This window comes from Numenius arquata, chromosome 3 (assembly GCF_964106895.1).
Source record: "Numenius arquata chromosome 3, bNumArq3.hap1.1, whole genome shotgun sequence".
In the NCBI taxonomy this organism is placed as follows: domain Eukaryota; kingdom Metazoa; phylum Chordata; class Aves; order Charadriiformes; family Scolopacidae; genus Numenius; species Numenius arquata.
In genome coordinates this window covers 48,811,033-49,099,390 of record NC_133578.1, presented here as the reverse complement: position 1 = coordinate 49,099,390, position 288,358 = coordinate 48,811,033, and the positions used below count along the sequence as shown (strand labels likewise).

The 288,358-nt window shown below is 38.5% G+C and overlaps 1 protein-coding gene across 1 annotated transcript; it reads right to left on the bottom strand.

Moving 5' to 3' along the window:
- Window positions 1-85,740: 85,740 nt before the first annotated feature.
- Window positions 85,741-264,120, bottom strand: RALYL (RALY RNA binding protein like). Its single transcript, XM_074145926.1, has 8 exons — window positions 263,862-264,120; window positions 145,715-145,790; window positions 125,252-125,284; window positions 104,012-104,059; window positions 99,619-99,782; window positions 98,874-98,954; window positions 90,491-90,604; window positions 85,741-86,030 (listed from the first exon to the last, which is right to left on the bottom strand). The coding sequence occupies exons 1-8, from the start codon at window positions 264,115-264,117 to the stop codon at window positions 85,741-85,743; spliced, it is 1,062 nt and encodes a 353-aa protein (XP_074002027.1). The 5' UTR covers window positions 264,118-264,120.
- Between the last annotated feature and the right edge of the window lie 24,238 nt (window positions 264,121-288,358).

Here is a 288,358-nt window from a genome sequence, read left to right as displayed (position 1 = left end):
GCCATTTCCCTCCCCATTACCCGAGAAGCAGCAGAATTTATCGTGTAGATGCACCATTTTGCAATAGCTTTCCTCCCTTTTGCGAAAGCGTGAAAGCATAACATGTCAGTAAAGTTGTCCTTCTTGCCAGTGCCACTTATTATGCACTTGCAGAAGTATTTGCTTTTATCCAAATGAAGTCCGTGTGTCCAAGGTCACAACAGAATGGCATCATATGTTTTTATTTTCATTTTAAAATTATTTTGTCTCATTCCTATCTGCACTGCTTTTGTATTTCCCGTATATATCTGGCAAGTGAACCGTCTGGTAAACAGCTAATTTTAAGCAACCGTTGCACTGTACTTAATAAATGAATGTTGAATTTCCTACTACTTTCATTCACACCATGAACCTAATTTTAAAGCTCATCATAATCAAGTCAGGTGGTGAAATATACTGTGCTCAGTAAAAACATTAGTACGATCAATTTTTTGCTCTTCTTGAATTTGTAAGAATTTCAGAAATTAGTGTGGAAAAAGAAACCAAGAAAGGAGCAGAAAAAATTCAGGCAGTAAGAAAGCAAAACTAACTTACTGCATTTTTGACAATGAACTATGATCCTAGGAGTGAAGTGCTATTCCAAGCAAACAGGCACGTGGCCTATATTGTGGATATTTTCCTTGAAAAATACTTACCTGTCCTGGTCAGTAAAAGCTTTATTTTTTTCTTAATATAATATAAACAGTTTTATACTTAGGAAACATTTTTTGTTGTATATTTATAATGCTGCACACATTAACTGTGTCTTAAAAACTTTAACATAGTTATCTTCAAACATACACTTTGCAGTATTTTCTGTAAAATATACTTTCTTCATATCAGTGTTTGGAGAAGTTGTTTTTCACTGATATAAACCAGAACAAGGCTTTTTTTTGCACTCACACTTGAATTTATGCTAGAAATGCTTTGCTAGTCACTTCTTCACTGCAATGGGAATTAAAATAAAAGCAGCAAGAAGACAGAAAAATAAATTTTATATTGTGAATAAGACAGAATAAAACTGATTGTGAAGTCTGATTACTGGAAATAAACCTGATATATTACCATCTCTTTTCTTTAGTATTGAGAGAAGGCAGCTATTTTTAAATGATGAGTCCATGAACCTTATTAAATGCAATATAAACTCTTGGGAAAGGGCTGACAGAAAAATATTCTAATATTTAAAACATTTGAGACCTCTTTACTCCTGTTTCATCTCTCCCTGAAGACTTCAAAGTCTTCAGTGTCTCCCATGCTTGTACTGCACTGAATTGGCCAAAAAAAGGGGATGGGGATCCTTTGCTCTGCCTGGCTGGTTGTCTAAATCACATTGTATGAGTCAAGCTGATCAGATGCGGTGGTTAAGTGCTAAAGACACACTTTCTTTTAAGAGCTCTCTCTTCTTTTTGAAGACGAAAAGACACAAATGCTCTTACATGAATATTTTTGAAAGATGTGAAATCTTAGGAGTGAATCACTGTCAATTCAAACAACTTTTTACTGCAACTGTGCAAGCTGTATGGGATACTATGGAATTCTGGTGGGATTTTTCATTGCTGCTTCTACCATCCTCTAAAGCTCAGGGATTTGGCTTTTTAAAGCCAGAATCCACAACTACAGACATCTAATTAAGCTGAATGCTCATTAAGACAGTCAGATAGCTTTGCTACACCATTAACTCAAGAAACAGAGCAGCCAATGTCACACCCAATGTAAAAACTGTGTCTGTTCAGTCACAGACTCACGGCGTCGATTGGGAGAACCTTCCAATCAAGTCCAATCTGCTGCTAGAGGAGCATCACCAACACTAGACCAAATCTGCTGTGCCTGTCTAGCCAAATCTTGAAAATTTCCAAGGATGGGGATTTTGCAGCCTTTTGGGGTAACCTGTACTGTTCCTCAGCCTCACTTGTCGTAACTTGTGACCCCTTGTGTTATCGTCTGCCACTACAGGGGAGCTGTTGGCTTTGTCACCTTTGCAACACCCCTTCAAGCAGCTGCAGGTTGCTCTTGCAACAGCTCATGCAGCCTCTTCTCATGGTGCTTTTGGCCCCTTCACAGCCCTCCCCTGCCTTGCCCCTTTCTCAACCCTCTTAAACCGGGGAGCTCCAAACTGGTCCCTAGAGCTGAGAAGACAGGCAGGCAGTTTTCACAGAATCACAGAATCATAGAATGGTTAGAGTTGGAAGGGACCTTAAAGATCATCCAGTTCCAACCCCCCTGCCATGGGCAGGGACACTTCCACTAGAGCAGGCTGCTCAAAGCCCCATCCAGCCTGGCCTTGACCCTCTCCAGGGATGGGGCAGCCACAACTTCTCTGGGCAACCTGTTCCAGTGCCTCACCACCCTCACGGGAAAGAATTTCCTCCTAATATCTAATCTAAATCTGCCCTCTTCCAATTTAAAACCATTACCCCTTGTCCTGTCACTACATTTCCTGACAAAGAGTCCCTCTCCGGCTCTCCTGTAGGCTCCCTTCAGATATTGGAAGGCTGATCTTTCCTTGATCTTCTGGCCATGTTCTTCATAAAGGAGTCTGGTATGCAGTTTACCTTATATACAATGAGAATAATAAAATGATGCACTCTAAAAAAAATGATCCCTATTTTAAAATGTTGGGAAATGATGGAATATGAGCAGGCTTCAGGAAGTGACCTTGGGGTTAAAGCAGGTCCTTTTGATGAAAATATCAGCTCCAAGCCTGCTAGCAGTAAAAGAATGAAGTAAATACCATGCCTGAGGAATGATCAGAAAAGAGACAGAGAACAAAACAGAGTACAGTGCTGTGTCCTTCTGTAGATTAAAAACAGTATGTGCAGTTTCGGTGCTGTTTCAGAAGGACATAATAAAAGCAGGAAAGACACAAGGGCTGCAAGGGTAAACAAAGACTGACTCCTTACTAGTCATAGATACTAAGTAGTTTAGAATTCGTCAGCCTGGAAATGAGACAATTGAGTGTAAATGCAAAAAGAGGCTTGTAAAATTGTGAATGGCATAGACAAAATAGGGAACATTTTTTCCCTCTGTATTTTTCAAGACAACAGCTACTAGATATCAAATTCTGTTATCACTTGGCAGCAAAAGCAAAAAAGAGGGTGTTTTTCACACAATGAATAGTTAATCTGTGGAATTTCTTATCACTGGAATTTGTGAAAGCTGGAATATTACCAGGATTCAAAAAAAAAAACAACTGGACAAATTAACAAAGAAAAATCCATTGTGTATTATTAGAAGTCGTATCTCTAGCTTAGTAAGTGCTAGTGCTGCAGAGGGTAAGAAGGTACCCCAGGAACATATTCACAACATGCTTGCTCTCCTTTTTATATTTTTTATTAAGCATTTGCCACTGGCCAGCGTTGGAGGTCGGTCACTAGGAGCTAGAATGTCCTTAGGTGATCCAGTTCAGCTGTTTTGTGTTCTTATGAAAATCATATTTACAATATTAATACTTTTTTTTTCCTCCTGAATTTAATTAAATCCAAAAGACTATGACACATGGTTTTCTAAATCCTCCACAGAAAGAGGACTTTTGTCCTCTTAACACCAATCCACCAGACAAGTCCAGTGGTGTCAATGGGAAGACGTGAGCTGACTTTATAATAAAGTCCAGTGGGGATATGCTAAGTGAGAAACAGGCAATTTGGAATAGGAATACACTACACTGTCAAATATTTTTCATATCTTAATCCTCCTGAAACCTCTCCTGCAGGGAAGTAAAAAAAAAAAAAGAAAGCTCTTCAGCCTTTTTGCTATATTGTGGGTATTGCTGTTCCCAATCAGCAGTTTCCCCTTCCACATACAGACTTTTAGCTTATGAGCTCTATTAACTTAGAGAAAGGGCTTCAGAATAGTTGGTGACAGTTTTCTCTGGGGCTGAAAAGGATTTTTGGGGGACACTGTGCTTCTGATGCTGAAAATGAGAGTGTTCTTCCTAAGGTCAGTACATGATTCAATTTTCGCATCAGCTATAGTCCCCTTCAGTACTATGAAGGTGATTTCTTTTGTGCTATCAATACAATGATGAGACAGTTTTTCCTTTGCTTTTCAGTGAAAACTTCTAAATAAAAGTAGCAGAGCCAATTTAAAAAGGCAACTTGAAGACATTATGTGCTTTCAATTAACTTAAGCATATGAAGGCATACTCTTACAGCATACTAAACTAAAGCTGAATCAGGATTTGCAGAGTCCCACAGCTTTTTCCTTTCTGAGGCTGGGGTCAAAAGCGATTGAAGTTCTTGAGGAACTTTCTATTTGATATCAAAAGACTTTGTATCCAAACTAATTTTGGGATGGGGTCAATCCCAAGCGCCCATCCTAGGGTGACAAAGGCCGGAGGTGGCACCAGGCTTATCAGAGATGAGCAGATCCAGAGAGGTGATTCTGCCTCTTTACTCTGCTCTGGTGAGACCTCACCTGGAGTACTGTGTGCAGGTCTGGAGCCCTCAATATAGAAAGGACATGGACCTGATGGAGCGGGTCCAGAGGAGGGCCACTAAAATGATCAGGGGGCTGGAGCACCTCTCCTATGAGGACAGACTGAGGGAGCTGGGGTTGTTTAGCTTGGAGAAGAGGAGGCTCCGGGGAGACCTCATAGCGGCCTTCCAGTACCTGAGGGGGGCCTACAGGAAGGCTGGGGAGGGTCTGTTTACAAAGGCCTGCAGTGACAGGACGAGGGGCAATGATTTTAAGTTGGAGAAGGGGAGATTTAGTTTGGATATTAGGACCAAGTTCTTTACCATGAGGGTGGTGGAACACTGGAACAGGTTGCCCAGGGAGGTGGTTGAGGCCCCTTCCCTTGAGATATTCAAGGTGAAGCTCGACGAGGCCCTGGGCAACCTGGTCTAGTTGGGGGTGTCCCTGCTGACTGCGGGGAGGTCGGACTAGATGATCTTTAGAGGTCCCTTCCGGCCTGGACCAATCTATGAATCTATGAATCTATGAATCCCTGTGGCAACGGTGAAATGCTGTTTCATCCTATTTTGCAGCTTCTGTCATGTGTGCGGGTGTTCATGGCTCTTGCCCTTCCATGGACATACATTTCCTGCAGGTGATTTAACCTTTTTGCTAATGCAAGCAACTTAACTCAATGTATTTGGCTTCCAAGGCAGCCAGAAACTACTGTGAGTTTGACTACAGCTTTCCCTGTGCTGGCACTGAGCATCACATGGTGGCACAGGTGTGTCTGTCCAGGGAGAGCCAGGAGGGCCCAGTGGTGCTCGTGTCCCTCCCCTGACAGACTGTAGTTACAGCCACCCCTCAGGTCCTCAAGGGTTGTTAGTACGGATGGGTTGATTGTCTTTCTACAGCTTTTACTCCCTCATCAGGTGGCAGTCTGTTTCCAAGTCATGCCTTCCCCACCGAATGCGCTGGCACTCGTGCTTACTGTTACTGTGCAGCAGTGCTAGAATTTAAAGAAATAAACAGGTCACAACTTACCCGTAACTACTTCAAGAACAGACATTTTTGTTTTAAAAACACCATCTCATAACTACCATTTCAAAAGAAAAAGAAAACCCCCAGAGAAGAGCAAAAAGGGCATTATTAAGCTTTGCATTTCAGCTGTGCAAAGCTGAGTCTGTCATATAGGTTTGTAGTGTAGTAATATTATTATATTGCTGTTAATGGTTAAATATTGTTCCCATCCACAGATTCAGTATCACTTTTTAAAACTCTCCTCTAATACTTTGGATTGGAAAGAAGAAAGAAAACATATTTCAGCTTTTTACTCCTCTCTGGCAAAGGCTATAAATCACTTTCTCTTTGGGGACAAATATGTAATCTCCTATATAATCTCTGACCTTAATAAGGAGACAGAAGCACCAAAAGCAATTTCTCTCGTTATAGAACTGTGAATACATAACCAGTTTTAGAGAGCCTGGTGACTCTTGATAGGAGTATCTGAAGAAAGGCAGAATTCTCAGAGAGACAATGAATTTCTATTACTAGGCACACGAGGAAACTGCTTTGAATGTTTTCAGAGGTAAACTAATAGGATATGGAATGGGTTTATTTGGAATCCTGTGCATTTCCTACCAATTACAGACTTCCTATGAAGAAAACCTATTTCTCTGCTATATACTTGGCAAAACCGTGATCAGGTTTTGCAGTGCAAATCCATACCTCACTTCTGTCTAAGATGCCTCCTTCAGAGAACAAGTTCTTCTATTATTAGCAATAGTGTGACCAGCAGAAGTTGGGAGGTGATTGTCCCCCTGTACTCAGCACTGGTGAGGCCACACCTTGAGTATTGTGTCCAGTTTTGGGCACCTCAATCCAAGAGAGATATCGAGGTGCTGGAGCGGGTGCAGAGGAGGGCAACGAAGCTGGTGAAGGGCCTGGAAAACAAATCATATGAAGAGCGGTTGAAGGAGCTGGGACTGTTTAGTTTGAGGAAGAGGAGGCTGAGGGGAGACCTCATCACTCTCTACAACTACTTGAAAGGACATTGTAGAGAGGTTGGTGCTGGTCTCTTCTCACAGGTAATTAGCGATAGAACAAGAGGGAATGGCTTCAAGCTGCAACAGAGTGGGTTTAGACTGGACATTAGGAAAAAAATCCTCACAGAAAGAGTGGTCAGACACTGGAACAGGCTGCCCAGGGAGATGGTTGAGTCACCATCCCTGGATGAGTTTAAGAGTCGCTTAGATGTGGTGTTGGGGGATATGGTGTAGGGGAGAACTTTCTAGGGTGGGGTTGATGGTTGGACTTGATGATCGATCCCAAGGGTCTTTTCCACTCTGAATGATTCTATGATTCTATGGAAGAGGAGATAATTTCCAAACCTGGACATAGATTAAGGGAGCTGAGGAACGGTAGGTTCATACTCAGTGCGGAGCCCTGAGTTCAAAGTAAGCACAGAGACTCTCAGTATGCCATACTCACTGCACCCCTCTGTTGCACAGTGCCAGCTATGACAATGGAGGAAATAATAACTGTGTTCTTGGTAAAGCTGTTTTTTTCATGCAAATGAAAACTTTGAGTCTTGGGTTTATTTTCTATTTTCTAATCCCATGTTACTATCCCATATTATCCCATAATTATACCTAATAAATATAATATAACCCATAATAACTAACCCATATAATTATCCCACATATCATATCCCATGTTCAAAGTGAAAAGCCGCAGTAAATCAAGCCAGATACTGTATAAATCTGATTTTATTTATTTATTTTTTATCTGAAAATTCCTGATCCTCTTTTGCTTTCTCTATTGGTAGTAAATTCCAAAGGTCTGAGGCTTGCATATGACACAATTTAGTATTCTTTACTTGACACAAAAACTCCCAGAATAAAAAAGATTTGCAATTCGACTGGATGATGCACTGTGAAACCTCTTCAGAAGCTACTTCAAATAGAGATTCATTAAGTTTGATTAATCGTTGACTTGTGTCACTGCAATTTAAGCAGGGTCCATTTAAATTTACAGCAAGTTTAAGAAAGAGGAAAAGCTGGCCAATGTGGGCCATTAAAGACCACGGAGCTCAAAGCAATTTCAACTTCGAAGTGGGCTTTCTACCCAGAGCCAGCTCATGGTCATGTAGTGGCGCAGACAATATGGAAGTTCTGCCCCATGGTGATGGTGTTAGTGACCTTGTCCTTCACCTCTGCGGATGACACCATTCAGGGCAAGAGGCGATTTCAGGGAGTGGTAGGTGACAACCATAAAGTGGAAGAGCATGGAGGTGGGCTGGACTCACAGAGCTCCAGGGAGGGAGAAGGTCTGTGTGTCTCTCCTCACTAATATGTGTTACCTTCTCCACTGAGTGGGTGTCTCCTCTCAGCCCTTGGCTGTTCAGCCCCACACTGTAAGGTGAGGACAGGGCTGGGAGCTGCCCTTCATCCTCTCCCAAACCAGCCCCTACACCCAGGGCGGGCAATAGCCGAGGTTGTGCAGGCAGCAGAGACCTGCCCTCCTCAGGCTTTTGGATTTCCTCGGCAGCCACCTACTCCATCTACTTCTGTTTGCAATTATAACGACTTTCTGCTCTGAAATTGTCTATTTCATACCTAAGTGGTTCTAATCTTTTTTGCAAGAATAACTGTAATTGCAGTGCTTTTCTTGGATTCATCTACAGTATCATTATCCAGAGCAAAAGACTGGATTCAGCAAACATAAGTGTTAAAAAAGATTGTGGGCTTGGAGTGGAATTCATGTGAAAATGTGAATATAATAGAAGCAGCAGATTATTTGATTTTCTTTTCATGAGTTTGGCCAGATTCTTGTTTCACTTGCGATGATGCTGAGTCCTGGACTTCAAATATTTCTTGCTTATAACTGAAGCAAGTTTTCCAGGGAGAATGACACTTAGGAATGATGGATACATGGGGTTTGGTAGAATTATAACAGGAAGAGTAAAAGTTTTGATAAATTCAGCCTCAAAGTACAAAAATTAACAAAAGGCAATTATATCAATTGCTTTGCACACAGAAAATCAAAGCCATTGTAGTTATAACATCATATCAATCAAATCCCAAGAATTTGCTTATGTACAAATACATGTTCTAAACCTTTTTCAAGTAATATGGGCTAAATCTCTCCCACATTAAAGTTGAAAGATGATAAAGCTGTGGTCGCAATTTAAAAACCAAATGGATATTTACATTTCATAACAGCTGAATACACTTTTGCATCACAGATTTAACTTCCTCTTTCTAGCGAACTCAATACCAAGTCGTACTATCAGTTTAAAACTAACTTAAACATTGCAAAGCTTTTAATGCAGTGGAGGATAAATCTGAAGAAAAAGTTTACATATTTATTAGACATATTCCACTCTGAGAATCAGTGAAAGGATCAAAGCAGAGGACAAGAAGGACAACAACAATGAGGGAAAAAAGAGCATTTTTTGTTCTCATTTTTTCACTCACATTGGTAGCCTCTTTTAACAGGTGTCAGCATGAAATTGATTTAAAATATATAGTATAGGCTAACATCACTCAGGTTCTCCAGAGGAAGCTCCTGGCTGATTGTCGTGGGTGGAGTGATTAACTTCACTCGTAAGAGAGAAGTAGTGAATTATTTATTAATATAAAACAGTGATTTAACAAAGTTGGTAGCAAATGCGACAGTGTTTGATGAGATTCAATGGCAAGGTACACTTATTATTTACTGCATAGAGGAGAGGGTCAGACACGCTGTCAGGGAGACCCTCCCGTTGAGTCAGGAGGTTCAGAAAGGACCCCTCTTGCTTTCGAAACTCCTTCCCAGAGAGGAGTCTGGGTGAAGCTGGATCCAATCCTAGTCCCGGACTTGGTCAGCAGTTTATGTCTAAAGGATTATATGAGGAGAATCAATGCTTTATATTACTTAACTAAGATTTTGAAGTTGTCACACTATTAGTCACTCACCGAGAATCTGTTGTGGCAAGGAATCTCTCAGCCTTGAGGAGTAGAACCTTAAGCGAGCATCCCCACTCAAGGGGAGATCCTGGCGTGCAGCTTGGTGCCGTGCAGGAGAGCTCAAAGGGCTCTTGGGCCGTCCACTATTTATAGAGTAAGATAACTGACCTGTAGTCATATGTGCTTGGGAACAAAACATTTAGGTCCCCACTCCAGACAGCGTTTTGGCTGTGTTGCCAGCCATCCCCCAAAGTCCAGGTGCAACTCATCACAACTCCCACTGATGGTTACAGCTTGAGCAAGAGCTGGGGAGGGAGGGGAGAGAGCACACTGCCACACTGGTATCTTAGACAAACCCCCAGTCTTTGGTCTTTATTTCAAGTCTTATACTGCAGCACAAAGAAATCCCATCTGTTCCACGAAGATACTTGCCGGTGTGTTACAGATGTCGGTCTGCCATGCCTTAGCAAGCTCCTGGCTTGCTCTTGTCTGAGTTGGCTCTCCAAAAGAGACAGTGGTTGTTCTCAGAGACAAAAACTCCTCCCTGTTATGTGTGACAGCGTAGGTTGCCTTTAGTGTTTAAAGACATTGCTGTAATGTTTTAGACATCTCATGAAGGCTCACATCATCCAGACCAATACTGAGCTGCACACAACTGCCGGAAATAACTGTAATTAGAGACATGATTAAGTGGTAAAAATTGAATGTACTCTTCTCAACATGTCAACTTCTTTAATCAGAGCAATTTTTTTTGGGTGGTTAGCAAGACTGACAGTGTTCTTTCAGCTACTACCCACTTTCTCAATAGGTAGTGAATCTACTTAAATCTTTCTGTCATTTGATGTGAAACCAGAACACTTCAGTTCCCATCCTCTATTGCTGTGTTGTCACTGTGCTCTTAAACTGATGCTATGATCCATCAAAAGAGTGGATGTATTTCACTGTAAAATAATGTGACTAAACATGAATAAACATGGAGTTTGTAAAAGCAGTTGGGGATCTTTCATGATGAAAATGCTATGGTGTAAGTAATATATTTGCTGGTCTGAATAAAGATTGCTTTTTGATTTGACCAGCTCAAAGGTACAGCTGACTAGAGCTTGTACGTAACGGAATACATCTCTGGGGATTACCCAAGCTGATGTAAGACCAGATACTTTAATTTGAATTTTTTTATCACCTTAAATAAAAAACAAAGGAGGATATTTAGAAGCCCTATCTGGATACACATGTAGAAACTCATATGCATCCTACTATTCAGTTTATTCAATGTTTCTTCTGACTGATGTGGCCTTTTCAGTATTCTTTTGGAAAAAGTAAAAGGATTGGAAGTTCATATTTTATTGCTTTAGCTTGAATTCCCATGTTTGAAAAGATTGATAACATAAGGCAAACAGCCAGTGCTACGCTGCAATATAGAATGGCCTTTTCCTTTGCCAAAATGCTGATGAAATGAGTTCTGACCTATATAGTTTTTTACATCAGTGCCCTTTCACATACACAAAAAAGTGGAAATAGAGATAATTAACTTCAATGAAGTGTGACTTAAACGAGGATCCAGATTTTTATAGGTTCCTAAGTGAAATATTCTTTTCTTCCTAATATCCCTGTGGCTGCTTCTGTGTGTTGTGCTGTACATCTAAAGGTTCAGGCTAGAGGTTAGATTTAGAGAGATGCTTCTTTCAGAGACAAAGCAGGTAACTCTGTAAATATGTTACTCAGTAGCTCCAGATTTATGTTTGAAAAACAGGTGCTTCAGGTCAACAAAGTGAGCCTTTTTTGCACCATTAGCCTGTAAGTGTACTGGCTACAGAAGTCACCATAGCCAGTTCCTTACAGAATTGAGAGAGGCTGGAATTTGACCCTAGACCCCAATTTACAAATCATCCTTTTTTATTATATTAAGAAAAGAAGAGATCTGCACCTGAACCCCCCCCAAATTTGTTTTGGGGCATTACAATTTGAAGATGAATTTTGCGTCATGGGTTCAAACATCCAATATTTATGTTTGGCTGATGAAAGCAGCAGCTGTGAACAATCAAATATGAATAATAAATATCTGGTTTCTGTATTGTGTTGTTGGAGAAGCAGCAGTTTAATGTTGTCACTTTTGCAGATGGCCTTTTGTCAGTGTATTTCAAATAAGATGGTTGTGGGGAATTAATTAGTCAATCAGTTCACAGAGTTGGCTCTTGCAAGAAAAAGATGTCCACTGAAAAGTGTATTCCTAGAAATCAATATTTGTCAATTTTCGATTTGTTGGAAAAGGTAGAAAAAGAATCCTACAACTTACTGGGATTTTTGATCATCAAAGAGGTAAGAGGAGAGTAGGGCCATAAATATCATGACCATTATCACAGTTACGACCATGTTGAAGTTTGCAGTTCAACAAAGGATCAACATTTGTAGTTAGATGTGAGTGTGTGCCCAACATCTGGGAAAAAACAACCTAATCTGGGGAGAAATCTTTCTTCCTATCCAGGTGAGGCACCAACTGTAAACAGTCGACCAACTTTCAATGCAAAAGACAAACTTACCTCTTTGTATATTGCAAATAGAAAAATGAAATATTGCCAGGAGGTTTAGAGTGAAGTTTATAGAGAGGGTAGCTATCTTTAGCAGTCCTTGTCCATTTGAAACTACAAACTGGAAAGTTTTCTTGTATTACATGGAGATTCCACAAACGTCTTCAGCAAAACAAAACAACTGAGCTACCAAAGATCAAAGAGAAGTAAGTGTATCAAGGCAGATACGGATCAATGTTCTTGTTCTGGTCTTTTTTGATGTCCGTGTACAATCTGGGCAACTTGGAGACTTTTTTCCTGGATCTCCATAGAACGCATTTTATAGAAACTATATTCAGATTGTGATGATTTTAGAATCTATGCTGAGAATTGTGATTTGTAAATATTATGTTTATGCTTATTAGTTACAGCTGGCTGCAGTTTCTCAGTCAGTCTTAAAAAATTTATTTCATAACACACAACGTTATCCCAGTCATAGCATGTGAAGAAGTTTGTAGAGTGCCTACAGGTTATTGCAGCTGAAGGAGTGTTTCACTTGAAGCCACCAGTTCCTCACTCTCTATGGTCCTAGCGGCTGCCAGCCAATTTTATTGAAGCTGAACAAGGTTTAGTTATGGTAGATTCTCTGTCTGTATCTGTTGCCCCCCCTTGCATAGCGGTATGCACAGGTATGACTGTTATGCACATGTGACACAAGTGCCTCGTACACATCAGGTGGAGTCACACATTTCCCTTTGTAGAAAGGCACCTCCCTCCCTCTGGTGCATGGGTTCAAAACTCACATGGGACGAAGTGATTTTAGCTGTGGTCAGCAAGCCACCACAACTCCCACTGCTCTGTGCATCATCACTCTCTATTGCTAAAGGCGACTTTTCTAAGGCTTACTTATTTGAACACTACTGCAATGTCGAAACCCAGGTCAAACAATTCTATTCCTTTTGCCTTCTTAGAGTTTTATTTTGTTTAAAGAGGAGCTGATGGTACTACTATTGCAAATCTGAGGCCTTCTAAACAACCTTCAGAAGGAGATACATATATTCAACAGTGAAAGTCCCGTGATACTTTTCCTGACTTATCTGGAAAAAGTCTGAGTTGTGCTGGGTATCTCTGAATATACAAAAAGACTGTGGGAACATAATCTGGATTTACCTCTCCCAAGGAAAGTAACCCTCTCTACTCCACTGATTAAAAGTGAGCTCTGAGCACACCAAGCAAGATCTACCTTAAATAGATTTGGGAGGGAGAATGTGGTCTGACCCCGACAATGTTTCGTGGTCAAGTTATTAAGACATATTGTTTGATCAACATCTGTTGCTGCAGATGCTGATGCTAAAAGTGGAAGTTTATTACTGTTGCCTGTGAGTTTTGTTTGGCTCATCCTCAGTCCAACAGCTGAATTTTATTCAGTCCCTATACACTATGACATGTATCTGAATTTTATTCAGTCCCTATACACTATGACATGTATCACATAGCTTCATCTTTCAAATCGGTGTTACTATGCGGTAAAGTTTGAAAATCAAACAACTTCTCTAAATGTAGTGACATTTTCAACCAGTAGATATTGGATTATGTAGTCTCTTGACAAATACGAACTATTAGCATGTTTCACGCGTTTAAATAGGCACAAACTGTAAAGTCAGAAAAAACCATCTGTGTTCATCTATTCTTACTTGGGTAACAGGAATGACAGTCTGGACAATTATCTGGAATAATTCATAGGAAGTATGAATTCATACAAAGTGTGAACTATTGATGAAATGAGGGAAATGCTTATATTGCTGTTATAAAAACTGCTCCTCAAAAATCACTGTTTGCTATTGTATTTTCCACTCATGTAGCCAGAAATTCTTTAATGTTTCATTCCAATATAATGAGCAAATGTGGTGACAGAAATAGCTTAGGACAATGAACAAGCCTGTAAGATGCTTTCTGGACTAAGCTGAACAGTCAAAATTAGCAGAGACTGAACAATAAAGCCAGGAGAAGTGACACATCTGGCTCAGAGATGGACAAGGTTTTACAAGGTTGGGATTTTTTAAAAGGAAACTACAGCTAAAGAAGAAGAAACTTATTTTAAAAAAAGATATAGTGGCAGAAGTCTGTGGAAAGGGATAAAAACTATATCATAGACAGAAGGAAATTCTTGAAATGATATGAACAAAAATGTAGGTCCAGAAACGGATTGCTGCATGAGAGAAGGTGTTGTGTTTGCAGGTAATGAGATATTTTAGGGTCCTTAAGAGGACACCGTTGCATGGATGAAGTAATGTTATATCAGCGTCGTTAACTTTCCGAGCCAAACTTGAAAGGCCATTAAACTTCTAAGATTAGTTACACAAGATTTACTGTCTATGAAGCAGAAAATCAGTTGAGACAAAAACAAAGCGTAGAATCAAAATACACTTTTATCAGAACCCCTAATTTCCCTAAATCTAGACCGGTATGTTCCTAAACAAATGCAATTTGAGTTTAATTAATTTTAAGTCAGACAAGGAGCTGTGTTCCCATGTTCCACAAAATCCACGCAATTCACAACTGCAGAATTTCTCTCCTTACTATCCAGTTAAAATACCAATTAAACACTCAACCTTGTTAATCTTTAATCAAGAAAATGAATGCTACTTTTAAACTCTTATTCAAGTCTCATACTGTAGTATAACAACAATAATTCCTCTCATTTATGAGGACTTTAATGTCGCATCCAGCTGCTCTACTAATGCAATAACTATGCAGTACTGGCTGGTTATTAGCATTCTTTTTGTGTAATTTATGTGGCAGTAGAGATGACCGAAATAGCTTGCCTAAAGCATTCAAATAATTTATTAAATTTTGTCACCTACTTGAGATAAGGACCTAGCATTTTCCATCACTTTTCTTTACTGAAATTTATTTTGCTGTGTGTATGTCAAGCTTCCCTCGCTAACGGATCCTGATAGGATTTTTGTTTGTTTCTTTGTTTGTTTGGGTTTTTTCTTTTTTTCATTCTGCGAACAATGAATGGCTAAAATCAGGATGAACTACTGCCAAGATTCCCCAGGTCACGTGTACGTAGTATATGCAACTGTCTATGGGTGGTATTCATTTCAGCTAACTTTACATGGCAAATATTAGTGGGCCGTTACGAGGGAGGTTGGTAGGCTCTTTCTGTAACGGTGGTGAGGAATAACCGTTATTCCAAAAAGCAAGGGACTAAGATCTGTGGGATAAATCAAGTTCTCTCTCGGAGATGGACTAGGTATTGGCCTTAGACTAGACACCTGCCTTGCTGTTTATATTTGACTGTAAGTTTGATGTGGAGAAGGAGGCAGATGGTGATAACCATTTAGGGACTGGCCAAAACTGTGTCTCGGCTATATGACTCTAAACAGTAAGTTTCCAGTAAGTTGTACCCATACCAGTGTCACAGAAGATTCAAGTCTCTTCTTAATCTCACTATTCACACCCTGTCACAGAAAGTTTTAGCTCTGCGGCCGTGACTTGAAGGACCTGGAGATGGTTTGCAGCAACACAGTAGTAGCACAGTAGTGGCTATGGGTAAAAAACACTAAATAATAATTGGTTTTTCTTTAATAGAAATAATTTATAGGCAGAAAATTCATTTAGGCTACGTTCTACACAAAAAGACAAATCCAGGCATGTATCCAGGCATAGTATTCTTCTTCAAATAAATGTCCCAGCTGTCAATTATAATTTTGCACTGAAAAAGTGGTCTTCAAGTTGTGTGTTATATTCTTGCTGATCAAGTTTTTGCTACCAGGGTATTCTGAGCATGTAAATGAGGAAGGATCTGAAGTGAGGAGTAATACCTTTATTCAAGACAATGCAATAACAAACAAGCTTTTGGTTATAGAAGCCATCTTTCAAGTATATTTTTTTGGTTTTGTCTTTTAGAAGGAGGATGGCTTTCTTGTAAAAGCAAAAAATGGTATCTTTCCCCTAAAAGGTGAATAAGACATTTTCATTGAGAACTGAATTTAATTTGGTAGAATAAAATGCTGCTTCTTTTCTGAAATTTACTTTTGAGAGATAATAATTTCTTTGTCATTATTATTTCTAGATTTCTCAGTGGAGGAACAAACAGGAAACAGTTTGCAGAAAATCATATTGTTAACAGCCTTAATAAGCTTAGGTTGTGAGTGTTTTTTAAAGTGTTCATCTTTTAAATTATTTTTTCATTTTAGCACTTTATATTATAACAATGTTCTTCACTCATATCCGGTCTCCTGAAATCTTCATTATAGACCCTGTGTTTCATGATACCCTCTTGCTCTTTCAAATTGAAAATGCATTATTCTCAGCAGTTGCTCAAAGCTACAAAATATGTCTTCTAAAAAAATTTACCAGGTAAGTAATTACTAAATATTATCAAAACAGTGGTATAGAATAGCTTTCATTGATTCATGAAATATTCATTGAAGTGCACCCATGACATAGAATCATAGAATGGTTAGAGTTGGAAGGGACCTTAAAGATCATCGAGTTCCAATCCCACTGCCATGGACAGGGACACCTCCCACTAGACCAGGTTGCTCAAAGCCCCATCCAGCCTGGTCTCGAACACCTCCAGGGATGGAGCATCCACAACTTCTGTGGGCCACCTGTTCCAGTGTCTCTCCACCCTCACACTAAAGAATTTCCTCCTGATATGTCACCTAAATCTACCTGATTTTGGCTTAAAACTGATGCCCCTTTTCCTATCACTCCACTCCCTGATAAAGAGTCCCTCTCTACCTTTCCTGTAGGCCCCTTTTAAGTACTAAAAGACCGCTATAAGGTCTCCTTGGAGCCTTCTCCAGACTGAACAGCCCCAATTCTCCCAGCCTATCTTCTCATAGGAGAGGTGCTCCAGCCCTCTGATCATCTTTGTGGCCCTCCTCTGGACCTGCTCCAACAGGTCCATGTCCTTCTTGTGCTGAGGACTCCAGAGCTGGACACAGTACTCCAGATGGGGTCTCACAAGAGGAGACTAGAGGAGCAGAATCACCTTCCTCGACCTGCTGTCCATGCTTCTTTTGATGTAGCCCAGGATGTGGTTGGCTTTCTGCACTGCAAGCACACCATGCTGGATCACATTGAGCTTCTCCTCAATTGACACCTCCAAGTCCTTCTCCTCAGGGCTGCTCTAAATCCATTCTCCACCCAGCCTGTATTTGTGCTTGGGGTTGCTTCAACCCGTGTGCTGGACCTTGCACTTGGCCTGATTGAACTTCATGAAGTTTGCACAGGCTCACCTCTCAAGCCTGTCCAGGATGCCTCTGGATGGCATTCCTTCCCTCCAGTGTGTTGACTGTGCCACGCAGCTTGGTGTCATCGGCAAACTTGCTGAGGGTGCACTCAATTCGACTGTCCATGTCACCAGCAAAGATGTTAAACAACACCAGTCCCAATACCGACCCCTGAGGAACGCCACTCGTCACTGGTTTCCACTTGGACATTGATCCGTTGACCACAACCCTTTGAGTGCGGCCATCCAGCCAGTTCCTTATCCACCAGTGGTCCATTCATCAAATCCATGTCTCTCCAACTTAGCGACAAGGATGTTGTGTGGGACAGTGGCAAATGCCTTGCACAAGTCCAGATAGATGATGTCAGTTGCTCTTCCCTTATCTACCAATGCTCTAACCCTGTCACAGAAGGCCACCAAATTTTTCAGGCACAATTTGCATTCAGTGAAACCATGTTACCTGTCACCAATCACCTCCTTCTTTTCCATGTGCCTTAATATAGTTTCCAGTAGGATCTGCTCCATGACCTTGCCAGGCACAGAGGTGAGACTGACTGGCCTGTAGTTTCCCGGGTCTTCCATTTTTCCCTTTTTAAAAATGGGGGTTAAGTTTCCCTTTTTCCAGTCAGTGGGAACTTCACCAGACTGCCACAGCTTCTCAAATGTCATGGATAGTGGCTTGGCATCTTCATCTGCCAGTTCCCTTAGGACCTATGGATGAATTGTATCAGGTCCCATGGACTTGTGCACCTTCAGGCTCCTTAGATGGCCTTGATCTCCTACAATGGGCGGTTCTTCATTATCCCAGTCCTTGCCTTTGCCTTCTGTGACTTGGGCGGTGTGGCTAGAGCTCTTGCCAGTGAAGACTAAGGCAATAAAGTCACTGAGTACTTCAGTCTTCTCCATGTCACAGGTGAACAGGTCTCCTGTTTCCTTCCGGAGAGGGCTCACATTTTCCCTAGTCTTCTTTTTGTCACTGACATACCACTAGAAGCTTTTTATGTTGCCCTTGATGTCCCTGGCCAGATTTAACTCTATCTGGGATTTAGCTTTCCTAACCTGACATCTGTCTGCTGGGACAATTTCTCTATATTCCTCCCAGGCTATCTGTCCTCACTTCAACCCTTTGTAGGCTTCCTTTTTCTGTTTGAGATTGCCCAGGAGCTCTTTGTTCATCCATGCAGGCCTCTTGGTATCTTTGTCTGACTTCTTCTTTGTTGGAATGCATCTCTTCTAGCTTGGAGGAAGTGATCCTTGACTATTAACCAGCTTTCTTGGGCCCCTTTTCCCTCCAGGGCTTTATCCCATGGTATTCTGCCAAGCAGATCCCTGAAGAGGCCAAGTTCTGCTCTCCTGAAGTCCAGGGTAGTGATCTTACTGTGCACCCTCCTTTCTACGCTAAGGATCTTGAAGTCCACCATCTCAACATGGGTTAGTGAATATGCAATGAAAATACACCTTGGTATTTTGTCTGTCAGCTTTCTTCTCCTGATACCACAAGTGCTCTGGAATCTGGCAAGAGATTTTGCATTTCCAGGTAGTTTGCTTCATCTGATTTATATTTACCATCTCCACCTCTGAAAAAGCCAGCAGTATTCCCATTCCCCACGTAATTAATGAACACAGAGGAAAATTTCTATTTATTGTTTCTGACTAATGCTATTTTACAGCTCTCAAAGATCCTCTACATCCTGTTATTTTGGTGTATGGAAAATCTGGGTTTTTTGCATTACCAAGCTTGGCTCCCATCTAGCCAGGCATTCACGACTGAAAAGTATGCCACATCACTTGATAAAGAGGAGATAATGAAGTGTAATCAGCTTTTGCAATGAATGGCAAACGTCCCAATGACTGGCAGGGTTTGTATTTAATACTGCTATATTTTTTTTCATGAGCTGTTTGCAAAAGCATCATGCAGCTTTCATTTCTAATCTGGCTCTGTGTGAAGCATTCTTGCAGGCCAAGCTCAGCCCTCTGGGCACCACTGCTCTCAGCCTTAGCTGCCCTCTTCAGGATTTTAACTTCAGTTATTCCTTGGTAAAAAAAAAAACAACTTCATGTCCACTCTTATGCAGTTTTGTGTCTGCTTTTCTCCTAAAACTTGATTGGGTCTTTGCCATTCAAAGGTTCCTTTTGCCAAGTATTGACTTGTTCTTTCAAGAGTATTAAAAACAGCCAGAACAACATTTGGTTTTATATAGGAAACTCTTTATAAGAAAGATCATGGGATTTTTCAGACTTTCTGGAAGCAATTGCAAACTTTCCTCTCCCATGTTTAATCTCCAAGAAACTCACTTTTATTGATTTAAGTAGGATTATCTGTGTCTGCAGTCAGTGTTGTCAGAAGAGGTTGATCCCATGGTGATGGCCCAGGAAGTGGTGTGCCAGGCACAAAGCCTGTAGCTGTGCAGCTCATCAGCGCATGTGGAAAGAGTTTTGTCGCAAGTACAGGAAGCCCCTGAAATCTCCCTAGCTCTACTGACAGCAACTCTGGCTTATCAGTTGCTGGCGTCTTCACTGGCTGGCAGTGGTTTCCAGTGGCTTCCCAGCCTCTTTGATGCTGTGAGGTCCACCACTGATGCCCTCATACTTTTGTTGCTGGCAGAGTGACCAGGAATCAAGTGCCGTGTCAGAGACGTATGTCATGGTCATGGTCATGGTCAGGGTGGCAAACGCAAAGAGTCCCAGCACCCTTCAAATGGAGACAAACTGCTGTGCCCCACTTTTCTCTCTGTTTGTTATGGACTCCTTCCTTTGGCTCTATGCTAAGCTTTAGATCCTGTATGCTATATCATTTGTATTCAAGGGACACTCCTCCCATTCCAAGTCTTCAATAGGGGAGCTACAACTCCCTTTGATCCTCTTTCTGGGTGGATGGAAACCCCCTTGGAGAAGGGCCGTCCCTACCCTTTCTGGCTTCTCTGCAGGCATGGTCATCAAGTCACAGAGCACACATTCTTCCCATTCCTGTGACATGACTTGCAGCAATATGGAGTGTTCGCTGCTAACAGCACAGGGTCCTGACCACCGAGTCTATCTGAGTGGCCACCATGGGGAAAGACCAGAAGACTGGAACCTGAAGTCGTGAGACAGACATGTCCAGCAAGACCGTCGCATTGCGTAGCAGGAAAGGACTACAGTTTGAAAGGTTCTAGCTATTAAAACTTGGTCAAGTTTGGGCAACTTTGGTCACAATATGCTACATGAGTTAAAGCAGCTGTAGAACTTAAAAACAGTTTACATATATACACTGTTCCAAAAGATTTGTCACACAGAATAGTTATAAAGGAAAAAATAAATAAATAGTTGCACTCCAAGTTATCTCTGAAAAAAAAGTATGAAAAAATACTCTAAAGTGTTTTTTTCAAAATTCTAAGACCATTATGGCATATGTAGTCTTTTGTCTTATTCAGTTAGCAAGCCAATGCTTATTTGCTTAATTAACTGGCTTCAGCTAAAGCCACTGAGGACAGTGATTCTCTGTTGACTCTCATTTCCCAAATAATTCCACAACTCTAAAAAATTCACATCATGTTTTACTTTCTTCTGAGTAATGAATGAAAAAGAATTATAATTGACAGTAACATTAGGGTCCCATGATGTCAGTTTAAATAAAAACTCAGTGCTCAATATAATAACTACACACGGCTTTCATCTTTTACTATGGATGCATATGTTTTTGATACCAGGTATTAAATCACCAATATTAAAGCATCAGTTCCTGGTATTAAATCATCAATACTCTTCTGCCTCAAAAGTTGAAAATAAAGTACTCAATTTGCCACTTACATGAAAGGTATATTTCTTTCATTCAATAATTTATTCATCTTTCCAACCTTCCTAAACTTGCTGTGATATTCCCTAAACATGAAATAATACTTTTTATGGTGAACATGACAAATTTAGGGCCCAGAGGTATCACTAGTGTTGTCTCCAAAAACATTGCTCATTGTCAACTCCACACTAGCCTTAGGTTTTAGTTTGAGGCCTTTTGATAGCATTTTAAGAATTGGATTTTTTTTCTTCCTGGCATAAGCAGTTGGTCACCTGTTTCTTCCTGGATCTCAACAGCACGAATCCAACATGAAGATATCCTCTTTCACACATCTTTCTTCTGTGTTTCCTAACAGACCAGGCAACAGATAGGAAGCGGGGAACGGGGGTGTGCGGAGGAGGGGGGAGGGAACAGGCAAGAAGGGGAAAGGGAATTTACATTCCTCTCTATGAATGTCACAGGAATTTGAAAACCAAGCAGAAGACAGCATCAGAAAGTTTCGTTACTCACAGCGGCCTTGGTTAGACAGAATGGCTAAGGTGCCCTGCCTTGCTTTTGATACTCATTTTGAGGGATTACCTCTCCCCTATCTCCAAAAGCTGGGTAAGTACTTGGTTGGAATTGAAAAGACTTTTCATTAGTCCCCCACTCTGCAAGGAGGCAGAAACATCATACTCTGCCCACCTATCTCCACCACTCTCTCAGAGGAAGGAATGCAGATCTTCTTCTTAAACCATTGTCTTCCATCAGTACTCCCTATCATGAATATATTTTTGAAAATGTGTTGATTTTGACCAGGGGCCACAAGCTGACATTTTTCTCTTACAGTACCATCTTACTCAGTGATTATCAGTTGACTTCAGTAGTATCCCTTATGGAATAAGGTGCTGCTTAGTTAAAGCAACCATATCACACGTTAATCAAAGTTTCTATCCTGAGAGACCTTTGGAAATCTTGGGAGTGGGGGTAGTAGCCACTGATTTTTACATCATTGTAAAACTAGTGGTGGAGGGAAGGATCTGTTTCTTCTTTTGAATCAAGCAGGGCATTTCATTAGCCATTTCCTTCCTGGCATTCTTTGGCTGTGCCCCGGCTGGCAGATCATAAGCGATTTTGGAGGGGCTATATCCAAGGGCACATACTGACCCAATCCTAACTCAGTATCAAGGCTAGACCCTGGGTGTGCATCAGGTCCTGTGCTGTCCCATGCCAAAAGCCTCAGTCCCAAGGACACACAGAATATGCACATTAGCTGGTGCTGCATGGCTTTCACAAACCCACTAGGCATCTGGATGAATGTACTGGCTTATTTTAGGATACATGATAAGAATATTTACAGGTAGCAGACAAGACTTGTAAAATTGCCTAATTACAAGGACTCTTTTGGCATTCAAATTTTGATAAGGGCATTTATCAGGATTCAGCTCTAATGTTAGGTACATTCACTAGGTGATTGCCTTGGATACAGGAAGATTCTTCATTTGGATAAATGGTCTTTCGTGTATGGAGAATGTGTACCATACATAATTTACTGTGGCAGAAGTAATTTTTTCAATTTTCAGTTTCCTTTAGAAGCCTTCAGACCACTGAATAACTTCTCAAGTCTCTTAGCAGTAAACAGCCAATATGACTTTAAAGAAAAAGGATCAGCTTTCTTTCTCTTAAGTTCCTAAGTATTCTTATTGGAATTTACTGTTTAATTTTCAAAAGCATTGATAATCTGATATTATTAGCTAGACATACAATAAACTGTGTGATAATGAATAGTGTCTATTTTATCATAAATCAGAGTATAGATATTCAATATAAGTTGAACACCTTCAGCAAAACACTGTAGGCTTGTAAATGCCAGTAAGTAATGAGGCAACTCTGACTTCAGTGTGTCCAGGATTTTACTCCACATATGTCTCATGTCTGTTTTATTGTATTGCTTAAGTAAACATGAATTAAATATTTTTTTTTGTGAATAAACCAGACTATAATCTAGGCCTGAGGCATTATGTTATTAACTTTCAACAAAATAAGACTTTTCCAGAAAGATTTAGCTACTGCTGAGTGAAGGAGAAACACAGAAAGAGGACATTTTAGGGTAAGTTATTTGTCTCACAAGCTTGTATTTAATAAGTCTGTTTTATTACACTCTGTTTTAATCACGTGTTTGTTTGAACAACGGTTTCAAAAGTTTTCATTAAAAATACTTCTCACAAATACTGTTTCATCCAGAACTAGATTACAGAGAATCACTTTACAGAATCACTTAACAGCTGGTGGCATTTTTGACACTGATTACTAAAATTAATCATTTTAGAGATTATTCTTTTGAGAGTCTGCATCCAACAAGACTGTTTAATCATTATGGCTACAACTGAATGTTTCTGTATCTGTAATATAAAATACTGAAACAAGACTTTTGTCAGTTTAATACAGCTATTTTTATGTTATTGCTTTCACTCATAAAATGTCATGAAGACTTAAGGTTTTATTGAAACTATTACTTAATGTTTGACAGAAAGCCCCAGTTTCCAGAGAAAAGGAATCTTCCCTCTCCCCCTCTTCTCCTCATATCTCCCCTCTCTCTTCCCTCCTCTTCTTGCCCTTCCTCACTTTTCCTTCCCTTTTTTGAGGCCGGCCTCCAGTTGTCAAGGTTATAGACCAGCAGTTGAAATTTGTGACCAGAGTACACACCAAAAATCTCTGAACATCCCAAAACAGGAAACCAATGCAGGATCCACATACATGCCTCCATGTGCATTTAGTTTTCATGAGTGTTAACCAGGAGCCCTGCTTATGAATATTTAATGCTGACCACTTCTTGTACCCCATACTACCTTCCTTCTCTTCACATGTCCATTCAAATGTACACTGTTTTATTTTTAACTGCTCAAAACAATATCTCCCTCTCCTCTCTACTCTTGTGTCTTACTGCATCTCGTGCCATCCCATGTCACATGCACAGATAACGAGGACTTTCTTTGCTCAGTGCGTACCCAAAGGCCATGAATTAAGGCTCATCAAAAGCATCCCATCTTCGATTTCACCCAAAGAGAAAATTGTAGAGCAGACACGTAAAAGGTGAGAAGCACACTGCCTAGTCTTCTGCTGCGGGTTGCTCACATGTATGGCATGGAGATTAGTGTGGTTAGGAGAAGCTTTATAAAGAACAGAAGTTAGTTTTCTAATTTTCGTGCTGAGGTCTCTGTACAGTTCCTCACACTGGGATCCTCAGTGTGCATGAGGTTGATCACTGATGGGGCTTCACAGACCCCAAAGGGAGCAGGGCTCACCCAACGCTTGGCTGTAAATCTGAGCTAGTTCCTCCAGAAACGTGCCACTCTTGTCTGGGAAGGTCTCTGGTCCTTTCATCCCTCCTCAGAGCCAACAACTGGCAACTATGGCATCAACATAACTGAATACTTCACTGTCTGCCAGCCACTGTGCACATCTTCAGCTTGGAGATCTCAATGGAGATGAACAGAGAGCAACTGTGCAGTGAGAACCAGTTGGAGGCAAAGCTCACAGCCAGCATTTTGGCTGATTGCCTGTGCTGGTGAGAGCCCTGGGTAGTTGCCCACACTCCCCACAGCTCAGGGACCATGCTTGTCTCAGAAAGAGGGGGCAACTGTGGATGCCCAAGGAAAAGCACACATGAAACTGAGTCAGAACAGGCTTTACAGGTCAGTAAAAAGAACAAGGAATTTTGAAAAAAACCCATTTGTCTAGCAGTGGAATTATTTTGTGGAGCTCAAATTGCTCCTTAAGGGCAAAAGGTTGCTGTCTATTGGTCTCTAGGTTTTAGAAACCAGCCATTTTTCACGCTAACTAGGAGTATTTGCTTGTTCAAAAATGCAGAATCCATGACAGCATGACACACAACCAGGCATCTATGCCAACATATGAGCAAAGTGCAGGGTCATTTTTCAAAGTCAAACTTCAAAGTTAAAGTGAGGATATAGGGCATTTGAGTCAATATTAAAGAAATCCTTTTGTCATTAAAGGCGGATGACAATGTCTCATCCGTTTGGGCTTTTCTGCTATAGGGTAAGCATTCTGATGGCTTTCAAGAGTTTTATCTGGGGATCAGTTTTGTCTTTGGCACAGAGAAGGGCTTGCTTTGTCCTTGTAGGTGGAGACTATTTATGTGCATTTGTGTGATTTGAGTAGTCCATTTCTTTATCCCTTTATGGATCATTAAGATGTGATGATGAAATTGAAAATAGTCAGAGCCGATCTTTTAAAATGGATTCCAGTAGACTCAGATTTCTTACTGACCCTCTGTGCTAACTCATGTTTAAAGACCACCTGTAGAAGTGAGAACTTAGAGAAACAAAGCAATAAGCTAAGAACCATGACAGCTTAACTATATTTAATCTCAATGATGTAGCACACTCATCTTGAGGGAAAAATGAATCTGCCAAATTGCGAGTGCTTCATCTATGTTCAGAACTTGAAAACATTTTACAACCTGTTTTTAAACCGTATTTCAAAATAATGCTTCCGCTATCCTTAAAGAAGAAACAGCCTTGGCAAAAGTGTAAGGGACACCTCTAGCACTGACATCTTGAAATGACAGATTAAACTCTTTCAGTGAAGGCTGGGGACACTACAGTCTTGGGTCAGTTTATAGGATTATAAGTTAAACTATTTTGCACTATGTGCCTTGAAACATTCAAGCCAGAAGTGTTCCTTGCAGTTATGAAGCATACTGAGATTTGTAACACAATTGTTTTAAGAACGAGCTCTCCATAGAGTTCTAGTTTCTTTTTTAGAAAACAAATCATTATACTTAGCAACTTTGCCATGCAGAAGTTTGCTGTTTGAAACTCAAAAGAGATATTAATAAATTTTGTAATATTTACTACCTTGTTGGACTTAATTTGTTATTCTAAAATTTTGATGGTAGGATTCTGCACTGAGTAGGGCAACATGAGAAGTGCTATGAGGCATGGGCACAGCAATAAAATCCAAAAGAGAGAATGCGTTTTTTTTTAATGAGCAGTGCACAGTATACACTCCATTTGAAAATTTACTATGTACTCAAGAGCAAGAACTAGCTCTGGTTTTTGTTCATTGGTTAAAACATTTCTCAAAGCGGAAAGTAGAACTAATATACTCTGGCTTAGGTGATAAATCATCAACATGCAGGACAAATGAATACCAACACATCAGTGTATCATTTATCCAAGGCATTTGGCAAATAGTTATGAATATCCAATATGTACACAGAAATCAAGGTCTGTTTATGACTGGCATGTAAACAGAAAATAATTTTTTTCAATATATTCATAATTAGATCTTTTGCATTCTATAGTTACTAGTTCTATAATTTCCTGTAAACTGCAGTCAAGTGTAACACACAATTTGCTGAAAATATGGCTGACCATTGGGTCTTGGAAGAATATGTCACCCAGGCTAATGAAGCATAAAATAACCTTTTCTTCTATTATTGTGTAGAGAAAAACACCATCTAGAAAGATTAGAAAAAAAGAAACCTGAAAATCCAAACTCCAAGCAACAACTTTTTGTTCTATTATTGTGTAGGGAAAAGCATTAGAAAGAAACACAAGAACCCAAACTCTAACAATCTTATGAGCACAGCTATTATAAACTATTGCAAAAACTGAAGGCAAGTTTCAGAGAAAGTCCAAAAAACTTTTGACAACATAGAAGGTGCAACAGAGCAGTGAGTGCATCCTCCCATTAAGCCTATGTATGCATATAGTTCTAAATGCACAAATACATTATTCATATGCATTTTATGGAGAATCATGGCATGACTGTATTCCTTTAGTGAATCCCAATCTCCTTCGGCTTTTTCTAATGAGTATAGAAAATGTTCGGTACATTATAGATGCAGATCCTCAGAGTTTAGGTTGCAACCAAATTACTGAATAAAGGAGGAACCCCTGTGACATTTTCCCAGAGAAACTGCAGCATGTCTGTGAACACTTGTTAATTTAACAGCTACATTCCCTAATTCACAGTTATGCAACACACCATTAATTTCCTTTTATCAATTACATCAAAGACCATATAAGTAGTTTCCTCTAGCAAAGAGCAGAATGTTTTAACGCACACAGTGCAAGATGGTCTTGTGCAAAGCAGCAGAAAACCCCACAGCTTCAGTGAACTTGACAAATAGGCTTAGGCAGCATTCAGTTAAAATTTCAGATAGTTTGCCACCTTCTGTCAATTAATCTCATCTTCTTTGTCCTAATGATCACTTTTGCATTTTGCAGTATCGACAACGTTCTGCAAGAAGTGGCAACTGCAAGTCCATAAATGCAGGAAGAAATGTTTTCTCCAATTCTTCTGTTCCTATAAACGTGTGCCTTGTGGACATAATTAAGGGAATAGAACACATCTTAATAAATATTCTGTAGCAGTTATAAGCATTGTGATAAAATACATTTGTCATCAAGAGGCGAGAACTGACAGTCTCATTTGAAGGAACAATATTATCTCTATAAATATGAATGTGCTTGCTTCTTGCTATATTTGAAACACTTAGTCTTTAAATAATTTGACTTTCCAGTTTTTCTGCTATGAAATCAGCAGGGACAATGTTCACCTACTATGAAGTGAAATTCTTGTTAATTTTATTGTGGTTTGAAAACTATAATTTATCACCAATTTTCTGGCACTGTAGTTTGAAAAGATTAAGACATCAATACATGTGGTTTTTTGCTTATTCTTTTCTTGTCTAATCACTTTTCACTCCACCGGCTGAGTTACATGTGAAAAACTGAATACCTTTTTCAAATGAAAGAAGCATGCTCACAGTAATCTGTAGATAAGTGTGCTGCAGCAGTAGCCCATGCTTCTTAGAAATAGGGCAACCAATGGTTTTCATGGCCCTGGAAAGAGGCAAAAGGTGCTTAAATGTCAACCAATCTCTAAAGCTCTGAAAAATAAAGAAAATATATAAAGGAATTCCCTGACTTATGAAGGCTGCTTCCAGAGACAGAGAGGGAGAAGAATGTTTAGAAGGAAAATATAACATGGGATGTTTGGCAGTCATCTGGACACAGTTCAGAAATGTACTAGGTCTTCTATGCGTACTGGTCCTTCTGCTAATATTAAGAACATTATTCATAATCTAATGGGAAGACAATGAAGTACAAATCAGAGACTTCTAGATGGGCAGGTCTTCCATGAGACTGGAATGTCAAGTGGTGAGGAGGATCCAACTGAAAAGGAAAGATAATGTCAGTAAAAAGCGATAAAGATAATTGGGCTTGCAGATTGAACTCATTAGTAAGCATAGTTTCTTAAACAAACGTAATTAGTAAACACATTTAGTAATAGGCAGTTTTTTCTTACTTGTGGTGATTGTCAGAAAAAGTCGCTTTGGTGGGCTGAAGTTTTGGCAAAGGAACAAACCTGAAAAAATGAAACACTCCAAAAATAACACCATCCCCGAAAACTTAGTGGTCTGGCAGCTATGGCATTCGGTATGGTTGTAGGAGACATGGATTCAACTTACTGCTTTATGGGGTAGATTTATTATAACGGAATATACCTCTAACACCTGAGGCTGAGCACATGCCCAGCATCGTGAAGAGTTGGGCACTGCTCTGCTCACCTTCACAAAGGGAAAATAGAAATCAAGGACAGCAGTTGTCTCACCTACTTTCAGCCAACTAGAAGTGGAGAATGAAGTATAAATTCCTCATTTAGACAGCCACTTTACTAAAAAAAGAAAAATGTTTCCTGATAACTCTCTTAGGTGAATCATCTCCTGGATGTACCTATTTGTCTCTATTGGCTATAGGAGAGGTCTGGACGTATCCTTTGCAGTGGGTTATATGCTTTGACAAAGGAACCAGACCTGAAGCTCAGATCTCTTTGTCATGCCAGGATAGAGAAACAGATTAGCAATCATGTCAAACCTCAATGTCCAGTCAACCTAGATAATTTCTACTATGAATTCAGTAAAGCTTTGCTTGTTCTCAGGGAAAGCAGAGATGAAGGTGCCTGCCACTCTCGTGGTCTTCTGCAAGAAGCCTTTCTTGATTTCATTTGAACGGGGAATGAAAGCACTTTTTACCCCCACAATATTTATTTTTTGTTTACACCACTAAATATTCATGAAACTTGAAATGCAGCATAAAGGGAATGACACGGCACAACATCTAATCACTGGGTGGGTTACACAGTACGTAATGCTGGAGACAGAAAGGTATCAGCTGCCTTCATAGAGTTTGGCCCAAAATCTCTTTTCATTTCTAATGTCATTCACTTAATTATTATGAATTTTTCCAACACAAGTCTTCTCCTGAAGATTATGTTTAATAGTCTGATCAAATTTATGGGATTTCTACTTTATATATGTGCCATATATGATACAGTTCAGTATTCAGCCACAGTAGTGTGCCCAAATGAGTGCAAAGCTTAAGTGAAGCTGTATAACTCTCCACTCAAAAGTTTCTCCAATCATTTAGTACCTTCCTCAGAAATAAATATTCTGTGGTCTAGAGCTGACTGAATAATGAAAAAAGTTATTCATGGGTAATTATTCTGTGAGAAATGGCCAAATTTACAATAGGTTTTATTCACAATAGATTATTTGACCAGTTTCGCTGGGGACTGCTGTGAATCAAATTTTCTAAGCAGTCAGGCTATCTCCGATATAAAATGCCCATCTCAATGCTATTAAACAAAATTAAGCATTTCTGCAATATTATTCATGGTTCAGTATAGCCAAAGAAATACCTTATGCTCTGCAGCAATTTTTATGGTGATATAAAATACTTTGAATACATTTAAAACTATGAGTGTTGTCTTGGGATTTGTCTGCAGTTACATACGTTCTTTTCTGCATCACCATTTCTTTATCATTTCAATATTTGTATTTTACAATGTCTGCATGATAATAGTCAATACACTGGCTTCATGAATAAATCATTTATTTGCAGACTCTTCTCTGGTTAAATACTTATGAGATCCGAGGGTTTTATTGTACTTCATTTGTATATAGTATGTTTTATTATTACTATTTATTTATATCTTCTAACATCTTACAGTAGGAAGAATACCATGGTGATGGGTAACAGAGATTTCAGCTGATAAAATATATAGTTAGCTTTGCAGGAGCGGGTAAGTGACCTGAAAGGTGACAGGGCTTGCCTGAACTGCAAAATCCATGTTGTGACCCCAAAGGGCTCCTGAAGAAATCTGAGGAAGGATGTGACAACGGCTGTAAATGGAGCTAGAAACTGCATAGTTTTTTTTTTGAAAATTGATTTGATTCACTCTACCATGGTTCTTTGAACTGCATTCAGTGGTACTAAACACAAAAAAAAGCTGTCTAGTGGTCTTACCAAGTATACTGAAGTTTTCTTTGGATGGTGTGATTAAAAAATGTGTATTTAAGAAGAGGGTCATCAGAGGTTCAAGGCCAATGTAGTCAGCGTTACAAAAACTTTTTTTCTTTATGATCAAAGAGGAAAGATTACACCCGAAATTTATTATTACAATTTTAAAGCTAGTGGAAGTCATGACATAATGTTTCCCATACTGCAGGAAAATAAACCAGTTTTTACTATGATACTATGACTACACAGATTTTTACCTGATATCTGTAGGGAAAAAGACATTAAAAAAAATAAATTTCAGAAACCACATATATCAACCAACAGGAAAGTCAGTGTTACCTGAAGTTGGAAAGAGTTTATGATGTCAAATAAAAGAACCTCCCTTCAAAACCCAGGTCTCTGTTCCTTCTTTGTAATTTCCAGTTTCATAAACATAGTCTCCGTCTAAATGAGAACATTGGCTTAATTGGCTGCTTGTGGCTTGGATGGGCATACGCCTTGCTGGGTAGAAATCTGGCCTGGCTGGCTGGGCCCAAAGAGTGGTGGGTGGTAAATGGAATTAAATCCAGTTGGAGGCTGGTCGCAAGTGGTGTTCCCCAGGGCTCAGTATCCAGGCTGGTTCTATTTAATATGTTTATCAACAGCCTGGACAGGGGGATCGAGTTCTCCCTCAGTAAGTTTGCAGATGACACCAAGTTGGATGGGAGTGTTGATCTGCTTGAAGGTAGGTACAGAGGGATCTGGACAGGCTGGATGGATGGGCTGAGGCCAGTGGTATGAGCTTCAACAAAGCCAAGTGCCTGGTCCTGCTCTTTGGTCACAACAACCCCATGCAGCGCTACAGGCTTGGGGAAGAGAGGCTGGAAAGCTGCCCATCCAAAAAGGACCTGGAGGCGTTGGTCGACAGATGGCTGAATATGAGCCAGCAGTGTGCCCAGGTGGCCAAGAAGGCCAACAGCATCCTGGCTTCTATCAGGAGTAGTGTGGCCAGCAGGAGTAGGGAAGTGAAAGTGTAAAATAAAAATGTATATATATACCTTTCCTTCTCACTGACCAAAGAAATATTGGGACTGGTGCTGTTTAAAATCTTTGTTGATGACATGGACAGTGGGATTGAGTGCAGTCAGCAAGTTTGCCAACAACACCATCTTTAAGGACCCTTCCAACACAAACCATGCTATGATTCTATGATTCTATTTACAATGATAGACGATTTCTACATGTAACATCTTAAAATAGATGCTTGGAAATATTTTTTTTGTTGCCTGAAATGTCTTTGCTGGCTCACTGCACTTATCAGGACTGTGATTGAGCAGAAGCTCTTTGGAGCACTACAGCAAAGACTTCATACCTTGTGGCCAAATAATTAATACCCTTCCTGTGGGCTGTGGGAAAAAATGGGCCAAGAGCCTCCAGCTGGTGCCTTACAAATTCTTTCTTTGTCCTCTGCATCCAGCACAACCTGAACCTCGTCTCCTAAAATCCTAGAGCTTAGGAGCTGGGGCACTCTCCTGAGTGTCAAAAACCATGGTCCGTGTTCTCAAGGAAAAGAGGAGGTCTCCTCCTGTGAAAAATTAAGTGAAAAATTAGCCCCACTATGTTTAGAGCATAAAGTTGCTTTGCTTTTTTGCTGCCTGGGATCCCCTTCCCCCTGAAATCTCTTTCTTTCTACATCTTCATTGTTTTTGTTAAACTAACTTTTTTAAAAGCCTGAAATGGCCACTGCAGAGATCATGTCATGACTACTAACATATCAGATCAGAATTATTTTGATTAGTCAAAAGTACTCTCCTTCTTCCAAATGTTGCTTCATATTTACCATAATTTTGAAATGTTTTCCTGGATCTGCTGGAAAGTGAAAAAAGAATCTCACTATTTTCACAGATTTACCAATGCTTAGATGGTCTTATTTTATCTCTAAGCAAAAATAAGCAGGTTGAAATCCAGCATCTTATTCATCTCAAATTGTAAAGGAACACTTACTGCTGAATGCAGCAGTGGTTTCATGGATATCCACTAATGAGAAAAATAAATGTTAAAATGTAGCTTAATACAATTCAATTTTTGGCTGTTCTCAAAGAAGGCTATCAGTCCAATTTCAGGGAAGAATAAAAACCTTGTTATCGTAGGAAATTAAAGGCCATTGATATATGGGCTGTTATTTTCTTAGTTTAGACATTTATGTATGTTTAGCTCATTTGACTATACTACCCCAGTGCTGGTTAAAAACACTTGAAGATAAATTAGAGAAGAAACTAGCTAGAGTTTTACAGGAAACTAAATGATGATTGCTGCTATTTGCCAAAACTAACTGGGGAGGCAAGGATATAGGAAAAAAACCCACGAACCCAAATCAAATGCATCTTGAATTGGATTCTTACTGCCCCCACAAGGTGTCTTGTGATAATTAAGGTAATGAGTGGGCAGCAAAGGACAATTGGGTGTCACTGTTTCACCAGTGGTCAGCATAGTTCAATTTATCTTGAAGACTAACTTATTTCCCCTATATCTCATTCTGAATATGGTCTATAATCACTCTAGGGAAAATACAGAAATAAAAGATTCAGAAGAACTTGAGAGTGAAGCTTGTGGATGGTTTTCATGGGGGGCTCTGGTATTTTAAATTGTATTTACGACATCATTCAGTGAAAGTAAGAAGTATCACACGAATGGTGCCATGCATAGAAAGCCACTACAGTTCTCTGCTGTAAAGCTGGTTCTTGTTCTTACCTGTATAATACATGAACAAAAAGAGAGACTCAAAAACCTCAGAGGACCCCAGGACCTCTCCAGGTCATGGAAATAAGGTTGTATGGTTATGTGACTTTTAGAATAAGCAGCCAGTAAGGCATAACAGCTAATCCGCAGAACCGTACATATGCTTATATTTGATATTTTAAGCCATTCACTGAAGAACTGTGTCAAACAGCATATTAAAAAGCCAAAATGAACCAGCAGCCTATTTATGGCTGTTTTACTGAAGATTCGAAGTTGTAGCTTGGCTTAATTTGCTCCCTCCCTGGAGCATCGGTGAAATAAGACTCTAGGAGTTTTACTGTGTCACATAACGCCTCTGGATGCAGCTGGATACTTTTGCTGCCATGACAATCATGCTTTCAAATAAACTGCTATTTGACTTGTGCTCTGAGAAGCTAAGGGAGGGGTGGGGGGGAAGTCTCAGAAAAATATCTTTTTCTCTGGCTCATGACAAACTGGAGGGAGAGCGATCAAAGGATGGCAGAGGCATGAAGGGTTTAAACAACGGCCATGATTTACAAGGGAGTAACTAAGGATAAGGAGGCATTCTGCCCGGCACCAGACTGCATTTTTGAAAGCAGTGTTTTGGCTTACAGTATCTGGCACTTCACTAACTCACTCTCCGGTGCATACTGGCTGGAGAGAGGGATCTTGGCTTTGCTGTATGTTTCTCGGTTTCCCACAGAGTGGGAAATGTAGTAAACTGAAGAGTGTATGTTGTAACCTGCCTTAATTTGCTCCCCTCCAAGGGCATTTCCTAGAGAAATTATGATTCTATGAGTCAAACTACTTGTAGATGAGTCAAACTACTCGTGGACTTGCTGCAGTAGCACCGCACTGCTGCTTGTCTGGAAGCTATCTGGAGAGCGGTCTTTTATGAATATCTAGTAAAGCACTTGAATGAAAATGATAACGTGCTCAGGATTCACATTCAAAGCACGTTTTAAAATTAAACTTGTGAATCTTTTATGTGGAAATGCGTGCGGTTCTGATAAATCATGGGACAGGTCTCTGGGAACAAACTTTTCTGAATTATTAGGCACGCATACACTATGTCGAAAGTGTCATTATAATGTATATAATTTCAACAAAATTATAGATAATCATAGTGAAGTGATGGGTTGGGTTTTTTTTGTTCTCCATTTTCAGTAATTGGAATAATTGCCAGAGGTTTCAGTTGTCAGCATTGTGTCTGGGGTGTTTCATATTTTACATGTCAAGGTCCATGAGGTGTAAGTGAAATTCCTTTACAAAACTGGTGACAACACTTGCTGAGATAAAAGAAAGAGGTAGCAGTATTGGCACCGAAGGGATCAGATTGGCTGTCAAAATAGTACTACAGAGAAAGAGAGAAAGACACTTAAATAAAATTGATGGTCAGACTGAAAAAAAGGAAGAGTTATATAATTTTGATGTTCTAAAGACCAAAAAGTGCAAAATTTGGGAATGTTAAATCATAGCATTTTGAATTCGATTTTTTAAGTAGCTGCCTCATTCTGCTATACTTATGGAGGTTTGTGAATGATAGAATCATAGAATGCTTTGAGTTAGAAGGGACCTTAAAGATTATCTAGTTCCAACCACCCCTAATTAGGATACTTTATTTGACTAATCAATGTTCCTAATCCATTTTAGCTTAATTAAGATAGTGTAATGTGTTCTGTCAAAGCTGGTGTTATGATTTCTAGCTTCATATTACGCTGAAGAAAATGGGATTACTTTATGGTAATAGACATATACACATTTGCAGAGTATGTGTTATTACAATTTTCCCTAAAAGGTAGTAGCAGCTTTCAGAGAGCCTCAAATAAATCCCAAAATAAGAGAATCCAGACAGGTAATGTGATAATCATTTATTTGTTATCTCTGTTGTAATAATCTTTCTCTTCAAGCAGTGCTAGAGATTTAACACTGGAAAAAAGATAAAATTATAAAAAAAGTAGCAGTTTTCAGAATTACGGAGCCAGTGACATTTAGTGTAAACTCAGAACATAAAAATCTGAGAAAAATAGGTGCATTCATTTCTTGTCTAAAGTAACTGCAACTACTTTCCTCTCAGCTTTACTGGCCTAATGATCCATAAATTTTGCTGCTTCTCCTGGTACAGTAAAAATATGAGTATTGCCTTAAGAACTAATTGGAAGCCTTGCTGGGTAAAGCCTGATATAATCCTATTTTAAATCTCTCAGCCACAGTTAAGAATGTAGAAGATTTAGAGAAAGGAAAATTGTGATAGAGAGTTTTTTTCCTTTAACGTACACTATTCAATACATCTATCGCTCTGTCTCTTTTTAGTTAAATGTTCAAGTCAGTGGCACTTGAGAAGAGTGCTTTATGAATCAGGACCTGTATCTACAGGACACAGTAGACTATTTTACATCAGGATATGCAAAAATCCAACCATAGGCCATTTACTTACATACAATCTAAATGTTATGGGCTGTAACTTCAGCCAATGTAAATGAACCTACAACCTGATTCCAGAGATTCCAGGTCAACCTACATTTGTGACGGCTTAGTTTCATTCCCCACTTGTGGGTCACAGAATCACAGAATCATATGGGGTTGGAAGGGACCTCTGGAGATCACCTAGTCCAACCTCCCTGCTAAAGCAGGTCCACCTAGAGCAGGTGGCACAGGAACGTGTCCAGGTGGGTTTTGAATGTCTCCAGAGAAGGAGACTCCACCACCTGCCTGGGCAGCCTGTTCCAGTGCTCTGACACCCTCAAAGTAAATAAGTTCCTTCTCATGTTTAGATGGAACTTCTTATGTTCAAGTTTGTGCCCATTTCCTCTTATTTCAAGTTTGTGCCCGTTTCCTGTCCCTGGGCACCACTGAAAAAAGACCGGCCCCATCCTCTTGACACCCTCCCTTTAAGTATTTATAAGCATTGATCAGATCCCCCCTCAGTCTTCTCTTCTCTAGGCTAAAAAGACCCAAGTCCCTCAGACCCTCCTCCTAAGAGAGATGCTCCAGGCCCCTCATCATCTTTGTAGCCCTCTGCTGTACCCTCTCCAGCAGTTCCCTGTCCTTCTTGAACTGGGGAGCCCAGAACTGGACACAGTGCTCCAGATGGGGCCTCACCAGGGCAGAGTAGAGGGGGAGGATGACCTCTCTTGACCTGCTGGTCACACTCTTCCTGATGTACCCCAGGATACCATTGGCCTTCTGGGCCACAAGGGCACATTGCTGGCTCATAGTCATCCTATTGTCCACCAGGACTCCCAGGTCTTTTTCCTCAGAGCTGCTCTCCAGCAGGTCAGCCCCCACCTGTATTGGTGCATGGGGTTATTCTTCCCCAGGTGGAGCACCCTACACTTGCTTTTGTTGAAGTTCATTAGAATCCTCTCTGCCCAACTCTCCAGCCTGTCCAGGTCTCACTGTATGGCAGCACAGCCTTCTGGTGTGTCAGCCACCCCTCCCAGTTTTGTATCATCAGCAAACTTGCTGAGGGTACATTCCATCCCTTCATCCAGGTCTATACACGTATGCTCCAGAGCAAAGGTAAGCTTTACTGATTTACTGTTTGAATCATGCGCGAAGGTCCATAAAATTCAAGAGTCTATTATTAACTTCTCATACTGTCCAAGAAGGAAACTAGCAGCATGATTTATTGTTAGTGTTTTCAGTGTCACATGTACCTCTAACATTTAAAACAGACAAAAAGAACTCATCTCAGTTAATGCTAATCTTTATTTTGTTCCAGAAAAGACTGGTAATGCTTGAGGTATTTAGTTTCTATAGGAGAAACTAATGAAAGACTACAGTAACTTCACTTATTAACTTCAATAACTTATGTTATTGTGTAATAATTATTAACCTCAATAACTTACAGTATTGGGAAGCTTAACAGGTTCTCTCTAAAAGATTAGAGTTACATCAGAGAAATTAGAAATATGTTTCAAAGCACAAACCAGCCATTGACAGGTGAGACTCCAGATGGACTGTCTCCATCAGGATTTTATTCCAGAGCAGCCTACCCTGAAGCATCTTGTGGCTGCCTTGAAACACTAAAGGATCACTTGAGGATGCTTCTGTCCCTAAAAATACGACTGCCTTTGAGGAAGAAGTGTGTCAGTTTGTGACAAGATTTATTTCTGTTAGAGCAGAGAAACTATTTCATGGCAGCAAATATACCCAGTTTAGTTTCTCCACTGGAACATATTAAAAATGAGAAACATGCGCTGTGAGGTATGATTCACCCCAAAATAGAGAGAAAAATCTCTTCTGCTATGCTAGATTTCAGAGATCCCCAGCACATACTCCCACGGTAGGACCCCAGCTCATTAACGTTTCCTCTCTCTGCAGGCACAGCTGGGTAGCATTTCAGCTCCAAAAAGCAGGCTCTACACATTTGATGCTCTCTTTCTCTGTGAGGTTAGACTTACACTGGAGAATGTCAACTGCATTTCTTCCTACACACCTCCTTCTTCTGCATTCTTCACAGCTGGAAGAGGATTCTGCTTCACAAATAATTAAAAAGAAGGAGAAACTATTGTAGACCATAGATTTTAAGTACATAGGGAACTGTGAAGTCAGCTAGTCTAAATTCCCATCTGCGCAAGCCAGGCAATTTTATCCATATTGCATATAGATGTTCCTGGGGGCTGGAGTTCAGACTGAAAAATGAAACAGGGGAAACCAAAGTCAGAGATTTCTGCTACTTCGTGCTTTTCTTCAGTTCATTGAAACAAGGAAAGCAATCCTAGCCAAGAAATGAGCAGCCTTTGTTGTATCAAGAATGACAGATGAGACACTGATAGGATCTTCAAGGTAGTCTGCTGAGGCAGGAGGCACCGTCAAGGTGGGAAGGCAACACAGGAGCAGCAAGAGGACACTCACCCAGCATGGTGGAAGCCTGTGACTACTGGTAGTGAGAAGGCAGCACCATTTCAACCTGCAGCTATTTAACCAAAAATATAGCTCCAGTGCCCTGACAACAGAGGAGGTAAAAGTCCTGTTGGGGAAAGATCCTGGGCCAGATATCTCAGCTTTAACAATCAGGATCAGTGCCATGAAGAGATGAATGCAAGTGGAATAGGGATGGCATGAACAAGTGGAACATAGGCATGGATGAAATGGGCTGTACAGCACAGACAGGAGATCAATAAAATGAGGGATAGTTGCACCCTCTGTTAAGGGGACCACTGAGTGTTGGAAGAACTCCAGTAAGAAAAGAGAGGTCAAGGTGAGATGGGACTAATTTTAGTATGCTGTGGTGGAGGTCTGTAACTGATCACCTTGGGCATAGGAGGTGGTGGACAAGCCTTAAGTAGCTATTTCTTGCCCTCATGGCGGGGCTTTCACACATCTGGAGGGAGAGCACCATGGCATTGAGCAAACCAGGAAGTACTGAACATGGGTTTTTTTTGTCTCAGTCCTTACAGGCAAAGCTTTATACTGAGACCTTTACTTCTATCAATACAGTTGGGAAGGAGAGAAGCAGATGACAGTTGGGGAGCAAAGGCTTTAGCTTTTAGAGTAGATGATTGTCTTCAGACTCATCTGGGTCTGGATGGGATACACCTGGGGGTACTGAAGGAGTTGTCAGAAGTGATGGTGGGACTCGTGTCATCTAAAAAAATTCATGTTTATCAGAGGAGGTTCTTGCTGACTGGGGGAAACACTACGTCCTTCTTTGAGAGAGGTAAGGGGGAGGAGGTGGAGAAATACAGCACTCTTACTGTAAAGCTGATGAAATCCAGGCTGGATGAATGAGAAATTTTCAATCCAGATAGCAGTCCAGTGTTCTCTGTTGAAAAGGGATTTTGAGAAACTGGAGAGGAACAAGGGGAGGAGTAGCGCTGGCCAGAGACATAAAGCATGTAGTCCACAAGGAGAGGATGAAGCATCTGGTTTTATTTAGTCTGGCAAAGAGGAGCTAAGGAGCAGTAGGGTAGCAGCCTACAACCACTTGAATGGGAGTCGTAAAGGTAACAGAAACAGTAGTGACAAGTAATATAAAGGGGGCAGTGACCAGAAATTGCTGCTCTTGGGATTTAGACTGGACATTAGATAAAACCTTTTCACCAAAATACTGCAGCACTGAAACAGGTTCAGCAGAGACGATACTAAACCTCCATTCCTGTCTTTTTTTCAAGACTCAGATATGGTGCCACAGCTGACCTGATGTAGTCGTGGGCATAGTCTCTCAGGATCATGGACTAAATGACCTCCAGAGGTCCTTAAAGCCAACATATCTAAGATTCTGTGTCCACAACAGAAAGACAAAAATTGGGAGTGTAGTTATGCATGTGCTGGCAGAACAGCTACATTCATGTGGTCTAAAACTTACTATCGTGTAAGTTTTGTGCCTGGTTTAATATATGGGTCCTGATGTATTTTTCAATTAGAGATGTAGTATTCCCACTGCGGATGCCCACTTCCAGTATCACTTCCAACTATCTACTGTGAATGCTTTGGAGTCTGTTGGATGAAACAAACAATGAGGTGTTCTGCAACCTAATGGAAAACACCGGGTCCTAAGAAACGTTCATTTACATAGCCAGCTACACTGGAAAGCATTAGCTAATATTAATTATAGATTAAGTTATCTGGCTATGGTAATTCTGCTTGTTTTATGCAGTTTTATACACCTGGAAGACTGGAATTAAATTTATCTTCAGTCTGAAAAAACATCTTACCTTTTAAGTGTTCATGTGGAACGCAACAACTTTACTTCTTAAAAGACCTTATTTGGTTCTGTAACAATAGCTTTTTTTTTCTTTTTTTTTTTTTTTTTTTCAAAGCTGAGTTATGGATGTATCTGTAGCCTACAGGAGTAAATTCAGTCAGCCTCTCAGATAATGGTGTTGATCACACAGAGAAACATATAAATAACCCAAATATTGTCTCTATAAAAGGAGATCCTGAGGTATAATTAGGTCAGTAACAGCAACACGTTGATTACACTTATTAGAAAAAAAGGAACAGTAGGCTTTTTTAATCATTTGTTGTAAAGTTCCTGGATTCACCCTGTACAATTAAAGGATTAGATTTCGGGGAAATGGAAGCATTTCTCTAACACAGAGATCCTTTGTGATTTTGATATGTGTCCCTATCTTTAAATTAAATTTTAGGCACGTGATCATGAATCAAATGACTGTTTTTACAAGACCAAGCATTACAGCTGAATTGTATTCCTATTTTTCACTTATTTCTTTTGTACTATATTTACTTCGGAAGAAATTAGATATAAGGTTGTCCAGCACCAAATGATATCATGGTAGCAAAAGAACTTTGGAATAGGGTCAACATTGTCCTTCAAACGTACCTTTCTGGGAACAAGCATGTTGCCATGTAGCAGTAAAACAACTACTACCTGTGCTGTATTCTCTGCTTTCTCAGGTGGGTAATAAGAAATGGAATTTAGGTTCTACAAATATATCGATAGACAGTAATTAGCTATTGGTGGAGGACAAACATATGGGCGACCTTGCCAAGGTTAGAACAGTTGCTGCCCCTCACTGTCTCTGGGACTCATAGTCTATCCCCAAATGATCACAAGTCAAAGTAAAGCAACCTCTTCATTTCAAATGGATTTAAACATTTTTCATTTTTTCTTTTCACAAAGTATATCTTTAGCGTGATGTGTTGCCCCACTCAAATCCCTCAAAGACAAAACGTCAGTGTTATAGTAAAGGTTTCTCTTCAATCACCGCCTCTTTCTTCCTGTGAGATCTGTTGGGATAGTGTGAAGCAACAGGAGAGCCAATATATCTAAGGGTCTGGCTCAAAGCCAAGACTAAATATACGTCCAACAAAAATCTCTCTACGTAGCATCTGAAGCAATACCATAGATAAAAACACATTCCTAGAGACAATGTCTCCCTAGTTGTTCAAAATATGTGGTAGTCCAACCAGTATGCCAAGTAAGATTTGGAAGTATTTTTCTGCACTGCACTGGACTGCACAGTGCGCTTCCAGCACTGACCAGCAGTGATTTCCTCACTGGCACGAGATCTGCATACACATTTTTCAGGCTGAAGACTGCATTGTAGAACACAGTAGAGAGCAAACCACCCAAGATAGCACCAACTATTGTATTTCAGCAACTGTGTGAATTCCACAGTGTATCTGCCAACCCAGGGCTTGGCCCTTCTTTCACAGGAAAGATGATCTCTCTAGAATTCCCTGGTTGTATACTGAGCCCCAATAAAAGATGAAAATCAACCAGACTTAACTTCCAAAATTTATTAAAGACCAGTGATTTACTCTTATCCACCCTCGCCATCCCCATGGCCATTATCCTCTTATTTTTTGTCTTGTTCAAGTCATAAATTGCAGTAAGGCTAAATAATTTTAATTCTATGCTGTATTGCTTACACAGAGAAATTTGGGGCAGATGGGTCTTAAGGGAAGATTGTTTTTATGATGTACAGTTAACCTACCTCAGAGAAAATTAAGTACTGAGACCAAATAATTTAAAATAAGTAAATTAGTATCTGTACTTCAGTGTATGCTGTACATAACAGATGAGAATGCATTCCTGTTGATCCAAAGATTTTAATAAGAAAGTTTCATTGTTTTTTAAATAAATGAAATGCAGCACAAGTAAAAAAGTAGATTTAGATGAAAGTGAGTGTCTTCTGAATGTCCAGAGTTGTGATATTAATAATTAGGTAGTAATTATTTAACAAGATAGTTAATTTTAAAATATGGCTAAATACCTATATTTTAAAAATAATAATATTTTCATTTTTGTCTTCCTCATTATAAAATTTTTCAAAATCTTAATTGGTATGGGAGACTATTAACTACATTGAAAGGATCTGCTTACTTTATACTTTGATATTGTATCCTTTTGCTACAGAAAGATCCTCTCTGTGTTCTGTTCAGAGTTTAAAATGCTTCACTATTTACAGCTTGTTCAACATGAAAATACTCCTAGACCTATTTCTCGATAGCATGTGGCACTGTCAGATATCAGTAGCTCTGCTGGCTTTAGGTACCAGACATCACTTGCTGTTCACTTATTACTCAGTGTCACTATAAAACTTCTGCAAAGTCTTAACAATTTAAAACCGCAGAATCCTAGAGTCATAGAATAGTTTTTGTTGGAAGGGACTTTTAAAGGTCATCTAGTCCAACCTCCCCTGCAGTGAGCAGAGACATGTTCTCAGACCCCCGTCCAACCTGACCTTGAATTCCAGGGATGTGGCATCTACCACCTCTCTGGACAGCCTGCCCCACTGTTTCAGCACCTTCATTGTAAAAAATTTCTTCCTTTTATCTAGTCTAAATCTACCCTCTTTTAGTTTAGTTTAAAACCATTACCCCTTGTCCTATTGCAACAGGCCCTGTGAAAATGTTTGTCCATGTCTTTCTTATAAGCCACCTTTAAGTACTTATTTATCCTAATTTCTAATGTGTTTACCAACTTCTCCACCCTGAGATTTTAGATAGATCTTTAAGAATAGTGTTCTGTGTCCAGGACGATTCACAGATCTCATCATGTCTGTACAGGCAGCTTGCCCACTCACAGCAATGATACCTCTACCTAGGCAAAAGGAGAAGTTGAGACCACAAGCAGCTTTTCTGCAATATCCAGCACTGGCCATTTGTTGAAGACAGATACTAAACAAACAGGTTGCTGGTCTGCCTCAGCAGAGTGACTTGAGTACTGTGTTCAGTTCTGGGCCCCTCACTACAGGAAGGACATTGAGCTGCTGGAGTGTGTCCAGAGGAGAGCCACCAAGCTGGTGAGGGGTCTAGAGAACAAGTCATACAAGGAGAGGCTGAGGGAACTGGGCATGTTTAGTTTGGAGAAGAGGAGGCTGAGGGGGGACCTCATTGCCCTCTACAACTCCCTGAAAGGAGGGTGTAGAGAGGTGGGTGTTGGCCTCTTCTCCCAAGGGAATAATGACAGGAGCAGAGGAAATGGTCTGAAGTTGGGGCAGGGGAGGTTTAGATTAGATATTAGGAAGAATTACTTTCCTGAGAGGGTGGTCAGGCACTGGAACAGCCTGCCTAGGGAGGTGGTGGAGTCACCATCCCTGGAGGTATTTAAGAAACGTGTAGACATGGCACTTCAGGGCATGCTCTAGTGCCCGAGATTGTTGGTTTGTGTCTGTGGGTGGGTGTGATGTGGGGTTGTGGGTGTTTGTTTTGTGGGGGTTTTGTTTTGGTTTTGGTTTTGGTGTTTGGTTTGTTTGTTTGTTTGTTTTTGTGGTTGGACTCGATGATCTCTAAGGTCCCTTCCAACCAAGAAAATTCTGTGTGATTTGGTATTTGCAGATCCAGCTTTGCAACAGCTGATGAGGATTCAGCATTATCTTTGTTTTGAACCCTTTGCCCCACCTGCTTACAGCACACCAGCTGATACAACACTCTTAGAAACGCTTGCTTAAAATGGACTGATCAACAATGGAAGAAACAGTTTGCTTTCTCTGAGACAAAATCAGAACAACATCACACATTTACTTCACACAGCTAAGCCCTAGGAGTATTTCCCTGTCTTTTCAAGGCTCGTCAAAATGCTGGTAGTGGAGGCAATGCTCAGGTATAAATACAAAACGAGTCAGTTCTCACAATCTTTTGATTTGAATGGCTGAAGTTCAATTTCTACAACCTATGTATTCTGCGAAGGAATAACACAGCGATAGAGAAGAAACCCTGGAGTTTCTGGCTGGCTGGCAAATCAAGATCAATTGGTTCACTCGGCCATCTGACTGAGAAGCCCCTTTATTTATTTGTTTTCATCTAAGAAATACCTCTCCTATGGCCTCTGGGGAATGCCTAATAAGTAAAAAAAATCCTGTTCTTGTTCTCCTGGTAATTGAAGTGAGGCCACTGAACTCTAAGGACCTGTACTGATGTACAGGAGCAAAGGAGTTTATGCTGGTACAAGCAGCTGGTGTGCATGTCTGAAGACTGGTTCACAACTGAACTGTACAACTCGCTAAAAAGCAGTCCTGTAACATTTTAGGTACTGTGGCTACTATGCTGATTTGGGGTAACAGCAACATTTTACCACATGTTCATTGGCCAAAATATGACTGTGAAGCTCCATTAAACCCCCCAAATCAACAATTTCAAACTCCGAAGAAGAAAGGAGATGCAGATGTCTCTCCCCTGAGAGAACTGTCTCCACTTTCCAGATGTTCTCATGCACAAATTGATAAAGAAATAATCCAAGGTTGCATCATCTGCCAAGGTAGCCCTTAAGACATAAAGACCATTCTGTATTTTCAGACTGTTTTCAGTACAGTTGTAAAGTTGCAGAAATTTGATCAGGATCCAAAAAGAAAACCAACCAACAAATCATCCCTCCCTACTGTTTGGTATAACTGACACAGCCTAATATAGTTTTCTTACTCTTGAAATCACGCAAACCCACTGAAAGTCATTTACAGTTCTTGGTATAACAGAAGTTTCCCCATTTCACAAAAGCTGGAAATTTCAAACTTTAAAAATATCTCTACTGGCACAGTTTTCTGTCCTTTTACTGTGGTGTGAATTATGTCTATCACTTATGTTTGATTTTTTTTTCTTTCTTCTTTTTTTTTTTTTCTTTTAAAGGAATCGGGAAAGGTCATTTTGTGGCTTTTACAAGCTTTCTCATGTCTGAAGAACTAAAACACAGATTCACACATACAGAGAAAAAGACAGGAAAAAAACATTCTGGGTATCATTTGTATAATTTCAATTTACCTCTAAGTGCTACAAGGAAAGAAAGAACAGCAGTAAAGTACCACAGAAGTGCAAAAATTAATCCGCTTCATCAAAATACATTTTGCAGTGAAAGTGACTGCAAGATTTTCCACACCATATTTTTGCATAATGATTCTGGTGGTGTTACTCTCTAATCAGCACAGTCAGTAGTGGGAGAAGACATAGACTGTCAGGCCTTCTGCTTGCTTTCCCAAACTTCCATATCATCCCAAATTTACCTGTAGACAACGTTGTTTAGGCAGCATATCACCTGAACCCAACTCAGAAAGCAGGTTGGCAGAGGTGCTGTGTGGGAATGGGAACCACAAGGAACCCACGTCAGCCAGAGCAAGTAGAAATGAATCCCCCATCCTTCTGGAAAAGAAACCCAACACCCTTTGTTTTTTCTTCTAGAACTGCTTTATTAGAATGTGAAACACTTTGCTATCACATAGTAACTTCAAAAAGGGAAAAGTTGGGTCTACTGGATGAAAGAATTTGAGAAAAAAGAAAAAGAAAAAGGTTGAAAAGTAGGCTGCCTTGCGGATCCTTGGGAGGATTAGCTCCTTATACTCTGGCTTTCTAGTCCAGAGAAGGCCTCTGGCTTCCAGTGTTGTAGCAGTCCTCACACCATTTCTTCCAGGTCTCAGAGGTGCTTGGTATGAATCTTCTGGATGCAAAAACTGGATGCAGAGATATGCTTTTTCTGATGGTTCTTGCAAAGCAGATCACAGCGGCTAGCAGTACCTAAATGGACACCTTGCACCCTTTCGGCTGAACTGGCTTTGAGAAAGTATAGCATCATGCCCACAGAGAGAGCCGAGCAGACGTTACAGAGTCCTACCTGCATGTACCAACGTGGGCAGTTCTGCATTGCCCTGACCCTCGCAAGAACATGGAGCTGCAGTTACCGAAGAAGATTTCTACAGGAAATCTATGTCAGAGTCAGTGAGAAGGTGGATATGCTCCAGAAGACAGACCTGATATGCTGTCCCACACTGCAGGGACGCGTATATTGGTCGTAAGATTAATATCAATTCGCAGATGTCACCACTGAATTCTCGAGTAGCTTGAACAGGAAAATAAGTGGAACTTCTCCACGGCAAAGTCCAAGGCAGATGTGTTTATTTTGTCTGATCCACAGGTGTGGATTTTTAAACTGAATTTAATCTCAGTGCTACAAATGATGGACAAAACAAAAGAAGTGTCTGCTGTAGAAGAGAGGTGTTTGTGTGAAGGAATTCAGACTGCCCACAGAGAATGTGAGTGAGCAGTAATTTTACCTTTTGAACAAACCAGCTAATTACACACATTTCACAAATTACGCTTCAAAACGGCATTTCAAAAGATGCTAACATGGTTCTAGCGAGTGCATAATAACATTTTCTTCTTCCGTTGTCGCAGGAGGCAGTATAACACCACATTGTTAGTACTTAGTGTAAGTTCACAAAAAGTTCTGCCAAAAGTATGCAAGCAAATGGAAATGCCATTTCACTGACTTCAGAGAACGCTAAAACATTTCTAGGTTTAATTCAGATACACACACTGAAAGAGAAGATAACACTGTAGAAAGCAGCACTGCAGGGTACTTTTTACTTGGAACCATAGCTTTGACTTTATGCAACTTGCTCCTCAAGATACTCATTTCACCCTTCTTTGTGGAATTACTACTTAAAAGGCCCCGGAAAGAGCAGTTATTTATATATTCCAATAACAAGAGGAAATGCACAGCAAGGGAAGTGAGAAAATCTGTTTATGTTGTCCTTGCTTCCTTCTGTTGTTATTACAAGTTGAAGAGACAATGTTGTCTTCAGTTCCACCAGATCACATATGCACGTATGGTGCAGGTCAGGGAACCAAAACCGACGTTTCCAAGGTTTGTAATCTGTGTTCAGGTCCAGATATAAAATAACTATAAATCCACAGCTCCAGTGTCTCTTCAGCCTGTCTCCTAGACACGCAGAGCTCGGTGGTAATGCTGGCACACGGCTTCATGCACCCAAGATGTGTTACTGAGGTACACAGTAGGGGGACCACAAATAATTACAAATCACACCGGCCCCTCTGAAACAGGCACATCAGGTAATGCTTGTCCCAAACCGGACATGGTTCATGAGACTCACAGGTTCTAATGCTAGTCCCAAAACAGACATGGTTCATGAGACTCACAGGTTCTCGTGCAGCAGCCACAAGGTCTGAGATTGCCACATACCACCAAGGACCTGGATGAGAGCACGTTAACCATGGATAGTGTGACTGCAGCTGCACACATGCTTTCTGAAGGCTCTGCTTGAGCACGCTTGTCTGGGAACAGGGGCAGGAAGCAATCTGGGATTATGTACATAATCAAGCAAAACTATTTGGGTTTTTTGGAGGGATCTCTCTCTCTTTCTCATATCCACAACTAATCCGTATGTCTAATCTCTCAGAAAACCTAATAATGATGCTGCACTGTGTATACATATCATTTTATTAACACAGAAACTCTCTACTAGGTTTATCTGGTTTGTTTTTGGGAAGCTGTCAGACCCTTGAAAGCAGCAGAAGCCAGCAATGCAGAAAACCTATCTAGAGGCAAAACACGACCAGATGAATTTGCATGTGTTTGCAGTACTATGTTGAGGACAGGGGGAGAAGGAATATATTTTCCCTTATAGCACCCTTGGGAAGCAGACCTGCTTTTTCCAAGTGATGTTAAACTTCCTAAGAAAACAGCTATCGTAGCATACAGATAAGATTTGTTAAGATGTCATATCTTAACACAATATGATTAAGATAAATTCATCATAGCTTGAAGGCTGCATATCAGCAATAAAAGCAGAATGATCATAAAAATAACTTCACCTGTGACTGAATAAATATCTTTACTGCTCCTTCAGTGCAGGGATTTAGGCAATGCTTTTTCTGTATGGGTCTAGGTGCACAGTCAGGGGTCTCAATGCTTTTTTTTCCTTCAGTGCACTGGGGAAAAAAAAAAAAGAAAAAAAAGTAGTATTCTTCCTGTGTGTTTTGCTATCAATTACATACTTCAAAGACTGCTTCAGATTTTAAATTGTGAACTAGATACGAAATGTAAAGGGTATTGCAGATAGAAAAGTGACTGAGACTGAAATGAGAAATCCAAATATTTTAGAAAATTACCATGCATAACTACTTCTCACTATTTAATACTTCCTTTCAAATAGTTTTACTTTGGTCTAAACAGACTGTAATTCTCAAAGGCATGATATTGAACTTCCACTCGCTATAAGTCTTTGCTTAGATAAAAAAGGCTTTTTATTTTGGATAGAAAGAACTGTTCTGCTTTCCCAGTTATAAACTCAGCAGATCTTTCAGTGATTTCTCTTGACATAAAGTGATGCTTATAAATGCCATTTAATAGTGTCTTTATATTTGGTGTATTCAATGACTGTCAATTTTACAGTAATGGAAAATATATAAACTTCAAGTAGAATTAAAAGAGTGAAAGAAAATTAAATTGAATATTGAAAAATCAAGCTGTTCATAAACAACATTCAGTCCCCAGAAATCCAGAAATGCCTCATAGCCACCAGAGTCAATATTAAGGCAATCATGATGATTGCATTGGACAATTTTTTGTTTATTAAATGGAGAAGGAGATTGAACTCCTTTTAGCAAGTAAATAGGTGTCTGAGAGGAAAGTTTGATTTATATATTTTTTTAAAAGAGTAGCCCAAAGCTGCCTCAGACCTGAGATTTTTCTAAAGGGAGCTCCAAGAATTAGATGCTCATCAGCTCCGATACGTCAGGAGGAATCAAACTTCCCTGGGTTTCTCTGAAAATCCCAGCTTGGAAAATTACAGTAGATGGTGGAAGATGTGTCTAATTTCCTTCCTTTAAAGTGAATTTTTGTTTATGTAAGTATTAGATTTTAGTGTATTTAATTACAAATTTCAAGAACGAAAGGAACCTGGGAATATTCAGGATTAAAAACTATGAGTATCCCCCTAACTGAAGGGCTTGCAGAGTCTTATAATCAGAAGTCATGCAAAAGGTCATAAATACATGTTTATCTACATTTTTTAGAACATGAAAATTGTGTAAATATTCAATACTGTGGCAAAACTGCTTCCCCATTCAAGTATGCAAATACAGATCTATCTACGCTTTTGGTCCTACATTAACCAGAAAGGGCACGTATGCAAAGAAAGTAATTGAATTTGCAAATAAGGAATATGAACACAGCTTTTTAAAAATGCACCTGTCTAGCTAGCTCCCTAGTGGCATCACCTTAGTAGTAAGCTCGGGAGAACCCAGGAGTCTGAACTCAGCTCCACGCTGTGCTGCACCCCTGTCTGTTTAGGAGGCTGAGGGGAGGCCTCCTCGCTCTCTACAACTCCCTGAAAGGAGGGTGTAACCAGGGGGGTCGGTCTTTTCTCCCAAGTCACAGGTGATGGGACAAGAGGAAATGGCCTCAAGTTGTGCCAGGGGAGGTTCAGGTTGGATATTAGGAAAAATTTTTTCACTGAAAGGGTTATCAAGCATTGGAATGGGCTGCCCAGGGAAGTGGTTGAGGCACCATCCCTGGAGGTGTTCAAAAGATGGGTTGACATGGTGCTCGGGAATACGGTTTAGTGTTGGTGGTGGGTTTTTTTGTTTTTTTGTTTTGTGGTTTTTTGTTTTTTTGTTTGGTTTATTTTTTTTAAGGTTGGACTAGATGATCTTAAACATCCCTTCCAACCTAGGCCATTCTGTGATTCTGTGATTCTGTTGGGAAGTGGTTTGCATTGGATTGAGCAACCTATTAGGACTGACCTTGGAAAGAGATAAAAAGCTCTGACCATCTTCTCCTGATGCAAGATCAGACAACTTCCCCAGGGGCTTGCCTGCTCTTCTTCCCTTCCCTGGCCTCACATTCCCACTGCTGCCTTTGTGTCACTCGTTGTGGTTGTGCAGCTCAGCTGGGAGCAGGGTGGAAGTCTGACCTTACAAAAACCCCAAACACCCTCCTCCCCGCCAAAATTAGGGGAATCTTTCCATTAACTCAGCCAGTTTATTCAACTCACTTCATAAGATCACCGTGCTGAATGCAAGGTAGTGGGCAGCACTGCCGCTGCCTGAGGTAGTCCTCAACTGGGGAGCTTCCCCTCACCTGCAGGTATCAAATTCATCTAGTTTAAGCTAATAGGTTTTATTTTACCCTAAAAAGAAAGAGGAGTAAAATGTGTCACTGACAGTCCCAGCTGCAAACCAGTTCCGACTCTGCTGCCTTCCCGCTGGTGCATGTGGCTGACGCTGGCCTGACCTAGACACCCCAAAAACCTCCAGGAATCCCACAGGACCACTGCAGTGTCTCCCAGAAGGTGTCTGCCCTACCTCGGTAGCTCCTTTCTATGATCCAGTATGAAGAGTAAAATACAAATGTGTCCTGGTTTGAAGTAAAACCGAACCGACTTTCTGTTCTGTAATTTTACATCTTAGCTAGGCCTCTTCTAACTGTCTGAAATTAATGGCATATTGTGGAGAAAACTGCTCGTTCTCAGAATGATAAGACCAATGTTTGTGCTCCATGCCAAGGAATGGTGTGCAGGGAGGCCCTTGCTTATACTTATTGCTGTAACAACCAAGGTCAGCCCATTTCATTATTTGCCCCCTTAGAGGGTCGGAAACGGAAAAACGTAAAGGAGCTCCCCCCACCTGTGGGGAGGAGGGGACAGGAGAGGTGACCCAAACCTGACCAACAGGGTATTCCATCCCATCTGCCCCACGCTCAGTATAAAAGCTGAGGGATCAAAGGGTCAGCCCCTTCCTGCGATGGCCGACGTCCAGAGAGGACTCTGTCTGTCCACCTGCCTTTGATCCCGATCCGTGTGTTCCTGACTCCAGAGCTGGAATCCTGTTCCCATTCGTTGCTGAGCCCAGTCTGGGACTTCCCCAGTGCCTGCCGGTGACGTGACTGTCATCCTGGGAGCTTGATAGGGTTTTGTATATATTGTATCTATTTCATTATTTTCTTCTTTTTCTTTTTTAATTTTAATATTAAATTTTCATTAAAGTAGTTTAGTTCATTCTAAACTTCTAAATCTCCTTATGTCTTTCTCTCCTCTCTCTTTTGTGGTGGAGGGAGGGGGAGAGGAAGGGCCATCTGTCAGTCTGGTTTTGGTAAATTCGGCCGAAACCACGACAAAATGTCAAAGCAGCTGTTTACATTTTGTGTCTCGGCTTTATACAATTGTTCACAATCTACTTCCTCGGGTGTGCTCTCAACAGCGTGCAGTTCTTTGTCTTGATTAAATTTGTGAATAATTAATTAAATGTACTTACAGTCATTTTAGCTAACCAATAAACTAGATTTTATGTAGTTTGTGATGTAATTTTAGTTTCTGTCTGTCATAAAACGCATCTCGCCAAAATCTGAGCTGTTTACAGCCCTTGACTCTGATCTTATGGAGCACGGCAGGTTGATGTAGCCTTTATGTATTTGAATCACCTCTCATTGAAGTCTGTCATGATGCACCCATCTCTCTTCTGACTGACCTCTGTAAAGCACCACAGGTTGTGTCATACCCCTCATGCGGCATGAGAAATAGGATTAAACCTAACCTGTAGGCAAATAGCTAAGAACTACCATATGAATTATAACTTTTGTGGTCCGGTGAATTACCTTAAGGAAATATAGTTTTAAATCAAACAGATTTAGAACAAGATCATTTCGTTCAATAATCTGAAATAAATTACACGGATACAGGAATGCCATTTTTTTCATAAAAAGCAAACACTCAACTGAAATGCTAAACATTTTCTAACTTTCCCCAAGTGCTTCATTCCATAAGTATGGATATTTCTATTCTTGCTTTTAAGATATAGAAGTATTAAAGCTATCAATAAAAAATCTGTGAAACATTAATGCAAATGTTGAAAACTTATTTTTTCTCCACAGGATAAAAAATGACTGATTTTCATTAAACTCTTTTTAATAGCCAAGTTAAATAAATAACCCTGGTGCTATCATTCGTTAGTGTACTTGCTTCAGCAGCGCCTTTGGAGTGAACCAGTAAATTTACCCGATCCTCTGCATGCAGCAGTGACTTAGTTTGAGCACCTCAGGGAGCAGCAAGAGCCCAGCTGGTCCACTGAAGAGGATGAGCTGAGAGTGGGCAGTGACGAAGGGACAGCACCACTGCATCAGGGCAGGGTGGTGGGAGGAACAGGGTCCATCGACAATCCCAGGCAAGGAGAGGTATGGAGCCAAGTCTGCGGTGAGCACAGGGATCTCCTCAGGAGAGGTAGGAAACAGGAGACAAGGCCACTAGAGCATAGGTGCAAGGTCTATCCAAGAAACCCACAAACCAGGACAGCCTATCTCATCCTTTCCTGTGCTCCTTACTAGGTAGTGGTGACCAGATTAAGTCAACCGCCTTAAACAAGGATGTCACGTAGCCTCAGTTTTGTGGTTCAAGAGATCGTTGCACACTTCTCTTAAGGCAAATACAATTTTAAAGTGTTCCTTTGAAGAAAGATTTTTGGTTATATTGACGTGCGGAAAGCAGACTCCACAACCTGTGAGGTTGCAAAGTAGGTATGTTTATTTGGCGCCGGGCAGCACGGGGGGTTGCCCCACCAAAATCGTGCGCACCCACCGCGGCAGTTAGCTTAGGATTTATACAATCAGATCTTACATATTCCAGGGATGCCTATACATATCCATAACCTTTCCCCGAAATGGCGGTCTTTATTACAATGAGTTATGAGAATTCATTTCCATAGTCTCCGCCTTTAACTCCCCCCAGGTGCACATGCGCAGTGTCTCCTGGTGGTCATGGGCCAGGGTCTCGGGGATGAAGGCCGTGTCTTCCTCGCTGTGTACCTCTCGCTTTTAATGATAATGTGTTTCTCCAGGCCACGGGGTTGGGAAACCAGATGATCGCTCTGTCAGGACAGCTGAGAATACCAATTGTTCCCTTATCTCCCATCGAGGCCGATGTGACCACTTTATGGTTTCAACACATCCAAACACCTTGGCAATGGCTTTAGGCTATAGATACACAGTTTAAGCCAAGCAATGGCCCTGCTATTAACCCTTGAGTATTATTTCCCCTTATCAATATTGAATTGCTGATATATGCAATCCTGAAACCCAAAAATAAACAATACAAAACAGAAATCTAGCCAGAGTTTCTCAAGAACCCTTCCTTTGCCGGGGCTTGTATATGTAGACTTGCCAATGTGCAGATCATCGGGGGCAGAGAAAAGGTCTGACACTGCTGAATTAAAGCTCTCATCACTAAACGCTTTTAACTTATGAAGAAATTAACATCTTTCCTTGAAAATTCTCAGAAAATTAAATTTTTACTCAAAGAGTAAGTGCAGTAATTTGGGAATGATTTAGTGCATTTTTATACATAATAAATAGGATGAATCACCGCAAAACTGAGTGCAAAACTATGCAGTTTCAACCAGAAAACGTCCGTTTTCATGCTGATGACAAAAGCTGTATCACATTATGCCTAATCATAGCAGGCCGGAAGATTCCTGTGTGCACACTTTTATAGCAATATACAGAACAGTTAGGAAATTATCACTAGATTAATCGTATGTAGAAGAAACCAGACTGTGGAGTGCAGTGGTATGGGTAACACAGTCTTTCGGCTAAGCCTGAGCTCCTGAACTACTCTTGTGCCCTTTTGTTTTCTAACTAAGCAGGAAATGCTGAATAGACGACCTGGCTTGTGGTGCTGCTTCACCTCCTAAGTTACCAATAGTGTATTTGTACTTCTCTGAAGCATGAGAAGTACAATGTAAGCTGAAACACAATAATATTCTCTCCCCTATGCTGCGAAGGAGTCATTACAGTGCAATTTTGCTCAGTAACACTAGAAATATACAGCTGTAATGTGCCTATCTCTGCTTTATGTCTTTTAAGCCTCAACTTGCCTCCGTCAAGACATATTATACAGTCTCTGATCATGTTGCACTTCAAGAGTGCAGAGAGAGGTGCTAGAAATCCCCACGTAAATAGTCGTGGAATAACCTGTTTCCACATTCCCTTTGTGCTGTCAGTTAGTGTTTAGTTGAGGCACTGGAGGGAAAAAAAAAGGTCTATGCCCTTCTTAAAAGAAGAACTACTCTTGTTTAAATACTCTTGTGAAAGTTTTCATTATCCACAGAATGGCTAATCCCTTTCTGAATGCTGTTCAAGCTCTTGGCTTTTATTATCTAACTCACAAAGAAACAAATGACATTATAATTATAATTCAGGGAAGCTAGCTCAGATACCGCAGTTCTATCAAGATCCTCAGTTTTAGCCAAGAGGGACACTGTGAAAACCGAGAGCTGAGGAATAGTTTTTAAAGAAATGCAAAGGCTTTGCATTTTTTTATTCGTATTTTTCCTTTTTACTCAATTTGTAAAGTTGGACATAGTTCAAAAACTGTTACATCCTTCTCAAAACTGGTATCTCTAATGCTCTTTTAGCTGATGGGTGTCTCAACAGAAGCTTTAGTAGTAGTACATCTGTGAGTATGTGAGCATGAATATATACTGCAAAAAAAAGTTTAACAGAGCAATACACAAAACAAGAACAGTACAGGTTATTAATTATCAAGGTAGAACTAATATAAGAATAAGTCAGTCTTTTAAAAAGCACACAAAAAAGGCCAGTGTCTTGTAAAAAATCTTGTGCCTTTCTTCTACCTGCCCCTTTTTATGCTCTTCTGCATGGCTGTCCCTGTGACAGCCAGAGAAATGCCCAGAGCAAGAATGCAGAAGATCTCTGCAACAAATTTAACTGCTATTAAAAAAGAAACTCATTATGTTTCATGCATAACTAGTTTGTATGAGGCTGTAGTTACCCTCTTTGCATTATTGTGCTGTTACTAAGACAGAAGGACAAAGAAAGTTGTAAGCTTTGTAAAGCTCTGGTGGGGATGGATCTCGCAACCCTCATGGCAGGGATTTCCCCTGGGATTCAGTCTTTCCTTCTCTGCAAATGACTCTGTTGTCCAGTGCTGATTGCTTTTCAGCCAGGCTTGCATCTGGGTTAAAGGGTTGCTTTGTGTCCCGGTTTGAAGTAAAACTGAACCAATTTTCTGTTCTGTAATTTTACATCTTAGCTAGGCCTCCTCTAACTCTCTGAAATTAACAGCATATTGTGGAGAAAACTGCTCGTTCTCAGAATGATAAGACCAATGTTTGTGCTCCATGCCAAGGAATGGTGTGCAGGGAGGCCCTTGCTTATACTTATTGCTGTAACAACCAAGGTCAGCCCATTTCATTATTTGCCCCCTTAGAGGGTCGGAAACGGAAAAACGTAAAGGAGCTCCCCCCACCTGTGGGGAGGAGGGGACAGGAGAGGTGACCCAAACCTGACCAACAGGGTATTCCATCCCATCTGCCCCACGCTCAGTATAAAAGCTGAGGGATCAAAGGGTCAGCCCCTTCCTGCGATGGCCGACGTCCAGAGAGGACTCTGTCTGTCCACCTGCCTTTGATCCCGATCTGTGTGTTCCTGACTCCAGAGCTGGAATCCTGTTCCCATTCGTTGCTGAGCCCAGTCTGGGACTTCCCCAGTGCCTGCCGGTGACGTGACTGTCATCCTGGGAGCTTGATAGGGTTTTGTATATATTGTATCTATTTCATTATTTTCTTCTTTTTCTTTTTTAATTTTAATATTAAATTTTCATTAAAGTAGTTTAGTTCATTCTAAACTTCTAAATCTCCTTATGTCTTTCTCTCCTCTCTCTTTTGTGGTGGAGGGAGGGGGAGAGGAAGGGCCATCTGTCAGTCTGGTTTTGGTAAATTCGGCCGAAACCATGGCACTTTGGTGTATCTTTACTGAGCAAAGTGTCTCTAACTCTAAACTCGAGGTGAACCTGTAATTCAAAGGGAAAAAAGACATCTACACCACTTTTATGTTCATTTCACAGTTCGTGGTGAGAAATCATCCTTATTTTTCAAGCTCCTAGAGTGCTAAGCTGCGAAAATGGGCCTTCAGTAATTTTCTTTTAATTGGGAGCCCAGCAGTACAGAGATGGCACAGGCTGGGGTATATTTTGAAATAACCTGCTGCAGCTAGCACGTGGCAATAATTGAGTCTAAGTGTGACTGAAGCATAGTCCATCTAATGGCAATAATAGGTGCCAAAGTCTGGTTTTCTTTCAAAGGTGATAAAAGGATAATTTAATACATGCTATATCTAATTCTTTTTTCAGTGAGTAACACAGATCAGGGTTTCAATTCTTACTTTAGTTAACTATTATAGGACTCACCAATAACTGAGTTTTATTGCTATCAACTTACTTTTTCTAAGCTTTGTCCAACCTACTTTTTATTTCAGTTCTCTATGACTTTCTTTAAGAAATTCTCAGTTATATGAGCAAATTTTTGGAAATAGTTGCTGACATGAATGTGAATTATACATTTGCAGGTTACAGTTTGGAAATGTACTCCCTCAGTCAAAATTTTCCTTTTGCTCCTTGGCCCTTTTTACTGGCATCTTCCCCTGGTCATCCAATCAAAACAACACAGTTAAAATTGGAGGGCCCATGCAGCACCGGAGGCATCTGCATCTATGCCATTTCAAATGACCTGAGTAACTGAAACACCCTCCTGGGACTGGGAGGTATGGGCAGGATCATATGAGTCTTATTCCTGTGTGGACGACCTAACAGGGGGTCTAAAATCACAGAATCACAGAATCTTCATGGTTGGAAGGGAACTTTGAGATCATCGAGTCCAACCACAAAAAAACCCAAACCACAAAAACCCCCCAAAACCAAACAACCCCCCCCCCCAAAAAACCCCAACCACAAACAGACACAAACCAACAATCTCGGGCACTAGAGCATGCCCTGAAGTGCCACGTCTACACTTTTCTTAAATACCTCCAGGGATGGCGACTCCACCATGTCCCTGGGCAGGCTGTTCCAATGCCTGACCACTCTCTCAGGAAAGTAATTCTTCCTAATATCTAATCTAAACCTCCCCTGCCACAAATTCAGACCATTATGTTTTTTAATGTGACACTAGACACCTGTGTTTAGGCATCTGAATTGCTTCCTTGTGTCTCTGTTTTGGGATCCTAGCAAGGGATGCCTGAGGAGGTAAATCTATGGTATTGCCATTGAGTCCGGTAGAAGCCATGGACTCCACGTACTTCTCCAAGTGAAGCCATGAGGACTACAACCACTGAAAGACCCATATAGTGTGTAGATGCCTCAGGTCAGTCTCACAGTCCTCAGAGCCTGCCCTCAACTGTAGTTCTGCCCGTGCCGCTTTGCTTCAGGAAGGTAAGAAAATGCTCAGTCTGGAATTGGGCTAAATTGGCTTAGACTCAGTAACTCCATGATCCCTGTTCATGTAGCTCATGCCCACACCCTGTCTGTGTGCATACAGAAACTCTCCCCTCTCCCCCTCCCCCTTACATTTTTGGTAGGACTACCTCATGTATGTCTTCAGATGTTCTGTTCCGGATCCTGCACGAATCATAGATTTTTATCCAGTGGCATTTTGGCAATGGGAAAACCTCTCACTCTGCCTTCCAACAGCTCTACAGTCTTCCCTGAGATACCCCTGCATTCTGCACCCTGACCCAAACACTGGTTCCTTGGCAACCCCTTCCTGGTCTCTCCCTCTCTGTCTTCCTTTTGCTTGTCCCTCTGCAGTGCTCTCCAGCCACTGCCATTTGCTGTTTGCTTCCCTGAAGCAGATGCATAGCCTGTCTTCTTGGGAAGCCCCTTTCAGTGGATCTTGGGAATATTTCTCTTCTCCTGTGGGAAGAGCTGGGCTAAGTGCTCAGCTAATCCTACTCTTCCTGTAGCTCTGCTTTCTCCAGTGACTCACTACTTAGCATAGACAACCCAGATATGGAATAGAAAGGACCAGCTCCCCTCACTGCCTCACAGGCTTCAAGTCTCCAACCACCACCTCCCTGATGCAGGGCTGCAGCGTTTTCTGAGACAGGACTTTTTGATCCTTTCCAGCTGAAACGGCTCCTCTCTGCGGGAACTCATTGACTATGAATGAATGTTCATCCTGAATAGGATGAGAGAAAGCAATCTGAACACGACTTCAGCAGCTGCAGGACTCTACTGGGAAAAGAAGGTTCCTGCTTCAATAAGTGATCACAGTAAGAACGTTTTTTGGAGTATTCACAAAAGGTTCGTATGATAAAGAATATACGTAAGATGGGTGTTACATGCTGGTTCTGGCATGCTCCCTGTGCACCTTCAGTATCTTTTTAATGTAGACTTTATGGATGTCATTTTGCTATAATGTAGAATCACAGCATCACGGAATAGTTGAGGTAGGAAGGGACCTCTGGAGATCATCTTGTCCAGCGGTACTATGTGCCACTGAGGCACATCTACACCAGGAGGTGCAGAGAAAGTCTTGGCCCTCCTTTGCACCATGGATGGGCTGAAAACCTGAGCTGGCAGCACACGTGGCAACACTAGTACCAGGAGAGCTGGGGAGCACAGTGTGAAGCTTAAGCTACCACAAATGCACCCACGTCTGGAAAGCAGTACAGGTGTATAGGGAGCACACAGTGCACGTGTGGTTATTCTGCTTCTGCATCTCAGCTGAAGGGCCAAAATAGGCTGCAATGTTAGATTTATTGGCTCAGCTAATTGGCTCATACTAGCTTATGGATCTCCCTGGAGCCCTCTGTTACTCTGTTTAAATGTGCTTAATCTTTCAACCACGTGTTGCATCAAGCAACCTTCATGCTTCACGACTGCTGCTGCTCCCTCTGCTTGGAAGGATCTGTATTAAATTCAAATTAAAGACTTTGTACAAGAGATTCATTAAAAAGAAAGGCTGTGAAGGGTAGAGTCTGATGATACAGGATCTAAAAAGTACTTTTGGTATATAAAGCACCTTAATGTTATGTAAGAACAGATTAGATTAATTTTTTGCATTGCAGGAATTAGTAGGAGGAAGTCTGTATTCTAGGTTGTGCTGGTGAACAGAATATCACAATACTTCCTTTTGGCCTTGAAGTATATGAAGTTAAAAAAATTAAATTGTTAATAAAAATAATGAAAAATCTTCATCAAGACTTTAGGCTGAAATCTGTTGAACAAATTTACATCCCCATGTGATTTGGAGATTTTTATTTATTAAAGCATACAGTATTGACTAAATACAAAAATTAATATCTCAGCAAGTTTTATATTTGTTTGAATTAAAAATATCTGTTAAAAAGATGAGAGTAGAGAAGTTTTTCAGAGAGGCAACATGCCACGGTAGCATGATCCTTGCTCAGTTATAGTGATTCATGGTAGCCAAACCCTATTCTTTTCAATGGCAGATGTTGACTTAATTTTCTCAACATTCTTGAAAACCAAGTCTCAGTGGGATCCATTCGTAATATCATTGTTATGGAGACCACTAAAATTTTATTATCATTGCTGAAGGAAATATACACCGCCACCTTGGCCTGAAGAGATTAAATACTTTTGCTTTTGCACATACTTTGCTCCAAAACCTGGTTAACACTGTCAACTTAAAATCACCCCTACTGGGACATTTTGCTGGAAAATCAAACGTGATTTATGACGGAAAATGTGTTACTATGCTGAGTATTCACAGCAGCAAAAAATTATACCCAGCATGATGTGAAATATTTAGTTTTAGAACTCTGCCCATAAGGAAACAGAAAGATATAATCTACTGTAATACCAAAGCATCTTTCAATCTGTAGAGATTTTACCAGGCCAGGATCCTATGTAGTCCTCTGAGATTCTTGCTGTTAGCAACAAGAAAAGCCTGCGAGCCAGCTAAATGGCTCTCCACACCCTACGTTTCCTGTCTGTAACCAAGAAAGGATCCAGCCACCTTCTTCTGTGACTGTGTCCTGGTTTCAGGTAAAACAGAACTAATTTTCTGTTCAGTAATTTTACCTTTTTAGCTGGGCCTCTTCTAACTAACTAGACTCTGAAATTAACAGCACATTGTTCAGAAACTGCTCACTCTCACAGCGATAAGACCTGATTATACCAAGGAATGGGATGCAGAGAGGCCCTTGCTTATACTTATTGCTATAACAACCAAGGTCAGCTAAATTTGTTATTTGCCCCATTGGAGGGTCGGAAATGGAAAAGCATAGAAAGGTCCCACCTGTGGGGAGGAGGGGACAGGAGAGGTGACCCAAACCTGACCAACAGGGTGTTCCATCCCATCTGCATCATGCTCAGTGTAAAAGCTGAGGGATCAAAGGGTCATCTCTCTTCCTTCAATGGCTGACGTCCGAGGAGGACCCTGTCGGTTCGTCTGCCTTTGATTCCGATCCGAGCAATCCTGACTCCAGATACGGAATCCAGCTCCTGTCCATCACCGAGTCCAGCCTGGGACTTTCCCCTGTGCCTGCTGGTGATGTGATCGTCATCCTGGGAGCTTGATACGGTTGTGTATATACTGTATACTTTTTTCCCCCTTTTTTTCCTTTTCTTATTATTATTTATTATTTCATTATTTATTAATATTTTCATTAAAGTAGTTTAGTTTTTTCTAAACTCATAAATCTCTTTTATCTCTTCCTTTCCTCTCTTTTCCTTAGAGGGGGGAGGGAGGGGCCATCTGTCATTCTGATTGGTCAATCTGGTCAAAACCATGACAGACTGCTTGAGGTCTGTGGATGAAAAACAACTTATAGAAAACGTTTTTAAAGTGGAGGTCATAAGCTCTGTGTGATTTTTAGTCCTCCAAACTTTAGTCTCTTGCATCTTCAGTGAAAAAAACGAAGGTTCATACTCCTCAAGGAATTTGCCCCGCACTGGGGAGATGAGAAGGGGGCAAGTCCCCCTCCTTCTGCAAGTCTGTGGGCTGTGCGTATGTGGGTGCGCACGTACCCGCTCACTCATGCCCTTCGTTCCTAGGAGCAGACCACTTCCTTGCATTTCTCTTCTCTGAAAAACCTTGTAGTTTAACAGATGAGATAAACCACACACAAAAGGGAGACGAAGGTGATGGGTAAAAAGTTTGAGCTTGTCCCCTATAAAAAGACACTTTTGAAAAGTGCTGAGGAAGCTGCTGGAAATCTAACATCTGCTTGAGTTCTTTGTTCTCTTGAGCAGCAAACAGCAGCAGACATTTTCTCTTTGTAGTTCTGCACTGCATGGGGTTTCACAGAGCTTCTCCTGTACTTAAAGTCTACAATCTGATGGAGCAGTCAGCAATGTCATTTGTCTACATGGCTGCCCACGTGCAATTCCACAGGCAGTGATTTTTGTCACTTTTCTTATTGCCTTTATTGATTGTCTGCTGCTATCATGTTATCTTGTGACATGTCTTGGATCCTCCAAAAACCAGCGTGGAAAAAATTGTTCAGAATGGGACACATTTAAGCTAGTAGCACTTCTGGATTATTGTTTTCCCACATTGTTGGCCTATGGCAAAAAACACTCAGAACTTGCAATTCACTTACAAATGATTCCCAGGTAAGTAGGTATTCGGGTATCCAGGTATTCAAATCTGAAAGGTCACTCATCCTTGAAATCAGCACCATTGATTTTATATAGTTTGCTGTCAAAAACCATTTTTGTGTTCCTGAGACATGACCTGATACACTTGCTCTCTGAAGCCTGCCACCTTAAATAGTAGTGATCAGCGAATAGATTTGTAAAACAGCATTTCATATACCGATGGTCATTAGGTCATTCTCCCCCTCTACTCTGCACTGGTGAGGCCACAAATGGAATACTGCGTCCAGTTCTGGGCTCCCCAGTTCAAGAGAGACAGGGAACTACCAGAGAGAGTCCAACGTAGGGCAACAAAGATGATTAAGGGATTAGAGCATCTCCCTTACGAGGAAAGGCTGAGAGAGCTGGGGCTCTTTAGCCTGGAGAAGAGAAGGCTGAGGGGAGACCTTATCTATGTTTACAAGTACATAAAGGGTGGGTTGAAGGAGGATGGAGCTGGACTCTTTTCAGTGGTTTCCAGTGACAGGATGAGGGGCAACAGGCACAAGCTGGAACATGGGAAGTTCCATTTAAATATGAGGAAGAACTTCTTTCTGGTGAGGGTGCCAGAGCCCTGGAACAGGCTGCCCAGGGAGGTCGTGGAGTCCCCTTCTCTGGAGATCTTCAAGACCCTCCTGGATGCAGTCCTGAGTGATGTGCTCTGGGCAATCCTGCTTTAGCAGGGGAGTTGGACTAGATGATCTCTAGAGGTCCCTTCCAACTCTGACAATTCCATGATACATTGATTACAAGTAATGCAATATGTCGTCGCAAACACAGCAAATCTCCTGACGTATCACGGAAAGTTGTCTTGTACAGAAATAAGGGAAGAAATGCCTAGGCTTTTATTTGCTTAACATCAGGTATTGCATAAAACTTTGTCCACCTGTGTTAAGTAGAGGACCAATGGAGAGCAAAACATAAAAGACTGTCTGTTGGCAAAAAAACCCCAACCAAAACAAAAAGGAAAAAAAACCCAACCCAAAATCATCACTTCAGACACTGATTTATGTATTTTATGCACAATGATTTGTGTAAAAAATACATAAATCAGAGTTTTGACTGACTAGAAATATGATTTGTGGCATAGCTCCATTGCTGATAAGAACATGTCTCTTGCATTTTGATTTGCTGTTTTTACCTGCAGTGATTTTGTAGACAAAGCGATCGAGCCAAAAAAAGATAGGCTTGTACTCCTGAAAGCTTTCCTATTTTTAGCAATTCTACTTGTCAGTCTAAAAAGATACCTTTCTACTAAGCTTATTTCCTATTTGTGTTTATGAATTAAAATTTCTCTTTTCTGCAAATACTTTCTGAATGTTGTATTTGCAAATTGTTTAATTTTTTTTTTTTTTATAATTCCTTCCAGTTTAACATAGCAGAGAGAGTGAGAAAAATGAGATTAAGAGAAGAGATGACATTAAGAAAATACACTTTAAAAGCTCAAGAATTTTCTGAAAATAAGTGTTTGTGGTCTTTCCCTACTAGTCAGAGACAGTGAACATTACTCAAGCTGTATGGGAATGATTTAAATAACTAAAGATGAAATAACTTCATAGAACATTAGGCCAAGTTCTTTGCTGGTTTAAGACAGTGCTAACTCATTTACCTGAGAGCTGTTTTACCTATTTTCATAATGAAAACTAGCATAACATTTTGTTATGGTTTGAGAGAACCCATAACAATCTATCATCGTTAGACAATTACTCTATCACCCGATGACCCCTCCCCACCCGGAAAGGGGAATCGGGGAACACAAAGAAACACAAGGGTTGAAATATAAATAGATTTAATAGACTAAGACTAAATAATTAACAATAATACTAAAGAACCAGTATTAATCCCGATACTGATATAAGATATACAGGAATTATACTCAGCCCATTCTCTCAGCAGAAGCTGTGCACTCCCAGCAGGGACAGCAAATGGCGGACACTGGGAGCGCAATGGCTTCAGGAGGAAGGGAAGGACTCAGGGCTCCGGCACTGGGGCAAGGAGTTGTCTGGACCCGCCGCCATCAGGGAGAGAGAGAGCTACGCAGCAAACTTTTCTAATTTATATTGGATGTGACGTTCATGGTATGAAATAATCCTGTTGGCCAGCCTGGGTCAAATGCCCAGGCCTTGCTCCTCCTTGTCCCTGCCCCTGGCAAGGCTCGGAAACACTAACCTTGAATCCCACAGAGCCTGGCTGGCTATAAAGTAAACATTTTCACAAATTCAGACACTAGAGTCTTCTAAAAGTGCAATTTTCCCCAGCATTAGAAGAAAAGTTAGTCCTGTGTCTCTCAACCCAGGACACATATAAAAGCACTTACCTACAGAGGAATGCTAATGTAAGGTAAAGTGTCCAGTTGCGGCTGGCAAACAATCAGCCCCTTGGTAGCAGTCGTTCAAGCATGGGCTGCTGTCTAGGTTAATTTTTCTAGTGCTAGTGCCCAGTTGCCATCTCGTTATGATTATGTAGCCCTTCTCCTCTCAGGACCCGTCTACATTTTGTTGGAATTTGGCACTTAGATTGCGTCAGAAGTGTAGCTGTCTCATCTACAGTTTTCCTGTCAATGGAAGCAAGTTAATGTAGCCGCTCAAGTAAACAGACATTTATTAAATCCCTCCCCCACCTTGTGGATTAAACGACAAGACCAAAATTTTGAACAGTGGGTTAATTTTCCATGTGATTGGCTAAACTTTGGTAAGTGTTGAATCCTTGGGAAGTTCAACCAAAATCACCTGGAAGTTTGGAGGCTTATCCGTTGGAAGAATAGTCAGAATCACAGCATTACAAGTAGGGATGTGAAAATAAATAAATATGTGGGGCAGGTTCTTTCAAATGTAAAATGAATATAAGTGCAGCACATCCCACCTCAGTCGTTTCCTCCATCATCCCCAGGTAAGCTTCAGTGTCCTGTTCAATTTCCAGCCCTACCCTGCTGATTATCCTCTGCTCCTCCACCGTGTTCCAGAGTGTTCCTGGTGCAGTAGCAATACTAGCGACTGCAATATGAATTATCACTTCTTTTTCCGTTAAATAACATGCTAAATATTGCTTTGACTCCTCATAGGGTGAGCACTAATCACAGTTTCTGCTTAAGAATCCAGGTGGAGCAGACACTGAAGGTACTCATTCAATAACTGATATCAGCAGTTACCCCAGGGATGAGTTTGATTCTTATTTTCCACAACATTAGTTGTCTCTAGTTGAAGAGAAGCATCTCTGATTATCCAATGCACAAGGCAATGGAAGAATATTTTTTTTCCGTATATGCACAGCTACACATCAAAAATATATTCACATACAGTAATACATCACAGAGTGGTCATGCAAAGCTTCTTCTCCACTACCTTAGGCTGTTAAATATACATAGCCAGGATAGTATCAGAAAGTTTTAAATGTAACCTTTATAAACATTTTTGCTTGGTTAGTTGGGTTTATATGGGATAGATGATATGAGAACTAGGTTTTCTGTTAAGACACAATATGATAATTGTGGATTAATTCTGTTCACACAAGTGTGGAACAGTAATCTTTGAAAGTTTAATCAAATAAATTCTTACTATTGCAACCCCAAAATACCTATTAAGGAAAAACTTTAAGCTCTTTCTGTCTTGAATGAGTTAATAACCCTACCATCCGAAACCCATCAACTGTGTTTTTCCTAAGCAATTTCTCAGAGGGTTTTCCTCTCAGTTTTCCAGAACTGAGAGGTTTTTCAGGTTGTTGGAAGGGAACAGGTCGCCTGAATAGGGCTGTAAATGCTGTACATAGGTGCCCCTACTTCCTCTCTTTCATCGTCATGGCCATGAACATTCCATTAGTGAGAAATGCTCAGAGCTACAGTACTAACTTGCCAATTTATGCTAGTTTTACAGAATCTTTCCTGCATCTTCAGTCATATCCTTGGCTAGAGACTCTTATCCGTAGTTGAGTCTGTTCTTAACTGACTGTTAAGACTGGCAGTTACCGGCTGAAAGAAACATCTTTTCTTCTCATTATGGTGTCCAACTGTCTTCAGCTTCATGACACACACTATCCTTCCTCTTGTGTGGAAGCCAAACCATAAAGAGGTGTTTTTTTCTCATCTGTGGCTACTGGATCTGAGTGGTGGTTTTGGTGAGCTCTTACGATAGAGAAGTCCTACAAGTTTACTTCAGGAAGGAGTCTGAAGTTATGTAGACATGGAACAACGTTACTGTCTCAGAGTAAAGAGTTTGTGAGACAAGAAAATTTTATCAATGCTTTACTTTGGAGCCATCCTTTAGGACTCTTAAGGCAAAGAGACAGTATTCCACTATCTCCGTGGAAAACTCCTCCACTCCTCTAATAATTTTGCGTTATTTTTGTAGTCATTTCTCCAGCAGGTTCAAAACTCAAAAGTATTTGTCCTTAATGGCAATGAATGAGGCTTAGAATGGATCTTCATATGAGGAAATAAAAAATAGTGGAATATAATCCTGACTACATCTTAATTGCATAAATTATATTTTCTCTACTTTGTTACTAAATCATGCAAAGGGTTAATTACTTCTCTGTTCCAAAAATACTTGTAATGTGTTGCTCCTTTACCCATAAAGTGTTAGGTTATTTGATGGTTTATTCGTCTAACACTGCAGGATGTTCTCCCTGCTTGTTCTTGGCTGAATGATGCCTTAATTTCAGTAACAGTTGCCCTCATGCTCAATATCATCCAACACAGAATTTAAGATGATCAAAGTTTTTTTTTTTATTATGTTTATTACATAATATCTTAACAGACAAGTACAGCTAATGAAATTATCTCACTTTACTATCCTCTTTCCTCTCAAAACAGATGTATTCCTTATTTAAATTTTATAGACTATTGAGGATTCCTCTAAACATGGAAACTGGAGCCTTTTCAAGTTCAGAGACTACCTTCTGTACGAAAAAGTAATTAGAAATTATTTTAATCAGTGTCATGGTCTAACCCCGCTGGCAACTAGAATCAGGCAGCCACTCACTCACACCCCACTTCACCCCATCCTGCCTCCCCTGAAGGGCAGGGAGGAAGAGTTTAATAGAAACAATAACAGAAAAGGAAAAATGTAAATAATAATAGCAATAATAATAATGACACAGGTCACTCTCACAGCCTGGTGAATTGGCATCATCCTGAGCAGTGATTGCTGATTCCCACCCCACCCCAGGCCGACCTCTATTTACATACTGAGCCTGACATCTATGGTATGGAATATTTAATTGACCATTCCATCATTATGTCTATTCTTCTATGGGAAGCTGAAAAAAGTCCTTAAATAGTGTAAACACCAGTTAGCAGCAACTAAACCCAAGAGGTATTATTGACACTCCTTTCACAGGAATCACTAGAATGAAAATTAACACTTTCCCAGCTGAAACCAGGACAATCAGCTCGTATTTAATCTGTAGCAGAGTTCTTTCTGAATGAGGAATTGGCCCTGTGTCATGCATAATAAGAGTAAGTCATTTATAAAATTCACAAACTTGTGCAAAATCTGGCATAACTGTAACTATAGGGACAACATATCTTAAAATGTAGAAAATTATGTGCCTTATATAAACTATTACAACTAATATAACTATTATTAACATGGTTTTCATAAGCTATATTTGTGCTTCTTTAGTAACAGATGAAACTTAGAAGCTTCTAAGATTAAGAAAATGCATTCCTCCAATGAAATACCACCGATGGCCCTCTCTCTCTCTGTCTCTCTGACCCCACAGAAGAATTTCCTCTTTTTAGGAAGTTTGTTACATTTCTTCTTGGTCATTTTTCAACACAGGACAAGTCCTTAAATTTCTGAAACTGTTAAAATGATAACAGTATTTACCGCACTTTTCTCCATCTTACTCCATCCTACTTACTTAAGATAAGTGCTTGTACTATGGATGCCTGTTTCTGTTTGATCTGCTTAGAAAGTTTGTGAATCACGGTTGTATTACAGAACATTAAATGGTGTTTTTCCATCAGATAAATATATTTTTCCTGGAAAGTTTCTTAGACACGTCTTAAGAGAAGACATTACAAAACTGAATTAGTGCATAAATCAGAGAAAATATTTATTTACAGACATGTAAAAATTATGTTACAACGTTTTAAAGAAAACTGTAATGAACCATCAATCTGCTCTACATGGGCAAACCTTGAATGTTTTAATCCTAACTTGCAGTGGCACCTATTAAAAATATGACTGCTTACAAGATTGTAGCTATCTACATAGTTTAAGTACAATGATTTTTCAGAACTAAAAATGGATCTATAAAGAAAATTAATAAGTACCACAGCAATATGTAATACAAGAGTTTACAAAAGTAAAAATCTTTTTTCTTGATCCAAACGTTAAAGCTTTTTAGTAAGTATTTTCCATTCATGCAGCTCCACATGTTTGAAACAAATATCTGAAATACACAGAGAGTATAGGTCTGTGTAGAGAATGAATTGGTTTAATTCAGGACTGCCCATAAAGGATTTTGACTGTTGACTGTCCAAACTGATTGACAAGATCCTTTATGTTTCCTATTCTTCCATATTGCAAGGGATGAGCAATGTTAAAAAAAGCACAACTGACAAAACCCATGTAAAACAAGTATAGGTAATGATGGCAAACAACACTGAGCATACCGCATACGTGAAACATAGAGAACTATCAAGCTCTGTTGAAGCTACCAGCATCCTCTGTAGTGATTTGAAGCAAACATGTCCTTAAGAAACCTTGTCAGTAATCGACTGCACGGCACAACAAGCTTCTGGCTTGCAAATGAAGTAGTGCCTCATGGTGTTATCAGAGGTGTCTTTTTGTGTTCAAAATATATTCAGGACTTTGTGATGTGACAGAGTGACAACATTATGACGGTGCAATAATTTCTGTGAATATATAATCTAAGGGTAACGATTGGAAAGAATTTGTAAAAATCTAATAGAGTGCTTTCTGTGATTATTAGTTCATTTGGAATGGAGGTGGTGAAGAGATGATAGACCTAGCTGTTTCTCATACATAGTTTATTAACACCAACATCAGAACTGATCTTCTTGGATAAAACTCTGCATCTTTTAAGTCAGCCAAGTGTTTACATGATTGAAATGGGCAAAATGCCCATTGGGCTGCTACAGTTTGGAGTGCTTTTTTTTTAACTGTCAGCCAAAGATGGAGATCCCAAAATGGTAATTCTTTTTGCATTTTCACAGTTAAAAATGATCATAACCTATACTAATAGATAGTAAGTGGAGAAATTTTTCCGCCTTTGATCTGACTTAACATTTCACTTACATAGTAGTAAGATCTTTTGCCGCATTTTTCTGGGAGAGTCAGCTTTGGTGGATTCTGAAGCTGTGATACTTTATGATCTACTACTTATGCTATTCTTTCCTTAATTAAGTAGCTAGGTACTACTCAGCACTTAAGTAACCCATTTAACTCCACGGACAATAGCTAAATATAAGATACACAAACATAACTGAGAGTGCTATGTTACATAGTCTCCTAGTGAAGTAAATTCCCACTCAGTAATAGATAATTAAATTCAAATGTATGCTCTTCTTCCAATTGTTTGAAAAATATCAGTCCTTCCTTGATGATGGTCCCCATGCTGAAAACCTGACTGGAGACTTTGAGCTCCCACCTCCTCATACTCCCACTGTTTGAGGTGAACATATCATCTCAGAAACTGCTGGTTTTTATAAAAATTGAAACTCTGATCTATTAAAGAGTTTCTCGGGTACCTTTATTTTTCTCTTGCTTTCAGCCTACAGAGAATGATTGAAAGAGCAATGCAAGGGTTCATCCTTGTGGTGCTGGATGATACTAAATACCCTTGGTCAGGGATATCAGTGGACGCCAGGGCTCTGTGCTGCAAACTGGCACACAGCTGGGTCTGAGCTCCATTTGACTATGTAAGGTACTTCTTAGATTAAAGTCTCTCCCCCGTGGAAGGCTGTAGCTATTAAATATTTTTTTCCTCTGCAACCGCTTTAAAGACACATCTTTTTCTATAGGAGTATATCTCACATAAGTATGTAGATAAATGCATATCTATTCCTTATTTCATGGCACTTGCAGTGCTAAGGAGGTCCAGCTTTGGGGTGGTGAACAAGTTGGTACTTTCATTAGAAAAGACAAACTTGTGCCCATATCATATATGCTTTGATACCTTTAATATCTCAGAAACACAAGAGAAATAATGCATCCATTCTGTTTGAAAGGAAATATGATTTATTAAGAAATTCTATGCTGAGATTCCCCCTACAACATCTGTAATAATTCATTATTCCAACTGCAGCCTTTTAGGAGGGCTTTAGGGGTTCAGGGGTGGAAAGACTAATTCCAGAAAATAAATGAAAAAGTAATCAGCAGGCTAACTCAGGTTGTCAGATATTGGCAGTCTATAAGTAATTTACCTGGCTAGACAGGAGACTGACTGTCATGTACACTTTCCATATGGTAACAACAAACTGCCTTTAGAGACTTGCAGGAACCGCTGTAACAACTGTCTAGTGAATGGCATCACAGAGAGTGCTTATCTGAAGAAAGGGATTTACAGGAGGATCGAATTTACAGTTTATCAAGGATTGCTCTCATATTCTGACAATTTCACTTCTTAGCAGCTATCCCTATTAATAAACGTATTTCCAATGATGAATGTAATAAATAAAATAATGGAAAATACCATACAATGTATTTAATTGTGATCTTGTTTGAATTAAGCTGTAAACAAAGAAGTACAATATCACCTGACTCTAAATATGGTAAAACAGTAAAACATGCTAATCATAAAAATAGCTTTTAGAAATATACATTTGTATACAGTGTTCCCCACACCTGTTAAATATGTCCTTCATATTATTATGATACAGTACATTGGCCTTTAAGACATCAAAATTAAAAAAATAATACCAATAATTAGCCAGAGAAAAACACATTTACAATCTAAACCATAAAAATCTGACAATTGTACAGCTTAGAACATATAAGAAATGGAATTTCTAATATTTGAACAATAACGTCCATTTTAATAAGTAAATTGAGTTTTCATACAAATTGAATCTAAGGTGTTGCTAGCCAGTAAGAAACCGCAGTTCACAATTTTCTGTAGGGAAGTTGGAGTTTCTCTTGTTGGCCTTGAAGGGGTTCACACATGACATCTCATCACTTGATCTGTAGAAACTGAGAAATGAAATGTTCACTTTAGTATGTAGGCACAGAATTTCCTCCAGCAGAATCTCAAAAGGAAGCCAAGACGACTGGAGAAAAGAGGGAAGAGGACTAGGACATTTTCGTAAATCAGTCAAATATCGACATCTATCAGACTTTCCCATCTCAAACCTTGGAGGGCTCAAGTCACGTACCTGCAGCAGTCCTAAGTTAGACTGCGTGGCCCAAAATAACCACAGTGAATCAAGCAAGAGCTGTTGAGGTTGAAGTATACTTCCCCTCAATAATGCTATGCGAACAACTGCTGAACAATTTCTATTTTAGCAGCAGAAAATAGAAGAATGTATCTTAGCTGCTTTGCAATTAAATGCTTTATTTGCACAATAGCATTCAATCTAATAAACTGCGTGTAGGATTCTTTCCTTCGATCCCCTTGCGCTATTTATATACCTTATTCTGGACCATTTGCATTGACTGTGTGCTTTCAGTGATGCTTACGGTTACGAGATTGATGGATCTTTCCTCAGTGGCTTCCCTTTTGACATTGTCTATTTTATTACTGTTCTTGTGTACACGCCACAGGCTTTAATTGCAGATCCTTTGATTTCTTTCATTGTTTTACCAGCCATAGTATGAAACAGCAGAAATTCAGTGTCTGCCAACACTTTTGAGGGTCATTCTTCCAGCAGAGGCTGAAGGCAGGTTGAATCTAAAAACCTGAGAGTCCTGCTATGCAACCCCTAAATGCTACCAGCTTCAACTAGGCATTTAGTGATGGTGCAGGGGAGTATAAGACATACCAGCTTCACCTACCCACAGAAAAACTGACAGCACTTTCCCAGTCACATCTGTTTGGAAAAGTGACAGTAGAGAATGTTAACAGAAATAGATAGTGCCTTTTTTTAAGTGAAATTTTCAACATGTTTTTTTTTTTTTTGCTTTTGACAGGAAAAATATCTTTCAGCCAATTTCTTCTTTTTTTTTTTTTTTAGTTTTATCATTTTCTATAACTAAAACAGAAATCAGCTTACAAAACCCAGTGCACTTCTCATCAAACCTGAAAATTTTCCAGGTGTTCTTTTTAACCAATTTCCCCCTCCTTCAGTGAGTTTTAAGCCTGCCTTTTTCTTCCCCATAGAAAAAAAAAAAAAAAAAAAAAAGGATGATTTCTGTTAAAATTTCCATTTATTAAAAAATTGGGTTTCAAATAAAAAAGATTTTAGCAGAAACATCGGAGTATGAAGCAGCCAGCCATCAGATTGCTCCTTCTGGGAGCACCAGATTTCTGGCTGTACTCTTCACAGGTAACCAGGGAGAAAAGCTTATGTGAGAGATCCCAGAACTTTCTTCTTTTGGTTAAAATATCCATTGAGAAAAAACTTCATCTCCTCTATTTTTAGCTCCTGATCCCTGGACAGACTTAACTATGTGAAAAAGATTTTAATATTCTCCCCTAATGTCTAGGAGGGCTAATGGTTTTTAAGTAGCTATTCATCTTACAAGAAGTAAAAAGAAATCCCATTGTACATCTTATTAGCTCCGGAGAGAGTTCCTCTTTTCTAGCCTTTACTTCACCTATGCTTTGCTGTTCCATTAAGCCATTATGAAAAGCAATAATTATGCAAGTAAGAAAAGAGATAGATTTTCAAGTTATTTATTGAAGCTTTTTCCCTGCCATAAACCTTTCAAGCATTTACCTGTCACCAGCACTAAAAAGCTTTATTAGGTTACTGTTATGATGCGTTACTGTGAACCATCTGGATCCAAGGCGTCAATGCTTCTTTGCTGTCATTTAGGAACAATGATAAAAATTTACCAACCCCACCAGTCCAAAATCTTGTGTTCTTCCTTCAGTACATGGGTGTGTTATTTGCCTCTTAAGGCAAATAATCTTAAAGGCTGAGAAGAAACTTTCAAATCTGAACTAGTAAAGCTTTTGTTTTCCATAGAATGACAGTAACCCAGGGCTATGATTAATCTAGTGTAATGCAATACTAATTTTATTCTATTTCTTGCTTCTGAATAGTGTGCAATTTATCAGCTGGCTTTATGGTAGTGCTGATGATATTAAAAAACCTCATGACGACTAATGTTTTTTTAAATCTTTTCATTTCCTTCCTGTTATATATATATAAAAACATCCTGACACAACACGGATGAGCTGAATTACATTTAAGCCAGCAATATGGCTCTCATTTGATGTAGTTCTGACAGAAAACCACTTTAGAAAGCATGATTTGAACATAATGCATTTTAAGAATTGAATAACCCAACTGAGCATATAGCCTTGGCAGATATAGACAATATCAAAGAAACAGTATATACTGTCCTAATTGCCATCATAATCTCTGAAAAAAAGCTGGAGATAGGTTATGAAATATTTATTGGTTTATTTTCCACCTGAAACTATTTCTGCTGTTTTTTTTTTTTTTTTCCTATCTGGGTGGCTTTTTGAGAATAAGCTATTGGAAACAGTCTTCTTAGGCATAACACTGTATTTCAGTCTTCCAGAAATGCTATTGCTACTGTTATTATAGTTCAAGTATGATCCTTCTAGCATTTTTACCAGACTCAAATTATAGTAGATTCAATTAATTTTAACTTTACACTATTACAATGTATATAACATTGGAAAGCCAACATTAAATATTAAACACCTCACTAAATGAAAAAGCAGTTGTACTTAATGGGCCCCAAACTATAATCACTAAAAATGATGGAGTAAATCAGATAAAATTCAGTAAAAATCTAGAGAGTTTTCCATCTTGTCTTTTAGAGGTTTAACGGTTTTATCACTTACCTCCCCTCAAAGACTAGATAATTCCTGTCTTTACATCTGTAGATCTTTAAGAATGTCCTGCCTGTAAAGGACAGTTTTTGTGGGAGAGCCTGGCCACCAGATCACCTGCCAGATGACCATTTTCTCTAAGCTCTGTGCTGTGTAGTCATCAAGCACGACGCAGTAGGAATAGTTTGCACTCTGTATTTCTCCTAAAAGCTTTTTATGAGAAGGCAAGCTCAATATAGGGTAAAGACCTGCAGGCACCGTTCTTTTTGAACAAGGTGGGCCACCCTGATATCCCCAACCTCCCAAAGCAGCTGGAAGCTGTTATGGTAACCACTGCTTCTGCAGCAGGGAGGATGCTGCTGGCTTTTTGAAACTCATTTGGGTGGATTTGACTTGTCTGCAGGAGGCATGAGTTTTTCTCTCTGCTAGCTGGACCCAAACAGAGCTCAGCTTCTTCCCTGCTCTGAATCATAGAATCACAGAATGGCAGGGGTTGGAAGGGACCTTCGGAGATCATCTAGTCCAACCTCCCTGCCAAAGCAGGTTCAGCACAAAATCCAGAGCAGGCTGGACAGGAATGCATCCAGGCAGGTTTTGAATATCTCCAGAGAAGGAGACTCCACCCCCTCTCTGGGCAGCCTGTTCCAGTGCTCTGGCACCCTCAAAGTAAAGAATTTTTTCTGCATGTTGAGATGGAACTTCCTGTGTTCCACCTTGTGTCTGTAGCCCCTTGTCCTGTCAGCAGGTGCCACTGAGAAGAGCCTGACCCCATCCTTTTGACACTCGCCCTTTAGATATTTATAAGTGTTGATAAGATCTCCTTTCAGTTGTCTCTTCTCCAGGCTAAACAGACCCAGGTCTTTCAGCCTTTCCTCATAAAAGAGGCGCTCCGTTCCCTTGACCATGGGATCCGGTTTATTTCTTCTTCCTTACAGTTCTGAAAAAAGGTAAACAGCAGAGGTATGTCCCTTGTTCCCATAAATATCTAGTTTCCTTCTCACAGGGCTTATGGGAAAAGTATTCTTTATCATGCTTATCTTCCAGACCTAGATGTACAGGAATAAATCTTACTATCTGAGAGCGTAAATTCAGCGTAAGTCCTTGGGAGGGAGTATTAGGAATGCACCGTGACTAAATGCCACAGAAGATGTACGTGATTAACATTTTTCCTTGTAGTATGTGAAAAAAAATGTTTAGAGAAAAGTCCCACAGAATATGGATGTTAAAGAATTTACTTCATGGTTTACTCCACAATAATTATAAGCAACAAGAACATCCAGATGTTTGCCTGAAAAAACGCATCTTTTTTTTAAGAATCAATTGCTCTGAATGTCTTACATGGTGACATTAATCTTCCCAGAAATCCCTTGGAAATGCGGCTAAACAATGGATAGATGGATAGATGATGGTGCACATATACACGAGAGCTTGAAACGCAAAGCCTCGAAATATCCTTCCTCTTCTCTCCTGCCTCTTTTTCCTTGCTGGACAGACCCATTCTCAGGACTGGGATTCTGAGTTAATAGCTGTAAGGGAGGCATCTGAAGCTAATTCTGACCATTGCCTGGTTTCAGGTAAAATCACATTTCTGCCTCTGTGAGGCTCATGTTGATTTGGAGATTTGATCCCTGACACTTTCCCAGGTTGTTACTGATGTCTGACTCGGCTTTGGCAGCGGGTGATGTGACTGCCGTACATCACTTTCTGCAAAACAATTGCAAGCCCCATTAAAATGCAGTCGCTGCACTGTCCTCTCACTCACAACTCTGGTCCTCATACTTGCACTACATCAGATTGCAATCATAGCGCGATTGCTTTGATTGCATCTGCTGCTCACTCCTATACTGTTATCTGTACAACCAAGAATACTGAATCCAGCTCCGCAGATGCTACTACTATGTCCTCCAGGATGGGGTACTCTGTTTCATCTCTAATAATATTTTCTCATTATGAAGTGTACTTTCTGGACAGCCAAGGAGGTGAAAAACTGAATCTGTTTGCAGAGCAGACTTTTAAAAAACCAAACAAACAAACACCAAATTCTGGTTAGTGATTATTGATCCAGATAATTCCCTAAAATGAGAAAAATCAGGATGCATTACACAAAGTAGTAGTGCAAATTGCCACTCTGTTTATTTGCTGTGTCTAACTCAAGACAATATCCTTCCTTTCTCTTAAGCAGACAGTTCACACTGAGCGCAAAACCCTGTAGCTTAGGTTTGTAAGGTACCGTGGGGGCATGTGCTTTCTTTGGCTTTTACGCAGCATTCACCGTCATGAATAGAAATCCACAAGCGATGGACAGGGCTTACCAATGAACCCTGAATTTGTATCAGCAATCGCGTGGACTCCAAAGCTGTGTTCATTTGAAACACGCCTTGCATTGTCCTTTGAGTTAAAGCATGAAACCTCTTGATTAAGTAACAAAGTTACATATGTCATTTAGTATAATGCCCCCTTTTAAATGTAAACGCACAGTTCAGTGGGTGTTAGCAGGGGAATGTGAACGTGTATTACAGGTTTGCTAATGTCATTTGTAACACTTGTAAAACATGACAGACAAAAATTATGGCACTAAAGCAAAACTTTTTATAATTAGCTAGTAATAGAGTATTCACTACATGTAACACATAGGAGGAATTATACAGTTTGGTAAATATTAACAAAGAATAATTAAAGGAAGAAGTTGTACCTTCTTTAAACCTTTCTTCAAATGATGAAACCTAATCATTATCTTTTGTACTCTGTCAATCATACTTTAATTGCTGAAAATCGTTTTTCTGTTCAGTGAACAGTTTAATTGCTTTGAAGTGTCAGTATCTATATGAGTACATGTGAGAATGGCTGTTTTACTCATCAGTGAAAACAAACTTCTGTCTATCTCCTTTGTATTAAAATGCTCTGTTTCACTTGCTTCCACGATAAAAATCAGTGGGAAGGATGAGAAAGCCCTATCAAATACTGATTTTTTTCCCTACACCAACATATCTTTTCTTTCTCAGAGTCCTGTGTAGGCAGATTTGTGATGAATACTGTTGGATGTAGTGGTAGAAACAGGATATAATAATTGGAGAGTGCCAGTGAAGTCATGATGCGGTATAGGTGATGATCAGGTGTGAAGCTGATGGAGTGTCTTTGGGATTGGAGTTGCCATGGTCATTTGAGAGCGTGTAGAGAGGAGCTATGAGGGCAGCAAGGAGAAGGAGGGAAAGAAGTGGATCTGTCCACCTGACTTCACTCGGTGGGTGTTCTTCCCACTCTACTGCTTTTTGCAGCAAAGTTTTCCTCGACAAGGTCATTTTTCAGCTGTAGGAGAAGTCTCAGGGACTAGTAGTGTAGCTTCTGGAGACAGTGGAATGGATTTGAAGCTGGAGGCATTGAACCTTCTGCAGAGTGTGCGGTGGGCTGCAGAATCTTCGAGTAGCAGAACGTGGAAGGGGTGAGAAGGTGGGAAGGTGGTGTTTTTGAAGCACTTGCTGGCCTGAAGGCTTTACCCAGAATACACTCCCAAGGCTACCCCACAGTGAAGCCGTGCTCCCACCTCTCCATTTCATGGTCTGTCTTGGCTGGTAAAGCTAAACCAAATGCGGTAAGGCCTCACTGATGTTGTCCACTGAGTTCCCTCAGCTCGTACCAGTGTGCCTTGAGAGTAGCTCAACATCTTCCTGGCATCCAGTGCCAAATATAACAAAGGGGGAAATGTCCCACTTTCCTTTAACCCTGAATATGAGTAGATATTCATAGTGAATTCCCAGAGATATGACTCTCATTGGAGACCAACAGGTGTTTTCTGCTTCTTGGGATTGGGCCTGTTCCATGAGAATCAAGCCTAGCAGGATCCATGGCAAGAATTGTCCTTTATCATTCTGGATGCCACGAAGGAAATGGTTTTAGGATGCAGAGTGCTGTCAGAAAGTTGTAGAATAAAATTCCTACCGAATTAACCTCTGCTCGATGCGAGGAGTAGGAATTCCCCAGTGTGAGGTCGTGGTCCAATTAGCATTTAATGCCGAAGGCAATAGCTCCTGCCCCGCTGATGTCAAGGGTGCAGGTTTGAACACAGAGCTTAATGTGTAAAGGAACTACTTGTACTCTGAGGCCACCCACTATTTCTACACTTTAAGTAGTGTATTTTTAAAATATATGAAAGTAGGACCTTACCAGGAAAACTACATTAAACTAATTACACAGAAAGCACCTGCTAAACTTTCCCAGTATTGCCAAATTACAGTTTAGATAGGCATCAAAAAACACCCATGCAGGAAAAAGAAATTGTACCACAATGATGGTAATAAGATCAGGAATGTCCTATCTAATCAACAGCAGATTTTTCAGTTACTTGGAGGAAGAAGTTTTACTCAACATAACAACCAGGTGGAGTGAGGTAAAAAAGCAAATAAATAGAGCAAGAACAGGGAGGAGAGCTTTCTGGAGGAAGCAGCTGGAAGCATTTAGTGTGAGATTACAGAGATACAGGGAAAGCTCAGAGAAAAGAGGAAGGAGGAGAGGGATGAGACTAACAATGGTGCACAACAGATACTGAAATGGTGGCAATAATGTAGCAAATTAAGACAGTCAATTAAACCTACAGGATGTAAAGTTACCTGCAAAAGACTGTTATCTGTGAAAGACTTGGTTTGGAAATGTGATCCAGATGGAAATGACAATAAAGGCTGGTCCTATTTTAAACAGGTTTTGCTTGGTGTTTTCTTGTGTAATACTTACTTGAATGCAAAGTGCATAGTAGTGCGTAACATTTTTGTTTTATAAGGATTTCAAGAGACATTCCTTTAAAAATAAAAATTGCGAAGGTAAATGGTGGACTTGGGGTTACACTGTGGTCTGCAAATGGGGCAGAATCATTTAATAGCTGAGAAAGGATTAGTGTAACCACAAAGAGGAAGCAGAGTAGAATTTAACCTTTTCATTCCCTGTTTATTGTGGCTGGGACACAACTTACTCTTTTTGAAAGACATTATAAAACTCTAGTGTACTTTTAGAAATCAATAGCAACAACAATTTGGAAACTTCAGATACACGTACCAAAATAACAGGCTGGCTAAGATGACATTTGATTAACTTCCAAATCTTCATTTTAGCAGGCTGAGCTTGTTTTATTCTTCACAGATCGCTTTTTTTTGTTGAAATGGCAATTACAGTTCTATCACCTTCTAAATAACTTCCCTTTTCTGAGTTCTGTAAATGCCTATGTACAGATAAATTCAATCTGCCTTTCATGTTTTGGTATTAATCATGCAGAAAATCTTCTTAGTAACACGTTTATATTTTCTGAAAAAACTGAGACCTTTTGGAATAATTGGGTCCCTAACTGCAGTGGCTCTGCAATTTGTATTGAAAAAATAAAAACAGATTTAAAATTTGTGTCTTTTTATATGGAAAAATAACGACCTTTTGGCTTTTCGGTGTTTACTCCTCTTTGCTTGCGTGAAGAACTTTCAATAGGAAAATGTTTCCTCTGAGGGTTTTTCATTCACCATTCTTGAGGCTCAAGCATACTGATAAAGCCTGTGAAATGAATGTTTTCTAGGGGAACTAAAGCTATTTACTTTCAAAGACTGACACACCAGGAAAAATGTGTGATGCATGGCAATTGCTCAATTTCAGTTAAATCTAAGAATTTGAGGATTAAGCTGATAGGCCCAAATCCATAGACAAACACAGACCCCATGGCTGGCCTGAGTCATTGCGGAGGATTTCAGTGTCCCAGTGAGCGTCTAGAAAACACCAGTGTCCCCTGCCTGTTCTCTAACCACTGTCCCACTGTACCTCGTACTACTGCTTTGGTATCTACGCTAGGTTACTATTCTGAATGAATCAACTGCATCAACTCCGTAAGATTCTAACAGCTGTAAAGTATTTATATTACTTACACTATGAATATTTTAGAAGTTTTATGTTTTTGAATTTGGTTTTTTAATTGGGGACTTTTTTTTTTTTAATTGGGGACTAAATAATATAGAGCACGTTCAGAAGAGTAGATGTGAAAGGTGAGGAAATTATTTTGCTCATTTGTTTTACAAATATGCAATTACAGGCAGGGAAGTCTAGTAGAAAGAGAAACGCAAAGTGCGTGATAACAGTGCTTACATTTTCTGCAGGTTCCCCTGTGATATGTAGAGGGTAGGATGTAAATAGTAATTAGAAAAATATTATGTAGTCAGTCAGGAGTAACCTGGTTAAAACCCTGAACACCACTTAGGAACTCTACCTCTGAGAAATCGACTGCCAGGAAAAATGAGGAGGAGGAGCTGGTAGCAAGGCCTTTCCAATGACTCATACAACAGTGTGTGAACAACAAACACGTCTACTGTGCTATCGCATATATTAAATATAACAAAAGGGCATGTCAGGAAGTTTCTTACAATTTTTGATTTTGTGACATGCTTTTATTACTTTCTCCATTTTTTCAGTCACAGGTTATTAGATTTACTGCAGCTTTGGAAGGTACAACACATTAGTATCTGTCGGGTATGCTGCCCCTAATGACTTTCTTAAGTTGCTCAAGTACAAACATCTTGCACTGATATTTATCAAGTGAACACAATCTTTTACCTATTCATTTGTCTTAGGAATGAAGAGCTTCATGTTTCCTCTGATAACAAAAGAAAGATTTCAATGAAGTCCAAAATGTTCAGTGCATCAAAGAGGCTAAATTTTGCTTGGTTTCAATGATACTTAAAGTAATCTCAATAAGATTTCTGGCACAATGTTGCTTCAGCCATTACCATTAATTAGAATTTTTGTCCTTTTTTTTCCTAAGTGGTACTCCGCATAAGTGCACTCAGCAAGCTGCAAATTGCCACGGTAGCTATTGATCTTTTTGACATGCCTAATCAGCCTAATTCTGCTGATAATAGAAGAGTCAGTCTGGTCTGCCTGGATGCTATTGACAGAAAAAAAATGCAACTAAAAGGGCAATGAAAAATCCAGTTTGATTACAATAATAAATTAAGTACGACCGATCCTATCGTAGTCATGTATTTGATCAATCTTGCTGTTTGAGATATGCAAAAATAGGCTTAAACTACATGAAATTCATCAGATGAAGTTTTACTCCTTTTCTGTAGATCTTATTCTATTCTCTGTTGAGTATTTTTGTTACTGAATTCTCATGTGAAATAATGAAAATAAAGGAACTTTCACCATTTCATACAGATTTGCTATTAAATCACTTTAATTTCCCTTTAACTACTTATAGGAGACAAAAATGTTTTTGATGAGCTTTAGCCAAAGTACTTGTTGGTTCCCTGATTTAAATGATATTTGCATCAATTCTTACAAGAAATATAGCTATTATTGCATTGTAACTTTTCTTACTTTTGCATAATGAAACCCAGTGCAGTAAGAGGGTTCTTCTGAGTTTTTTGTCTGCGGCAGTTTCTGGCATTCATGTTTGAAACATGATTCTCTATCAGAAGTTAGAAACAAATCGCAAAGAGTGATAACATGCAGTGCAGAGGTGGAGAAAAGGACAAGAGGAAGAAATGAAGTATCCTTGAGAGGTAAATGCACCTGAAATATACTTACTAGAAAGGGAACTGTAATTGTTGCTGATATAACGGTGGTAAATCTACATTGTAACCAGAACTGGACCTTGCACAGTCTCTGTACCTTTTGTTTCTCACATAATTTAATAAAAATGCCTCTCAAGACATCTCATTAAAGATGACTCATTATTGTGGAACTCCCATCTAATGCTTGTGCGGCTTCATTATTTTTAGCATAGCTACACCAGCATAAAATCACAATGCGGTGACTGTGAATATATCCTTCAAATTCCAGCCAAGCACTAACCAGAGTCTGATCTGAGTTACGACACCATAAATCTACTGTATTTGAAATCATTGGGATCACGTGCTCTGCCAGAAAACACTGTTTGCTCTACTGAATGCTTAACTACTGAACCACTGCTGTGCTGTTATTATTATAGTTATTTATTACGAAAGGCTGACAGTTTGATAGAAACTATTCTTCTCAGGGAATGTAATATAGATATGAGTGTATAACTCTTTCCAATTAATTAGTTTTTTGATATTTTATTAAGCATTAGCTGAAAGTGATTTTTTTTTTTTTTTCCAAATCTACAATACTTCAGGCTTTCAGCTAATTAATTGGATGCCACCTTTGTTATTTACAAGGGGATTGCGATGAGAAGTTATAGTTCATTTTGAGCCAGTGCTTCCTCGATGATCGATTAGTGCCATTTGAAACAAGTTCAGAGAAGCTATATGAAATGCCCTGGGCCTGCATTAAGTTGCCCAGCCGCTAAACGAGCAGAGTAAGGGAACCACGGCGCACGCTTCTCCTGCGTGCTCTCAGCCATGCCACACACTGCTAGTGCGACTTCCAGGAAGGAGAATGAACTTCTTTGAGAGGCACTGAGGCCAAGCTGCTTTTCAAATACCAAAACGTGTGTTGGACTGTGCTGCAAAGGTGGCTTTTCTGCTCTCTGCTGTGCAGCCACAGGAATAAGCGGAGGTTACTGCCTCTCCTTCCCACTCCTTACAATTTAAAGCTGTGGCAGGCACCTGAAAGCCTCTTGATAGCGGAACTTGTGTTCCGATGACTTGTGGCCTGTTTGAGTTGTATGTGAATTTAGTAAACATGAAGATCGTTCTTCCTAGGAACTTGTTTTCTTTCAGGTGTTCTAAAAACATCCTCAAGCTGGAGTGCCTGCAGCACTGGAGTCCCTCAGACACATTTGTGGGCAAATAGTTGGTAGAAGCAAAACTTTCCCAACGGGTGATGTTTGATGACTGTAGAGATGCTTCAAACGCAGCATGTCTTGAATTAGAGTTCAGATGGGCATTCAAGTTATTGTGGCGTAAAGCTTTTTCACACTTCAGCTGAGCCATAACGACTGTTTGTGGGAGGGTCTTTAGTCCACAGAAAATGACAATGCAAGGATGAACAACATCTTGATCTAAATGGTGGATGAGGAAGGTGTGTGCAGCTGTTGAATGTGATGTGGTTTTGTGTGTGCAGCCAGGCAGGCAAATGAAGAGGCTAAAACCTCCTTAAATCCATGCCTGGCTTAATTCAGACTTCAGGCTAAACGACTTCACATTTCTTTACAGCTGGTCTAGGCTGAAAGAAGGCATGAGCACAGCTGCCATCACTCAGCTAATGTGCAGCAACCTGTTCCTCCAAATAGGCAGTGTGTGAATTTAGAGAACTGATCCTAGCCCCTAAAACCCACAGCATACATCCTGCAGTCACATCCTTTTCCAAGTTAGAACTAGAAATAGAGAAAGGAATATATTTTTGAGCCCTCTAGTCCAAAGATGCGGAACCAGATACACAGATTCACAGGCTCCATTCTGGCAACATGTGGAGTCTAGCAATGGGTCTGTTCTTACCGAACATTTCCTTTTACTGACAGCCTTAGGGCTGCTCACAGGGGAAAAAAAAACAAAACAAAACAGACAAGAGTATTGTGTTCACAAAAAGAGTTCTGCAGCAGGTTATTGGCAACTGGCTTGTCAGAAGATTTACAGCTGAATATGAAGCACTGCAAAAAAGGTTAAGATCTAAATTCAAGTCATGTTTCTTTCTCCCCCTAATAATATTTTTCAGACTAGTGGACTCACAACCAATTTTTGGTGCTGAACTGACTTCAGAACATTAGCTATGCCCATGTCAAATGCTTTTCTATTTGCTCTGCTGCTCTTACTGATGAAAGAAAAGAGGTTTTTTTCATCATCATCCTAAATCCCTTTAACTTTATGTTTGGAAAAGATTATGGATTTCATTAAAAAATACCCTTTGGAGGGGTATTTCTTATTCTGAGTTCAAGGTTATGTTTTTACACATGGAAAGCTTTTCCTAGTTGTTTCACACTTAACACTTTTCATGCTTAAAACCCCTTTTTCTCCCTCAAATGAGTTGTAACTGGCTCCATTCCAAAATGACACATTTCCTATTAGTCAGCTCTTTTTCCTAAACAACTTAGTTTTCATAAAACAGGAAAACAACATCTGTTAGGACTTTTTGTGTTATAACAAGCTTATCTACCTACTTTACTTTTCACAAAAGAGAGGGTAATGCCAGATAGCAGGGCACAGAACAGGTAGAAGAAGACCGAAATCCCAAGTATTCCTACTAGAGTATTCACTATGTATTTGATAATGTTCTTATTGACTTTCCAGTTATACAGCTATCAGTGATTGGAGTGAAAAGTAAAATTTATAGGAGCAGGCCATTATACCTCCATAAATATATGTAAGCATAGATGAAAAACAGACTAAATTACAATATGCATCATAAACTACCAGCTTCATATTATGACAGTGTTGGCCAATACTGCCAAATGTTGGGGTAAAAACTGTGGAGGAAAGATGCTCAGTTCAATTTATAATTGCCTCTCTGTGGGAAACACTCATTGCTTGAGATTTCTTTGAACTAATCCTACGTAGAGCAATCCTTTATCCCATCCATAGCAGTTTTTGATTCACTGATCTCCCTAGGCTTTGCAAAAGAAAGTCTTATTATCCTATTGTAGCAGGGAGGAAAACTAAGGTGACGTGACCTCTTCTAAAGCTTGAAGAAAATGGCGAGGGAGGATGAAAAGCAAAAGGATTTTACATCAGTGGCAATCTTGGGTCTGAGATTTAAAGTCTGCAATGCTGCCAGCTTCTTGGCTAGAGGGTCCCACTGTCTGGGAAGGTGGAAGGCAGCTGCCTAGCTCCACTGCCCTGGCATTGAGACTAGCTGCACCTGGCCAAGAGGATGCACGTAAGCACTCCTCCTTGTCCTTTCCTTGCTACCGTCATGACAGGGCTGGAGGGGTGTCATTCATGAGCACTAGGGCACATGGCAGAGGATGCCACTCTCTGTGTGCACCAAGTCACCTCCTCCCGGCGCTCAAGGGGCTCAGTAATATAATGCAGAGAAATTGGAGCTGTTTTCCCCCCCTGCCTTAGATGTGTGGCTCAGACGCTGAGCTGTCTTTGGAGCTGTGTCTGCAACACATTGCACTTCAACTAATTCCATAATATAAACCTTGGAAAGGCTTTCTAACTCAGAAGCGGCATTGTGCAAATGTGCCGATTCGAGGCTTTCACTGCTAATGAAGTCTTCCTGTGCGGCTTGCTTTTTAGAAACTTTCCTGCTTAGACATTTGCAAGATGAAAAAAAATTCTTCCATATCATGCTTCATTATATAGTGTAGGTATATGCTAAATGTGTCATACTTGCTGGGTGAAATGACAGCACGGAACAATCAGAGGCTAATATACTGTACGTTAACTTCCCCATTTATTGTCTGCAGTAGGGAGTCTGACACCTAATTAGTGCAAAACCCACCAGTCTTGCTAGCCTGTGGTCACCCCTATTGCTGATATCACTTTAGCTGATCAGGCTTTCGCCACGGTGAGATATTATATTTACAACTATTTATTCATTACAAAGTTTCAACTTCCTAGAAATTCAAAGTAGCAACTGCTCACAAAGGTCCCTCATACCTGTACAGGAGAACCTGTTCCTTTGAGAAAAAATGATAACGTCATCTATTCTACATTGCACGTTAAAAGATGAGGGGATTCAGGTTGTAGTAGCTTCTCCTGGGCATAATGTTATTCAGGATTTCTAAATTCAAGAGGACTTTGTGCTCACTAAAGGGAAACAGACCCTCAAATTAGCAGTAGGTTTGGATTGTGGTTTTGGTAAGCAGTACAAAACACTGGTTACTCACATGTCCCAATTACTGCAGACTTGGTGGTGCTTCAGCTGTGCCCATTGGGACTCTTTGTCAGGAAGTGTAGTGACAAGACAAGGGGTAATGGTTTTAAATTGGAAGAGGGGAGATTGAGATTAGATATTGGGAGGAAATTCTTTACTGTGAGGGTGGTGAGGCACTGGAACAGGTTGCCCAGGGAAGTTGTGGCTGCCCCATCCCTGGAAGTGTTCAAGGCCAGGCTGGATGGGGCTTTGAGCAACCTGCTCTAGTGGAGGTGTCCCTGCCCATGGCAGGGGGGTTGGAACTCGATGATCTTTAAGGTCCCTTCCAACTCTAACCATTCTATGATTCTGTGATTCTATGATTGCTGACTGATTTCTGTTGACATCACTGAATTATTTTTACAGTGCAGCCATGATTAAATGTGTGTTAAAAAGCAAGCAGGGACAGTGACACCGAGCAACAGAAGTGATTTCTGCTCAAAGCAAAAGAATATGAAAGCTGGGAAGAGAGAGGAAGAGTATTATAGAGTCTAAAACAATGTGACCAATCCGTTCCTATTAGGAATGGAAAAAAAAAAACTCAAATCTGACTTTCAAGATATTTTGTAATGTTTCTCTATAAGAACTTAATAGCTGAATGACATGATGGGCATTTCATGAAAGGTGCAGACTTAGGCTGACAACCCAAACCTTTCTTAGCCGAATATTTCCTAGGAAAAAATCCTTCCATCAAAAAAGTCTGTAGCTGCCAACACACCCTGCAGAAGATAGACATGGAAGACAGGGACTGGGAATTATGGAGGAGCACATGTTTACTAATGAGAAAGTTCTCCATTCTAGAATCTTATTTGATTTTGAAATGTTGCAGCTAGGAAAACATGATTGCTTGTGGTCCCCCTCCCCCCGCCATCTACATTTTCATGAATGTAAAATAATAAGCGCAAACCAATTTAAAGAACATTTCATTTCCTTTCTAAAATCACCAAGTGTAGTAAAATATATTTTTCTTGTTTATCCTCAGAGGGCCCTATGCTTAATTGATACTACAACGTGCTGAAGCATGTAGGACTAGGCACTGGTTACAGAACATCACAGTGCTGCTGTGAGCTTTTTTTGTTAACCCAGATTGTTGGTTCTCTGTGGTTACTTCTAGCAACTGTATAGAGAGACATGGCGTGGTTGTTCCTTACCAGCTCATTGCTGCCATCCTCATCAAAATCCTCCTCTATCCCATCAGTCATCTCTTCTCCATCCCCATCTGCATCTGGCCCTCCTTCAATTGGCTCTTCTGTAGAGTTATCTGCATTCTCTGATATGCATTCCTCTTGGATCAAATCAGCATTATCTTCCATTTGTTTCTTTTGAGCTTCTGTAAGGAAAACATACTCTATAGAGATCCAGTAGCCTTCCCTATTGGTGGCAAAGAAAAGTTCTCTGAGGAAGAAACCTAAGCTTCCCATCTCCAGATGAGCTAGGTTTGTAAAAATCAGTGTGTTAATATCTACTAGGCAAATATTGCTTTCAAAGATTAATGCATAAATCAAGCATAGTACCAACATGCTCATCTATCCCATGCAGTGGATGAAGGCTTGATTTACCAGCACGTCCAACTTTTTGATTTTCTGAGCTTTGTTCTGCCTTGGTAATCCAATCGGCGTAGTCACCACATATTTATCTGCAGCCAATGAGAAGTACCTAAATCTCTATACTCTGAGAAGCGGAAGGCTGTTAATTGCCAATAAGTGAACAAGGATTTGCATAAATTTGCTGTGAATATAGCTCAACAACCATACAGATAATCAACAAATCCTTCTAGACAACTGGACATATTTTTTATGGAGTAAAGTAATGGTTTCTCCCTGTTGGTATAATGTGCTGAGCTAACTGGAGAATACCCCTCTCCAATTAGCCAGATACAGTATTTCCTATAATTTCCACAAAGTGGTGAAAAGAAAGACCATTTCCATGGAGGCCCAGAGGATCTGTTCTGGTTGGCTTAGTGCAGATAGCTGCATTGTTGTGATTATGTATTGTAAGACTCCTGGATATGCTGAGGAATTTCATCAGGCCAGCAGAAATCCCAAGGAGGATTGAGGGAGGAATGAGAGACAGACTGGCCAGATGAGTGGTTGGAGGGATGTGAGTCTTATTCCTATGCATATCAGGAGTTTAGGTGGAAAGCTTTATGTACTGAAAGTGAATATGGGCCAGAATTGGTTGCGTGTAGCTGGAATACCAATGTCTTTTCAGTCTGATGGTGACATACCCATCAATGATCAAATTTCTAGAACAAACCCATTTTTTTCTTTGTTAGATTGACTGTTCTATAACACTAGTAGGGCATCACCTATCTTGTTGGACAGCCAACGAATCTGTAGATTGCCTGTGAAGCCTAATATTTTTCAGCTCTATGAATATATTATTATTTTACTATAAATTATTACCAGCTACATATAATATTAAAATCTGTTCATACTTTTCTGTATCATCGTCTTAAAACAGACATCTGTATTTCCTTCTACCTCTGCACATTTGGTTTGCAACTTACTTTAATTTCTTCAGTCTTTGTTAGTCTCTACTTCCCCATTTTCAAATTCATTTGCTTGAGACATAGAACAATTAAGATTTTCTCCCTTAGTCACTTAATTTCTTCAGAAATATCCTTGGACTTAAAAAATAAAAAATGGTAAGGTGCTCTATACAATACCATGCTAGTTATAATTCATTGTGTTACTTGCCTTACTGCGCAAGGAAATGTGGACTGAATCAGTTACGCCTACTATGTCCTGCCCCACCACCTTCTGCCTCCAGCCACTTCTGAGATTAACTCACTTGTGGCAGTGAAAACTAAATCAACTTCGGTCAAGCCTTTCAAAAATGGTTCCTGAAATTATGGACTTAACACATTGAAATGGGAAAATTTAGGATATAGCTGCGAAAAAATCAGGTGACTTGCTTAATTGTCTGAATGAGGATGTAATCTGGGTTCTTCAGGGGAGTCTAAAGTAACTAGCTCAACATATGACTCTTTTGTGCTCTTCTGAGAAGCTAAACTTAAGATCCTACCTTTCAGCACCCATCTCTCTTATTACAGGGAGAATACTCTCCTTAACAGTTTCTTCACATCAGAACAGCTTCTTATCCCTACCTTCCTGATTCAGATTTTTTTAAACGAAGGAGCTATTCCTGCAGTTTTCCCTATGTACAGGAAATCCTCATATCTATATTCCCCACATGGGAGTGGTTGGGGGTTGATAACAGTAAAAGACAGAACATCAGCTGTTGCTGCAAGGAGTTTTCACGCAGCTATAGAGCAGTAACCAATGTATGCACTGAGCTTGTTTAACCTGTGACGTTCCTCCAGATGTTTAACTTTTAAGATTAATAATTAAATATTTTTCATGATAGTGATGCAAACTTAAAAAGGGCAAGATGATGGTTTGATTTTTGTTTTGTGTAAACGAGATATTGATCCCCTCTCTGATCCCAGCTTTAGTGAGGCCACACCTTCTGGCAGAGGAAAGTAAGAAAGAATATTGCCAAACCATAGAGAAGGAACAAAATCATCTCACATCTGATACCGTAAATGAAATAGTTCAGCTACTGATGTAGCTTTATCTTACACAAATCTTTTAGCTGAGGAAGCAATCATCTGCAGACTAATCACTCAGGCTGCATAACCCTCTTCATCAGCTCAGGAGAATTAAATGGGGATCCAGGTTTACTGGTATGTCTGAGGTGTTTTTTCTCCTCACACCCACTGACAGGAGGCAAGGAATATGGGGGATGGGTTTTGCACCTGGTGTTTTAAAACATCAACAATTTGAAACCAGTTTTTCATCTCTCAGGATATTATTCATTGCTTGTCTTCAAAAGGCATAACAGTATGATTCAATACAAATCAAAGTTTTCCTCTTTAAGCTGATTTTTTATTTAAATGAGTTCACTACAGTCCTTTAGCAGAAGTGAAAGTTGGATATCAAAGTACAATGACATGCAGGTTGTTTTGCATAATAATGTATTTTATATAAAAGCTCCCTGAAGTAGTGATTCACCATCTCAGAGCATTTCAGTGCACAAATGATTCAATGGAATGCCTTGCAATTACACCTTCACTGATTTTACCAACTTTTGTCTAACTTGCATAAAGTACAAAATAGAATCTAATGAATACATATTGTGTACAGTTCTCCTGAAAGAGATAATCACACTTTGTACTAATGGTTTACCTTAGGCATTGAAAAAAACACTCGACTTATTTTGTGGTGTAAAATATAACAGCTGAAGGATTGGTCCTTGTCTGTTAACTTAGAAAATGATTGTAAATAAAAGGTAGGGTTTTTTTAAAGAGCTGGTGTTGGTTTATTGCTGTTGCTTTTTTTTTTTTTTTTTTAATTGTTAACCACAAAATATTCTTCTGTAGTGTTCTGCCCTGGGAAGACACGTGTTAGAGTTATTTCTGAATGTCGGCATGAAACTTCTGGGTTCAGAGAGATACCCCCTCGACAGATCAGCAAATAGAGCAGGCACTTTGGAACAGGAGAGATCCAGATCTAAATATCTTTTTTGCCTGTGTTAGGTTCATGAACCTCAACTGCTAATTCCCACCAATGTTTCAGATAATCTTGATGGAGCTCTCTTTACGTGTCCTGTTGGGTCTTTGTGACTTCATTGATTTGGGTTAGGCAAGGGACACAAATCTGAGAGCCCAGACACCCAGGCAGCTGTGGACTCTGAGACAGAATTTCTTTCACACATTTCACACAAAATACATTAAACGTTTTCATCAGAGAATGAAAGAGGGAGGTGGGGGCGGGGCGGGAAGGAACACTGAGATTTTGCATGAGATAAGGCTTCCATTTCCCCGCTGGCTGTCATCAAAATCAGCTCACTAGTACACAGCTCCTGTACAGAGATATACCATGTGATTTATAAGGAAATAGCCAAGGAAATACCATAAACAGTGGTAAGAACTGAGATTGTTTTCTATATATACTGTGGTGAAAATACAACTTTATAAATCCCTTATAACTGCTCAGCACGGCTTTAAAGTGCTGCCAGGTGAGATCATTTAGCTAACAAAATGATGACTGCAATGACAGAAATAAAGATCTTGATTAAATTAAAAAGGAGTGTTGGATTTTTTCATTCCCAAAGTTTGCCTCAAAACAAAACATTTCAAGCCAGAGGAAAGCTGAACTAGAGGTGCGGCCAGTTTTACAAAGATGCCACAGCTTCACAATAGCTCAGGTTGGAAGGGATCTCTGGACTCTCCAAGTCCAACCTCTCTTCAAAGCAGAGCCAAACTCAGAGTTTGGTCCAGGTCCATGGGACCTTGGCCCAATGAGTTTTGAATGTCTCCAAGGATGGAACTACTACAGTCTCTCTGGGCAACCTGCTGTACAGTTTAGTTGCATCTCTTTTCCTTATATCAAACAGGAATTTCCCTTGCTGCAACTTGTGACTATTGCCTTTTGCCCAGGTAATAATTCCTGATATAGAGCATCTAATAGTTCGTAATGTGGACAGCCCAAGCATGCCCAAGGTCAACCAACTCTAACTTAATTCTCTTCAGTCAATTTTTTAACGACCTTTTGTTTCCAGAACTTCTACTAAGAATCTTTTATTTTCTTGAGCAATTCTTGAAAGGATGTTGCATGCTCTGTGAAGAATATTGATTTTTCCTCCCACCTGAGAACTAATTTACCTTGTTCAGGCCTCCATTATGTAGCAAAATTTCTGGAAGGCTTCAGTTCTCTCTAGTCTGTCTGCTTGACTGATAACTAGGTTCTAATTTAATTAATTTGACTACAAATTGCTTTTACCTACCTGCTTCCGCTTTTTGCTGCTTTTCAATCTTTTCCAGTCTCCCTAGCAAGGAGTCAATTTTTGTTTTGATTTGGGTTAATTCCTTCTTGATTGTTTGCAACTCATCTGATTTCACTGTGGAAAGAGAGCAAAGATGCAGAACATGAAATAAACTATATTTGCAGCCCCCCATGAACAAAACATGTTCTATTTTCTTTCCTCTGTAGTACAAAGTCTACTATCTCATTTCTGTCAGTATTTTTAGAGATTTAACTTTTAAAAAGAACATTGTTATTTAAAAATGCTGAATCCGTGCTAGGAAATCACAGGATTCTAAGCCCTAATGGCAAGAGGTTATGTGAGGTGTATTGCTCTGTAATAAGCATCTTAGGCAAAACATCTCAAGGGCATTCTTAGTAAATCCAAGTAACTTTTACTGAAAAACAGACTATTGTGAAAGAATGATTCAAATATGACAGACAGTTCACAGTCTTGCAATGCTATTTTGCTGGACTATTTTGTAATAATTGTGACAATAATGAAAAGATCCCTTGTGGTAGCAGGAGGTATTTTTCAACAACAATGAATGGTAACATAAATGCTAGGGCTGCCAGGAATGCAATGTTAAGTTCCAGTCCACAACTTCATTGCAATAGGTGTTAAGTATTATTGCTTAAAAAGCTTTCAGTTCTGGTAATTTCTTGTACTTCTTCCAGCTATGGTTAACATACGAAAATATTTTTCTTTATGATCACGTCCAGGGACATGGAGGCAACACCTATAAATTAAGAGCTGAAGTTTCCAATCTTTGTTGTATTGCATTACTCTTATGTTCTTTATTGCACTAACATAGTCTAATGTAAGGAGTAGCAGCTGCTTTGGAGGTGTTTTAGCTTCAGAAGAAACAGCACTGCAACACTCATGAATGACCTCATTATTATGGCATTATCAGGACATGTTTTAATGCTCAGAAGATAGTCCAAACAAATCCACTTGCCCTATTTGTGCTAGGATATCATGTTGAAGAGGCCTTGAGGAGAAAATGGAAACCCTGTGCTATCATTGGAGAATAAAGTCATTTGTAAAGGACAAGAGTAGATAACACAGCTGTCTCCTACAGCTCTTGTAGGAAGAAATGAACCATCACCTTAAACTGTGAGGGCCTGGCAATGGAAGAGCACTGAACACTATTGCTCCTCCATCCTGATTGTTGCTGAAGGAGGATGTGCATTGACTTTGGTGTGTGTATCCAGAGCAATGGGAGGGCACTTAGTGAGTCTGGGAAAAGGGTCTCTTGGTTGCATCTTGCCATATCAGTCCCATTCACTGACTCTTGGGCATGTATCTCATCATGGTGTCTCATAGGTAATTTTTATTAGACAGTCAAAACCTGAGGATGAAGTGTGCAGGCAAGGTGCTGCCTGCTTCAGTGGCAATAAATGAGTATGGGTTTGCTTCAAAATCAGCCTTGTTGCAAACTTGCAGCATATTCACTGAGGTTGAAACGAAGGCTTTTTATCTTAGAGTTTGGATCATGTGCATTGTAGTTATAAGAAGTCAGAAAGGCAGTAGGTTGCTATATGCAGTAATGAACTTGTTTAATCATGTGCTCATATTGAGAAATTGCATATCTCACACTATCACAGGCGGCTGAAACCTCTGAACTCGTCTTGAATGAATGGTAGGACTTAGAGAACGAAGCTTAAAGCACCTTTGTGCTAGACTCTTAAATGTTATACAGTATTGGCGGAATTATTCTGTATATTTATAGAGCAAGGCCTTAAAATGTCCTTAGAGAAATAATGGGTCACTGTCCAATCCTCCAGATCTGTAACAAAATGTTAAGATTCTGACAACTTTATATTTAGAAGGTTACTGCTTCCTTGGGGGCAGTGGTTGATCCGGGCTGGAGTAGCGAGGCAGCGCAGATTCCAGGATGAAATGGTGTGAATCTGTGCAATGGGAAATGCTAAGTGTCTACAGCAACCCCCAATGAAGCCAGCAGGCAACAGATCCTGTGCAGCCAAGCTGGTGGGTTAGAGGTGCTCCCTCGACTGGCAAACAGCAGGCTTGCCAAGGCTAAAAGGTCAGAAATCAGAAGTGACACCACAAGGATCTAATGATATTTGTTCCCAGTCTAAAAAGCAAAGTAGAAAACATTTGCACTTCTGAATTCAGTGAGGAAAGAGGCACATACATGGGGCTACCGCTCAACCCAGATGAAACCTTCTTCTTCACAGGGGCTTCCCTGTGGTGTCTCAGTGAGAAAACAGTTTGGGAAGAAGACTGCACCAGAGGGAACACAGACACAACAGTGAAAATTCAACAGCATACAAAAATGTTAGAAACAACTGAGGAGCTTTATTGCTACCTTGCAAAATTCCCCTCTGCCAAAACTATTTCCTTGAGCTTTGGTCACTTAATCTGCAATTTATCGTTCACATTTAATGAGATGATTCCATCATACAGTCAATCACTTCAAGTTAGCACTAAAAAGGACTGAAAGAAAAAAGGGGAAAAATTTTCAACAAATCTGCACAACAAATTCCAAATTTCCACCTTGGTTCCAACACTGCAATGGTGTATTTATTTGAGTTGCTTGTTGTCTTAATTTGCAGGGAATTGTGCAAATCTTCAAAATCATCCTCCCAGAGAAATTCCACTCTCAATTATATTGTACAGGGTATTTCCATAGGGAGCAGCCGTTACTAAAGACAAATTATGAAGGGTTCTGGTGAACAACAAGCAGAGTATGTTCCAGCAATGCACCCTTGTAATAAAGAAGCTCATCAATATCCTGGGCTGCATTAGGAGGAGTTTTGCCAGCAATTTGAGGGAGATGATCTTTCTCCTCTCCTCGGTACTGGTGAGGTCACATTTGGAATACTGTGTCCAGTTCTGGGCTCCCTGGTGCAAGAGGGAATGAAGAAGACAAAGCCAGACTTTTCTCAGTAGTGCCCACTAACACATCAAAGACCTTTGGCATCAATTAAAGCACATGAAATTTCATCTAAACATAAAAAAAAAGATTTTTATTTTTATTTTTTTTTCTGCAGGGGTGGTCAAACACTTGCACAGGCAGCCCAGAGAGGCTGTGGAGTCTCCATCCTTGGAGATATTCAAAAGCCATATGGACATTCCTGGGAAGCCTGTGGTAGGTGACCTTGCTTGTACAGGGCAGTTGGACCAGATGAGCTCCAGAGCTCCCTTTCAACAACAGCCATTTGGTGATTCTGTGATTCTGTGGTGTAGAGCTTGGGAATAACTTCAGGCTTTTTAAGCACAGTGTTATGACAAAGACAAATGTAGAGACTGTAAATACTGTACTTCAGGTGTCCTACTTTAAGTATACAAGTTCTCCTTTAAAACTTCATAAAAAACTTCATGTTTTTTTTTTTTTTTAAATTTTAAAATTGTTCTTATGCAAGAAATAAAACAGTTGATAAACATGAAACCAGAGCTGCATCTGTCCAAAATATCTGTTCATCTGGTTTTGTGTAGTAGAATAGGAAAATAAAGTAGCTTACTGCTTTTATTTTTTCCTTTTAGCAGATAAGCAAAGGCCAGAAGGTGACAGAAATGCATGTATTGAAAGGGGAAAAAATTACTAATGAAATTCCTCAATCACTGGCACCAAAATGGCTAAATATCTTCAACAATTTTCATGCAAAATAAGTAAATAAACAGGTAAAATTTGCTGATGTCATGAAATCAGAAGGTATCATCTCTTCAGAGTGAATTGGAATGGAAGGAGCAGTCAGGCGATTTTAAGGAAAGCCACATTAGAAAAAAGATGAAATGTAATTGCACTGAAAAAAAAAGAGTCCTACACTCGATTGGCTAACAGCGGAGCTCCTGTTCTTTACATGGAAGATCATCAGAGGAAAAAGACAGTAACAGAATTATCCTTGGGTGTCATCATAATCTCAGGTTGACAATAGGCTATCACTATAATGCAGCCATGAGAAAGAAAATGCAGTGCTAGGATGTGTCAAATGATGTATTGCTAAAGATGGGGAAGTACAGTGCCATTGTACTGGTGAGAGTTCACCTGGAATAATGTGTACAGGTTGAATCACTGAATTCTACCAGGTATGTAGGGAGAAGGGCCATGAGGATGACCATAAGAATGGAAAATCCGTAGTGGGACAAGAGTTTTGTTTGTTTGTCTGGGACAAAAGAAGGTAAAAGAAAATAAAGCTTTCAAGCTAAGACAGTGTTGGCACAACAAATGGATACGAACAAATAAAAAACAAATTTAAGATAGGAAATAGAAGAAACAGAGACAGAAAAAACCCAAACCTTAACTAGCTTTAAGATAGAGCTTAAAGGATTAGATGATGGGGCTACTTGCAACAATAAGGAATTAGATTCAGTGACCCTTTCCAGCCCTCTGCCCGGAATACAAGGGCCTTTCAGAATATATCTTTCATTGAAGCATCTAGCACCAAAAGAGATAAACTGCATCCAGCTCAAAACAAGAGATTTAAAATTGAGGTCCATCACATTTTTAGAAATGAACGTGCTACAGTTGAATTACAGCTGTATTTGTGAAACATTTTTTGCCATAACTACAAATTGATTCATCCACAGAGTATGATTCAGATTTCTTTGGAAAAAAATGCCATGTATTTTTATCTAAGATCTTCATGTTTAATATAAAATATTTTATCATGTTATATTACTTTAGATTTCACTAAAAAATAGGTTAACTGAGGAAGCTAAATATAAACTATATGAGTCAAAATGAATTAATTTAAAGGCATAATCCAGTACATATTGTGACATATTAAGTGTCTACTCCTTAATCTCAAGCACACAGGGTATAAAAAATTTTGATTAGTGTTTTCCTCCTGTTTTCAGAGGTGTAAAATGAAAGTGCATACTCCAAAGGCTTCAGTCTCTATATTGTCAGAAAAAGTGAGTTTTTCCAAGTTCTAAATAGCAATCTGCATCTGCTACTTCATATCATTAACATGAAGAACTGCTGTGTGCAGTTTCCATACCAACATGTTCCATTTTATGAGTTACTTCTGATAATGTGGAAACATTGATTTTTTTTTTTCCTAGTCTTTGGAGTTAAAAAGAAAATAAAATATTTTCAACCGATCCTTGAAAAATTATAGATCCAGGAAAGAAATCGAATCCTCCTAACTTATTTTGTGTTTTGGAAGGAAATATAGAACACATATTGCCACTTCTTTGGTAAAACAATTTACTGCCCTGGCAGACATTATTTTTGCAGATGTACTTATCAACGAGCAAGGCATTCTTGGTATTATGCTTTTATAGCATCTTTGCTGTGCGCGACAACAAACTTCTGTCTTTGGATTGCTGGTTTTCAGAAGTGACTCACTCTAATCCTGGTAATTTCACTGAGGGGTCTCCTGTGTTCTGATCTTTAATACTACATGTATGGGTTCATTTTCTGGATCCAGTCTGAGTGTGGAGAACAGCTATGAGAACAGTTATGCCTATAAGATTTCTACTTAAATCTGAAAAGTCTATTAGGGGATGTGATCTCACGAGAGTTTCTCTATTTGGGGGCGAAATCTTTCAAGCATAGGCAATACCATTTTGACATAGTTAATTCTGAACCTGTGGTTAAGCTGTTTTAAAGCCTTGAATTTCATTAAAATCCAAAATATCTTCCTTCCCACAAACTATGTTTCTACTTATTGAAGAGATCCTTTATTTAACCAGCAATAAATTAGAATTAGAATTAACAGTGCATTAGTTCAAGGGGTTCAGATTAGCAGTGTAGAGTAAGGGGCAACAAAATACTAAATGGCTTCATTCCACAATTCAATATAACCAACTTTTCCAAGAAAATGGCAAAAGAAGCTGAAAAACCCACATTCTCTGCTTTCCAACTTGAATGCCCTAAGGGAATGACTTGGTTATTTCTCTGATAAACGTCTTACAATAAGCTGATTACATTCCTGTCCAAGTCAACAAAATCATGTTTCTACCTTTATGATGGGTTGGTTGGACTTGACAAAAAGGGAAGTAATTCTATGGGGAAATCCAGCATGAAAGTCTGTATACTGTGTGTCTGACTCCTTTTAAAGGTGTGCTGTATGCAGAAAGAATATTTTCTGCAAATTATTCCTGCATGATAAATAATCTCTGCAGTCGTGCTCCAATTGCCATTGTAAAGAACTAAGTATGGAAACCCAAAAGGGGTCAAAACATCAGCTCACATTTTAGTGTTGCATCTTGCAGCTGTCCCTTCAGTGTTAAAGGGCTGGACAAAAATGGTCTTGTCACCTGCAGCTCTAACATTTTTAGAATTCACATTACACCTAAGTATATTGAAGGATACTTTCACCGGGGCATAACCCTGTCTGTTAGGATCTCTACACTCCTGATTGTACTTCCATTAAATAATTTATAGGTTTTGCAACATTTACCATGTTATGCAGAGAGTATTTTGGAGGTCTTATAGCAAGTGGCTATGGGTACTTGGACTAGGGTTGAGTCATATAATCTACACAGAATCACAGAATCACAGAATGGTAGGGGTTGGAAGGGATCCCTACAGATTGTCTAGTCCAACCCCTCTGCTAAAGCAGAGTCACCCAGAGCAGGTTGCACAGGAATGCGTCCAGGGGGGTTTTGAATGTCTCCAGAGAAGGAGACTCCACAACCTCTCTGGACACCCTGTTCCAGTACTCTGTCACCCTCAAAGTAAAGAAGTTTTTCCTCATGTTGGGACAACACTTCCTGTGTTCTGGCTTGTGTCTGTAGCCCCTTGTCCTGTCACCGGGCACCACTGAGAAGAGCCTGACCCCATCCTCTTGACACCTGCCCTTTAGATATTTATAAGCATTAATAAGATCCCCTTTCAGTTGTCTCTTCTCCAGGCTAAACAGACCCAGGTCTTTCAGTCTTTCTTCATAAAAGAGGTGCTCTAGTCTCCTGATCATCTTAGCAACCCTCTGTTGGACTGTAGTAGTAGTTCCTTGTCTTTCTTCTGTGGGGGGAGCAGAACTGGACACAGTACTCACCAGGGCCTCACCAGGGCCTCACCAGGGCAGAGCAGAGGGGGAGGATGACCTCCCTTGACCTGCTTGCCACACTCACCCCAGGAGACCATTGGCCATTTGGCCACAAAAGGACATTGCTGGCTCATAGTCAACTTGTTGTCCAAGAGGACTCCCAAGTCCTTATCTGCAGAGCAGCTTTCCAGCAGGTCAATCCCTAATCTGTACTGGTGCGTGGGGTTATTCCTCCCAAGGTGCAGGACCCTACACTTGCCCTTGTTGAACTTCATTAGGTTCCTCTCTGCCCAGCTGTCCAGCCTGTCCAGGTCTCTCTGTATGGCAGCACAGCCCTCTGGTGTGTCAGAGACTCCTCCCAGTTTTGTGTCATCAGCAAACTTGCTGAGGGTCCACTTTGTCCGGGTCATACATTATGGGTTACTTAAGTCTTGACATGATATTACAAAACATTTTCTGAAATGCAGAATAAATATTATAGCAAATTTGGTGATTAGTCTGAGGAACAGATATCTATATGTTAATGTAATACGCTATGTCCCATTCACTACAATGAAAATACAGATTTCTGGGTGAGAGATTCCCTTGACATCTGTTGGGATATACTAAGGTCCTCAGGTCTCTAGAAGAATTTTGGAGTTATTCTTGTTCTGAACAACAGGAAATACATAAAACTATCTGAAAATAATCTATCTTCTCAAAGGCAAAGTGAATCCAAGAAGTGCATTCTTATTATAACAGACTTTAGGACAATTAGTGAATTGAATGCATAGATACTGCTAAATTTTCATATGGATAAGAGAACAGCAAAGGAGGAACAAAGGAGATCTAATGAATGAATCTGTAAATGTATGTATTTACTAAAGCTTTGATTCACTTTGTGAAAACCCAAAGACTCAAGGGCTGGAAAAGACTAAAAAAATAATTTAAAATCTAAGTCTACTGAAGTGAAGATCTTGAGCTGTACAGCCAACAGAGCCTCTCTTTCTCAGAATGTCATCCTTACCAAGAAATGGCTTGAGCTCCTTGTTCCCCAGTGTACAAAATTATCTTTAACTCTGTTTATCACATTTCCATTCTTTCAGTCACATGCATGTTTATTACATGTTTTCTTTCAACGTCTCTGATACCATCAGATCATACAATAGGATCCTAGTCGGCTCACTAGAGGTCTGTCTTCTTTGTTAGATTCTAGTGTGTGAGATTTGGATATGCTATTCAAGAAGAGTATATAATTGGCTCGTGTTGATGCCATAATTTAGCCCTCTTGCAGTAAGATATACTGTTGGTAGATTCACTTATTTCATGGTTGTGTGTAGGACAGCATGATGCCTGGTTGGCCGGTCTGGTACGGCAAGTGTCTTATTGAAGTCCCTTCATTCTTTCTAATGTCTGATCCCTACCTGATCTTTCTCTTCCTCTTCCAGTGACGCTTCCAAGGACAGTATCGCTCCACATAAGGGGCAGGGGAAGACAGGTGGGTGCTGAAAGATGCACGAAGAGGAAGATGAAGTTCTCAGGACATATTATGGGGTGGGGAGCTTGGTGAACATGGAGGAAAGAATGCTTACTGTTCATCAGTTCTTCTAAGGTCAACTCCCTAAAGAAGGGTTGAATAGCCCCAAGTTGCCAATCCTGTTTTGGACTCCCTTTAGAACAGGCAAAGACACTTTCCCTCTTTCTACCCTTAGAGGGGTCTGGCAAAAAAAACCCCACACAACCCAACCTCCCTCAGCCCCCTCCAGCCCACACTCTCCCTCCTCCCCAGCTCACATACAACCCTCAAGTCTCTACAGAAATCAGTGTGCCTCTGTCTATAACAAGATTATTAGCTTTGGTTTATTATCAGCTTTTCACAAGACCTCATGGTGCATAAGCAGTCAAGATGAGAGGTGATTTTAAATAGACTTCTTCTGAGGCTAAGGGAGCAGGTCAAATGTTGTTGAAGGGACTTCCTTCAAAAATTGCACCAATGTGCTCTTTGACTTGCAGGAAAGGCATGGCAGATTTGGTAATCAAACCAGTTTTTCAAGCTAAAGGCTGAGGGTAGGAAATGACTGCAACAGAGCTATATAGTGGAAGCTGTCTGCTTGCAGAAATTACTAGGATCATTGTTTCCATAATATCCAACTGTTGCGAGCAACTCACATTTGGATCCTGAGGAAGAAGCCCCGCTTGAGGTGGATCGTGATGTTCCTTTCATGGAGAACACCCCTTTGCCTCTGCGAGTTGTTGTCACAGCCACACGAGGACGCTTCAGCGGAATCACTGCACGGGGTGGTGGGGGGACACGGCCATGGTAATCAAACAACCTAGAAAAGATTAAGTCAGCTGGACTCCATAAAACCTTCTGTGATTTCATGTCATGGAAGCCCTGTCAACTAAATTTTCATGTTATCTTTGAGAAAATTACCCTTTGAAACCATAATCACTTTATATCACAGTCAAATTAGATTTCAAGGACCTATGCACATTAAGTGCCATATTCAGATTTCAGTCACAGACCACTGCATAGCTCAGATTTTTTGCATAATTTAAATGAGGGATGCGTTATGGGACTCTATTATTCAAAGTATGGAAAATCCATAACCTGCTTTCCGCAGGTCCACACAATTCCTTTGCACACAAGTAACAGCAGTACATTTTGTTGTGGTGACATTTCAGCTCCTTTATTACAATGTATGGCTTAAATTCTAGTTTTCTATCTGCTGTCCTTAAAGACAGAAAAAGAAATGAACTTTTCTGAAGCCAACCATCACCATAAAGCAATATCCTGCGGTTTGTAAAAGAGTCCTTATAGTGAGGGACCCATATGTCATTCTGAATGCATAGAAAAGAGGTCCCGGCATATGTTCCCTTTATTGAAGAATGAATTGATGTAGAATCACTAAAAAGCTCAAGCATGCTTAATAAAAAAAAAAGTGCTGTTCAAACCAAAACCACAGTAGCAAGCAGATATTCAGAGAATTACACTACAGTCAATAAAATACGCTCTACAACTGAAATGAACTAGTGTTCCCAAATAGAATACCCCAAACATAAAAACACAGTTATCAACAGCAGCTAACTAATCTGCATAGAAGAAAATAAAGGCAGTAGAAAGGGTAATCAATGCTACAGCCATATTTAGAATATAAAAGCTATGGGCTCTGGAAACGACAGGTCAGGAGAAGAAAGTTCAGAAAATGAAGATTACCAGTTCAGATACTGAAGCAGAGGGACAAGCAATATTCTCATAAATTATTCTCAAGTTTCTTTCAAATGATACTTGCAACTAGTAATTATGGAAATTTATAACTGCATGTTTATTTTTCACAATTCTGACTGTGGTCACCCATCTGGGCAGACAGACATTTAAAAACAGACACACAAGAAACAATAATCCACTCACCACAATGTCTAACAGCATGCTGAACAGAAAGCAGAATCAGACTTAAGGCTTCTAACCCATTTTCTGGCAAGTAAACACCTAATGCTTAAGTTCCAGGATCCTTACTGTTGTCTGTACCATAGTCCTATAGACAATATAGCCAGCTCCCTCCTCTTCCATAGCTGCCTACAAAATATGTCACAGAGACCCCCACTGAACCTGAACTCCGTGGCCTTAGATATTCTTACTGAATAAGCAGTTTCTAGCCATTGTGAGCATAACTAAACAATTGTGTATGAAGATGAACACTAAAAAATTTTTGGAACTTTTAATAGAAATATTATTGTTTGTTGTCACTCGTCCATCGTATTGGATGATCTGCAGGTTGGTCACAGTCTCCCATTTGACATTACTAGGAAAAAATGTTTCAGAAGAACTGTAAGCTATAATGTAAAAGGTCATTACGCAATTATTCCTCCAAAGGTGATTTTTTTCTAGCTTCCCATAGTTCATGTTTAGATAACGTAGTGAAATGCAAAACTACACTTCCTTTTTTGAAATACATAAAAGGACTGTTATCTAATATTACTACTCTTACCTTTATGTTTGAAATTATGCAAACCTTGTGGGCTTGGTATTTTGTTGCATCACGTTCTACATATTTCAATGATATGCTTTCTTTAAAAAAATGCTTCCTTTTATCAGCTTTGTAATACCCTGCCTGCTTTCCTTGTGCTTGTAATATGAGAAATTATAGACAAAAATGCTCACTTCTAAAGCAATTCTGTGTCCAAATAATTAATCATGTGCAAATAACAGTACCTTTTCTTTCACTCACCCTTCTAAATTCTGCAGTCCTGATCTTGTCAATCTGTTTTCAAACAATTTTTTTTTTTTTTTAAAGCACTAGCTATATTTACCACCCTTTTCTGACTCCACCACTACTTTAGTCAAGATAAGATAGGTGTATTCTCCCTTTGGGGTGGTTGGAAGATTAAGAATATTAGAAAACAAGACTTATGGTTTGGGATTTAACACAAAAATTCAGGAAGTTCAGAAGTTCAGAAATTCAAAGAATTGTGACTATATTCCTTAATTTATATTTCCTATAGGCATGTTGATAGTGCATCAAACTCTCCATGGGATTTTCTTTTTCATGCCTACTATATAGAGCTTTTCATCTTCCACTTCCATTAACTTTTATCTGACACAGACCCATAATCTTTTAAGGTTTTTATTGTCAACAGATTAACATGTCCAGGCTTGTGAGGCCAATCTCGTATTTGGTTTTTCTACCACGAAAAAACCTGCTGTCTGTTCTTCTGTCTTAATCCTGAAAGATTTCTAAATCAGAAAATTATACTACTGAATAGATTTATGGACACATTTCACTTTCAGCAGTTTTCTGAAATAAGACAATCACCAAGATAGACACCAAATTCCACAGAAAAAACCTTTAACCTTGATTAAGATGATTAAGGGATTGGAGCATCTCCCTTATGAGGAAAGGCTAAGAGAGCTGGGACTCTTTAGCCTGGAGAAGAGAAGGCTGAGGGGAGACCTTATTAACGCCTATAAGTATCTCAAGGGTGGGTTGAAGGAGGAGGGAGCCAGACTCTTTTCAGTGGTTCCCAGTAACAGGACAAGGGGCAACGGGCACAAGTTGGAACATAGGAGGTTCCACTCGAATATGAGGAAGAATTTCTTCACGGTGAGGGTGACAGAGCCCTGGAACAGGCTGCCCAGGGAGGTTGTGGAGTCCCCTTCTTTGGAGATTTTCAAGACCCGCCTGGATGCAGTCCTGAGTAGTATTCTCTAAGCAATCCTGCTTCAGCAGGGGAGTTGGACTAGATGATCTATATGGTCCCTTCCAACTCTAAAAAAATTCAGTGAAATTCAGTGAAACATACCATAAGTATTGTGGAAATGCAACCATTATAGTTGTTCATTTATGCATCCATAATATACAGAATTAGGGAAAAAATTAAAGATGTAACTTTAATATTCATGTGGCATAGATCAGAAACAGTACTCTGTTTAAAAACATACAAATCCACTGGTGAAATTTGGAGGACTAAACCTTGAGGAAAGTAAACACAGGCCTGTGAAAGTTAACTTTTACCAGGACATGAGCTTCTCCTACTGTCAAGGCTGGAGTGAGCAGGATTAAACTGCATTGATGGCTTTTACTCCATATTTTTATAGCTCAGTATTTTTATCTCTGTCCAAAGTGAACATTGTCATTTTCGTGCAAAACTAGAACTAGTGTCTTGAACCGAATCAACTGAATTAACATTGTTTCTACATTTCTCCTGCAGCGTAGCAGAAGGGTGCCTAGCACATGACAACTTAACTTCACGGTATAAACCGCTCCCCTGCTATTGTCCGTTGCTTTACGTAAAAGAAATCTCAGATTATAAGAGGTTGATGGAGCAATGCTTTGCTCCCCTCTGACTCTTTTGGCCTATGTTAAACCAGACTGCTGTGATGCAGAGCAACAACACTGCTGGATCACTGTTGAATTAGTTACCAATGGTCATCCATGACAACCCCGTGTTGTGGTGATTCTCCTACATCTGAATGAATAAATTCCCACAGTGCTGAGCGAGGCTGTGCATACGTACTGAAGGCACAAGTCTCCAATTGCTCAGGTATCCACGCTTCTTTTCCTCCTATAGAAACACACGTGCTGTTCAACTTGTGGTTTTGCTTCCCTCAAGGTCCTTCTAGGCTTCTATATGTTCTTGGAAGACACATTTTCCAGGAGACACTCTATATCTTTTCATACACACAGATGAAAAGACAAAGACATGAGTGCCATACTGAAGAATTTTACAGCTGCTATATGTTCCAGTGAAAGTAAGCCTGGAATAACTCTGTTGGAAGAAACACTGAGCAATTAAACTACAGGAAACTGTTCAGCACAGAAAATGCCCCAAAAGCTCTTAGAGAAGGATAAGGTCAAAAGAGCTGTTTAATGCGCAAAGATTTGGTGGTGGTAATCTTCTCTGTTTGTGATATATTCAAATAGTCGTCTTCTGACACACAATAGAAATAATGAAATGAATAATATGTAAAATCAGAGCAGACCTGTCTAACCAAATGTTCTGATTACATTATAAACAAACAGTAGAAATGGTGTAGGATGTACCAAAATATAACCACACATACCGGTTGTAGAAGTCATCTCTGTAGTAATCATAATCAAAGACATAACCACTGTGGGAAAAAAAAAACAAAAACACAGAAAAACAAGAATGAACTTGTTTATAGAAAAATACACATTGATTAAAACTTTTGTGGTAATATTGGCTTACTCTCACATTCCAAGACCTGCTTCAAACTCCTTCCACTTCTTTTCCACAACCATACACTGTACATTATGTTTGTCAATGCTGTTGTCAGCTATCACTGTAGTATATTTGGAAATGTGAAGTCTGGGGCATGCAGAACAGTGTAAACAGCTGACAGCACATATAGAAACAATTTCACACAGCACGACAGTTCTGTAATTAGAGCATCATTCTAATGCAATTCTCTGAGTGATCAAATGAACTGAAGCCCTCTTCTTTGCTGGGCTAACAGCATAATCGGTGGACTAGGAAGACTGTTAAATACATGAAAGATTGGCAAGTGAGTGAGTGGGTGAGCAGAGTTCATTGTCATAAGACAATGAATTTGATTTATGAGAAACATGAAAAGCGTTGGAGTGTTGGTCCTTGAGTTTGCCAAATCTTCTTTCATCATAAAGCGAAAAGGAAAAAAGTTAGGAAAATGAGTGATGCAAGCAATAGTTTTACAGAGACACCTTTCCTCTCAAGTTCAGAAGGGAATGTACATATCAATCTGGGAAAAGACAGGCACCATCATGGGAAACAAATACAGGTAGGAAATTGGAAAGGTCCAAAGGAAAACAGTTTTTGAGCTATCAGTTGCAAAGTCAGTCTTAGATTGATCTTCCTAGCTTTGCATTCCATTAGCAACTTTCTGCCTTTACGGTGAAGCAATAGCAGTGAAGTCTATCTATCTCACACGACTGAAAAAACCAAAGAGCTAATAAATGGTCTGCATGGAAAGGTCACATAGAATTTGTACTCTACCTGATGAAAGACTAGTAACACAAACCCTAAGTTTTCCACTTGCCTGAGAAGGACAATTACGAACAGTAAAGGATGAGAGAAATGAAGAAAGTATCACAGAAAAGGAGGAAAGGAGAAGATTTAAATAAGAAAGGAGACAGGTGGAAAGGAGAGAGTTAGAAAGGACAAAGCACGGAAGAAAACATTCACTGAAAACAATAGGAGATGAGTGATGGTAGCTGCATATTAATGAAGTTTGTCTTCAAAGGGAATGGACTTGTGGATAATTTCTGCTCTTGAACATTGAGAAAAATGTCATCAATTTTTTTGTAGTGGTTAATTTGAAGAATGGATCAAGAATTCTGGAGTTCTTTGGGTTTCTTTTTCCTCATCACATAATGCCTCTTTCCCTTTTTCTTCACTTTGCTATGTTTCAGAGATTGACCACTTAAAATGGGAAAAAAATAAAGTTGGCAGGCTTAAATTACCTCATAATAGTTTCATCCCAGTGTTTTAATTAAGAAGGCTTGCAATTTCCCCTGTCTGCAACTGGCAAAAATGCCCGTCAAAGGAGTAGGAGGTCAGGGGACAATTTCCACCTCTGCCACATCTGCCTTGATGCAAGCGTGCAAGTGATAGGATAAGTAGCACTGTCTACCCACATAATACTGGATCGGCAGTAAAGATCATGAGACTCACCAGGTAAGAAAGCCAACTGTAGTCCTGTTGGTAATTTATTTGAGGAAAGAAAGCCCTACGTGCATTTCAGGTGGAGCACATTAAATAAAACAGCCCTGAGAGGCTGGAACACAGAAGTAGGTAAGCCGTGTGTGGTAGAGGAAGCAAAATAACATTAAGTAATAGTAGTTAGACTTTGTGTAGCGATCATGTTTCTGTATCTTACCTTAACACAAAACTAACAAAATTTTCCCTAAACTATGCGACAACTCTTATTTTGTCTTTCACTCTGTAGCCAGTCTACATGGAGCTAAGAGGTAGCAGGTAAGAAACCTATCATTTTATTTACAACTACTCACAGCTTGCTAGTGGTTTTGTTTAGTGGAATGATTAACAGCTGTAATAAGCCCATACTTGATATTCAATTTGCGTTTTTAAGTAGAAGATAACAGACAATTTGAAGAAAAAAGATAAAAATTGAAAAGCCTGTCACATAGAACCTTTCACCTGGAGTGATATTAATTTAATTTGCATAAAGACCAGATAAATTGGTTTTCAAGTTGAAGACCATGACACTGATGAAAAATAATTCATTTTGCACCAGCCAGAGTAAGACTGAAGGGCAGTTCTATCTTTCTGTGGCAACTCAACTCTGGTCCACAGGACGCAATAAGGACTGTTGGCCCTTCCCTGAGCTTTCAGGTTGTGGAACTTTTCATATACAAATGCCATGACAGAGATGGCTCAAAGCCATCCCTGGGAATGGGGGCACTGATGAGGCACAGGAGGGAGAGAGGTCTCAGGCAGACCTCTGAGTGTGCTGGGGAAAAACGTCAATAGGCTTGAGACAGGGTTGAGTGGTTGAGAAAAGCTCACAGGTTGCTCAGATGAGGGTAGTTGCAGGCAGTGGAGGTTTTGGGTAGGGAAAATGCCGGAAAGGGTTTCTGGTGTGGCAACTAATTGTTTCTCTCCTTCCCTACCTTCTGCTCTCACACTGTCACTGTACCACTGAGGAGATCCTGTCACATAGCACTCTTCATGCAGAATAGTTTTATATTGTTGAAAAATGTAGGGGTTTTTTTATTATTACTATTATTATTTTAATTTATTGTGCCATCTGGGGTAATACTTCCTTGTTGAGAGGAACAGTTTTGCACATCAGTCAGCCCCTAAGAATTTCATTCTTTGCTCTGTTCCCATTGAGGTAACTTCTGTCTTGAAACTGAACTCAAGTTCTTTATGCTCCTTCAGCTTTGAAAATCACAGTTTCAGTCTACATAGTCTAATGCTTATCTGTGGGACCAGAATAGGAAAAAGTAGAAGCGCATTTTGGTGTCTGGTTATCACATGGCAGTGTAATCTATGAATTCTTGTAAACTCTTTTGGGGTGCTTATCCTACCTTTCAAAAACATTTCATTGCTTCAGAAGCACCTGATACTGTTATCATGTCTTTAATTTTCACCCGGAGAAACCCCATCAGTTTTCATATAGTCTTTTACAGCTGAGGCTATAAAAAAGCTCTGCTACAGATGTTACCTCTAATCTTAAAGTTAAGATGCTTTGCACTTTTGCATGGTTTAGCTCAGTACCATCCGCTGCTACTGAGGTAAGATGTAATTGCAGGTATTATGTATGTTGCATGGCATTCAGCCTCTGAAAGGGGCATACACACGGCTGTAGCTGCAGCAAACTTTATCCAATTTGTCCTTCTTATCCACCTCTCTGCCAAAAGGTTACTGACCCCATGTCTGGGATATGAGATGCAAATAGATTGTGGCTTCTCACACTGCAACCTGCAAGCACAATTGACAAGCCAACAGGAGTTGATTTGCTTACATTTCTAGTCCACGTTTATTGCAAGTGAAGTCTTCTTCACAATTCAAGAGCATCGCTGCTAATTAAGTCCCATGTCCCACCATATGGGTGCTGGGGGCTCCAGTATGAGGTGGGGAGGGAATCTCTGCTTTCCCCACACACCTTTTGGGATCTCTCTGCACTGGCAAAAGCATTTCAGTGTGGAAGTACCATTCACATGGAGTAGGAAAGAGCCACTTCACATACAAGGGACTCCTTGCCTAGGACCACTGGCAAAGATGTAGTAACAGCCTCCCTCAAGGTGGGAATCGCACCCAGAGGTGCTAGAGATGGACGAAGTGCTATGAGTTCCAACAGAGCAAGGGGCTCAATTCTTTTTCCCTTTCCCATTACTTACTCTCCTTTTAGAAAGCTGACTGAATTTGCCAACCGCATCCTGGGCTGCATCAAGAGAAGTGTGGCCAGCAGGTCATGGGAGGTGATTCTACCCCTCTACTCTGCTCTCGTGAGACCCCACCTGGAGTACTGTGTCCAGCTTTGGAGTCCTCAACACAGGAAGGACATGGACCTGTTGGAACGGGTCCAGCGGAGGGCCACGAAGATGATCAGAGGGATGGAGCACCTCCCCTATGAAGACAGGCTGAGAGAGCTGGGGTTGTTCAGCCTGGAGAAGCAAAGGCTCCGGGGAGACCTCATAGCGGCCTTCCAATATCTGAAGGGAGCCTCCAGGAGAGCCGGAGAGGGACTCTTTGTCAGGAGGTGTAGTGACAGGACAAGGGGTAATGGTTTTAAATTGGAAGAGGGGAGATTTGGATTAGATATTGGGAAGAAATTGTTTCCCGTGAGGGTGGTGAAGCACTGGAACAGGTTGCCCAGGGAAGCTGTGGCTGCCCCATCCCTGGAAGTGTTCAAGGCCAGGCTGGATGGGGCTTCGAGCAACCTGCTCTAGTGGAGGTGTCCCTGCCCATGGCAGGGGGGTTGGAACTCGATGATCTTTAAGATGCCTTCCAACTCTAACCATTCTATGATTCTATGAATTCAGGTGTTGGTCATGGAGGAAAGACTTTTATCCTTCCATTACATCTTCATAAATAGCAGAAGGGCAATAGCACTGTAGGACCTTATCTGTCGATGTTGACCCCTATGGGATAAGACAGGAAAAGGATGGTGGGTTTAAAGGCCTGGGAAATCTTAATGTGGATCTTTCTTTATATTTATGACCTGGGTCTTTTTTTCCCTCCCTGAAATTCTATTTGCAGCTGTGGCAGCAGAGGTAACACAGAGGCAACATGCTGTAGCTCCTGGGGTTGTGTCCTTCACTTTGCTGAGTTAACAGCTCATGGATGCAAGATGTCATGTGAGACCCTTAGCTGTCTGGAGTTTTATAAAGGCAGTTCCAAATCCTCTTGGCTATGAAGCAGTTGTCCTGCATGTGTACTGAAAAACCTATGAAACAATGACAATGCAAAGAGCCCAAAATGGATGACCCAGGAGAAAAAAAAATATTTTCCGCTTCTCCAGATCTCCAGATGTTCTCACTTGGCTTTTTTTTTTTGTTTGTTTTTAAGTTGAATGATGATGTTTCAATTGTAATAATATGTTAGAGAGATTATACTAAGAAAGCGACCAGTCCATCTCTCCATCTACAGCCATAATTGTTCACACTTATGCATGCCAAAGGACAGACATAAGCTTTAGTCAGTGCCATGGTATAAAACATGAAGCAAAAAATTTGTACGTGTAATCACTGGCGCTGTCATCAAGGTGACTGCAGGGCTCTTACCCTCTTGAGAGTTATTCCTTAGCAACCCACCAACCTGTGTTACGGAGGCTGCAGGAAATCACTCACACGGTGTTGAATACCAAACACTCAGCAAGTTGGAAGCAGGAAAAGGTTTAAACGAGCCCGTGAACTGGTGGAGTCAGCAGTTTCCTAATGGCATTGTAAACAGGCAGATTACTTACCCACAACATGCCATCTCTGCAATATTAACAACAGAACTGTGCGCATGATGTTGCTATTAAAACAGAATACAGTAAAAGACACTATAATGCTCACACTGAGGCAAAGAAAATTCACCGATAGTGTGCTTCTGTTAAGCAAAAGTCATGGTTCCTTTTTCTGACCTAGTATCAGCAAGACAATCTTGTATGAGCTGTCTCTTTTAGCTTCACTTCATTTAACACTAAGCTGCTTTGTGTATGGCCAAAGAATAAAGGATTCCCCAAACACTGTATTTTCAGACTCATAATGCTGTACATATTCAAATTGCCTATGCACATCAGCTGTTGCACGTGTGTCAATCAGGCAAATGCAAAATTATGCTTCTGCATCTTTGAAATAAACGTGGATGTTATTATGTCTTTATTTGTGTGATGATATAATATATTGAAAATATATTGTTACAGTTAATCTTTCTTGTGTTCTGTGTTCTATGCCCACAATAGATTTTTATAAGCTAACGATCACATCCTGGTTTAATTTACATTTACTCCAAACACTAGTGAGTGTAACTGACTTCAGTGGAGTAATTCTGACTTTAAAATAGTTAATGCAGAACAGAGCAGAAATAGTTTTTGTTATTTTCATGGCAACAAGAATTTCTGTCTTGCGTGTGAGTCAGCCTTAGCTGATGTCTCTTTTTCTTTCCACAGGTACAAAAATGTGTTTGTAAATCATAAATGTCGAGAAACCAGGCATAATTTATCTTAATTCAATTGACAGTGCTACCACCATTTATACTATCAATTGCTTCTCTGTTGTCAGAGTTGGATAAAAATATTAAATACAAAAGCAATATTCCTTCAATCAAACTCTTTTCAGGAGGTATGTATCAACCTAATGGTTGAAACCAGTATTCCAGTCACTTGTAAAATAATTTCTCTTGTCATGTAAAAAGAGTGCTAGAAATTGTTCCTGTTGAGTGCAAAAGAGAATCAGTCTAAATTGACATAATGTTAAAAAAAAAAAAAGGGAGTGGGTGAGGGTAACTGGATGATTTAGAGAATGAGCATCAGGAGGTGGAAACATTCCCTGTTAGAAAATCAATCAGATGACAATGACTTTCATGACCTATTTAAAAAAAAGGTGGAAATTTCATGCCACTTTTCAGTAGATGGTTACATACGTTCCCCAAAGACATGAATTAAACTGGTGGGCTGAATCCCACCTTTAATTTAGAGATTATTAGATTTTATTTAAGGCTGAGGATGCTGATAGAAGTGGAAGGACACTTCTGTTTTGCAGTTCAGGCTGTATATTCTGCAGAGAAAGAGAATACTCTCCAGAGCTTGCTTTTTTGCTGACATACTTACTGTCAGAAGACAAATTTTGTCAGTGATTCCTTCAACTAATACATTCTTGGAGATTTACAGCAAAAAAAGAGCGAGCCGGAAGAGGAAAAGTAATTGCAGAAAATTATTTTACATTCATTTCCATAATGCACTTATGAGAGCAAATAGGTATAGTTAAACCCAAAAAATAATCATCAAAGTTCCCAACCACTTGTCCCAAAATGCCAAATGATTGAACATAACCTACTATTTGTATATTTCAATTACTGATCATTTTTCATAACAGTTTTGTAACCATAAGTTAATAAAAGTTTTATTCTAATTCTACATGTTCATTCCATTAATAGGTACAAGATAGATTTTTTTTTTTCCAAGGTGGGGAGAAGTATGGAGTCAAATTTTAAAAAGCACAGCAGGGAATGTAGTACTGTAAATGGAGAATTTCTTTTCTGCAAAACTGAAAAGTTTTTGGCAAATCTAATCTGAAGAGGTACATTTTGTCCAAGCAAGACCTGTAGACATAAAATAGCTGATATACAGTGCTCTGTTTTCCATTAAAGTATCTTTCTGCAGGCACTAGGCAGAATTTATTTGTAATATGATTAGGCTGTATTTTTTTTCCATCTTCAGATACATCCCTTCTTTACCTTCATCCTCTCTCTTGAAAACTATTTTCCAATGAAATGTATTTAGGGAAAACTGTGGAACTCACTGTCCAACCTGAATTTCAGGCAAAAATTGGGCAAATGTTCAAAGTTGCATATATATGATCAGGTAATTAATTCACTTAGACACTTTCCTGTAGAGGATTAGGCAAAGCTTGTGAAGCAGAGGATAGTGAAGACATCAAGACTAATATTGAGACTGGGGAGCAGCTGGTCTAGGAGCTGTTTATGGCAGCCAGACAGGCACAAGTGATTCAAGGATTTCAAGGCAAAATTTAGCCCAAACAATTTTCTGTACAGCTAAGTGCTAAGTGTTAGAATTACTCTTAATAAAAACTACTTACTGTGGCTGCAGGAACTATCTATTTTTAACACTGTTAGCCTGATGCTTTTTAGAAACAAAATAGCTTTTGTATGTAAAGAAACCTGAGTAAATGTCTCCCTGACCTTTCTTCTCCTGCTGTTAAACTATTTTTCTGTCATCTAAAGGAATCTCCAATTACTTATGTTTCCCATGGGAACATTTTATAGTAAGATAATGAAAAAGCTTTCCAGTGTCCTAACCAGTGACCTAACCATTTCCCAAGGCGTCCTTTATTTGTATAGAGTGACTGGAAAATTCTTGATGCCCATACGGTATTTTTTTTCTTAGTACAAGAGTAATGAGTCCTGCCTCTTAAAAATGTGCTTTAAATTCAGTGTATTCAAGATGCTACTGTCAAACCATACGCTTTTGATTGATTATCCAATTTATTAGTAATATTGTATACATTGCAGGAGTGTCATTTAGCTTGGTTTGACAAGTACAGAAGACTGTCATTGACAGGTGTAGGAATAAGTGATGAGTTTAGGCCTTAAAGTGTTTCTACAGCATTTCACTGAATGGCAGATTGATAAATTAAGATCACGGTGGTAGCACTGGAGCTGAAAGACTGACCACTTCAGATTACAAAAACAGATCTTTGAAAACTTTATGCACTCTTCAGAGAAGCAGTCTTAGAAGCACTGAATGGAACAGAAAAGCATAGTTCACAAAAGATTTATTAATTTCAATGTGACAATGTCAGAGTTTATGTAACGACAAAAATCTAGCAAATTGCAACAGATGCTTTCCCCTTTTCAAACAGGCAGAAGGCTTAAATTAAATTTAATTCTGTTCTCATTTACACTAAGTTTACTGGTGTAAGTTAATTATTTTGGATGGAGCAACTTAAGGTTTAAACCAGCGAAATGGAGATATGAAAGAGACCGTAACTGTCAGTGCCCTGAGTACAGCTTGTGAAGACAAGATATCCTGCTCGTTTTTCCAAGAGTGTGCTTTGCAGATGAAGTTACAATATAAATGGAAATACCAGATATTGTGAATTTTAGAAAGCATTCTTGTATTCCTGACCCATTGTGCAATAATTTCCATGGTAAACGGGTATGGGAAGTGCATCTTCTTCAAAGGAGATTCTTCCATAACTGAGCCCAGGACTAGACACAATTCCAGTCTGATCGGAGATGGTGGAAAGGGTAGCTGTAAATCACACAATCAGCTGTGTATCATCTAGGCAAGTGCTAACTATGCCAGCTTCTTTGGTTTCTGAAAAATCTGTGCCTCCTAATACTTTAGTGCTCTGGAAGGGTCTGTGTTCATTCATTTTCTGTACACATAGTGATGAAAAAAATATTTATTTTCTGTAAGGGAATACAAAGTCACAAAGCAAAGGAACTCCTAAAATTCATGGGAAAGGCCTTTTGATTTACAGCATGGTATTCAAATGTCACCACTGAGCTACATCATTGTAAATGCAGAACAAAGCTGTTGAAATCAAGGGATCAGATATAATGATTTATCTTAAACATGTATCTGGATTCTTTCATCATATCTGTTCTCATAAGGGGAAGTGGATTTTGGTCCTAGGTGACTCACCCAAGTGTAGTATGCGGCAAAACTGCCTGGTGGCTTGTCATGGTATTCATATTGCAGTTTATCATTCTGGACATATGGTAGAGCTACTGATTTCTTGTCACACAGATGTGAGGAGTATGAATCATCAGCTAAAAACTTTCTACATGTCTTTTTTAATTTGCAAGGAAGTAGTATTTGACACCAGAAGACCTTCTTCCCCTTAGGGAACACCCATATGGGTTTGTTCTCCCTGCTGTAGTGTCTCAGGCAACTTCCAAAGCTGGCTCCTTGGCCTCTACGACTTGCCTTAGTTACAATGTGCTTTGGAGGGAACTTAGGCACGTTTTCCTACCTGCAATGGGCAAGAACTGTGATTCTGTGCCTGGCTTTTCTGTTTAGGGAGGGATCTTTCTCAAGTTTCCTCATACAGCTGCATTCCTGCCTTCTTGGTTGTGCAGGGAAGACAGTGCGGTCTGGGTGCTTTACTCCCGTTTTACTCTGCCTGTTACATTTCTTTCTGGTTACCTCCACACTGCAAAGGCTTACTCCAGTTCCTGGTTTACTGTCAGGGCACCCAAAGAGATGGGATATTAATAATTCCCTCTCTTCCTCATTCAAGACTTTTTGATGGGCATATCCAACGTAGAGTTTGATCCGGTTGTATTTTTGGCTTCAGGTTTAACCTGTTTTTCCCAAGTCTGAGCTCCTTAAAATACACTAGTCACATTTTGTAAATCACATTGTAATCTCTGTCAAACAGTTTGGTAGTATAACCGATTTTAACTTAATGGTCCACAGTCTGACTGTTGTGCTTAAAAAAAAAAAACAAAACAACTAAACCAAAAAAACAACAACAACAATACATTTGGGGAGTTCAGTACATATTTTATGTGATCTCATGATTTTCTCCCTTGCGCTCCTTGGATGACAGAGGACCTCTTCTGAGACTCCTTCATATCACTGTGTTAAACTCCAAGGAAACAGTTGCAGATTCACATTTTGGCAACTTGCTTGCAGCAGGTGGGCAAGTTTGATTAGCTTATTGTTATTGTCTGTTAAGATCATAATACTAAGATTTGTGCATAAGACACCACATTCAATGGCTATAACACTAGAATTGAGAATACTCTTTATCCTGTTTTGATAGAACATTTACAAATGTTTCTTTAGTCTTATCAACTCTGGCAAAAATGATTTTATGTATATAAAAATTAAATAGTAATGCCTTCAGACTCCCATTTAGAAAGACATTCATCACTCTGAACTAAGATATAGTAACCACCACAGTTCTTAGACAATGATCTGTATATCCATCTTTTCTCTTCCACACAGATTAATTTCATAACATTTTAGATATTAAGAAAATGACTGCACAAAAGTGGTCTCGGGGAGCATTATGCTTCTATTATTGCCATTTTCCCTAGCATACGTCCCTATATCATGTGGTCATAGACCCTGTCAGATTAGGGCTTTACTTGCAGTGTTATGCATCAGGGCTAGTAAACATTTATAGAAAGTTTCGTTTCAAATGTTTTATCACTGTGGGAAATGCACATTAGAAGTTAACAATACAGACACATCTTAGACTAAATTTGGTTTTATATAGTCTATTGAATTAAGCTACCGTAACAATTTAGTGCTGAGAATTGCCTCCAGCATCTCTTCCCAAACCACAAGACTCTGTGAAGGAATTAAAGCTGTTAAGGTCTCTCTCTTTTCTCCTTCCCCCTCCTTTTCCTTCTTGCTGAACTCCCTGCACACAATTTTTGCCTTCTCCCAGTAAAACCACATCACCATTACTCACCCTTATACAACTTACATGACTGGAATGTTATTTTTCTATGAATGCTCTACACAGCAAGACAGTTTTATAGCCTATAAAGTATCAGCCAGAACATGAAATACACTTAACTACTGACACCTAGACAAGGTCTGCTTGAAACCAAATTGTATTTGATTCCAGATTTAAAGTGTAATCATGATTAATGTGCGTGTGTGTGAATAAAATGATTAGTTTTGCGAGGAAACAAAGCCTTATTCGATATCTCTCAGTTTCCTCCATCTCTACCAAAGAAATGTGAAGACTTCGGCATAATACTGCTAGCTAAGCCATACCAACGACCTCCAGTTTTGCTTCACTAACTTTTCTGTCTCAGAAGATGATGCTTCCATTTCTTTCCCATATCCTCTTGTACACCAAAAAAGGATAGATCTGCAGGAAGAATTACATTGCTTGTGAAATGCTTCAGTTTTCCTCCTTTGTGCATCGATCCTAATTTCTGTGAAGGTGTTCCCTATTTTCAGGTAGCAAACAAATAGTTCATAGGAAAAATGCTGTCTGAAAGTTGGTAATTTTTCATTTTGACTATTTGCTGTTCATAGTGTGCCTGTAAACCTACCTGTAGTTTCTGTTCCTTGATTTATATGGCAAGAGAATAAACGAAGCCATACCTAGCAGGTAGTTACTGGCAAATAATTGCTTTTGGTAAAATTCCTAATTTGCTGGGACTTACAAGTACTTTCTGGTGGTTATGAAAATGTTTGGCAAAATTATCTATGGGACAATAGCTGAATCAGCCTCCTGTCCTCACCCCTGAGTGTAAGGGCTTCAGAACCCAAGCGTGAGAGAGTTCAGAAAGGTTGTTTTTGTGTAAAGCATTAGAGGCAACTGAAAAGAAAAAAATAATCGGTAACTCTATATTTGTTGGAAATGGGTTTATACTTTTAAAATTATATAAAAGCTTTAGCATTAGCTACGGAGTCACTATCATAGCAATATAAACTGTCAGTTGCTGGTCATGCATGACAGATCCACTCTGATATTTCTACTTCACATTTAAGGCATACACTCCGACTTTTATTTCTACTCTAATATGTGGTTGTGAAGAAATTCTTTTCATTGAACAAAACTGATCCTAACATGAATTGAGAACCAAAGCTGAAGACTTTACAAATAAAAGTAATTGAAGCACAGTAATTAAATGGTTAGAAATAAAACTCTTAGCATGCCAGTAGTAAGACAGAATGTGACCTAATTCTTATTTTTGTTGGTGTACATCGTCAGCAAAATTGCTGCAACCTGTTACACCTGTGCATGCAACCTCATGGGATTGTGTACGGCTGATGTTGACAAAGCTGTCATGAAGTTTTGCAGCACTTTGGCCTGCAAAATGGTAAGAATGATAAGAACTCAGCCTTACCCTGAGATGAAAAAAATCCCCAAACTCATCTGATAACTGCAGATTGCTTTTGAGTTGCAGTTCATAATTGGAACTAAGGCAAAAAATCTCCAGCCAAGCCAAAACCAAAACTAGCAAAATCAATATACTCCTTGAAATCAACAGCAATTTAGGCCAAACAGAAGCTATTGAATATGACCCTAAATACCCTAAACACAATACTGCTTCTTTTCAAATTAAGGTGTCTAAAGGCATTATAATAATGCAGTTGAAAAGTGATTTGTAAATGAGGTCAGATCTCAGATTAAACTAAATTTGTAGGAAGCAACCTATGATAAGATTCATTTTACTAGTCGAAAATTTGCCTGGTGTCAGGACGTGTCCTGATTTTATTTTATTTTCAAACGAGGGGTGAACTACTACATGCTAATGCACAGCTGAAGGATCCAATAAGGCCTTCCAATATCTGAAGGGAGCCTACAGGAGAGCCGGAGAGGGACTCTTTGTCAGGAAATGTAGTGACAGGACAAGGGGTAATGGTTTTAAATTGGAAGAGGGGAGATTTAGATTAGATATTGGGAAGAAATTCTTTCCCATGAAGGTGGTGAGGCACTGGAACAGGTTGCCCAGGGAAGTTGTGGATGCCCCATCCCTGGAAGTGTTGAAGGCCAGGCTGGATGGGGCTTTGAGCAACCTGTTCTAGTGGAGGTGTCCCTGCCCATGGCAGGGGGTTGGAACTCGATGATCTTTAAGGTCCCTTCCAACTCTAACCATTCTATGATTCTATGATAATATGTGAGTTGTCATTTCCTAGTATCATATACAAGGCCATCAACAGAGCAACACTAAAGGCAATGTTTCCTAGCCTGAAGCTCAATTCTTTTAAAAAACCTTTAACAAACATGGGAGAGAAGTAAGAGCTCCAGTATGCTCTGTGGCAGCAACACACCTCTCTCACGTGCCTTTTTCTGCACTGCCTCCTATCTTTACAAGCCTCACACCCTGGGACAGGACATTCTCATGTTTTCACAGAGCGAAGTCAGAGGCTGAAATTATCACTGTACATGCCATGCGTCCAACAGCTAAAGTAGCCTCCCTGCCTATTCATAGTGCTGGAAGGCACTTCTAGAAGGTATCTGGTCCAGCCTCCTGCCCAACAGGCAACTATACCCAGGGCTAGACCATGTCAGCCATGGCTTTACCTAGATGAGACTTGGAAACCTCAGCAGATGGAGACTCAACAACCTCTTTGGAAGACATCTTCTATTTCTTCCATGATCCCAGCTCTGGTGGTGCAGCTCTGTGGGACACACCACTTCAGTGAAATTATCAACATTTTAAATGGTAGAGAATCAAGAAAAAATTCCTCCCTTCTTCCCATCATTATTCATGATAGTATCCTTCATCCTTAGGGTTTTACATTGCCCCTCAATGCAAAACCTAGAACAGGGAAGAGAAAGGGTGGTCCCATTTAAACTTACATACTGTGGTGAGAATACATGAATAGAAGGAAAAACATGCCCCTTTTTATACATTTCATACTTTTACATTGCAATGAAAAATATGTACTAAATAAACATCTAGGTAACACTATCTTCTTTCTTCTGCCTCCCTAATTCTCTTAATCCTTACTCAGCCTAGCCAATTGGTTATCACTGCTTTACATGTGCTGCCTTCTTTGACATATTCCCTTAACTTTAAAAAAACAGAAAGATAAGAAAAGAAAAAACCTAAATTAGGATGTGTGGCAGTGCTCTTGATGTGGCTTTTTATGAGAATGTCAAAGTTTAAAGCATCCGGCCATTTCAGAAAGCCAATGTGTATATAGACTGGTGTAGAGCAACAAGTTTGGAAACAAGGTCAGTTGCTGATTGCTATCGCTATCACGGGTACTCAATCACCAAAGAAACCTCTTTATCAAGGAACTGTAAATTATATTACTGCAGAAGGATGTGAGGCGGACTTTCAAGTAAAAGCTAGTATAGCAGTACTAGCTGTCTTTCTGTGCTTTGGTCTTTTAAGCATACATTTATCTTTGCTGTCCCACCATTCTCTTCTAGCACAAGTGCAAGAAGCATGTTAAGTTGATGGACCAATCTCAGATTTCACTTGCTAGTGAAAAAGATTGAGCTGATTTGAAACATGGAATCAGAGGGATTGGCCATCAGATCCTTTCCAAATATATGAACAAGCTCTAGCATGCTAAGAACTTATTATTAAGAGGAATTTCAATTGTTACTATCATACAAAAGTAGTAAAAGCAACATAAGTGGAAGAGCAATGTGAAAATACAAACTGACTGGTTTGAACAGCGTTATAGGGAATTTGAAATTCAAAATATCCAACTTCAAAATTATTATATCTTTCAATATACTTAGCAAGGGGAAGATATTGAATTAAAACTTCTTTGTAATGATCTGGAAACTTGTGAAAATAAAGAAAGTCTTTTGTATGACAATAGCCATACAAAGGATGAAAAACTGTCTCAATTTTCAGAGGTGGTGTGAGTAGGGAACTAGGTCTCATTTATGAAATTGTTTCAAGTGCCTGGTAGTCTGCCACAGTAAGGTGTGCGTATTCACAGAAGCCCATAGAGACCGGTGGGCCAAGATGCTATGATGTTGATAGCTCAGAAATAGGAAAGAGGAATACTGTCCTAACACAGACCTCTCCAAACACTGTTTTCTGTAACTCCTGGATCAGTGACTACTGTCTGGGAAAACCCCAGCGAGTTTGAAGTAAATAATATTGTTCTACAGTGAAGTTATGTACCCAGCAAATATTGTCCTTCCTTCCCCCCTGCTCCATTGTAAGAAAATACCTCCCTTTTTGCTTCTTTGTGCAGTTCTTTTTCCTGGACTTTCATTTCTGTTCTTACGTTCCTGCATCCCTATTTATTTCGTTTCATTTTTACCCCTCTCTAGAAAGTTTCAGCCTCCTGACTTTGTTCAGAAACATTCTCTTGCACATCATTTTCCTTCCTCTAGAGAACATCTTGTCTCGTACACAGGTTAAACTACGCATATTCAGTACTGAGGGATTGTTCATCATTAACCCAGAACATAAATGACTTGCATATGGATTGCTTTCCTAGAATTACTAATGAAAGACTAGTCTTGGATGAGAGAAATAACAGAGAGTAAACAAAAGGGAAAGGCAAATAGAATAACCAGGAGAGAAAAAAGTGATCTCATGCTCTGTTGCCTTTCTCAATTATGAAGCACACTGTTACTGATGTCATTAAGGTCAGAGAGGGGAAAAAGAGTTTATTAAGGTGCAAATTTGTTGAGTTTGTTGCTAAAAAAGTTAATGGAATTAGGAAAATACTTTTATTTTTTGGCCAAATTCATTAGTCTGTTCTTTATGCAATATATATTTTTCTCTGTGTGTGAATGTGGATGTGATGAAGAATGAAAAGATCAGGAAAATAGAGGAACAATAAGATAGTCATTTAGATTGCAGATGAGTAGAAAAATACATAATCTGAGACCTTTAAACATGGAGTAAAGACACAAAACCACTGACAAATGCAGTAACAACAATGGACCAACATTATTATTACTATGGTTTTGTAATCTCTTCTTCAGAGAGATCTTCAATCAAAAATACTTTTTATAAATTTATAAAACAGTGATATTCATACACTGTTTCAGAGTCTTATAATAATAGAAAGCATGCAATTATAGAGAACCTTGATCCTTGTGGGTTTTGGTAAATTGTTGGAAGAGAGTTATATCAGTAATACTGCTTGAAATTAAACCATACAGATTCTCAGCATCTTCCACATGAAGATCCTCAGCTTTCCATATGTGCTATCATCCCCCAAATCCCTCCCGCCTCTCTGGGGTCTACCCTGGCAGCCTCACCATGCATAGAGCCCTTGCAGTCCCCTGACTTCTGCTTCTGGCCTCCAGGCTAAACCTCACACGTAATTGAAGGGTTAGTTGTTTTAGAGGGTATTCTCTGCCTATCAAGTCACAGAGCCTGAGTGGCCTTAAGCATAAGGAACTACTGACTGTCTCTAAACAATGAGTTTAAATAATTGTCAGGTGTGCTCAGTCCTCCTATAATTTTCATGAAATCACAGCTCCTGAATACCTGGCCTGAATGTACATGAGAGTTACAAGATTATGTCCAGGTTGGTACTCTTATTTGTTTCATATTAACAGTATGAAATGCATCCACTATCTCCTCTTCTTTTTATTTATTTCCCCTGCTGAAGAAAAATAGTTTTCTTAGTTATCTCTCTTCAAAAGCTGGATGGGAACAGTAGGAATAATGTCTGTTCCTTCCACTGATGCTAATCTGATAGTCAGGATGGTGTTTGTCGTACATAGATGACATGTGGGTATATTCTGTTTTGTGCCTTATAACCTATTGTGTGTAAAAATCCACAACAAACCCCCATGAAAACTGATTGTGGCTTGGAATAACCGGCATATTTTGGGAGTGGACTGAATATTATCCTAACGGAGCCTGCCAGGACTAGGCTTTTTTTTTTTTTTTTAAACTATCTCACTTTCAAATTGGATCCCTCAAAGTGGTGTTTGAGTGCAGGATTTCCTGTAGTTCTTCTGCAAAACAGCCTTTGGGAAAGAAAACACTATCAAGCAAAAGAAAGAAATGTGGGCAACAAATTCCAGTTGTTCCAAGTTCCAAGTTTCTCAGAAAAATTCTGCCAGAACAAAATTAAAGAATCTTACTTTTTGTATTTTGGAAGCACTTTCTAAAGCTAAGCATACCAAAATTCCTCCACCTCTTCTAGAAGTGAGTACTTGTGATTCAAAAGGTACTGTGATTAAGTTGTGATTTGGAAAAACATGGCTTTTCAGTAATTTCTATTGTCATATGCTTTCTAGAAACAAGACCTCAGCAAGGAAAATAGTAGTTCATACAGATCTCTAGTCTTTTTACTGAGAATGAAAAAAAAATGCAGCAATTAGTACCAATTTTACTTGTATCTTTCTTCTTTCTCCCACAACAGACAACTATCCATCATGTAATAAATGCACACAATGCATTGATTTTGCTTATGTCTTTCTCTGGGCTTTCCACCTAAATTTATACTGTATGTAGCAACCAACCAATCTTGAAAAAGAGAAAAAAATAGTGAAAATGTCATCAGTTTGTATTGTATTTTTTTTAACATCTACACAAAAGAACAAGAAATAGATTGAATCTCAGCTGACAACCAGATGTATAAAACACATGCATTTTCAAAGACCATCTCACTGAAGAGCTATTGCCTGCTTATCCAGAAGCAATCCCATTCTCTGCAGCTGACAGGAGATGAATCTAAGTTCTCACTAGCCTCAGAAAAAATAAGCCCTGTTTCTTCCTTTCTCTCTCCCTGTCTCTCCTGAATTCAACAGTATGGGACATACTATTAAATGTCAACTAACAAAGAAAGCAAAGATTTTTAAAAGTTTGACAAACTTATTAGTTCCTCTGATGGATTTTCTACCACTGCATGTGTTAAAGATCAGATGTTATGCAAGTTACATACAGGTACAGTTAGATACAAACAAAAATTAATTCAAAGAATTTCTACTGTGTAAAAGTTACAAAATAATTATGGTCTCTCTTGGCCATATAATACTATTCTAGGTCTCAAAAGATACTGCAACAGCTGTGTCCTACAAAATGAGTTTTGAATTCTAGGGTTCAGACAGATGACCAATTACAAATCTGCACGCAGTATTATCTGGAATTTTTCAAGGTCTAAACTTTTACATTCAGACAGTTACCATGAATCAGCTGCCAAGAAATAGCTGGGTGAATGGTTAGTAACTAATATAGTAACTAATCATCTAATCATCTAGAGAGAATGATAATAGTTTTGTTGAGGGATAATTGTGCATCAATATTAAGAACAAAATACCAAATATGGAGAACAAAAATGCATAATTAAAAGTTTTTGGCATTTTAAATGTATTTTTTTAAGTATTATACATCCTTTGACACAAAGTGGGATGAACTTGTGAGCTGGCTTTTAGGTTGTCTTCTGCAGTACCCAGTTTTTGGTACCTCTTGGCTTGCCTGGTCTTTCTAGGTCTGAATCTTCCAAAGACTTCTGCATGAAGTTAATTTGGTGCATTGTCAGTAGTCTTCACTCTGGTGGAATTTTACCAGAACTTGTCTCTGATGGTAAAGTCTTCCAGGCATTCTGGCTATTTGCACAACTTCTTTTTTTTATTTTAGCCCTACATGAGCATGAACGCTACATAACATGGAGAGGAAAGAAAGTCCAGACATTTCTCTGTCTTGCTCAGGTTGAATACAGACACAAAACCCCAGAAGTGTGGAACTGACACCCATGGGGAGGAGCATCCTGTGCCCCTACAGGCTAACACTCAGTTAAGATGGTTCAGCCTTCCCCAAGGATTTTATTTTCACCTCTAAGAGACAAAGGAAGACAACATGTATCTCAAATGCAGCTCTCTATTCTAGCCCCAAATCATAACATTGAATTCAGATGCTTTTATCTGAATAGATCACATACTAGATGAAGTTTTGCTCCTGATTGCTACCATTAGAGACTTACGTTAAAGAGGTTACTGTTATTACAGTGCCAGATTATGCCCCTGTCTTGCATCGGGACTAAAGGAGCATGGATTTTTCTGCTTCACTATGCACTTTGCATAGAAAGAAGGATACATGGAATTTCCTTTACCAAGTGAGTACAGGCGCTGTTCTCTCCCTGCATTCGAGACACAAACTAGAGGTGTGATCTGCTTCTTTCTGTAGCTGGCTGCTTTCTGAGAGAGGGGAAACGATCCATCATTTTAAGAACCACCTTTCCTTTGTGGGATCTCTCATGGGAAGGCAGTAGTCCCGCACATATACGCAGAGCTCAATGAACTCTGGCAGTCTTGAGCTCTTACGTTGTCATACTTCATGTTCCCTTCCTCCACCAAAAGATATTACAATGAAGAAACACCAAGAAGTCGTTAGCTCAGGCACGACAGAATGAAAAAAGCATAATTAGCCCCTACAGGCAGTATAATAAAAATGTGGAAACAAATCTCTGTCACAAAAGGGAGATGAATGAAAGGACCAAATCATCGGTAGGCAACCTGAAGTAATTTAGATTGGTGTTTTGACCAACTCTGGCTGCAAGATGCATTAGGGGCACCCATGTGTTAGTCTAACTGAGGCTGTCAGCATTTGCTCTGCAAACATTTACTATAATTTAGTAGCCTTCTGATTGCAGTTGTCAGTCTGGGTTAAAACCTCAGATATAGGGCTTGGTACAGGAACTCATTCTGGGAACGAATGAACCCCCAATTACCGTGGGACTAGGAGGAGCATCTCTCTGACTTAGTACCAAGGAGGTGGGTGTTGGCTTGGGCCTCTGCTCAGAGCACAGCCCTCCCTTGAGGTGGATTAAATAAAGAAGTTGAAGGTAAAGGTAGCACAAAGGCGGGAACTATTTTTCATATTTTCTATCCTTTTTATTATTATTACTAACTTGCAAAAAATAATTCAAGTACATCACAGGTGAATTTCTGAGTAGTTCTGGGAAGAGGCTAAGCCTATTTGCTCTCTTTAGACTTCCCAAGAGGAATCCAGTTCAGCGACAGTCACGTACAATGGCAATGCGGAGGTAATGTTCATTTACACAGTGGCCACCAACCTGCTCATCTGGAAACAAACCCAAACCATAGACATAATGCTTTCTCCTAAGTAGATGTCCCCAAATATCCTAAAATTGACAGCAAAGTTCTGAAGATCGTGACAAGAACTAAAAAAAGTAGGATTTTTTGTGTGCGTGTGACAACTACTATTAACATAAATGCTATCATTGTCTTTTATTTGTTGCCTTGATTTTTATGATTTCAAGTTTGCTCCTCAGCCACAATGCCATGCAACTCCTTTTTTAACCTTAAAGTTGAGATTTTCAGGTAATCACTTCCTTACGAGAGTGGAAACTTCAACAAACAACTCAACAGAACAAGTTACAAAGTGGAATAATGAAAGGCAATAATAGAAGTGACTGAATTTGATAATAAATGTGGACATTTCAAAGCATGAAAGCATAAAGAATACACAGTTCTGAATGAAAACAGGGAGTGAGAATGTTAGGAAACTTAGGAAAATCTTAAAAAAAGAAGCTAAAAGGAAAACAACGTATGAAAAGTGAACTTCAGACTCAAAAGTAAAATACAGATATTTACCTTTAATAAATACAAAATGGTCTACATTTTATAAAAGAATGGTGCTTTTTTCAGAATATGTCACATTTTAAAATAAATTTTTAGAAAGATGAGTTAATCAATTTATAGATGATATAACTGTTTAAGTGGCTATGAGACTATGAAGACAATAGCTGTAATACGTGAATCAGTGCATTGATCTATAATTAGGCTAAAATGTGATATTTTTCTCTTTTATGAATTTGATTTTATTTCTGTTATTGAAGTATCACAAAACTTTTATTTTAAAGGAAAATATCAATTATTTGCTCAGGGGCTTAGACAAGTGGTATAGACAATATTTGAAATTATTTCTGACTGAAAGATCAGTGAAAACAAAATAATAAACCAGCTACCTTTCAATGTAATATTTAATGCCTATGTCTTTTAGTATAAATTTTGGTTAGTCAATAGAAGCAAGACATACTTCATGTTTTTTAAGAAGGGAGATATCCACAACTGCTGACTTTATTGACTAATAAGTACTTTTTCTAATCTTAGGTATATGGGATGTTGAAACAGGATGTTTATGCTCAACATAATCTCGTGGATTATATCGTATGATAGTTGAATATATAAATATACATGGAAATATACATATTCCTACTTACCCAACAGACAGGAAGGGCTCCTTTGATTCAAGTCTGTCAAGTAAATAATAGAAGTTGTAAATATATATATATTCATTGTATTTCAGAGCATTTATACGATGAATTTAAAACAGCTGCTCTCAGTATCAAATTTACCTGGTGACCAATACACAATTTAACAACAATAGAAGGGTCCGATCCATTATGCTAGAAGCTTAGTTTAAAAAAAGTCCCATTTACCTAACAGAACTTGGTTTAGAAATCAAATATTTACAAAGTAGCAGATCTAAGCCCTTTAAATTTCACAGATTCAGATGATTTCTGTAGATATTTACAGGGAAAGCTATAGTGAACAACCAATTCTTTGTCCTTTTTCACATTTTTCAAGTAAAATCTTATTTTCTTGATGGCCATGATTTAGGGAAGGTATTGATTATTTTTTTTATAAAAACTTGAAACATAACATTTAGTATAGGTGTGAGAACTTTCCTGATTTGAGGGCTTCCACATCAATTTTGTTTGCTTTCTAGCATTCTCTTATCACACGACATGGTCACTTCTTCATCATGAGAACTTCTGACACAATCTGCCATGATCAGCCTTGCGCTGGACACGGATGCCACTGGTTTGCTAGACCTGGAATGATGCCCAGTTCTAAAAAGAGTTGTTAAAAGTGTTGTTCTCCAAATCCCTGCTGTTGCTGCTCTCTCTGAGGAGCTGCACTGCTTGCACACTGGCAGGAGCCGCTTCTACTACTAGTTTCAACCCAACCGGGACAGATTTTAAAAACCTTGTCTATGCTATTTTACTGTATTTCTGCTCCAGTACCTGCAACTGGCTGCCCTTAATTTTGTAGTGTGTCCTGGCTGCAATGAGTTTACTAATATCAACTGCTTGTTAGGACCATTAGCATGTGACTTTAGGGTCCTTTATGAAAATAATTAAAGCAAATTTACAACTCAAGTATTTTGAGAGGTTACATGACATACAAATGATGCAAAAGCTCTCTACTGTGCTAATTTTCACTGAGAGTACTGTGCTAGGAAGAACTGCAGATAAAAATGCCAGGTACTTAATGTCTTTTCACAGCCTTTAATAAAAGTGTGTTCCTAACAAAACAAAGTATGTTGTATCTGGAACTAAGCATTTCATTTGTGGTCCCCCCTCCCATCTGAAACAAATTCACTCCCACAACAAAATACCTGAAAATACCTGAACAGGTCTAATTATAACAAAAATAGTGAAAATGATTTTTCAATGTTTTAAGAACGAAACTTTCCTGCAAGTATTCTTTGTAGAAAAAGCTAGTACATTTACAGCCAACCAAATTCGGTTAGCAAAGGTTTTGTCCAAAAAACTCACAAACGGATAGGCTGGTTTAGTTATTGCCATCTATCCAGAAAGGTATTTACAAAAGGTGAACTTGTCACTGTGCTTTTGAAACGATTGTATGATTTTGTCTTTAACTGAAAAATGCTGCATGTCATCTTTTTGCAAAGCATTTTCATCTTCTTTTCCAGAATCACTAGTGGAAATAACTCAGGAGCCTGACCTCATGTACAATGTCGTCTTCTGATGTACTTCAAACTTAATCTCCTGGGCTTAGGTTTCCAGTGGTGGTAAGGAACACTTGCATAAGGCTTGAGGAAAGGCCAAAATGTATCCAAACCATAGTAACTTTTCTGTTGTCCTCATGGCTATACCTGACCTTTCCATTTCTTTCTGAAGTTTCCATTATCTTTACTTCCACATGGAAGTCAAACAATAGAAGAGGGGATCACTGATGGGCTTGCACGTGCCTGGAAGCACAGTGGAAGCTGAAAGCTCGGTATCCCTGTGCTCAGAGGGACAACTTCTCCAGGGCAACCCCAGCGCTGTCACGAATTCTATCCCTCCCAGGTTACCATGCTGCACACCAAAACCCTCATAGCACCAAGAAAATGCTTAGCTTGGCATTCTCTGTGCTTCGGCAGTACTGCCAGAGAGCAATAAAGTGATGGGCTCTTTGTGTGTGGGGTCACATCCTTCTTCTGTTGGCCCTGTGCAGCCACCATGCCGACTTCACAGACCAGCTTTTCCTGCTGTGGATCACACCATTGCAGCAAAACATCTGCACCATCTTTGCAGCTGGTCTGTTAAGGAAAAGCCCAACTAGTGTTATGGTTTTGTTTCCTGTTTTTCTGCTTAATGAAATGAACTGGACGTGGGAAGTACCCAGTGTTTGGCTTGAGAGATTAACTATAAGAAAAACGAACAGTGGATGAAAGCCTCATAACATATTTACATACTTCATAATACAGAAATTTTACAATGAAGAGAGACCTGGCACTACCCCGATGGAGGACATTCTGCTGGGTTTTACTTGCAAAGGAAAAGCGTGTGGTAGAAAGCCCTATGGACAAAATACCGCAATTAAAAATCTATTTGAAATCCATTCTCAAGATGGAATTCAATTTGATTTAAATAGCGCTGCCCTAGGTTTGACCCCTCTTTAGTATATTTAACTAAATGGTTTTAGATAATTTGCTGCATTACTTTAATTCAAGTGTTCCTCATAGTAAAGGAATACAATTATCTGTTGGTCTTTTATTTAAAATGGTAATTCAGTATATGACAAATTAACATAAAGTTCTTAAAACTTCAACATCATATGAAATAACACCCTATATCATCTTTACTGGTGAAGTGTATCAATATATCTTGTAGATTTTTTACCTTTTTCTTTCTAGCCTGCAGTACACCAAATTCTCCAGGGATTTGAGGAAGTTTTGCGTAATTAAATATGATATCTCAAGAACCATAATCCTGATAAACTGGGAGAAGGGCTGTCATACCCCTTCAGGAAAAATGTTAAAACAGATATTTTCTTTCTTGCAAAAATGTATCGAGCATGCAAGAAATACTAGGCAACTCCTACAGTAAACAAAAGGGATAATGTTTTAATTATATAGGAAGGGTAATGAAGCTGGAGTGAGTGGGATTTTTCTTTCTTTCCTGAAATTATTTTCCCATCAGAAAATTTCAGTTTGTCAAAATGTCAAGTGAATACATCAGTTTGAATGGGAGAGAGGCAGGCTAATCAGTAGCACGGCTGGGAAGTGGCAGACTGATGTTGTGTTTCCTTTTGATTTTCTGAAAGGTCTCACATTTTTATCTACATATAATGGTTAAGTTTTTGCAGGAGGAAAAAGGGTTTCTATACTATGCAAATTGCTCAATTAAAATCAGTCACTGTAAACCAAACAGGCATGGGCAATCAATTTATACCCATTGATATGCTACAGTACTGTCACACTCCTGTGTTTAAAATAGGGACCCTAGAAATTTCCCATTTAGTATTTTAACCCTTGCAAACTGTTTTGGAGAGACTTTTTACAAGTTCTCATTAATATATTTCACTATTTTCTTTGCTGCTAAGTTTGTGTGTATCTAAAGTTTGCCAGTTATCTAAATCCTGCCTTTGACATGGACTGAACATGTAGATGGACAAATTTTTCAAGGTTTGCAGAAAAACATACAAGGAAACATGATTAGACTAAAGGCATGTGAATTCCTCTTCGACTTGTAAAAAAATCATTTAAGGACAGGAAGATCCCAAAGTAAACTCCACTTGCCTTGCATAATTGTCCTGTTGAGATTACAGGCAAGATGGCTTTTTATATCTGAGGCCTGACCCAAGATACATAAATCAAAATCATCTCTTGTTAAAGAATCCCCCCTCTCCTTCCTAAAAGCTATTCACTGGAAAAACTGGATAACATTTCTAACAATATCTGTGCTTTACACAAGCAAATGGATTTTAGCCAAGCATTTCTTAGGTAACTCATTATGAATCAATATATTCTTCCTCGTGCTGACCATATAATTTCATCTCTAAGGAATTAGTAAAAAAAAAATGTGGAATTTAAGGCATTTGTTAGGGTTCTTATTCTGATTTTTTAATATAATAAAACTGTTCCCTGAATTCTCCTTCCCTGAATCAGGGAAACTGATGGTCAGGAATCAAAATTTTTTTAGACGAGTCACCATTTTGAGTTAGAATCTTCAAATCAGAATTCCCAAGAACGATAACCTGAACGTGTTGCTGAAGTCACACATTTTCTGTTTGACTTTAAAACACATGAATGAAGACTGCAGCATTTGGGGGGATTGGAAGAGTTAATACCTCTGTCAGGAATCCAGAGGATTCAAGCTTTTCATTCAAGCCATGTAGGAAAGTCAAGCCAACTAAAAAGCATTTTGGACTTCAGTCACTTGATGAATTGCCTGTATAGTTGCATTTTTCTCTGCATGTTGACTTTGTAGTTTGAAGTCAATAGTCATTAGTGATCAGAAAACATCTTCCTTCAGAAATTTTTAAGCAGTATTCCTCACATTTTTGTCCCCTAATTCCTTTCCCTTTTAAAGCATATGCATTATAACTTTTGGTAACTCCCAATATTTGTATAAAATACAAACAGGCTTAATAAATACATCTTAATTTGCAGAAGAACTATTATTTCATATAACTTCCACTATCTATTGAGACTGAAATAGCCATTGTTTATGTACACTACGTAATCCTTCCTTCCTTCCTTCCTTCCTTCCTTCCTTCCTTCCTTCCTTCCTTCCTTCCTTCCTTCCTTCCTTCCTTCTTGTCCTATAATAGTTTCTGTGACTTAAAGTAGTTTTAACCAAAGATAATTTTTCTGGACCTCAGTACCTGTTGTCAGATAGAATTACGGAAAAAGCTTATTATGTCTTCTGAAACTTCCATAAATATCTTTCTAAACATTGGTAAGTTTTATTAAGAGACACTGTCATATTCTGGAATAAATAAATGTTAGACCAGCTGTATAGAAGATCTAATTTTTCAGTACTGTTTCAGAGGCAGAGGGTATGGAGTAATAATTTACAGCTTTGTGTCAACTTTTCCAATTGTTCTTAATAAATTTAATAAGTTTCACTTCCAACTGGTGGTTGACATTGCAATTGATGACTCTGGTTAGAAAAACTATACAAACTGTATTGTTTTCATGACTATTGTGTAATACCAAATACTGTATTAATATGAAAATATAAGAGTGCCCTGGGAAGTCCTATTCCACAGAGCTATATGCTTCTGTTATTTGTTGAAACACAAAAATTCTAGTACAAAATAAAATACATCCCTCAAACCATAGATGCAGACTGAAGTACTGCAAGCTCAAAATGTCATTTCTCAGTCCAAACTTACACCTTTGATATGATAACTGCCTTAGTGGATAGAAGAAGAGACAGGTAAGATTTAGCCTGATTTTTAAAGCTTTTGATATTGAATTATATGAGAGTCTCATATTCAAGCTGCAAAAATATGATCTAACTACCTTAAGGTAAATATACATTAAGCCAAAAAACCCCAACATGTCCATACACAAAGAACTATGCTAATAGCAAAGAGGGGCACATTAAATACTAGGAACACTCAGTGCTATGTTTTGTTCAGTTTTCAAATAAATGATTTGAACAACAAAATAGAGACTATGTGTGTAAAATAGATGACAAAAAGCTGTTTTTTAACAGACAATGAACATAATTAAAATCTGAGCATTGTTTGATATATTGGAGAAATAATCTGATATCAGTGTAAACAAATTTAAAAAAAAAAAAAAAAAAAAAGAAAAGATAAACCCAGTGAGAATTTGAGAACAAGAACTACTTTATACGTGTATGGTTTGGAGGATAACTCTCTAGGTGTTGCAAAAAAAAAAAAAGTTTCAAGAGTGCAAGACCTGAGATACTGTTTAGTGTGGGGACGTGCTAAAATGTCTTTCATCAGAGCTGATGAATCCCTCAGGTGCTGCAATGTGACAGCTCTGGGCACAGCATTTTATAACAGGATTGGGGTAGATGGAGACAATCAAAAAGAAGGCAATTAAAAGTTTAAAAGATGAGAAGGAGCTTTAGAGTGATGGAAATGCCATATATAAGGCAGAGGTTATTAGGTCCTCCACATGTCCTCTGTGAAATTGGAACTTCTACCTTGAAAATATCAGCTGGATCTGATGCTTCCAACTCTGGGGGTTCTTACTAGTGATCTAGGAGCCAGAGTTTTTGTCATTTAGATCCTTTTTGCTCCATGACAAGAAACCTAACTTTCTGCATATGTAGACCTTAGGGCTGTCTGTCTGCAACAGCTCACTGGAGTCACAGACTATGAAAGTCTGGGACAAATACCAGATGACACAGGAGGAACCAAGTACAAAAGCCACCATTCCAAATAAGCATGTATGCAAGTTATTGGTGCTTCACTCCTGAGAAATAATTTTTGCCACATAATTCCTTGGTGGTTCCACCTAATTCCCATTTTGCAAGAGGTCTTTAGCATTCAGGAGCTAATCCCTGTCTGCCAAGCAGGTCCTAAATCACACAGGTTCTTTGTAATATCTGTTCCAGGGGTGTTTCGGGCTAACTTCCATTTTAGCCAGTATTAACTAGTGACATGTCCCAACATCCCACTTGAGGCACAGCTATCACCTGAGGAACACAAGTTGTATGCTACAGTAAAAATTGACTTTGGCACTCACACAGAAATGCCTTAGGTTTTCCTTTGTTCTGCACTTTTGTTCTTTAGCTCCTCTGAATCGTTGCAGTGGCAATGAGCAATGTCCTTCAATCAGCACGTGCTTCATCTCTTCTACTGTCAGATCATAGTTAATCCAAATCTGATTAAAGGTCACAACTGGAGTATTTAAATTTACTAAAACAAAATTTTACTAATTTTCTGAAGAATTTATTCAATAAGTAAGCTACTAGGCTAGTAAGCACTCTAGGGATAAACAGAGGTTTACTTAAATAAAGTTATCCCTTTGGCTACCAGAGTCTATATGCAGACCTATACATAATCCTTTATATATATATATATAAAATATGTATTTAGTCCCTTGTGAAAGTATCGCAACACATTATGCATTCTCACTGACAAAAAAGACCTATTTTTTTCTAATAACTTATGATTTATGAGAAGGTTGCTTATTTAACATTGAAAATAACTTAGATCACTTCTTGAAGCATCAGGTTTTCCCCAGCCCATGAGAAAAAATTTGCACCCGAAAGGCGTCCAATTTCCAATATATCTATAGCTATGTGGATCTTACACTGTTTATTGTCTTGTGATACTGAAAACTGAAAAGATGGTTGGTCCCCAATGAGACAGCATGGTTGGAGCATTTTCTGCCTATGAGTTCTTGTGCTTATACCAAGGTTTGGTTTGCACTAATGCACTTTGCATTTAATATGTTGCAAGATGGAGCTGCCGTTATCCTTTTCAGAGTTTCGAAGATAAAGGAATGGGGTGTTTGGCTCAGCATATATATAATATACTTTTTAAGCATTTTATGTGTCTGGACAAGAAGAAGTATGTGCAAAATTATCAACTTGTGGTTTTTTTAAATTTTTTTTTTTTAATTTAAAAAAAACCCTGCAGAAGTCACTGACTATTGATGCAGTGCATTTTATTTAGCCAGTTCTACTTAGTGCCTAAGCCCATGATAGGATACTGCTAGGGCACTCCGTGTAGGAAAAGGTTTTCAGGAACACTTAGCATAGGATACTGCCTGCGGTACCTGATGTCAACCTGTCTAACCTGGCACGCTGGCACTGTGCACCCAAAACCAGATGGAATATTGTGGGAGTTTTCAAGATCAGCCCAAGATGAAGCAAGTTTTGACCCTTTTAATTTCTTCTGCCTTACTCTATAAAACAGTTTTGTTGCAGATGTACATAGCATATGACCAAATTTAGCTGGTTTCCTAGAAAAATCTGAATCTAGTTGCATAATTTGTAAACATCAAAATCTTGACTTAAGTACAAGTTTCAGGGGCTCCTAGGATTTATTTCTGCATGAATTCATAGGATAGATAATCTTTAGCCATCAGTTATCAGTGTGACTGAATTATCTCTAAAATCTGACAGTTGAAAAATTGAATAAAAGGTAGCTTCCAATACAAGGAAGAAGTGCTTTAAAGAGACTGCCTTTTCCCTATGCTAATTTTCACATCAGCAAGAGGCTAAGATGAAACATAAATCAGCATATACAAAAGTTGGTTTTGATATACCAGTAAAAATGTACTTTGTCATGTTGGATACTGAGTGCACTACTGTTATAAGACATGGGAGGGAAGGGGTCTGGGGTTGTGGTAGGAAAGGGAGGCATGGGGAAGAACAATAAAGGAAATAGTTTCCAATAATCCTCATTAATGGGTGGCCTAAATTTTAGGCAGCAAGAAGAGAGGAAAACACAAAAGCTCTAAGTCATTTGAAGGTTTTATAATAATATAATCTTTTCAGAGAGCTAGAGCTAAAAAATAATGTCATATCCATCTAATAGGGTTTCACTAGCTGATTATAGTGTGTACCTGACTACTGTATTTTCCTCTATGAATCCATAAATTGCAAAGACAACAGAAACATTGGGATGGATTCTCATAGCTGAGATAAATATTGGTAAGTGTGTCTGAGAAAAACTAAGTTGTGACTTGGAGATAAATTAATTCAGACTCTACATATGAACACCTTCTTAGATAGCTATAGACTACAGTTTCTTCCCACACCACCCAAGAGAAGTCTCCTGAACCCCACAGAATGATAAGGAAGCTAAACTGAATTTAATTTGTGTACCACATCTGTATGATGTTTCCAGTCATGAAGAAATGAATGGTTGGTTTCAAAGTGAGATTCTTGCAAGAATCAAGAGTAAGAACTGGTTTTCCTTCAGGTAAGAACACTCCTGACTCTGATCCCCTTCCCAAACTGCAGACGTGCTCAATTTGGTACCTTTGTTCCAGTGAGCAAAGGAAACAAACTCTGGAGAATGAAGGTAACTGCATGCCACCACCGTCATGTTTAACTTGTGTTTTCCTGTAATATGCTAATAGTTGCTAAATTTTGCAGAAATCTATGTTCCCAACAAAAGAAAGAATTTTGAAAAAAAACCCATAGTGGTGTGCTTAGCTATCTACCTTCAAGTCCTCTTTCTGAGAGCTTTAATCATCCTTTGCATGAAGCTGGTGTCACCTGACCCTCTTCTGCTCTAAATCAGAGTAAGAACATTCAGGTCAATATGTACTGGTCTAAAAACGTCTGGAATGAGTTCATCAGGGTGGGCTGAACAAAACAGTGTTGACTGATCTAATGCACGCGATCAATACTACTTTACTGCATGGCTATTTGTAGTCACAAAGAGATGAAGGTTAATGCAGGCATTGCCTTTGAGGATCCCAAGGGTAGAGGCTTAATCTCCTGTTCCCTCAATGACACCGCTAACATTTAAAAGTAGTTACAGGAGGGGCACTGCTCTGACAATGTATGATTCATGTTTGTCATGCTGTTTCCTAGAATAATCTCAGTCTTGCAAGACTGAAAGATGCAACACACATTTTTATGCCAATAGATATTATAAATTGTTCATTTCCTAGGACTCATAATAAATTTGCATACCTTTATGAATACATTTGTTACTTGTCAGTAAAATATCCAGTGCTTTTGCCAGAAGTTCTGGGAATATCAGCAACCTAATCTACCAAAAAGGCATGCAGTTTGTAACCTATTCTTTAAAAAATAAAATAACATTTCACATTACGCACCAACAGAGCTATCTAAGTATCAGTCCTGGCAGGCTGGATAACATATTTTCAGACAGTATATTCCAAGACTAGAAGGATTCACCAGGAAATAAACTTGTGGGGTAATTCCATTGTTAATAATTCACTGTGTAGTAATATGTTGCTATTGTCCATCTGTGCTGCACACAGCGTAGCCCTTTGTAATGTGCTATTTGTAATCTTACTCAGCAATCTATTTTTTCTAAACTAAATACACTTCAAATCTCTTCTCCTGATATTATTCATAAGACTTCAAAATACACAAGTTACAGCCTCTCGTTTACATAGCCTTCCTTATTTTATTCACAGAATACTAAATCTATAATCCAGCATCATATTTCTGTTGCTGTTTGTAAGCCACCTAAATTGTGCCCTTGCAGTACATTAGCAGCTCCCAGACTGAATTACAGCCTTCTGTTCAATTAGAGGCATTACATTATGGGAGACCCAATGCCTAATTACTAGCCCAGAAAGTGGTGTTCTGAAGCACAGCCTTCCCCTGCACCTCTGATTACTGCTGCAATTAAGGGTTTACTAAATTCCTGAAAATGAAGAATCCTGCTGTTCATTTGCCATGTTAGGACAATTCCTTCTCTGTTCTGTGTCATGAACCCTATGTTCTTACGTTTAAGACCTCTATAAAGTTAATAAGACAGTTACCAAACAACAGTGATTGCAAAACCAGATACTGTTTCTACGAAGCCTGCTTCACTAAAGCTCAAATGTGGAAAAATGATCGTGGCATCTGTTTCTGACTTTTAAAAATATGTTGTAGGTACTACCCTTTTTCTTTTTAAGCTAACAGAAGCACATCGCCTTTCTGCTAGAACACACTAAATCCAAATTCTGATTATTTCTTAAATCAAATGTAAGCAGCCATGCAGTAATAAGGGGTGGAAATCTCACATGTAATAGCTGATAGGAACAAGGCTCAGACTGTCAAGATTTAAACTGAATGAATGACTAGAAGTGCTATTTCTGTTTGCCTTCAGGCAAAGCCATCAGTTCTCTGGATCTTTTAGGAATTTACTTTTTGAATTATAAACTAAAGGTTTTCATTTGTATTAGCAGCATAAATTCTTGGATAAGACAGGAGTCATAATAATTGAAATGCCATAAGAAGATTGTGAATATATTTCTGTTTCACTGTGATATAAACTGATTAAAAACCATGAAAAAAATAAGATGGTTTTACAGTTAGGAACTTTAGCTATAGTACACTGCTTCAGGTTTCATAAGAGATGAAAAAAGTACGAAAAAAGATTAAACACTAAGGTAAAAAAAAAACCAAAACAATAGTAAGAGAACAGGCTATTCTTCTCCAAACTTGCTAATCTCTGAGCATGAGTGTGATTATGATGTCCAGGCTTTTGTGGAAGAAAACAGCATCAGCCATGTGATACCATATATCATCTTTTGCAAGAGGAAAGGTACCAAGCTAGGAAAAGGGATGCAGCTCCTCTGTGGATGTGTAAGTTGGTGTCTTTGCCTTCTTCTTAACAAAGAAAAGAAATAAACTGCTAAAAGGGTCTGTAAATCTAAAGAATAACTTGAGGGGAGATGAGAAGAAATGCAAGTGATAATCTTTCAGTCTATGCAGAACATACTTCAAAATGGATCTAAGTCAAGCCCATAGTTTAAAAACTCTGGTGAAGGTGAACAACATGAGAAAAATGTAAAATTTAGGATATACTGATAACCTGAGAATTAATATCTCCCGTAGTCACTAGAGATAGATTCTGAAAGGGAGTTAGCAGTATTTTTAAAATAGTGAAGGGGGAGATCTTTTTTTTAAAAAAAGATAAGACAGTTTTATTGTCCTGGTTGTTACTGGAGTTATCACACAGATTAGGAATAATATGACTGAAAGAACAAATCAAGATGACAAGTGTATTTGACATATTTCAGTATTTTTCCTCTATCTGTGATTTGTCCCCAACAGCAAAGGCTGTCCTGGGTGTTACTAAGGACCTAAGATCCCTCTCATTTTCCCCTCTCTAAATGTATCAGGTGCTACACATTCATGCTTGGGATCATGTGAAAGGGCAAATGTATAGCCCTGAGTGCTTCTCCCAACCCCTCTGAGCACATGGATTTGTTCGTTAAATATCCCTGGGACCAAATTGATTGTAGTTACACAGATAATTGAGAAATGCAGAGCTGCACATGTTGCCTTCCACCAGCAGATATTTTTTTCTTATGTGACACAGGGCTTTTTCCGTTAAAGAAAATAAACAAAAATCCAGACCAAACTGAATCACTGCATCTGCTGTAGCTTTGTATTTGTGCCTTTTAACATTTTTAATATAATTGACAATGCTACTTAAGTTCTCGACACAAGCAAAATTTAGTTTGTTGTGATTTTAAGTGAGAATTTCAGACTAAATGATCATTTTTTCTGTACAGTAATGACTGCTTCAAATGCAATCATTGAGAACATTCTTTGATGAAATGAATGTAAATAATATCCTACCGGACTTAAAATTATCTCCATTTAAACGTGCCTAGAAATGCTTTATGGAAGCTAGATCTTTTGTCAGGAGAAGAGCTGTAGAGCCACACTCAGATTCATTTCAATGCACTGAAATAAAATAGCTTATTTCATGCAGGAGGGTAATCAAAGGATTTAGGAAGATACATTTCTGTAAAAAAGAAGCACTTTGATTCAAAAGAAATATCACATTATGTAATTTTAATATGATGTATTCATCAAAAAATTAAGTTCCATAAGCATAAATGATTTTTTTTTCATTCAGGCTGTAGAAAAATGTAAGAGGCATATTCACAATTTAATGCAAATGCAAAGTATAAGAAAATAATTGATAAGTTTTATTTTCTGTTGTGTGGACTGTGTCTTTAGGATCTTGTAGGCCAGCAATAAAAATGGACACACAAATGCATTAAGAAAAAGAAGCAATAAAGAAGCAAGTTGTTGGAAAGCTAGGACAATATTCAATCAAGAAAGATCCTTATACCTGCAGTTATTTTTATTATATGCCAGTGGGTTAAAGCATATTGCTAACACACTGCCAGTGGCACACTATGGCAGCAATTATGCAAAATACTGCAGTATTCAAATAGAATAGTAATGCTTTTTTGGCACAGAATTTGTTGAGTTTATGCTATGCTTTCAACGAAGAATGATGTCAAGAAGCCTCCTACCCTGGAAGAAGCAATCACTTTGCCCATCACTGTGCCTTTCACACTTTCTCCTGAAATGAAGGGCGCCCAGAAGTGCTCAGAATAACAACTCAAAATAATGGAGGGCTCTGAGGACTGAGAGGCAAATGAAACCATACCAAACTCTATAAACGATATCTTAAAATAAATCTGAGAAGCAGAAAGCAAGTAGGGAAAAACTGTAAGCAATTCTTTAAGCTTCTGCTGTAAAATAAAACTGCAAAACCAAAGGAAATGCAAGATGTGTAACATAATCCAATCCTTTTTGTGATGGAGATTATTAAAGTAAAATGTACTGAGGAAACTAATAAAGTATTTTTGTCAAAGAAAACTTTGATATACCATGTAAATAAAAGAGCATCTCTTTCCAATGTATTAATATTAGACATTTATATAAAATAATTTCCTCCAGAGACCATGGGGATTATGAAATTGTAAAGTAAAAGCTGTTTAATATGGCTAATTAGTAACATGTTAAATCAAGCATGCTGAATATAAATTTCAGTTGCATGAATATAAATTTCAGTTGCAGTCTCTACATGGAGAAGTGGGTGGGAAGGGAAAATGACTGTGGCACCTAATACCACGCAGGGAGCGCTGAACTGTAAGCCTCAAACTTCAGAGACCAGCTTGGAAAGAGCTTGCCCTCAAGGGACACCTTTTCCAGGGCCAGCATGTGCTATAGATTGGTAGTGCTGTTGGATCTTGGCCACCACTAGGTAGGCATCTGGCCAGCCACGGCAACACGGTGAGAGATGGTTTCGCTCAGTATTTCCTGGTCTTGTTAATCTGTCCACTAAATCCATCCTGCTAATTGTCTCACCTGGATGGATACCAGGCTAGGTGACTTCATGCCCAGCCAGCAATGGGAATACTGGGAGGAATGGGGCCTTCAGTAACTCCTCACTGGGCCTTCAAGATTTGGCTGTGGGCCAAGACCAGTTTTGCTTATTGTCGCCTTATGAGGAAGCTTGGAGTTTCGCAAGGGTGAAAATAACCCACATGGAGAGGGTTAGTCTTAGCTAAATTGGTCTTGGAAATGTTTACATGTCAACTACAATATTAAATTATGTAGAGCAGAGAGTGACTGGATACGTTGACAATGGCAGGTAACTTGCCTTCCTAGTTTTCTTCCAAACTCTAGTCTCTTGCTTTCCTGTGTTATACAAATATTAGTTCACTCCTGGGGGAAGTTGGTCTTTGCCAAACAAACTAGTTTTCTCGGAAAGCAGACTTGGATGTGATCTGGGACAGTTTGCTCCCAACTCCCTCCCAGTTGTACTGGTATCACTGTGCTAGTTTTGGCTCCCCATGCCCTGTGTGGTCACCAGCAGGTCCCCCCAGCACCTCACGCAGTGGGATCTGCAGTAGCTGCCCTCATTTTCATGACAATAAAGATCCCACCATTCCGCTAGCCTGCAACACGGTCTTCTCATTATTTCAAGAGACTCAAAAATCGGTGCTCCCTCCGGTCTCCTCAGATTCCCCCATCTTTGTCACTGCTAGAGGGGTGCCAGAGAAGACTTTGAGCCGACCCCCATGCTGACAGCTGCACAGAGGGGATATGGTGAGTCTGTCCTGAGGGAAGGCAAGCCACAGGCAGTGTGTGCACAGCTGCCCTGCTCCTCCTGGCCTGGGTCGCAGGCCCACTCCTGGAGCAACTGGGGATGGAGCCATTAGCAACCTCCAGAGTTAAGAACTAGAAGAGCCTCGTCCAGTTTTAATAACCCCAGCAAAGACCTCCGAAACAGAGAAAAAGCTTTCAAACCATGTGTTTTAACACCTTGTGTAACACGGTGGTGGACTGAAATGAACAGTAAATAGTTAAAATATTCCTTTATGATGTAGAGAAACAGAATGCCACTTCAGCAGAGTATTTGCAGTTGATTCTACTTTGGTATGTTGGGATATAAACCCAGAGGAAAAAAAAAAACAGTAAATGGCCTTTCATATGCTGACAGAGAACTGCTTCAGTGAAATACTGATCAAAACACCACTAAATTAAAAAGACAAAGTGTGATCCTTTATTTTACGACAACAATGCTCCCAAAGACTGCGTTAACACATTTGTGTCAGCACCTTTATTCTTCACCTTGTGTTTCAAAGATATGAAGATTAGCCAGTAAAACTAACTTCTGCTTGAGGCTAGACCCAAATAACAAGACGTAAAATAATTTTAAGATGCAGATTTGTCAGGCCTTTGGTTTTCTGCAGAAGTGCTGTGCTAAAAAAGGAAATTCACAACAATTTTGAACCTTCTGGGATTTAGGTCCCCCCCTCACATACTGAACAGCAATGCAAATCAGGAGGAGTGCTGCTGGAGCAAACAGCTATGGTAGATATAAGCCGATTCCTGAGCACTACCCTAAGCGTATCTGTATTTGTTCAATGAGTATGCTTACAGTCAATAATGTGTTTAGCAGCTTTGTGAAGCAAAGCCTAAATCTTTCTGTTCTCCATGTATTTTTATGGCCTAATCCAAAACTGAAGTTTTTTTATTACAGATTGAGTGGCCTTGCAATGACATTGACCCACTTCCACAGCACTCTACCTCCATCCCCGCATGCCTAGGCAGTGTCTCTATATACCTCCCTGGTCACCTGTTGCTACTTCCACCTTTCTATGTCTCTTTTTTATGTTGCGGGTTTTTTTCCTCTTTTTTTTTTTTTTCCTTTTTTTTTCTTTTTTTCCCCCCAGGAGCTCCTTGTTCATCTCTGCAGGCCGCCTGCTACCTTTTCTTGATTTCTTGTTCATCAGGATGAACCGTTCTTGAACTTGAAGGAGGTGATCCTTGGAAATCAGAGAGTTCTGGCCCCCTCTCCTCTGTGGGACAGTGTATCATGAGATTATTACAAGGAGTTCAAGTCTGCTTTCCAGCAGTCAAGGGCTGTGATCAATGGGATCTTCAGCTGGTCAGAATTAGACTATTAAATTGCATTTAAGAAAGAAGAAGAAGTGGTGGGGGTAAGTTCTAGTCAAATGGCAAAACTTTTTGCTGACTTCATTAGGTCCATCATGCCTTTTAAATTCTCTGTATTGCTTTTAATTGTGGTCTTTTTTTGATGAACTGTACCAACAATGCTAGCATCAAAAAGATGTGAAAAGTATATGAAGTGAAAGAAGTATAAACAGAATAATAAACTAGGGAACAAAGGGGAGTCTGGGTATGTGAATGACTGCATGTATAAGTCGAAGAAGAAATTATGTATGCTTATGTGTCTTGCATTCCTATAGCTGAAAAAAAAAGATGTCTCACATTTAGGCTCATGCTAAATTTCACATAGGTGAGATTAAATTAGATTATTTCCACACAGATTATAAAACTATAAATGATAAAAAAAAAAGAAAGTAGAACCTGAGCTGAGGCATGGCAAAGTATTTTCATACCATTCCAGGCAGAAGTGGATCTAATTACTTGGACTCATAAACAAATTACATGGCTATAAAACATCATAAGACATCGGTTGCTCTGTATTAATTAGTCATGTGCGTGTCCAGCTATAAACGTGAAGCAGGTCTCTCTTCAGATTTGCAGAGTACTTTGAACAAATTAGAAGCCTCAAGTACTTCACAATAAATAAAATAATACAATCCTGTGCAACACTTCTGCGTGCTTACCTTAAATGTGTCTCAAATATCAAAAAACACTTTAAAAATCTGTAACAAAGGAGGCTGAACAAACAATAGTTGTTATCCTTAATGCTATGTTATACACTGTCACTGTTTTTCCAACCCCTTGTATGTCTACCATGAGACAGCTTCTTCTAGCCAAGTTTCTTGAACATGTTTATGAAAATACCATATGTGGCAAGTGTCAAAGCTTGTTTAAATGAATATATAGCATATCTACTGTTTCCCCTTTACCCACTAAATTGGCTATCCTGTCAGAGAAGGAAATTATATTGCTTCAACATAATTACTCCTGATAATCCTATGATGGATTTTTTACCAACTTACTATCCTCTAGGTGTTGGTAGATTAATTAACAATTTGTTCTAATACATTTCTGGGAATCAAAGCTGGGCTGACCTGATAACTTTCTGGGTCCTCTTCTTCTTAAAAATAGGTGTAATGCCTCCCCACACTTACTGGTTTTCTATCTTATATGACCTCCATAAATTTTTGAAAAAAATCATTACTAGTCCACACACAGATTCAGCTAGTCCTTTAAGCACTCCAGGGTGAATCTCATCATACCATTTCCACTGAATTCATTTATTCATATGCTGGTTAGTCAGTTCTTTTATTCCATACCCTCTGGCTAAAATTTATTTTCTTAAATAGCTGGTCAGCTGACCCTTTGCTAAAGCAAAAGAAGCCTTTTCTGTATCATCTACTATCTGCTCTCCTTTCCTGCTAAGTAACAGCAGTACAAAAAAGCAGAGGAAGTTACTCTAATGACAATCTTTTTGTTGCCTTTTATACTGTCATGTGCCTTAGCCTTTCTGGCTTCCAGTTAGATGACTGCTGTTCTTTTCTACTCTCTTCCAGTCACAGGGTTTTGATTCCACATTTTGTAGTATTCCTTTGCATTTTTCAGTGTGTGAAAGGAACTTGATCCTGCCATATTATTCCTTTATTCTGCTGCTTCTGCTTCAGGAGAATTTTCTGTTCTACCTTAAGCTCAGCCAATGCAAGATTTTCTGCACTCCTTTTGTCCCTAAAATTTCTTTCCAAGAGATCCTACTTACCAGTTCTCTGAGCTCATTGAAGTCTGCCCTTTCTGAAATCCATTATCCTATTTCTATTGCTCTCAGTCCTCCCTTTTCACAGTGAATATTTTGAGATAACTAAATTTTAACCACTCCTCCTCTTAGTCAAAATCAAATCTAAAGTAACCTCTTCCCTCTTAAGTTTCCCCACGTTGTGGGTCAAGTAGCTAAGCCCTCTGGCCAGCAGCTGAGCACCCACACAGTCACTATCTCACCCCCTTACCATTGTCCCCCATTGGGATGGAGGAGAGAATAAGAAAAGCAAAAGTGAAAAAAAACTCATGGATTGACATAAATGTGGTTTAATAAGAGAAGGAAAGAGGGAAAAAACCAAGATGCAAAGGCAATTACTTTCCATCTCCCACAAGCATACTGGAACCCAGGCAGTCTCAAACCAACAGCTACTTTGAAAAGGAAACCCCCCCAGTTTTTATTTCTGAGAATGATACATGATATAGAATATCCTAGAATATCCTCTTGGCCAGTTTGGGTCAGCTGCCTCAGCTGTATTCCTTCCCAAGGTATTGCTCACGCCCAACCTGTTCATTGGGAAGGCAGAATAAGAAAAAGAGAAAGCCTTGAGGCTGTGCAAACACTGTTCAGCAATTGCCAAAACTGGTGTGTTTTAGTAACAAATCCAAAACACTGCGCCATATGGGATCCTATGAAGAAAGTTAACTCCATTCCAGACAGATCCAGTACCATGTTTTGAAATAAGCAAATATTCTCAACATTGTCAAGAACTTTATAAGCCATTGATCTCCTCACATATTAATATGCTAGCAGATACTGAGATAATGAAAGTTTTCCATTGCCATCAGGTGAAGGCTTCAGTTAGTTGCTTGAAAAAACTTCTCATAATATTCTAGAGAGTTAGTCATTAATAGATCCGTGAGAGAACACAACCTAGGATGTTTTTTTCTCTTTAAAGTTCACTCAGAACTTTCCACAGGTCTCTCTCATCTCCCTGTTTTGCGTGTAGAACAAGTATTTATAAGAAATCATTCAGAAGCTAAGAGGTGGAAGTGCATATACATGCCAGAAACCACAGAACACCTTCAAAAATCTTTTGAAATCCTGTCATGGGGACACAGTAGACCATGACTACCAGTAATACTTAGAGTTTAACAGCTTGCACTTGAGAGTAATGTTAAAAGAGGGGTTGTCTTCTCCAAAAGTAATATTCCTATCACTTCAGCTAAGGGCAGATATATGATAAAACTTCACATTACTATTATGTAGAACGCAAGCTCAGATCTAAAATCCTCCTGCCTGTCTCATTCTAAGATCCCACCCTTGAATTTCCGGGTGAAGCTTTCAGACGAGACCAGGCTTGGAAAAGTCCTGCTAAAGCATCTCTGATTTCGGGACTGAGCTGTTACTGCACTTCAGCCATAGTAGAAATCAGTCCTAACTCCTTTTATGGATCTGGAGCATAAATTCTCTATTTACGTTTATGAAAACTAAGATTTATTGAGCAGAAATGCATGTGTGCACGTCTGTCTGTCAATCCCCTTAACAATCTGGAATGCTTCACTAAGATTGACTGATTTGGAAAAAGAAAAAAAAAAAAGATGGGAGTTTCTTCAGGTTTGTACAAGCTGTATGAAAAAGTCACCCGGGAAATATGAGAAAGGGGCTATCAATGCCTGCCTGAACACCTGAGGAAGAAGTCCAGTCTTGTTAGAAGTTAGTTCTCACCCTTGACATACAAATCAATGAGAAACCAGATCTGTTGCTCTGAAACTATTAGTTCTTTTCACAGAACCCTGCAAATAAAATAGTCACAAGAAGGAGACCATAGTCAAGTAATAAAGCATAAGGATTAAAACTTGAAATAGCGCTCAACTTTAAAAAAAAAAAAAATAAAATATTGACTGTAGTACGAGAAGTGAAGACATTAATAAACACTTCACAAATTGCCACACCAGTCCTATTGTTAGTAGATTTAGTAAATGACAGATTTAGTATTTTATTGTGTACTTCATTATAATTTCGTTAAACGTTACACTTTTATATGGGCCTAAGGTCTGCTTCTCTTCTCCTACACTTCCATTTTCACTTCAGAAAAAGAAAAAAGGAGGTGTGGAGGGAAAATTAAATTACCAGTGCATAAACAAATAAACATTATATTTTTAATGCAACACATGTTTAAATTCAAAGCTTGAATTCCAGACTGAGCACTTGGGTGGGGTCTTACAGAATCTAACGCTCACCAAGCACAACTCCAGTGGCTTTAGCAACCCTGGAAAAAAACCCATGCAAGGTGATTGCGTTCTGCTACTTCATCCTAAAGAAGTGTCACTATCAAACATTTTTTCAAAGAGTGTTTTAATATAGCAAGACTCCATGTGCAATACATCTTACAGTTTAAAGCTGCACTCCTTTCCTTTGCATTGTTTTTGCATTGGCAAATAACATCCATGATGTGTATACTGAGAAGGCAGACACCACCTTTTGGCCTCAGTAAAACATGAGGTATTTTCACTAAGAAATAAAATTGTGGTCCGACTGATTTAGTTTTATCTATTCTTCTGAATGCTTGTATATTTAAATATCCTAAGTGTTTTATTTTATTTACAGCAAACAGAAACTCTGGTGTTTGTTTCCGACTAAAAGAGAGGTATTATGTGCATATTGTGATCATTGCTTCTAAGTATTAGTCAGGAATTTTGTTTGCTAGGCTTACTCCTAATTGGCATAAGCTAGTTTTTTAAGACAGGCATCATACGGACAGTATCTCTGGAAGTGAGTCACCAGATAGTGTCAGACATTACAATACTGACTCTTTTACTCACATTCAAAACCTTTCAGTGTGATTATATTTCTTGCAAACATCAAAGAGTCAATGGGAAAAAATTCCTTTGTCTCGTTCATGGGCTACACAATGACAGTGGTAGATACATTTCAGATTATCATCATTTTTCTAATAAAAATTAAATTGCAGTAAGTTGAGATGAAATCTCACTTACCTGTAAAGTGCTGAAAGCGGCCGCTTGTTGCCAGGTTTTGGTCTGTATGGTTTTGGTTCTCCTGCCATGTTGATATCTGAAAGCAAATATTTGGTATTAGTAAGCTAAAGGTCTGGAAGTTAGCGTGAGTTTACAAAGGCACTTTCAAGTCACCGAAAATGAGCAATGGACAGTGAAAATGGACAGCATACCTAAAACACCTACCTAGTTTTTACCGCTTCTGGATTGATGCTATAAAACTTTCCTAAAAATTCTTACTGTAATGCATGAAGATTTTAGGCAAAAAATCAGTTATTGGTAACTGACACTTTTTAAACATGAGTTTCCACTCATGAAGCTGAAGCCAATAATGCATTTCTGTTACAGAAGGAGACTTGAATGGTAACATAGATGAAGAGATAAACTATGATCGCAAGTCAAAATCTGTTGTGTAGGGCTATAATGGCTTCTGAAGAATTACCATTTAGGATGTAGAGAAATGCATGCTGATTTGTAACTTCCACTTCACTATACCTTTTTTTTTTTTTTTTTTTTTTTTTTCCCCATTCCAAGTATAAAAACGCACTGGCTTTAAAATCTGGTTTTGCACATACCGTGTTTTACGCATGTACTTATAATTCTCAACAACACCAGAAATCCTGTGCACACTTTTAAAAAGTTCTCTTACATTATGCCCAGGTATTTATCCTTGAAATTTAAAAATATGTGAAGCTTATACAGACATTAGTCATGCTGGTTCTCAAATTACTCTCTCCTTTTGAATCATACTCAGAGACATACCAGGAAATATATGTCCACCGTTTTGATTGCTTGTAACAGTTACACACAGAAAAAGCAGCACAGACCCTTCTACAGAGAATACCTTGCTTGAGCTTAAGAAGCTGTCTATATAAACACAAACCTACATTAAAAGACCCCCCCCCCCCGCTCCAACTGGATGTTGCAAAACTGTTATTAGAACAAATCACGTGGATAAAGTAAAACTTCTGATTAGGAAACAAATTCCCTGCCATCTGAGTGATGCTACCTCTCCTCAGTTTCTCTCAGTCAGCTGTCACTCAGGAGAGCTAAACCTCTCCTTAGTTTCACTAATAGGCAAAAGAGTAACATTCAACAAATCATCAGTTATTTTAGTGTAAAATTGCTGTGACAGAACAACATATCCCATCTACTGTGGAATCACCAAGGTCAAGACTTTCAAGGAAACACATGCTCTCAGTAAAGTCTGTTTAACCCGAAATTGAGTGTACTGGAGGGAAAAGAGAAGTAGACAGCTGAGGTGTAGAATGAGGAAGCATCCCTGCCCAGCACAGTGATTTTAACTTAAGAATATGCCCAGACATTTTTATTTAAGCTAGTCTTGACCTCAAAAGCTGCAGTAAAAGCCTGAGATACCAGTAAAAGACTAGATAATTTGCTTTCACACAAAGTGAAAAAAATAATCCATCTGACTTTTTTTAACAATCAGATACATTGAAAATGTGTGTCCCTCAGATTTTTTGACAGATAAGATTTTTCCATTGGAAATTTTATTCTTCAAACATTTCAAAGAATTCTAAACATTTTTTTTTCCATTTAAGTTTGTTATTTTGAGCTAAACCAACATTTATTTAAAATTATAAAAGGTCCTGCAATGAAAACTTTTTGTGTCGAACTATTTACTACAAAATATACTTTTTGGTAATTTTTTCTCCATATAAAGCATTTTGAAATTAAATCTGATTGTAGTTCATTTTGTAGGAGCTGTATTACTCTTAAATCGTAGTTTTCTATAAAATATTAAATTTCTTGTTTTTCTTACTCTGAAGCTGGATGAATATTGGAAACACTTTTCATACTGCCTTGAAATGCTTTCCTGACCTTAATTTCAAGCAAGTGCTTTATTAAACATAATGACTTCTTTCCCTGGTTGTTAAAAATTCAGCTATGATTCCCTTATTTAAAGAAATACAAATTCTACTAATATTGACCCAAAGTAAACATCAAGCATTGCTGAAAGTCACTGAGGAATTTTGATAGCTGTGCTGCATTTCCATTGGCTCCTGGAAATAACAGAATTGGAACCAAATTTTTATTCTGTGACCTTTATGATAATTAGACCTTTCCACACTATTTTAATATGCCAGCTTTAAGGTCATTGACTGTATTGACTTTCACCATCTCCTACTACAACTAGGTCAGATTGTAGGAAAAAAAACATAGAATCATAATCTGCTCTTGGAAAATACCTGAGGCTGTGGGATTCATCTTCACATATTTTTCATGTCTCATCTGCTTCCCATTCAGAGCGACAGCCCAGGTCACTATTCTTAGGCATATGAACATCAAAGGACTTTAAAAACTTTTTCACATCCTTCTGGGACAGATCAGTACTATCTTGATGATCATTTTTGTAGACCTATATTTGCAGGTCTACAACAGCCACTTTTAACAAAGATGAGTAGTGTAGAAGACTAAGGGTTGTTTGTTATGTGTTCCCTTTATTTTAATCAAATACTGTCAGAAATGTAACGCTGTAAGAAAACACAGCTGTAAAGCTATTCAGAATCAGTTAAGAGTTGTTGCACTTAATTCTCTGAATGTACTGGCTGAAAACAGTGAACTACCTTATACAGACAGTAATAGCCAGAATTTCTCTTTAACACGGGAAATAGTTCATAGAAAAGCTGTGCACATGGGGCTTTTCTGTTAATATGAAAGTGATTGAATAGCTCTGTGACTCCCTAAGCACCTTGTCGTAAGTTAAGAATGGATGTAGGAAATGGCTTGAAAAGTTAGAGCAGATTTTCACCCCATTATTTTTCAGCACTATCTACTCCAACCTCAATTTTCTAACTAAGATTAGAAGTGAACTTGTCAACATTTCACAGGATAGATTATTTCTAGCTCAACTGGAAATCTTGTGAGATAACTTGTTCTCTTGCTTCATCCATCATTAGTTTCACAGCAGACATTTACATCTACTAGGTCATAAACTGTGTGTCAAATAAATTTGTTGGCTGCAGCACAGAGATTTACCTGCGCTCATGATTCCACCCCAAGGAATGCAGAGAGGTATTACTCCTCATTCTGTAAGATTAGCTACTGCACTTGTACATGAATATGAACCAGAAAACTTGGCAAAGGACAGAGACATTCACATTGTTTCTATGTGGGAGTGGAGCAGTCCAGGGACTCTCGCAGTATTTTCTCTGATCATATACTATAAATGCTCAGTTCATCAACATTAACATAAACTCAACACTGAAATTCCAAATATTAAGGAATGACTAAGAATCGTTAAGTGACTGTGCAGGCAACACCACATAGTAAAGCAACAGCCTGCTCTTTCTGTGTTTTCAGAATCAAATGAGATTACTTTCTTTGTTAAAAGAAATTAATCTTCAGTTTTATCTATTCTTGTTAGCACAGCAGAGATTAGTTGAGGTATGAGATCTAGATTTCATTCAAGGTTGTATGCCATGAGTAGAATATATCTGTTTTCAAACACAGTATTTTATTTCTAATTATACTGGAAAGTGCGTAGAAATCAATGAGAAGAAGATGACTTAAAAAACCCATGCAAACCATTTAGAGAGAGTAGTGGTTGTATTCAGTGGCAACACAAATTTGTCTGAAAGAGCAACTCAACACAGCATGATCTACCGTTCTTCTCTTACGGTTTCCTACCACTGCCTGACTGTGCTCGAGGCTGTATAGTAATGACCAAGGAGACTCTGGTGCATGAACATCCCATTTCTGGAGAGGCGGTATCAGCTAGCCTTGAAGCTTCACTCATAGTTTTGCTGCCAAAACAACTTGAGAATCTGTTCCTGAAGACAACAGTTGCTCTTAAACAACCGTTGTAAGTGCAAGCAATGATACCTGAAGTGTATTCATACCCTAGAAATATTTCAAGGCTTCTCAGTATACCCGCCCTTCAGACTCTTCAAAAAGTTTTATTGAAAAAAAAACCCAAAACAAAACCAATCAACCATTTTGGTTCACAAACACAGATGTCCTAAACTGGAACCTGCAACAGGCACTGGCTCCACCGATGAAAACCGGGACTTGGAAGCTTTCTGCTGCAAATCCAGGACCTATGTCTCAGGCTACATCTATACTATGAAATTAAATAGTGCCTTTCCCAGGCACTAGTACTCAGTTATCTCTTGTATTAAATTGTTAGTGTGGTTCCTGGCATGACTTTTAGCTCCATTTAACAAGTACTTTCTCATAAAATTTCTACACATAGGGAGAGAACTGACATGAGCTAGGGATCCCTGTGAATTGGCATTTTAGTTGCGGTCGCTCTGCTTTGCAGGGTAAGACCCAGTGGAAGAGAAGGGTTCCAAGTTCCTATAATTATTACTGATATGGCCTCTGAGTGTGGGCTCCATGTTAGAAAGGCTGGGAACCAAGACTTGGAGCTAAGCAAACCTTAAGGGTCTCTGCAGGTCAACAGCTAATTTTCTAAGACATTTTTCATCAGATGATCTTCCACCCATTCTTGTAAATGGTTGCAGAAATTGAGACATTCCTTGAAAAACCTCACAGTTGCTTGACTCCAAATTTTGGATGAAAAGGGGTTTTATTGTGTACTTCCAGACCAGTTCTGCTTTAGACTAACCTTTAATGGAAGAAACGGTAACTAAAATTAACGTACAGAGAAAGAATTCGCACAATGAATGTATAATTTAAATCCAGACAGAGATATGGGTATAGGGAAATCAGGATGCATTTTCTTCTTTTTCAGATGGTCCAAAGTATATAGGACAGAAGAGGAAGACCAAGAGGCAGATGCAATTTAGTGAAAGCCTCTAGTCATGTGATTTATAGCATAAATGAACACCAGCAAAGTTAATGTTAATCTAGCTTTCTTTTATACTCTTCCAACTACCAGTCCTATAAATCTCCCTGCTGCGCACTAAAAGAATTTTAATGAAGTCATATGACATTTTTTACATCATAAAGTTCCTTTTTTCTTTTGTATGTTACATTAATTACATGTCATCTCCTCCCTTGTCCTCATCTCTAGCACTGAAATTTGAAAAAAATTGGAAAGGAAAGGACAGTTCTCAGTTCTGTTCAACTCTGTGCCCAAATTCAACAGCTGTAAAGAAGAAACTTCCCAGAAAATTGAACACAAACTCAAATTAATTTCAAGGCTAGTAAAAAATTAAATGAAGGTCTGGGTCACACGTTTTCCTTTTCCATAATGCTATTAAAAATAATTTGCTTGTGGGCCTCTCAGCTGCATTTGGATTTTCTCTCAGCATTGAAGTAATTGGAAGCCTTTTTTTGTACAAAGGTGACAGCTATTGTTAATGCTTCATACAGAAAGAGCCGCTTGTTGAATAGTATATGAAACTGCTTTGTTGAACCAGCTCTTCTTTCATTAAATACTGCTAAACTGAAATGAGGCTATAGGATTATATAAGCTATCATTCCTAACACCATTCAGTAACAGAAGTGTCAGGCGTTGTCTTGCTGGAAAATCTCTTTCTGTTCCCCAGGGAACTGGGTTGGTGTGAGGATAGGCGACAGCTAAAAGGGGAAATCCTCTCCTGTCTACATACCCATCACAAACCATTTCTTCAGGGTCCTGGAGATAGCAGTGTCTCCCCTCATCCATCTCCGAATGGATGCCGATATGCTTCACGGTTGACACAGAGCATTGGCCTGCCTTGGGTTTTGTCTGTTTGCTGCCACCCCTGCACCTCCCGCCCCAAGTAATGGCACAGTCACTGGGCAAACCTTTCTGGCCCATTTGGGTATGTGACCAGCAGTGGTCCTTGCCCTGCCCATCCTGCCTGGGGAAGGGGAAAATCCTAATTTTGTGGCCTCTTGAAAACTGCCCATGGGTTTTGCTGAGATTGCAGAGGCAGTGGCCGAGACCTTCCGACCTGCTTCTCTGCTGGTACTTGAATCCCTGCAGATGACACTGGGGCAAGGCTGGAGTACTGGGCTGCAGGGGAAGGGGTACTATGGAGAAAAGGCCACATCTTGTGAAGTGCTTCCTATGGCTAGGAAGCCCTGTTGGTGGCAATCCTCCCCACTCATCCCCCTCGGTACCAGACTCGTGGGTTCTTCTGTGGGAAAACCCACACTGCAGTTTTGCAGATGCAAAAGTTTCAGACTCAGGTACATGGGACTGTGTGGCCACAGCCACTTATGTGCAGACCAGCTGTAACAGCCGCGGGAGTTCGGGTGTGGAAAATCTGTGGAAATCCCTAGTTAGGTTTGTGCGATGGCAGCTCACTGTCATATGAGTGTTTCACCCCACCAGAGCCAAACTATAGATGCAGGCAAGTTTAGTCTTCCAGTAAGAAAATGCTTTTAATTTAATCAATTTTTCAACTGCTCTGTTTCCCACCCAGAGAAAAAGGTTTCTACCTCACAAGTGCTTTTTAATTCTGAACATGCGGAAGATTAACAGTGCCATGAGGATAGAGGGAACTGTCTTGGTTTCAGGAAGTACATCAGGTACTTTCTCCTACCTTCAGAAAAAGAAAACAACTGTTTTAATTTAAGTTTAGCCAGCCCCCCCAAAAAAAAAGTTCGAGCAGTGACTCTCGTATGATCCCAATCCTGGCTTGTGCTGTACTTTCTCATTGCTGTTATTAATGGGAAACAGAACTGGTCCTTGAGTTACAGATTTTTTTCAGACAGCGAGGTGTGCAAGGAGCACCTTTCTTTCTTTGCCTTCTCTTGATCACAATAAAGATGCTGTTTACAAAAAGAAAATAGAGCACCTGTCTTCTTTCAGATCAAGCACAGTCATTACAGGGCAGCAGCCAACAAACTCTCTGCTGCTTTTCTTTGGTAATAAAAGATAGTTATTACCATGAGACTCAGGCAAGGCTTAATGTTGACTAGATGTCTGAGTTTCTCAGCATTGCAATTAGCCTCAAGCAACAACATTAAATAGTGTAGTGGGGATACAGTATGAAAGACCTCATCTACCTCTTTCAGTTTTCAATATGATTTATTCTATAGAACATGCCCTGAACCTCAGTAATTTTCAACTCTTCCTCAAAATACATTTATTTCCCTCTCTTCTGATACTCGGCTACTTTCTCTGCCCCACAGCCTTTTATCCAACTCTCCTACTAATGTTAGCTTCATGCTTCCAAGTAATAGTTTTTCATGACAATTTAAATTTGTAGCGTACAAAAGGGTTCACTGTCCCTGTTGCCCCAGTCCCTTTGTCTTTCTCACTATTTTTCCTGCAGATGGTCAACTTTATTAATGCAAACACAAACAAAAAGTATTTCCCCTAAAATAACCATCACAATAACAGTATTTCGCCAAAAATTACCAACATTCTTTTGTCTGCATTTGTTAACCATATTTCTTGGACATTCCAACAAAATTTGCTTACATTTGAAGTGTGTTTCCTCATAATTTTGAAAAGTGAATGTTCCTGAGGCTTTCTGGGTTGCACAAGCGAAATGACTTCCAGGGAAATGCTTTCCAACTCATAGCTCATTATGCGCTTTGCTGCAGCCCTGGGGTCTGTCCTGGTTTGGGCAGGAGAGTCCAGAAGCCCCAGGGGCATGAGGCAGAGGCAGCAAGAGATGGTGTGGGGCAGAGGATGTGGATGGGCACCTTCAAGGGCAAAGTGTGTCTCTCTCAAAGATTGGCTACTATATCTGTTTCTGCTCCTGGGGTTTGTTGGCGTAACAGTCATTACTGAGGGATAGGTACATTTTTGATACCCTGAACTTTGCGGTCAAAACCTCCAAAGGTAGCTTTGACCTTGAGGTTATTCCCACAGGCTAGAGGCTTTCGTCCAGGCTCGCACCAGGTCAACGAGGAATCATGCTGTGGATTTCACTGAATCTTGAAAAATGACGACCACAGATCACAGGAGGATGGCAGGAGAGACAAGAATGGACCTCTGCAACCTCACATGTACTTCTACCATTTTCTACTACTATTCCTCTCCAAATCACGCCAAATTTTATTCTCATTCTTTGCCCTGAAAACCTTCTTCTGTTCTTCCTGATCTTTTTGCAGTAATCTAAGCTTTCATCTTGGCCCACCTCACTTCAGCAAGACCCCTGCCCCAAACAACTACTCTCAACTACTTCCAGCTGTTCAATTCTCCTTTCTATATACCCTCTTTCTGCCCATGATCTTCATGTTCAGGTTTATCTGGATTAGGAGATCTATAGAGGATGTTCTTTCCAAGCTCCAAATACACTCTGGAATTTCATAGCACAAGTCTTATAGCATTTCTCTTGAGATACAGTAACTTTCTCAGTGACAACTTTATGAAACTTTGTGTCCCAAATTATAGACTCATAGAATTATAGAATGGTTTGGATTGGAAGGGACCTTTAAACATTAGGTAGTCCAACCCTTCTGCCATGAGTAGGGGCATCTTTCACTAGATCAGGTTGCTTAAAGTCCCATCCAACCTGACTGTGAACACTTCCAACAATGGGGCATCCACAACTTCTCTGGGCAGCCTGGTCCATTGTCTCACCACCATCATTGTAAATTTTTTTTTTCCATATATCCAGTATATAATATTAGGGTTCTGAAAAGCTTTGTCTTTGCAGCACAACCATTGTAAAGCATATGATGGGCAGCCACAGAATTAGCTCATATTTTTTCATGTAAAAACTTTAAATATTCCCTTAATGTTACCAGGGTTTTAGTATTATAAAATAATATAGCAGTAATATCAAGGAAAATGCCCCGTGACACTCACTAGCCTAAAGTCTACCATTTTTATTAACAGGTCAGGGTTGTGTTGAATAAAAGGAGAGCAGAAGTGGAGACAATTACACTGAAATTTGGCACATGGGAGGAAACATTATTGTAGAGGTGATTTAAAAACAAACTATATGCCAAATCAAATATTTCGGTATTAGCAAGGCTTGGGTTCTAGCCACGTCCTCAGTCTCTTTGATTGCCAGTGCATGAAGTTCCACAGTGGGTTCAATTTGACAACCAAACTACAATGGCATAGAAGCCTATTGCAAAAGCAGGACGTATAATAATTTGAAATACTGAAAAGCTTCAAAATGAATGCCATGCAGTGTTATTTTATTCAGGTCTCTGGCATTCCTGCAAGGAAAATCTAAAAACAGCTGATAGGAATAGAGAAAATGCAATGTCTTGTCAGACTGATGGTTCATATACTGTAGTTTTCTGCCTCCAGCTGCCGCGGATGCTTTGGAAGGAAATGAAAGAACCTCAAACTAGTTAGAAACAAGATTATTGTCTTATCATCCATTGTCTTATCATCTCAACATGATTCTCCTCCTAAAATGCTAAGTAGTTTAGGAATACTTTAAGTCCTAAAGCATGATGTTTTATCTTTCCTCCTATACTGATTTTTTCAGTACCTAACTGGTACTTACTAACTGGAACTGGAAATCACTACAACTTCAAATAGCTTTGCTAACTACAAAAGTGTCCAATCTCTCCATTATTTTTACTAATATACCACATTGGTGTAATTTTTTAACAATAAACTGGGTTTCTCAACAAGAAGTGAGCTCGGCTTTGGCCTTATAATCCCCCCACCCCTCATCCCCTCAAACCCTTTTTCAACCACTATTCATTTTACCCATTGGAAATAACCAAAATCATAGAAGGCACGTCAGTAACCCTTTCTCTAAACAAAAAACATCATCCTTTTCTCTGCAATTTATTGAACTTTTGCTGTTTACTTCGGTAGATTTACATTTGGTCTTGGATGAGGATACACTGCTGATTCAGAGGTTCTCTTGCATGTGCTTTAAGGTGTACTACATATTATTAATGACATTAATTTGCATATATCATGTATCAATAACAGGAAACATTGTAAAAAGTTACTAAAAATCATATTAGGAAATAAAGTAATTATTCTGAAACTCATTAAATTGAGTCTGAATATCAAAGGTACTACCAAAAATACCATATGACTTTCTACATTAGCTCTGCCATACAAAGAATAGATCTCTGTTACCCACAAAGAAAATATGTCATTTTGGCTCAGACACGATAGGAACCAAGAACTCATCCACTCAGAGTTAATTCTTCTCCTCAAAAATCTGAGACTGTGGTTCCAATTTATTTTTTCAGACTGTGATTATTTTGGACAAACCACAGATAAACATACAGCACAAATATTTGTGAAAAGGCTTCAGAAACAAATCTCTACTGCAGTTGGCATAACAAATATGTAGAGCTAGACAAGACAATAAACACCCATTGGACATTCTCTTTCTTGAAGGCTTTTTGGGCTTATGTCAGATTCCTGTAAGGAGTCCAGAATCCTTATTTTTGTGTCGAGTCTCATTGGAAGCAATAGTGCTGCTTCTGCAACTTGGCCATGAAGTTAAAACAGACACAACCCCCTCCAGGATTAAAATTTTCACCCAGGTTGCTAACTTCTACCCAAGGTTCCTGCATTTTCCTTTTCCTTCATATGTTTGTGCATGTTTCCTTGTGTGTGAAAATATTCACAATAGAAGTCCTTATTTTCAACCGGAACTATTTTTGTTAAGTTTTGCAATTTATCTTTATCACACAGTTTCTGAAAATAGAAGGTTGCAAAATAACACTGAGGGATATTGAATTCTTGAATTTGAAGTTAAATTATTGCTGCTGAAGTGGACACTGGAGACAATTGCTTTAATATAGCAAACAAAACATTCCTGAGTCTCAGAAATGTCATATCTGAAATTGTTATCTATCATTACTGCTGAGGGAAGACCCTCTTAAACCTCAGGATCTGCAACTTTTAGAACTGTTAGATTCTTTCTTTCTTTCCATTCATTCTTTTTTTCATTTTTTTTTTTTTTCCCCAGTGCAATGAGGAATTCCAGTGGCTGATCAAATGAAACAGCTCTCTAAGCTCACTTGGAAACATTAATCTTCTGGACATACTGCATAAACCACTAAGCTCATGCCTGTCATTTAGAATGAGACAGGGAGTACATACAAAGAAAGATGCAGGCAGACTTTTTAAAGCCTTCGCATTGTTATTTTAATTAGTTTTGGGTCTAAAAGAAGATCTCTAAATCTTGCATTGCAACAAACAAAAATGGCCAGAGAAAAACATTGGGCTGGATGATCCCTCTGAATAGAAATGAATGTGATTCAACATGATACTTCTTCAGCACGCTGCCTCCTAATCTTTCGCTTCCTAATGTTCAGCTCCTTATCAGACACTACTGTTAACATCATGCCATACTTTTTGCTTGAAAGGAGAGCCAGTTTGAAATTAAACCCTAAAAATATTTATGTTGCCTTGATATACATTGGTCCAACAGCCTAGAGCTAGCTGTGCATACCTTTACTCAGCTGTAGCCTGAACCTTACAATAATTTCCCATAATGCTGATACTTATCAGTCTTATACGCATTTATAATTTCATACTTAAAAGTATTTGTACCTATCTTCCAAGCAATTAGGCTAGAGTGGAAAAGCAGTGCTCGTGTAAGAAAGGAAAAAGCTTTGGACGAGAGTTTCAAAAGTGCTCAGTGTTAGTGTAACCTTCCATTTAAGTCTGTGGTAAAATCAGATTTAGGAGATTTAGGTCAGTGTTGTTACTTTTTGCTCTTCAATCATACGTTGTGCAATAATCAGAAGAATTGTCTTTTCCTTTTTTTTTTTTTTTTTTTTTTTAACTTACTGAAGTGGAATCTAGTAAATTCCAATAAGGAAGAACATTGTGGCCTTTACATTTGCCACTTGTTCATTCACTTGGTCACTGTCAACCTGAGCTGCCTTATTTTAGGGAAAAAGTACATTCAGCAACAAAGACTCCCGGGGATTCAGGATGTCATGGCCTGTAATGGAAGTGTTCTAAAAGTGACAATGGGAAATTCCAGCTGATTGTGTGATCTTTGCAGCTGTATTTATGGAAAAATTGTTATTCAGAGAACGGCTGTGTGCTTGAGTGTGTGGCATTACTTTATCTGTACTGTTCAGTCAATATGCTGCACATCGGACCACATTGCTGTCTCAGCAGCAGCTACCCGCCATTCCCAGCTCATTTCCTTTTTATACGGTGATCCACAAAGAAATGGAAATAACATTGGGAAACTATAAATTGTAATAAATGAAGTAAATATTTCATTTTGTGCCATTCACTAGGATACTGAGTCACCACCATAATGACAATTAACCCTTTTTGTGTGCACATTGTGTTCTTTCTTTTGGTGTTATCCCCCAGAGGTCTTTTTTTGACACTTCATGGTTTTAAAGGCTGAGATTAATAGAAAAAAATTGCGAACAGAAGTGCTTCTCAGCTTCAGCTCATATTAAGTGGATGCAGGCCAAGATCGAGCATCATTTACCCATCAGAAACCCAGTACTCACTTCAGGATATTCCCAAGTTCTGATGTGGGAGGGATGCATCAGTATTTGGAGTGGATTCATGTTTTCTTTCAGCACAGTTATACATTTAGGTTTGTCTGGAAATAGGGGCTGTTCTAACAGTTCTATTCACAGCAAGTAACCCAGAATGGTCAACCTTTATTTTACTTACATTCAAATAATTCTCTTCTAAACGAGAACAGTGCTCAAACCTACTGCACTTATTAGATCACAGCTCCCCAAATCCTGCTCAGATATTGAAAGTCTATAAATCCCTCTCTCCAAGATGTGCAAAATAAAAATGCCCACAAGTTATTACATAGAATGATTAATGTCTGGCTGTACTCTTTAAATTAAAACATGTTTGTTTTGTTTCTCTGATACATGTTGCAGTTTTGGGTAATACAGTTGACTATGAAGGACTATCCCCAAAGGAAAACAAAATCCACTTGCAGATACCAGTGGCTCAGTTTGGGGTTCAACACGTTGTTCAGGATACACTACCCCTGGTGACACATGCTGACAAGGACGGTCATCATGGATGGTGCATGGCACATTTTTTTTTTCTGCTAGAATGCCAGCCAAAACTGAAATGGTATTGCTGCCATGGCAGAACAAGCAGCAAGGGCAGGCACAGTAGGGATTAGTACTGTCATTGACATAGACTTCAGCTGTCAGAGAGGGATACAACCTGTTGTATAGTAGATGGGATAGAGGAGGGCAAGTGAATTAAAACCAGTCCATTAAGAATAAAAATATTCCACTCGGGTCTCACAATGTTCATAAACTGGGTACATCCTGTTTTAGTTCTGCCTTTCCCTTTACCTCTGATTGCTTCACAGGCAGCTCACATAGGAGTCTGTGGGTTGCCTGTGAAAAAATTTTCTGGTTTGTGTGACAGTGTATTACAGCAGTGCAGACGCAGAAATTATCTAGCATGGCATAGACATCCCCTAGGACTCCAAGGACAAAACTGAGGTCTTGATTTTCACAGAGTATGATGAACTTTTATGGTGCATGCATGTAATTCGACATTTGCAAATACCTAAATGTATTTTTCATGCATTATCAAGAGAACTAGCTGTTGGAGCATTTGCATATGAAGAGCTTCCCCCATACACAGATTGCCAGGTTCCAAGTTTTTCATATCTAGGAAAGGTTCTAACTATCACCTCTTTAGCTGAATCCAATTTTATTTAATTCTTTTTAAATTGAGAGGAAAAATAAAAAAAGTGTACAAAAACCATAAACACTAGAGAAGCTGCAATGTTAGAGGTGTAAATATACTTAATGTACCAATATATCTTAAATATTAATATTTTAAATTTTAAATCTGTATTTAGAAAAATTTTGCAGTTTTACAGAATGCAATATCTGCAGAATAGTATGAGATATTTCACTAGTCTTTGCTTTCACTGGTTCTACTAAAAGTTAAGTATGAATATCTATTCTGATATAGAATGGTATTGGGAGAGAAGCGAATCAGTTCTTTTGTTCAGATAGACACTTCTATAGTTCAGTCACTGGCATTCCAACAACGAAAGGAATATCTCCAAAGGTCAAACACAAATTACATTTATGTGTCCCAGAAAATACACCCTGGCACTTAGGGTGCTTAGTCTAAATTAAATATAAAGTGTTGGGTTTTTTTATAAAATAATAAAATCTTTTATTCTACTGTTTACCCAGTATATTTATGTTTATTTACTCAACAAAATATTTCAATGGTTACTATTTTATCCAGCGATAGAAATTGTACAAGAAAATTGCAGTGTTAAATCCCTACACTGTGAACAGAGGTAGGAAGTTATAGATCCATACTTCTGTCAAATAGGCAATGGGGAAGACAGCACTGCTAACCATAGCCATTTGGGAAAGAATTCTTTCAGTCATTAATCTAGGTATCAATTCATGTGCCAGTATTAAAAAAAAAACCACACACCACCAAACAACAAAACAAAACAGAACCATAGAACCAGCTGTATTTTGAAGAGAGTTCAGCTTTTATTTACTTTCAAAATCCAGCTGTTTCTCCCCCTTCTTTCCTTGCATACCCACCTGAAAAAGCCAGCACCCTTCATTTCCCTTTTTATTCCTGGGAACAGAACTTGTTGTATGCCAATCACTTCTGAAAAATCAGTCTTTTCTCTTAGCGAGCAACATAAAAGCTGAACTTTCTTACAGGCAACCCATATTAAGAAGACTGAACAGGTTTGACATGCTGCCCCGGAAATAGCTGTCTGAGGCTGTCATGAGCAAGGTTGTATTAGGCTGTGAGCTTTCATGTTTATTGTGCCACCTCAAAATAAATGGTGCCTTCTTGGTATGCAAGGGACTCCGCTTTCATACCGCACATCCATTTTTGGCATGCAAACACTTGAGCCACATGGATCTCCAGCAGCTCCATCCAGGAGCAACCACCCGTCCCCCCAGGCTCACCCACAATGCCATGAAATCTGCTGCATCTAGCAGTATCACGCCATGTCTATCTTTTCCTTCACTGTCTCCTTTGTGGGTCCCTATGAAATTGGAAAAATAATTGGCAAAAATTTAAATATTACAAACAAAATTTATTACCACGCCCATTACTATATTTAGTGATATTTAGGCATTTATTCTTGTGTTAATATTGCTGTTTACAGAAACAGTAGCAACTAAAGCTTGACTATGTGTAGGGTTGTAAAGCTGACTGAATTAAGAATATTGTTACCTTAACAACCGAGAAAGAGAAAAAACAGCCACCATATTGGTAAAAAGATCTAAAAGCTACGATGGTCGTGGGAAGAGACAGAGGCAGTTCAAGTGCAAACTCATCCACTCTACTGTATGCACAAGATAATACATATGACTGTGCTAAAGCACATGGAAAATAAGGAGGTGATTAGTGGCACCCAACATGGCTTCATCAAGGGCAAATTGTGCCTGAAAAATTTGGTGGCCTTCTATGATGGCGTTACAGCATTGTTGGATAAGAGAAGAGCAATTGACATCATCTACTTCTACTAGGACTTGTGCAAGGCATTTGACGCTGTTCCACACGACATCCTTGTCTCTAAATTGGAGAGACATGGATTTGACAAATGGACCACTCAGTGGATAAGGAATTGTATGGATGGTTACCGTCAAAGAGTTGCAGTCAACGGATCAATGTCCAAATGGAAACCAGTGACGAGTGGTGTTCCTCGGGGGTCAGTATGGGGACCAGTACTATTTAACCTCTTTGTCGGTGACATGGACAGTGGGACTGAGTGCACCCTCAGCGAGTTTGCTGATGATATCAAGCTGTGTGGAGGGGTCAACATACTGGAGGGAAGGGGTGCCATCCAGAGGGACTTGGACAGGCTTGAGAGGTGGGCCCGTGTGAACTTCATGAAGTTCAACAAGGCCAAGTGCAAGGTCCTGCACATGGGTCAGGGAAATCGCAAGCACAAATACAGGCTGGGTGGAGAATGGACTGAGAACGGACCTGAGGAGAAGGACTTGGGGGTGTTGGTGGATGAGAAGCTCAACTTGAACCAGCAATGTTCGCTGGCAGCCCATAAGGCCAACTGCGTCCTGGGCTGCATGAAAAGAAGCATGGCCAGCAGGTCGAGAGAGGTGGTTCTGCCCCTCTACTCCACTCTCACGAGACACCACCTGGAGTACTGTGACCAGCTCTGGACACCCCAACATAAGAAGCACACGGATCTGTTGGAGCAAGTCCAGAGGAGGGCTACAAAGATGATCAGAGGGCTGGAGCTCCTCTGCTATGAAGACAGGCTGAGAGAGTTGGGATTGTTCAGCCTGGAGAAGAGAAGGCTCTGGGGAGACTTTCTAGCAGCCTTCCAGTACTCAAAGGGGGCCTACAGGAGAGGTGGGGAGGGACTCTTTATCAGGGAGTGTAGTGATAGGACGAGGGGTAATGGTTTGTAACTGAAAGAGGGGAGATTTAGATTAGATATTAGGATGAAATTCTTTAGTGTGAGGGTGTTGAGACACTGCAACAGGTTGCCCACAGAAGTTGTGGATACCCCATCCCTGAGAGTGTTCAGGATCAGGACAGGGCTTTGAGTAACCTGGTCTAGTGGGAGGTGTCCCTGCCCATGGCAGGGGGGTTGGAACTAGATGCCTTCCAACTCTAACCATGCTATGATTCTATGCTTCTCTGACAAAAATTATCCTATAAACTATGCTCAGAAGTCCACATTTAACTAGTCTTATGTGATCTAAACTATCATCCTTCTTGCACATAAAAATAGCCTTTCTGTGCTTTGCATATCTGTGGTCTTATATCAAACACTTCAATAAACCAATTTGTGAGTACTATGTTAAATCACAAAGTAAGACAAATTATACATATACATGACAATAATTACCTCTTTCTACCATCTCAGCAGTGGAGGAAAGTGGTGTATCAGGAAGAAAAGAAAATACAGTGGGTTATCATATATGCTCTAGAAACTCCATAACAGCAAACAGGAAGGAGCAGTAAACAATGACAGGGGATGAGGAAAACCACAAGAACAAAAAAAAGGAATAAAATATAAATATTTTTATTATTGAGCTATTCCCAGCTGCTCAGGTATAGGAGCTATGAATAGCCAATACAACCTCATACTGTGATAAACTGCCATTTCCTTCCAATCCCCTACAAAAAATCCTCAACAACATCGATACAAAAAAACATGCATTAATTTGTCAACAAGTGTTAAATTGTGGATTTTGCAGCTCTGACCTTAGTGATCAGTAATACAATGTACTTGACCAGTGTCACTTTTTTTCTAAATGTTGCCTTTTCACACTTTGACACTGCACCCAGTCCTGTCAGTCCCACTCACATCACATTCAGGCTGAGCTCTGGGCATGTTCCTCCTGACTGCATGGGTACCCCTTGTGCTATGACTTAGCACAGCTACTAGCTGATCTCCTTTTAGTATCCTTCCAGATAAAGGCACTGACATGCCAAAACCAAACATGACTTATGTTCTCATAAGAGAAATGTCACAGATTATATATTGCCCTGTCATTTTCTGACAGTAAATGAATAATTACTTACTGCAATCTTGAACACGTTACTACTGAAGACAGTAAGATTTCAAACTAGCTGCATAAATACACACAATAATTGCATATTTTCCTTTGTACATAACGATTATAACATTTAAACTGTTATCTGGACCTGTTGTTGTTTTGTTTTTTTTTTTTTTTCCAGTTTTGCTTCAAAGATCTTTATATGTTAATTAATTTTCTCATGTTTAGTAACCTTTTGTACTAACCTTTGCTTTTGTGCTTACTTCCCTAGCTATGAATGCAGCAGATTTATACCCATCTCTGATTCCTATTCAATATAAAGAAAAATTATGTTAAGATGATGCAGGAAAATCATGTCTCTTGTCTCTCTAAAAGTAGGTTCATCAGAGCGAATGCTTACCTTCACCTATCACCAATAAGAACACCAACAATGTATGTAAATTTGCCATAAATAAGTGTTCTGTTTTTGCAGAAAATTATTAGTTCAAAAAGATTTAACATACAAGATCACAGAACCTGAAATACGAGGTGTTAAGTGGGAAACAAGGGAAGGCCTGAGCTACTCAGTCTTCACAGGGATATTTAATGAAAGAGAGGGCAACTGGTCTTCTATAGAGGACAGAGAATACTCAGATACTCTTCAGCTACCTTCCATCAACTGTAACATGGCGGTAATGTGACTGAGAGGATGATAAGTCTGTTTACCATACAAAGCGATGCTGAGTGAAAAGGAAATTGGAAGGAGAAAAACTAAGCAAGAAAAAGGGGATAGCACATGCAAACTCATAGATTGTGCCCTTGACAAGCCGCCTGTAAAAGAGGGAGAGAGGATGTGATCCTGCTTAATAAAGAGATTATTTGCTTTGGATTAGTTATGGGATCAACTGACCTTAGCAGTATCAATTTAAAAGAGATGTCTTATTTTAACTTAAGCACTTGTTTTATCTTAACCTGGTTTTTAATTTCTACATCTCTGAATTCCTGCCCATAGCTATGGAATTAGGTAATTGTGTGCATATTGCCAGAAACCGTATCTCTCAGGAAAGAAGGAGCCAACAGACTTGGACTGTCATATTGTCCATATAAAAGGCTTTAACTAATAAGTTCTATTCTGCACTATTTATTGCTTGCATACTAAACAATGCTCCACATTAACCGGAACAATTAATGGCAGAGTGTAAATATCAAGTTTGAAGGATCTGAACAGTCATTTGTTGCTATAGCTTTAAAACACAAAATGGCTAGATACTCAGGTTAATTCAAAACTAGCTGTAGCAATTGCAGAAATTGTAATGGGGGCAGAAATCAGCCTTTTAACCATTTTATTACACAAAGCTCTTGCTGTTGCTACTACTAATTGAGTTGTTTTAGTTTACAAGAGGTAAACACTGAAAGAAATTTGTTATGAATAATGTAAGCTTGTTATGTTTGCATATTAAAAATATACCATGTTTTAAAAGCCCAGAAGAGTCAGAGTATTAGCAATCCAGTACCTTTCTTCACTACTGCCATTTGCAAAAAGTATCATAAAAACAAATATCTGTAATTTTTTTCTTGAACTTGTTCTAATACATTTTTAGGACAAGAAAAAAGAAATATTAAAGAAGTAGTAAGAATTCATCATAGCTGCAAAATCACGATCCTGAGAAAAAGCCAGAACCAACTGACTGTATAAAGTGCTGGCTGAGAGAAATTTGGAACCATGTGAAAATATTCTATTGATAGATTCTGCCCTCAGGAAAACTTGATTTTGTAAATTCACTGTAAGTGAAAAGGATGGCAAACAATTCGCAACATACCAGCAATCTGCCCTTCTAATGTAAATAACCTGAAGGAAGCCACATCAGAGTTAATTTCTCAGTCAAACCCAGTTATAGCCAATTTCAAGTTTCTAGCATGGTAATTAATTAAAACGTTGCACTTTTATCTCTCGACACGAGTTGCTATGCTAAATGCAATATCTGCCTTCTGATCACAGAAATAACAATTGCATGGTACAGACTGGCAAAAACTTTTACATAGTTTGACTCCCATGCTGTTGTCAAATTGTATGACTAATGTAATGACTGTGTTATTTCTAAGCAATTTGAATCTCTGCTGGTAGGACTAAGCAAGCCAGAAGGAGCTTCTGAGACCATCAACAGTACTGATTAAAGGCAAAGCTCAGAGGAAAAGGAGAGCTGTGATCTATGGGATACAGGGGATCCACTGTCGTCTCCCACCTGTGAACTGAGAACACCACTTCCCCCTCTCCCACTTGAGTTATGAGGTGATGCATCATCACTTCTCCTTCCTCTTCCACATCTCTAATACTTCCCAATAGTGTAATGAGGTTCTCAAAGGATGAATCAAATGATCTTCCAAACCCAAGGACAATGCATAGCAAATTAATTGCACCTGCTGCTATATTATCTCTAATTCAATTCATAGCTGACCCATAGCATCCATCTTTAAACACTGGTGAGGTAGTAGACACTTTACTCCTGAAATGGAGACTCCTTTACCTCAAATGGACTTCCCATGCAAACTGTTGGCACGCCTCAGAAAAACTTCTCTCCTTAAAACTTCAGTGGAACTCTGGAGCGGGAGAATATTTGTTCAGAAAGAGCATCTGAGCGTATCTGCTTGACGATCTGAAAGGGGATTTTGTCTCGTACACAGGGTATGTTTATCTTAGGTGGCTGTGTTGGAACAGGAAAAAATGCATTACCCTGGAAGCACATGGCCCATGATAAACACTTTGTACGGGGATTCAGATGATAAATATTGTCAGCACATATCTGCTACATGGGGAATATCTTCCTAAGCCCCAGCTAGCAATCAGCTTAGTTCTGATACAGAGGGATTAATATATTCACAGGATTTTGTACTGGCCACTGTAACTAGAAATGGCACAAACTGGATAGTAAATCAGCCTCAAAACATGGATATATATATACATATATAGCTTCATTCATTTAAAGATGTATTCAACAAAAAGAACATTTCTGATCTTATTTTATCATAGAATTATAGAATGGTTTGCATTGGCAAGTACCTTAAGGATTGTCTAGTTCCAACCCCCCTGCCATGGGTAGGGACACCTCCCACTAGACCAGGTTACTCAAAGCCCCGTCCTGATCCTGAACACTCTCAGGGATGGGGTATCCACAACTTCTGTGGCCAACCTGTTGCAGTGTCTCAACACCCTCACACTAAAGAATTTCTTCCTAATATCTAATCTAAATCTCCCCTCTTTCAGTTACAAACCATTACCCCTCGTCCTATCACTACACTCCCTGATCAAGAGTCCCTCCCCACCTCTCCTGTAGGCCCCCTTTGAGTACTGGAAGGCTGCTAGAAAGTCTCCCCAGAGCCTTCTCTTCTCCAGGCTGAACAATCCCAACTCTCTCAGCCTGTCTTCATAGCAGAGGAGCTCCAGCCCTCTGATCATCTTTGTAGCCTTCCTCTGGACTTGCTCCAACAGATCCGTGTGCTTCTTATGTTGGGGTGTCCAGAGCTGGTCACAGTACTCCAGGTGGTGTCTCGTGAGAGTGGAGTAGAGGGGCAGAACCACCTCTCTCGACCTGCTGGCCATGCTTCTTTTCATGCAGCCCAGGACGCGGTTGGCCTTATGGGCTGCCAGCAAACATTGCTGGTTCAAGTTGAGCTTCTCGTCCACCAACACCCCCAAGTCCTTCTGCTCAGGTCTGTTCTCAGTCCATTCTCCACCCAGCCTGTATTTGTGCTTGCGATTTCCCTGACCCATGTGCAGGACCTTGCACTTGGCCTTGTTGAACTTCATGAAGTTCACACGGGCCCGCCTCTCAAGCCTGTCCAAGTCTCTCTGGATGGCACCCCTTCCCTCCAGCATGTCAAATGCACCACACAGCTTGGTGTTGTTGGCAAACTTCCTGAGGGTGCACTCAATCCCACTGTCCGAGTCACCAGCAGAGATGTTAAACAGCACCAGTCCCCATACCGACCCCTGAGGAACACCACTAGTCACTAGTTGCCACTCTTTGAATGTTACCATCCAGCCAATTCCTTATCCACCGAATGATCCATCCATCAGATCCATGTCTCTCCAATTTAGGGACAAGGATGTCATGTGGGACAGTGGCAAATGCCTTGCACAAGTCCAGATAGATGATGTCAGTTGCTCTTCCCATATCTACCAATGCTCTAACCCTGCCACAGAAGGCCACCAAATTTTTCAGGCACAATTTGCATTCAGTGAAGCCATGTTACCTGTCACCAATCACCTCCTTCTTTTCCATGTGCCTTAACATAGTTTCCAGTAGGATCTGCTCCATGACCTTGTCAGGCACAGAGATGAGACTGACTGGCCTGCCGTTCCCCGGGTCTTCCTTTTTTCCCCTTTTTAAAAATGGGGGTTATGTTTCCCCTTTTCCAGTCAGCTGAAATTTCACTGGACTGCCACAACTTCTCAAATATGATGGATGGTGGTTTAGCAACTTCATTGGCTAGTTCCCTCAGGAACTGTAGATGTATCTCATCAGGTCCCATGGATTTGTGCACCTTCAGGTTCCTCAGGGGGTCTCAAACATGATCTTTCCTAGTGTGGGCAGTTCTTCATTCTCCCAGTCCTTGTCTTTGCTTTCTGTGACTTGGACGTTGTGGCTAGAGCCCTTGACAGTGAAGACCATGGCAAAAAAATCATTGAGTATCCCAAACTTCTCTATATCCCGGGTAACCAGGTCTCCTGTTTCCTTCCAGAGAGGGCCTACATTTTCCCTAGTCTTCCTTTTGTCACTGACATAGCTGTAGAAGCTTTTCTTGTTGCACTTGATGTCCCTGGCCAGACTTAACGCTATCTGAGCTTTAGCTTTCCTAACCCGATCCCTGCCTGCTCGGGCCATTTCTCTGTATTCCTCCCAGTCTACCTGTTGTTCTTTCCAGCCATTGTAGGCTTCCTTTTTGTGTTTGAGTTTTTCCAGGAGTTTCTTGTTCATCCCTGCAGGCTTCTTGATGTTTTTGCCTGCCTTCCTCTTTGTTGGAATGCATTGCTTCTGAGCTTTGAAGAAGTGATCCTTGAGGATCACCTCAAAGATCACCTTGAGGATCCTTGAGGGGACCAGTTTTCTTGGTCTCCTCTCCAGGGATTTATCCCATGATACTCTGCTGAGCAGATCCTTGAAGAAGCCAAAGTCTTCTCTCCAGGGTAGTGAGCTTGCTGTGTGCCCTCCTTGCTGCCCTAAGGATGTTGAACTCCACAATTTCATGGTCACTACACCCAAGGCTGCCTTTGAGCTTCATATTCCCCACCAGCCCCTCCTTATTGGTGGAAACAAGGTTCAGCATAACACCTCTCCTGATTGGCTCCTCTATTACTTGGAGAAGGAAGTTATCATCAACACATTCCAGGAACCTCTTGGATTGCTTATGCCCTGCTGTGTTTTCCTTCCAACAGATATTGGGGCAGTTGAAGTTCCCCATGAGGACCAGGGCTTGTGAATGTAAGGCTACTCCTATTTGTTTATAGAGGGTCTCATCCGCTCAGTCTTCCTGGTTAGGTGGCCCGTAGCAGATCCCCACTGTAACATCACCTGCCCCTGCGTTCCCTTTAATCCTGATCCATACGCTCTTGGTCAGCTCCCAATCCATCCCCAGGTGGAGCTCCATTCACTCCAGCTGGTCATTGACATAGGGGGTGACACCCTCTCCTTGTCTCACCTGCCTGTCCTTCATGAAGAGCCTGTGTCCTTCCATTCCAACACTCCTGTCATAGAAGCCATCCCACCATGTCTTCATGATACCAGTAAGTTCATAGCTCTACAGAGTACACATGGGGAATAAACTCATGTTTATTCCCCACGCTATGTGCATTTGTAGGCATGGTCTAAGCAGCCAAACCCCTGGCTGTGGGTACAATCCTGTAACCATTTGTTGACTTGCCAAATTCAACTGGCCCTTTCAAACCCCTTCTCTTTAATCAGGATGATTGATGAAAAAACTACCTGAACTCTAGAGTCCCTGACAGCTGCTCCCAGGGCTCTGTAATCCTTTTTGAATACTCCTCAGACCGCTCCTGGAGGTATCACAGGTACCCACGTGAAATAACAGCAGCGGATAATAGTGTCTGTGGACTGTACAAGGCTTTATAGTTTCTTGGTGACATCCCTGATACGAACCCCCAGTAAGCAGCACACCTCTCTAGAGAGTGCGTCAGGTGGGCAAATGGGTACCTTCGTACCTTTCAGAAGAGAGTTGCCCACTTATCACCCGTCGCTTTTTCTTCTGTGCATCAGCAGAAGCAATATCTGGCAAAGGCCATATGCATTCAGTTTTGATTAAAACATGCATCAAGCTAATTGCTCTTTCACACAGGCACATCCCAAGCTTATCAATGTTCTGGTTTAACACTCTCTACTTTCCTGACTAGACTGATTCAATGATCAAAATAATTAACCGGCTTTGTGGCAAATCAAGTTTTGACCTTGATTGTATCCTTCTGAAGACCTGAATGTATCCTTCTTTGGTCTTTTGTCATGGGACTGCAGTTGCATCTTTTATTTAAGGACCATGCCAGTAGTTATACATCACAAGATAAGGCTGTGATTTGTGTGTCAAGGAAAAAAATAATGCTTGTTATGTACCACATCTGAACAATATCATTACACTGATAATGAAAGAAAGGTGCCAGGAGTAACTCATGCATGTTGATGAAATCAGGGAGCATTAATTAGACACACACTATTTAAGACCATGTAGCAGCCTAACATGCCATAAAATTAAGGACATGATAAATAGCAGGTTGATTGCACATCAGGAAAAAACTGATGAAGTTATGCTCCATAATTAATGAATCCCTTCAGAGAATAACTTTTGTAGGCCTTATAAATATCACCTGAATCACTGAAGTAGCTTTGAAACTGTTTCACTGGGGAAATTAAAATTGATGAAAGACATATAGGAGATATAGCTATCTTTAGTACTTCTAGGCTCTATGCAGCGTGCTGAGTTTCCAGCTGTTTGAGCTATATTTCAGATAGAGAGTCCCTGGTCCTTGTAGGTAGAGCTGCAAGCGGAAGAGGAATATAGCAGAAGTAATGTAGATTTATAATCTTTAAGTAAGCCTGCACTGTTGCAATTTTGTGAACTTTTTTTGCTACATAAAGAGAAAAAAAGAGGATACTGCAGATTACCTCCAAATCCTCTCAGGGAAGACATTAATATAGCTGCAAGTATGTGAACTACTTCCAAGGAAAAACAGGGATGCTGTTTCCTTTTCCAAGACTGGATTCAACTTTGTTTTCACAGAGTCAAGAAGGGACCTGTTACTTCTCCAAAATGCAAGTTTCTGGCCGCAATAGTATAATGCTTTCAGTATAGAACAGAACTGAGCTCTGTTTCCTCTCTTCTCCACCATTCTATCTTTTTCCCTACACCCGACTTACTTATTGTGAGACATGTAACAAGAAATGCAAATTAATGCATAAAAGATCAAGCAGCATTTAATTATACAGAATAGTTTTGAAGAAATAAGTGACAAATAGTTGTTTTGTTAAAGCAGTATAAATAGAAACAGATTGTTACTAAGAGAGAAAAATAAAAGTACTTTATGAGGTATGTGCCCTATGTCTTACGGGAGTTGGAGAAAAGTTGTGAGTGACGCGATTCAATGGGAGGGATCTGGGACGAAGCTTCTTCTGGTTCTGAGGCTGATTTTCAAAATCAGCTTGCTGTACCATTACTTTTGATCATTAAGAGTTTAAGTTCAAGCCCAGAGATTACAGCCTCAGACAAAGTTCTATTTATATAGCCTACAATTGTTCTCTGTAGAAAATTTCAATAAGCTTTATTATTATTACTGGTGTTGTATTTAACAAGTTAGTAAGAACAGCAAAATATTTCCCCTAATTTCTAGAACTTTCATTCATCATTTGACAGATCCTTCAGTATATCACACTGACTTTGCCATGACAGCATTAAATGGAAACAAACATCACTAGCGCCCATTGACTCTAGCATCTCTATCAAAAGACCACTAAATATTGTTTTTAAAAATCTTCACCTTGATAGGATGGTATTAAATCCTTTGAACTTCATTACAGGCATGAACTCTGTCGTAAAACATTTTGTTCTCACCTCATATTTTCTTGAGCCCGTGTTCATGCACTGTCACATGAAGTGTTAAATGATATTAATGTCCTAATGTTTCTGAATAATTTATGTTTAGAAAATTTATAATAAAACAGAGAGCAGTATGAGTGTATTCCAAATGGGTTTTAGCTTCCTTTAAAAAAACACTTATGGCAGGGGTTATAAATTGGCTGTTTAATTTGCATTTGCTTAAAGCACAGCCAAATATGTGGTTATTAAAAAAAAAAGCACATTTCTTTTTCCTTTACTAAATGTGTTTTAAACTGATTTGGCTGGAGGATTTCAGAACTGAGAGAATGAAAATCTATATACATGCTTTTCTACTATTTTTCAGTGCCTGTCTGATAAAAGACATACAAAACTAACTTATCAAGTTTCTTTTACCTTTATTAGATGAAGAGAGACCAAAGTGGGGGACAGATCTTTGAAGACTTAGTTAATTTCTAGCAACAACCCATGCCTCTTAAAAAGCATCAATCTTTTGTATGGGGCATTCTTAAGCCCTGACTACATAATTTCCCAAGAAGGATTGTCTAACATATAGTATCATCTCATAATATACTACTTCAGTAATTCTTTTTTGTAATGAAACAAGTTTTCTGCCAACTATGTAGATGCAACTAGGCTTATACTGTTGTCCATGTTAAGATACTATACATGGCCTAAATTAATGGATCAAGGTGTGCTTTTGACACAAGACGGAGATGCTTTCTTGCCAACATCCAAACTCCCTGCTGGGGAGAGCTCTAGCGATGTACTCACTTTTGCCCGTTCCTAGACTCTGCTCTCCACTGAGGAAAACCTGAGTAAGGAGTTGGATGGGACCATGATGTACTTACCTAACCTAAACAGTGGGGAGAAATGACTTCAGAAATCAGTTTAAATGCTGGCTTAGTGTGTATTTATATCAACATATATGAACAATAATAACCTGGAAAATTGTTTACACACAAAGCAGACTCTGGACTTTTTAAAAAGTCACAGGTAGGAAAATTACATGGGAGACTAAAGTACATTTTGATGATGCAACATCTAAGTCTTTAACAGCTCCAAAACGTTAATGCTTAATGGCAGTGTGGTAGCTTGTGTGTGTAACAATAGCAGCTCTTTGTATTAATTTTTCTCAGCAAACCGCTACAGCAAATGGTAGTGAATTGGACACTTTATGGCAGTTTCAACAGATGCTCCAACCAAGCACCTGAAGAAACAAAATAAATGGGCATTCACTTGTAGACATTCCTTTCAAATGTAGACATTCCTTTCCGAGTCAAATCCTAAATTAAGGGCTCCTGGGGCATGTTACACGGCTTTTTTCTGTGAACTCAATGTCTAGGACAACATAACAACAATCACTCTTTTCTAAGCAATAAAGCCTTGATTCAACACTGTTTCAGTCAATGTGAATTTTGCCATTGATTTCTGTATTGCACAACCAAAACTTTAGATTCATATAAAAGTAATCAATAAAAAAAAAAGGAACACCTGGAAGAGATGTTAAAGGCACAAAGTGCTGTTAAAATCCTGCTTGCTGGAACTGACTTTCATCAGAGATTAGCCGGCAAATTGTCACTGGACATTTTTCCCTTCTACTCTCTGATGCACGTCCTAAATTCTGCAGACAGCCATGGACAGTGTATATCACTTACATGTAGCCTAACTATGCACAGAATATATATATATTTTTTAAACTCCATTAAATAAGTCAGAAATAAGTTATAATGGGGAATGATAGATATCAGACACTTCCCTTTAATTTTAAATTCTCAACGTATAGCACTTGTTCATCATGTTCCTGGGTTATAAATTCCTGGCAGGAAGAATGTTACATAAGGGAAATGTAAACCTCTGCAAAAATTGTAATCCAGTTATATGCATGATTTTTCTTTTTTTCTCCATTTATCTGTATTTCTGTTTATATGGCTACAACTTCTTTTGAAAGTAAAACTTTTTGTAGACAGTTTATGTGCTTCAAGTTGCCTATTCGAGCTAACAGGGTCTGTGGACAGTAGCTGAGCATATCGTAAAATACAGATAATTCGACAGCACGCCTCTTTTGTTCGAATATATACAGTGCATTCTGTGGAAGTAGGTTTTAAATTAAAATATAAACATGTTCTCAAACATTATTAATAACATTTTTGTCTAATAAAATATTTTCAAAACTGAATTCTACTAAGCATTCTGAGATAATGTAAAAATGTGCATATATATTTGGGCAAAGGTAAAAAAAAGATGTAAATATGCGTGCTAATATATTTTTATGAAAAGGAAAAAATTCAGATTTCATGGTAACTGCACAAACATTTGCAGTGTGGAAATTCATGTAGTATTCATGGGCAGGTCCATCCAAGAGAACCTGCATTTCATGAGATATTCTCCTTCCTCATTTTCTAAAAAGAACCTGGTCAAAGCATAAATCTGACTTATTATAAAAAGGGAATATAAAAGATTTTGTGTTTACTTTTCAAAATCTTGCTAGCATTGCTATCACAATGTTAATTTGGAAAAAAAAATCAATTAATCACTGAAGGGATTATTCTCACATACAGGAGATACTTCATAAAAGCACATATATTAATATTCATATCTCTGTAGACTAGAAATAATTTACTGTCCATGCATTTTTTGGTCAAGTATAAGCAAAATGTGTGTGAATATCAGGAAAATATTTTCTTTTTCACAAAGATCAAAAAGAACCCAAGTAGGTTCATTTTGAACACGAGTGTTTATAACAGATTGTGAAAATCAAGATTTACTAAAAATTAACTCAAAATATCTGTAACATATACAATAACACACATAACATATACATTTCTGCAAACATGCTCAGAAAGCTTTTTATCTCAAATTTTATAAAAAATTACAAGTCATTGCATTGCATGATCGTTCTCAAACTATTACAGAAGGCACTGGTGGTTGTATGTCATCTACTCGTTGCATACCTCTAGATACTAATTAATGAACCTACTTTAAAAAAAAAAAAAATTTCTTCCCTACTTGTGGCATCTGCACCGGCTGATCAATGTCAAGTGCAATGCAGTATGTGTGGTATATCATAGGTTACCTATATATCAAAATATACATTACTGGGCACTATGACACTGTAGAAAGTTCTTCCTGGAAAGCTGATCAGTGAGTACGAAGGATGTAAGGACAACAGTAAAAAGCATGACAGATTTTCTGCTCTCATGAAAGGGATTTTTAGACAAAAATATCTTAATGCTTGAAAACTATTTTAATTCTAAGGAATATCAGAGTAAGGAAAAAAGTGCAAGAGCTACATCCATACTGGTATGAGTCTATCTTTATAAGACTTAATCCTGATCATATATGTTAAATGGAAGATATAAAATTATACCCAGTGGGAAAGCTAATCAAATCAGTACTTAGTGCATCAGAAATGCCATCATAATGTATGTTTCTATTTCTCAGGACAAGCATCCCATTTCACAAGTGACCAGTAATAAATCACTGAGATTTTCTTTGGCTTCTAGTTCAGCCCCAAGGGCAAGCGAAAGGTACCTCTCTTGCCCTACCACTCTCTCCTTGAATTTTATTTTTTTTTTTAAATGACATACTAAAAAAAAATAATCTTCCCTTCAATAAAGATAGCTCATAAAATGGAAAGACCATTTTCAGAATGATAAACAAGTCTGCTGAGTGTTGAGAATCTCTGGCATTAGGTTTCAGTTCTGTGCTGATCGCATGTGTTGCCCTACAGTAGCACAATAAAAGTATAGCAAAACCAAAGTGTTGCAAATAGCTGTGCAAACCTGCAGTGAGTCCTAAGGAAATAATATCAGAACACAAGCGGTAAAACCAGGCTAGAAGCTCATACCTAGACCCAGCTTTATGACAGACCTGGAGGTGAACCAAAATCAGCAACAGAATTGCCTTTGGAAACTATTAATAAGACAGATACCAGCAACTTGGAGAACAATGAGTGTTCTAAAGAATTACAGTTGGATGATTTTCTAAACTATTAATAAGACAGATACCAGCAACTTGGAGAACAATGAGTGTTCAAAGAATTACAGTTGGATGATTTTCTAAGGCAATTTCAAACTCACCAGGGTCAAAAGAAGACTTACAATAAAACATGTATTCATTATTTATTTATTTATTTATTTAAGGTGAAAAGCAGACCTAGGCAGACTTTATTTTGTAGGAAGTTCAAGAGAAAACAAAGAATAGCTTGCAGAGATCCCTACAGGCTTCTGCAAAAGACAGAGGAAGAGATGCTACCTTAGATTTAAGCAAGGGCAGGAAAATATATAATCGTAATCCACAATATAAACTTACAATGAACCCTATTTTTCAGAATGTTTAACACACTAATAACTAAAAAAAACCCAGAAGAAATAAGGTGGAACAGAGGCAAACAGAAATTTGAGTCCAAAAATATGAGCTCTTCAAAACTGAAAATGTCCATAGACAGGAGCTGGGCTTTAAATATTGTTGTATGTGTTCACAGTCTTCATTGTAATGACACTCTAATATACCTGACATCACTGTCCCTTCTGGGCTGTGTACAGAGGGAGGAGGAGGAAAGTTTCTGAAGTACCATCCAGAAATATTTCCAGATTTTCCTGTTGAAGAATCTCAAAGATAAAACTGCTGAAAAAATGCTGGACTTTATGTAGCATTTAGATCTTGGCTGATGCTTCACAACCAGTAAATATCCCTTTAATGGGTTATCACGTTTTGGATAATAATATGAGAGGCTTGAAAGGTATTTTTTAAAACTTTACGACTTTTTTCCTTGCAACAGTGTCAATATGCACATACTGTGCTTGGTTTTATCACTGGTTAAAGCTGGAGGTATGCCACTGAAACATTTATTACAAGTCCTCTGCTTTTTTTTCATTTGTACGTTTAATTTTGTAATAAAAAAACTCCAAGTGATTTATTGAGAAAAGATTGCACATATCAGAAAGACTGGGATTTCAGCCTGTCAATAGTTTTGATTATGGAAAGTGGCAGGGATACAAGCTGTGCCTGAAGTTTAGACCTCTACTGAAGGTAGGATGGAGGTCTTTCCTGCCCTGTCCCTACAAAGGATGTGAAAGGCAACACAAAAAAGTCAGGTTGACTATGAAAAGAAAAAAAAAAGTGCTTAAAAATCAGGACTTGTACTGCTTACATATGCAGTCATGCAAGTCTTTTTTTTTAAAAAAAAAAGTTGGTACTTTATATGAAAATAAGCAACAGCAGATTTTCCTTAAAATAACAGATTGTCTGTGCTCTGAATCCCCCAAGAATTTTTCTCCTTTTTCTGGGGCAGTGCTACGGCAGTACACAGATATTTGACAGAGGAAGGATGGAGTCCCTTCAAGATTTCCAGAATTGCATAGGTTTCAGAGTTTTTATGACAATAACACCCTTTTCAGCTTGCACATATACTGTAAGGTTTGAATAGATACTTTGTAATCAGATCCATAGTACATGTTTAAAAGAGACTTTTTAAAGTAGATGAGCAATCTGGATTCAAAATCTAAGTGACAGAGAGGAGAAATTGCAAGTACTTTTAGTAAATTATCTCTATGACTGATTACACTCAGAAAATGTGTATCTTAACTTAGCCTGCAGTCATCTAACTTTAGGATCTAACCACTGAACTTCTGTTTGCTCAATTTAAAAGCTAGAATTGTCTTTTTGTATAGAATGCTTTAGACTATGATTATCTTCAATCTGTTGGTTGCTATTTTAATACACTTCATTTTTTAAAACTATTATTTGTTTTCCCAGATCTCAGGTCATTAATTGAGTGCAGTCCCAGAACTCGTAAGTTTTGATTCCTTGTAGAAGACTAAGCAACTCTGTGTAAGTGCTGTTTCACTAAAGATAAATTGTGTTATTGATGAACATACAAACGTTTGCTGCCAGTCAGAGCAGGGGTTAGAACTGGAATTCTATGTGTGTGTGAAAACCAGTATTACATTTATATTTTGGATACCTTCTTAATTTCCAATGACCTTTTAAATACAAACTTTCAATGGTGTGGTACATTAATTTTCTAATTCCCCTAATAGACTTCAAATCACATAATCCAAATTACATGATTTGCATATGTCCATATTTTTTAATAATTCCTTTTTAATGATCGTTAACAATAGCTGATTTATTTTATGGGATCTTCTTAGTTTTCGAATTATTCTTTTTGTTGAAACATTGTATATTGTCCACTATTCTACTAACTTATACAAAATAAAGAAAGCGCTCCCAACATTAAAACCATAACCTTTTTAATGAAGCCAAAGCTATTATTAAGGTTTTTTGCTGCCCTAAATTTCTCCTCCATAAAACTGAAATGACTGGCTGGATTTCTTTGTTATGTTCTCCACTTGCATTTCAGATGTTCTGACTTCTGCTCTCAGGCAATATTTTTAGAAGTCATTTCTGAATCCAGTAAAGATTCACTATTTATTCCTTTCTCTCTCCTTTTCAAGATAGATTGTAGATTCTGGATTTCCCAAGCTTTCCTCCTCACTTTTAATGTCTCCTCCCAGCATTTACTCTGCACAGACAACACTTCTACTTCTCTTCCCAAGGCAGACTCCCACCAAACAGTAGGGAGCAGCACGTGAGTTGTGCATGCGGGGTTTAGTCAGACTATTAATCTCACAAAAGATGCTATTTGAAACAGTTATCTTTCAATACTCTTGATTCTCTTGTACAGTCTAGAAGCAGAAAAACCACGTCTGCTTTAGAAGTCTACACAGACATTTGAAAAAGTGTTAAAGAAAAAATTCTAGGTTATTTACCCTGCATGCTTTCTTAAATTTTATGGTTTAGTAACATTGGGAAATGAATGCTTTCAAAAAAGCCAACCTTCTCAGGTCACAGTGAATTCCCTTCAAAGATATGAGAAGAATGCTTCCACCCCTGAAGCCCCTGACTTGTTCAGTAGCAATTAGATTTTTTTTGTATAAAGATGTTACCCATGTGATGTGAATATTCAATGACATTTGTATTCCTGCAGGTCATGAGTGTCTTCTTGTTCAGCCTTGTTACTGATACACTTAATTGCGATGAACTCAACTTCCTCAAAAGGTATGCAGCAATAGGAATATCTTGGGGCTATTCTAGGCTAGTTTTACATGAAGAAAGCTGTCTCTATATCTTGCTGAAGAGATATTCCCTTGTTCTCTGGGTCTCTGATGTTTTAAGGAAAGAGGCAGAGTTTTCTTACATGTATCTGGGTCAGTAACTACACTTGTTTTCCCCAGCGAGATTTGGTTTTCCAGTCACTTTAACTCCTAGCACACACTGTATGAAAGGCTGCTATTTTCTTTGAGCAGCAACAGCCTCAGTACTGGGGGCTCTTTACTGCCCTAAGAGGCAAAAAGAAGATGGAAGTAATCATGGCCCGATCAAACTGTAATATAACAAGATTTAACAGATGCCAACTCTATTTTTTAAGGCTTGAAGTGATTATGCTACCTGTAAAGTTGGACAAAGAGGATGAGGACAGCAAATCCATGATGAAAAGATGGCAAGAGGGACCTTATCAATAAAAGAAAATGTAGCAGGCAATGGAATAGATCAAAGAGTGCTGATAGGACAAAATACTCCTTCAACTGAAATTTCACAGAATTTCTCATCAGATGTTATCAATATACATGAAATTATTTCTCCAACAAGACAAGGATACTTGAGAAACACACCAGGTGACACCGTGGACAGCATATCTCTAAATGCTGCACTAGTTTTAGCCAAAAATATTATGACTTTCTGTGACAGCCACATTCATGCTATGTTTCAGCAGCTACCTGCATAACTTTTGGAAATCATTTATTTTACTTTCATTTTAGTGTTACTTATTTAAACTTTTAATAAATGCACATGTTACTTTATACATCATTCTACATGCAGGGAAACCTAGGACTGGACAGACAAAATTGGGGACTGAGGGCAAAGAATCATAATCTGACAATTACAGCTAAAGTTGTGATATATCTCCTATGAGGAGAGAAAATCACCAGAATAAAAGGAGGTATGATGTCTCCTCTCTCCTTACTCTTTAAAAAAAGCCCTGAAATATATCTAATCATCTGCTGGTTTTAAAAGAAGCAGAATCTTCACAAGATCTGGATGATACTTAAAAAAACCCACAACTGTTCACAGCATGCCAGCATAAAAAATAGCAATGACTGTTTCAGCTAAGCAAACTGTAATATGCAATGGAAACAGATATTTTACATGGAGCTGGTAGCCAAGCCATGGTAGAAGTCATTAATGCATTTGGAGCACAATTTCAAGGCCATTTTTTGTTGACAGGATTCCTCATGTTGTCATGAACAACTTTGGGATCAATGCTTTGGAATTAACCCCTTGAAAATGACAGAATCTGTAGCTGTACTTACGATAACCGTTGACTTAATCAATGGTTCCTAATATTCAAAAGTAATTGCTTGTTGCCTCAACTACCATTGTGCTCTGATTGCTATTGCCAATGTGCATAAAAGATGCCATGAAGCAATTAAAACACAAAGCTGAAGAAATAGAAAGATAAGTCATAGAATCATTGAATCACAGAATTCATGGAAAGGACCTTTAAGATCATCTAGTCCAACCATCAACGTAACTGATAAAAAACCATCACTAACCATGTCTCTAAGCACTATGTCAACCCATCTTTTAACCACCTCCAGGGATGGTGCCTCAACCACTTCCCTGGGCAGCCCATTCCAATGCTTAATAACCCTTTCCGTGTAAAAATTTTTCCCAACATCCAATCTGAACCTCCCCTGGCTCAACTTGAGGCCATTTCCTCTTGTCCTATTGCCTGTGATTTGGGAGAAGAAACCGATCCCCCCCTCTCTACACCCTCCTTTCAGGGAGTTGTAGAGAGCAATAAGGTCTCCCCTCAGCCTCCTTGTCTCTAGGCTGAACAACCCCAGCTCCCAATTCCTATTTTTCCCATTAATTTTTCCACCTTTGCCTTAACTTTCTGACCCCCAGTTCAGGTGTGTAGCAGGGAAGTCCCACACCAGCCACTGCACTACAGGCATCGCTCTGCCATCTCCTCCCAGGTGCTGCTGCACACCTTCCTCAAGGAGGAAGCTGTCTGCCACACTGGACATTACTGTCTCTTTCTCTTTTTCTATTTCTTCTGAGTCAAATTTAGTGTGTTAGACTGAATCATAGAATCATAGAATTACGGATCATCTTTTATTCTTACCATACACAGCCATCCACAAAGTGGTCCTGATTTAAGTTATGAAGCTACAGTAACCATGAAATAATAATAACAACAATAATAATGATAATGTCAATTTCTTAAAGTTGTTTTATAGGTAAGTCATTTTTTTTCCGATGTTAGTGTCTTCAGAGGTAGTAGCCTGCCTTGATTACTGTAACAGTGAAGTCTACAAGAAAGACCCCAGTGAAAAATGCTTTCCTCTTACTTGCTTCATGAGAGGAGGCTTGGAGGCATGGCATCTCCAGAAGATGTGAATGATTGCCTCTCTGTGGAGAAGACCCACATGTGCACTACAGCCAAGGTAGTGCATCCTCCTCAGCAGCTGCAGCCCCAAAGCAGGCCAGTCTAAGGTTCAAGCTTTTTATTTCAGAAAAGCTTTACCACACGTCTTTACCAGTTTTTCAGTGCTTATAAGATTGCATTTGTTACAATAGTTTCCCCTCACTCAGTCATTAGGTCCGTCCAATGAAATGAAAATCCAGTCTATCAGTTAGATAACATCCTGAATTAAGGATAAAGCATGCTATAAATCTGGGTGTGCAGAAAAATGTACATATGGAGAGTGTGTGTGTATGTGCAGGTGGGAACAAACAAGCATTCATACAGAAATAACCTTAATCTGAATTTTGTTTATTTAGTGATGCAAATTTCACAATTTACTGTGATATTTATTTTTAACTCTCATTAGTTACCACCATGTATGGAATAAATAAAATAAGTTAACTAATTAATATGAGTGCCACTTTACCTAGAATCAAAACCTAAGGTACAATGAAATGGAAACACTAAGATTAGTTTTGAACTTAGCAGACATATATATGATGCTGCAGCTGAAAAAATATATAGAGAACCTATATCCTATTCATACAGACAGGTAAGTAGACCCATTTTTTTTTGCATCTACCCTACCAACAACAGTTTTGTACTTGGGACAGAAATTGAAAATGAGGATTCCTTATATTTTATGTCAGAAAAAGTTTATCATGTCTCTATTTTTGCTATCCTTCTCTCCAATCTGATGTGCTTTTAAATTAAGTACAAAATGCTCTTGCACTCTTCTTCAAACATTAAAGAAAAAAGTGGGTTAGAAAAGCAATGCTTATAGTACTGTTCAGAGTGTAGCAAATTCAGAAGCAGAACTTCAATGAATAAGAAAAAACCACAAAGCTCACTTTTGTTTTATGTCATATGTTCAAGTGTTTTATTGAGAGATAGTGAGAAGATATAAATGCCAAGGTTTACCCTACATATATTGGAAAACATATGCTAAATATCTTTTATTTTTTATTAAGGACAACCAAAAATGCCTTCAAGTTTGAAATAGAACAAGCACCAAATGTAATAGACAGAAAATGCAGTACTTCTCTACTGTTTAACATAGCTGTTACCATTATCCCCTGTATTTCAAAATAACAATTGCTTAGATGAAGTCTATCCTTCGAAAAGCCTTTGAGTGATGTGAAGAAGAGCAATATAAAAATTACTCAAATTGTTTTGTTTGTCTGTTAAGACTTTTCCAGTTGCTGATTAGTTTAGAGGTGTTAATGAAGCATCCACGCCTACAGCATTGGTATCAAATATAGTGGGGATAGTTTTTCAAGATATTTTATTGACTGGGATCTTAAAATTAGAGACAGTTTTAAGAACAAAAAGCATTCCAACAGTCAACCTCATAATTACAAATTTGATTCTAATTATGGTTGGTTTTTTGTTTTTTGTTGGGGTTTTTTTGGCAAATCCCAGATTTTCCTTGGGGTCAGCAGGGGTGAAGGGGAAAGGGGAAGAAGGCAGGTTCTCTACATAAAAACATTCTTAAAAGCATCTTGTGTAGTTTTCAGGAAATACTATATCTCTACAACAAAAAAACCCTAACGACTCGGCTACCCAGTCACAAATTATCTTATTGTAGACCATAACCAGGCTAGAACCGGAGAGAATGCAAGAATGCAGCTGGCTATAGAAAGAGCTCCTGGTTTACATAATAACAGTGAGAGTAATTAGTATGTTAAAATGAACCAGATTACTTATAATCTGCCTGTATACAAATAATTTTCTTTCACTGCTGCTATGGGAACAAAATTTATGACAATTTGTTTTACTGAATGCGAAGCAGATGATTGATTTCTGTTGCAGAGATTTTAGCAGAGATCTGTCCTGCAAACTTTCTACATGCAGTAAATCCATTTGTTTTGGGAAAGAAAAACTGAAGGCGATGTATACAGATTAAGCTCTAAGGACCAGAAACTGAGGTCAGTGATATAGCTGTATATATCCCTTCAACTCTAAACAGTAACAATGCTACTGTCCAAGTAAGTCCAAACTTATCCTGTTTTGAATTGATATTCCTCCCGTCCTGATCTCTCCCTGAAAGCACACAGTCCCTACATGGCATTTTTCTTAGAGGAATGTCTTTTTTCCCAGCCTCAGACATGCTCTCCATTTATAACTTGGTCTCTTGCTAGATTTCCTTACAGTAACACATCATGACCTCACCCATGGCACTTCATTTTTACTTGCCTCAGTCACCTTTCTGTAATGTTCTGGAGGAGACAATATTGGTACTGAAATTTCCCCGGCTGATCCATAGCAATTTAAAAAGTCAAACAGGTGCGTGACTGGAAACTCATGCATTTAGAAGCCAGTGAATTTTTCAGGGCTGGAGTGCCTTAAATACACAACAGACGCATGCATACTTCCCTCCCTCCCAGTTTCTGTTGCTGTGGCTTAGGCAAACTAGTTAATTCTTCTGAAAGTTCTGTTGAAGGAAAACAAAATAACTGCCCTTAAAGTTCTGGCATCGCTGGCTCCCGAAAGCGAACCACATAACAAAGTCCACCAAGTGGAAGTGTGTCAGCCCTGTCAAGTCAAAGGCTACAGCGAGCCAGTCATTAAGCCCTGAATAAAGGATGCTGTTCTGAACTAAACTTATATTTGATCCCTATTTCTTTGTTGATAATATAAAGCAATCACTTACTGAGGGTTTCCATAGTAACAAGTGACCTTTTTTTTTTTTTTTTTTAAGCTCCTCCATGCACTTAACATACAGATTACAGTGGGATAATTGTCAGGGAATACTGCTCCTGCTTTCCTGGTATTATTTAACCAGAGCAGGATAAAGTAAAGCATGGTTTTCAATGAAACCAGAGATTTATTTTCCCTCCTCTTTAAGAACATCAAAAAAACTTCACAATTTTACTTACATCTTTGGTTTCTGCGTTTGCTCTTGTACATAGTCATTCTGAAGAAATTCCACTTTCTAAGAAGTAATTGCCTTGAACACAGACAAAAGAGATGAGATCGTGCTTCTGCTTTGCAGTGAGACAGTTGCTCACTGACAGAAGGTAACCAGCAATCTCTCAGAGAAAGGCAGGGTAATACCATTCTCCTAAAATCTAGGGGAGATGCTACTGGCTCTAACTATTTTCTCTGTTACAAAGCTCAGAGATGAAATATATTTATTTTCATATTTTTTCAAATGTGTTTTTGATACCAGCTAATAAAATCCAGAAAGCATATAGAATCATGTAATCAGACAAAGTGAGGTAACGTGCTATTTGGTAGTCTGACATCAAGATTCCTTGAAAAAGCCCTGATATAACCAAAATTGCATAAATGAGCTCATAAGCTAGTAAAAATTAACTTTTCATTGTGAGGTCTTCAAATTATGCATATGAAGACATTAAAGTATTTTGTGCTAGATTGTCAAGAAAAATTACCATTAAAAAGAATCAACACAGTGTTGATGAATGAAATCCTGACTGCAGATCTGAGCTCATGAATAGATTAGTCAAGAAATAGCATATAGAAGGCAATTGGGTCTTTTCACGTTTACTTTTGCATTACCTTTCAATGATTTAATTTGGGGACAGTTATTTAGCAACATTCTGCTGATTGCCCATTTTTATAGCTACTTCATTGTCCGCTATTCTGTCGAATCACAAGGTCACAGGACCGAAAGGGTCAGCACGGTATGATCTTCCACATACACGTATGCCACCATTTCAAAGACATGAAATTTCAAAGATTCAGACATCTTCCTAAAGAGAGAAGGGGAAAGGGGAAGAAATTCTTGCCTTGTTGATAAGGTAAGAAGCATGACAAAATCAAGAAAGAAGATGCCAGTGGCAGCCATGGAGCTGGAAAGAGGTGGGAATTCCTGTTCAATCAGCAATAAATCTACCTTCAGTGAAATAGTGTGAAAATATTTCTAAATGTTTTAAGAAATTCATGTTTTGAGATCTTGATCCCAGACACCACAAATACAGAAGTGTCAGTGGATTAGAGATAAAAGGTGCAGTAATGAAAAAATAATAACTATAGTGACTGAGATGTCTGGAAAACTGTTAATAATAGTCTTATTGCTGTTTAAAATGCATAGATTGACAACAGCTCCCTAAACTACTCAAAGAAATCTAAAGCTAATATCTTTGGCTTACTTAAAAAAATTTAACACGTGGTGCCTATGCATCATTCATGTTTCAGAAAGTAAAAAACAATCCTTTTCAAAGACAGGGGCAGTTTGCAGAATCTGTTATCTAAGAACATTGACCTACATTTATTTTCTTCACCAAAAAAATTAAAAGACATTAAAAGGAATGTCTCTCTCAAACTGCCTACCCTAAAAGTATACTTTTTCCATCTTTTTTTCCTTCTCAGATTATTGTTTATATCTCCAGTATAACCACTTTTAGCTTTGTGCACCATTTAATTTTCCTTTCAGTTGCTCAGTATTCACATGTCCTCACATTGGCATACCTTTGGCTACTGAAGTGAAATCTTTATGTTGGCTCTGTTCATCTACTTTTCCTCCCTCTGTCAAAACCTGACCACGTATCTTCTCATTTCCTTTGGATTTCTATCAGCATAGCTGAGGATAAAGTGTAGCCTGAAGAAAGTGAAAGGAATGGAGACATTTTTTAGATCTATCTAGTATTTCAACTACAGTTATCTCAAAACGCCACATTTGAAATAACACCATCTCTATTGTGGAGGTTAGAAGAAAGGTGGGAAATAGCAAAGCACATCAACAGTGACAGGAAGGAAAAAATTTGACCAAGTCATTACTAAACATAGTGGCAGACAAAATGTCTGTACCATATAGAAAGACCCTGCATGACATGTACTCAAACAGTATCATGCAGTTTATATCCATTCAAGTCAGTATTTTTGCAGTAATTTATATGCACAGAGGATAATTCCCCAGTTTTCCAGCTTTTTTTTCCCTTTTTCTTTTCTGTGAGTTAATTTTCAGCAGAATCAGGTCGGAGATCTGTGGTTTCCCTTTAGATTTGCTGCTTCATCTAGAAATCTTTGTTCCCTTTTCTTGCTCTTTTCCTACCTCTACCTGGTGGCTCTCTGTATTGTTCAGTTCAAAGTTTACTTCTGTAATTGATTTGGTAAAATGACCTTAATCTTTTTCCTCAACTCACATTAGGTTTTAACTATAGAACTCATTCCTTTTCCTTATCATTAATGGCTAATTTTTCATTAATTTTTCTCCTGTGCTTAACCAAGACATTTATTACTATCTCTCCGCATTATATTACACATAACACATGCAACAACATGTATATTTTTCTATTGTTCTTTTGTGCATTATTCTATTACTACAATGTATTTGTATGCAAATATCTCAGTAATGGTATAATACAAAAATATAACTAAATGGACATTTTATGGGATAGGCATTAATTTCTTTTAAATCAATGATCCCTGAAAACACAGTCTTTATTGGTTTTACTTTGTGTTAATTGCAACTCCGATTACTTCTTCAGTACAATGAAATGCATTTGCTAAAAATAATGTAAATACACTGTGTTTGGTGAATCACTTTACGTCTGTTCATAAAAAAAAATAAATTAAAAAGTACTTGAATGTGCTGGCTAGCTTTGAGTGGGCACCACAGCCTCCTGTTTCTCTGTTACTGTTCACTGTTAGGGGAGTTTAAAATTCACACTATTACAGCTTTAAAAAAGTAAGAACCTTGCATATGGCTGGTTAAATGCAGCAAGCTTAGTCAGGTGGGAAGAAATGAATGGAATGTCTCAGCAACAAAAATTCACCTAGTCACATTAAGCTTATTACTTTTCTACAAAGGTATATCTTCTTAAATAATTACAAAAATTTAAATAATTCTTAAAATGGTCTGTTGGAATGAATCTTATTGGAATTAATAATATCCACATCTGCACATCCTGTATCACCTCTAGCCTTTCTCTCCTTCCCACCCTGCAGGTCCCAAGAATGAGTTTTTATTTGAATACTGCAATAGATTTCTCAAACTGTTTCCTAAGCAAAGGGAAATAAAAAATACAGATATTTTACAAATATTACTGCTGACTTGAATGTCACATATTACTCTTCAATAAATGTTTAGTCTGGGCTGTATCTTTGATTTTATTTTTAATGAGCAGATCTTAGACAAAAAAAGGAAGGTGGGGGAGGCTTAAAGTATGTTAGGTCTCTCAGCATTTAATTCAATGCACTCAAAGAGTCTTAGATCCTTCTTAGTCTTAGTCCTCTAAGGATTCCACTATGGTTATTTTTATGATGTAAACTAAGGAAATATTACACATATGAATATGAATTTATTTTCTTCTTGAAATAAATGATATGTGTATGGACCAACATTTAACCCCTTCCAAGTAATAAGCACTCCTTAATACAATTATTGGTGCATTAAAATTATACACTTGATGTATGCACATTTTACTGGTATAAATTTGGAAAATTGTTTGACAATAATGCTTTTGAACATGGTGTTGTATTAGAGAAATAAAATTCACTTTACCAAGCAATGCCATTTAGCTATTAAGGCAGGTTTATGATAACACATTCCCGTTATGATGTAATGAGGACAAAGCTTAAAACATTGGCCAAATCATACTCCTGAATAACACCGCTACAATACTGAATGTGCTATGGCAAGCAGAATGAGTAAAATTTGTACTTCTCATGCTTACAACTATCAGTTAGAGTTTCATAAATGTTTTTCAAGAGACATCAAAGCTGGCTAGCAGTCCTGAGGCAGACCAGAAATGAAGACTGATGAGAGTGCCAAAGAAGGAAAATTTTATTAAAAGGTTACCTGTACACTGAAGGGCTCAATTCAGCTGTGTAAACTTTTATGTCTAACAATACATTGATGATTTATGGGATCTGAGACATCCACACAGTGCCAGAAAATATGGTACAGGATCTGTATGAAATCTACAACCTTCTAGAGAAGTCTGCTGAAGCCAAAACCATCTTAAAAGGCTCTAGGAAAATATTTTGGTAACTGAATCCAGACCAAGGAGTTTATATTTTGACCTCTCTCTAACAACTGTCATTATTCTCTGTCTGTTATACTTAGGGTCATTGTTTCCAAGTGATCCCAACCTGAACTCTCAGAACTCTCAGGCCTTGATCCTGCATGAGTCGATGTGGAAGAGAACCCCTACAGATTCACCGAAATCAAGGTGGGGTGTCACAGTCCTGTGATTGATTGAAACAGTAATTATATGGAAAGAGATAATCGTAAGATGTATGACTGAGAACTTTTAAATGTCCTCAAAGAGGCCACTATGTTAGTGTACAATCCACAACTGATTGGGTGGAATAAAAAATTATGTGGATAAAAGAGAAATAATGTAGCATAATACTTTCAGATCAGCAGTACTTCCCTTTACTTAAAACAAAAATACTGCCAAAATGTTTTAAAAGTCTCCCTTTACTTCAGCCAGTTTTTACTCTGCCCAAGTGTTCCAATCCAGAACACCATAGAATTTGAAAGATTTCATGAAAACCTCAAGTATTCGTCAAAAGTTGCAATAGAATGAAATTTGTTACATTCACAGCATTCCCATCATCTACTAATTCAGAAAAAACATCAGAGGAAATCAGTTTTTTCTGGAGATGTTTGATTTTTAGAAAACTATTTGGCTTTTCTTGTCTCGATCTCCTGTATTTCTGCTTAACTGTTTTAATTTTCTTCAGCTCTGTCAGACCATAATGACACTTCACCACAAAAGATTCTTTTTTAGATAGCAGGAGAAAGCTCCCAAGGTACTGGTCCTACTTTTCTCTTTTTCCGTGAAGCTTCTTCACGAAAATATCATTTATCTCATTGTTATACTAGCTTTTATCTTTAATCTTTAAGGAATTCACTGTCAAGCCTCCCTCATTAGACTGAGCACTTTTTATCTTTAGCACTTTAGCGACAGATGTCGCTATTACCATTTAGCAATATGACCACAGAGGTACAAAACAGACCCTGCCACCTTCTTTCTCAGGTGGGCTCCCATACTGGCTCTTTGTTCTGTCCCTTGACCTCTTCACAGCATGTTCACATTGATCCAATAAGAGCATTAGAAAAGCATTTGGATATTTTTCTATGACTAACAATTTCCAAAGTTCACAGTGTTATATCCTACAAATGCAAGGTTAGAATCAACATCCATACGTCTGAAAGGAAGACCTTTACCTATTTGTAAAGACAGGAATTGCAAAGAATCACAAAAGATTAGGACCAAAAGAACCTCAACTAAATAGAGGTACTTCATAACAGTCTTTAAATACATGAAAGGCTCACCCCTCCCCCCCCCCAAAAAACAAACAAACAAACACAAAACAAAACAAACAAACAAACAAAAAACCCCCACCCCACCCCCCAAAAAAAACCAAACCCAAAAACAAAGAAAGAAAGAAAAGGGAGGAGTTAGTGAATAAGCCATTTTCTCAGTCTAGAGGTCAGAACAATCATGGACATAGACTGTAGCAACTGAGATTTAAATTAGTTGTTTGGAAACTAACTTTGTTATTTGTAAGAGTAGCTCTATGTTGCTTAAGAATTGCTAAAAACTGTATCACTGGAGGGTTTTAGAATAGGTTAGATATCTCAGAGGATCCTGCCTAGAGATGGATAAGAGGAAAACTTGTAGTTTCTTCAAAGCCTTACTTCTTACTTCTTCAAACTTCTCTGATTATGGGACTAGAACACACTTCTCTTCCATTAAAAGGCATTAAAAGGTTTATGCCCCAAAGTGTTTTCCAAATATAAACTGAGATTTCATTCAGAAACATCTTTTCTTCAGGATTTGCATTAATACAATTCAAAATGCAAATGATGTATAAATAGGTGGTCTCCATTTTTCAAAGAATTAAACTATTTCTAGTAATTCAATTTATGAGTTGTATTACCAGAAAAGCTTCCCTGTATTTCAACTTACAGTAATCCTTTCAATGATCATGATCTTTAATATTTTGCACAACATACTAGAGTTACAGTTCACAGATTTTCCTAAATACAGCACAAACACAATTGTGTACTTGGAAACATATTCACTTAATATAAAATTGTAGAAAAATGCAAATTTTATTATAAAATTGGAGAAAAATCAGATTTATGGTAGCAATTTTTATCTGTGTTAGTAGCACATTAAGAATTTCATTAGCCTAGGTCATGAGTCCAGAATTAGCACTTCAGAATGTGATAGTTTTCATCCAATTGGTAGATTTTTAATCCTAGTGGAAAATTGTCAGAAAGTCATTAAGTAAGAGAAATGTTTTCTTCATTGTTAAATCTGAACTAAATCGTGATGCCTATAGCAGGCACCAGTTTCCATCATCTCGGTTGGTAGACCTTATAGGATATTGCAAATATAAAAGCGTGGAAAAGTACCAGATGTGAAGCAAAAGCAGCTCTGCTGAATTAAAAAAAAAATATTTAAGTGTCGTTGTTGAGACGGACAAACGACACAGCACTCTTCTGAAGTTCAGACAGTAACAGTCTACCCTTTATTGCCACACGTACTTTCTTATATATTCTTTCTTAACACGTGTTCTTTTACTATTAGTTACATATTGCCATAACAATATATCATTGGTTGTCTTTTGCAAACATCAAAGCTACACCTTATCTTGTCAGTCTCCAGCTGGTACCTTAAAGTTGTTTACTTCTCAGGATGTTTTCTACTCCCTTCTTTCTCAAGGATATACTTTAATCTCTGCAAGGTCAATTCCTGACTCCATTCCCACAATCAAGGGTTCCACGGACCCGCCGTAGTCCCCCACATTTAAGCTTTAAGAAACGATCGTGGATTTAATAAAAAATATTCACATATACCATTTCTAGAGAAACAAAGCGCTGAATGTTGGTGAGTTTTCATGAGAGATTTAAGATAGCTTTTTCTGTCAACCTACCTTGATTCTGCTTAAGTAACAAAAATCATTTCACTTCAATATAGAGAGTTGTTTTTAATGGGAATTACACTCGCTATGTCATATTCTGCAGAGGTGATATCCATTTCAATTTGATTAGTGACCTGCAGTTCAATGCTGCCGTGTTTTCCTTTTCACATTCCTTTTAATTATCACACTGATGAGACACTTCAGCATGCTAAATTTAATGGGACAAACCTTCATGTGGTTCTTATGCAAGAAGAACCAATGTTCTTGCATAACTCAAGAACATTGCAAAAATACACCTCAAATTCATGTATCTTGATTCCGCTTAAGAGCTCAGAAGCACTCGAACACCTCAAACAGGTTTTTCAGAGACAGTCATTTGAAGAAACCATTTGTTGTCATCACTATTGCACTATGAGAGACTATTTTAAAGTTTTTGATACGTTTATTGGAACGGCTTTAACATACGTTCAAAATGCATTCTCAGTTCTTCAGTGAACATTGTCTCACTTTGTCTACAAAACAGAACAGGGAGAGCCTGAGAAAGAACTTCTTGTGAACAAATGAGGCACTTAAATGTCAATTTAGGGCTCACAGCAATGCAAACTGATGATGTTTTATGGTACAGCCAATGAACAGCTGCTGCTTCAGCCTTTCACTTCAGAGTAATGCTTTTATAACAACAATCAAGAGAAAGCTGAAAATGTTCCACTTTCTATTCCCATCGCATGGGGTCTTTCTCAGTGTGTAGGACTCAGGACCATTTTAGTCATAATCAGTGTAATAGCTGGCTTAAGAGGGAGAATAAGGCCTTTAGCAGAGATGAGAAGGAGAAGAAGATTGATTTTTGGAGTGATGGAAAAAGCTGTATTATATCAATTCAGCAGCAGACCATGCTAAAGGATGTAACATACAAAAACATTCTTTGAATTACAGGGCCTTGCTCACTCTGTGCAAAATACCAGAGTGACTCCAAAATTGCTCCTAAATTTGGGTTTTTTTTTTTAGGGCTCATGTATGTGCTTTTGTGGGGTGGCAAGATGGGGGAAGCGCTAACAAGTTATGAAATTAAAATTATCAATGCATCTGATGTAACGTCTTAATTAGACTCTGGGGATGGGGAGAGGAAGCATCTTTCCTTACTCTAAATGAGGCTGCATGCCTTATGGTGGGATTACATATGTTTTGAGCCAACTGAATTCATAGAACCAGTTTTTAGAATGTGATGCCTATAAGGCAACTTCTCTAAATGTTACAACTAAATAAAAGACGATATCTGAGTCAATGGTATCCTGTATATAAACAGGATATGTTTGCTATGACTGCAGCAAGCGAAGTTCTTTGGTTTTGTTCTAAGCTAAAGTAAGTTTTTAATTGAGACTCGTATTATAGCACAATAGTGCTATATAGCATTTAACACCAGAATATCTATTTTTTCACCGAAAAGCTCTAAATATGTTGTTTACTCATTTTAGAAAAGTATAGCAAACATTTGAAACACTTTTTGCATTTGAAAAATTATTGCTAGTAGCTAGAAACCCAACATTTTATAGAAATGCTAGAATCTTTGTTAGTAATAAAGGGCATCAGAAGATACTTTCACATGATAAAGTACTTCCAAATCAAACATTCTCTGTTTAGGGATGTTTCAAAACCACGAGAATTTAGAGGAACTTGGGAAGACTATCACTTCTCAGCTTTACATTTTACTACTAAATATCAGACCATACTATAGATTAATTTAACTACCGAAAATGCAAATAGAAACTCTTTTCAATGAGATACTGAAACCCAGAAAACAGAAGTGTGTTCTCAATGACCTGAAGACAAACTGAAAAGAAATGTCATTACAGTAGAGGAGACAGTCTAAAATCATAGACATTGAAGAATTTAGGTGCAAAGTTTTCTATTCCCTGTTCTGTAGCACCTTGAAAGGGTAAAACAATTTCAGCTAGCATAAGAATAGCAGCATTTGGAGACAGTCTGTTCAGAGAAGATATCAAAACCGTAGGGACATCCAAAGTAGTTTTTGAAAAATCTGTCCCAAGATCACTTCCATTCTTGAAAATTTGTTTTCTTTGTTCAGTTAGACCAGACAAAACATGCTTATATTTTCTAATGAACTTTGCCTTTACAGATAAGAAAAATCCTCTGTGATGCTGCAGCAAAGTAAGAGAAGGATTTCAGAAAGATAGAGTTACTACTCACTATTTATTTTTAGACCAAAATCCCTGCTCATGTCTTAGAATATAAAAAGAATATAAAAACCAAAATAAGTTATTTTGAAATAAATATTAATAGGATACAGATTAAATAAAGTTTCACTGAACACATAGCTCCCCCATGCCATTACTGAAAGAGTAAGGTAGCTTCAGAAGCTTGCACAAAATTGGTCATAAGTGTTGACTACATTGACTTCTAAAAGATAAAGATAAGAAAAGGTACAAGTCCTCTCAAAAAGGGTTTCTTTCCTCCCTCAGAACAATGATTTACAGAAATGAGAATTACAATTAGAATACACTAAAATGAGAACATTTGCTCTGAAGGGTGACAAGAACATTAAACTTTGTGGGAGGTTAATTAGAACAAGACAAAACCTTAAATCCTCAATTATTTTTTGATTTACACACAATAAGAAAATGTTATGAATCGTCTATATTTTACACTGAGTCAAAATCTCTCGTTTAAGGCCACCTCCACATTATTGTGTGGAATGCAGACTCAAGCCAGTCTGGATTCAGTTCACATTTTGCCAAATGAAAACCAGCACCGTGCAATTTTACTATCTTATAAATCCCAGACCGACTATTCCACTTGCAAAACAGAGAGATGAGCCCTGAAAATTATTAATTTTGTAGGAATACAGTACATGACCCAGATATTTAAGAAAATGGGATAAAGGTCCTGCTGAACTTGGAATCAAATGCTAGAAGAAATGAATGTGAGAAGCTTTTGTTTTGCTTTTCTGATTGGCATTGAGCTTAGTCTCAGTCACCTTTGCTGGTGTTTTGACACTTTCGCTGTGATTTAAGGGCTTCACCTGAGACTGGCAAAGGACTAAATGAAAAAGCAATTATACTGTCAGATTTTCCCATGGAGCAAGCAGACTGATTTTATCTGGCAAGCATTCCTGGGTGCTTGGAAAAGGCAAAGCAGAAGAAATACAAGATCATGTCAAACATATGATGAAATCAGTTTGGTCCAACTTTAAACTGAAACACAAACAATGAAGATTATGACTGACATTTTTCAGTGACTTCTAGTAAATGAACAAATAAATTGACTTGAAAAACTGACATAAACTGATATAAAAATTATTGCTGAAAACATTAAACTTTATCCAAGCTGTGCTGTGGACCAGAAAACCAAAATACAGTGAAATATTTCTTATAGTTTCATATAGCTTTTGTCAACTCTCTACAGCTGAATATTTTGAACAGCTGTCAAAATCCAGTGGATGTGACCAGACGGGAAGGGGAGGTGTTGGAAATCAATACACTGGATGGAAGGGTCCAGTGTAGAAATATAGTCCCATCAAGTGAGTTTTTGATAAATTTTCCCATAGTTAAATCCCCCTCTGCAGAATAGTGCCGCAAGCTCCACACTGTTCTGACAGCAGCAGAACATGTGACAATTATTTTTGAAGAGATTAACATTTTTGAAGAGGTTAGCAAGACACAGGTTCAAGATGAAGAAAACAGTCAAATTTTCAACGGTTGTAATTTTGATGTTGTTATATGACTTAGTCACCTGCATCCATGGATGACTGAGTTTCATGGTGTGGGAGGTTCTATACTATGCAGCATAAATCCAAGAAAATCATCAAAATTATTTTAATTTAAATTAACTGAACATTTGGATCACAATTCTTAATTTTCCAATTCAGTGAATTTAATAGCCTAATCTTTTAAATCAAGGCACAAATTTGATCTGTAAATGGTATCTCTGGCTAAATATATGACTAATCATGCCATTTCACTGTCCAATCTTTTATCTTTTGGTAGAAGCATCTTATTGGAAGCAGTCTTGAAATTTTCAATGGGGTCAATCTTTCCAAGGATGACTGCACTAGAATATAATAATATACAGCTCTTTAGAAAACTGCTGAAAAATAGATGTCTAAATTTAAATGAAGAAGCTGTTAGGACTCCCCTTAGTAATTGCACCTATAAAGTGATGTACCCTTAAACCATGATGTAGGATCTGTCTTGAACTACTGGCAAATATCGAGCATCACACGTTAAGCGAAATAAAATACTGCAAGGGAAAGTAGAATTAAATTGACATAATGACAAATACAGCTTTAAAAGTTCTTTTCATAATGCAAGCATATTTTCTTGTTTTGGAAAGTTATAGATCATTTGAAAAAGGTTTTTAGCATTTTAAAAGAAATGACATCTATTAAAATGTTATCATCACAGCTTATTATACATTGAGATTGCTCCATTCCACTTAAACAAAAATGTCATTGCATTTTAATGTCTCACCTCACTAGAAATCTTGGCTGCGTTTCATAATAATCCAAGTTTAAAATATAGCTATTTAAAACAAATACGTGAAGTTGTCTACAAAGGCACCATAAAAACCCAAAAAAATCCCAACAAGCTGAGTAAGAAAAGTATTCAGTATCTCCCAGTACTGTTAAGTACTGTTAAGTAGTTATGTTAAGTAATTTAAATAAATGGATACTTTACTAATGAAGAATTATCGTCATTGTTGTATGCAATATTACTTGTATCAGACAAGTGTCAGAACCAGATGCTCTATTAAAAAAAAATATACTTCTTCCAAGCTCCAAGCACCATTCCATACTTGATTCTACATGTTACTTGGACCTAATCTGTAAAAAAACAGAAGACATGGAGAGCTAACCTGCGCTAAATTTGGACTGTGCTATCTTTTGTGCAAGTTATCTGTATGACAACTTACTCAAATAAACTAATAGAACACAGGTCGAATAGAACCATCCAGCCTTTCTTTTAAAGAGATCAAGGTGGAGGAGCGAACAAACTGCTTTATTCAAATGGATGTAAGAATCAAAAGGTGATTCACCATTTATATGAAAAATGGGAATGAATTTGAAATGGAGACATGAATTGCAAATTTAAGATACTCTAGATCAAAACTCAGTCATGACCGAGAAGATAACATTCTTTCCTTAAAATTTAAGTTCTTTACATTGACAGGTTGCAGACCATTATAGTCACTTATTACCAAGGTATTCATAATTCCCTACCCAGATGGGCAATGCACTGCACTCCAGTGAGCCTCAAAGTCTGGAATATAGAGCATCTGTACTCTGAACATGGTAATAAGAACCTAAGGCAAGTCAATCAAAGAAGAAAGTAAGGGTGAAAGGTGATTCCTCTCCCAACTATATGCAATTGACCATCAGCTATTTTGTTTGGGCTTGTGTGAAGTCTTTTTTAAGCTGTGGCTCATGGCCTGTTGTACAAAATCACATAGATATTTTCAACACTCAGTGCTCTGCAGCAGACAGTTTTGCACATTTGGCCTCCTCTTCTTAGAGGTGGTATCTTGTGTTCATTCTTCTGCCAGTTGAGGCTACTCTTCAACCCTAGCACGAAAGTAATTTTTTGCTTCTTTACCTTAAGCTGTCATTTCGATCTGTTACAACAATTTGCCAGAATGGCTGAGATAGATGGGACCATTTTTGGTCAGTGAGTTTATTTTTTTTCTCAGTTTTGACACTGAAATGCCATTCATATTCATGCATTCATTCTGTCTGGAGAACAGAACAACTCCCCTGTAATCCAGGAGGAAGTAGTTAATGATTTGCTTATGCACCTGGACACGCATAAGTCTATGGGGCCGGATGGCATTCACCCAAAGGTTCTCGGGGAGCTGGCAGGAGAGCTCACCAAGCCTCTCTCCATTATCTATCAACAATCCTGGTCAACAGGAGAGGTGCCAGACGACTGGAGGGTGGCCAATGTGATGCCCATCTACAAGAAGGGCCGGAAGGAGGATCCTGGAAACTACAGGCCTGTCAGCCTGACCTCGGTACCGGGAAAGATCATGGAGAGGATCATCCTGAGTGAGCTCTCAAGGCAAGTGCAGGGCAGCCAAGGGATCAGGGCCAGCCAGCATGGGTTTACGAAAGGGAGGTCCTGCCTGACCAACTTGATCTCTTTCTATGACCATGTGACCTGCTTTCTCAATGAGGGGAAGGCTGTGAATGTTGTCTACCTGGACTTTGGTAAGGCCTTCGACACCGTCCCTCACGGCATTCTCCTGGAGAAACTGGCGAATCATGGCATAGACAAGTGTACCCTCCGCTGGATAAAAAACTGGCTGGATGGCCGTGCCCAGCGAGTTGTGATTAATGGAGCAAAATCTGGTTGGCAGCCGGTCATCAGTGGTGTCCCTCAGGGCTCAGTTTTGGGGCCAGTCTTGTTTAATATCTTCATTGATGATCTAGACAAGGGGATTGAATGCACCCTCAGTAAGTTTGCGGATGACACCAAGCTAGGTGGGAGTGTTGATCTGCTTGAGGGTCGGAAGGCTTTACAGAGGGATCTGGACAGGCTGGATCAATGGGCCAAGGCCAATGGGATGAGGTTTAATAAGGCCAAGTGCCGGGTCCTGCATTTTGGTCACAACAACCCCAAGCAACGCTACAGGCTTGGGGAAGAGTGGCTGGAAAGCTCCCTGGCAGAAAAGGACCTGGGAGTGTTAGTGGACAGCCGGCTTAACATGAGCCAGCAGTGTGCCCAGGTGGCCAAGAAGGCCAATAGCATCCTGGCTTGTATCAGGAATAGCGTGGCCAGCAGGAGCAGGGAAGTCGTCGTGCCTCTGTACTGGGCACTGGTGAGGCCTCACCTCGAGTGCTGTGTTCAGTTCTGGGCCCCTCACTACAGGAAAGACATTGAGCTGCTGGAGCGTGTCCAGAGGAGAGCCACCAAGCTGGTGAGGGGTCTGGAGAACAAGTCATATGAGGAGAGGCTGAAGGAACTGGGCATGTTTAGTTTGGAGAAGAGGAGGCTGAGGGGAGACCTCATTGCCCTCTACAACTCCCTGAAAGGAAACTGTAGAGAGGTGGTTGTTGGCCTCTTCTCCCAAGGGAATAATGACAGGACCAGAGGAAATGGTATGAAGCTGCGGCAAGGGAGGTTTAGATTAGATATTAGGAAGAATTACTTTACTGAAAGAGTGGTCAAGCACTGGAACAGCCTGCCCAGGGAGGTGGTGGAGTCACCATCCCTGGAGGTATTTAAGAAACGTGTAGACATGGCTCTTCAGGGCATGCTCTAGTGCCCGGGATTGTTGGTTTGTGGTGGGGTGTTGTGTGTGAGGTTGTGGGTGTGGGGTTTAGTTGGTGGGTGCTTTTTTTTTCTTTTTTTTTTTTCTTTTTTCTTTTTTTTTTTGTTTGCTTGTTTGTTTGTTTTTGTGTGTTGTGGTTTTGTTTGTTTGTTTGTTTGTTTTGGTGTGTTGTGGTTTTGTTTGTTTGTTTGTTTGTTTGTTTTTTTAATGTGGTTGGACTCGATGATCTCAAAGGTCCCTTCCAACCACTAAGATTCTGTGATATTCTTTCAGCGATTAGATTTCACTTATTTCCTGTCAGTTTCAAAATTATTTTTTTCTTCAAATTTTTCCCTTATTTATATTATGAAAATAAAATTTGACACAAAATACTATTTTTTTCAGTTTGTTTATCACAGAAAATTCTTCTTATGTAGCTTTAAGTATTTGTCCGGCAGCTGCACAGTCACCAGCAAAGTTGGCCTTTTTTTACTTTTCCTTTTTATTCTCACAAATATTTTGCAAATTTATTGTTCTTCTTATATATGTCATGTTTTGATCATTACAGTTTCCATAAGAAATTCCTAGTCTCTATCTTTCACTCTTACTCTGTTACTGTTCACTAGATGCCCTTTTCTCCTTTCTTGTCTAATTTTGGCCGGAAAACATTTTTTATAGCCAAATATGTAAAACTTGAATCTCTTGTAATATTTTTCCTCAATTTTCTATAGGCCATTAGAAAAATGAAAAACGAAACAAAATAAAAAAGAAAAAAAATAATCATGTTTTCTCCAAGCTGGGAAATATGCATGGAATGGGATTTCCACATGCATATTTAATATCTATAAAGAATCAAATAAAACAGCATGCTCAAGAAAACTCTACAGAACAATAGTCTCAAGTACCAGATGTTAAAATTTAAGCATGAGACCCTATGGAGAACAGGAGAAACTATGTGAGTGCAAGGGGAAACTTGAACATGATGAGCCAGAGAGAAAGGGAGGAACATTGATAACATCCTGGGGAAGATGGAATGAGGCAGGTTTTCAAAGTTTTAGTTACATTTTGCCAAAACAATCTGACCCGAGGCATTTTGCCTTCAGCAGTTCAGATCAACAGGGAGTACTGTTTTGAGAAAACCTATTTCAGTTAATTATAATTCACTGCTGCCTGTATAACTGCTTATAGGTGGTGACTGCCTTGGGGTGTCTTCCTACATTTTAGTTTCTTTTGCTTATCCTCTCTCCTCCCCTGGAGGTGCAGGGTCTCCCAGCTTCTGTGTGAGACTCAGATGGTCCAGTGGACATTACATGAAGTCCAGGCTGAAACCTGAGCTCAAGGTTGCTCAAAAAAGTAACAAACACTCAGAATCTCAGACAATTAGCTCCAGGAAAATCAATCCAACTTTCAGCTGGTTATGCAGATTCCCCAGTCAGACTCTAAATTTCTCCCTCTGACACCTGTATGGCTTTGGTAAATAATAGTCAGTCTCTCCAGTGAAATATTTCTTCCTGCTTTCCCTTCCTTCCCTCCATGAAACACCTTTTTTTTTTTTTTTTTTTTTTCCAAGGAAATGTTTTATTTCCCAGACAGAACACTCCAACAGATAAAAATGTAACACAACAAAGTTTGTTTTTGCAGCCTGCCTGAATTTCACCTGTGGAAAAGAGAGCATGAAACTGCATCAGTGACACACAAATGATGGGACAGACCCAGTATCACAGGGATTTTTAACACAAGACAGAGGGTGTGAACTTCCTCTATGGAAAATTAAGGGAAAAACTTAAAAAGAATAAAATATTTAAATTTAAATCTCCAGACTCTTACTCTGGGGAACACTTCAGTCTCCCATCTATGTCTCCAGTGCCATATGTTGACACAGACTTCCATTGCAGCTCCCAAAGTAAAAAACTCCTCCAGAACCAAGTTCCTCTGAGATTTGTTTCTGTGGCTCTTGATGTAATGAGAAATTTCTTGTCAGAATTATAACTGTGATTAATTCCACTTGGTTATTTTTTTAGTGCATTCAAATGAGAAAAAAAGCTGATATATGAAAATCTTGGAGTTATGTTATAAACTAAAGTAGGTACTTAATTTATAGTAGGGAAAGAGTAATTCTCTATAGTAGGCAGCTGCAGATTCAGTATGACCAGGTTGCTTAAATTTGAATGAATAATCCCAAATTATGCCCTGAGGTTGTAATTTGACATTACAATTGTTTACTCTGACCTGCTGTTTTTGAGTTGAGGTACTTCTTGCCTATCTGAAAACCCTTTACACCCAAGGAAGATCTTGGCTTTTAATGACACTATAGTTGAAGAGGTCTATCATCTTAAGGTGGCACCTCAAAGTGGGAAGGCAAAAAATACAAACATCGCATTTTACAGTACGAGAAAAATGGACAAGACATCCTGGAAAAATGAAGATGCAGAGAGCAGTTGCCTGAAAGCATTAGGGCAAAACCAGCAATGATTTATTATTTTTTTCCAAACTCTGAGGCGGCTCACCAGAATTTTTTAACAGATTTGGATAGGTCATACTTATATACAATTATTTCAGAGGAACCCCAAGATATAGTGAACTCTTTCTCTTCTTCCCATCTCATACAGAGGAGAGGTAAAATTTCCATTACTAATACTTTTTTTCTTTCGAAGTCATAGCTGAAAAAAGCGTTAGAGGCAGTGAAATAACTTGTGACAGAAGCAATTAAATATAAAGAAAAAATAATTGATTATTGGAGTGGAGAATTTTAGACAACTGTGAGACTGGTAACAACAGCACAAGATAATTAAATTTGCTCAGATTTACAGCTTATCTGGGAGATTTAGTATGACATGTGTAGGAAATATATTGATTCTGATGGTAATGGTAACTTCCCCTGCTAATCTTGGGGAGAACAACTACACTGGTATCCCAGAGCACTCCCTGCTTTGGGGGAAAAAAAAAAACCACATTTGGGGAGTTATAAAAGTTCAATAAATGGTGAAGATAAGAGGAATGGGCAACTCAGTTACATTTTGAACTGAAAACATAAGCATTTACCCAGGGAGACTTGCATTATACTGAAAAATCAGAGCAACTACACTGATGGGTACTCTTTCATGAAATGGAAACAAATGGAAAAGGCAAAGAGCGTGGGTGACAAGCGCAGATCTTTTAAAGCATGTTTTCACTACAAAGTGAAATCCTTGCTGCCTTTAAAGAGCAATTCTGCATCTCAAGACAGTAAGGTATGTTCTTGATCTGCAGTTACATGGTTATGAGCTAGAACCACCCCTGCGATGTCTTTTCAATGGGGCATTCTGGGCATTTTCGTGACAGGCACCGTGGCAGAAGTAGGAAAAGTTCTAAAATGTTCATAAGATGAAATAGTGGGAAAGAGAGAGACCAGTACAGAAGTCACCTCCTAAAGAGTCAGAAAAACGCATCAGTCAGGGCTGAAGACCAGACTCCATTTTTAAAACATATTTGTGTTCCTCTGGCCCCCCATGTCACATGTTGATTTCAATGGAAACTGTGCATGAATGCTTGAAATCGGAGCCCATCAGTTTGAATTCAACCATTCTTACAGCAAGCAATTTGTAGAAATTACAGTATCACAGTAGACCAGAAACAAATGCTTAATTTGAGCAAGATTTCTTTCTCAAGGATTCAGGGTCACTAGCAACAGACAAACACATTAAATTAAAAGCCTGGAAGAATAGCACAACCTTAGGTACTAAGCTCCACGTGCATATCCCATTGATATAGGTGTGAGTTTTTGGATGAGCTTCACTTAGCTTTGCATCAAGCTATTTGTCAGGGAGTTCAAGGTAAATATCTCCTTGATGAGGGCTTGAGGAGAAAACTAAAAGTTTTCTTTAAAATGCTGAAGAAATCAAGCAAATTTATGTTAATCTGCCTGGAAAGTTTAAATATTCCCCACTCCTACTTTTACAGAGATTGTATCTGAATCTTTGGCATTTTTTTTTTTGGATAGCATCAGTTCTAAAAGCCAGTTTATAACTTAACACTTTGTAATTTACATTGGCCATGCAATCTAACAAAGCCGAGACACAATAGATACCTGGAATATGTTTCCAGAGGTGTGCAGAAAAAATGGATGAAAGTTATTTTCCTGCTACAAGGTATTTTTATCATTTTTGTCTTTTTAAATTTTTTCTACTATGCTCCCACCATTCTCAGACTTTTTATTGCAATGCCACAGATTTTTAGATTAATGTTCATCCTACATGATAGTACTATGCACTGGAGGGGAATCTTCTCCATCTCTCTAAATCAGTGAACATGTATATTAATGCAGAGTTTAGAGCATGCAGTTTTGAGTGTGGATCTGAGTCTGTGAAGAGAAAGGTAGTGAGCAAAACTGCCTGGTCTCTAGTGGCAGCAAAACTGTTTGCTCATAGGCTTGACTGGTGAACAGGCTGGGGCTATTAATTGATATTTTGTAAATCAAAATCAGTAAAATATTTAAAGGTTTAAATCTTCCTTTAGAAAATGTTCTGAAAAGCAGTTGTGGTGGGAAACAGGGAGATATTTCACTGCATCAGCTGCAACAGTGGAGTCTTAGTGGCATAGAGTAATTCTGTTCCCAAAGGAAACCACACAATATTATAAAATGTCTTTCAGAAGAAATAATTTCATTGTAACTTCCCACTGGTATGGATTTTTGCAAAGAAAAGTAGCTAATCAATGGGTAGTATAGACAACATATGAGAGAATAAACTTTAAAAATGAAGAATTAAATGAGTGAAGTGCAAAGGAAAAGTCCCTGTTACTGTGACACAGCAAGAAAGAATTTAAGATAAGCCCCTTGATCATTCCTACATACACAGTTTGTGTCAGTTGCTAGTCAAATTGTAAATCTTAGCATAGAAAAATACATTTTGGAAATTATTCAAGTGTTTCTTATTTATCTTACCATGAAAGGACATTAAAACCCTTTAAAAAAGTTGTTTAAATTAATAATGACGTTCTTCATTATTTTCTTTGCAGGCAAGAACATGCTAGATCCAAATGTTATATCTTTAATATTCATAAAACATAGATATGTAATAGAAAGAAAAAGAAGGATAGGGGAGATGTCGCCCCCTCCCTACATTTTAAGGTAAAAATAAAAACCTGAATATTTTTGCAAAATCCCAGAGCAGCAACTCCTCCCTCCTTCTCTCATAGATTTCGCAATCAATTGATTACTTGTTTCTGTGCAAATCAAAGGAACTGTGGTTCCGGAAATACAATATATGTATTGTATGAATCTTACATATGTGTAACGCCAAAGAGTCTCTTATTATTGGCTTAGCATTTCTATTCTAATAACCGATTAAATTTGAATAAAAGCTTAGCATCTGTTAAGAGCAATGACTGTACATTTTTTTGTGATGTAAATAAATGTCATCATGTAATGTCACCATATAATAAAGCCATCATATTTCTTTGCTCACTCACGAGACTGGAAATCCAGATGTAGCAAGAGGAATCAGAATCATTATGTGTATTTCCTCCTTTGATCCTGTTTTCACTTTGTTACGTTCCTTCCCCTTTCCTTTTCCTAAAATAGGTTTCTCATCACAGAAAAGTGAAGAAACCTTGCCATCTTGTGGTCAACGCTAGTTATAATGCTATCAAAGAAAAACACTGAAACAGGCCGCAAATGCTACAGTTCTCACTACGTTGTGAGCTGCAACTTCAATGAAATTAAGGAACAAACAGCATAGAACAAAATTTTTGAGTATAAAGTCTCATACACTTTTACCAGTGCTGCAGAAACACCAAGGATGGAAATAGCTCAGAGCAAGAAAGAATGAAACAGGGTGGCCTGTAAGGTTTTTTTTTTTTTGATTCAGCTGACAAACTCTGTTAACTGCGGGAGGTGCAGGGAATATTTTCTTTCGGTAAATAGCTGACATTTGTCAAGGAATTCTATCATCAAATTCACAAGCTCTCTCAAAAAAATTATACTTAGGTGTGCTGTGAAAACCCCTTAAGGCAAAGCAGCTGGTTTTCATATTGCCTGAGACCCCAAACGTGAAATATTTAAGAATTACAAGTCTCACAATGAACACAGAAGAAAAAGGCAGCTGATTTTGCTGTAAGGTGCTTCTTACAAGGATGTGGACAAGTTGTAGTGGTCACCTCCCTCCCTGAAGGGAGGTCCCCAAGGAGAGAAAATCTCCAGGTGGTGTACGCTCGACAGAGCAGCTCCTCTGTCAGCCTTTTCACTTGTCAGGGTGGACAGTTAAAAAGGTCATATCTATGCTCTGGTGATTTGTGGCTGCTAAAACAGTCCACAGGCAAAACAATTTTTCTAATTTATGCAGGCAGCCAGCCCTATCCTTCCCTGGCCACCCGACCAGACATCCCACAATGTAAGAGACATAAATTCAGGTTAATTTGGCTTGTATGCAGACATGACTGACTGATGCAATGTGAAGGAACGATTAATTCTTCTTTCCCTTGAAGAAGTTCAGTTTGTCTCCTCAGCTATGATCTTGTAATTTTTTCCCTGAGTCTTTCAACATATTCAGTGGGTTCCTTTTTCTTTTGTTGTTTTTGCATACCATCCCATGCCGTTAATGTCACTGTTCTGTTATGGAAGAAAAATTTACAAAAAAAAAAAAAAACAAAGCAAAAACCACACCATTCTTTTTTGTGCACTTCAAATGACAAGCTTTTATCTAAGCCCCAGGAGTAACAATGCTTACTAAGAGTGATATGTGTTTGAGAGTTTCTGGATGTTGAAAATCCCTCAAGAACCCATAGAGGTTACTCGACAATGAAACCCACCTAGGACTTTTCTCTTGTGCCAAAGGCTAACTACCGCGGAACAGCCTATGTGTACACAATTAAACACTTTTATTCCAAGACAATGTGGCTGCACCCATGGTACCTACTAAACTGGTTCTCACCTCAAGCTACATCTCAAACCATGCCTTGGTGTTGGCAGCTAAGTTTGACTCAAACCAAAATCATCCCAGGGACCGTTCTAAAAACTTACCTTGTAGATGGTTGAGGTCCTGAGCCTGGGAACATCCCCTGGTTCAGTTTAATGACTATTAGGTGTAGCCAAACTTTTTTACCCCCAGACTTATGTCAATGGCAGTAGAAAACTGTTTTAGACAAATTTGACTCTGAATTCTGAAGGTTAACAGTGAGTTATTTTGTTATTCATGCCTATCAATTGCAATGAAGCTCCTGTCTGAAAAAAACATATAATTTTTCACCTTATTCTCGTTACCTATTTGAAGAAGAGAAAAAAGGCTGAAAGAAATTCCCCTGAATGAGGAAAATAAGCGTATATGGAGTATGTATATAGTACTGGGAAGTTTTTTCTTTCTCTATTATTGTTTTAATGTCTACCATAACACTACAGCTAAAATTAGAACATGAAAGTCTGCAGATGGTACTCTGTATTTGAATTTTGCTCAGGTGAATTAGAAAAAAATTAAACCTGCATATTTGTTAATGATAGAGAACTTCTACATTGTTAACAGAAGAGAAGACACGTTGCCAGTAAAATGTTCAAATAGCCTAGCTTGAGGGTGCCTTTTGATTACATACCTATACGCAATTGCTCTTCTCAAGGAGTTAAGTGAAATCTCTATTTTCTTTAGTCTCGACAGATTTTAAGAAACTTATATTCAAAGACCAGTTTCAGTAACTAAAAAACTATGCTACCACATGAATTACTTAACAGTTCTTTAAACAGAATCATTATGTCTGCCTTTTAGGCTAAGAGAGAAAGTCTGCTAAAAGAAATACGAAATATGAAAGTTTTCCTGAATATTACATAGGATAGTTGCTTGAGGACAGGGGAAGTAAAAGCTGAATTCAAATTTACTAGAAATTACCATATATGTTGCTTACTATTAAACATATCAGCAAAATTCCTTACTACTTGTTATATAGTATATACTGCAGAATGCTAGCAGAATCTTAAAAAGTCTTTGCAGCACACTATCTTGGAGTAGCACATGAAATCTGAGCAAAACATGACTAATAAAAACTTGGTTTGATTTAACCCGTATTTCCTGTCCTGCTATAAAAAAAACATATAATGTAGTTAAAAAGTCTAATTATTGAGAAGAAGTCAATTGGGTAATATGTAGTGAAACAATCTAAAATCACCAGCCTGAACAACCAGGAGTGCTGTTTGCTCCTCATTCACCTGTTTCACCATAACACTCTTAACTATTTTGCTGTTGCACATGTCTATGTACGTTTCAGGGTTCTTCTGTACCTAGATCTCCAAAATGCTCTTCAAGTGCCTTGCTGCCATGTTGCAGGGTGAATATCTCCCATGGTAATTAACATTTTGTATGTTAGTGCACAAAGCTAGACCAAGCACACAGAACTGCAAGCTTCTGTACAAAATAACTACATTTGTGGCTGGCAGGAGAGTAAAATTACATGACTGAAAGAGATTCAGCCATAGGGCATCAGGAAGCAGGACTGTTGGAACGCTTTTGAGATGATCATGTTTCCATCCATTCCATTCTCTGTAAGCCAATAGCTCTGCCTCAGCAAGAGTAACCACATAACCAACAAAACAACCCAAAATACTTTAGTTCTAAGGCATCACGAGTGAAGTACGTCCCTTTTGGTTTTTATGGTAGTCGGACTATGGTGCCAAGGTGCTTCTAAATGAAATGTCCTTTGCTGTGAAGTCTCCACTCCTCTGAAAGAGATAAAACTTCAGGACAAAGGGAAAGGCCTGCTTGTTTTATCATGTTTTGAAGGATGGAGTCAGGGGATTACATGTGGGCAGAAATTGTCAAAGTTATAAATTCTGCTGAGCTGATGGAAATTATTTAACAATAAAAATCCGTTCTTTGAAGGAGATATCTTACATATATTTTACATACTATTGTTAAAGAACCTGAGAAAAGAATGTAAAAGGAGCATTACTGTAGCTACTGGCTGTCATTGTGCTTCAGCAAACCCAGAGCAATGGGGGAAAAGATGATAAGAAAGGAGAAAAGATGATAAGAAAGGAGGAACCCAAATAGCCAATGACTGGACAGTGTTGTCAGCAGTGCCTGAAACGACTCCAATCAGGAGAAAAAAAAAAAAAAAAAAAAGACATACTTTTTCTCTTCTCCTGCTTTATAAGACCTTCACAATTAAGACATCACATATGCCATGACTGAAATTTGCTACCGAATTCACCCTGTCATAGAAAAGTGCTCCGGAATGTCAGCTCTATTTTTGAAAAGAAGTTGTCTGGCTCATCTAACTGCAAAGGGCTTCCTAATAATGCTCAGTTGACTTTTCAGAGAGCTTGAAACAATGGCTCTGATAGGGGCTAATTGCCTCGATCACCACATTCAGGGCTCTCTGAACCTGCTGCTCTGGAAGTTAATTGTTTTTCAGCTTAAGAAAAATACAGAATTCAGTGTGGAGAGAGTTCATTCCGCCATGGCCAGACGCCAAGCATCTGTTTCACTGTTCCTCTTCATCTTGTCATTCTCTCAGTTCCTTTTTTTTTTCACAAAAAAAACTACTGCCTGAATTTTATTTCCTCTTTTACTTTTTACCATTACAAGCGAAAAACGGGGATCAAAAAGAGCTGGCATAAATATCCACTTTGAAAGCAGGGCGTAAATAGAACCAGAAGTTCAGATTTGGCCTCTGCACAGCTCGGGGGACAGAGGAGCTGCCAGAACGGAGGTGGGTGAGGTGCTGAGCCACTGACGGTCAATATAAACTCTCTGCTTCCATGTCACATACACGTCACATAAGGAAAGGACACATCACTTCAGGGAGAAGGCAGTCTAGCCTACAATACTAGGACTGAGCTGAAGTTTTAAAGTTACAAAGAAAATTATTCACGTTTGGAATATCAAAAGCAAACTCTGTTGTGGCATAAATGACCTTTCCTCAGGTGTTATACTTGAGTGCTGCAGGCGTGACTCGGAGGATAACTGTTTCTTGCCATGGAACATCTTAAGTGACCAATACACATGAAAAGAAGATCAATTTTTTGCATCGCTAGACAATAATTCAAGAGCTTACTTTTAACTCCGACTTTTAAAGATCACAGACTACATTAAAAGATGTGACTTGAAGAGGTGATGGAGTACCTGAAGCTTTAACACAAATTATGTAAATAGCCAATTGCCATAAGGTCCCCGGTGCAATTTAGCCCATGAATGCCTCATTCTTTCCTGACAGCTTCAGGAAGAGGAGTCCCGGCTGCAGGCTGTCCCAAATGCTTGCCTGGCATTCGGCGACTCTTGACAGGACAAGGCATATTTTTTGAATCTCCTCTTGCCAAGGGAGCCAATCCCACACGTCCCACCTTCTAGGGAATTTCTAACTTCTTCCAACCATTTATTTCAGGGAAAACGTGACACAATTGCTTGTGCCTAAAGACACATCTCAGTGCAGAAGCTGTTGCAGGATCTGAAACCCAAGCTCTAAATGACACCTAAGATGGCAATTGGGATCCTCCCTCTGGTGTCTTTTCTTGATTAGCCTCCCTATTCCCCATTTGGCTAGTGGGGGTGCGCACCTCCCTTTCTGACAAACAGGGCTTTCATTGTAAAGGGATCTAACTTGGGAATTACGTTATCACGAATTTAATCTTTAAATATATCTTCTAGATACATTTGTAATAACAGATCACCGGCAGATTACCTTCCTAGATGAGGGCTGTCTTAACCCCTGAAGTTCTCAGGACTAAGGACATATATGAGCAGATGTAATTGAAAATTGTACCCAATGGTGGCACCAAAGGACCTCTCAATGTTTGGCTTTCTGCTGTGTGCACCCAGCACACTTACTGCTCATCCTGTGTTTTGTTTTCAAGTACCACCTATGATTAGGAGTAAACATTACACTGCATTTGCTTCAGCAAGAGGGAAACAGCAAGCACATGGTTTATTGCCTGTTTCTCAGAAAAAAAAAAAAAAAAAAACAAACAAAACCAAAACCTGTTGAAATTGGATGTAACTCTCATAGCACAGTCAAATAAAATAGAAGAAAAAATAAATGGGTAAATAAAAGCAAACAAAACACACAAGTAAATAAAAGAATGATTTAATAACTTTGTAATACCCCAGACAGCAAGAAATTCCTTGAATCTCTTTTTTTTTGCACTTGCTAGTTCTCAGCTGCAAGTAAAGAATCAGATCTGAATCTAGAACCTGCAGGGCATAGAAGAATTTCATTATTTTGTAGATGAGATTTCATAATTTAAGAGATTGAAGATGGATGGCCCGGTTCAGTACTATTGCTCTGCATTATGTTACAGCTCCATTAGCACAATTGTGGGCAAATAATTAACAGCAAGGTCAGATATTGCCTGGAAGAGACTTGAAAATGGATGCAGGAGAAGAGAAAAGCAAAAGAAAAGTAGTATTCAATTAGAGTTGAAAAATTACTAGCAAAAAAAAATAATAAAGAGAATTAGAGCAGTACTGAAAGCTGCTAGCTACCCTGAAAACTGAAGAGAGTTCATATCATACTGCACTAACTTGCACCAAACTAGTTTTGAGTGTTCCTTTCCAGTTACTATCCAGATCATTGGCTTACTATTAGCTGAGTTTAGTTGAATCCCTATTGGGGATTTAAACTTGAGGAAAAAGCCCTGATTCTGCAAACAGCTTTCCTGTGGCTGGGCATATGTGCTGGCACAGAGCTGTAAGGACTTCAAGGGGAGTGTGCGAGATCCCCACCGGTCATGCAGAAGCAGCTAGATGACTGAGACAGTATATCCTAATCAATCAAGAAATTGTGTATATCCTTTCCCAATTACACTATCTGTTTACCTGCACTTAGCAAATTCCACTCAGTTATCGATAAAGGGTCAAAAGATATTGTCACCTCCATAGACTGAACTCACTAGATCCATCAGGGGTTGCTTGGATCCCTCTGTCTGCTCATTTTTCATCCCAAGCACACACATTACCTCCTACCCGCCTCTCGTCCTCTGCATTTTAAGGATGCACTGACACTCTCCACACACTCTTGATGAAGGCTCTGTGCTGTCTCATTCCCAAGACCTCTGCTGCTCTAATACTACCAGTATCCATTGCTAGGACCACCTTTTACCTTACCTTCTCTTCACTACCTCATGCATATTTCTGCTGGTCCATTCCTTCCATAAAATCATTCCTATCTCCTCCAGGACTGGAGTGTTTCTGCAATTCCTACTTTCTTTTTTCTCAGTGGAAAAAATCATATAAGGTATCAGCACAGACAGCTCTTCTGAGAGCACTGAGATGATGGAAAAAGCTGACTATCTCAGACGTGCAGAACTGCCATTAGTTCATTCCTTGGTCTATGGGCAATGACACCAAAACAGCTAATTTCAGTAGTTGCTTGGTCTCAAGGAAAAAATTATTCCTTCTGGTCTTCTCTTCTGTATTTCAGATTTCTTTCCAGATCAGCAAGGTCCTTCCCATTGCAGCTCAGGTCACTCCCGGACACCTTGGAGTTGTGAGGCACACAAATATTCATAAATGGCATCCAAAGCAATGCATTCAAATTGTCAAAAACTGACTTTGGTTGTCTAGTGATGCAATTGTCCTATGTCTGAAAGTCTGCTAGAGGTGTTTGCATAGATCCTTTCAGTTGAATAGAACCAAATGTTATCTCTCTGTAACTTCTAGGTGGGCAACTTGAAAATGCCACCACACAGTCCCCTCCATGAAAAGTGCTACCCTGAGTTCTGATTCAGACACCATGTCTTCTTTGACCTCCGAGCAACCTATTCAAACTTTTTTGTTATTCCCTTTAAGCTCATGTAGCTTTAATAACCAATACGTTGAGAGGAAATATCCCCATCTTCCATCTCCATTTCCCCAGTGCTTCTCCATCTGTACAAGGAGAAGCCACACTCCCTTGCACAGCCACCTTTGATATGCTAGGACACCTGGGGTAACTTCCACCTAAACTTGGTATAAGGCAACAAACTAATGAGAAAAAACCCCAACTACTCTGAACACAAATAGCAAGCCTAAAACCACAGAAATGAAACATGCCAATCTTTCTTCTGTTATCAGCATGCCTAACTGCAAAACAAACTTCTTGCTTCTACCCTACTGATTTACCAAAGACCTCAGCAAGCCTAAATAAACCCTCCCAAACAACAGTGGCACAGGACATTTCATGTGATTTTATTAAGAAAATATACATGAACAGTGTTATCTAGCATAATATTACAACCAGACTTCACGAAAATCAATAAACACTATGGACAATACTTTCTACATCTTAATATTACTTATTTCACCAGCTTACTTCCTTGTTATTTTGCACGTTACCAAATTGGTCTTTGCAAGGAATTATACATTTTCTTAAATTCTAAATGCAGGCTATGCATATGTAGTTCATACCATGAAAAAAAAAACAAGATTAAAATAAATTCTAAAGGAGCCATGAGGAAACGATAATGGCAAGACAAATAAAATATACATGTGGTTTTAAATATCATGGACAGAAAATAATACTAAAGTATGACAAACAGATACCAGAAATGGAAGTTAGTAGCACACTAAGTCAATACCTGGAACAACTCAAACAGAAAAGAACTAAAGTGTTTTGGATAGTTACAGTTAAACCACTTCAGATACCCTGGAGAAATCCCAGAACACAGCCACGACTAATGGAGCCCAATGATGCAATTTTACATGGTTCAAAAGAATTTTGCATTTGGAGATCTCTGAAGTCTTGCACCTGCATGATGCAGTGCAACCCATTACTATATTGGCTGTTTTATGTACCAGGGGAGGCGGGGAGGGGCAGAGATAAAGCTTAAAATCTGATAGATACCTAAAAATAGAACTACGCTAGAGTCCCTAAATTGGGCCATATGACTCTAGAAATAATTAGGTTAAACAGTGTCATAAAATACCATGCAAACATACAACTCTGCATGTCACTAAGAGTTATCAACATAAATTGGCAAAGATTTGCAAGGTAATAATTAAATTCCAACCCGAGAATGACCTGAGAGTCATTAAACTCTCTACAGCGATGTGCTACTGAGAGCCTTTGCAGATAGTGACTAATAGGGATAAAAAATCTTTGCAAGAATCTACGATGATTTCAAGCTGCCCTCTACATGAAAGAAAGTCAGGGAGGAAGGGAACAGCATCCTTTTTTCTTTGTGAAAGATGTTGTGCTCTCAGTAAACATGTGCCTTTTTTTTTTTACACTTGCTACTGAATGTTCCATCTTTCTCAATCTTAGCATCATTGCAGAGACAGTCCAAGAATGGAAAATATTTTCCACACAAGAAAGCAATGATTTGTTTTCTGTGGGCAAAGGCAGACAACTCAGTGGTGTGGCATAATTATAAGCATTCTGTTTTTTGAAGATTTGAAGGAAATTTCAGATTTTTCATATTTAAAGAGCAGAGTCTGCAATAGAACTGTGACAAATTTCCCACAGCTGCAATGAGAAAAATATGCATAGCTCTGAAGTATTACAGACCAAATCTTGTGCATGATTTCAAGGTCATATTCTGACTGAGACTTTTTTTTTTCTTTGATACAATATGAAGGTATATGTATACGTATACGTATACGTATATGTACAAAGGGAAGCCTAAGCTGCATTACCACAGTGACAAATTTGTATAAGACATTTTTGATCCATGAACTTTAAAGCTGTTAGAAGAGGTGTTATTAAAATTGTTAGAGCAGTAAGAAACTTACATGGTGCTTTCTGCCAAGACATTGAAATGCTCACTACTTCTTTCAACCTTTGCCATTAGCTCTCACCAGAAATGTCACCTCAAGACCTCCTTATTTTAATAACACCACTAACCTGAAGTTTGAATGGCAAGATTATTTATCTATTTAATTATCTATTTTTTAAACCTCAGCTTTAGTAGTTCTGTGGCTATAAGCAAGGTAAACTTAAAAAAGATATTATAGGAGGTTTGGCAGCGTAAACCCTAAAGACCCTAAAACCTGTGCTGTGAAGAAACAGAACACATGTCTGTTTGTTGTTTTCAAACCAAAGCGGCAACTTATGATTCACAGAGCTGTATTGATGATATTTATTCCTCTGAGGCTGGAGGGATTTTTACTTCTCTGCCTATTCCCTAAGAGACTGCCAAGGACTCACTTGCCGGTCATGAGGCATTTTTGTCAGCAATGAGTGTAAATAACACCACGCCTAATAGCAGCGTTCTATGCTTTGCATAAAGTCATTTTCTGTCATCTACAAGATACACTGTTTAGTCTATTATACCTTTATAAATTTTGAAAGGTTTCTGTAGAAGTATTCATGATTTTAAACTTGATTCAGCTCTGCACTGGGAAATAATGAGCCCTCTCTGTCCTCATCAGAATAGCAAATAGCCCAGAGTCGCACTGAAAATGAGTCTCCCCTATATAGCATGGATACTGCAAGCTTGACCTTGTAGATAAAAGGACTTTGCTTCCTGCACAATACTCTGAGACAGACACTGACCTTTATCTGGTTCAGACAGAAACAGCCAGTGTGCAGAAGGACGGAGTTCTTGCTGGGGGAAACGCCTTTGGTAACTCTGAATGAAGTACCAAATCTTCCAGGGAGGGCGGACTGAAGATTTGGCGTCTCCTTAATATTAACAGTGGGTTAACTTAGACATTCCCCAGCACAGGATGCCAGCTGCTATAAATCCCTTTGCGATGCACTTCACTTTATCTCTAAGTTGTAGAGGAATGTTAGGTGCTCAGATCAGCACTACAGAGTCCCCATGGGAGCCAGCTGAAACACAGATATTACAAACTTTCCTTGTTGCCCTGACTGTCCCTGTGAATTTGGCTCCTATGCCATATGTGTCCAATTAATCCATTTTTGCAGGTAGCTGCATTCCTGTTTCCCCAGATTAGAAACTAAATGCACTAAAGATTGCAGAATATTTGAATGTCAGAGTAATGCAGGGTCCTACAAGTGCTTTGGCTAGAAAGCAGGAAAAGGCAGGGAAAAGCAACCAGTTCCTGATGCAAGCAGTACCCTTCAAATGTGTTATAAGATATGTTGTGCTTTATGCTAAACAATTCAGCAGGAGAAAGTATGGGGCAAGAAACCATGGGGATAGTCTCCTAACTAATGAGTAATTAATTCAGAGTGTAATCTGCTCCCACTGAGAACAATGTACTTGTCTCAGTAGGACTTTTAGAAAAATAGGAAATAATAGACTCTCATAATTGCAATAGGTAGGTATCCACCTTGGTGCTCAAATGCTTAATTACTTTCCTGCTTTCCTGGTATTAAATCCATACCAAGGCAGCTCAGAAACTTCCTCCAGTCTGAAGCCATCACAGCAACTGTCAGTACTCAACAGGCAGTTCTGAAGAGAGGTCTCTGCACACCTGAGGTCTGTCTTGCATCATGAAGGGGGCCTTCCCTTGAGCCAAAATTTCAGTTTTAACATGAAGAGAGCAGCTTGGAAAAGTATCTGTCATTTAGAAGGAGAAAGAATAGCTGGCAGCAGCGGTAGGAATCGGTGATGCTCTGCCTGCCCGTTCTTTCAGAAAGAAGTAGAGACTGTAGGGAAGGATGGCTGCTCACAGCTGGATGGGAAATCAGTAGTATCTGGAAAATATACATAAATATTTTGGGCATCTTTGGACAAAAAAATTTTGGAAACACAGGAGTTTACAAGCAAGACAACTGTAGCGAGTGGGCTCACACACAAACACATGGAAATCATATTATCAGTAAGTCTCAGCCAATTAACCTGCAGATTTCTAATGCCATCATATCGGTATATATGTTAGGTCCAAGGCCTGTGAGTTTGTTTCCTTCCAGAACTTAAACATTCCCAGGAAACTCTCACATGTCCTCCAAGTTTGGCGGGATGATAGTACGATTATGAGCTGTGACTATAAAAAATATCACTTTTTTTCCTGTAAAAATTGTGTGATAATTTACATTGATAGAAAATTATGAAACCATATATTTGGAGCTCACATGTTATACGATATGATAGAACTACACATTATCTACCTGTGAGCTTTCCCACCTTCCACTTCGTTTCTCCCCATGAATATATTGCAGTGGTAGCACCGCAATATTTTCACAATAGCACAAATTTCACCTGGAATTATTACACATCCATTAAAAGTATTTGAGCCTGTAGGTCATGGAGTGACCCTCCCACTGCATGGGAGGCTTTGCGTATAGCTCCTATATGGGGGGGTCTCAGAATAGTAATGTGAAGAAAAAGAATCTCCTTGGAAACACAAGTGTACAAAACACAAATGCTGAGGAAAACAGAGTATCTGATACTGAAGATAAGAACAACTGGGAGAAGTTATTTTGGTTTTTGGGGGCAAAGGTAGCTCATTAAACGGTAGCCAAGTTTGTTGGGTCTTCTGAAGGAGTCTACAGTTTCTCCAGTTGTGTCCATGTGCCTCACAGAGCTGCTTCAGAAACACATAACTGGGCTCCTGCTGAGTTGCGGCTTTGACATGTTCTAAATGTAAAAGCTCTTTATGAGTCACAAAAACCGCCTTCATAAGAAAGGAGGTCAGACTGAGACAACCTAGCAAAGGGTTTAATCGGACAGCTGAAATACGTTATTGCACTTTTAATAGGCTGTGCTTTATTTCTGCCCTCTGGTTTAGGTTAAGTGTAAACGCTTCTCTAACAAAGTCAGTAAAGGTCATCTTGGAGCTCTCATCCTTGTGGAAAAAGTACAAGCTGTGACAATATGTCTGAGCTTGCTAAATCTAAAGTATCACCATAACGCTTTTGGTGAATCTTCTTATTTGGGCCTATCGAACATTTCTGAGTACTAATCCATAGCTATCTTGTTGGAAACCATTTCAGACCACTGAGAATTAATTTTCCCTTGTTATTGTGGCACTTGTCAGAGTTAAACTCATTTTTAATATGTCATTCCATGAAGCTGGTTGAGTTGCAACCTGTAGTACACACAAAGTTCTTTGGCAATCACTCCTGAAGAATAGCGTTGCAGAAGACTAGCTGTTGTAAGGAACTGATATTTTCTGTTGTAAACTACTCATACAGCACTGATGATGTGGAATTTGCACATGAGAAGGTAAATTCTAAGTAATAAAAAGTTTGAAAGGTTGAGAAACACATTTAAAAAAAAAAAATATAACAACATTCAATATAGTTTCTTTAAATTGCACATATGAAGACAAAATTTTTGAGCAAGTTTGTACATATTACATTCCTTTGTAGTAGCCAGCAGTCTGGCATCCACTAGGATAGCATCCACGTTTTGGGTACTATAAGAGAACCACACAGGGAAGAACAAGAAAATGACCCCAAGTTTATAAAACACGATGTACTGAGAAATACCAAAAGATCTAGTGTCTTTAGTTCAGAATAAAGAAAGAGAAAGAAGGGGATATTAAAACCGCCAAATATTAAAAATTTAAATGATCGATTGATATTTAAGTCTTCATAGAACATAAAAATAAATAGTAATTTTAATGTACATAAGGAGACTTTTATATGACATATTTAGGCCTGTTTATTGTTAAATGTATTTATTAGGGAGATTATGGAATTCCCCTTATTGGAAGTTTGAGACATGAACTGAACAGCTGCCAAGGATGAACCCAAAGTATTGATCTAGACTCAGAACAGGAAAATGGACCTCCTGAGAATCTTTCCAGGCCCAGATTTGTGATCGTAGCAGTTAGGAGAATTCATTTAAACTGGGACACTTCTTCTTTTCCTGTGGTCTGGGATTTCCTCTGGGACCTACCCATCTGTGACACATTATGGCTTTGGTCTGCTTCAGCCTTTTTCTTGGGGAAGGGGCTATCTTCTTCAGGCATTAATAGAAAAAAGAACACAACCTGTGTCCACCCCATCAGTCTCCCACCTGCTTGACAAACTGGACAGAAAGGTGGTGGAATCAGAATGCATTGTGCTCTTTGTAAAAAAAAGACACCACGTAAGAATACGTGATATTTCTGTAACTGGGCAGTGTATCACTTTTCAGTCAAATTCTTCATGTGACATTTCATCCTGCCTACCTTTGAATCCTGTTTTGCATTTGATGAATATACCAGGCCTAATCTGATAACCTTTGAGTTTAAAGTGATGTAATAAACGTTATGTAGAAGCACTGAAAACCAAATTGGGATAGGCTAATTACCCAATAGCTAATTAGGATAAGCTCTTCCTTTTGGAGACAGGGAGGGTTGTTCTCGTGATCAAGGTATTGAATGGCTTGAACTGAAGCAGCTGAATGATTGTCTATAACACCAGCATATGGACTTGGAGTTTTAGACTAATTTTCAGTTTTGGACACTGAAACTCTTCCTTAGAAATGGGAGATTCATTTCTGTAAAAGACATGTTTCTCAAAGATCGCTCTTTTGCCATAGAAAACTTCCATAACAACTCAGGATAATCAGAAATTTTATAGATTTTCATTCCAAGTCCAAAAAGTTATTGTGTCCAGTAATAGCAAAGTATGGCAGTATGTTATAAAGAAACTACCAGCTCTCAAAACGTGGTACACTGCTTGCACATTCAGTTTTCCTTTAAGAAGGTAATATTAGAAAGAAGGGACCCCATGGAGCAGAAATTAGCCACAGTACTTACTGCTGTATTGGAAGGTGTTTTAACAGCACAATGATGTGCTGTTAAATGTAGGCATTAAAATTGAATTATTCACAGTGAGCCCAAACTTTGAAGTGACAGGTACCGATGATTTAATTGTTATTGATTTCAGCTGGAATCATTGGACTACCTAACTACTAGAAAAGGTTGAATTTGAAGCAGGAAAGCATAGATTAAAAAAAGATCCTCATTTTGAAAGAAATTACCTTTTCTGTTGAGAACTACAGCCTCATAGCCAAATCAATGAGGAAATAATGACATCCTTGGTACGCTGTAACGTACAAGAATTTAGGGCAAAATATAATAAAAGGTTGTGAGGTCTCTTTCACATGCTCATTAACACAGCCTTATCATCAGGACGTTATTGCCTTGAGCACACAAGAACTGAATTTGCCTGGTTTTGACCCTGAAAGTAAATGTAATGGCGTTGTTACCACCATATCCTTCAGCTCATTGTGGAGTTGTAAGTGAACATTACTTCAATTATTTTGTTCTTCACAAACACAGTTGTTTTTTTTTTCTCTGAAATCATTTAGATTGTTTTCAAACACAGGGGGACTGGTAAAATTTTCACCACCTCTTTTTCACTGCTATGTATGCCAACATATGGGAAACATATCATAATGATTATTGTTCGGTATTCTAGCTCTCATTGTCATCTACTTGTAAATACCCAGTTAATTAAAAAGTGTACACGTAAGGTCACGTTCCAAACAAAAACTTTTCCTCTATTTGGAAAGTTAGTTTTAATGATTTACTTTTACTTGAATGAAATATATTGGTTACAGTCTGTAGATTTGGATCTGGAGTCAGACTGGAAACTGGCATAAAAAGGGTTATAGGAGCAACTAATGAAGCCAGAAGGCTAATTCTTCAGTGTGACCTGGAATCTCTATCAGTGCCACATTCACTTAATTAAATTGGTATCTGTGACAGGCCTGGAGATGTGTGGCTTTGGTCATGGTGTTTTTATTGTCTTCACTTTCAAACTCCATTCCATTTCGCCAATTGATTTCTGCTGCTAATGTACATTCCCATACAATAAACAGGCATAAAAAAAAGAGATCTTGAAGGCTCTAAGTAATTCAATATTAAATAAAAATTACTGCTCTGAAAAGCCAAGGTTTCATATGCAGGTTAAGTTTAATGCAAAGCTTCAGCAATTTGGCTATGTTATGGCTAAAATGTCTATCAATCGGTCGACTACATACAAATACATATGCACATTATGCAAGACCATATTTATGAAGTACATAATACAGTATTACACGATGCATCTATTTTGGATAACCTTAGGTAGATGTATGCTGAAGGTAATATAATTGCAGATTTAAAGACTGCATCAGAGAAAGGTTAGTTAAGGTTATACCGTTTTTCTTGTGGACAATGTAAACAGGTTTAAGTATTCATTACATTGTAATATTACATTGTTATGGGTGAGCTGTTATGGGAAAAAGAGTTTCCTTTTTCATAATCAACTAGCCGTGGTCAAACCACTGAAATGAAATGGTTTCTTGTTTGTGGGTTTTTGGGTTTTTTTAATTTTAATTTTTTTTTTTTGAACAAAAAATGATGTACTGACGAACTCAGCAGAGAGTATTACAGGCTTAAATAACATACACTTTTTGTGCAAGCACTATTGAAAAGTCACAACTATTCTTCAGTGAAAAATAAGATCTTCAGATCTTATTCCGAAGTTCCAACTCTTGGTCACATTGAAACTGTTCTAACTCTCCAGATTTTATGTCAGTTACAGATCCATGTTTCCTGCCTAGAAGCACTTCTGTATGTGCTTGGCAAAAACTGTCCCATGAAAGGGCCCCTTGCTACACTGCATGGCGGTATCATTCAATCCCTTTTGTAAACCAATGAAACTGCTATTCAGAAACTTGCTGGGTAACTTTGGAAATACAAAAATTAAGTACTGAAGGTCAGTGTAACTGATGACTGATCATAAAAACATGGGGTGAGTCCTGGATAAAGAAACCTCAATAATGAAGCTTCTGTTTGAATCGAGGGTAACAGATTGGGGAAATGACATCCTTTGGTGAGTTATGTTTTTTGAGATTGGTTTTTTTCAAATTTCAGTTTGTTTCAGACTCTCTTTTTCCCAGGACAAGCCACATAGAAAATCCTATGCAGACCCTCTGCAAGCAAAAAAGTACTTCAAGGCCGGGGCAGATTTTCTTTTTTTTTCCAGACCAGATGCATTATTGCATACCTGGCCTCCTCACTAGGTTCAAGTCAACCAAAAAACTGTTCTGCTTTTAAACCTGAAGAGCAGCAGTGCAATTCCACTTTTTAGCACCAAGGAGCTATGCCACTTTTTTGTGGCCTTTTGTTTAATGAGGAGGATTCATCACAAGCACCAATTTTGTTTCTGTAATAAAAAAAGGAAATGAGTTCAGTTGTTTTTTTTTTTTTTATCTCATGGGATAGTGGGTCTTCTCTAGTTCGTCCTTGCAGAGATTTCAATACCAGAAAGCACATGCTCTATAATGTGGTTATTTACTAACTATAATATCCTATATGTCTATTCTCTCACGTGACCCTTGAACAATAACCACACTCTTTAATGAAGACTCTGAACCACAAAATCCTCTAAAGCATATCGGGTAAAACTGTATTTAGGACTACAAAAAACAGAAGTGAGTGTTTCTGCATGTACTCTGAACTGAATTTTGCTGAGCTTTGCAGTTGTAAAAGAAATAATGTAGACACATTGCAACATCTTATAGTTTGAAAGGAACACATCAGCAAAGCATACTAATGAATGTTTCACAGCTGCACTATTATAACTGAAGAGGCAAGAAATACATTAGAAAGACTCGTGGCTGAATAAGGATGTCTCTGTAAGGAGACATTCAGTTATATGAGGATCCAGTTCTCCTATTCCTAATCTACACAGTTGCTGAGGAAGTTGAGGAAGAGAAATTAGGAGATATTCAAATTCTATCTATTACTTACAGTCTAAATGTCTTTTAAAGCACGCATACATGGACAACAGTCTAAAAAAAAGTATTGTCCTCAATTTTCAAGGCAAAACTGTAATAGTGGTCAGATGATAACAGCTGCTTATTTGATATGAGTATCTTCTAATTTCCTCTCTTCTGAAAGTTATTTATTTTTTACAGGTCAGGGTCTAAAATGTCAGAAGACTTGAAACCATGTTGAATGGCAACGAGAAGTTGGGCGTGGGACGAGAAAGAGGAAAAAGGATAGGGATGGCACTGTTACGATGTAACTTAATAAATGCTATGACAGTTCTGACAGTTCCCAGCTGAAGACATGAGTATATGAGGCTTACCAGGTTCTCCAAGACCCAGATTATGTTTGGCCCAGGTGCCTAGGTCCATGTTCTTGCTCAGCTGCATTCTTACTCCAGGTCAAAGTGAGACCAAGACACATACTATAAAGCTTTTCTTTTAGTCCTCCTTCTCTGGAAAAAGTGATGAGTTAGGAGGGGAAAATTCACTGGAATCCATCCTAAAGAGAATGCACAGCGTGCAGTTATATCCCTCACCAGGCACAGGGGCATCTGGTGGTCCCTCGGGAAAGGTACCATATGAGTTTTCATGACAGGTCACATCTAAGTGCTACAAGCTGATCAAAACCTTTGCTCATTATGAACAGTATTTCCAGAGGCTTTTTCATTTTTTTCTCACCCCTTCTCCCACAATCACCCCTATTCCTAGGAAAGAAGTGTTCTCCAGATTCCACAGAGCATGTTCCTTCAATTTGTAGCTGATCATTCCAAATTTTTTGCATTTAAAGCATTCCAGGAAGAGACAGTATTTGGCACAAAACTGATGAGCAGCAATCAATATGGATCACTGCCACAGCATCACTGTCTAAAGGCAAGAAGGAAGAGTTTTGGAAATTTTCTTTTCAAACCATATCCTGGAACATACGTGTTTATTCCTATCACAAAGTTAAACCTACAAAGCTTCATTAATCTGCAGTTGAAACACACACTCCAGTCTGGTCTGTAGTCTTTCAGCTTTTCACATTTTGGAGAAAACTTTTATAGCATGTTATTTTGTATGGACTTATTAATAGATTGTTTACTTGGGTTTTTTTTTAAATTTCTGAATTCAGCACAGCACTAAATACACTGAGGAATGATGAAAAGTCACAAACTAATTCTGAAAAATACATCTAGAAATACAAGTATTTTTTAAAGTACTCTTTTGGGGTTTTTTTCTTGATTGCTCCCTCATGCACCTGGACAGTGTATTAACAGTTGTATCTCTGTTATTCTGCCTTCTTCCTCTCCATTTTCACACAAGTGTCTCTACGCATTGCACCCCATTAGAAAATGAGTCCTTTATTCTTGTGCGTGGTACTGTGTTATTTTACCACCCAAGTGGACTGTAAGAGTCAGAATCCTAAACATAATAATTGGCATTATTTTAATGACAATAGTTATCTCTCTATAACTACTGACATATGAAAGAGTCGACATTTTGTAACATTTTTAGAGGTACCTCGCTTTCTCATATAGCGGGCAAGCAATATAGTGCATAGTCCTTTGTTACAGAGCTGTGTTAGATAGTGTACAAAAATACCTAGGTAAGAGGCACTTGCCTTCCTATTTTTAACCTTTGTCTGCTTTTCTGCTGCCACATTATTAAGGACGAAAAATAAACGATCTGTCCTAGGTAATTCAGAGAAATTCACATAAGCTGATTCCAAGTTACTTAATATTTTTAACCTTTTCCTGCTTTTCCAGTGCCATTTTATTAAGAATAAAAAAATTAATGACTTGACCTTTTCTCAAAGTCATGAATGTAGAAAGGCATGTGTACAAATGAAGAGCAGAAGTTTCCAAATCAGAGAAATGCATAATATTAGTAATAATCTATCGCTTTTGGAGCCAAAGCTTTTATGCTGCATGCCCTCTTCATTTCTCCATGTGATTAGATTCTCTCATTAGAACGAAAACCATTTATCAACCTCAATGTACAGATAATACGATGATTGATGGCTTTGCAACCAGCTGTATAATATGCAAATATGTGACTTTTTAATATTTTACAAAACACGGCATGCATACATGGTTGTTTTAATCCCTTTAACACTCACATTATAAGCATGCCGTGTAACATTTTCACAGTAGGGCCACTGGACCCTCTCTTATCAAAACAGACGTGATTTCAATAACAATTCAGCATAAACATGGGGTTTTTTTCTGCTGGCATTTTCATAGTATGTTTGGGTAGCATTCTATAAATGTAATTATTTTGTCTCCAGCACAGATATAAAACATCATCTTTACCATGAGTATGTTCATTAAAATGTTCCATGTTATTAAGACCGTACATATTTACATTTACTAAAAACTAGAACAATCCTGCCACCAGCTAGGGAAGATCTTATATTTCCTTCTCATCTTACTTTTGCTGCTGATTTTTATCACCTATAGCAATGTGAAGAACAGACGCAAGGGCTGTATGGAGATAGTGAAGCAAAGTCCGCGACTCATGAGAGCCAGCCACTGTCCCCAGCCAAGGGAAGGGTTACAGATAATGCATGCTTCACTCTGAAGAAGGGTAGGAAGAGGAGGATGACTTTATAGAACCCAGCACTTAAGACATTTGATTATTTTCATCTGGATCAGGAACTGGTGAGAACATAAGAAAGTGGAAAAGTTGAAAAGCTCTCTTTCACATTTGTCACACCCTTGAGTTCCAATAGAGGAGTCCCAGAGAAAAATGATCTAGTCATGAGGAAGTGTCCCTTATGGTAGCTAAAACCACGTGCCATAGTCTAGCAGATCTTCAGTTTTGGGGAAAGAAGTCAGGATATTCATCCTGATTTCCTCACATTTTACCCACATGGCACATTCAAGACACTTCAAGAGCAAAATTAAGAAGCAGCAAATTAACACTGTAGCCTGGATATAAACATGGCTCTTGCTGAATTACTCCCTTCTCCTCTTTCCCCTCCTTCTATTTTTTATTGAAACTCAACAGCATCTGAGGCGCTCAATTTCAAAATTGAAATTTCAAAAAACTGATTTTGTTTTGTGGAAATAATAGGCGTTGAATAGATTGATTTTACTGAGGTTTACTGCAAACCTCCTTCTGAGCCCTCAAGATTCTCTATGTATTTTTGAGGTTTTTAGACTTCCCTTTCCTCCAAGGACTTCTTTTTGACTTCTAGCTTTCTGTCTAAGAGGGAAAGATTAGTCTCTCTTACAAGATGGCTGTCCCGGTTTGAAGTAAAACCGAACCAATTTTCTGTTCTGTAACTTTACATCCTAGCTAGGCCTCCTCTAACTCTCTGAAATTAACGGCATATCGTGGAGAAAACTGCTCCTTCTCAGAATGATAAGACCAATGTTTGTGCTCCATGCCAAGGAACGATATGCAGGGAGGCCCTTGCTTATACTTCAAGGGCAGCCAATTTCGTTATTTGCCCCCTTAGAGGGTCGGAAACGGAAAAAACGTAGAGGGGTCACATCGGTGGGGAGGAGGGGACAGGAGAGGTGACCCAAGCCTGACCAACTGGGGTATTCCATCCCATCTGCCCCATGCTCAGTATAAAAGCTGAGGGATCAAAGGGTCAGCCCCTTCCTGCGATGGCCGACGTCCAGAGAGGACTCTGTCTGTCCATCTGCCTTTGATCCCGATCCGTGTGTTCCTGACTCCAGAGCTGGAATCCAGTTCCCATTCGTCACTGAGTCCAGTCTGGGACTTCCCCAGTGCCTGCCGGTGATGTGACTGTCATCCTGGGAGCTTGATAGGGTTTTGTATATATTGTATCTATTTCATTATTTTCTTCTTTATTTTTATTTTAATATTAATTCTTTATTAAAGTAGTTTAGTTCATTCTAAACTTCTGAATCTCCTTATCTCTTTCTCCTCCTCTCTCCTCTTTTTGGGGGGGGAGAAGGGGGGGGAAAGGGCCATCTGTCGGTCTGGTTTTGGTAAATTCGGCCGAAACCACGACAATGGCGAACATTGCTTTTTAAACAGTTAGACAATTTGCCATTGACTGATACCATAAATTTCACCATGACATTTTCTACCGCATCCATTCCTTGCAGTGGATACAGACTTGGAGTTACAAGGGAGCAGGGGATTGGTGGGGGCCCCATGTGACAGAGCACTCTCAGTGCTGCAGTGTTGGTTACTTGAGATTATATTTTTACACAAATATATCCCCAAACGTATATGTTGTACAAGAACACCTTCAAATTCTTTAAACTCAGTATGAATACGACTTTCAAAACTGTCATTTTTGCCCTCAAAAGATATCTGCCTTCACATGCCCTGTTGCTCCTGTCAGAAAACACACTGGGGAGACTGGAAAGTAGTATACTCAAGACCATTTTATCCCTCACAGTGGTGACTCAACCTGTCCAGTGGCAATACAGCTATACTCAACCAAACATTTGAAAACTTATTGCGAGTCCTCCAGATGGGGTCTAGCTGGACCCTCTTCTAAAAAGAAGACTAAGTAGGGAGCTGACTGCCACCAGAGGTTGGGTTGAGATGGCTCTTACCAGCTCCAGGCACTGAGAAATTCTTAGTCATTGCATGCATGGTGATGAATAGTTAGCTTTGATATCAAAGGACTACTCATTGGCACCAAGTACTTTATGGAGATTGTGATGGATGGTTAACGTGTCTGTAAAATGATCAGGTGGCCCTGCATCTTGCAGCTCAGCTGTTTTATTTGGTCCCTGTGCACAGGAGAGGGAAGACAGCAGCAGCACCAAGGCAGCTTAGCAGCACCAAGCACTTAAAACAAGGTCAGGAGTTGGAAGAGGAAAACAGTTTTAAGGGAAGCAAGACTGGGCAGAGGACAGCACTAGCTCATGTTCTGCAAGTGCCATAACAATGTCTGGAAGTTTTATCAAGATGAAAAACTCTCACATGGAAAAAATTTTTGTTACAAGCATTGATAAAAAAATAAAAATTAAATTCAAACCATATAATGACTTTAAGTATTATTGATCAATAAAAGTAAATGCACAATTTATCTTTTTTATAGCCCAAATTAAATATATCATTAATTAATTATATACTAACAGCATATTTGTAATACCATAATCATTCAAATCTTGCTAAAGATCTGAATCTCAGAGAAGGATGAGCTTGCCCTTCTAAGTAATTAACATTACAGAATCTTGTCACCCTCCTCCCGTATCTTCTGCACGTTCTCCATCTTCTTGGTTTTCATCATAAAATAAAAGTAACTACTACTCTGACCAAACTAAAAAAAGAAGCTAAAATATGCAGAAATGTGTGTAAAATCAGACTTTCATAGAGATGATTTTATTCTATAAACTTCAGGTCATGAAACTGAAAAATATTTAAATATTATGGATCAAACAAAGATTTTCTTTACTAATATTAGTGTGAGAAAGAGTCTTTCCTATTTGGTGCGAGGTAAATGACAATTAAAATAAAAACATTTCACCTTTGACCATGGTCTGAGATCATTCATTAATCTATACACACTGTCCACTCTCAGCTGAGATTAGATATTAAATTTAATTATTGTTTTAATATATATAAAATTTAAATTTCCTACAGAATTCTGTTATTTAATAACTACTAACACAAGCTTTTTATCTCCCGCTTGAACCTCAGAATACCCAGTTTCATAATTCAGTATTATTTCTAATTGGAGCTATTAAGTGAATAACTGATGAGGTTTCTTAAATTCCCCCGCTGTCTTCTGTACATTTTTTGTATGGGTACTGTAGAGTGCTGGGATTTCCTTCCTTTTTCCATCAGCTTACGGTGTAAAATAGTAGATGTTAAAAAGAACCTACTTAATTTTTGGTTAAACTAAAATCCTGAACTTAAGATATGCAATGTTTACTTTTTAAGCAGCTCCCACTTTTCCCCTTCTTCACAAAGTGGATAAATTCACTTTCAGCATGAAGCGTCCTGATGTAAAGTGTTGGTCAAAATATCTGCATGTAGAATAGGGAGACACCTTCAGGAAGCACGTTTAGCATGGTGGTGTTTGGAACTCTTCGTATATACATTTAAAATTCTTACCTTTAATTTTAAATACATATTATTCTATTAGCTCTGACTCTTTATATACTTGTACTAGTACATCACTCTCTGTTAATGATGAGAAACCAGTATAAAAATATAAAAACTGGCCTGCAAGGGACCTTGTTCAGATTGGATTAGGCTACCTGTGATACACAATTTATGAACAAGCCAATAATTTAGATCATTTCTATCTTTAGTTAGATGCAGCCATGATTAGTATTTAGCATAATAATAAACCTTCACTTTCTGTCTATAGAATTTAAACTCCGTAGGTATTTAAAGAGCTTTAGTTAATCCATAATAAAATAATGAAAGAGATAAAAACAAAGCTAAATTTCTTAAAATAGCACATCTTACAAAATCTAATTAACAGGTAAATCTGTGACTTCTCAGAAAATTAATTTTAAATACCAACTGCAAATGCAACTTCTTTGGGGGAATGATAACCAGTGGAATTCTTCACTCTTGTCTAAAAGTTCAGTAGTGAGACAAGTAGTAGATATTCACAATTTATTAGGTGAAGTGTTTCTGTTCTCCACCCCAGAAACAACACTATCAATTTAAAACCCTTCAAGTTGTCTTACCTCAAATTGTACGATTATACCGTCTTTTCAAGGTTTGATACTACCATCTCCTGGTCCTAGTTAAAATCACTGAAGTTCATGGGATTACTATGAGTAAGGTTTATTCTTTGAAGTACCAAATTTCTAAATTATTAATCATAGAGGTGTTAATTTCTTATTTTATTTTTTAGCCCTTTTCTGATTCTCATGCTTAATATGAACAGTCTTTCAACTTAAAGAACAGCTCAATAAATTATATGAAAATGTTTGAAAATAATAGTAAAGCAATACTTAAGGAATGTGGATAAAAATTAAAACCTGAAAACAAAATAAGGAAGAAAGATTATTTGTGTTCCAGTTACTAGAGTTGTTGATATTGACACTAACACTTCTGCTTAAAGCTTCTAAGAACCAGCCCAAAAACTTACATTACAACGATAAAATACCTCTGTTAAGCATTAAAATCTCTCAAAGAGTCTATACATACATTTAATGCCAAGATGCATATTCCTATGTGCATATAGCACCTGAGGGAAGCCATTTCCCTCATGTGTTTTTATACTGAAATTAAGAGAAAACCAGATTATCATTTCAGGGTTGATCATGTCAATTAAAAATATATGTGATGCTGTTATCCTTCTCCCAGTAGTACGGAGAAAGTATCCAGAGATTTATCTCACTCCTTTCTCCAACCCAAATACACACCAAATACAAGCAGTAGGAAAGCAGAGGGCTTGTCCGAAGGCAAATTCCTAGGTACCTGCAGTTCAGTGATGGGTTTTTGTGAAGTGTTTGCTCTTCACTGAAAAGCAATCTGCTGGGCAAATCTTCCCTCCTTCTCCCTAAAACTATCCTGTACTAAGGAAAATATTTACTGTAACTCTAAACTTTGATTTTGTCTAACAGTATTTGCACCTTAGACTGAGGATATTTTCTGCTATTATAGTGTTGATTTCCTACTTTTATATGTGTATATTTTAACTGTAGACATCCTCATGAAAATTGCAGCTGTCCTTTGCTGCACTGGAAATAACTCAAAGTTCTGAAAGTTGGATTTTTTTTTTTTTTTTTGTCTTCAGAGACTAATGAAACAAAGGAAATTTCATTTACCTTTTAAAGAATTTTTCCCGTTCTCCTGATGAATGCTGCCTCATTTTTTTGTCACCACTTTTGATAGTTATATAAACTCTTAAAATAGTTAAGGCTAAAAGGACCCTCGAGGTTATCTAGTCCTATCCTCTACTCAAAGAAAAGACAACTAGTTTAGGTTACTTAGGGCCGTGTTCAGTCAAGTTTTGAATATCTCCAAAGAAGGAGAATTCATGTCTCTCTGGACAACCTATTCCATGGTTTGATGACTTTCATGATGATAAGTTTTTTCCTTGCATCTGGTCATGATTTCTGATGTGGAAACTTGTGTCCACTGCCTCTCCTCTGTGTGAACCTCTGGGAAGAAAACAGCTCTGCCTTCTCCGTGCCCTTCCATGAGGTAGCTGAGTAAGATCTCCCTGAACTTTCTTTTCAGGCTGAACAAATACAGCTTTCTCAGATTGTCTTTTCATGCTATGTGCTGTCATGTATGCTACGTGCCCATGACTTTCCTGGTGGCCCTTCACTAGGCACTGTCCGGTATGTCATTATCTGTCTTCTACCAGGGACCCCCAAACTGGACTCAAAGAGTACTCTAGATGTTATCTCATAAATGCCAACTAAAAAGGAAAAAACACATCTTTCTGCCTGCTGCCTACACTTTTCCTAATGAAGTCCATTATGCCAGTATGCCACCAGCCGCCTTTGCCACAGAGGCACAATTTAGTCACGAGGACCTCCAGATCATTTCTCCAGAAGCTCTTCTCTAACTACTTGGCCTGTACTATTCTGTGGATATATACAGGTACAGGATACAGGATTTCATTGTCCCTTTTGCTGAACTCATGAGGTTCCTGCCAGGTCATGTTGCCGTGCTGTCCAGGTCCCTCAGAATAGCAGCCCTGGATACCAGTGTATCAACCACCCCAGATCACCAGTTTGGTCCCATCTGCAAGCTTGATTCCATCATCTGGGTCAAAAATAAAAGCATGTACGCTATTGATTCCTGAGATACATCACTAGTAACCCAGCACCAGCTGGACTTTTTACCACTGTTCACAATCCTTTGAGCCTGTCACTTTAGGCAATTTTCCACCCACTTTATATATTGATGCAGATGTCACCAGTTTGGGTGCGTAAGTATACTGTGGGAGATTGAGCTGTAAGATTTGTGAATATATCACAACCCTTGTGCATTTTCCTGCATACTACTATAAAACGTGGCCCACTCATGCAGTTGGTTTTCTTCTAACACTGAACTGCTGTTGAGATCACCTTTCCTTAGTTTAAAAAGGTTGAAGAAACTTCAGTAGGAGAGAATCAAATGTACAGGTCCTATTCTGTAACAATTCAAAAAGTTCTTAATAGTTCTAATAAACTTCAAGAATGTTAATAATAGCAGTTAATTTAATGGCTGATTTTAAAAGCAGAAGCAGTACTGATTAAAACGAATATAAAAGTTTTTTAAAACAACCCTTTGTAGCACTACTGCCATCCTGCTTTCTGCCGCTCATCTTTCTGCTGTCATTCTGCATTCCAGACCTCACGTTGTCTGCCAGGCTCTTACAGAGCTGCCGCAAAGAGTCTGACATTTAGCCTTTTCCGTTTAGCTTTTGTCAGTCAACCCCATTCCTTGTCTGAACTCCCCGAACACACTTTGCAAATAGTTGGGTAGTGTCAGGCAGACTACAATTGTGAGATTGACCGTTTCTTTCCCTCCAGAAAGCCTGCAATTGTGCCAAGTGTAACTGTTTGCCTGCTTGTCTTATAGCCCGTCTATCATTGGCGTGGTACAGGACAACCTGAAAACTGTCAGATAATGGCTGAGCCAGGGCATTTGTATCACCCCTGGGAAAACACCTGTCAGCTGTTATGTACAGCCCAAAGTTCAGTAAGCAAGATGATGAGTGAGGCAGTAGAATCAAGAGAAGAAAACTTGTTTGTGGCTGTCAGAAAGCAGGTTGGGCAGAAATCATTGCTAGCTGTGCCAATCAGTGTTTCAACTGGCAGTTGTTTAGTGTTTGGACGGTTCAGATGCATCTCGCTGGTAGACTGGGATATGTTCTGTGAGTCGAGTGACTTCAATCACATTTTTGCTGCTGTACTGTCACTTGTAGGGAAACCATTTCCAAGAATGGATGGGTGAGAAATGACAAAGCATTACTGGGCAGTTTGGAAATCCTAATGAGCAGATGGATATTTTACTACCTGTATAACTGAGCACTCTATCTGCTTTACTAAAAAATGGAGAAATGGCTTTAAATAAGAAGAAAAGAAAGGTTGAATTATAGTAAATAGACATAAGAAAGGATATGTGCTCACAGAATTCAGATAATCAGGGTACTGTTTCCCTGGAATGAAACAAAATGTTCAAAATTTATACAATACTTTTATCTCTTTTGCATTAAGAAGATAAATCTAAATCAATGACATGGAATTGATATCCAGAAGTTTTGGAAAAGTTTTTTTCTGGAATTAAACTTTGGGCATCATCCTTATTCTGCAGAAGATTTTCTACAAGAGAAAGTTATTTGCTAACCACAGCATGCATGAAGAACACACACTGATGAATAAAAACTTTCTGGTTCATTACAAGATCATCTAAGGCACTACAAAACCACTTACGCAGAGACAATAGTTCAGAAAGGGACAACTATATTGCCAAGCAGTTCTTACAAAAATTAATTTTCATCTGAGGTTGACTACCCACTTTGCTAGACTACAGGAACAAATACAATGATGGTCCTTACTCAGAGTAGTTCAGGGTTCATTAAGGGCATACAAAAGGTAGAAGAGAGACGGTATCTTCCCCAGAATCACCCCACTGATAAGAGGCAGAGGGAGGATTATAAACATGACTTAAACACCCTTTTCAAGCCGCTAAAACTACTTCCCAGAACAGCCACAATCTGGAGTACAACACTTAGCCAGATGTTGTGGAAGCATGGATAATGACCGTAAAAATGGGCTGCTAATAAGCTGAGCATGAGCTTTTCTGACAAATGAGCTGTTAGGAAGCAGTAAGCTTGCAGCAGGTGGAGCTTTCTTGAACCGAATGTTAAGGTAGCCTAAGTGCTCTGCACCCCTACAGGATGCTGCTTGGGGAGCTTCAGAGAATATCACCCCTCTCTACCCTAGACCCTCTTCAAAAAAACAAAAGGATCAAGTGACCAAACATTAAGATAGTGAAAACACACTTTTGTTTCTGCTTTAAAATTTCGGCCTTTTTATCTTCTCCAGCGTAGAACATTTCTGGCCACAGATCCATGCAGTACCGTGATATAGTTTCAGAGTGAAACCCCTGACTGTTCCCACTTGCCATGTGCTGGCTCAGTTCACAGACTGCTTTTTTGTTCATGATAACCAGGCCTCTTTTGGACAAAGCTAAAATCAGAGCTTTGCTCCAAGCATGCACCAAATGTTCTCCCGTACCTAATGAGGACAGAGACTGAACCAAAGAGAGGTACTTCAGACAGCTTCAACCATGTGTTGTCAATGCCAAACTAAATCTTGGCTGGATTAAATCCCCAAATCACATACAGGGAAAATATAGGAATTACAGTGCCAACTGCTTTGATTACTGGTCCATTTCTGTTTTGCCAAATTGCATCCTGATATAGACAAAACTTCAATATCCAAAAAAAAGATCCCTTTCTAAAGTCTTCTAAATTTGAAGCCAGGGGGAAGAGACAGTGGAGTACAGCATTATGTGGAAAAACCTTCAGAAATTTGGGAAACGTTTTTCCTCCTGTCTACTAAAATAAGACCTCCCTACAATGCCATTAGCAAAATGATATCCATTGGCATTTCCTTACATTTTCTTAAACATTACATTTAAGATTCGAAAATACACAGGTTTTACGTTTGGCACTTTACACACATTAATAGGCCATGCAGTTACTTGCGCCTGTGAGAAGCTTTCTGTACACGGCTTAGATTCATTTTAACACTTCCCCAGTAGCAATATACAAAAACCAGCTTGCTCCACCAGGCAAAAAGAATGCAGCTTCTATGCCTAAGGTTATTTTGGGCAGAGTAGCTCTGCCAAGAGGGAGCTTATTATGATGAAAAGTAAGTACGTGATTAAATTCTTAGTAGACTCCTTTAGAGCATCAGCATACAGAAAGGTTGCTTACCTTAAATAACACTTGGAGATTTGTTGTCCCTGCACGTATTTATGTTGTGGTTTGTGCACAGTCATGCCCTGAGAGAGACATGTCCCTCCCTCCATTCCAAATGCAGATTTTATAAGAGAGCGAATGAAACCCCATCCTTTGAGCCTTCAGTTCCAGTGTGTGTTTAGTAGGACTCAACTCTAGACAGTAACATGGGAGAGTGGATTGTAAATATAAACCTCCGTGACAGGGAAAGAGAAGCAAAGGTAATATTTCTGTATATTCCCAAATTATACATGATTTGTAATAAGAACTTGAAGCTGAAGGTACTGAGTTTGAAAGGCCTCAGAACTGAGGCTGTCAGCCTTGCGCTCTCTGCAGTGGTCTCAAACTGCTTGCACTTTGTTTTTGCTTGGCCTAGCTCTAACATCAGGTTTATTCCAGACTGTGGCTTCATTTTTTTTTTTTTACTTTTGTTTATTTTTATATTGCACAACTACAGTTTTATACAGCTGTAAGTAAGAAGTAGTTACTCGGTATAGAACGAGATATTTAGGACTAATGTAATGATGCAGCATCTGTAAATTCAGGCCTGGTACGATAACAGAGGCTTTGAGAAGTGGGGGTATAGGAAGCCATCCAGAATATAGGCATGGGATTATAAGGCATAGGGTGCAGGCTCACCATTGGTCAGGTAAATAAATACAGAACTGGAGCTGGACAAATTTAATTTTACGGATGCCAAAGAGAACAGCAAAATAACTTCTATCACATTTGAAAGGCACTGAATGTAGTATATATGGCTGCAACATGGAGTTGCAGACCAATGAAGAAATAGCAAAGTTGTAAAAGTCTTTTAGCAAATATAAAAATGACCCACAGTGAAAACAAAAAAACAATTTTATGATTAGACTGTTGGGATTATTGTTCAGTTATACTAACAATAAATTCCTGGCATCACAAACAAGATGTATGTCTTTTTTGCCCATAAACAAGGTTGCACAAACAGTTGAACAGTATCTGTAGGTTTCAGGCTCTTTAGTCAAAGACCATTTCCCTCTGTATGCTTCCTCAGAAGTATTAGCATTAGTGCAACAGAAGTAGCACTTCAGACTGTGTGCTGTCATCAGCCAAGTTAAAAAACAGCATTCCTCCCACCTTGTTGGGAATGTGGCCATAGATGGGAGAATCCCTACAGGCTGCTCAGGACTTCAAATTTAGTAGGTTTCAGTGGAATGCTATAGGAAACCAGGCTATCCCAAACCCCAATAAACGCTATGCTGAAGACAAACCAGAAAACTTCAAATCAAATACCACCAACCCCCACGTCTAACAGTGAATAAAGAGCAGCAAATTACACAATGTCTCCCATGAAGCCATCCTTTTTTTATACCTTCTGTAGCACTGGGGAAAAAACCTTGAGTATCCTTTCCCTGGAAACCACTTCAGGTGAACAGATTCCACCTGAAGATGCCGTAAATGTGTATAACCCCATGCGTGTCCAAATATGCCTATGGACAATCACACAAACAAGAGGAACCCATAGCAGTCATGGCTTTGCTACCTGAGGACTCCTAGGAGTATGCCATACTTCCCTTTAAAGTACATCAAATCCACATGCCTTACACAATGCACTCTTAAGAAAATAGCTCTGAGAAACTTTGGCAAGCAACGAAAGTCAAGGGGAAGTGACTGGGGAAATCCCCATTATAAACTGGTGGGCAGAGTTTCGAACCTCTGTTACCTAGACAGTGCTGGTATTTTCCTTGGGGAACAGCTTGATATCCAAACAGAGGTATTAGAAGTTGTTGAACAACCTTGAAACTGGAAATATTTGAAGATATCCCTGAACATGTCATATGAGGAGAGGCTGAGGGAACTGGGCATGTTTAGTTTGGAGAAGAGGAGGCTGAGGGGGGACCTCATTGCCCTCTACAACTCCCTGAAAGGAGGGTGTAGAGAGGTGGGTGTTGGCCTCTTCTCCCAAGGGAATAATGACAGGACCAGAGGAAATGGTATGAAGTTGCAGCAGGGGAGGTTTAGATTAGATATTAGGAAGAATTACTTTCCTGAGAGAGTGGTCAGGCACTGGAACAGCCTGCCCAGGGAGGTGGTGGAGTCACCATCCCTGGAGGTATCCAAGAAATGTGTAGAGGTGGCACTTCAGGGCATGCTCTAGTGCCCGAGATTGTTGGTTTGTGTCTGTTTGTGGGTCGGTGTGGTGTGGGGTTGTGGGTGTTTGTTTTGTGTGGTTTTTGATTTTGTTTTGTTTTTTGTTTGGTTGGTTTTTTTTGTTTTTTTTTTTTTTTTGTGTGTGATCTCAAAAGATCCCTTCCAACCAAGAAGATTCTGTGCTTCTGTGATTCTGTGATTTTCTTTCCCTGCATCTATCAAAGAATTTGAGGTATTTCTCTTGCTCTCTGACTGAAACAGAGTCAGCACATTTCTGACTGCAGAACTCGCTTTCACCTTCCCTTAACCATCAACTTGCACTGGCCTGTCACAAATTTTCCTATCAGTCCTCCTGACTGATTAATGGGAAGGAGCAGATGTCCAAGTCTGTATCTATCACGGCAGACAGCTCTCTCTGTTATTTAGCCGCGTGACAAGTGCGGCCCTTCCTTGCGCCGGAGAGCCCGGCACTAGAAGGAAGAGCCTGGTATTGACCGAGCTGTCCGCCTACATCTGCGTACTGAAAGTGCACATCCATTGCTGCAGCTGCAAGGAAGTAACTAATTATAGACTGGCGCTAGTGCCTGGAACAGCACAGAAAAACTGCCGCTGTGATAAAGGATGATGGGTTCTTGTGGAAAGAAATTCAAGTTTCCCTTGCTTTTCAGAAATACTACATATCCTGTATAGATATTTACATGTGTTTCAATCTAAATTGAGCAGGAAGTCCCTTGTATTTGTACATGGTTTCCACAGACCTTTAAACATTCCAAAACTAAAAATTTACTGTAAATTGGTGAGGGTAGATATGGAAAAAAAGAGGCAGTAGCAACCACTTACAGGGACAGGAAAGCAAAAAGAAGAAAATTATGTGGTGGAAACAAATATTTTGGATTATGCTTCCACAAGCTCTAATGATCAGTTTGCAATAACTGTTGGCAGAAATCAGCATTTGCCCTTTGCTTTTCTGGCTACTCAGGGTCAACAGAGCTCAGGAGATGCTGAGGAAGAGGTATTCATCTAGTTCTAATCGGCATAAATCCTCTTGTTCAACAGTCTGGAAAATATTTTTACTTAACAACAAAAATATCTGCAGAGCTTGTTTTCAAGATTTTGTATTTATACATATAAGGGCAACTCCCGCTAGTACAAAAACAAGTGACCCAAGTAACTGCTGCATTCAAATACAGTAAATGCTCTGGCACAAAGTCTTATTTAAGCCAAATAATTTTTTGATTGAAAATATTTTGCATGATTTATTTGAAGGGAGTTTTTAGTCACACACTCTCAGAGAAAGTGCATCTGTAGACCTGAAAGATTCAAGGACTGGTCTATGGTTTTCTCTGAGCCTCATTTAAACTGATTAGGAATCAAATCTTAGAATCATAGAATCATGGAATAGTTTGGGTTGGAATGGACTTTTAAAGGTCATCTAGTCCAACCTCACTGCAATGAGCAGGGACATCTTTAACCAGTTCAGGATGCTCAGAGCTCTTAAGAACTTTTTCCTTCATCCAGAAGAATCAGAAATTTGAACTAGGACCTGTCAGTATCTTTTGTACTGAAAGTTATAAACTTTTTGTACTGAGCAAAAGTATAATTTTAAAATGTGACATCCAAATTGCAATTCTTTTTCTGGTGAATTCTAGTCTGAGGCTTGTTTTAAGGCTGTTGTAAGCAATGTTTATTTCTAGGCTTTCAAATACATATTTACTTTGATAAGTGAATGCTAGTTAAATCTATTTTTGGCATCTGTTTTTGAACACATTTAAGACATTTGAGCAACCTCCTTACAGTACAGAACTGATAAACCTTCATGATGGATATAATACACTTATTCTTGGGCTCAAACTGGAGATGACAGGTTGAACTCATCAAAAAGTTGCTAGCATATCAGTCTTCTAGCTACAGCAGCATAACCAGCATGACTGAAGTTTGTAAACTGTTAATTTGTGAACCTTTTGCAGTTAGGGTTATGCATGAAAACAAACAGGTTGCGTACATACATTCTTCTAAAGGGTAAGGATAAATCTAGCCCCTAAGGAAGTGAAGTGGAAGATGGTAGGGAGCATCATTAACAGAATATCTCTGCTTTCCTTCTAGGGAGAATGTTGGTTGATTGACAGGCTAGAAGAAAATGGTTTCATACATGAAAAATAAACTGATGGCTGTTTTCAAAGGGCAAAACCTTCCAAAGCTGTTGGCTGACCAAGGGAAGCAGAAGTCTATCACATCACACCTCGTCAGGTCATAAGCTCATAGGATATTGACTTAAGATATGGTAGGTTTTTTTGAGAGTCTATTAAATACAACCTGATTTTTAATCAATAACTGGGCTTTCTTCACGTTCTAGACACTTTACGGGTGGAGAATGCAATTGGTGCTTTGGGAGAGTTACCCTGCATAGGGAAGGTGGTTTATACTCAAATCAACTGCTGCTGAAAAAACATGGCTGTATCAGAAAAACAACCCTGTTGACTCTAAAGAGAAAATTCAGAAAAGGATAATAACAGGCATCAAATAGCAAAGGGCTGTTGCAAAGAAAGATATTTTTTATTTTATTCTTCCATGCTAGACAGGAAAAGAAGTCATGAGTTTGACTCAGAGTTGTTATTAGAAATAGGCTTTAAATGGGATACATAACAAAACACTTCAATGGATCATTCAGGGAGCTTAAGTCCCTCTGCTGCCCACCCTTAACTCTGCCAAATCATTAAAGATGTTTAAGACTAGCTTAGAAATACCTAAAAGTAACTCTCATTAATAATCCAGTATTACAAATCTTGTCTTAGGACTGAAAGGGTAACTAGACAAGCTCTTGTGATGCTTTCCCACCTTATGATATCCTTAGGCTAGTTAACACTGTCTCTTCAGATTCTCTGTTTTTCTAAAAACTATTAGAAAATAACTATTAGCTAATAACTATTAGCATAATTAAATGGTGAAGATGTGGCCTGCTATGTGACTTAAGCAGAAACAGTCTGGCATTTGGAAAAACACCTAAAAGTTCACTAATTAAATAGTTTCTCAATTCTGACCAGGTGAATCTGTTGTGTTACAGAAAACATACTTCTAAGTGTATGAATTCTTCTAAAAGTTAAAAGGATGCTGATTTGCTTATTTGCTTTTTTTTTTTTTAATCAGGAAATGCAGAAGACTATTCTACCCTGATCTGTGTGTTAATGTATTTAGGGAGGAGTTTCATTTAACCAGAAGAGTTGGATGAGGCAAAGACAGCTTCAGTTGTTAACTGTTACACCCTTGGCCATGTCAACTTGAGTAGAAGCCCATGCTATCAGGTATAACTTTAAGCCAGAAAATGTCTTTTGCTCTGTTGGACATACTTTCCCTATTACTTCTCAGGGCTAAAACACACTATGTTTTGTACTACATGCTGTACATCTGTGGTAACATGCAGAGAGCAGAGCACTGTTACAAGATCTTCAAGAGAAGACTCAGTGATATTAGAGTCAAGAAGTTCCCTGGCCACATCAGGAGCAGTGAGAAGACCTGAGCAACAGACCCCTCCACCTGTGTGGAAAGGAAAGCTCTCATCCAACTCTAATGCAAGAGTATCTTGCATGTAAAATATTTAATGCAATAGTTTAGTAGGACACCTATGATGCATATGTTGTTGATGAGACCTGAAAGCAGTAACTGAGAAAGTGACCTTTCTCAATAAATTGATTTGCCGCTCATTTGGCCAGACATCTATTATCTAATTCATTTGGGTTTCAGTCCCTTGTTAATGAGACCACTCTTCGCTTAAGAAGTTACAGTGTAATTCAGGATTAGTTAATAGGCACAACGATATTACTTTAGTTTGGAAACATTCTAAAATAGGTAGCTAGTCATCATTAATTCGTGTGGTTTTCACTGTAACATTAATCATGATAAATTAATTCACTTTACAGTTATGTACGATATGTAACTTAAAGAGTTACTCAGTAATTTTGCAATTAAAATGTCATCTTAAAATGTTACCTAGTATCTAATCTCTATTTTTTTAAAACTTTATTAGAATATTTTTTGCATAAATATAAAGACATCAGCAAAATTCTTAGTTAAAAATGCCATGTAAGCAGAAGCACTTGTGTTAGGGAATGCTAATCAAGTTCTAAGGGCAGCAGCCAGGGAAACACTTTCACAAAGGCAACTCAATAGTCAAGCAAGTATAAAAACTTTTAAGGAAACTATTCCACCGATAATGCTCATACAATACGCCATTTGCATATGTTTCCACCTTGCAGTTCTACCCTGCGATGCGGGAAGAAGTTGGGAACAACACACAACTGAAGATGTAGAACTACAACATGTCATTCCATATCAATATTGCAAAAAGATGTAATGACACTTTCTTTATTGAAAAGAAGTGATTCTGACTGCAGAGAAACTTACAGCCTTGTAATTAGGGCATTCACTTGAAAATTGAGAAAGCCAGATTCAGGTGTCTCTTGTATCAGCCAGATCGGGGGCTTCAATCCAGGTCATTGCCCTAAATAGCAGGCTCTTTTGCTTTGCAGCATAAGTCTCCTTTTCTTCCCCAAAATGGGTGTATTTCCCATTTCAGGGGGAATGAAGATGCTGGGGGTGGTGGCAGAGAACCTGTCTTGATCCAAGATGGTCTTTCAGGGGAAGGTTTCATTGCAGCTGTTACAATTCTGCAGAAAAGCCTCAGTTTTAAGAACAGTGTTTTGCAATTTAAAAACCCACCAAACCAATTTCTTGTAGTAGCTTCTCTTCTCAGAGGAAGCTTTCTGCAGTGTCTTCTGGGTTAATGATTGTGTGGAGGTATAACCTAAAAAAATGGTGTGATATTAGAACTACAGATTTTGGTATAAAGCACACTGAATCTACGCATACTACTTTTTTGTTCAAGTGTGGTTCTTGCACAGCTAAAAACCACTTCTGTGTAAACATGTAGTAATGGAAAAATACATAAAGTAGGTCTCTTGCTCCTTATTTTAAACATCTAGATTAAAAAGTAGTACCCAAGGCAAACACAACCTTACCTGTAAAGTTCTCCCTGTTCTACCCCACAAATGTGCAAACAAATTGTCTATGAAAATATTTGACAAATTCCAAATCAACTGCTACAGTAAAAACAGCCTGCAAGAAACTTGATTGGCAATACTTTTTCCTCCTTCCCAGGAAACAGGTCTTTAGCACCCTTTAAATATGAGCCCTGCAGAGTCATAGCTTTTAGTATAGAATAAATATGCTGAGCTGTAGTCAGTTTTCAGACTCAATGAAATATAAAGGTCATGAGCAATGAAAAAATCTAAAACTATTTTTATCTAAATAAAGATCTGAATTGAGTACAGTCAAATGACACAGTTGGCAGTAGAGGTGCATTAAGATATTTCACCAGGAGTTAATTTGGCAAATATTCATTTTAACTCTTGTGGATGGCCTAATTACAATTATTTTGGCCTAATCACACCAGAAAACCTTTTGAAAGTTACGTTTCCCTATTTAACTGCAACAGCACCCTGCAAGATCGCCTCAACCCGATGGTGTCATCCATTTCACATATGAGGAGAGATGAGGCTGTGCACAGCAGCTGGGCTTCTGGCTCCAGACGTTGTTCAGGGAAGCTTCAAGGAGTGGGGTGGGTTTTTTCTGTGTGTGTGTCTCTCTCCTTACTGCTGGCTTAAAGAAGTAGACTGTGTAACTATTCCAAGGCCAAAAAGCCACAAAGATGCATAAAAGGGATTATAGCTCCTTTGTGATTTCAAACACTTTTTTTTTTCATTTGTGGGGTAAAGGGATGAAATACTTGAGAGTGTTTGGTGTAATCAGGTTTATTATTGAACTCCCTGAAATCAAATGTGATTTGCTAAGGAGATTGACTTCATAATGCTGAAACACACTCACAGATTCTGTGGACATGAAAGGAGGATTGATCCTCTTGTGAATGAGTTTTGCGATCTAGAGATACCTTCTATGACAAATTTTTTTTAAGCAAGTCCATGTACTGAAATGTAAAAAATAAACATTAGTCATCACCAGCTCTAGCTGTACTTTAATCTAGAACAAGTAGCAGATTTTGTGGAGTTTTTTTCCAGTTGAAATGATTCACCAGTCAAATAATGGTACAAACCTCTTTGCTCTGATTCCTGTAGCGAATATTTCAAATAAGACCTGGAGTTGGTTAATTTTCATAGAAACTTTGAACTATTCTTAACACAGAGACAGTGGCTGAGATGTTCAAAATACCCAGAAAACATATCTTATTTTCTGTATTATTTGCCACCATTAAAAGAATAGCCAAAGCATTTACCTTACCACTATTATGGCGTAGAGAGATAACTGATAGAACCAACCTTCCATTTTCCAAGTAACTCCAAGTTCCTGTCTCCTGCTCCCTAAAAAGCAATTATTTTGAAGGCATGCTTGAGCATGGGGGTTGGACTAGATGATGTCAGAACAATTTTGTGATCCTGTGATTCCGTGTGATACTCTGACCAAGATGCAATATTTGCATTCTGCTCTGTTGGAGAATCACCACCATGCAGATCTCCTCTCCAACTAGGCTCCTAAGTCAACCTTTGAAACACCCACCTCCTAAACATATGCACATCACTTGAACCAATCATCCTGTTGCTTCAGCAAGTCCTAACATTCCTAGGAGGATCCAATTACTTAAAAAAAGAAAATGGGGCTAAAGAAGGACCTGATGAGGACAAAGCCTCCTCTCTTTGTGAGGAGCATGCAGAGAGAGCAGAGTCACGCTGTGATGTGCTCTTCCTGAACTCTGAACCAGCTAGAACACTTATTTTTGCATGGTGATTTCATTCATAGGTGCAGCATGTAATCCTGCCTGCAGGTCACAGAGGTGTGCATCACTGTGGATGCGTTTAAATCTAATGTGACAGGGTAGAGCACCCTTCCAAGCATAGTGGGAAATAAATGCTTTTTGAATCCCTGCCTGTTTCAGTGTCCAAAAACAACAGTAACTCTCGAAGCAGCAGAAGTTCAGTAAAATAGCAAGGCTGTAGACTGTCTCTATCATCTAAAGGCAGATGTGTCCAGTGGAGAATGAAATCTCAAGGTTATGAATTTTTAAAGTATTTCCTTTTTGCCCACATCACCCTTCTCTTCACTGCTAAAAAGTTTATCGTCACTCACTTGCTGGTCTTTCATAAGACCTTGAACTGAGGAGCAAGATTATTTAGTTCAATTTGAGAGCAGTATTGAGTACAGTAACACCAGACATTGGCCATATGCTTTTGGTGATACTCTCCTTCAGCAATATCACTGGACTTCATATAGAATAGAGAAGGATATCAGATCCGCTCTCGGTGAAAGCAGAGAGTTTTTTGGAAGAAGTCGTTATCATGTTTTAATATAACAGGGAGCGTTTGAATGGATCTTAGCAACCTTGAGAATCCTTAACATCTCTCTGAGAGCAAAGTATTCCTAGACTGAAAGGGTTTAAGTGTTTCCTATCATTTTTCAGCTTTATGTCTGTTGTCCTGGTTCCCCACAATTGCCTGAAACTCAGCAGAGGAGGGCAGATAACAACACTAGTGAGATGCAGTTAGTGCCTGCAAACTGTTCCATTAGCTTTTCTAAAGCATACCATTTCCAAATTATTTTCCCCTCATTTTCATCATCGGTCTAATATTTGCTATTTCATGCCCTGTTTTCAGCAATATCCACTAGTTCCTTTTGTGGCTACCTCCCAGTGGTGAATGCAATCCCACAGCTTCCTTGAGGACAGCCATGCTTTTCTCCATTTCCCATTCTAGAAACAAACCGAGATTTGAGATCCCTGTGCTTTTGCCACCAGCCCCCCAGCTGCATTCACATCCCTCTCTCAGTGCCCCAGGCTCTCACTTTCCCCATTTTCTCTCTGCTCCACTCTTCTCCAAGGGCAGCTACCCATCTTCCCCAGCCCACACACCTCAGTCCCCTGCGGTCCACATACCTCTCCTCTCTTCCTCGCCTCCCAGGCTGCCTGAGACTCTGCTGCCCCCCTAGCTTTCCTCCAGCTTCTCCAAGACACCACCACATGAGGGAAAGGATCAGTTTTCAGATACGATCTGCCAGCAGTTCCCCACATTGTGTCTGGTCTCTTACTGTTTTTCTTGGAAGCCGTATCTGGTTTCCACACAAAGCATGAGTCTCAGGGAAGCCTCCAGCAGCCAGCAAGTCTTCCTCTGCTTCTGTCTTACAAGACAAAAACCAGACAGGCTTCTTCAGCTAGAAACACTTTCTTTTCTTTTTTTTTTTTTCTACTGTGGCTCAGTTCATAGATCATCTGATCTATGTTTTGAGCCTCATCAACTGGATGTGATCCAGAAGCCATGTACTGAACAAGCCAGATTTTAAATATTGGTTACAGGGAAACATGTACTCTACAGAAGTCTCCTACAATTAGGTAAAATAAGTTTCCTGGAGGGGAATCTAGTGGAAATAAAAGATCAGTTTATATTGTTGAGATTCAAGGATAGCTATGACTTCAGTTGTTTTTCCTTCTTAAAATACTAAGGACCATCACTGCTGCTGGAGTGGACCACACAGAGAAGAAAGGGGGAAACAGATTCTTAATCCAGCTCTTAATGAATGCTGTCTAAAAAAACCCATGAAACAGTACTTGATGAATCAGAAAAAAAGTATTATTTTTTCTGGAAATGAAAATAAGCAATCAGTTTTCTGTGAAAGGTGCAGATTTAGCAAAACCAGTTACTGAGCTGCACAATATTGATGGAGCTGAATACCTGGATTTTCATATATGCATTTCAGGTGTCTGTTTTTATGACAGTGTGTAAGGAGTAAAGAGAGATAAAGAAGAGGCAGAGTATCAAGCTAAGGCAGAAAAATATCTGTTCTCCCCCAGCCCCATCAAATTGTGTTGCCTATAGTTTTTAATAAATACTCTCTCTGCTCTTTAAAAATAATTCCATGGTGTGCCCTGGCTATGCAAGTCATGGCCAAACACCGCCCTGTTCCTGTTGTGATGCATCAGGATCCATGGAAGAAATATGAATCTCTTGGTGAGGGACAGAGGAATGCTTTGAAGGTGCTGATTCAGCCCTGGGGGCATAAGGACAATACAACAGTGATAGGTAGCAGTTAAAAAAACTTAGCTAAGCTACTTTTTTTTTAAAGCTTGAGTTTATAGTCACAAGGGGACACTTGGCAGGCCTACCCTTCTTATGTCAGAACAAACACAAATGGATATAAATATTCAACATATAAAGAGTGTTGCAGGGCAAAAGTAGGTGTATTCCCCCTGCAAACTTAAAACTCCGTAACTACTTTATGGCAGGCACATTTTAAATTTAATGAACGAAACTGAAGCATGATGAACTGTGCACTTAAAGGGGCCTAGAAATGCTATACAAGTAATGGATGCCATACAGAAGGATTTAAAGTTGTTCTAGAAGTTCAGTAAAGAGGAAGAGCAGAAGAAAAACGTTAAATATTTCAGTTAGGTCAGCGTGCTGCTCTTTGGTGTATTGACCTTACTGAGCCAAGGGATGGCCTGGGAAAGAAGTCATAGTTTCAGTTCCCTGTTACACCTTTCCTGCAACCTTGAGCTTGACCTTTGTACAGACAGTAAACGAAAAAGGAAAATATTTGGAAAGCCTCCCCTTTTCTGCAAAGCTTACTGAATAAGATTGCCAGCTAAAATTTGTAACCCGATGCGTTCATCAGCAAACACTCTAATGAACATGTGAAATGAACTTCTGTTTTTCCCCAAGTGCAAAGGGTATGGTTTCACATAGACTATAAATAATAAATAAAGAAATAAATAAAGAGGGCAATTCTCTACAGAGGTTGATGCAAAATAGTCAGGAATTCCTTATCCACTATTTTTGTCCATCCGCCGTTATATTCCGCATTCTGCGTATGACCTTTCAGCCTCTCATCACGTTTTCATTCCCTACGCTTAAGGAAGTGCCATTCAACCTGAACCAATGTCTGGATTGTGGTTTGAATGTTTGGATCATTGGAGGCTGACTAAAGTCCTTGCGCTCAAGCGTGGCTGCAGCTGGGCCTGTGGGGTGCAGGGAAGTGCATCAAACTAAAAAGTTAAGATTCTCCCACCCTTTCTGAGGGCAAGGTCAATGGGCTGCTCTCACAACACCTTCAGTATTAAGTACGGTCAGAGCCCAAACTTTTGGACCAAATGTGCTAGGAACAGGAGCGAAATAACACCGAAAACAAATGAATACATGTCAGCACCAGCACTGTGCAAGCATTTATATTCAGTTCAGAAAAAGGAATGGGAGAAAAGGAAAGTGGACAAAAAATGAGTTGCACTACTCTTCTCTCCCAGTTCTTGGACAGACAGCAGTATGGCTGCTGGTGTTTTACTCTACCAAACCCAAAACTTCAGACCTCGATGGTACAGCAAGAGCAGGGAGCTCCTACAGCTCTCTGCTGACTGGCAAAATAGCTCAGAGGCCTCTTAAGCTACGGAAAAAGAAGAGGGTTTATTTTCATCCAGATGTGGGGCTGGGAGAAGCGCAAAGCTGTCTGGAGGACACAAAATGATTGATGTGGGGCTGGGAAGCATATAATTAATTGATGTTGCTATACTAAGAATGCATAATAAATTGCTGTAGGTCTGGAGGGACACAGATTAATTAATTGGGGCTTAGGGAGAAACTGGTGCTCTTAGTAACACTGGGCAATATTTTATGCAAATATGTGTAATGTTATGCAAATTAAAAATCTACTGGGGTTTTTGTGCCATAAGATATTGGCAGAGATGTGCCTGCATTGTAAAACAAATTCCCTCTGCAGCTACAGCCTGACTAGAATTGGGTGACGAAGGTAAAAATTATATATTTTCAAATATTATACTGTTTGTAAAATTCCATATTAAAAATACTTTTACTCAGATGCATACAAAAGTATCTCATTTTCCACATATGCTTTTATAAATGTGTATTGGGCTGAATAACTAACGGAAAAAAAATACAGTAATGAAACTTTTCAAATTATTTGAAGACCTCTGCGCGGCTGAGCTCTCATCCAGCAAGATGTGCTGCTTGGGAAGAGAAATTACAGGATGCCCATGAGGGGAACAGCATTTCAGGGTAATGTGAGAGGGCTGTAATTGCTACACTCTGATATAAGAGAAAGAGAAAGAATCCTGGCTGCAGCTACTAAAATAAGGATCTGAAATATGAGGGCAGTAAAACCCTAATCTTTTCTGACCTGGTGTCAGTCCAGACATCCAATAAAGAACCATCAAGGATTAATCATTTGAGGAAAGAATTCGAGAAGAGTTATCGTATCCTCTGCTAAATTTTGCAAGACTTCTCCGAAGAGAAAACATTCGGGAACATGGTAGATGTGTGATCATCATTTGACGTACTGTGGTAATTTAAAGTAGAACATAGCTGCAGAGGAATGAGATCACTAATGGAAGTTTCAAGAAGCAGTGATTCTAGCAAGAACAGTGCACTTTCTCTAAATGAGTTTGATTGTAGCCCTTTGCACTGGGGTTAATTTCATCCTAAGAAAAAAACACTTAAGACATTAAGATGGTATTAAGCTAATGGCATTATGATGTTGTCTGTCTTTTTTTTTTTTTTTTCCTAAGGATAGATTACTTTATGGCTACAATGGTCAGAAAATTGGGTGCAAATATGTCTCTGCTTGTCTGGAATGGAAAAGTAGGTTGCAATAAAATAGAAGTTATGGGTCTGATGGGGAAATATTTTGCTTCTGTAGTGCAGAAGTCTAAAACAAAATTGTTTTTATATACAATTTTTTAATTCTCTTACAGATTATTACGAGTCTTGTTAGTACCTACCTAAATATAAAAAAAGACGTTGTAAAAATATATATTAAAAAGACATTTTGTAGTCTAGAAAACTCAGATCTCTAAATCCCATTCACCTCCTCATTTATTTAATTGTAAATGTCACTGGGAAAAAGCTACTTATTTGTGTTAGCTAAATTAAGCCAAGCTTGTAACTAGGTAGGTATTGCTAATCTAATTTCCAAAGGTGCTGATACAACAAGACCATTTGTGTAATTTCTATGGATTTGTTATTAATATCAGGCATAAATCACTAGAGTCCTTAATAAAATTAAAAGCCTTTATTTTCTTCTTGATTTATTGTACTTTTCCAAAGAGATTGTATAATGTTTGTCTTTGGAGGTTTCACGACAAAAAATTCCAGTCCGGTTTGGTATAACAGACCACAGAAATTTCTTGAATTAATTCTGGGCCTAACTAGGACATATCCTTTATAATAACATCCAATGCTTACTTCAGAAATTTCGACTGGAACTTTTGGTAAACTGTTCCTAATGGTCTCACTGTTAAAAATGTGCTCTATTTTGAGGTTTGCTTTTTCTCACTTCAGCTTCCGGCCTTCAGATTTTGTTACACCTTTCCCTCCTGTGCTGAAGAGCGGATCATCAACGTGTTAGATTTTATACTTAGAGCAGTCACACTTTTACACTGACTCTTTATTTTGGTATTTACTTTCTATTTTGATATTGGTGTCCCGTTTTCTTCATCATTCATGAGCCCAAGCATCTCGTGTCATCTAAAGAATTTATTGGTGATTTTTGTTGACTTTCAGACTGGGTGAAAGAAGGATTAAAAAACTGATTCTACCATGAACTGCACAAAAGACACACACCAGCTCTATGATTATTTCCCATTTACCAGTCTTTTGAGAATAGCTTTCAATCCATTTGGCATGCACCATACAAATGTCATAAGACAGTTTCTTAATCAAATTTCCACTTGGAATTAATCAAGTGCCTTGCAGAAAATATGTTACATCAGCTCAACTTACTATATGGTGTTAAAAGATAAAAAAGGGTACATATTTAATTTCTCAAGCCCTATTTTCAGTAAAGTCATGCTGACTTTAGTAACATTATCCCCACGTTCATTCTTGATCAGTCAAGCCCCGTGCCAGCAATTTCACTATTTTTTCCTGCAATTTAAAACTATTATGACAGGACTATTATTACGCAGCCTGGCTCTTTTGTGACTTTAAATTATTTAAGTAACATTACTTTTTTTCTAGTGGGTGTGCTCAAGGGACAACTTGACATGGCAAACAGGCCATGGTAAGAGCAGCTGACAAGACCAGAGTGAGTGCAAGGATGTGGTTGAGTGGGATGTCCAAAATGCCCAAGATGGTGTTTGCCCAAAACTGATCTAGGTAAAGAGGAAGACAACTACTGACCAGATTAAACAGTAACCAGGGAAAAAACAGGAGACTTCTGGTAAAAAAAAAAAAAAAAGGTCAGCTAAACAGAAATGCAAGTGAAACACAAAGATTTGTAACAGGTGGGAGAAGAGGGGAGCAGGGCAGAGGGGGAATGGGATGACACTTTCAGACGTAGCCTCATGCCCAGAGGCTCTGCCCAGCTCTGGCAGCATGGCCTCGCCATGGGCACCCCCAGCTGCTGCCTCCAGCTCTCACTTGGCCAGTACAGGGGCACCCAGGGACCTGTAGCCTGGGGCTGCAGGATCACCTCCCAAGGGCTGTCATCACCCCTGGTGAGTGTGGGGATCATCCAGGGCACACATCTCCCACAGCAGGGGTATGCTTTCTTGGGATCAATCCTAGAATAGGATTTAAAAATTTTGGAAGCATTTTATTAAAATTTTGCAAATGCCTAGAATTGAGGTTGATCTTCTGTCATCATTATGGGTCATGACTTCCAATTAATTTTGTGTCATTAATAAATCAAAAAATGGCTTCAATCCTGATCTACGAGGATCTTCAAGTCTTATGAGGAGAGACTGAGGGAGCTGGGGTTGTTCAGTCTGGGGAAGAGGAGACTGAGGGGAGACCTTATCGCTCTCTACAACTCCCTGAAAGGAGGCTGTAGAGAGGCGGGGGTCAGTCTCTTCTCCCAAGTTACAGATGATAGGACAAGGGGTAATGGCCTCAAGTTACGCCAGGGGAAGTTCAGGTTAGATATTAGGAAATATTTCTTTACTGAAAGGGTTGTCAGGCATTGGAATGGGCTGCCCAGGGAGGTGGTTGAGGCACCATCCCTGGAGGTATTCAAGAGAGGAGTTGACATGGTGCTCGGGGATATGGATTAGTGTTGGGTGGTGTGGTGGTGTGTGTGTGGGTTGTGTGTGGTGTGGTGTGTGTGGGGGGGTTTTTTTTTGTTTGTTTTTTTTTTTTTTTCATTGGTTGGACTAGATGATCTTAAAGGGTCCCTTCCAACCTAGGTGATTCTGTGATTCTGTGATTCTGATTTCATTTAAACTGTGTGAACTGAGCAATTTCTCCCTGTGAAAATTCTACCCTTCTGAAATTCTTACTCCAGTTCAAGACTTAGTGAAGTTAACCCCCCCCCAATCATTAGCAACTGAGAGCCTCCCTGGAGAACATCTCTGCTAGTTCTTTAGAAACTCCAGGATGAAAATTAATTTTCAGGATTTAAAGATAACTTTTTTTATAGCTCTGAAATGAATGCTGGAACAGAAACCATGTCATCATCATTCTGTGATTGGAATGTATCTGTCAATATCAATATCAATAACAGGAGAAAAAAACCCTTAAAAACTATTGTGAAATCAAAACAACAACCCTCCCCACGTTTCTTCCCAGAAATGCACTGATACCCTTCTTTCAAATTATCTTTGTTCTTTATACTTAAAATACTCATAAATCTAACCTAGTTTAGTCTTTCTACATATTCTATTGTTTCAGTTACCTAGAGCTTTCTCAGATTGTGAGTTTTTAAACAGAATAGCTTCTTTTCATGATTATTTCTGTTTTGGCAACAATTAAAATAGTTTCATCATTCCTGATCAGATTCATATTTGCCCATTTCAGCTCTTTCTCCAAATTGAGCTTGCTCATGTCTGCTTTCAAGGTTTATAGAATTGTCCTCTTTGAGCAGCAAGTATACTATGTAAGAGCAACTTGTGACCATTTGTACCTAAGCAACCACTGTATTTTTGTTCCATAATTGGTTCTTCTCTATCTATCAATGCCGATTTCTTCTGCAACAGATTCTGGAATCAGGAAATTGCATTTTGTAATAGATAGATATTTGACTTGAGTTCAAAGTAAGCACAAGACTCAGTGAAGAATCTCTTTTCTGTCCTTTTACATGGATTTGATACCCTCCTCTTTTTCCCATTACTTTATCTAATTTATTTTAAAAAAATAAAAAAACAAGTTACGTTTCTAGATTCTTGAAAGTCACTAAGATATTCTCCTCTTACCAAAATGCCAAGAGCATAGGGGTACGTAGTCTGAAGGAAACTTTATTGATGTGAATAAAGTAGGATCTGAATGCCATACAATGGAACTTGCTGTATTTTTTTTTTCCTTGCTGGTCTCATTCTAGATATGTTAGGATGGGTCCCAAGCAATCATTAGTAAGCACTTTTTATGTCTTTGTATTTCAGAAAATGCTAACTCAATGAAAGGTTAGGTGACTAGCCTTTGTTTCTGTAGACATAAAGAAATCATACACCAAAACGAATACAAAATATGGTAGCCATCATTTCTTTGGGATTTTCATTGTCTCAGCTCATGAATTTTATACCTTCTTATAAATTCAAAGAACAATTTGACATTTTCTGCTAGTATCACCAAGCCAGACGATTCCTGTGAATAGTAATGAGCTTTTACTGGAATAAATACATTATGTACAGTGGTGATGCAGTTCACTGTCAAAGTATCTCACTACAGATATAGTGCATACCATCAAAATTTAAAGCAGATGGCTTGGAGTACTACTGGTAATTTTACATAGTCAAGAAAAAAAAAAAAAGAAAGGTTACATTCCCTCTGAATTATTATCCCTGGACTGCCCTTTCACAGAATTCATGAAGCACGTGGACCAGGACCAGGAGAATACTTAACCCTTGCAGGAGCTGAAGCTGCTCTCTTGCTCCCAAGACTGTGGTTAAATCCATTAGTACCTGCGACACCAGGCCAGGCCCCGCGCCCATCTCCCTTTCAGGCATTAATTCCAAGGCAGTGTACAATTTCAGAGAGAAAACTCATGAAATTACAACAGATTATGATGCTTCACCTTTCTGCTCTGTGCACTATTCCAGTTAGCTGAATATGAATCAAGGAGAGACAAACTCCTGTAGTTCAGTTTTTTACAAAACATTCACGTCCAGTAGTTTATGTGCTTTAGTCATATTGTGTGAACACAACCAAATGAATCACATTTTTGCTTTTGTAAAATGATAGCCCTTATGACACTTACTATAAGAAAATTGGATTTAATATGTCTTTTTTCATGCTTTGGGTAAGCAACTCAATGAGGAACTGCCAACCCTCCTTTTTCTGTCTCTCAGCAAAGTGTGTCATGGGATCCTGCATCAGAGCTTTTGCCATACCTGATATGACCATGCAGTCCCACACCTCCATCCTTACTGGGATGCTGATCCATCAGTGGGAACTGAAAGTGCGCAGAATTGCCAAAGCCCCCCATTAGAAGCTGAAGGGAACAGCTCTGAGGAACAAGGCAAATAGCAAGGAGGCAAAAGCTGTTGATTAAATAGATACTTAATAGTGTAAGAAACTAGATTTTTCTGGGAGAGGTAAATAAAAACTGAAAATGGAGGAATTTATTGAAAGGGCCTAAATATGTTTTTGTACTGAGTGAAGGTACAATGATGAGTAAAGTGATGATATCAGTGTAAGGAATAAAGAAGTTATTCTGCATAAGTATGGCTAGTGTTGATAAAAATCAAGGATGTCAGGATGAAAAGGAAAGGAAAAAGGAGAAAAAGTGATATTCGACCAGCAGAAGTCGGGAGGTGATTGTCCCCCTGTACTCAGTACTGGTGAGGCCACACCTGGAGTATTGTGTCCAGTTTTGGGCACCTCAATACCAGAGAGATATCAAGGTCTGGAGCGGGTGCAGAGGAGGGCAACGAAGCTGGTGAAGGGCCTGGAGAATAAATCTTATGAAAAGCGACTGAGAGAGCTGGGACTGTTTAGTTTGAGGAAGAGGAAGCTGAGGGGTGACCTCATCACTCTCTACAACTACTTGAAAGGATGTTGTAGAGAGGTTGGTGCTGGTCTCTTCTCACAGGTAATTAGCGATAGAACAAAAGGGAATGGCTTCAAGCTGCAACAGAGTGGGTTTAGACTGGACATTAGGAAGAAATTCTTCACAAAAAGAGTGGTCAGACACTGGAATAGGCTGCCCAGGGAGGTGGTTGAGTCACCATCCCTGGATGTGTTTAAGAGTCGTTTAGATGTGGTGTTGGGGGATATGGTATAGGAGAGAACTTTCTAGAGTAAGGTTGATGGTTGGGCTTGATGATCCCAAGGGTCTTTTCCAACCTGAATGACTCTATGATTCTATGAATAGGAACATTCTATTGATAACTTAGCTTTGTGGCTATTAAGGCATTCCTGTTCTACTGTTGGTAGAAAAAAGAAAAGAGCAGGATTTTGTGGCAAAGCTGGTGTTTTTATTGTCCACTATGTTATGGTCAATATGTTCCTTATGAAAATACTGTCCTTCTTTTCCTTCCTTCCTTCCTTCCTTCCTTCCTTCCTTCCTTCCTTCCTTCCTTCCTTCCTTCCTTCCTTCCCTCCCTCCCTCCCTCCCTCTCTTTCTTTCTTTCATTCTTTTTTTGAAGACATTCTTATGCACAAGGACTTAAGGACTTTATCTAGGATCAAACTAGTCTTAAAATTCCAGCAAATTAGATTGAAATTGTTGCTTCATTTTGCACAACACAAGACCAAGGAAAAAAAAATCACAACCACTTTGATTAGTTACATCTAAAATATCCCATTTTTTTCTGCTTTTTCTTCCCTGTCTATCTGTGGATTTAAATGCACTAAAACCAAAACTTAAGACTAGGAAACAAATAAAGCAGCAGTAAGTGCCAATTAACAGAAAATAAAGACCTTTAAAGTCAGGCTGTAAAAATTCACGACTGCTTTTCCAGCTGCTGCAATGCTAGCATGAATGTTGATTTTATCTTGCTGTAATTTGATTGTTTGCATTCAAATTTCCTCTCATAATTTTGAATGAAACCTGGCCAAGAAACAAAAAAAAATTCTCAAAAACCAAAAAACTAGAACAGCAATCATCCTTTTAGCCACACAACTAGCTTGTCTTCCACGAGAGTGGTGGCATGGAAGTTTTTCCACAAACTCAGTTTTCTTGGTCTTTTGAAAACAATATTAGAATTTAATTTTTATTGAGGTCAGGATGGCTAAACATTAAGGTTTGCATGTAGATGGCTTATCCCAGCCTCTAGTATCACAAAAAGGTATCAACATGAAGACGGCAAAACACTGCACATTTAAACAACAAGGGTGAAGTGCTATGAGCTTAACAGGTTCATGAATAAAGACGACATTTCCAGGATAATATCTTATAAATACCAAACAAATTTGTAAAGTTAACAAAACCAGGAAAAGTGGATTAGGGATAGACATGGACAGTCTTTTTTAGGAATAAATAAGATGGCAAAGAGGCAGAACTTGGGAAAGGTTGAGGGGTAAAAAGGGAATATAAGGAGAAGAAAATAATGTCCTTAAGCTTTTTTTGGAGAGCCATATTCAGAAGCCCTGTGCCTGACCCATGCAGCTTGGAGCAGGACAATAACTGTGCTGCTGCTCCAACATATATGTATCTGACTTATCTCTGTGGTCAGGATGGGCTTTAGTATTGAAGGAAGACCAACCAGATAAGACAGTCTGGGTGCTTACAAGCAAATCATCCTGGAAGTCATGTCTAACCTCATAAAAGACAAAATGACTGGGAGCAGCCAGCAGATTTACTGAGACAAATTATGCCTGACAAAACCAATGAGTTTTCTAAGATGAGATGAATGGCAAAGTGGATGGGGGAAGAGGTGGTGTGACTGCTCTTCACCTTGACTTTAGCAAGATCTTTGACACAATCTCCCACAGCATCATTGCAGCCAAAGATTGGGAGGTACGGATTGCATGGCTGGATTGCTAAGTGGCTGAAAAACAATCTAGACTGTCATTGCTTTGAGTCCACCCTGCTTTGAGCAGGAGGTTGGACTTGATGACCTTTAGAGGTCCCTTCCAACCTAAATCATTCAATAATTCAACAATTGTATGACAGTATCACACCAAGGGATAAAGTTTAGCCAAAGAAATAATAAAAAAGGAAGTATTTTTATGTGTCTCTTTAAAATTAAAGATGTTGAATTATCACATAGTGTACAACTGAGAAGTGAGTCATATCCTGAAATGGCTTCAGATTTTGCCAAGCATAGATTTTCCTGTCATTTAGTACCTATATTTTTGTTATCTATTGTTTGTTTCACATGCTATTTTCAGTCAAATTTTGTGTTCCTCACCTGGAAGACTAGACAGACATAGATTTCACAAAGTGAGCAGTGATCTTTAGTCCCGAAAACTTAAGGTGGTAGAAGAACTAGAAAATATTACACACTTCCCAAATTAATTTCAAGACTTGAAATTAACCACCGCACTTCATTAAGTTCTGTTCCTCTCTCTCTTTCATGTTTGTGTTTCATCAGGAGCACACTGAAAGCAAGCACAAGAGACTTAAAATTTACCATTTAACTGCAAACAGTAGGAGAGGTGGCACAGATGTCTACAACAAATTACCACAGCAGTCAACTGAAAATGACCTTTTTTCAATGAGATTTTAACAACACTTAGGAATGACTGTGATCATAACAAAAGTGTCTGGATAACATCAAACCAGCAAACGTTTCCAACAGGGAGAAGACTAGATAAACAAGTAACAGAAGTAGACTGAGAAAAGAAAAGTATTAAAATACTGAGATTGATACAAACAAAAATGAAGTAGTTTAAATGTTTAAGCACATAATCTTACACCTCGGAAAAAAAAAAGAACAAGAACTACCATCTTACTCATGGTAGCAGAGACATTCAAGGAAGTTCTATCCAGCTTTTATAGATACATACAGTAAAATGTGTCCTTTTAATTTATTATTTTTTTTTAAAGCGTATTAAAATATGTCTGTGCTGTGCAACCAAGTGGGGCACAAAGGAAGCTATCAGTCATCAGGCTGGTTAAGAAACATGAAGCAGGATAGCTTCATCGGTAGCTGGGAGACAAGTTTGAGCTAGGTCTAGTATGGATTAGTTGCGGAAGCAATTGTACTTCTTTCTGGAACAAGCTAGTGTAGGTTCTCAGCTTTCTGCTGTCTGGCTGTTATCTGGTGAGAGAAAGCTCAGGATTCACATATCTAAACTTACATACGTGTCAAATAAGAAATTCCAGGCTGGGTTTGAACATGATCAGTCTCTTCTCATAAATACATTATCATTTTGTAAGTAATACAAGGTATTCTGCAAGGTATAGAGGGACTTTACACAACTTAGAATAGATGTGGAAAAACCCAGCTTTATCCTTAAAACCAAACTAATCTTTTTTCAGCAGGCCTTTTGAAAATTATAAGTCTTGCCATGAAAAAAAAGGTCTGATTCAGCTGCCATGAATTTTCTAGATGAGACTGAAGTCAGTCGCTTAAAGAGTTGTCATGATCAAGAACACAAACTGTGTTCAGTTCTGAGTCACTCAAATACCTAGAAAATGACTTATACTAAAAACTTCATTAGCATGGTTAAGCCCAGCAATATTGAGGGAGGGAAGGGCAGTAGTATAGAATTTGAGCACCACATTTGTCAAATCTTCCTTTTTTTACCAGTGAATTTCACTTTGTATGAAGTGTTGAAAAATAATTGAGTTATTAATAAGGTGTCAGTATTATTTTTTCCTCTATATGCATGATTTAGACAGTTTTGCTGATGAAGTTGTCTATCCTTGAAAGAATTGTAGGATTAAGTGTGAAACCTGAGGCAGACCCTTGATGAGAAAGAAACAGATTTCCTCTGTTGTATTTTCCTTAGGTGCAAAATGAAGGTAGGCTTAAGACATGAAATCAAATCTGAGATAGTAAATTTGCCTTCACAAGCATTTCTTGTCTCAGTTAAGCTAAACAAAAGAAGAACACTTGCATTTTAGCTGACCTTGCTGTTGAGAAGGGAAAGAAAGAGAGGAAGAGTGATCCTCAAAGTTCATCACTTTAAAGAGCTGCCTCCATGAACTGAGACTATGATGGGGTGAAAGATTTTTCTCTGCTACATCAGTATTCTGGTAGGAGGAATATTTACTATACTTTCTCCTCCAAACAACTGAGTGATGTCTTGGGAGGGAAAGCTATTTCATGGATTTAACAGTCATAGTCTAAAAGACAAATAGCAGGGCTGGGATTTGCCTGGATTTTGCAATATGCTAAAATATTAGTATGTCCTGTCACCCATTCAGTGCTGAATACCGGGTAAAAAAACACTCATACTTCCAATTGCAGATTAGAAAAATAAATATTAGCAAGTCAGATTTAGATGAGGAATCATCTGATCTGTGTGCTTTCCATACACCCTGGAGCAGACATGAATTCCTCCACGTGCCTTTGGAACAAGATCAGCAAGCAAAATATAGCAAGCACCCATACAAAACCAAGTGACATGATATTAGGAGCACAACTCCAGCAGTACATGATGAGGTAGTGAAGAAAGTGTTCTCAAATGATCAAGAAGAAAATATAAAACTCAGTCCAGAAAAGATTGAAGTGAAAGAAGCCAATGCATGGAAGGTAGCCTATCAAATTGACTCAAGCTAGATCAAGCAAAGAAGTGAAGCTGTAGACAACCATGAGACCTCCTAGAACAATAAAACCAAAATTTGCAGAGTGTCCTAGAGGTAATTCTTTTTATAGAGTACATACCACATAAGACGCTGAGACAAATGTTATGACATTATTTATCATGACAGTGGTTTTATCACTGCATGATGCTATGGCAGTTCAGAATGAAACATTATAGAATAGCTATACAAATTTTAATGATCCCAGCAGTCGCTAATCAAAGCAAGTATATTTAAAAAAGGAAAACAATTTTTGTAACTGCTTATAGAGCTGCAACAGAAATAAAGCATACTTATGTTCAAATCAAGAAGAAAGTACTGGATATTGTTTGCTAAAAAAATAATCTCATCAAGACATGCATGGAGTAAAAGCTTACGTACTGAGAACTTTGAAGTAACGTTGTCTAAAGGTTTTGAAAAGCACTTACAAAATTACAGTGGCTATATCAGACCCATGAACCTGTAAATATTTGTTGCAGGCAGATTCGAGGGACAAAGTGTAGCACGTTATGAAACCCAAGGATGAAATGGTGAATAAAGTAGCATTTACTGCAAATGAGAACCTATGCTATATACAGACATGTCAAACAGCAGAGAAAGACATAGACAGATGCCATAATAACACCTTGTCCATAATTTTAAGGACGAGTTCGCTGTGCAGAAGACTAAGTAAATCTTAATCTGCATCTATATACAGCCCTGAAGGAATGTTTTTCTTAAAATAACACTTGCCAATGGCAAGAGGTCAGATCATTTTTCTTGGCATTATGGTGGAGAAAATACCTAACATCTACATGAGCTGACATGAGGTTGTTCAGAGCCCAAAACTTTGTGCCAGGCACAATTTTGAAAATTTTAGTTTATCTTTGTTTAGGAATATATGAATAATTTCACAGGAGGAGACCCCAAGAAATCAAAAAGTAAAACTTTGCTCTCATGAGCTCACCTCGTAGCTGAACTATTTTCTTAATATACACTTGGTAGCTTTCTGAACATAAAAAAGTTTTAGTTCTGCCAGAAAGCCAAATCTAAATTGTAATTTGAGTTTTTGTAATGAAACTGTCCCACTAAGAGGAAAAATAGAGTATTTTGTAAGATATAGGGAGTAAAAATCATCATTCTTATTCTAGGTATTTTCAATCTAATGAAATGATTCATTCCATTAAAATATGGATTTTTGTTACACGATGAAACAATCAGCTTGCTCTTCTGGAACAGGCATACATCAATTGTGCAATGGTGTCCTGCCCTGAATCACGGACAAAGTGGTGATGGTTAAAAATAACACTTCCTTCCTTTATGAGAGTTGCTTTGTATGCATAGATGGTACTTGAAATGATTCACACCAATGTAACTATAGGATGAGAAAATACTGATTAAAAAAACCCACAACAAACAGGACTACGGAGTGACAACATGAGTTAATCATCTTTTTGAGTTCAAGAGCCTAAGGAAAGACAACTGGGTTATACTGTTGTAGCATAGTCTGCTGCTATGGCTGTAGACTACAGCCACAAGGAACCTTACTGATGCAACGATGGAAGCTATAAAAGTATTGGGAGACACCAAAGTGTGCAATGGGAATGGACGTATGGAAACTATCCATTATCAGAAGCCCCCATGAGCAGTGATCAGTGGTTGTGTCCAAGGTCCCCTACAGTGAGACTTTACACTACCGTCTGCTGTTACACAGGCTGCACATAGACCACAAGGGCATGGATAGGCACCCAGGTGGAGACCTGTGTGATAAATTTAGACAGGGTCTCTGTTCCTGCATGCAGGAGTAGGCTGAGACAGGATTACACTGGTTCCCAAATATAGGAACAGAATGAAATAGGATTAAAGAGTCAGTTTTAGTGGGTAAATTTTAACTCTGAGCTAAGCTGTGGAAGGTTAATTAATAATTTTTCAGAAGTTCTGTAATATTCTATTCATGCCTGAGGGCTGGATGATGAGGACATTGACCAAGATGTGATTTAGTGGGAAAGACTTTAATACAGACAGCACAACTTGATATCCTTAGTTTCACTCTAAGACCCTGAGACATAAAGGCATTACTTCCATCATGACTACATATACACAATTCTTGTGGGGTTGGTTTGTTCGGTTGGTTGCTTGCTTTTGTAAGAAGACCACTTAGTATTTAATTTTATTCTTTATCATTACTTTGTGTTTTGCTCAACATAAAAAATATTGGATCAAACAAACTTTCTCAAAACCTGGCCCTGATGTTGATAGCTATTTTACAATAGTAATTGATCTCAACTGAGGAGGTATTAAGCAAATAGTTATATGAGTTCAGCAAATTTAAAAGTCATCCCCACAATAAGACAACATTTATGGCATCTCAAGAGTTTTATAGGTTTGTGGATAGGTTTATACATAAATAGTTTCTGCTGATCCAAATATTTGCTTATTTAAAGACGTTTTTTGTTTAAACTTACATGATAATTCCTTATACAGCATTTCCCTTTTCACTTTTGCTTAAACACTATTCAGAAAAAAGTGGATTATTACACCAGAACAATGCAATATTACTTCATGTACAACATTTAAATGTAGAAAACCATACAATATATAGTTATTATGACTTATCAAGACTTAGATACCTTGCTGTCTAAGGCTTACTTGGGTACAAAATTACATGCATGTTACTGAGTTGCAGCTCTCAGATTATTTGCTCATGGTGCAATGTTGATAAGTACAAAACACTAAAATGTGCATCTGCAAAAGTTACAATGGGCCAAAGAATTTTCTATGAAAAGTATTGCCCTTTCTGGTCCAGTAACATGAACAAGCGATATCCAATCTCTTAGACATATAAGACTTGAAATATAGTTTGCATATATAATTAATTATTATACATATGTAATATATGATATTTTTACTGTCTCATTAAAATATATGTTAAAATACCAAAACATTCCCACTTTTTCATTGTATCAATACAATCTCTGGTGTTTCTCTAAGGTAGTCATTGTCCTTGGCCGGAATGTTTTGACCCACACTAAAATTCCCATCTTCACAGACTTGCCAGAAGCAAAACAAGAAAACTTTCCAGTTGCTCATCCACCATACACTTTAAAACAAGATAGCATTGCTTTCCTGTTACTCTGCACAGGTATGTCTCGCTATTATGGTAGCTGAGGTAGGTGGGTAAGAGTAACAAGGTTGCTTCAATAAGCCATTGGAGTTATGCTCCTTCAAATTAACATCTTCTAGGATTGCTGTTATTGCATGCTACTGACTGAAGGCTGATAGGAAAGTTAAAACTGAACAATCGTTAATTCAGTTTTGAATTTCCTTTCTTAGTGTACCATTGATTTAACAAAATCAACAAAATATGTATAGGTGTCATTTTTCAAGCCAAAGTGCATTTTTCACAAATAAGTTCACTAAAGCAGCATAAATATTTATCCTTTTAAAAATACAAACTTTCTTGACATAATTAACATTGCCTGGCTTTCAGATTAAGGTGAAGAACTGATTCACTTTGGAAAGTCCTAGTTCTACAAATACCCAGTTAAGTCTCTCAGTGTTGTTAGACATTACAGATACAAAATAGAGAAGATCTGTTTTGAGTAGTGGCAAGGGAAACAAAAGGAAAAACAGCCCTATTGTCACATCAATTCAATTTACAACAAAGGTGTATGTTAAGTCTCTCTAACGGCTCTCTTTATTACCTGCTCTTCTCCTTCGATGTTTTCTACTGGGTAGTCATCATTTAGAAAGCCCCTGCAGGGCTTCTGTGCTTCTCAAAAGGATGTGCAATAGAATATGTCACCCAAAATAATTATCTGCAACCACCATCTTACCTTAGGCTACATGTCAATATGCACTCACTTGGTACTCAGAGACTGCATGTAATTTAGACCTGAAGGCAGACAAACGTGAATAATACTTACAGCAACAAAACAGGATTGAAGCTACAGTGGAACTAATGTATTAGTTAAAAAGGGCATCAACTGAAGAACTACAGTGTCTTTCATGCTCTTGGTACTGTAACCTTTTTTCCCTTTTCTCAGCATCCAAGAATGAAATTCCATGGTGTCTTAAAGAAAGCGATAGAAGACACCAAAAGTACTAGCCTTGCAACATTTAATTTGCTTTCTCAAGGTGCCTGTGAGGTGTCTCTGCTCTTATTCTGGTGCAAATAAGAACGTATTCTGAAGTTAAAGGAATTATGCTGGTTTGAAAAAGTGCACAAAAGAGGAAAAAAAAAGGTAATAAATTAAAACATATAAGGCTATGAACTATAAACCAAGCAAATCAAAGGGACATTATGATGTAGAAGTTGCTATGATAGCTATACCAGAATTTTTGATGTAAGCTGTTACAAATATTTGCCAAATGCGTAAGGTAAACAGGCATATACATTATAAAGTTATGGAACATTTAATACCTTTACATGGTGTTTGGCTTCACAGAATTCATGTGTGTTGGAATGAATAAAAAAGTTAAATAACGTTGCTGTGACCCTTGTGAAGAACTAAAAAGGCAGGAGAAAACATCAGGTGAAGAACTGTATTCTCCATCATGTACCCAAAAGTTTCATTCTTGCTGCGGCTCGCTCTTCAGCCCACAGCTGCAATGAGGGACTTGCACCATTTGCTTTGGAGCAAGCAGGTCCCTAGTCCTCCTCTCACCATAGGGGGATGAAATGACCTTTGGTAAAGCTCACGGACAGACTCGGTATCTCCTCAGAATAATTCCTATGCACCCTGTCTCTTTGCCGTAACTGGCAAGGAGGTGAATATGGGCAAATGTTCCCTAACTCATAGATGTGTTTAAATGGATGAAAAACTTTTGAGGTGATACAGCGGAAGGGATGATGTGAGTGCTCCCACAACTGGGAACATAACTTGCAGTTTTGTCGTAGGCCAACTTGAACGTTTTCTTGACTCCAGTCCGAAGTAATTCCAAAATAATCATTGTGAAACAGATTCCCATGCCCACTCTTCACCTGTCCCTGCCCTGCTGTGGGCCAGGAAAACATGCTGTTCCCATGAAGATATAATATCCCTTTGAGAAACTACACTGAACTTCACAATAATACCAATAAATTTCTTAAGTACCTTTTTTTTGTGTTCCTTTACAATCTCTTCCCTGCAGCTTTTTAGATCATGTTGCACTTCATGAAACAGAAAACTTGGAAATAACCACACAGATCATGAAATCCACTTCCCTGAAGTTACAATATCCATGGCATAGCCCTGGCCACCGAACACGTTAGTAGGAGCTTGAGAGTGGTTCGAGGAGACCGGCAGGCCAATTATAATGACCCACAGGAAGCTGGCAAGACAGAAGGCACTACCAATGCTTTAGATTTGTACTTCTGAGGAATCTGTTAAACAAAATGTCTTGTTATGTACCTATGGAGTTTAACACTTTGGGACTCCACCTCAGAAGAAATATTTAGACGGGACTCTATCGCATACCATTAATGCAATTCCATTGCCTACAACTGGATGGGAATTGCAGCAGTATCTTCAGTGAATTGTGCAGCACTATATGCAGCTATAGGAGTTTACAAGTTCAATTTTTAATTTCAGTTACATACATGCAAACGGTGTCTGACTCACAGGTAAAGCTGCTGTAGAGGATATCATACTTTTGAATGGCAGGACTCCATAGAAGATTAATCATGCAGTCTAAATTAAATGATTCCTTCTTTTGTGAGGTACTGAGTACTATAGAGTGTACAGTAATATCAGACATATACAAGGGCATAATGTTTTTCAAATATTCCTTTGTTCAAACAGCTTTCCAAAACTGATTACCATCCAGCCCTCATTATTTTACTGATATATTCTAATTCCATTTAAAATAAAATTCAGCTGTGCTAACAAAGTTTACTTGTACAACTGTAAAAGGCTTTTCTTGTCCCTTTTCCATACCTTGACTGTTGATATAAAAGCATATGTTCTGTTTATTTCAGAATGCAAGGCTCTCAGGACAGAGAACAAAGTCTTTTTTCACCAAGTGGTTTCACAGTAATGAGTATACCTGTTACTTCCTTACATTCAAATACAGAATTTTCACATATGTTATTCTTCTGGGTCATAATGCCAAGCAAATTTTATCTACCAGCTCCTCCCTATTTTGAGATGACTGTTAATGTCTACTGCTAATGAAAAGAATTCATAGAAACAGTTTGTCTAACCAGAAGCGCCACTTTTACAAAGTCATTTTCCTTGTCAGGCAATACTGATGACAACTGTATTTCATATGCAGGAAGAGTAAATGAGGTTTGGAACCACTAAAAGAAAATTTCACCTTGCTTATTCTTCATATATCAGGAACTAAGACATGAAACGCGCCATCACAAGACTTTACAGAATAATCAAAGTATTTTAAGATTATACAGTTGAATCTTAGTGCTGAATAAACTTTCTGTTATTATTAAAAGATTTGAACAATTCAAGTAATTATTGATCCCTTAATTTCTTTTACAACAACTTCAATTACCTTCTATACAAAGCATAAAAGTACTCTGAGTAGAGCAAGGGCATCTCCTTGAACAAAGCACTTGGCATATTATAGATGCCACAATAAATACTAAAAGAGACTAGCAGCAGTAGTCATAGTAATAACAGATCTATTGCCTTAGGAAAACAGTTTAAAAAATCTGGTCAGACCAGCGTGCAAGGAGCTGTAAATAATGCACTGATGGCATTACATGGCCTATTGCTTGGAGACCACTGCTCCAGGAAACATCTTCTAATAATGCCATCCCACAGACTGACTTGACTTTATCACTTGAGCTCTTTTATTTCAAACATATATATAACTTTTCCTAAAAAAGTTGTAATATCCCCTAAAATGTAATTGGATTTCTTTAATCTGTTTTTTCTTTCGAACCCAAAATACAGGGGTTATAAAATTTAAAATTACTGTTGAGTAACTGTGACAAAACAGCAACCCATCTAACGCAAATACCTCAATTTTTACAAACAATCAGAAAAACAGATTTCCACAGCCTGAGAAATTGAAAATGAGTAAGCCACGTCCATTCTTTATGAGTTGTTACAGGCAAAAGCTCTAGCTACACTTCACCCTTTCCTGACATAGCCATTAAACACATGGGTTTGAGTCTGAGCAATATAGTTCAGAGGTGTAGTGAAAGATCTCTGGTTCCTAGCAAACATCTTGCTGTGTTGTCTATCATTACTATATATAAGACAGATGGGGCTAATACCGCATTCCAGATGATTTCATCATTAACAACATCCGTATCAAATTGCAAATAGCTTTCAGAGGTAACACTTGCAATAAGAAAGAACCAGATCTTGTTAAGCATTCATGACAAAGCACTAGAAGAGAAAATGTTTACACTTTTTTTTCAAATTTGGAGTTCAGATGAACAGTGTCTACAACATTATCTGGGAATAACTTCAACCTGTTTTCAGTAATAAACTTCTCTAAATGAATAACAACATTACAGTTTGATTTGGTACAATTTCAAGGACTAATAAAACTCATTCTTTTGGTTCTGTATAAAATCTGACACACCACTGGGCTGGATATTATTTTAGATTCATTAAGTGCAAGAAAACCACATATACACACACACACACACACACACACGTATATAAAACAAGTCAAGTCTTGTAATATTACATTAAATATACTAACTAGAGTCTAAGAGAAAATACTTGTATTTTCCTCACATGAGTAATCATGTTCACCTCAATGGGATTATAGAGAAAAGTATAAAGCAGTCAGAAGTGATGTATTTAATAAACCAGCAATTTGTAGCACTAAACATTTTCTAACATCTAGATAACACCTAATATTTTGAAAATTCTGCCAGATGCAACATCCTGGAAATATGCTTAGATGCAACAATGGCAAAACAAACTTACTAGTCCCCAAGGCACCAGCAGCAGATGATATTATTAATAGAAAGGAAAGAGAGAACAATATTTCAATAATACGAACAACCCCTTACCTAGTGGCTGCCCTGCGATGATCCTGGCATTCTCTCCTGCCACTGCAGCCCTCGCGTGCCTCTCGCTCATGTACTGTACAAACGCATAACCTTTGTGCACTGAGCAGCCGACTATTTTCCCATACTTTGCAAAGATTGCTTCGATGTCGCCTTTTTTGACAATGGCTGTGTTCAGATTGCCGATGAAGACTCTGGAGTTGATGGACTTTGGGTCGTTCTTATTGGTGACATTGCTGGTCTGTGTTTTGCCGGTCATGGTTGGATCACTTAGCTTTAAGCCTTAAATAAAGAACAAAGGGAATTATTTTTCAAAGCATACAGTTACCCCTGACTTTGGATGATTTTTCCAGCAATAATTCACTTTTCATTTTTCACGTAGGGTGAATCAAGACTCAGAAGAGTTATACTTTTTAAAAATTATTATCAATAAAATCAAAGTAACACATTTTAAAATACTGTTGATAAGTCAAATCAAAAATTCTTATTTTTATAGATATAAAATATACCATTACATCTCTTAATACGATGCTGTGATAGTGGAGCTTTACTCTAATCATATGTGGATTTCTGCTCAGAAATTCAGTATTGACTTTTTAAGTACCTAGCCATCTAGAAACTGAAAAGCAAGAGAATGAATCATTATCTTATGTCAAAGAAACGAACATTCAAGGCCTTGTAGAGAACAAACTGTAACAATGAAAGACAACTCTGATTTTGTTTAGTAAGTGCCAGCCAGAGCACATTTCTCACCAGTTAAATATCATTGACCATTGTCAGGAGTACAGGGCAGGTAGCATACAGTTCTTCACTGCAATCAATATGTTTCCATCAGAACAATTTTCCCTATTAATTCAGTACAAAAAAGAAAAGAGAATAGACAGGGGAAGCACAAGTGGCTTATATTCCCAGAAATAAAAAGTATGAAAACAAACTTCTTTAATTATAGGAACACAGATTTTCTTGCTGCTTTGCTCTTTCCTCTGAGCTCACCAGTCTAAATGTATCCTGGCATATCTCAAATGGTAAATATCCACATTACTCCTGGGAACGATTTTGCAAAAGAAAAAAAAACCACTTTTTGTGTTCATCTAGCCTCACACTTCTGAACTGCACCTGATTTTGTTAACATGTATGTAAATTCCACCTGCCAGCAGGTCCCTCCATTTACATCAATTTGCTTAGGTGGAGGTAAAAATGAAAGAAATTGTCCTATGTGGCTGCTGGATTTTCTTTAGCTGTATTAGACAACAGAAATGTCATAAATATGCATACTTCTAAATAGCAAAAACTTATTTTGTAAGAACGAGGTCATTTACACAGCGTTCAAATATAGGCCATCTCTTACAGCTAAGAATTATGTTACTATTTTTTACCCTGTTCATACTTTTGATCATATCACAATAACAGCTCAGGCAAGAAGAGAATCCAGTTAAATACTACTCACAGTTAAATCTCAGTTCATTTCTCAGAATGAAAAGGAGTAATAACCTCTATTCTGGACACCTAAAGCTTGACAATAACTAGCAGAAGTTTCATATTTTAAATCAATAGCTAAGCTAGACTGAAGAAAAAAGAAACCATTGTTCCTGAACTCCTCACAACTCCTGGAGAACAAAACGGTCACGGCTGCACCATCAGCACTTTGACCGTCTCCATCACACAGGATCCAAACCCCACCCTTCAGGTAAGAATGCACAATGGAGACATGTGAGCAGTCCTCCTAAGTCCTAACAAATGGTCTGCTTTATTCAAAGACCGCATGCAGTGCAGCAGTCAAATAGCTTGCACTTGCTTAACAACTTAATATGACACCTTACTTCATATTACAGCACTTAGAGAAAACAAGAAAAAAATATGTTTTCTTGGAAGTTTATCAATTTTTAATACATTCTGGAAGCACAAGATACTGTATACATGCGCAGATTTCATCATGAAAAAACAGAAAAACTGCCTTGACCAAAAGCCTCTGAGCTTTATCATATGACAGACTCAATGCTGTATATTTGTAGATTGTTGTGCAGATAATGCATGTTGAATTCATGTCTATATATAGTTAACACAAATATTGTGAACTGTCATAATAGTACGCTTGGTACCGTAATACTTTGAAGACAAACCACCTACAAAACATAAATAGAATGCACATTGAGCTCCATGTTGACATAAAGTAGACTGCTTATATTATCTGAGAGCCAGCAAGTTTAAACCCATAGTAGATATACCTGCATTTACACAGGAGTCAAAGTGAAAACAGCATAGCCATTTTAGAAGTTTAATCCATATTAGAAGTTTAAGCAAACTACATAGCCATGTTTAAGAAGCACCCTAATGACCCAAACTGAAGAGCTAATATGGCAGAGCGTCTAGGCATAAAGATAGAAGTTAATGCAGTCAAGTAGCTGGTAAACAGTGAACCACTGGTATCCTCTGCTGCTTCCCAAAAAGCACACCACTTCAGTGTTCAAATACCACTTCTGTTGGGAAAATTTAACATGGATAGTATTGTGTTCATCTCTGGGAAGGTCAGCAAAAAAGCTGTAACTGTCCTTACATGATTCTTAGCGTCTTGTTAATGTTGTCTGTGTGCACTTATCAGCTGAGTAGCTGCACTGATTTTAATAACCTCACAGAGGCAGCGTCTCACAAGTAAGACCTCTGGTCTAGAAAGCAGTAGACTTGGCTGCTAGACCCGTCTCTTCCACTAGTCTGCTGTGTGACTCTCAGTAAGACACTTCTTCGTGCCTATTTCCACTTTTTAGACTTCAGACTCGCCTTTTTTTGACTAAGAGCTGTCTCTCAACACATTTTTATATAGCTTCTACCACAATAATGAGATCTCAGCTAGGATGTTTGGGCACAACAGACACACTAATAATAAAAATGACAAGGGGACAAAATCCACAGAAAACCTTCTGCCATACAAGACTTGTATGAAAATTATACACAACAAAACTCTTTAATTATTATCATAACAGCTGTTTTCAAAACACCAGAGTACTACACTGTGTATTTCCTCTATTGTTTAGCCATTTAACATGGGATTTAGTGAACTATTCCTTTTTTATTTCATAAAAATCCTCATTTTATTTTTGCCCAGTTTTGCTATGCACTAATTTAAATAGACTTTGAATAGGACATTGAATGTTTCTCTCTAGTAGTTGTTCTCTGCAATGCAAATTTGCAATATTTTTATAACACAAAGAAAAGTAGTTGTCTGGTGGGTTCTCATATGCAAATGAGCAGTCAGGAAAACGTGCTGCAGAAATTCAAAGGGTGAGAATAATATTAACATGTGAATAATTGAGATTTGATTGTCTTGCCGGTCGATGTACAATACTATTGTGAATATTTCATAAAAATCAAAGATACATGGGATCTTCATTACAATGGGAAAGAACTTATGATACGTTTACACCTCACTTACAATATGCATCTGTGAATACTGAATAATACCTATCTTCTCTCAGCTATCAGTAAGATCACAATCATTGTAACTCATACAGCCACAAAAATAAGCAGAACAGTGAGAGAAATATATCTGAAATCATCTCATTTCCTTGCAGCCTTTAATAAAGTATCTTGCTAATTTCCTATTATTGCAGTGGCCCTTTTTGATAATAAACATCCTCTACGTGCCAAATATATCTTTTAAGAAATGCTTTGCGAATAGCATCTAGCTGTCAATACACTTCATTATATATAGCATTGTTTTATGCTGTTGCTGATTTAATTATTCTACCCAGGACTAACTAGTTTAAATCTCAGTATACTTGAACATAACATTTATAAATTAGACCATTTCTATTATAGCATAGTTCTCTGGTTCAAATGGTACAGCTTGTAAGCCTGTTTTTAACATTAAAAATTGGTAACATGTTAAACAGGAATAAAAATGTAAATGACTAAAATGAGATCCCAGCACACACATGGGGTAACTGCAAATAAGTCAATTTGAAGTGCTGAGGAGGGGGGAAGATTTTAAACACTGGCTTCCTTCACTTTTCCAGCATTTTCTGACAAAGCTCAGTCAAGCACCAGCATGAAAACATTGCTTTGCGGCTTTGTCCATAAGACAAACGTTTGAACCCACATCTCCCACTTTATATGAGATGTTCCTCCTAGGGCTCTCTGGCTTACACCAGAATAGTGAAGACAACAATCCGTTTTAGAGTTGTTTTAGTGCAGTGAAGAGCACAGGACCTGAAGCAAAGGGACAGGGTGCAAGTCGTCCAACTGTATATCCCAGTAACTGCCAGGCATTTCTTTGGGGAGTGGGGGCAAGAAGGCACCACGATATTCTTATTGGATGTCTGCTCCCAATGCTTCTTACGGATTTTACCAATGACTCTTCACAGCAAAATGCAAAATTTGTCTTTGAAGAGACCGTTTTTCGGTCTAACTGAAAACAATTTGGGATGTACAGAGACATGAGGACCTAAGCTGTTTAAAGGGATTTTGAGAGTGACTCACTTCAGCATCTTCTTAGTTGTACAACTGTTTCTCATCTTAAAAGAATGATTGGAACTTTTCAGCCCAATTAAATTTCTACTAAATTCTGAAAATTTATTTCTGAAATTATACTTCTGCATTTTCTTATTCCGAATACACCAGTGAGGCCAATGTCAGAATTGGTAACAATTCTGTTAGAATTAAAATCTCAGATAGATCTCTTTAAAAGAGGTTAGGAAAGATTTACATTGATGGTTTGTTGGGTTTTGTTTTTGTTTTTTTTTTAAGTAAGATCTATACTTAGTTTCACTTTTAAAACATTTGCTTTCAACAAGTTTAGTAATACTTTCAGGAGCTTCTGCATATTTATGTGCCTTTATCTGGCAGCTATTTTTTTTTCTTTTTGTGAATAAAACATTTGCTTCTTTTAAGCAAATAGAAAAAAAATCTCTATATTTGAATGAACTAAATATTAATCGTAGACTTTAGGAAGAATTAAGGTCTACTGAGGAAAACCGAAAAGCTTTCTGAAAACAGGTTAGGACTGTGCTAGTTATATATAGAGACATTTAATATCACACTCCTATTTACTTATTATTTTTACAAAGAAAATCTTAAGCAAAATGAAACACATTTTCATTTCCCTTCAAAAACACAAATTCAGTCTGAGATCATGTCGAGAGCTGTCAGGAAACAAACAACACTGTGTTAGAATTATGTGATAACAAAAGACTAATTCTGTGGAGAAAGATTTTTAAATATGAAAATTCCCATCATTGGCAGGTTATTCTAAGCACTATTAAATGTCAAATCTTAATTTTTACTATTTACAATAATAAAGTTTGCACAGTAAGGTACATAGTATACATTTGAAAATGACAAATTCTTCCAAGACAGAGAAAGCCCTAAACAGACACCTGATTGGACAGTAAAGTCTGTCTCCACAATGAAAACTACAGTAAAAAGTACAGCCTGTAAAAAATAAATTGCTAGGATATTTGGGGGTTGAGCTGAACATGGGCATTCTGGCAAATACCAAGCATCATGCTGTTGGTCCTTAGATGGACAAAATGCAGCACTACAACGTGTGGTCGGTCTGTAACCCAAAACACATGGTGCTCTCTTTGGCATTTCCAAGCAATTTATCTGTGCCCTTCTGTTACCCAGCCCCAGTTAATACCTGAACTGTTGTAAATACCAAGATTCAATCCTTGTTTTAATAGTTGAGCTTTTCTGTGACTTAGTGTCTTTAAGGTTCAAGAATCAACAAATATGAAAATGTTTATCAAGAAAAAAATTAAGACCATAATATATTTTTTTCTCCTTTTGAATTAGTTTTTAGCAACAGTGACATTAATATGTTTGTAGTGTTCCATACAAATTTAAGATGTTTAAATATTGGAATTGTCCTTCTGTGGGTGGAATGTCCTACAGCATAGATTTATCTTGCATTGGTACTAATATTTTATGGATAAAATTCAATATTCATGTTAATTCCTTTAATGAGCAGTCATTAAAAGCTATTTTATCTCAGCTAAAATCAGTCCTTGACAAACCTCTATAAAATTTTACATACCTGTTGGAAGTAAGAATATTGGATATATCATGGGGGGAGGAAGGGCAGGAGGGAAGAGAGAGAATAGAAAGCGATCAGATAAAACATATTCTGTGTTGGAAAATCCTTTCTTCTTTATATTTTAAATTTATTTTTAATGAATTACTATATCTAGGTCACACAAATCAAGAAAAAAGTTATTCATAAGATAGTTAGCTAAATCCACATCAAAATATTCTGGGCTTTTCCAGTCTTCATTAAAGTCAAAGAATCTGCTTCTCCTCTCTCCCCCCACAATATCCTGCCTTTTACGTTCATTTTTATTTTATTTTTTATGGTTTAGCTTTAAGTTTTCCTTTCAATTATTTTTAAGAAGGGGTTGACACCATGTCTATAACACAGACAATGCTCCTTTCACGTTGGCATTTCTGGAGCCATATAAATGACAAAATGCATCAATACTTGCTATGCCACATCTTGTAGAAAATGAAGGACTAAAAAATAAAATGATGTAGCAGATCGCGCTTCATCTCCTGCTGTCACTCTTCTCAAAGAGACAAATACTCTCTCTTTGTGGATGGTGAAGAAAATGTATCTTCTTTAAAAAATAAATCCCACAAACCAAAACCACAAATAAACAACCTAGATATTAATAACACCATACAGTCAAATACCATAAAGCACTTTTAGGAATACATTATTTTGGGTTAGTTGTTTAAACATTTGAAAGAGTAAGGGGGAGATGTGCACCCTGTCTCAGAAGCGGCACCAGCAGGAGGGAGAGGAAAGAGGAGGACCTCTTAGGTCTGTACAGGGCAGAAGCTACAGCTTCTTACTGCCCTGCACTAGCTCATGGTGCTGGGACTTTCACCCACCCACACGGGCTGAAGAAAATGAAGCCTGTCAGCAGAGAGTTATGGGGATTTTCTCTCCCATTCTCTTTGCTCTTTGTTCTCAGGGTATAGAAGATAACCCAACATCATCATGTAAAAAATACAGGTCCCTAATATAATTTTTTGATAAGCACTCAGATGTGGTTCCTTTTCCCCCATTATACTTAGTCTCTGTTAAATACAAGGCTTGCTTTATTTATCAATTGTAAAATCAAACCATAATGCTGTTGGCTAAGATAAGAAAATAATTATGATAACACGTACTATAATATGTGTAAATAATACAGTGAATTCAGGAGAAAAATATTAAAACCAAATCTAAAAAAATAAAATTAGACTTATTTGGGATTCTAGGTGAAGAGGAGTTTGAAACAGGGTAAAGATGTTATATTTCCTAACTGTCTAATCCCATAACGACATATGCCCTTGCAGGGAATACCCAAGTGACCTGGAAATTAAGGTCACTCAGCAAATTCCAGAATGGGACCTTCAGTATTATCCCTCAGATAACGCCTCAGTTATTAAAATGTCTCCAGGAGAGAGAGCACAATCAGGACATTTTGACACTAATGCAAGGCAGTCAAATAAGGGGTTAACTTTCAAACTATTTGTGTTGCAATCTATGCATCGGGGATGTCAATCCAGGAAACTAATAATGAACACTTTTCGTCTTGGGATGTGCTGCTTTTATGTGCTGTCAGTCAGGCTCTCGGAAATAGAACTGCACAAGAATTTTTTGTTTTTGTTTTTCAGGAAAAGGCAAACAAAAGTTGGTGACTTTTCCCTTCACTTCCAATATTTTGACCAGCTCTGTTTGTAGCCAGCTATCTCATTTCCTTCAAGTCATCATTTATCATTTATACAGCAAGCTATTTTAATCTTCTCTCATCAGTCATTCCTGCTGGCTTCTTAATAATTTTTAATGCATTTCTAACTTTCTACAGTTTCTGTGGCCTAAATCTGTTTTCAATCTTCACTTTTAGGTATAGTGACAATAAAAGGTGCAGGACTGCTGTCCTTCTCTTCACTTGGTGACTTGGTGATACTATGGATTGCCTAAAAACAACCTTAGCTATATTTGCTGTCATATGACATTTCAAGCTAGTCTCATGTTCACTTGGATTGCTTGGTCTCATTTGGCAGTGTTGCTTCCTCTGTGTTTTTGCTTTCTCTTCAGCTTCATATCACTGTGAGGATTAAATGAGCCTTGGCAAGTAAGACAGTCTCCTACTATCATTTTTATATTTCTAACCTTCCTAATAGACTTCCCCAGATTTCTCTGCTCTCAGAGGAGTCTACAGCCTCAAAGTACAATGTCTTCTGAAAGTTTAATCAGTGAATTGTTTTAATGTTTTAGAATTTTAAGTCAGTTTTTAAAAATGGGTCTAATAAAGGTATCTGTGGCATGGTTAGATGGTTCCCCTACAACACAATTCTCATTCTAGACCTTCTCTGTTAGGTCTGCTTTTTGGGACACATGACATTAAATATAGTTAGGCCGATATAAATTAATTGTTCAAAGGATTCTTAAGGGAAGAAGATTACTTTGGCAAATTTGTCAAGCTTTTTTTTTAAGAAGCATCTGATTTTTATTGCTTGTGGAATTGTTATAAGCGACTTGTGGATGGAATATTTCAGCCGATTTTATTCTACTTGAAGCTTCTGAGAAAACTTTCAATAACATTATTTCAGTTAAAATTTTGCTCCCTTATGTTTTCTCTATTATTTTATAAGAGTTTGAAGTTGGGTTTGAGGTATGTCATTGCCTAGGTTGCCAAATGCCAAACAAGAAGTCAAAAGCTTCCAAATAGTAATCCTAGATTGATAAGAAGCCTTATGCAAGTCACTTAATATCTCCACCTTGTCCTCTTTCTTCAAGACTGATGGCAATAATACTGATGATATTCCAGCTCAGTGGGTTGTTGCATGAATGAAATGAAAGAATGCAAAACACCACAGAAATGTTGTGGTGCTAGCAAGTTTAATAGAAAATATGCACTTTAATAGAAAACATAGCACTTTGTCTTGAGGATTAGTAATATTTTTGTTTCTCTTGTCCATACCACTTATACCTATGTATTTCTAAGTATTTTTCTGTATTTTCCATTCATGGGTTGTTTTTTTTTGCAATTTATCTCCCATATTAGTTGCTCAAATTTATTATTTGATCTTTCATAATGGAGAGAGGTATTTAAGAGTACTTGACTTTCACAATCAGAAACAAATTAGAATCACATTTGCTCTTGCATTTTCTCCATAATATCACTCTCAGATGTCTGTCTTGGGGATTTATGCCATATTGTGCATTTGATTTACAGGAAGAAAAGCTAGTATTGACAACCAAGTAATCCTGGTATCTAACTCTAGCTCTGCCAGTAACTTTCCCAAAATGGTGCAGTAAATCACTGGCATATTGTGCTTTTGTTTTATCCACCCTATTCTTTTACCCCATGTATTCAGCCTGGCTAGGTTTCTGTATCAGTCATGCATGAACTGCATCATTAAACCCAAGAACATCTGCAGGGAACATGTGGTACACTCCATGTTGTTACAACCCTGCAGAGCCTTGGGTTTATTCCTTAGCCTATACAGTACATCCTGAGCCAGGAACCCAAGGTGATAGCCTATCATTCATTGCAAAACACCTGAATGCCTTTCTAGTCTATCTAGAAAGCCTAGTCTATCTTTTCACACACTGAATATCATGTACATATGTCAAAGTTTAAGATTATAAAGGTAGCCAAGAAACAAGATACTCTCACCACTGAGAATATGCAAGAAGACATCTGAAGTACCTGTCCTTGATAAATCTTAGAGTTTGTTGTATTCACAATGTGGCAATGGAATTTCCCACATGGGATTGTGAAAGTTTCCATCGTCTATATGTTCAGTATGCAGGCATCCAATGAAGAAAAACTTAAAGAAAATTTGAATGTGGATCTAATGATGCTGTTGTTAGAGTCTTAAAGTCAGTCTTGTATTTGAGTCTTGTTTGAGCTTCTTTTTCCACCACAATCATGCAACCATGAGCAAGGTCCTTCTCAATTAGATCCCTAGATTCTCCAAGGCTCCAGTTCATAAACACCAATCCAAAGCTACCTGTGGAACTCTTCTTCCTCTATCACCTTATCCTGAAGGCATTTGAATTTTAATTACACCTCAGTTTCTAACATTAAAGCTTACAAATAGCCTAATGCTCTGCAGAAATCTCTAAATTTTTTCAAGACTGAGTGGATTGATATATATGCCATGTTTAAAACTGCCCAAATTCACATTCATTGACCTATCTTGCCTGAAGAGTCTATTTCAGTAATTTTGCTCTGTTGTGACTATAAAGGACACAAAACTCAGTTGTGGTGCCTTTCCCAATGTTTTAACTGATAGTTCAACATTTAGGACGTTCTCTGGGACAATGGAAAGCTTCATTCAATTCTCTGCTGTTGAAAAGCAGAATGTGCATTCTTGGTCTCCCGACCATGCGCCTTGGCTCTCTTAGCAATCACTGTAATGTGGAAGCTTCAGGGTCTTCCCCCTACATCTCCCTTCCTAGACTATCTTCAAAAGCATTTGACATTTATTTCATGTTAATTCTATGGGAATCTTCATGCCAAAGCCTTACTAGGCACTTATCTTTTAACGCAAAAATAATTTTAATGTCAGGTGGTTTGTTTTTCAGTTCTGTGCTGAGACGTGGGAATTAAATGAAACTTAGCATAGCAACAACATTGTCATAGTTACTGAGAGATCACAAAACCTGCAGTTCCTACACTATGCCCCACACCATATAGAAAATCTGCCAGATAGTTTCAGAAATGTGTCAAAAGCAAGGTGTTCAAATGCTGCGCGTATAACTGAGAACCCCTGAAATAATGCTCTACTTTTATTTTTCTCTTTAAAATGCATTGTGTATACAAACAAAAAGTCTTATCTGTTCCCTTTTCGCCATTTTGTGACAAGCCAAACAAAAATTGGGTAAGAAGCTTTTTTCCAATATTTCTCAATCTTTGCAGTCTCGGCAGTAACTTTTTGCTGCAGCAAGTAGATACAAGTGGGATTTTAATTTAGACTGGGATACTAGTAAGTCTTAGTGAAGCTGTGATTTTACCCTTGTAGACGTCTGATGCCCAAACACAATTATAATAGTCCCTAGTCAGACAGTTGTTTCATTTATGTAGTGCTCTTTTAGAGACTCATTTAAGCAAATACAAAGAAATAATAATATGGCAAAGATATTTTCCTAAATACATTTTCTGAACATGATCAACTACATTAATACAGACTTTTGATGCAAACCATACAAACCTGTTGTCAACATATCTTTTCTAGCAGTATGTTATTTGAGCAAATGGTGATCCTCTGGGATCCAAATCTGTGTACTTTTGAATGGTCTAAAATTTGGTGCAGGCTGCATATTCCTGGTTTTGGTTAATCCTTTGCAAGAAGGCAGCTCAGGAAAAAATCAGTTTATTTTCAGATATAAGTCTGAATATACAAGATAAAGTGTCATTTTCTTTTCTGGTACTGACTTCTTGTATCATAAATATCATACTTTCGTCACCTCACTCCTATATCATCTGTGTCATACATTCTCTGCTTCTTCTCATGTCTACCTTACTCTGCCGAAGTCCATTGACACTGTTTCTCACTCAAATCCACTCTCTTTCTTCCATTCTCCTGAGTCTTTCCTACAGATTTTTCTTCTCCTCAACCTTAGAAGAGTAACACTGATATGAAGGTTGTCACACTGCTTTTATCATAGAATCATAGAATTGTCTGGGTTGGAAGGGACCTTTAAGATCATCTAGTCCAACCACCAACCTAACTCTGATAAAAACCATCACTAAACCATGTCACTAAGCACTATGTCAACCCAGCTTTTAAATACCTCCAGGGATGGTGCCTCAACCACTTCCCTGGGCAGCCCATTCCAATGCTTAATAACCCTTTCCATGTCAAAATTTTTCCTAATATCCAATCTGAACGTCCCCTGGCACAACTTGAGGCCATTTCCTCTTGTCCTATCGCCTGTGACTTGGGAGAAGAGACCCACCCCCGCCTCTCTACACCCTCCTTTCAGGGAGTTGTAGAGAGCGAGAAGGTCTCCCCTCAGCCTCCTTTTCTCCAGGCTGAACACCCCCAGTTCCCTCAGCCTCTCCTCATAAGACTTATTCTCCAGACCCCTCACCAGCTCCGTTGCCCTCCTCTGGAATTGACTTTTCACTTCCTATGGGGCTATCCAGTGACTGGCTAATTTACTCGTATTGAAATCTTTTTCTCTTTTCTTGGTATTACTTCATATTGTATGTAAAAGAGCATGGTCTTGTAAGCACTGGGACTAGCAGCACCTGAAGTGAATGTAATCTTTCATTCTCTATCAGGAGCCAACTGTATTACTACTCTGAGTGAAACTGTGGCCCTGCCAAAGTCAGTGGCAAAAAAGTAGGATCTTAACTGCAATTAAACTGAATTTTTGCCTCTTAATGTGCTTCACAAGGAACAGCACTAGATCTCTCAGCTGCATAGCATTTTTAAAGACTATAAAATAATGATTCTAGTAACACCTAGAATGCAATACATTTCCTTTTCTCTTTCTTTCCACACTCTAGACACTTATGGGACAGGATAAAAAAAAAAAGGAAAACATTTCCACTAAGTTTTCAAAATACAAAGTTGGATTATAATTTATTTTTAAGCCAAAAAATACAAACGTGCAAATACTATTTTTAGAAACCTCAGTAGAAATCATTAAAATCCAGAATGTTTAACATAAATATACTTCATATTATCTCTCCTGTATCACAGGAGATTGGACAAATTTGAGTGTAAAGAAACCTCCCTATGAATCTCACATTTAAATAATTTATTCTATTGATTACACTCAATCTTTGACATCATGCTGTAGAGCTGTAAAGCATCTGATAGGAGAGCGGTAAAAACTGGTTAGAGCAAATAATTTACAATGAATAATTTATCCCTCAAATTTTCTACCCTGTAAAGATTTTTCTATAGCTCTTGCTGTCATAATATCTAACCTCTGGTCTAATGGATGATATTATTAGAAGGATTCATTATTAAAGTAACTTTGCTGTAAACCACAGCGTAGCTTTCATTGACTTAACTGGGTCAGGAAAAGGTATCAATTGAAAGGAGAGGGGTTTTGCTGTTATTTTTATGTTTTCTCCCCGAGTGAATCTGAACAGATGCACTTTAAGTTTTGTTATTTCACAGCTTGCAATGAGTAAGGATTTTTTTTTTGTAAATAAAGATCAGTTAGGAACAGCTCCTTGATAGCACTTGAATGTCAATATTAAATATTCTAAATATTCTTTAATTTTATCTAGTTTACCTAAATTTAATTTGATCTAGCATGTCAAATGATGTCGTTCATTTCTAATTGACTTTTAATGCGTTTCTTCCACCAAGTTTGCTCAGAAGGCTCTCAAATAAATGTTCAAAAACATTCACACCAATGAAACTTGGCTACTTAGAGCTGAAATATAAAAAGACCACAGAAGCAGGCAAAGCTATTATAAGTGTGCGTGAAATCTATGGAAAAAAGTTGCTTGTGTTTTTTCACTTTGCTTAAGTGATCAGCTCTGGCAGCTCAAATTGATTATTTTCAGTCTATATTATCTTATCATCCCAACTAATTACAACACATGTGATGCTGCATGCACTTAACTTGGTCTTGTCAACAAATATTAATTATTTGACAGAGATAATTATTTTGAAACTAAAACATACTCAGCGGGGACCACACTGGTCTTTTAACATGCAAGTCTCAGTTCCCCTACCACACTGCATGTAACATGCAGTCTTTGATTTCCATTGGTATTGTTAGTTATTCTCCTAATGTGATTATGTGTCCTTATAAGTCCTTTTAGAAAATAATAAAAAAAAAAAATCTTACTAAAGAACATCTTATGCCTTTTCAAAAGTGTATAGCTGCTTTGTTAGCAGTATACCACCAATTCCTACATATGTCATTTGTGTAAGTGATGAGAACTGTCATGTAAGGAAGAAACTGCTTGTCAATTCTTGCACGTTATATCAATCCCTCTGAAGAAAAACATCACTGGAATCATTTTGAATTCTAAGAGCAAGCTGTTGCTGAGTAACATCACTGTCGTCATTATTAAATTCTGCCACTTAAAATAGCCTTTTATTGTTTTTATTCATCCTTGACATGTTTTCTGTAAAACTGATTACACGTTGATTACAGATGTTCTGGTAAATTATTCAACTCCTGATTATTGGGAAAATTTACCAGATGTTGTAGACTAAGAAACCAGAACAGTAGATCAATAGGTACAGGTAACATTTGGAAGAGAAAAGGTAATGCAACTACTTCTGTAAATTAAATCTTTTAAAGTAGTCCACTTTCAATTTATGTAAGAACTTACTTTTTAAATTATCTGTATCTTTACAGCAAAAAGGTACTGAGGTAATGTTTTTTACTATTCTATTTTTATTTTTTTGTTGTTGTAGAAAGAGATAGGACCCTAAAGAAGAAAAGGTGTTTGAGGAAATGGTTACTAGTCCCTTATTTCTTTCACTTTAATCAATATGTGACTTTGTGCTGGTTTTGGCTGGGCTGGGTGCATCACCACTGCGGTTATCAAAATGTTCCCTGGCATAGTAGAGTAAGATGATAAGCAGTACAGCAAGTAGAGAAAGCAAAAAGCAGCCGCTAACGAGCTTGAGAATAATATACAGTAAGGCAAGAAAGCCCCATGGCAAGCACAGGAGCCTGTCAATTAATAGCTAAATGGCAATAACAGCTGTAAATTCTATCTGGCACATTTCAACCAAATCTGTTGTTATCTCGAACCTTCGAGCTCCATGTTGGGTATCAAAAAGGGTTGTCATGGTTTAACCCCAGACACTCACTCACCCCCTCACCACCCCCACTCCCATAGGGGGATAGGGAGGAGAATGGGAAAAAAAGTAAAACTCATAGGTTGAGATAAAGACAGTTTAATAGGACAGCAAAGGAAGAGATAGTAATAATAATAACGACAATAATAATAATAGAATATACAAAAATAGTGATGCACAACGCAATTGCTCACCACCCTCTGACTGATGCCCAGCCTGTCCCCGAGCAGTAATCACCCCCCCTGCTCTGCTTGCTCCCCCCATTTTATATACTGAGCATGATGTCATACTGAGTATGGAATAAATAGGCCCTTGGTCAGTTGGGATAAGCTATCCCAGCTGTGTCCTCTCCCAACCTCTTGTGCACCCCCAGCCTACTCCCTGGTACAGTGGTGTGAGGAGCAGAAAAGGTCTTTACTCTGTGTGAGCACTGCTCGGCAATCAGGAAAACATCCCTGTATTATCAGTAGTTTCCAGCACAAATCCAAAACATAGCTCCATATTAGCTCCTATGAAGAATATTAACTCTACCTCAGCCAAAACCAGCACAGACTTTCACCTCTTTAATATTTACCTAAAGAAAAGTTAAGTGCTATCAGCTTCTATAAAAGAAAAGTACCTTTACCACAGAAATGTTTGTCATGGTTACAAGAAGGATCCGGAAAACATTTCACCACATAAGTATTTCTCAAAAGTGATTTCCTTGGATGTTTCCAGTAGTTTTTATTGAGCTATTTTTTTTTTTCTGTCTGTCAACTCCTCTAAAGGGCATAATATAAAAGAGTGTAAAGAAACGCATTTAAGAAAAAGTGGAAAATTGCAGCCATCTCTGTTTTTTATATATTGGTGATCTAAAAATAGCAACTGACTATTTGATGCATTTTCCTGTCTTCTGAATATTTGGAAAATGTTCTGAACAAGCCACTCATTCTGAAATGCTGAAGTTTTTTTTTGGAAATTGAGGTCTTTACTACCAGTCCAAGCTGCATACATCTTCAGAACAGCAACAAATTATGTAGATCTGCGCTAATTCTTGCTTTTCTTGCTGCAGCAGTATACCAGAGACCCATGAAATGCTGTGACTAATACCAAAGGTAAAGCATAGGCTGTAGTATCTAAGGACAGTAAAGATGTCCCACAGAGTCAATAACCTTGTTCTCATTTTGTTTGTTGCTGTCTGACCTATAAATCCTCAGGTATGCAACTTACACATTTGGATGGCTTGACATGAGTAAGAAGGGATACATTAATCTACATGAAAGTATGAGTAATACAGGCAGCCTAGTTACAACAGCTAAAGCAGAGATTTGAAATAACCTTGTCCAGAAGAACAATTGCTTTGCAAAGCATAAACATTTAGAAGTGTTTCTGCACGGTTCGGTCTCTGGCTACCAAGACAATCCCTCAAAGTTCCATAGAAAAATGGGAAAATATCTAATGTAACATTGTCAATCTGTTCATATGTTGGATGTATAAAATTATCTCCCACCCTCAGATCTCGTCTTGGAAAGAGAACCACAGTACAAAATCTTGAGACAAGTCCTATTCTTTATAGGAAGCAGAACTTGGCAGATGTCCCCAAACGGAGCAAATACTACCCTCTCGCTTTAAGACTAGGCTGCTAAATTATGCTTTAATTTTAAATGCCATGCAAAATAGCTTTAAAAATATAATGTCCTGAACCTTCTATAATTATCATAGAGTCATAGAATCATAGAATGTGTTGGGTTGGAAGGGACCTTTTGAAGGTCATCTAGTCCAACCCCCTGCAGTAAGGAAGGACATCTTTAACTAGGTCAGATTGCTCAGAGCCTCGTCAAGCCTGACCTTGAATGTCTCCAGGGATAGGGTGTCTCCCGCCTCTCTGGGCAACCTGTTCCAGTGTCTCACCACCCCCATTGTAAAGAAATTCTTCCTAATGTCTATCTAAACCTACCCTGCTCTAGTTTAAAACCATTGCACCTCGTCCTGTCGCTACATGACCTTACAAACAGTCCCTCCCTAGCTTTTTTGTAGGCCCCCTTCAGGTACTGGAAGGCTGTTATAACATCTCCCTGGAGCCTTCTCTTCTCCAGGCTGAACAACCCCAACTCTCTCAGCCTGTCTTCGTAGGAGACAGAGCTCTGTAAAAGTGTATCACACCTTCTTTCTCTGCTTTTTTATGTCTCTGTAACTTCATTCCCCACCTAAACTTAAATGAATTGAAAACTGAAAATAAATACCTTCAAAACAGCAGAAGCTATGTCTTTAGTTGTGTCCTTGGTTTAGGAAGAAGGGCAGTTTGAGGTATGTAGAAACAATTCATATTCTAATCTCCTTGACAGGAAATCCCGAAATATTGAAGGATTTGGAAGAGCAAAATATAGTGGGATTAAGTAGAAAGTACTGTTACTAACAGCAGTGGTATTTTGGAAAATGAAGCTTTTCCTCACGTGCTGAAGATTTAGAAGACAACTCATTTCCATGTGCCTTTTCCCAGGAAGGTTTTACTTTTGGGAAATATGGTAGGAAGGAGGAATTGAAAATAATAATTAAGAACAGAGAAACCACTAACAGCTTAAAGGGTGATAGCTATAACACGTGATGGGAACTGTACTGTTCTATCTTTGTAAAATATTCAGAAATCATTATTTTTATTTTACTTGAAGTTTTTTTTTTAAATATTTTAATTCCGTAAAGTTTAGGATAAATAGGATGGGATTATTAGACTTCTCATTTTAAAACATATTTCTAAATAAATTTCCATCAATATTTAATGAGGTGAAGTTGACATCCTAAAATATCCTTTCATGGTCTGTATCTAATACACATAAATAGACATTGATATGTTTTTTTCCAGTGACTCATCCAGGGTGGTACAATTCACCTCTGCAAGTGAAAGGCATGCTGATTTTTCAGTTAAAGGAACTCTAACTGAAAGGGAAAGTAGGTCTTTAATTCTGAAGTTGTTACAGTTTCTTACTGCACATTTTATATAGAAAAATGTTTTGCAGCACAAAGTCAAGCAGATGTTTGCATCCAAGTTCTTGGTACCTTCCAAATTTGAAACTTAACCTGAAATAAAATCTGCAAATAGAAGCATACCACCCACCATGACCAAAGCACAACTCTGTGGTTGTTACGATAGTCTAGACAGCCTAAAAAAAGAAAGAATATGATTAAAACAAATGAGATGCTCTTATTACATTTGTGTTTGAGAGAGCTGAATGAATTTGCCAAGATTTTATAATTCACAGGATTCCTAATGCTACTGCAAAAAGCTTTAGACATCATCTGTTTGTATAGGTGTCAGTCTCAGACAAAGGACTTCCCTCAGCTCTCTTGGTAAGACAGGCTGATACATCTAGCACCATATGCAATGCAAGACTGAACTTATTATGTGGAATTCAGGTTCCATTTAAACAAAGTTTATGAAATATTTTATAGAATTTAAACAGATTCTAATGTGTATTTTCATCGCAGTCAGTAAGCTATTATATTATATTGTACTTTTAATTTTATCTTTGGATTTTCACATAAGTAAAATGAATGCAGGTTTTATTCAGATTTTGCACTAATTTTAAATGTATTCAATGATTTACTCCTAATTTTTTTTTTTTAAACTATACTGTATATCTTCTGCTCCTGAGAATGCAACGTTTGGCCTACAGTTAAGGTGACTTATCAAATGGTCATTTACATACTTTTATAGAATTACCTATGTCTATATTAAATTGTATTTGATTTCTCAGGAACCAGGGCACTTCTACCGAGTTGCCTGCCTGAAGTATCACAGATGCTAGAAAAACCTTTACCTCTGCTTCTGTATCTCTGTATGAAAAGTTCTACTTTACAAAAGTTATCATAAGTTAAGTTTGATGAAGGAATTTGTTATGAACTATAAAGTGAACTTTTTCATGAAGTATCGTTGACAAAAGCATACCATTTATGTATAAAATTCATCTCCTGATTCTTGGTGTTAGTCTTCGTGTTGGTCTTGCTACCATAAATACTTTCATGGCTTTTGCCTTCATCCTACACTTCAGTAAGTCAAGAATGAAGACAGAAGTCCGCATGCAGTCATAATTTTTTGTAATCCAAACTTTGTCCAAAAATAGAAGAGAAACGCATATTTCCATGCCACCTATCTGAACTAGCTTTCAAATCTGAACTACCTACTACCTAGCTACCTTTTCTGAAAGATCTCAAGACTTTTTTGGGTGGGTTTTTTTTTTAATTTCTCTGTACTACAAATGCACTAAAACTTTTAGGCAAATAGCAGAAAAACTCGGCTGAGAATCTAAAAATATTAGCACTCTCTCAGACAACTCAACTGTAAGGATTATAAATCAACTGCTACGAGTTTGGTTAATGATCCTCTAAATTCAAATGTGCATCCTCCTTCTCTCTCTCAATATATATAGTTTATGAAGTCAAATATATAAAGAGTTGAATAGACAAATGTTGAAGACATGTATAACAAACTTTTTTTTCCAGCTAGTAAGATCTAAAGAATAATTAGAAACTAACAATTTGCAAATTGAGGTGCATCTTTAACTAGCCTGTAATTATAGAATCAACTAAATGACATAAAGGGTGCCAGGGAATACTGTTTCACCTTTTCTTAACAGAATCTGCTCCAGGAAAAGCTGTGGAGAGTAGAGTTTTAAATTTGCTGCTGTTTGAAGTGAAAAAATAAATGTTTCAGGTCAATTTAAAACAACAATATTTCCCCCCTCTCAAACCAAAGTGAAAAACTGGGGGAAATATATTGTCTTGGGTAAAAGATAGAATACAAGACAAGATAGGAAGAGAGACATTTTAAAACATTGCTATATGGGAAAATTCAAAGCTATTTTAGGAAGTGTCTACCTCAAATGCTTTGATTTTTATTCTCTCTCCATTTTTCATGCTGAAATATTATGATAAGTTTGACATAATGTTAAGTGCAGCTGCTCAAAAATTTTACAGTTTTTCAGTAGTTCCACATTTGCCAAGTGGCATCACTTCACAAACATTAAAGAATTTGCTTTCACAGTGTCTCCTGCTGGGAAGGAAGTTCTCTATCCCAGCATAAAACCAACTCACAAAGTTCTAAAATTTAAGTAATTTTCTCAAAATATTTTTTTAGATACATGGGCTCATGAGTCATCAGGGCTTAATTCCTGATCGAGTACTTACACACAAATGTAATTCCATTTGAAATATAGCCAAAGTCATTAACAGAAAGATTTAAATGAGAATGGAGAACACTATAAATGACATTATTCCATTACATCTTCTTGGAAAAACTCTCTTATGAATATGTTTTTCACTCCATTTTAATATCTGTTAGCTAAAGTTGTCACCAAGGTTTTTTTTTTTATTATTATTTTTCAAAGAACAAGAATGTCCTCAATGACAGGGCAATTTTAAAAGGATGCACACAATGTCACCTACACTAGGATGAACTTTATTCCATTCTGGCCTTCCATCTTCTGCATGTTTCAACAAAATTTTCTTTATAGAAGAGTCTGTTGAAACGTCCCCAACATTTATACAGTTTGTGGTTGCACAGTATGTACTCTGGGTATTTCCAGATGCTGTGAGGTTATATAGCATTTCAAAATAAATACTGCAGGCACCATACCAATTGGAAGCTTACAGATGGTTGATTGTGAAAAGCCATTTGAAAGTCTGGGTCCGTGTGGCAGCAATTTCTGACTGAAATAGTGCAATGAATTGTACCCACTGCTTATTTCATTTTGGATTTTTTTCCCCCTTCTAACAGCATTCAGTACAGCTAACAGCCTTCCTGTTTTCTGTCACAACCTTTCATGACAGACCACTGGGGAAAAACTAAAAAGTAGAAAACATGACTTTCCTCATTGTCCAGCCTCTCCAAAGTTCCAAGTGAATTATTTTCCTGCCAATGTTTCCACTAATGTTTTCGGAGAATGTTTGTGATTGCATGAGGTTGTTATTGCCAAATACGTCACTTAGGGGACATAAGATACAAAAAACACTGAAAATCAGTCCACTGGAGCATGCACCTACAGCGCAGAAGAAAGCTCTAGCATAATTGCTCTACAGGCTTTCACCACTGGTATTTTGGGTTTTCAGTGTCTCTTTTCATTCCCCTAGCCTGTCCTGACAGAGAAGAGTGGAGCAGGAGCTCTTCGTAATCCCAAGAGCACAGTGTCAGCCACGGACACCTAGAGGAAAAAGGTTGTTCTTTAAAGTCATGGTGGTATAGTCTCCTTATACCCAAGGCTCCTGTTGATTTCTGTGATGGTTTAGGATGCTGCCTGGTAAGTATAAAACAATTAAAATAAACTCAAAGAACCAAAAATATATTTGAAAAAAAAAATTTGGTTTAAAAAGTTTTCTGGAAGTGAAGTAAGATTAAACTTTTTGATCTCTCATTGTCACTTCCTACCTTCCCTTCTCATGTTTTTAACAGATGTAATAGCTTATTTCTCTAATTTTCCTTTAGGATCTCTGTTCTTCCATTGGAAACAGGCAAAACCTCTTTATCTAAAGCTGTTTTCCCCCTCTGTTGACTGCCACCCCGAGACTTAAGGAAACAAGTTAGCTAAATAGCGAGTGAAGTTGCTGCAGCGCATCGACTGTTGTTACTAAAGCATAGAAAGATACCACTGTGTTGTCCACGAGACTATGAAAGCACCCTGCGATTCAGAAGACGCCATCAGAAACTTCTCCGGTTTCCATTGTGTAATGTCACCAGCAAAAGATCTGGACCTCAAGCAAGTAACTGCAAAAAACACAGTATACTGAATTCAAGCTTTGAAACACTAGGGGTCTAACTTTGAAAGGAAACAATGCTCAATGCAGGGAGTATCAAAATGGTTAAAAAGCACAGTGGAAAAACAAGTTGAATTCAGGAAAAAGCATTTATAGAGGGAGTAATTTTTCTCTCAGGAGTGTGAAAACAAGATATGCCTCTCTCAACAAGATTCTTAGGTAGTCTCTGCCTGCCCAAGAAATAGTTATTTTAATAGATTCAAAAGTTTTACTTTACATCTCTGGTGAGAAATATTACCCATTTGTAAGCACTCACTATGTGCACACAAAATCCTAAGTTAGAAAAACAGTAAAGATACTAAAACCACTGCTTCATTGGCATGGAGTGCATTGTATTCACGTGTAGTTGAGTGAATCAGATTTTATAATAAAAATCATTGCTTTTGAGATTCTTTGCTCCTTTTCTGAAGCCAGAAATGTAAATAAGAGGCTGCACTGTGAGTGTGGACACTCAAAATAGAGGTAATGTCACTCCAAAAATTCTGTATCTTCCCCTTCTTCCTGTTTCATTGTGATGCAAAATGTGGTACTTAAGCCAAATTTCTCTTGGAACATAATCTCCACTTGTCTGCTTCTCATTTTAAATACAATAAAGTTTAAGCTTTTCCTAATTTGCTGGTGAGCTGATGAGCTTTTGTGTTGAACAGTTTTTCCTCCTTGTTCAGGTCAAACACATTGGCAAAATCAACATCTCTTAGAACATAGGAAACCCTGTATATTACATACCTTGAAGAATCTAGTCCTAAATGTCTCAAATTTTGACTCAAAATCAGCAGATGGTTCTGATCTCTAATATTTCTGCAACTAAGTTTTCCTAGGAAAATAGAATAATGTCTTCCCCCAGCAATATGACATGAGAACTCAGTTAATATAGTGACCGGTGCCATAGGAAAGCTCATGAAGAAACGAAAAACTCTGTATGCAAAACATGTTTTGAATGCAAAAGAGCCACTTTGTGAACAGATTAGAAAAAGCTATTGACTACTGATTATTAAGTGAATGGTGTCATCTATCCTGGGAACTGACTGAAACAATGATCCTGTGGAAAAAAGACTGTATGTACTAATTTAATCCAAAGTCTGCCTGATGATACATAGTCCAAAGCAGGGCAAATTAGAATTAAAAGAGTACAGTGAAAAAAATGTCATTTCTCAGTTTCTGAGGTTGACTTTACATACTAAGCAAAAAAAAACCCAAAACAAACCCACCCAAACAAACTTTTGTTTGACAAAGGGACACTAATGAAACAAATCAATCCACGGCCCTGCTCCCCTCCAAAAACAAAAATAACAAAAATAACAAAACAAAACAAACCAAACCCTATTCATCACCCTGCCAGCCATATGAATATTCAACAAGTACAAATCCATCACACGAGCCAGGAACACTGGAACATTTTGTAACATGGTCCTCTTCTCTGATAGATCTCTGAAGACACAATTACTTCAAGCAATGACACTGAAGCACTGATACCAACTCTCTATGAAATATATATGTTCTCAGAGCTTCTTACTGGCAGCTGTACTTAATTTATTCCAGGTATTTTCTAGAGTTGTATATGATTTCTAAATATATACAAATATTTTTTGAACTTTTTCTTAAGACTGAACTTGGGTAGGATTTGTTAAAAGTGATCGTATTTAAACCTTTGTCTAGATACCACCATGTCTGGTACCCAAGACGAGTAATATAAACATGCTTTGCATATATAGATTCTGACCAATATTCACAGTACAACATCTCTACAAGAAACATTCTGTATTTCTGAAATAATTTTTTTTTTTTTTGGTCTATATTAATGGTTTTGGATGAAACTGCTTATTCCAACAGGTATGAAAACTGCAAGAATCCAAGTTTTCTGAGCTGTTCGCTAAAGGAAATTATTTAAATAAGAAAGTGTCTTTAAACATTCTAGAATCCCTGACATGGGTCTCCCAGATTTTGAAACTTTACAATTTGCAATTTAAATTTTTGTTGGTTTTGATGTTTTTTTTGGGGGGCGTTGTTGGGTTTTTTTATTGATTTAGTTTGGTTTGGGTTTGGGTTTTTTTCCATAACATATAGGACTGGAAACTTTTAGATTAAGGAAAAAAAAAAGTCAAAGAAAAAAAAAACATTTTCACATAATCATATCATACTGCAAGCTGAGGTACAAAGGAAAAAAAGAGTCTTTAAGAATGTATGATTAAACTTTTGATAAAGTTTGTTTTTCTCAGCAATAGGAGACAAACATAGAAAGAACTACAGTAACTAAATCTTCCATATCATGGCTTTTATATGCTAACTAGTGTCAAAATGAACCTTTTTAATTTGAGAAAGCTATGTAGCAGACTTTGACCTCTCTCTGGTAATTAATAAGTAAATAAGATAAGTAAATTTAGTGTTCCTCATAGATGATGAAAAGAAAATCTTCAAAGTTTACAATAATTTCACAGAGGACAGAAGAGCTACACTATGGCAAATTGAAGATTTGAGGAATCAAGTTACATAGTAAAGGAATTATTTTTAATCTTCACTTATCTATCTAAACCTCCCTGAGATTCCTTTCAGAAGCTCAGCCTATAACTCCTTCCATGTTCTTACCTCTCCTACCTCTTGTTCCACAGAGAAATAACACAAAAGATGTGCTAGAAATCTGGCCAGCTCTTACAAAGCAGTGTCCCTGAAATACTTTAGTTTATATATATTGGGTGTGCATGGTAAGGTTTTTGTAGTGGGGGGGCTAAAAGGGTGGCTTCTGCAACAAGCTGCTAGAAGCTTCCCCTATGTCCAACAGAGCCCATGCCAGCTGGCTCCAAGATGGATCCACAGCTGGCCAAGGCTGAGCAAACCAACAACGGTGGTAGCGCCTCTGTGATAACATATTTAAGAAGGGGAAAAAAACCAATTGTGTAGCCAGAAGAGAGGAGTGAGAATATGTGAGAGAAACAACTCTGCAC

Excerpts from the sequence above, each read along its gene's own strand:
- RALYL (XM_074145926.1), bottom strand. The coding sequence starts at position 264,117 with ATGACCGGCAAAACACAGACCAGCAATGTCACCAATAAGAACGACCCA. Across the intron at positions 98,955-99,618 it reads TTCTTCCTCAGGATCCAAAT|CACCCACCTGTCTTCCCCTG; the intron begins GTGAGTTGCTCG and ends TGCATCTTTCAG. Across the intron at positions 86,031-90,490 it reads GCAGCAAAAAGCGGAAGCAG|AAGCTCAAAAGAAACAAATG; the intron begins GTAGGTAAAAGC and ends TTTTCCTTACAG.